The sequence below is a fragment of the Emys orbicularis genome, chromosome 8 (genome assembly GCF_028017835.1).
Source record: "Emys orbicularis isolate rEmyOrb1 chromosome 8, rEmyOrb1.hap1, whole genome shotgun sequence".
Taxonomy (NCBI): domain Eukaryota; kingdom Metazoa; phylum Chordata; order Testudines; family Emydidae; genus Emys; species Emys orbicularis.
The window spans coordinates 13,274,034-13,562,391 of NC_088690.1; the positions used below are offsets into that span (position 1 = coordinate 13,274,034).

The following is a 288,358-nucleotide window of genomic DNA, read 5'->3' on the forward strand; positions in this document are numbered from 1 at the left end:
GAATAGAATGGTCTGAAATGGCCCATATCTTCTCCAACTGAATACTTATAAGGCACTAAAATTAACCATAATAAAAAGTAAAATAGACCCCATGACAAGTAACAAATTATAGATAATACTTGTCTATATGGAATAGCAGCAGAGATTTTCAGTAGTCTAGGAAGCCAAAATGTTTCCTCTTCAAATCATATTAATCAAAAAAAGGAAAGAAAAGAAGATCTCTAAAACTCATGGCCACTCACACATTTATAAACAGAATCAGTACAGATCAGATAGGCACAAGCAAAATGGATTTTCTTCAAACTTTGATATTCAGATCTGAAATTAAGACATTTGTCAATGACCATTTATTTACCTGCATTAGTAATGTGAGTTTAGTTTGAAGATTTCAGTAACCATCTCTAAACTGTGTTAACTTTTGACTTCTCTTAAGTTTAAACCCTGCACCAGTTACCGATTTGAAATAGACATTTTTAAAGTCATAATTAATTTGAAAATAATTCTCTCAACTTTGGCACCTAATTTTGTGACCTTCTTACCTGCCTCAGATGTACACTGCAATAAATAACTGATTTACTTAAGTATCTTTGTCTTTCTAAATTCCCCCCCCTACAGTTAGAAATATGTAAATTTACATCTACATCGCTATGTCTGCAACTAAGCAACAAAGAGAGGTGGTAGGCTAGGACTTCGATTCCTGAAATGAAATTACTATGAGTTGGGGAAATTGTTTTAAAAACATACTAACAATTATTGAATGTGAATTTATAAAATAGAAATCTGTATTTTAACATCAACATGAGCTTATTTGGACAGTGATAAAGCTTTTATAAGGATATACTGACTACTACAGGTAAATCCATCCTTCCCTGATTGCTTACTTAGGTTATCCAGACTCAGTGCCGTGCCGCTTTGCAGATTTTATCATACACCTCTGGAAAAGCATTCTTGCAATTCATTTGCTCCCTCAGCTTGTGGTATAGTGAACCATCAAACATATCCCAGAATTCCTCACGGTTCATATAGCAATCTGCATACAACATCTGGAAACTGAAAGAAAAAGAGGGGATAAGAAATTAAATGTTAATACTGTTGCAAAATTTCAGGTAGGAAAAAAATGAAGCTATAAATTGTAAGGATACACTGCAAAATATTTTGAAATACTTTTTTTAAACAAATGTACAGATTAATTACTATAAATTATATTGGATAATTATTCAGCTAGTCTGATGGCTGAACACTGACATCTCTTTTGAAAAAGCGGTCATGATGTACAATGGAAAGGCCAACAGAACATTCCATTATCACTTTTTGGTGAGGTGGGGAGATAAGTTAAATATGAAAAAATGCTTTTAAAATTTATTAGTGTACTTCAAATGATTTCTTTCCCAGTTAGTTTCTTGAATTGTTTTAAAATTAGTTTTGCTATGACACTAATAGAGAGAGATAAATAGCAGATACACAAAATTTGAATATGTTTGGGTAAATTCTATTGTCAGTTTAAATATTGTGGAATAGTTTATTTTTCTGAAAGAAAGGCTTCATGACTTTGCTACCAAACCATAGAGCACTGGATTTGGCATCAGTCTATGCAAAATTGTAGGTCCCCAGCTCCGCTCTGGCTCCTTTACACCATGTAAGAGGACTAGTGCAGCACAAAGAGGCTCTAAAAATCCCATTTGTGGCCCAGGCAAAATCTCTTGGTGCATGACCGCTTCCAAGGCGATTCCAATCAATGCTGCAGTCTACAGGGAAACCAGGAGAGGCTGCTGTAATGCAGACATACCCCTAAACAGCAGACAGGCTGTTTAATTTACATGGGAGGCCTTTCCAGCCCCTAGAGCAGCCCAATATCTGGAGGTTTCAAAAACATCTTAAAGCCACCACTCCCTCTGAGATGCAAATTCTAAGCTACTTAGAGGCACAGCACAGAATCTCAACCAGCGTGTTTTTTGGTAAGCAAGCAATGCTTAAAATTAAAAAAAGACAGTCATACTGAATGTATAAAATCAGAATCAGTAATTAAATACTGTAATAATTGAAAGTTACGTAAATCTGATTAAGCTGCAAGGCAATAAGTTATATGGTGCTATCCTGAACATTAGGACTCTTACCCATGCACGTTTCTTACAAACTTTTCCATTTGTCTCATAGATGCCCTGGCTTCAAACTGCTTTGTTTTAGGCTCTCCATAAGCTCCTATATCTACATAGAGCTCCATTTCATCTCCTTTTGGGTGGACCATGCCAGGATTATTGGGTAATATGAAAGGACATAACCACAGTGGGTAAACCTGCAAAGATAATTTTGTATCACCAATTTTAACAGTACAATATCAGATGTCTGTTAATAAAGCATGAAAAAATTGAGAGAAGATTGCACTACTCTTCTCCAATTTTCAGTACAGAACTTATACTGATGCCCCTTTTAAATTCTGCTGTTCCAACTAGTTTCACCTTATAGTAAAACTAACACAAGTTGAATAAGATACCAAAAAGCAAAAAAGAAAGTGCAATAATTTGTTGCATTTTCTGATTATCTATATCAGTGTTTCTCAATCTTTTTGTGCTGGCGAGCCCCTTTGGACTTAAAAAAAATAAATCATGATACTCCCCTCCACTCCCCGAAAAAATTGTGACCCCCCCCAACCTTACGCTTGTGGCGCAGGGCTGAGGCATAAATTAGCTTTCTGGGGCCCTCTGTGGCATGGGGCTCCATACAATTGCCCTGATTCCTATCCCCTAACAGCAACCCTGCTTGCGACCCCCCTAAACTTCTCCGCAACCCCCCTGGGGGTCATGACCCCCAGGTTGAGAAACACTGATCTAGATAATAAACGGAATAGCTTTAAAATGCTAATGAAAAACTGTCCCAGATCCCAAGTCATTAACTGAACATATATTTAGATTTAAATTACATGTAAAACCAAAGGAGTGAAAGGCATTTTACTGGTGCCCGCTAAGGCCAAAGTTCAAATCCATAAGTCTGTATTTCTTGAAACAACTGAAGTCAATGACTTGGAAAGCAAGTGTTAATTCCCAACACTCTTTTCGGGGCTCAACTGATTCTGCAGAAATAGAAATCTGATTTCCAATTTTGCCAAGTAAACAGGATAAAGTGATAGAATTTTCTTTTAAAATTTGAGTGTTAAAGCTACAAAATCAGGTATTTCTGAATCTCAAGTTTTTCTTGCTTCATTTTGTTAGAGCATTTTCATTTTACCTGCCGCCTAATAGTATTTAATTAGCTGGCAAAATTCTCTCAAATTTAGCATACTGATGTATATTTTCTGCAACAGGCACTACTGCATACTAATGCCAATAATCACCATTCATAGGGCAATCTTCCATTTACCAGGTTTTAGAGAAATGTGTTCTTACATTCAGGTCACTGTGGAAGGTACTGATAGATTTTTCAAGGCTTTTCATTGGGACCAACATGTCTTGTACAACATGATGTTGCTCATACAGCTTTCGAATAGCTTCTCCTTGTGTCAGTTTTAATAGTGAGATTTTTGGTGGAACCATCCAGCCAAAGAGGTAACGAAAAACAGGGTTATTGCCAAAGGGAATGATATCCTTTAAGAGAAAATGGAAAAAAAAAAACCTGCTAGTAAAATCACGTGAGCTGAAAAAATCAATATTTCAGAATTTGGATTTTGAGAGCAACATTAAATCATATTTTCTTTCAATAGTTTTAATTGCTGATAGTCATGTTGGGCTACATTCATACAGGTACGAACAACATGCAACCCTAAATTCAACAATGGGGACTTATGTCGTGTAAAATTCTACATTAATGCTTATTATATGACAATAATTTAGACAATAATTCAAAGTGGTGATTCCACAGCAACCCTGGGCACAGCTGGGCACATTTAGGCAGAGTAAATTCTCAGCCATAAGTGTGCATTCGTGTTTTGGCACTGAATTTCCTGGTTTATCTTTTTAAAGTCCCAATTCAGGAAAGTACTTATTTTAGCTTTTATCAAGCATGTTCTAAGTTTTTTAAGTGCTTTCTTGAATGTGGGCCTAAAAGAGAAATTAAAAAGGGAAGGTGCTGGTGATATTATAAAAATAAATAAAATAAATTAATGGAGATATCCTATCTCCTAGAACTGGAAGGGACCTTGAAAGGTCATTGAGTCCAGCCCCCTGCCTTCACTAGCAGGACCAAGTACTGATTTTGCCCCAGATCCCTAAGTGGCCCCCTCAAGGATTGAATTCACAACCCTGGGTTTAGCAGGCCAATGCTCAAACCACTGAGCTATCCCTCCCCCTCAAAATTATCTTTTACAGTCATACATTTGTATAAAAAAGTCAGAAAGGAATGCAAAAACAGACATTGTCACTAGAGAAATCCCTAAATCTGCCACCACTTCATTTGGATTTCTTTCTGTCTTAAGGAAAGGAGTTACTCACCTATGACAGACATAGGTGGCTCCTAAGGGAAAAGAACATTGGCTGTGCAGTGAGTATGTACAAAGTACCCCAAAACAAATATTAAAATCTTCTTTATGTCTAAAGTCTTACTTGGAGTTCCCAGAAGATACTCCTGGTATGTCGGTGGTAGTAATGTCTTGAGGGAATGTACTCTATTCCAGTTTGATTAGCCTTCAGATACTTCTCCGCATGCTTAAAAAACCATGGTTTGTAGTAGTTACCAATTCTGTTTATCTGAAAATAAAGATATATTACATATCAGCAAACAAACACCAATATAAAGAATAATTATCCCTTACTTGAAAATTCAGTAATATAAATGTTCATGGTGCCCCCAGATTTTTTCGCTTTCGAATTACACTAAGGAAAGAACAGCCTTAATGCTAAGAAAGTGTTTGGGACTTTTTAAACATGATTTTCATATTGCAGTGTGACCTTGTGGATAAAGCACTGGATGGGCACTCAAAAGACCTAGATTCTACTTCTGGCTCTGCTGTTGGTCTCCTGGGTGGCTGTGGGCAAGTACTTGTGCCTCGGCTTCCCCATCTGTAAAATGGGAATTATAATGCTGACCGCCTCTGTAAAGCACTTAGAAAGCTACTGAATAAACATTTAATAGCTAGGTATTATTAAGTATTATTTACTCCTGGGAAACTCCTGTGTCAAAAATTTAAAAATTCTGCACACAGTATTTTAAAATTCTGCATATTTTATTTGTCAAAATAACACAATATAATCATACCAGTTTCAATTACTTTGGAATTTTTTTCAAAATACCTCCAGCAAGTATGTCTGTAACAATACAAACAAAAAAAGATTCCCCCAGGAGTAGAGAGCTAAAGAAACCTCTGCACCCACACGGATCCTCACTGCAGGATCAAGTTATAAGTTACCAGATGGAGAAGAAGGCAGAGAGCAGGTTAATCAGTTGAGAGAATGCATTAGCTTAATGGGGTCTGTCCCCAATCTCTTCCCAGGGAGAGGTGAGGATTCTCCCTGCTTCTCTGAGGGCAAACAGACCCCAAGACCCATTTAGCTGCTCTTAACCTCCCACCCTTCTTCAGCTCCCCATCCCTCAAGATCCTTGCCCCAGGGACTGTTCCCCCTCAGCTACTTCTCCCACACTCACTGCCCCCTCCCTCAGGGCAGAGCCCTATGTCCTCACCTCTCCTTCCCCTGGAGCTTGACTCCTCTTTCCCACCCCCTCCCCAACCCCACCCCACTGGGAGCTCTGTGGTCCCTCTGCTTCCCCCCCCCCAGCACTGGGGCCCCTCTGTTCCCCCCGCATCATTGGGGTACCTATGCTCCCACCTACCCACCCCCACCACAGGGTACCCTATGCTCCCCCCACCACCACTGGGGACCCTGTGCTCCCCCTTCACAGCCTGACTGATCCCTTCCTTGCCAGCCCCACCGCCAGAGGCCCTAGGACAGTGCAGAAAACTGACTGCGGAAGCTGCAGCCGGAGAACCTCAGCTCCTGGAAGAGTGAATCTGCCCGCACATCGCTGCAGGTAAGAGTTCTGCCTGGAGCTGGGGTGTGTGCCATGAGCAGACCTCTGGTGAGAAACTTGGCGGGGGGGGGGAGGGGGGGGGGGAGGGGGGGGGGGAAATGCCCCCCTGCCCTCTCTAAATAGTGCTCCTGGCCAAGGCTCCCCCCAGTTTTCCCATTGCTGCTTGTGTGAGCCCCATGCCACTGCAGGATGGGCGCAGTGATGGGGACATGGGGTATGCACTGAGGCTGCCTCCCAGTGAGGACTACAGTCAACTGGCTGCACGGAGGTTTGGGGGGAGGGGGGGAGGGAGGCGGGAGGGAGGGAATCACCCTACAGCCCCCTAGTTCCCCCCCGCCCTGGACATGGACTCAGCAGTGAGCCTGCACCCGACCCTGACATGCGCAGTGGCCGGGCCTGCCGCAGAACCACCCCAGGGCCCTGTCCCTTTGTGCCAGGCGCACCGCGATAGTGAGCGAGAGTGAGTCTCGCGCGCTTGCCCAGGTCTGCCCCTCCAAGGCAGTGATTTACGTCTCTCTTGGCTGCTTGAGATGCGCTTGTTCGGGACCGCTGCCGATGGGGGTGCATGACCCCTCTCGCGGCTTCTCTTTGCTTCCCCATCAGGGGAAAACAAAAAAAAATGTGCAGGGGACATGAGTTCTGCACATCTGCAGTGGCACAGAATTCCCCCAGGAGTAATTATTATAGTGTGCCAATGTGTGTGTCTCATAAGCTTTCCTCATTAAGGATGAGTTAAAATAAGGTTTGGCCTGCACAAAGAAAGTTGAGTATGGGAACTGATGTTACTCTGTTCTCAAGCCAGTAATGAACCAAACGCCTCAGTGTTTCTGTAGAGCGGTCAGCATTTCAGAAGAGTTGCCACTAAAGAGACCCATGGCATGTTTTTGTTAACATTAACCCTGATTTTCTAGTCAGATGTTAGTTTGGGTAATTGCAGTGTGACTATCTCCCTCCACATGTGTTTCCTATCTTAAAGCATTGTGTTGTTGCTATATACTGTTCAAGTTGGTTCTTTTCTTCTTGGAGTTGAAAAGCAGCGGCTATTATGTAAGCTAGAGATAGGAAAAGACCTATCACTTTAGGAAATGTATGAGTTACAGCCTGAATTGATAGTTACCTGCAAAATTCGAATGTTAAGTATATTCGACCATTCCAGCAAATTCAATACCCATTAAAAATATACCTCTTGTACTGATCCTATTACTGTTTTGGTTTTACTGTCATGCACTGGAATATTTTACATGCAAGAGAACTAAAAATCTTATTTAAGACTAGGATTCCTTTTAGTTACCTGGCTGTCTTCAGCTTCGTCAGTCAGGACTCCTGTCATAATGACTGCTTCTTCCAAGGAGTACACCAGTCCTTCCACAAAGTTATTCTCTTTCTTTTTAGATTCCTCAGTAAATTTTTCACAGATCTTTTCCAAACCTCTCACAGGCTTGTAATGTAATTTTACATATTTCTTAGCAGGAATTATTTTTATTTCCGCAGCAACCAGGAATCCCAGAGTACCACAAGACCAAGGCACTGCATAAAATAGGTCTGAATTTTCAGTCTGCAAAAAGTACATCATACTAAATCAGATGTCTATCCATACAACAATTGATAACATTGTAAATCATAGCAAAATAACATTTTATCTTACTGGTGTACATCTCACAAGGCTTCCATCAGCAAGAACAAGTTCGTAGGCCAAACAGGTATGTTGAAATAGTCCATAGATATGGGATGAAGACTCAATGCCAGTTCCCATGATCAGACCACCTGAACAAGAGAATGTAATCAACTGAAACATATTTCCCTTTAAAATGAAAATGGTTTAAGAACAGAGAGGAAAAAATTAAAGAGGGCTTCTGGAAATAAAGTCTTTCACGTTATTCCTGGTAGCAGTTTTAAAGAGCAGGTGCATGTCTAAAATATAACGTATGCAGTGTTGTTGTAGTTGTGTTGGTCCCAGGATATTAGAGAGACAAGGTGGGTGAGACACAATCTTTTACTGGACCAACTTCTGTTGGTGAGAAAGACAAGCTTATGAAAAGAGCTCTGTGTAAGCTCAAAAGCTTATCTCTCTCACCAACAGAGGTTGAGCCAATAAAAGTTATTACCTCACCCACCTTGTCTCTATATATTTAATGTGTGATAGCAGAATACAAAATTCAGCAAGAATTTAAAATATATATATATTTCTGAGAAACCGAGACTGAACAACATAGTAAACTGCATAAAAAGCTATTTAATATACAGCAAAAGTCATGCTCTCTTATCATAAACAATCCTCACCTACTGTGAGATCATCAAGTTCTGGTACCACTGGAAGAGTCCAGCCCATAGGATTCAGATGTGCTGTCAACTGCCCCATGGTGACCAACGGTTCCACACGGACAACCTAAGAGAGAAAGCATTCAAGTATTAATTAACACAAATGTTGATTGCACTTCTTATTATCAGTTCTGCTCTTTAATTTAGACACTCAAGAGTGTAACTAAAAATAATTAAGAGACTGTTTCCCCCTTCCACCTACCACATCTTGAAAAGAAGAGTGAGGTTCAATCTCCAAAACATAAGTCAAACTAATCTTTCAGAGCTCAGCTTGTTAAACACGTTACATTTTTTTTTTAAAAGCGCCATGCACTCCTTTCAAAATCTGATATGCATAGTGGGTTTACTATGGCATACATTTCATAGAAAAGTGTGTGCACACTTTGCAGGCTCATCTTAGTTGCACAAATCCTGCAATATGCATGAAGCTGGGGTTATGCAAAGGTGTACCTATGGTTGTACAACTTCAGTTTGTAACTACCCGTGGGATTTGCACAAATCAAGTACATGCATTATTTAAATGGAACCATTTTGATGTGCTGACTTGACACTAGTGCCTTGAATCAAGGATTTATCATAACATTTCAGAACAGGCAGAAGTGTCACCACTAGTGAGGAGAGGAAAGTATTCCAAAAAGTTTCAGAATCTCTATCATCAGAAATCAGATACAAAGGTGTTATAAAGGTGTACAACTCCAACTGATGTCAATGGGCATTGAGTTTTCTGACACAATTAGACCTTGTTTATTAAAGGATAATATAGTTAAATTTTAGATATTTTAAAGGTCTTCCTCATAATATATACCACACTTAACAAAAAGCCCAAACAGAGCATTAAATATATATAAATTTTACCATTATATTTGGAGTTTCCCCAAACCCTGTCTTCAGTACCTGGTGGAAAGTTCAGGAAGGATTGCTCTCTGATGATGTGAGGAGGACAAGACACAGAATACCGAACAGTCACAATCAGTGCTCCAGATCCTATGTTATGAGATTACATTCATCCGGTACAGATTCCTCCCTCTGCCTTTGTCTATACTAGAAAATTTTACCAGTTTAACTTGAAATCAATTTTAGTTAATTAATCTAGCTAAACTCATGAAAATACCAAGTTTTAAGCATACTTGTTAATAAAGTCACTAAATAAAGTTAAATTGATACAAGCAAAGTTTAAAATCAAGTTAACGGTCTACGAGTTTGTACCAGTTTGACATCAATTTAAAAGTTAATTTAAATTGATGCAATTTTCTAGTATAGACAAAGGCTGTTTTGTGTGAGAGTAGTGTTAAGAAACCAGACTACTGCTGATGGAAAGGTGGTGCTGCATAAAACAGGTTGGAAGTGAATCCTCCCATCATCTCAACCAGTTTGTCAGAAAACATGGAAGTTGCACAAAAAAAGATAGTAAAGCAGTTCACATCTCTTTCAAAGCCATTGTTTCGGTATCTAGGCAGACATGGGACGACAACAGTGAACAGATTCACATTTGGAAGGTTCTTTGCACCTATTAGAGTTGGAAAGTTGTTTTTTTAAAGAAAAGAAAAGAAAAGAAAAGAAAAGAAAAGAAAAGAAAAGAAAAGATGAAATTTTGTAGAGAGTGGAGGGTTTACAAAAAAAGAACCAATATGACAGATGGGCTCAACCAGACCTGTTCACCTAATAGCCTTCCTACTGTGCATCTTGTGTCCACTCATTTCTCTCCCAGCAAGAAAAAACTCCCTTCTAGAATCCAAATATTTCCTGATCATTCAGAATATGGGTCTATTAAGATTGTCTGTTTCCCATGCAGAGGCACAATGCAGATGTGTTTGGGTTTCTAACACTGTAAGGGAATATTTAAGTCCAAAAGGACTAAAAAAGCAACAACACTTTTCACATTAAAAAAGGATGACATGAGAACATTCGCTCTTGGATTTGTATAATTTTTTAATAAGTGGGTTTCAATTTTACCTTCAGGGAATTTAGTGTCCTTTTAAGCAATAACCATAATAAAGTGTTGTAAACTTTAGTACTAAATGTAAACATTTTAGTATTACCTGTCTTTCAATGTCTACCTCTAGAATGTCCATTAAGTTGATCACTATATTCTTATGAATCTTCTTGTACTTTCCAACACGAAGTGATACTGTTAGCCAGCCAGGTCGGCCAGTACACATGTATGTTTTCCCGCCTTCATTTTTCCATTCCTGCACCTGTAAAAGGTTATTGTCACAGTTCAGGGCAATGCACCTGTATTCCTCCTCTTGGTCCAGCAAGGGCACCCATTCTTAAGCTTTCAGCTCCCCATCTGTTGACTCCACTAGGGCAGAGACATGCATCTCTCTCCCTCCTAACCAGGGTGTTTCGAGGCTGCGCATCTCCCAGCCTACATTGTGAATTTCCCAGCAGAGTTAGACTGCCTCTGCAGACTTGCTTTATTTTTCTCCTCAGAGATGGTAAATAGTGTAATTGCCACAATTAAGTTATCACATAGCTCTTTCTAAGCAAGCACATTTATTATTAAGGAAAAGCATTAACTATAGAAGAACCTAAAATCATGGTAATAAGCTTACCCGAGATCACCCTCTTATTTCAACCAGGGCTCCGGCCAGCAAACAGTTGTTAGCTCACAGCAAGCCCACTCATGTATCTGAACATCCCTTCTTTATATATATTTTTTAAATCTGTCCTCATGTAACAGGTGATCAACAGATAGAAAGGTTCTCTCTCCTCTTTGCCCCAACATCAAGGCAAAGCTTCAAAAGGCTGAGTTCTTCTATAACCAGAGTAATTGTATTTGCATACCCTTTCTCCTAGAGATTTCCTGGGAAACCTACTTAACTTTAAAAGTTCATTCTTGTCTTGGCCCCTTATTTCAAACAGTCCTTTAAAGCTCATAACTAGGGCTCCGTGTCTGTCACAGAGGTTGCAGAAGTCACAGATTCCATGACTTTCCGTGACCTCCGTGACTTCTGCAGCAGCCAGTGCAGCTGACCCCGGGGCGGCCCAAGCAGCTGGCTCTAGGGGCCAGCTGCACTGGCTGCTGCTTAGGCGGCCCTGGGCAGCTAGCCCCGGGGATCACCTGAGCAGCAGTCCCGAGGGGCAGCCGGAGCAGCCACTGCTCAGTGGCCCCAGCAGCTGGTGTCGCTGGCCCCACCCCGAAGCAGTGCCCCCCCCCCCGGGACTCCCTCCCGATCAGCGCTCCCCCAAAAGATTTAGTCATGGGTATTTTTAGTAAAAGTCATGGACAGGTCATGGGCCATGAATTTTTGTTTATTGCCTGTGACCTGTCCATGACTTTTACTAAAAATACCCATGCCTAAATCGTAGCCTTACTCATAACACTTCCCAGGGTTTCAGATGTTACATATAATACCACAATAATATATAAACATTTGCATTTTTAATAACATGAACTCCTAAGATACTTAAAGCTAGTTCAATAAAGTATGTTGGGGATATTGCAGGAAACTGCCATCGCTGTCACAATTATGATTAAACTGATGCTGTGAAGTACAAAAATCTATAACAAAACTGTACGTGAAAACCTCCCCGCCCTGCCCCAATTTGATAGTGTTTAACTATATTATTCTACATATAATAGAATCCTAAAAGTATAGAACTGGAAGGGACCTCAAAAGGTCATCTAGTCCCGTCCCCTGAACTCAAAGCAGGGCTACGTATTAACTAGACTATTCCAGACAGGTGTTTGTTTAACCTGTTCTTGAAAACCTCCAATGACAGAGATTCCACAACCTCCCTAGGCAATTTATTCCAGTGCTTAACTACTCTGACAGTTAGGAAGTTTTTCCTAATGTCAAATCTAAACCTCCCTTACTGCAATTTAAGCTCATTGCTTCTTGTCCTATCCTTAGAGGTTAACGAGACCAACTTTTCTCCCTCCTCCTTGTAACAACTTTTTATGTCCTTGAAAACTTATCATGTCCGCCCTCAGTCTTCTCTTCTCCAGACTAAACAAACCCAACTTTTTCAATCTTTCCTCATAGGTCATGTTGTCTAGACTTTTAATCTTTTTTGTTGCTCTCCTCTGTACTTTGTCCAGTTTGTCCAAATCTTTCCTGAAATGTGGTGCCCAGAACTGGACAGAAAACTTCAGTTGAGGCCTTATCAGTGCAGAGTGGAATGGAAGAATTACTTCTTGAGTCTTGCTTAAAATACTCCTGCTAATACATCCCAGAATATTAATTTTTTTGCACAGTGTTACACTGTTGACTCATATTTAGCTTGCAATCCTCTATAACCCCCAGATCCCTTTCCGCAGTACTCCTTCCTAGGCAGTCATTTCCCATTTTGGATGTGTGAAATTTATTGTTCCTTCCTAAGTAGAGTACTTTGCATTTGCTCTTATTGAATTTCATCCTATTTACTTCAAACCACTTCTCCAGTTTGTCCAGATCGTTTTGAATTTTAATCCTATCCTCCAAAGCACTTGCAACCCCCTCCCAGCTTGGTATCATCTGCAAACTTTGTAATGTACTTTCTATGCCATTATCTAAATCACTGATGAAGATATTGAACAGGGACCCCACTCAATATGCTCTTCCAGCCTGATTGTGAACCACTGATAACTACTATCTGGGAATTGTTTTCTAACCAGTTATGCCACCCACTTATAGTAGCTCCATATAGGCTGTGTTTGTTTGTCTTTCTGTCACTAGTGTGGTTTGAATATTCCTATTTAAAATTTTAATAGTATTTAGCAGACATGTTCAAAAATGATATATACTAGCATATGAACTTTTTAGTAGAATACCTCTGGTGGTTCTAGTTATCTGAATGTAGCAGCTATAATAAATCCATACGCCTGAATTTTAGTCATGAGATTCAGAAAACGACTATCAAATAATATTTTAAAATCCACAGGATAGATGGCAGAGGGGCAAACCATCATTGGCATAAGTAGGCACCACTCCATGAAAATCAGTGAGACTGCATCTGATCATACACAAAAAATCTGGTTTATAGTCTCAAAAAGAACTGACATGGGGGGCGGGGTGAAGCGGGGGAATCTACATAGACAGATGCATGTGGTAAGTGTACATTTAGAGATCTAGTATGATTAGGATTTAGAGAACAAGAATCACAGGGAAGTAATTAGATAATATAGCCCACTCCTGAGGACTACAGAGGTTGGAGGATACTCCAAACAGACTAATATCAAGGTGTACCTATCATATTTGAGATGAATGTAACAAACAGGAAAAATGGAGGAGTCAAGAATGACAGAACTGCCATAAATATTATGCAATAGAAATAAAATTCCAAACTCTCTTCTAGAAGTCATGGCAGAAGTCACAGAAGAAAAAGAACAAACCCTACTGTGATGTGGCTGACCAGGTGCCTGCTCGTGCCAAGGGACCTAGGCCTCAACTGACACTGACAAATGCATACCTGGAAACAAGTCTGGCTCAGTTGTATGTTAGTATTGTTAAAATAGGTATTAGGTTTATAAAAATATGTTAAGTGTTTACACTTTATGAAATGCTTTTAAGTGGCTGCATGCAGTAATCACACTTATATCTGTATCACATGTTATAATGAAATATTTAAGTGTTTGCTTGGTATCAGTAAAAGTTTACACTCAAACTGTAAACCCCCCCCGAGTCAGGAGAGAAGCATTACCAAGTGTGAAATACTAATTTACCACAGGAGGTGTTATCTCCTGCCCAACAAAAGAAGGCCTACAGATACCAGACAAACCATTGTAGAACATCAGAGGACAAAAGACTTTGTTGATTGCTCTCCCCACACCAATGAAAAGGAGACATGCATGGGGGCTTGTCCCACCAGTGTGGGCTCTGGGAGAAGGGAATAAAAATCCCAGATACGAAGAAAGTGCATCTCTATGCTGCTTGGACTTGGGGCAGGCAAGATTTCCAAGCATAAGCAAGGGATCCCCAGCTACTTAACCTGGTTTAGCCCTAGAGGACACATGGAGCTTGCATATTACAGCAGCTTCTATTACCTTTTGGAACCTAAGACTAACTCATTTGTGCATGTATGTTTACTTGCTTTAACCTTCTAAATAACCCTTATTTCTTTTTCTTAGTTAATAAATCTTTAGTTAATTTATTCTAGGATTTGCTACAAGTGTTGTCTTTGGTGTAAGATCTAAAGTGCAATTCACTGGGGTATGTGACTGGTCCTTTGGGATTGAGAGTAACCTGAATATTATTGTGATTTTTGGTGTTAAGAGACCATCTGTCACAAAGGCAAGCTTGCCTAGGTGGCAAGATAGACTGGAGTACCCAAGGGAACAGTGACTTCATGGTTAGGCTGTTACAGTGCCTGAGAAGTTTACACTTGATGGTTGGTTGGTGAAATTTAAGTATAGAACTGTAGTGAGGCAGTGTGGCCCCCGCCGCCCCGGAGGGGGAAGAGCCCGTCCGGAGGCCGGAGTGGGCGGAGCTAGGGAGCTCTGAGCCCGCCCCTCAGAGAGTCAGGCGGCGACCAGGAAGTATAAAGGCTCACCCTCAGAGCTCAGTAGAGGCCCAGCCGCTGGAGAGACCAGACGTCTCTAGCCCAGCCTGCGACTGGGAAACCCCCACGGCCCAAGGCGGCTGCCCAGACTTGCCGGGCCTGCCCTGCGCCCGCTATCCAGAGGAGTTGCCGGACCTGCCCTGCGCTTGTTACCCAGAGGAGTTGCCGGGCCGGACGATCAACCCCTACCCCAAAGAACCCATGGTCCTGGGTCTCCCAGAGGCCAACACCAGGACCCAGGTAGGCCCCGAGGGGGAGTGTGGAAGTAGCCCGGGGGCAGCCGACCCCGGTCTGGCTGCAGCACTGCCAGAGCCTATGTCGGTGTGTTGCGGCCAGGATCCCCACTGACTGCAGCAGGTCTTCTGTCGCTGAGTGGCAGGGAGACCCCGGAGCTCCAAGCCACAGGCGGCGGGGGACCCTTGAGCTCTGAGCCGGGGCCCATGCAGCTGCCCACCTGCTGCAGGTGGTGTGGGGACCCCGCAGTTGCCCATTTTGTCAGATATTTTTAGTAAAAATCACGGACAGGTCACAGACTTCCGTAAAAAAAAATTTATTGCTCGTGACCTGTCCGTGATTTTTTACTAAAAATATCTGTGACAAAATCTTAGCCTTACCCATAACCTAAGGTTGCTTTAGTCCGAACTGGGGAAGGATTTAGACTAACAGTAATCTGTGCCCAATTTACATATTACATCTAATAGAGAAAGAGCAGGGAGACAGTCTTTTGTTCTCACTAATGTACACAGTTATGGGTATGATGGCATATTGCATTGTTTGTTTTGAGCAGCAATGTAAACTGCAGAGTAAAATAGAGATGCATTGATACAATTTCATTGTCTTCCTTTCTTTTTTCTTAATATCCTCTTGCTGTAATTGGGCACCAAAGACTGGATTCAAATGTGGACTTGCAAATGAACATTACAGAAAGAGACCGATAAACAGAGAAGTATTCACCAACTCCAATTCATAGATTCCGAGGCCAGAAGGGACCATTGTGATCATCTAGTCTGATTTCCTGTGTAACACAGGACATACAACTTCCCCAAAATAATTCCTGCAGCGTATCTTTTAGAAAAAGATCAAATCTTGTTTTAAAAAATGGTCAGTGATGGAGAATCCACCCCAACTCTTGGTAAATTGTTTAATTAACCTCACTATTAAAAATGTATACCATATTTCCAGTCTGTATTTGTCTAGCTCAGTGATACTAAGACTGAGGCTTGCAAGCCACAGGTTACTCTTTAATGTGTCTCATGAGGTTCTTTGCAGCACATGATATTAAAACAGTGTGATTTAATTATTAACCAAAGTTATTAACCAATCAGGATGCTTATGGTTATTAGCTAATTCTAGTTGATAAAATAATACTTGGCCAATCATTTTGCTATGAGAACTAAATATTTCCCATCACACTGTTTAAATATGAATATAGAGTACTGTAGTAAATGAAACAATGAATTCCCACTGCTGTGGCTCTTTTGAGTAATGCTGATCGCTAATTTGGCTCCTGAACCACTGAGGTCTTTGTTAAGCCCTTTGTTAAAGCTATTACATAAATGACACCATCCCCCCTCAACCAGAAACATATCAAGCTGAAAAAAATCCATTATTAGTGTCGTGCTATGTGGAGCAGCTCATGATTGTGAATGCCGACCTCAGAGCAGACTGTCAAAAAGCAGGGCAGACACCCCAAACTGGCTGTATATTCTGTGATTAGATTTTCCTAATCCAATAACAAATGTGAACTCCTGAAGCATTATAACTATCTTACCATGGGGTCACAGACAGTCCCTTTGGGCACTCTAGTCTATCTTGACACCCAGACAAGCTGGACTTAGTGATAAATGGTCACTTATACCAAAGATCACAAAATATTCAGGTTGCTCCCAGTCCCAAGAGAAACACTTACCCTATGCCAATTTGTACCTCAGATCTCACACCAAAGACAACATTTGTAGACAATCCTATATACTCCTAGGGTAATTCTGCGCCAAAAAATGTAAAATTCTGCATATTTTATTTGTCAAAATAACACAATATAATCATGCCAGTTTCAATTATTTTGGTCATTTATTTCAAAATACTGGTCAGCAAGTATATCTGTAATAATAGAGACAAAAAAAATTCAAGAAATGTTTTTTTTGACAAATAGATTCCTTACTAGGCAAATTAATACAGAACTTTGAGCAATTCATTTAAACTACAATACAGAAACATATTTCCTGTAGCCCTCAGAAACAGTGCAAAGGCTTGGGGGAGTCAGGGGTAATGGAGTAGCTGAGGGAGAGGGAAGGAGCTTGGGAATGAATCGGGAGGGTTGTTGGGTGTGCATGGGGGAAGTATGGAACAGGTTTTTTGGGGGGAGGGATTGTTGGGGAGCCTCCCTCATGCAGACCCTGACTGAGCCTTAGCCTCTCCCTTTCAGTCAGGCATATCTGCCCCATCCCCATGTGTCCCTGCACCCTCTCCCTTCCCCCGTCCGACCCATCCCCGTGTGGTCCCTGGCTCAATGCTGTCATCCCACTAGCTCCTGAGCCCCTGTCACAGTCTGTCCCTCCATTAGCCCTTCTGAACCCCAGTCTGTGACCCCCCTCAGCAGCTCTGTGTGCCCCACTCTGTCTGTTACCCTCCCTCGCCATATCCTGTGCCTCCTAACCTGGCTCCACAGGCAGGATGCTGTGATGAATGCAGCCAGCTGCTGACTGTTACTGCCAGTCACCCACTGCTGTCTGTTCTGGTGCCACAGTGGCCTCTGGTGGGTGAAAGGTAGAACTGCAGCACTTCTCAGGCAGAATGTATTTTTTGAGCAGAAAAAGAATTCTGTGCCAGACATGAATTCTGCGCATGCACAGAATTCCCCCAGGAGTATCCTATAGGAAACTAACTAAGGATTTATTAACTAAGAAAAAGAAATGAGAGTTATTTACAGGTTAAAGCAGGCAACGTATCTATACAAATGAGTTACAATCTATTTCCAAAAGGTGACAGAGTTGTAGTACTCTGTCAGCACTAAATGTCTTTTAAGGCTAACTCATGTTGACCTTGGGCATCTCTGCTTTTGTTTCCTAATTCCAGCCCCGTGAGAGTCCAAACGGCAAAGAGATGAAGAATGTGTGACGGGTTGGATCACAGAAACCCCCTTGGGAGCTGCCACCCAATGTGCAAAGACTACCCCTGCTCCTGTTTTCCCTGCCAGCTCAGGACTCCAGCACCCTGTCTTGCTGAGTTAGACACTCCCGTCTGGCTCCAGACACAGACCCAGGGTCTGAATCACTTGTCCCAAAGCTGCAAGTTTACCTGAAAACAGCTCACAGTAGTGTGCTTGTCTTTAGCACTCAGATGCCCAACTCCCAATGGGGTCTAAACCCAGATAAATCCATTTTACCCTGCATAAAGCTTATGCAGGGCAAACTCATAAATTGTTCGCCCTCTATAACACTGATAGAGAGATATGCACAGTTGTTTGCTCCCTCAGGTATTAATACATACTCTGAGTAAATTACTAAATAAAAAGTGATTTTATTAAATACAGACAGTAGGATTTAAGTGGTTCCAAGTAGTAACAGACAGAACAAAGTAAGTCACCAAGCAAAATAAAATAAAATGCGCAAATCTATGTCTAATCAAACTAAATACAGATAATCTCACCCTCAGAGATGCTTCAGTAAGTTTTTCTCAGACTGGACACCTTCCAGGCCTGGGCACAATTCTTTCCCCTGGTACAGCTCTTGTTCCAGCTCAGGTGATAGCTAGGGGATTCTTCATGATGGCTTCTCTCCCTCTCTCTTCTGTTCCACCTCTTTATATATCTTTTGCATAAGGCGGGAACCCTTTGTCCCTCTGGGTTTCCACCCCCCCTCACTGGAAAAGCACCAGGTTAAAGATGGATTCCAGTTCAGGTGACATGATCACATGTCACTGCAAGACTTCATTACTCACTTGCCAGCACACACCTATACAGGAAGACTCACAGGTAAACACAGTCATCTGCGGATAATGGCCCTGTTAATGGGAGTCATCAAGATTCCAAACCATCATTAATGGCCCACACTTTACATAATTACAATAGGCCCTCAGAGTTACATTTTATATTTCTAGTTTTAGATACAAGAGTGGTACATTTATACAAATCAGATGATCATACTCAGTAGATTATAAGCTTTGTAATGATACCTTAGAAGAGACTTCATGCTTTTGCATGAAGCATATCCCAGTTACGTTATATTCACTTATTACCGTATTTTCTCTAAAACTATCCCAGTTACATTATATTGACTTATTATCAAGTTTTTATAAAACCATATAGACTGCACAACGTCACAGATGCCCTGAAGGTTATCAAATTCAGACTGTTTTGGACCAGCGACACGAGTAAATTCCAAAATTGAGGAACTCTGAGCATCCTATCAGCAGCTCCCTTGTTTATATCCACAAAGCTCCAGCTTGAGCACTGGTGCTGACCTTAACTATGGCAGTATGTCATAGAGAGAGACGGAGTCTCTGAGTCTCTGCACCAGCTTCTAACAGGAGCCAGGCCAACATGTCCCTCTCAGGCCCCATCTGCAAGTTGGAAAAGATCCTTTCTTAAACCACAACAGCTAGTTCAAGTTAACTAACATGGTCTAAAAAAAAAGGACCTTATAATCATCTAAGATTGAGCTTATCACCAAAGGCTGTCAGGGTCTCTTCCCCCAACTCCCCGGCTTTCTCCTCCCTCTTGCCACCCCTTGCACCTCCTTCCCCATCGATGTTTCCCCTCACCCTCACCCCATGGTCTCCTTGCTCTCACCTGTGCCTGGATGTGGCGGACCCGCTGGCCATGCTGCCGAGGGGCACTGTGCAGCCTCCACACGGCCCAGGCCCGCAGTTGGTAGTAGATGTCGAAGAGGACAGAGAGGGGCATCAGGAAGAGACAGACGAAGACCCAGCGGTGATGGACCAGCAGGTACTCCAGCCCCTTGTGCCGCACCCACAGCGCGAGCAGCAGGAGCCCAGCACCCAGCGACAGCAAGGGGTCCATCTCGGGCCCCTAGAAGACCCTGCCTGTGCCCTGCAGCCCTGCCCAGCCCTCAGCTCCTGCCCCTCACAAAGCCCCTCCCTCACCTCCTTATCCCCCTCACTAACCTGTGCCCCCACCCCTCGCAGAGCCCCTCCCACTGACCTGTGCCCCCACCCCTCGCAGAGCCCCTCCCTCACCCCCGACTGACCTGTGCCCCCACCCCTCGCAGAGCCCCTCCCACTGACCTGTGCCCCCACACCTCGCAGAGCCCCTCCCTCACCTCCGACTGACCTGTGCCCCTGCCCCTCGCACAGCCCGTCCCTTCCCGGCTCACTGACCTCTGTCCCTGCCCCTCACCCTCCGCCCTGGCTGAGCCCCGCACTCAGCCCCGACTGTCCCTGTCGCCTCTTTGCTCCGAACCGCTCGCGCGCTGCTGCCCGCGCGCTGCCAGCCGGCTGCCGCCTGTCACTAACAGGGACACAGCACGGTACATTTACACCCTCCGGCCCGCCCCCGCGCCAGCCCCTTTCTCCTCATTGGCTGGGCCGCCGCACTCCGCGGTGAGGAGAGGGGAAGGCACCGGCCAATGGGAAGATACGGAAGGGATCGGACCAGGCGCTGCGCGACGGGATTGGCTGGAGGCACAGCCTTCTGCCGCCGATGGGGGTAGGACGCGGGAACGGGGGTGGGAGGGGAGAGGAGTATTTGTGAGCCGGGGACGGAAGGCGGGGGCGATGCAGCCTCTCGGGCGGGTCGGGAGGGCCGAGGGGGAATGGGATGGGGGGAGCGGAGGTGGGGGGTGGGGAAGGCTGAGAGGGCTTTGGGGATGGGGAGGGTCGGGTCAGGGAGGTTTGGGGGATGGGGAGGGCCCAGGGGGTGGGAGAGCCAGGGGACATGGGGCGAGGGATAAGGGATGAAAGGGCCAGAGAGGTTTGGAGGATGGGGAGGGCCCAGGGGGGTTCAGGGTGGGAGAGCCAGGTAGGGTGACCAGATGTTCTGATTTTATAGAGACAGTCCTGATTTTGGGGTCTTTTTCTTATATAGGCTCCTATTACCCCCCACCCCCGTCCCGATTTTTCACACTTGCTGTCTGGTCACCCTAGAGCCAGGGCACATGGGCCTAGGGATAAGGGATGAAAGGGCCAGAGAGGTTTGGGGGATTTCAAGGGCCAAGGGCGGGTTGGAGTGGGAGGACCAGGAGATGTGGGGATAGGGAGACACGGATGGGAGGGCCGGGGGCTTGGATAGGGCCAAGGGGGTTTGGGGGACACGGAGGGCTGAGGGGCGGTTGGGTGATGGGGAGTGCTGGGGGGGGGGGGGGTTGGGGTGGGAGAACCATGGACATGGGGATGGAGACTGGATAGGCTGGGCTGGTACCAGCTCAGGGTGAGGTGGGGTGATGACGCTGTATGGGGGGCAAACTGCTTCATGTGCTCCTCACAAGCCAGACAGCCACATCTCCCTGGGCCCCTCATGCGATGGACCCTTTGACATCAGCACAGGGAATCACCATGTGGCAGAACATCCCTCATGCTATAGTAGGCTACCCCAGAGAAAACACTCCTGTCCTTGGCATGATGCCATGAAGTGGCGGCAAAACATCCCCAGGCTGTGCCTCTCCCCCCCACCCCACCCCCCGTTAAGGCCCAAACATGGGATGTAGCATGTGACAGCCCAAAATGAGAAATTCAGACACACACAAATGAATCATGTGAGAAACTTAAAATGCGGTGGGATTCATTCCTTTAGCATACCCCTCCCTCCCAGAACCTCGGTGTAAAGATTTGCTATTCCTAACAATAATTTAACAACTAAAGTGAAGAGAGATGAAATTTGTGTGGAATGTAGGGAACTTTGAGCTGAAAGGAGTGGTATCCCTTGAAATGAGAAAAATTTGAGGTATGTGGCAGATGTGTCTCTAAAGCACAATGGTACAGCTCCATCAGGCAGTGACAGAATGCTGCTGTGGCACAGTGCCATCAGGTGGTGAGATGAAAGTTTATTATGCCAGTATGCAATATAATGATGCTGCATCAAAGCACCGCTGCAGCACGACATAGTGTCAAAACACTGTCACTTTCAGATACAGCACACTAATGTGATGTCAAACTGTGTCAACACACTGTGCTGCAGCGTAATAATGTGGTGTCAAAACATCACATTTGAACAGAAAGCAATGATGTGGTGTCAAAAAGTCACTATGGCATGATGCATCACAGTAATGTGTCAAAAGGGACCAATTTTGAGTTTGAAACAAATAGCACATTTTGAGCATTGCGACTTTTGGTGTGAATATTTCTCCCGCTTTTATTAACTGCTTTGAGGTTCAATAAAAGATCATTGCTTTTATTAAAGTTGTACCAACTTTTAGTTAATTTTGTTGCCTAGGCATATATAGCAATACGAGTTGTGATATACACCCTTTCATTTCTATGGGAAAGGCATCAGAACAGCACCAGGAAAGAACAGGCAGAGTTCCAATACCAGTTTTTCAAGAGTGCTCAGCAGTTCCCACTGAGAACAGCTACTAGTCATTGTCTTTAAGAATAAACGTGTTTTTCTTCCCCTTCTCTCACCATTGGGCCAAATTCAGCCTAGGGGTAAGTGGGTGTAATTCTCACTTTCACAAGAAATGGATTGGCTCCTTTTGTCTGCTGGTTAGGATGCTAACAAAACAAAATAAAAATAGGTATAAACTCATAAATGTTCTTCTCCATGAAAATTTTAGTAAAAGGCGAAAGATAACCGAAATTAAACAGAGAGAAGTCTCTTGTCCACCCTTGAAACAGGATATTCTAACAGTATTGAATGAACAGGAGGATAATCCTTGGACATAAGAACCAGCAAAAGAAGTTTTAATTGAGTGACAACGTAATTTATTTTTAAAGGGACACTGTTGACTTCAATTTAAATACTTGTGACGGGTTGGATCACAGAAACACCCTTGGGAGCTGCCACCCGATGTGCAAAGACTACCTCTGCTCCTGTTTTCCCTGCCAGCTCAGGACTCCAGCACCCTGTCTTGCTGAGCCAGACACTCCTGTCTGGCTCCAACACAGACCCAGGGTCTGAATCACTTGTCCCAAAGCTGCAAGTTCACCTGAAAACAGCTCACAGTAGTGTGCTTGTCTTTAGCACTCAGATGCCCAACTCCCAATGGGGTCTAAACCCAGATAAATCCATTTTACCCTGCATAAAGCTTATGCAGGGCAAACTCATAAATTGTTCGCCCTCTATAACACTGATAGAGAGATATGCACAGTTGTTTGCTCCCTCAGGTATTAATACATACTCTGAGTAAATTACTAAATAAAAAGTGATTTTATTAAATACAGACAGTAGGATTTAAGTGGTTCCAAGTAGTAACAGACAGAACAAAGTAAGTCACCAAGCAAAATAAAATAAAATGCGCAAATCTATGTCTAATCAAACTAAATACAGATAATCTCACCCTCAGAGATGCTTCAGTAAGTTTTTCTCAGACTGGACACCTTCCAGGCCTGGGCACAATTCTTTCCCCTGGTACAGCTCTTGTTGCAGCTCAGGTGATAGCTAGGGGATTCTTCATGATGGCTCCTCTCTCCCTCTGTTCTCTTCCACCCCTTTATATGTCTTTTGCATAAGGCGGGAACCCTTTGTCCCTCTGGGTTTCCACCCCCCCCTCCCCACTGGAAAAGCACCAGGTTAAAGATGGATTCCAGTTCAGGTGACATGATCACTTGTCACTGCAAGACTTCATTACTCACTTGCCAGCACACACATATACAGGAAGACTCACAGGTAAACACAACCATCTGCAGACAATGGGAGTCATCAAGATTCCAAACCATCATTAATGGCCCACACTTTACATAATTACAATAGGCCCTCAGAGTTATATTTTATATTTCTAGTTTTAGATACAAGAGTGGTACATTTATACAAATCGGATGATCACACTCAGTAGATTATAAGCTTTGTAATAACAACAAGGAGTCTGGTGGCACCTTAAAGACTAACAGATTTATTTGGGCATAAGCTTTCGTGAGTAAAAACCTCACTTCTTCGGATGCATAGAGTGAAAGTTACAGATGCAGGCCTTATATACTGACACAGGGAGAGCAGGGAGTTACTTCGCAAGTGGAGAACCAGTGTTGACAGGGCCAATTCAATCAGGGTGGATGTAGTCCACTCCCAATAATAGATGAGGAGGTGTCAATTCCAGGAGAGGAAAAGCTACTTCTGTAATGAGCCAGCCACTCCCAGTCCCTATTCAAATCCAGATTAATGGTGTTGAATTTGCAAATGAATTTTAGTTCTGCTGTTTCTCTTTTAAGTCTGTTTCTGAAGTTTTTTTGTTCAATGATAGTGACTTTTAAATCTGTAATAGAATGACCAGGGAGATTGAAGTGTTCACTTACTGGCTTATGTATGTTACCATTCCTGATGTCCGATTTGTGTCCATTTATTCTTTTGCGGAGGGACTGTCCGGTGTTTGTCTCAGACAGAGACAAACACCTACAAGATCTTTATCAAGCATTCGTAAAACTACAATACCCACCTGGGGAAGTGAGGAAACAGATTGACAGAGCAAGACGGGTACCCAGAAATCACCTACTACAGGACAGGCCCAACAAGGACAATAACAGAACACCACTGGCCATCACATACAGCCCCCAGCTAAAACCTCTCCAGCGCATTATCCACGATCTACAACCTATCCTGGAAAATGATCCCTCACTCTCACAGACCTTGGGAGGCAGGCCAGTCCTCGCTTACAGACAACCCCCCAACCTGAAGCAAATACTCACCAGCAACTACACACCACACCACAGAAACACCAACCCAGGAACCTATCCCTGTAGCAAACCTCGTTGCCTACTCTGTCCCCATATCTACTCTGGCAACAGCATCAGAGGACCCAACCACATCAGCCACACCATCAAGGGCTCATTCACCTGCACATCCACTAATGTTATATATGCCATCATGTGCCAGCAATGCCCCTCTGCCATGTACATTGGCCAAACCGGACAGTCTCTCCGCAAAAGAATAAATGGAAACAAATCGGACATCAGGAATGGTAACATACATAAGCCAGTAAGTGAACACTTCAATCTCCCTGGTCATTCTATTACAGATTTAAAAGTCACTATCATTGAACAAAAAAACTTCAGAAACAGACTTAAAAGAGAAACAGCAGAACTAAAATTCATTTGCAAATTCAACACCATTAATCTGGATTTGAATAGGGACTGGGAGTGGCTGGCTCATTACAGAAGCAGCTTTTCCTCTCCTGGAATTGACACCTCCTCATCTATTATTGGGAGTGGACTACATCCACCCTGATTGAATTGGCCCTGTCAACACTGGTTCTCCACTTGCGAAGTAACTCCCTGCTCTCCCTGTGTCAGTATATAAGGCCTGCATCTGTAACTTTCACTCTATGCATCCGAAGAAGTGAGGTTTTTACTCACGAAAGCTTATGCCCAAATAAATCTGTTAGTCTTTAAGGTGCCACCAGACTCCTTGTTGTTATTACAAAGCTTATAATCTACTGAGTGTGATCATCCGATTTGTATAAATGTACCACTCTTGTATCTAAAACTAGAAATATAAAATATAACTCTGAGGGCCTATTGTAATTATGTAAAGTGTGGGCCATTAATGATGGTTTGGAATCTTGATGACTCCCATTGTCTGCAGATGGTTGTGTTTACCTGTGAGTCTTCCTGTATATGTGTGTGCTGGCAAGTGAGTAATGAAGTCTTGCAGTGACAAGTGATCATGTCACCTGAACTGGAATCCATCTTTAACCTGGTGCTTTTCCAGTGGGGAGGGGGGGGTGGAAACCCAGAGGGACAAAGGGTTCCCGCCTTATGCAAAAGACATATAAAGGGGTGGAAGAGAACGGAGGGAGAGAGGAGCCATCATGAAGAATCCCCTAGCTATCACCTGAGCTGCAACAAGAGCTGTACCAGGGGAAAGAATTGTGCCCAGGCCTGGAAGGTGTCCAGTCTGAGAAAAACTTACTGAAGCATCTCTGAGGGTGAGATTATCTGTATTTAGTTTGATTAGACATAGATTTGCGCATTTTATTTTATTTTGCTTGGTGACTTACTTTGTTCTGTCTGTTACTACTTGGAACCACTTAAATCCTACTGTCTGTATTTAATAAAATCACTTTTTATTTAGTAATTTACTCAGAGTATGTATTAATACCTGAGGGAGCAAACAACTGTGCATATCTCTCTATCAGTGTTATAGAGGGCGAACAATTTATGAGTTTGCCCTGCATAAGCTTTATGCAGGGTAAAACGGATTTATCTGGGTTTAGACCCCATTGGGAGTTGGGCATCTGAGTGCTAAAGACAAGCACACTACCGTGAGCTGTTTTCAGGTGAACTTGCAGCTTTGGGACAAGTGATTCAGACCCTGGGTCTGTGTCTGGAGCCAGACGGGAGTGTCTGGCTCAGCAAGACAGGGTGCTGGAGTCCTGAAATAGCAGGGAAAACAGAAGCAGGGGGGTAGTCTTTGCACATCGGGTGGCAGCTCCCAAGGGGGTTTCTGTGATCCAACCTGTCACAGTGGCGTAGTCGAGCAGGATCTGTGCACAGCTGATTGCTTTGAGATACTGGTAGTGATTTTAAGTGAGTTTTAAGTGTGGTGGCTGGAGAACAGACAAAGTGGTTACTGGTTTATTATTTTCTGTTTGCTTATTTCGGGAAAGGGAAGTAGGGACAGAAAAGGAAGCAAAATAAGTAAGAATGAAGATCAAAAGAAGCTAAAACTACACAAGGTGGAAATTGCCCAGAAAGACTGAACACTGGGTGCTGGGAATGTCTCTGTTAACTAAGAAGCCCCTGAGCTGAGTGCATCTCAGTTTCAGTGAACTGCAGATGGGTGTGGCCCAACCTCTGTCTGTGCTGAAGCTGACTGGAGTGTCTAACCTAGCAAGACAGGAGTGGAGGGGTGCCTGTTCTGGCAGGAGGGGATTCTCTGTGGTATCCCAGCTCATCCAGTGATGGTCTCAAGGGAAGACAAATGGAAATTGATGTACAATTTGCCTGGGAAAAGGCTGACCTGGAAAAAGAAAAGGCTGCCCACCAGCCTGGACTTAAGAGACAAAGCAAGTAAGATCCAGAAGCATGACCTGGCTGTAATGGAGTGGAAGAGGTGCACAGAGACATGTATCTGTGACGGGTTGGATCACAGAACCCCCCCTTGGGAGCTGTCACCTAATGTGCAAAGACTACCCCTGCTCCTGTTTTCCCTGCCAGCTCAGGACTCCAGCACCCTGTCTTGCTGAGCCAGACACTCCAGTCTGCTCTAACACAGACCCAGGGTCTGAATCACTTGTCCCAAAGCTGCAAGTTTACCTGAAAACAGCTCATAGAAGTGTGCTTGTCTTTAGCACTCAGATGCCCAACTCCCAATGGGGTCTAAACCCAGATAAATCCGTTTTACCCTGCATAAAGCTTATGCAGAGCAAACTCCGAAATTGTTCGCCCTCTATAACACTGATAGAGAGATATGCACAGTTGTTTGCTCCCCCAGGTATTAATACACACTCTGAGTAAATTACTAAATAAAAAGTGATTTTATTAAATACAGACAGTAGGATTTAAGTGATTCCAAGTAGTAACAGACAGAACAAAGTAAGTCACCAAGCAAAATAAAATAAAATGCGCAAATCTATGTCTAATCAAACTGAATACAGGGGAATAGATGGGTCCAAGAGTACAACACAAAACACTGCTTTGAGACCGGACATGCAACTGACCATTAATATAACAGTGAAATGGACTAAACACAGAGCAATGTCAAATGCACAAAGTAAAGGAACTGATGAAATAGAGACAATTTTTTTCATGCCAGCTTTTTTCAGTTTTAGTAATATTAGGTGTTACTTGTAAGAATGGTAGATAAAACAAAATTCAGACAGAAATCTAATTTTAAAGTCCACAATCTTCCTTTGGTGTCTTCTACAAAAGTAAAATTTTAAATCTGATTAGTCAATCCATTTACTTTGTGGCCAACGTAACACTGACTGCCCTGGTAATTTTATACAGTACTCCCAAGGTTTAGGAAATAGGATTTATTAGCATACAAAAACTCTTATGAAAAAAGAATGAAAAGATTGGGACTCTTTACTTTAGAATATAAATCCTCCGACTTCAGAGCATAATCCAACCTCAGACTAATTTTCCATAACTGCCTACAACAGTGCGCCTTGCCGTATCCTTTCAGGCAGCTGGTACTGGTCACTCAGAAACAGGATACTGGATTAGATGGATCACTTATCTGATGCACTATGGTCATTTCTGTATAACAGGCTCCCCTTGCTGTTTGACTTCACCACAGAGCACTGAGCAGAATTGAAAGGGATTTTTTTAAATCTTCTGTTTAGCCATGTTTGAGTCTCCACCCTAGTGAGAAAAGATTAAAACCATATAAAAATCAAGTATAAACCAGTCTCAATAATTGTATAGTTCAGTTCATGAAAAGAAGCTGACTGTTATGCAAGAAGAATCTGTTTCTGGCAGGTGTGTGGGAATCAGAAGAATGGTGCAAAGCTACGTATATTTCATTGGCTCAAAAGATAAGTCTGTTGGAGCATGAAGGCTAAATGAGCCATTCTGTATGAGACTAAAGGGCTGATGCATGTCATTCTAGATTTGATTTAGAGGAAGACAGGCATCCTGAGCAGATTTTTAACACATGATTTCAGAGAGAGATCAGGTTTCAAGTTAAAGACTTTAATGAAAAAAATGTGGTGGAATATAATCAACCATTCTATAAACCAGTTACTATTATTCCTTACAACAAAATTCCAGAGTAATGGCAAACAATCCTGTACTAATATGATTGTAAAATGGAGTGGTTTGGACTATTTCCGTAGAATAGCATAGTCAGTCATTTTTACGCTAAGTAAGAATTTAGAGCTAACTTGTATGATGAAGCAGGGCTGAGCTAGGAAGGAGGAGCAAGTGCCATACCTGGGTGTTAGTTACCTGGCAACATTATTGAGTAAGGGATAATAGCGCCAGAGGATTTAGGGTCGCTATGCCCTTTAAAAGGTGCCAGCGCTATACAGTGTGCCTGGTGATAAGGCCAAGATAAGACCTGGGAACGCTTGGGAGAGATAAGGAATGTCTCATACACAGGTGCACAAGGGGTGGAATGTGTCCCTGCTCCCTTTCCTCACCCTAATGCACATGTGCAGGGGCCAGCATAATTAAGGAGATTTTCAAAGGCACAAATGTGTTCGGTGTCCAATACCCATTGACTTTCAGTGGCAATTGGGCACTTAATTGCCCTTTGTGCTTTTGAAAATCTCCCCCTTAGTCCTTAGATTTTATGTGAAAAGAATATTATCTGTTTGATGTTGATGTTGCTCAGTCACCCTAATATCTAGACACTAACTTCAGGAAGACATTTGCAAATAAATTATTGCTGGATATTAAAATATCAATCTCGCATGGTTCCTATCACCTGACATGCTCTGCAAATATTTCAAGTTAGGGAATAGAGGCAACAAATTTTGGTGAGGAGCACCTGAGGGTCTAGTGTCATAATCATATCTAGTGTTGAGTGTCAGAAACTCCATTTTACTGGCAGACGACTGTACTGGACAATCACTTTCTAGTGTGTTAGCAGTCTCTAGATGGTATTCAGAGAGGGTGAAATTCATCCCTCTGTAGAGAGTTCAGATAAGGTCCACTACACCACTTGACCCCTATTTAACTCTCTCATTATAGGCTTGACTGGGACGTAATCGATAAGGAATGTCTGGTTTGAGCTCTTTGCACTGGGAAGAATTTCATCTGGAGAAAAGGATAGTCTAGTGCAGGGGTGGGCAAACTATGGCCCGCGGGCCACATCTGGCCCACGGGACTATCCTGCCCGGCCCCCGAGCTCCTGGCCTAGGAGGCTAGCCCCTGGCCCCTCCCCCGCTGTCCCCCCTCCTCCGCAGCCTCAGCTCGCTCGCTCCGCCGCCGGCGCAATGCTCTGGGTGGCGGGGCTGTGAGGTCCTGGGGCAGCACAGCTGCAGAGCCCGGCCTGACCCGGTGCTCTGTGCTGAGTGGTGGCGGCAGCGGCGGTGGATTGGCCCAGCTCCAGCCAGGCGGCGCAGCTGTAGCGCCACCAGCCACCGGTGCTCCAGGCAGTGCGTTAAGGGGGCAGGGAGCAGGGGGGGTTGGATAGAGGGAAGGGGAGTTCGGGGTGGTGGTCAGGGGGCAGGGGTGTGGATAGGGGTCCGGGCGGTCGGGAGGGGGGAACAGGGGGTTGAATGGGGGCAGAGGTCGCGGGGGGCATTCAGGAAGGAGGGGGGGTGGATGGGGCAGCAGGGGGCAGTCAGGGGCAGGAGTTCCAGGGGCAGTCAGGGGACAGGGAGAAGGGGTGGTTGGATGGGGCAGAGGTCGGGGGAGCCATCAGGAATGAGAGGAGGGGTTGGATGGGGCGGTGGAGGTCCGGGGTCAGTCAGGGGACAGGGAGCCGGGGTATGTGAATGGGGCAGGGATCCCAGAGGGGCCATCAGGGAACGGGGGGGTTGGATGGGCCAGGAGTCCGGGGGGGACACGACCCCCTCCCCTAACCGGCCCTCCATACAATTTACGAAACCCGATGCGGCCCTCAGGCCAAAAGTTTGCCCACTCCTGGTCTAGTGGTTTGAACACAGACCAGAGAACCAAGCATTCCTGAGTTACAGTTTCAGCTCTGACACTGAATCCTTTTGTGACCTTACGCAAATCACTTCACTCCATAGCTCTAGTTTCTGAATCTGTAAAAGAGAGGATAATAATACTTCCCATCTCACAAGGGTGTTGGTATGAGGCCTCATTAAATAACTGGAGTGGGCAAAGTGTTATATAAATGGAACCATATATTTGGATTATCGACCGAGCATCACTTGCATAATAAGGTGGCATGATCAGTGCTGATAGAGAATTTGGATACACCTGCTGCTGTAGGGGTTCACATTCATTGTGTGGGGAGGAAGCAGATGTATAATGTGAAATACAATTTTGAAGTTTAGCAACCCACTGCATTTGGCAATGTAGGTCAGGAAGCAAGGTCAGCTAACGGTCAGAACATTCACAGAGCTACTGAAATAAACATGCTGTGGAACTTCCTAGAGCTTTTGTGGATTGTCTCTAAAGTTTATTAAATGCAGCTTTACAACGGCCTGTGAAAAGACACACTGTCTGGGGTTTATAAAAAAAAAACACGAGTCAAAACAAAAAGCTGGGCTGGGAAAGGGATTTTGATCCTCACTGCATTGTCACTGTGGGGCTGTGCCACTAGCAGCAAAATAAAATGGCTGTGACCAATCATCACTCTGCATTAAACAGTTGGGAAGGAGGTCCGGAATCTAGTGCTACAGATGGACGTCTACTGCTTCTGGTATGTCATGCAGCACACAGAGGTGCACACGGAGGGAGATGGCAATGGTGGTTTCTCAGGGTGGCAATGAATCAAGAGTTGGTTTTGTGGCCCCATTCACCCTGTGTTAGGGTGACCAGACAGCAAATGTGAAAAATCGGGACAGGGACTAGGGGGTAATAGGAGCCTATATGAGAAAAAGACCCAAAAATCGGGACTGTCCCTATAAAATCGGGACATCTGGTCACCCTACCCTGTGTATGCTGCTGTTCAGGAGTGAGCAGTGGCAGCAGTCATGAGGAGGCTGTGATTGTTCCATCTTTTCCTGCATGAAGAGGTGCCCAGTGAGATCTAGGATTGTGATGGGGCTCAATAGTAGGAGAAGTGAGGTGTAATGAACAATAAAGCCTGGGTTTATTCATATCAAATTTCATTAAAAGGGCTAAGAGAGGATCCATTTATGTGGCAATATTGGGTTACCCTTTTCCCTCCGTTCAGAATGTTATCAAGCAGCAGTTCCCAGTGTGTGGGTTGCGATCCTTAAAGGGCTTGTCAGCTGTTGTCGGGGATGCAGGGCAAAGGGCTCATGAGCAGCTTCTTCCTTTCCTTGCCTCTGATCTCCTGATTGAAGCAGATTTGCTCAGTCACTAGTACTCTGTCCTCAGAGGCCCAATAAACCGTTATGCTGATTACCACATTCAGCACCTCCATTGCAACACTGTGGGACACACACAGAATATTCTGGTGTTATCTGAGGATTGAGGTTTGCAAACAGCTTAATGTGAAGTAATGGGAGGGAAAAATTCAAAGTTATTTTAATGCAAGGTATGATATGGACCAAATTCTTAGTCACATTTTCAACTCCCACAGAAGATGCACCTGCACTCTTCCACTTAACTGCATAAGCCACATGTACATTTATTACTACCATTCTTCCAAACAAAGCTAAGACATTATTGTCTTGGCCTTCACCATTCATTCCTTTTCATTTAATAATCTGCTCCCTGTCCTACTTAGTTTATTTAGAATTTTTTAAACTGTTATTGGCCAGATCCCCAGCTGATGTAAACTGGTGTAATTCCAAGCTATGCGCTAAAAAAAAAACCCCTAGTTTAACTCCAAGTCAGCTGTGGATCCAACCCTTCATCTTCATTTACCTACACAAAAGAAAAAATTAATAATGTAAAAAAAAAAAATACAGACAGGAAACAACCAGTTAAAATTGCTGGTTGGCTATTATGTAGTTAGCTATCACATCATTTACATTGCTTCCAAGCATTTAAAACAGGTAAATTAATAGTTAAGGACATCAGAAAACTTACAGTGCCCAAATAATAAATAAACATATTTTCTGATCGTCAATGCTCTTCTTTCATCAGACATCTCAAAATATAAACACAGTGGAAAAAACACTGGAAAAGGAAAGAAAAATTGTGAATGTTCACATTAATTAGCCTTAAATGCAAGCTCATGTAACTTCACACTAAATTGTTAATGTTCTGCACTTTGCTATGGTATGGAACAGCCACTATTGCAATCCAGAGTCTGTAGCAGCTTCCAGATACAATTGGTCTCATGCCTGTCAGTGGATGGAGCCTGGAGAGTTTGGCTAGTTACTCCTGGGGGAATTCTGTGCCACTGGGCATGCGCAGAATTTATGTCCCCTGCAGATTTCTTTGCTTCCCCGCAGAAAAATGACTTTCTGACAGGGAAGCAAAGGGAAGCCACAAGAGTGGTCATACGACCCTCCCCAGCAGCATGTTTTGGGTGCCCAGGGCAGCCGGCAGAGAGGTAAATCACTGTGGGGCAGGGGGCGGGACTGGGGAAGACCCGTCTGGTGGCTCCTACCCTGTGCCGGGCTCAGCTGCTAGTCCTGGCTGGGCTTGGAAGGATAGGACTTCCTCTTCCCCTGCATGGCATCTGGAGCTGTGTCAGACCCACCTCTAGATTTCTCCCCTGGCTGTAGGAAGCTCTACAAACTCTCTTCTCTCCCTCCCCCCACTTCCTGCAACCATCACTCCTCAACTGCAGGGGGAGGGATTACTGTACAGGGAGCTGCTCCCACATCCACCTAACCCTTGTGCATCCAGACCCCTTCATGCCCAGACCCTCCTGCTGAGCCTCACTCCCCCCACACCCAGAACCCTCTCTGACAAGCCCCACTCCCCCTGCACCCCAACGAGCCACCTGCACCCAGATCCCCATCCTAACATGCCCTAACCAGTTGCACCTGGTTCCCCACCCCACTGAGCCCCACTCCTCCAATATCTGGACCCCCCTCTGAGCTCCTCTCACCCAGGCCCCCCTGCTGAGCTCTATTCCCCCAAACCCAGACCCCCTGGCTGAGCCCCAACCACCTTCACCTGGACCCCTCTGCAGAGTCCCATTACCATTGCAACCAGAACCCCCCAGCAAACCTCCAGTGCCCGGATTCCCCACTGAGCCACCCACACCCAGATTGCCCCACACAGAACCCTCTCAACCCACACCTGGATCCTCCCATGCTAAGCCCATCCACACTTGGATCCTGCCTTGCTGAGCCTATCTGCCCACACCTGGTGCACCTGGCATGGAGGGGCAGGGCCCTGGGGTGTTTCTGGGGCAGGCCCGGTCCTTGCACTGTGTCAGGGTTGGTTGCAGCCTCACCACTGAGTCTGTGTCCTGAGTAGGGGGGAGCTGCACAGTGATCTCCCACCTCTGTGCAGCCAGTGGCCTGTGCTTCCCAATGCCATGCTGGAGCCGCCACATTTATTTGACAAATAAAATTTGCAGAATTTTAAAATACCGTGCGCAGAATTTTTAATTTTTTGGCGCAGAATGCCCTCAGGAGTAGCTAGTGGATGGATCATGCACACACACTGGAGAATGATGGGATGTGTTTGCATGTGTTCTTTATGGTCTGAAGTGGTTCTACTGCTTTTTGGGCTGTACACATCAGGGGAGGTGTCAAGATTACTACCTCTTTTGTAAAATTCTGTTTGGAAACCTCTTATAGCAATATTCAGTGAAATAACAATAATCCCTATACCTGCTACTACAATCACACAGTAGGGGAACAATTTTTCCCTTTCACCAGCAGTGGTGGAGTTGTTACTGCCACAAAGCTGTAATGACTTAGAGCACTGGCCTTTTCTATAGAAACACCTTGTTCCTTCACGCATAGACCTGAAAATGCATCAACAATAATTAGGGGATGATTTTTTCATGGTGGTCACAGAAATTGTGAATTTGAATCATGTCCACGAAATCTTGGAAATGATGATCAAAACATATCAGGCCCCCAAACTGAGTGGCATTGTGAGCTGGTGGATGGGGTCGCAGTGCCACTAAGGTTTGCCCCATCTGCCACTGTCTCCATCTACGGAGGGGTGGACAGGCCAAACCTGAGTGGCATGTGACACCGTGTGCCAGGTCGCAATGCCAAAGAACAGGGAGCCAGGCCCACTCCTGTCGAATAGAAGCTGAGAATGGGTGGGCTCTCCAAGCCTCCCTCTCCTTGGCCTCACCTTTCAACACCCCCCACTCTACTCTTGCGTATGTTGATGTAGCACAAACTACATTATTTGGTAACCTTTTCTGTAATTTAACTTCCCCCCTCATACCTGTGCAGTGAAATTTACTAAAAATTTCAATGTCATAATTATTGCCTTAACAATAATGTCTTCCCAGAAGGCCTGCAGTCCATCTCTCCAGCACATATTAACACCTGTCATGCACTTCCTCAACAGAAGGGTTTTACTTGTACTGTTTCATTTAGGAATAAACCATGCTAACATAACATTGAGATTGGGGCCCAAGGAAAGCCAGGAAGTATGGACCCTGCCCACCTTAGGTGTCAAATTCACCACTGCTTTAAGCAGGCACAACTCCAGTGGAGTTGGGCCCATTTACACCAGCAGTGAATTTGGCCCTCCGACTTTTAATCCATGTTACAGAAAAGGTGCACCGTTTGCATCCTAAACACAGTTTGCATCCCTTATACGGGGTTTTCAAATATATTTCACAGTCATTTTATAACCCTGGTAAAAAGGTAAAGCCCAAAGCCTCAAAGGTAATTTAGGCATCTAACCCTCAATGAAATCAATGAGAGTTAGGCACCTAGCTATCTTTGAGAATCTGGGCCAAAGTCTCTAACCTTGTTCTGAGGATGGGTCTTTTTAAGGCTGGCTGCATCAGCATTGTGGTAGTCTGATTTTGCACACAATTTCACAATACACTGGTGCAACAATGCAAATACTTGCAGAGTGCCTGCTCCCAATCAGGAATGATTATACTGATGTGTCAGTGAAAATAGTGCTGGGAAATCATATAGCCATGGTATGTCTTTGGGCTAGGTACTATCATATCACAGTAACCTGCTCCTTTGTGTCTCTGTACTGCCCAAAATGAAATAAAATAAAATACATGGATATCAAGTGCGCCCTGGATACCCCTGTAATATCTGAGTGCAGTTGAGAGGGTAAGGCTGAAGCTTGAAAGATTGCTTAGAATATCTGGATGATGTCAGTTTATTTAAACATTATTGGGCTAAATTTATCGCTGGTGTAACTCAGTTGAATTCACTGGAGTTCCACAAGTAGTGAATTTGGTCCATTTCCCCTATTATTTAGCAAGTATTATTATAATTATTTGTATTACCAATTACCATCACACCTAGGAGCCCTAGTCATGGACCAGGAGTCGGACCCCTGTCTTTATGATGTGAACATTTAAAATCAAGTTTCAGAGTAGCAGCCGTGTTAGTCTGTATCCGCAAAAAGAACAGGAGTACTTGTGGCACCTTAGAGACTAACAAATTTATTAGAGCATAAGCTTTCGTGGGCCACAGCCCACTTCTTCGGATGCATATAGAATGGAACATATATTGAGGAGATATATATACACACATACAGAGAGCATGAACAGGTGGGAGTTGTCTTACCAACTCTGAGAGGTAAGACAACTCTCACCTGTTCATGCTCTCTGTATGTGTGTATATATATCTCCTCAATATATGTTCCATTCTATATGCATCCGAAGAAGTGGGCTGTAGCCCACGAAAGCTTATGCTCTAATAAATTTGTTAGTCTCTAAGGTGCCACAAGTACTCCTGTTCTTTTATTTAAAATCAAGGATGCATAAGACTCGTAACTTATTATATTCAATCTACTTATTGAAACCTGACACTGTCTGAGTTTCACAGAGACAACATGACATTCTGTTACACTTTGATATTTAGCTTAGGGATTGCAGCCATTTTGGCCAACAACGATTGAACAAGGAACAGCCCTAATGTGTAAATTTCTACAGGTTGAGCTAAGCAACAGACTCTATCACCCAGAGTTGTAACAGACCCACCTCCTCTATTGAATACTCTATTGAATAGAAGCTCTATGGAGTGGTCACAGAGGGTAACAAACAGTGACCAGAGGGGTGCACATGGGCTAGCACAATTATTGTCCCTAACATGCAGGAAAGAAGCCCAAACCTCAAAACATTACACCATACAATGGTTCTCAGAGTCAGGGGAAGTTTTGCCGGAGTAAGGATTGAGTAGGGACTTTAGGATTTGGCCCAATTGTTTTATCGAATTCCTGATTCCTAGAGTCGGTGACAGCTTCTGCCATTGCACACCCTAGTGGAGGGACCCAGCACTGGAACGTCCTCCGGAACAGGGTTCAATGCACCAGTCCACAAGGCTCTGAGAGCCAGCCATCACAGTCTCAATAATAAGTGGCTCTACCTGGAGAGGAAGTGTAAACAAGGCAGCTGGAGAATAGTGCCCCCCGTGCCCATTAAAACTGTCCTCCCTGGGTGAAACCTTTGCAGGAGGACAGTAGTGCAAACATCATCTGCCCTGCCCTGGAGGAGAATGCTCCAGCAGGGGTAACTCACACCGAGCATCTTATTTCAGATTGGTACCTTTCATCCTTCCAGGTCGGGTGCTGTAAGTGCCACAGACCCCCACTTCTTGTTCTTGGCTCTCAAGGTATCACACGGCTCCTTCCTGCACCTCTTCCCTGATCTCGTCCCATCCCTGTGGGACGCTGTGCTCTGTACGCTGTGCTCCATCGACGCCAGCCTCAATCCCCCTTTCATCTCCTTTCACCAATGTCTCAGTACTTTCGTCCATGCTACCCCTCGTTCTAGGAACGCTCTTCCAGAATCCATTAACCAAGTCTCCACTCTTGTCTCATTCCAGCCCGTCTCACTTCTGTAACACAGGCTACAAAAGAGTCTTTAAAAAATCAATACAAAATTCCACGCCGTTTTCTCAAGGTGTACATCTTTACCACCCCTCGCCCCTTTTGGGGTCTCTTAAACCCACCATTTCCAGTGTAAACTCTTCAGAGAAGGAGCCTGCCTTTTTGTGTGATCCCTGTGAAGAGACAGTCTATTATTTTATAGCACACTTGTGACATTAGAAGAGAGTCAGTGGGAGCTGCGGTTGTGTAAGGAATGAGGAATTGCTTAATAATAACAATACACTAAGCAGTTACTGTCAGAGGTCCAAGTTTTCTTGCTGCTGCAGCTGTGAGGTCAGTTTGCAAAAGTGCCACTAATTGTTAGCAGGAACAATATGGAGATATTATAACGTTTGTACACCGGGACATCATACATCCTGAAACACTTAAGCATGGCTCTGAGGGACATGGTCAGCTGATCCTACCTTTACCCAGAAGCAACTCTGACTATTTAATAAATGTTTAAAAAACCTCATTGTGTTCAAAATGAGACCAATCCAATTCTTTACTCAGTCTCTACTCAGGCAAAACTCCCATGGGATCAAGCCCAGGACTGGACCAGCCCCTTCATTGGAAATACATATGGGAAGGATCTGATGGGGAAACTCCACAAAGATCTCAGAGTTTCTCCATCAGTCATTCTGGCTGGAGAGTGGGCTTGATTTTGCCTGTGTGGAATGAGCCTCATTTCCAGCCCCCCAAATCCCGCAGATCTCCTGTTTTTCATAGGTTGTTGTGTAACACCTGTAATTTTATATTAGGTAGTAGAACTTCTAGATAAAAGCAGTTTACTGAGCCAGTAACTTTCTCAGCTCTCATTTTCACAGCTGAAGCTATTTGCATTTTCTCCTACATGTCCTCACATTTTTCTGCTTGATTCTCTGTTGAAACCATAATAATGGGGCTAATTCTTCAGTCTTAACTTCAGTGGGAGTTTAGCCTGAGTAAACTTCAAGGCTAGAACTCAATGGGATTTTTGTCTAATTAAGGACTAGAGACCTGATCCTGGGAAGTGCAGAGCATCCTCAATTACCTTTGAATCAGTACCTTGCAGTAGACAGTTAGCCAGCACATGGCTGCTTATCTGTAAACAACACTGGAAGGGAGCACATGAATGGCTCCCCCTGAACACTGGAGAGAATTTAAGGTCATGGTTAATCTAAAAAGACCTCCATGGCCCAAGACTACCATACCTGCCTCTATCTCTGCAATCAGGGCCTTCTCCAACAGTAGTGTGCCATCAGAGTGGTGCTGCTTTACTAACTGTGGTTCTGGTGTATGGTTACTACACCTTTAAGAGCTGGAACACTGAGTGACAGAGTTCTAAAGACTTGGCAGCTGGAAGAAGCTGCAGCTGGAGTTGGTTGGAGATTGAACCCAAGAAAGTAGAAGAACTGGATGTAGTTTATAAACATAGACCTACTCATTGTGTTAACTGAGTTCGTTTTTCTTGTTACATTTTCATACTGTTATTCTGGTCTAATTAATGTCACTGTAGCCAATTAATAAAGCATATTTGGGAAAATGGATTTTGGGAGACATAACACCCAGGAACAATGGAGCTGTCCACAAAGACTACATCTCAGGAGAGCTGGAGACAGCTGTAAAACTCCTTTCCTGGAGAGACCAGGATGACCATGAATCTCAGCTTTTCACAGCAACCTGAAACCAATATAACTTACACCTCATTATCATTGGAGGAGGAAAGGGAACACTTCATTATATTGTTGCCCCTCTCCTGAGCAGTAACAGATATCCAGGATTTGGCAGGTCAGTTTCCCAGTGGAGGACCACTGCTTTTACCTGGAATCTTGCATAAATAAAAATGACATCACAGCATGTCTTCCCAAGACTGAACACTTGCTCACACACTAAGAAAAAGAACTTGGAAGGCTGTATATAACAGCTTCATCTCGTGACTCCTGCTGTAATAATGTTCTTTAAGTGCTCCCAGATTCTATGGTTATGAGCATGATATAATAAATGCTTTTGTAGCTAGTAAGGAGAATTAAATAGGCCCAGAACCCGTAAGTTGCTCCTTGTGGATGGGCCCCTGGATGGACTGTGTGTGGGTGCAGAAGTCCACCTGTACGGAGCAGCTTGCAGGACTTGGGCCACAAAAGAGCCTTTTCAGAATTAGGCTGTAAGAAAGAACACCAGGATTAGGCCAAGTGTGTTGGTGGAAATTGGAGCCTTTGATGGTGAATTGCAAACAGTAGCATTATTATTGTTTACTTACAAGATTCAGTTGGAGTGGCTGAGCAAGGAAGGGAAGAAGCAATAAACCCAATGAGATTGCACAATTAAAAAGAAAAAGACAATAATATTATGGAAAAGGTGAATGGTGTGAGGTTTCTCAGTGTAAGCATTCTCACTGTGATAATTCCTCTATAAGGTATGTCTACACATTGAGCTGAGTGTGCCTAGAGACTTGGATGGACACCTACTTGGGGTGACTAGCAGTTCTGGCACGCTCTCTTTCAAATAAAAAAATCAGACTCTAGGGTCAGATCTACACACAAAACTTTTGCCAGTATAGTAATGTTGGTTAGGGATGTGATTTTTAAAAGACATTTTATACTGGGAAAAGCCCTAAGGTAGATGCAGTTATAGCAGCAAAACTGCTTTTAGTGGTATAGCTTACTTTGTTTGGGGAGGAGCCCCATAGCTAGGACATTGATGCGGGGAGGGGAGGACAGCTTTCATGACAAGACAGGCAGTTGTGGTTGCCTTCAGAAGTTCATGTATTTAGTGAAAAAAGGTAGTTCCAGTCAGCAACCTTTTTTAACCTTATTTTTTTCTTATTTCCTAAAAATAAGATACATATTTATGTGATTGTTCAGTATAAAAATATTCAAGCATTCAGAAAATGTGAAGATTAGAAATATAAAAGTATAGCTCTTAACATGAAAGTGCTGTGTAAGGTAAACTAAACTGTTCATGAAACTTAAGTTGAGTCTTTTTGGATAATGATTTCTGAATTCTTCCACAAAGACATCCAGGCTCAGTTCTGAAGCCAAATCACTTTCATACTGCATGAGAATTCTCCTTCTTTCGTGGGTCATACTCATCCTTTGGTGTGATAAAATTCTTTCCAAACAAGAAAAGGAATTCTCACAAGTTGCTGTTTATACTCCAGACAGCAAGAATGCTGATACATATTTCAAAAATACATGGGAAAGCCTCCTTTAATTCTTTGGCTGCATCTAGAACTTCAATTTTTCCTTTTGCAATTTCTCTTACCTATCAGTGGTTTAAATACAGCCATTTCACCTTCTCAATATCTAATCCAGGCAAGTCAATCAAAGCTGTGATTCCAATTTCAAGAAGTGTGGAGAGCTGGTGGAATAGATTGCAGATACGCTTTTACATAACTTGGAGTTCTTCTCAGGAAATCTCCTTTGGAATTCATCACTGGTTTCATTAATCAATTCATGATAAATCTGGGACCCCTGAGGCTCATTCACACTTTGGAATCCTGATAAGTGCTCAGTGACGATGAAATCTTGAAATGTTGGGAACAATACCTTGGCTCTTTTGGTGGCACATCTCAACGTTAACGTTTCATCACGTGCGCCTTTCAAAACAGGGTGCTTGGGTGACATCTCTGGAGGACTCTTCAAATGTCTCTCTCTTTTTTGAAGTTTGTCATAGGCAATAGTAATCAATTCGACTCCTTCCAGAAGGCGCATTAGTTCCTTTTGAAGGTAATTGTTCACAGGAGCAAACCCTTTCAAAATCAGGACTTTTCCTGCACCACCCTAGTATGCATGAAGGTGACATTGCACACATTGCTTACTGATACACCATGCTGTGAAACGACAACACTCAAACATAGACAGCGCCTATATATCCAGACTGCAGAATGAAGAAACTCTCACGTCAACTGAAAAATCATGATTTCAAAGCCATTTGGAATGCATGTAGTTTGTTTTTAATCCTGATACTTGGCACCTACACAGAACCTTTTACTGAGGGCCATAAACTGCTTTGCAAACATGAATGTACCAGGTTTAGGTAGAGGCAGCATAGACTAGTGGCTAGAAGTGAGATTCAATATTACTGGGTTCTATTCTACGCTCTGCTACTGTGTGAACGTGGGCAGTTCACTTACCCTCTCTGTGCCTCTGTTTTTCCCTCTGGAAATTGGGGAGACTAACCATTTTTGTAATGATGCTTGTGGGTGAAAGGTGTTGTATACTTGCAAAGTGTTAATTCATTATTAATTATTACAATGGTAAGTCTTGCAGCACCCTTAGAGGGACGTAAGTGAGCTACAGAGATGTTTAACTGTTTCTGGGGAGAAACATGACAGCTCTTAAGCAGTGCACAGCAACAGTACACAGTGGCACAGGACAATTTCTGGTCATGCATGTCAAATTTTACAGAATTTCACCTGGACAGTTAAAAAGCCCATAAATCCAGATAGCAAATAGAACAATAAAGGTGGACCAGCTGCCAAACCTTAGACTGGAACACCCTCAAACTTCACACTTGTTTGGAATCCAGATCCACAGGTGATTTGAGCCACTTCCAATTAAAAGTATTCAGCCTGGAAACTTACGCCAGAAACAGGGAATACTAGGTCTCTATCTCAGGTGCTTACGTGGCCCCCATTACCACAATAGCCGAGCCTCACAATCTTTAATGACACACCACCACTGCAAGGTAGCAAAATGCGCCCATCCCTCATCTACAGGGAACCGAGGCACACAGAGGCTAAGTGACTTGCTCAAGGTCACACAGTACAGTTGTGGCAGAGCACAGACTGCACCCCAGCTCTCCCCATGCCTAGGCCTGTACCCAAACCACTAGATCATCCTTTCTCAGCTACCCTCAGCCTCTTAACTGCCCCACTGCTGCTACTGACATGTTTGTTTCTGTGCTGGCTTGTGCTCAGAGCCAGTGCCTTTCCTAAGAACATAAGAACGGCCATACAGGGTCAGACCAAAGGTCCATCCAGCCCAGTATCCTGTCTACCGACAGTGGCCAATGCCAGGTGCCCCAGAGGGAGTGAACCTAACAAGTAATGATCAAATGATCTCTCTCCTGCCGTCCATCTCCATCCTCTGACAAACAGAGGCTAGGGACACCATTCCTTACCCATCCTGGCTAACAGCCATTAACTAACTTAACCTCCATGAATTTATCTAGTTCTCTTTTAAACCCTATTATAGTCCTAGCCTTCACAACCTCCTCAGGCAAGGAGTTCCACAGGTTGACTGTGCGTTGTGTGAAGAAGAGCTTCCTTTTATTTGTTTTAAACCTGCTGCCCATTCATTTCATTTGGTGGCCCCTAGTTCTTATATTATGGGAACAAGTAAATAACTTTTCCTTATTCACTTTCTCCACACCACTCATGATTTTATATACCTCTATCATATCCCCCCTTAGTCTCCTCTTTTCCAAGCTGAAAAGTCCTAGTTTCTTTAATCTCTCCTCATATGTGACCTGTTCCAAATCCCTAATCATTTTAGTTGCCCTTCTCTGAACCTTTTCTAATGCCAGTATACCTTTTTTGAGATGAGGAGACCACATCTGAACACAGTACTCAAGATGTGGGCATACCATGGATTTATATAAGGGCAAAAAGATATTCTCCGGCTTATTCTCTATCCCTTTTTTAATGATTTCTGCAGCATTGCCCACACCAAACATTCAAAAACGATGAGTCTGCCCCCCCCCATCATGAGATTGTCTTAAAATCAGGAGATTAAAAAAAACCCACAGTTGGGGTTCTTTTTATTTGCCTTCTCGGTTTTGAGCTCATGTTTTCAAGCGTCTTTATTGTAATTTAACGGGCGAGACTTGCTTGTTTTTAAATGAACATTGAGCTTGTCATGTAATCGCATCACTTTATACCTCATGCTCCCAGTAGGATGGGAAAGGGAAGGTGAATCAACAGTGAAACGGAGCAGCCAGCCAGACTTACTTAAATCTTGGAAACAGGCGTCTGCCTTACTTTAAAATGCAAGCCGAGCAGAAACAACCTTAGGCAAGCGTGGCAGCACAGGCAGATTGCAACACGCAGGGCTTTTCCACGAGGATTTCGGTGAAACATCTGTAGCTTTTTGGGGGGGGGGTGGATTTGATGGGGTTCACACGACGTTCTGCCCACATAATGAGATTCTGGGTGAATGTTTTTTGCTCTGATTCTTGTCAGGGCAAGATAAAGCGTGTATGGCAGACAAGCTTTCTGAGCGGGAGCGGTGCTTAGTGCGGGGCTGGGGTGTGGCTGGCCAGGCAGCAGGAGGAGCTTTGTAGCCACACTCCCTTCATGAGAACAGACTTTCCAAGGGAGTGTCCGTGGACTAGCAGAGGGTGGGATGGGAGGGGTTTGCTAGTTTGCATGGAGGATCTTGTGCAGCAGCATCACTTGTGACTCTGAGATTACAGCAGCTGCTCTTGCTGTTTTGTGATATTGTTGTTGTTGTTTTTGCACTAGCTCCGTGGGAACCTCTCCCCTCTCCGCTGGGGGGCGCTGCTGTTGCCAAAGTTTTCTTGGCAGGCACCGGGGGGCTTGGACTGTGTGACTGGGACCTGTGTATGCAAGGCTAGGATTCCCCGGAGCAGACCCGTCTAGTGCTCTCGCCCCTGCTGCTGGAAGAGTTTAATTGCTGCTCTCCATGCCCTCTGTCAGCTGAGCGGATGGGGGGATATCTGAGGCTGTGAGGTGGGTGAGTACCTCCCTACTTTGCCTCCCAGCCCTAGGCATGCAGTAAGGGAAGGGAGGAGCAGTGCTTGTTAGTGACTTTGCACCATGAAGATGTTAGAAACTCAGAGGGGAATAGGATGTATTCTCTTGTTAGTGGGGTTGCTTAAAATCCAGATCTGGCGGATAGCAGTCAATATAAAGTGCCCTCTTTTTTAAAAGGGTTGTGATCCCTATGGGTTGAGTAAGCTAGGCACTGTGCCTTGCTCTGCTAATCAGAACCTGACATGTTGCATAATTCTATCACCAGTCATTTATGTGTTACCAGTTTCCAAAAGACACCTGAACTTGTGGGCCACGATGTCTTAATTTTTGGGTGCACTGGGCACCAAACTCTTCTCATCCTTCTTTAGTCCCCCAGAGCACTAAATGAACATTGAGCTTGTCATGTAATCGCATGACAAGCTCAAAAACCAGCAGTGCTTTTTGAAAATGTGGTTGCATATCCCATTGCAGAAGTGCTTCCATCTTGCAAATCTGCTACCAGGGCATGTGATCTCATCTCTAGCCCACATGTGGGAGGTTAATATATTAGCAGAGTTACTTGAATGCTATGTTAAAACTCAACCTGTGTTTTTATTTTGTTTTGCACTGAAATATATATATCTATATCTCAAATCTAAGCTAGATGGAACCTTCTTAAACACTCCAACTTCTCAGCCTACTTTGTTTTCTTAATTGTATTCCTGGTAATGTATTTGTGAGTATTAAAAGTATCAAGAGTGCACAGTGGAGAGACTGGCTGTGGAGGTGGATTCATACTTTATCTTGATATGGGGGAAATTCAAGCCTAATTCTGTATCTTGTGGCTCTGGATAAGATGTTTTTTCTAACTAACAGTATATCTTATGAATCATCATCTGCATAACTGTATGGGGGATGCAATTCTAAGTATCTTATTGGAGACATCTATAGTAATAACGGTTGTATGTGCAACATACAAATACATTTCCCCCCATAAGGATTGTTTAGAAGCAGGTCAAAGGGTTTTCTCTTTATGGATTAATATAGGAAAGGGGGTGGGTGGATGGGGGAACAAGCTATCCAAGTGTCTCATTGGCTGGGTGACAGTATTTGAAATTAGTAATTAGCCATCCTTGGTGGGAGGAGGGGTGGTCTCAGTGCATCCTTCTCTTGGAAATTTGTTTGATAATACCTGACATGAGTCATTTTGGTGCATTCTGAAGAGCAGTTATGTCTTTTGCCTTTGGAACTATGCGAACCAGGAGGAACCGTAGTCTCTTGCAGATATGGTTTTAGCCATATCTGCAGAGAGGGATAAAGTCCTTTCCCTCTTCCCCCTGCTTCTCTGTCCTCTTTCCCCTTCAGCTCGCACATTGGGATAAACATTAAATGTTTGAGAAGCCTTTAAAAAATGATTTAAAAGCATATTCTGCGCGTTTTGTTGTTGTGGGTGTAGTAAAAAAATGTGCATGATGGTGGGAACAGAGGTGGGGTGTCAGAGCAGGAACCTGTCATGTTGGAAAAATCACCCTCTTGGATCCAGGCTGAGGCACATGGGGTGGGTGGGTGGGTGGGTGAGGGAAGCTTGCGCTGTCACTGCCTGTGCTGTGCCTATTATGTCAAGAGAGAACTTTATTCTCTAGAGCTGTCAATCTATCACACTTCACAAGCACCGAGACTCCCTTCAGCTCTTAACCTCCCCCACACAGTAATTCTGCAAGGCAGAACTGAAAAGCGTTCGCAGGGTTATTTGGATACAAAATAATGAACAGGCATCTACTGGATTTAAGATAAAACCTCACCTGTTCAAGTTACCTTTATACTGTTTAGGGCCCTGCATCTTCAATCCTACCCATGAGGGCAATGTGGGCAGTACACAGGGCAGGAATCCACCCATCCGAAGCTGATTGCAGGATTGCCAACTCCAAACAGCCCAGAATTCTGAGCTAGGCCCCCCAAAAATCATGTATTGGGGAAATAATGAATATGGAGGAGTTTTTCTTTGCTTTCTGGGTCTTTAGGGTGCACTTAGCTCATGTTTTCAAGCTTTTCTCGACAACTATTTAGGCTAGAATCTTATTTTTTGTTAAATGGAAGCTGAGATTTTCATGTAATCACTTGACTCCAGGAGCTGGGACGTTAACAAAAAACATGAACTATCATGAGAGTTGGCGATGCTGCAATTGCAGGATCAAGGCCTTTAACTTTAAATACTTTGGTAGCTATGTTAATTGAAGCCCTGAATGTACAAATCTTCTAAATGGTCTTAGCCTATGAAAGTCAATTGAAAAGCCTCCCAAGTGGGAGAAGAAAACAAACACTTCAGTGCTTTTGAGAGGAAGTTATGTTTTGAAGGGGACTCTGGTATTGAAGCCTTTTAGGTTAAATTGTTCATTGAGATGCTAAGAAGGGTCTCTCGTTCAAAGGCCCCCTGATCCTGCAATCTGAGATGTGCAGGTGGACTTCTACATCAGCTGAAATTCCACTGGTGGGATGGATTTGACTGTAGGATCAAAGGACTGAATTTTGAATTGGCATCAAACTTCACTAAATTTGGGAGTACTTAGATCCAGGACTTTGGTGTCAGGCTCATCGCTAATATTTCCATAAACAAATCATTTTTCTTCGTGGATTATTACTTCATTCATTTGAAAAAAACGCAGTAGAATTTAATGCTCACAAAAAATACTGGACTGACAAACTCTGGAGACCAGAGTCCTCTATGTATGCATGATGAGGTACCACACTTCAAAGACAGCACATGGGCAAACTTCTCCATGCTCCCCTGCTTATGTACCCTCAGGCTGCACTGGGGGGGGGTCACCTTCATAGTAAAGTTCAGTTTCCCTCTCCAGTCAATCCAACCACTGCTTTCTCTGCTTAGGTTGCCAATAAGGGTACTAATTCCAATTTGGAGACCTGTCTACTTACACACATGAAACACTAATTCATTTTGCAATGACCACTAACCAGTCAGCAGACAGTAATTTTGGCTTAGTGCTAGCCTGGGTGGATCTGAACCCATGACCTCAAGCTGAAAGATGTATCACATTATCAGTCCTCTGAGTCATCCAGGCTTCTGGTGACTTTAATAAATCTTACTTCTCAACATCGCTCTTCATTAAATGTGGATCAGATCACATAGCATTTCTTTCAGTACCAAGTAATTCAGGTTTCCATTTAGTTGGCCCGTCTGATAGGAGCTGCAGTCTTGACAATGCTGAACTGATCTTGAACTTTGGGACATTTACTGGTGCTTTTTACTTAACTACAGCTTGTGGGTTACAGATGTGGTATAGATTCATCTGGCTACTCAGTTTTGAAGATGATCTTAAAACTAACTTGTGACATGAAAAATGAGGTTAAATGAATATCACTGCAGCAAAAATACAGTCAAGGGCAGCCTCACCGCTCATGGAAAGCTGCTGAACTACTGTATTCAGTTTGTGTAGCATATCATCTGTATTCTTTCCCCCACATTCTTTTGACTATGAGCATATACATTATTATTATTGTAAAAAGCAACAGAGGGTCCTGTGGCACCTTTAAGACGAACAGAAGTATTGGAGCATAAGCTTTCGTGGGTGAACGTTTCACCCATGCTTATGCTCCAATACTTCTGTTCGTCTTAAAGGTGCCACAGGACCCTCTGTTGCTTTTTACAGATTCAGACTAACACGGCTACCCCTCTGATTATTATTATTATTATTAATTTAGTATTACAGTGCCTTGTACAGGCCCAACCAAGTTCGGGGCCCCAGGTGACAGGCACTGTACATACACAGATAATGTTGCGTTTTACAGAGGGGAAAAATCCCATATTTAACAAATAGACATAATCTGAACCAGTTGCCGAAAGCCATTAAAATTCCAACCCATGTAGCAAGGGTTTCCTGTATCCCACAATTTCGTAGCCACAGAATCCACACCATGCCACAGAACTAGACTCCAGAACCTAGCTTTTCAGTCTAAACAATATTGTTTCGGACCCTGGTGGTTTTGAAGTTTACACAGATCACACTTTCAAGGTTAGCTGAGAGCATGATTCCTTCATGCAGCTGCAGAAAACAATAGCTCTGTGTGATGTGAATTTCCTCGTTCATGTCAATGTGTTTTGACTCTGAACCCTAACGATGGCATAAATCTGAATGCTGCTGAGCATTTCAGCAGACGCATCCATCTAATTTGCTTATCCCTCCATCCCAGCTGCCCCCAGAACTCCATATCTAGCTACTAAACTTCTTCCCTCATCCCCAACACCTCTTACTGTGCAGAGATGCACCATCAATACATGTGCAATATCATAAACTGAGACTGCAGGAGAGAGAAAATAAATTACATTTAATTTCAAAATAAATGTCTATTTTCTTATTTAAATGAAACTGCCAGAGAATTAGAACCAGGGACCTTACTACAGAATTGGAGTCCAACTTGTTGAGGAGTGCATGGGAAAAGCAATAATCCGTTTGCCCTCCAAAAGGGCTTATCTTATACCCGGCAGACAGATCCCTGACTCCTAAGGTGGTTGCTTACTGACGCCTATTAAAATCCTAGCTCGGAACTCAGTCTTTGATAGGAACTCTGCGATTGCCAGGTGCTGGAGACCAAGGGTATATCTGCACTGCAGCCTGGGTAGATGGACTTGTGTTAGCTCAGCTGGAGTTAGCGCGCTAAGAATAGCCGTGTTGACATTGCGGCACCGGTGGTGGCTTGCGCTAGCCACCCAAGCTTGGATCCACCCAATCTCCTGGATGCGAGCTCAGGCAGCTTATTTCTGGTCTCTACCCAGAGCAGTTATTGCTTTGGATGTCTTCCTGGTTTGCCAGCATCTTAGAGTTTCTTCCACTGGAGCTACCCACAATAATGAAATTAATTGCACTGGGGTAAATGCATGTAGATATACAGAAGTCTTAGTCTTCTAACTTTCAGCTGTAGAACTAGATTCAGGGTACGTCTATACTTACCCGCTGGTTCGACGGCAAGCAATCGAACTTCTGGGTTCGATTTATCGCGTCTTGTCTGGACGCGATAAATCGAACCCAGAAGTGCTCGCCGTCGACTCCGGTACTCCTGCTCGGCGAGAGGAGTACGCGGAGTCGACGGGGGAGCCTGCCTGCCGCGTCTGGACCGCGGTAAGTTCGAACTAAGGTACGTCGACTTCAGCTACGTTATTCACGTAGCTGAAGTTGTGTATCTTAGTTCGAATTGGGGGGTTAGTGTAGACCAGGCCTCAGAGAGCAAGAGTGCACCACAGCCTGGTCTATCCCTACTTATGCTTCGGTTAGGATACCTGCTGTCACTGAGCCAGTGTTTTACAGTCACCACTCAGATGAGAAAACATGTAAAAATTGTATCTGATTTGGAAGGGATGTTAGCTTAGGTTTATGCCCTTTCCCCTAACCTCTTGGAAAGAGCTTTGACCATAAAACAATCTGGCATTCTTCCAAGATGGTAGGAAGTCTGGAGTGAAACCCAAAGACAAAAAATTTGCCAATCTCTGGAGCTGATTTGGATACCAATTCTGGATTTTCATCTAGCCTGGATGTGAATATTATACTTTTTTTTTTTAAAGACTGTAAAGGTATTTACAAGGTCGCTGAAGGGTTCACAGCCCCAAAGCTGTAGCTATCTTTACTCTTGGGCTCATGGGGCTGAATTCCCTCCACAGACACATGTGCAACTCCCATTTGAAATGGGAAGTGCATATGTGAGAGCAGAGTTTGGCCCATAGTAAGCAATTTAAGAGGACACTGAAGTCTCTAAGCCACAGAGTGGTCCTTGTTTGACAGCAGTCCCATCTGGAAGGTCCTGCCTTCTGGAAACCATGACAGCATCCCTATCAGCTCAGTCCCTTTCCTTTATTTCAGCATGACCTAAGCTCTGTCACCTTCTCCTTTTGACCTGTTTGATATCTAGGCCTCTGGCTGTAGAATGGCTGCTTCTTTCCGCTATGGAGTGACCATCACTGGAGCTATCCTGCTGGTGACAGGAACACTTTGTTTTGCCTGGTGGAGCGATGGAGAGGTGGGACCCACGTCTAATAACGATGCTATGGCTGTGCCTCACGGAGAAGCCAAAGTGGTGCCGAACTCCTCCTCCTCTAATGCACTGCTCAGGTCTGTCAGCTTCTTCTGCTGTGGCATCGGTGGCATCCTCCTCCTCTTTGGGCTTCTGTGGTCGGTGAAAGCAAACGCTCGGGGGATGTCTCGACACTATCAGTACCACTTCTCCAGAGACCTACACTACTTCACCGTGGAACCTCTTGATAAAAGGACGTGCAGGTTAGTGCAATCTCTGCTACCAATGACTCTCAAAAGGGAAACTATTTTTTTTTAAACACGAGTTCTTTTAAACTCTAGTTTTCATTGATTTTTAGGATATCCAGGACCAGACAATAAGTAACTTACATGATTAAACTACCGTATAATAAAGCCGAGTGTTTATATAGGATTTGATATGTTCGAAGCACTGATCAAACTTAACCTCCCTCACGAAAGAGATGGGAGGGTTAGTTAAGTACTACTTACTCCAGTGTGGCCAACTATCAGGATTTTTAATCACAAGTATTTGCTGTTTCTCTGAAAGCCCCAGCTGCTGGAATCAAGAGACTCTCACCCTTTCTTTCTTAGTAAGTTTCTAGCTTTCATGACTTCAGAGATAAGCTTGAAAATGTGACCTGCGTGAACTCTAAAGGCTCAGAAATCAGAGAGCAAATAAAAGAATCCCAAACTCATGGTTTTTAAGCCAAACACATGATTTATGGGACCCGACTCACAATGTTTGGGGTTGGCAATACCTTAGTACATACCTCTTTCCTACTGTGGGCCACTAGGAGATTACTACCTTAAGAAGACACCTCTCTATCCCAATTCCACATTTTCCCTATGGCAACTCTAGTCCTTGATTATTTTAAAAGATAATATTCGGACTGCATTAAGACAAGGTAGAAATAAGCTCACTTTGTTGTGATGGATGCTGCTGCTCAGATATATTTCCCATTGACCACTTTGTGTCTGCAGTATATTTCCTCTCCACGGGTGTAGGACTGTATGCTCATTAGCATCAAAACTCCTGTAATTCCCTGTAGTCTCAATTGCTTTGTTCCCTTCAGGTTGCTTTGCAATTTGGCTCATGTTTGCTGCTGCTCCATAGCTGGTGTCATCAGGAAATGTGGTTGTGATTGTTTTTACCCTCGAAGGAACAACCATCTGACAGATTGTCTCTGTGACAGGTTTCAGTTTTTGTGTCATGACCCAACAAGCTGAAGACGACAGTACATAGATTCTTCTGCAAGAATCTGTGCAATTGAAGCCTTCTGGCAGCGCACAACTGCCTCTTGTTTCACTTGCCTGCTCTTCATTATTGTGACAGGTACAGCTCTGCAAACTGCTTGGCAGTGTTGTGTGGCTCAACAGTGGTGTTTGAGAAACTATGGGATGCCATAAATATTAGGGCTGGGAAAAAAACATTTGTGACATTAAACCTGATCATCCTACATTGGGTGGGGGCTTTTGCTTTAGGAACAGCTCTCTCAGCTGGTGCGAATCAGCGACTGAGCCTCCCCCAAATCCCATGGGAGTCTGGTGCATTGCCCAGTTGCTTAGTTGTGAGCCTTTTCCTTATGCCTAACCTCAACTCTTCCCTCCTAAACTTTAGGGCAGGGCGGGAAGTGTACCACTGACTGTAGCAGATGTTGATTTCCGGGCACATACCACCAGCAGGAGCATGTGGCCTTTCAATACAATAGGAATTGCGGGGCCTTGCTCGTGACGTAACCAAACCTAGCGTCCTTCAGGCCAGCTGGCTCTGCCCATGTGCGCACTGATCTCAGCCACCATTCTTGCAGCACTGTATGCAGAAGGATATTTCAAGACGCTGTCTTAGTAATGTAGTGGGCATCTCACCACAGCATGTGGCAGTGGTTTTCACTGACTTCACTGTCCGTACAACTAATCTCAGTCAGGACCGGTGCTACCATTAAGGCAAACTAGGCGGTTGCCTAGGGCGCCAAGATTTGGGGGCGCCAAAAAGCGGTGCCCCCAATTTTTTTTTACAGCGTTCCTGGGCTGGGCTGCCGGCGGTGCGCTGACACGTGCGGCTCAGACTCCCTCTCCCAGCGCAGCAGCTGCTCCACTTCTCCCGCTTCTTAGGCTTGCGGCGCCAATCAGCTGTTCGGCGCCGCAAGCCTGGGAGGGGAGGAGAATTAGAGTGGGGGCGGCGTGCTCGGGGAGGGGGTGGAGCAGAGGTGAGCTGGGGTGGGGAGCTGCCGCACGGCTCCCCGGGGGGCGGGGAAGCTGCCGCGGGGGGGCGCCTCAGGGCAGGGGGAGGGAGCTGCAGTGGGGGGGCGGGGAGCTGCCACAGGGCTTGGGGGGGGGGCGCAAGGTGGAAGTTTTGCCTAGGGCGTGAAACTTCCTTGCACCGGCCCTGATCTCAGTCATCTTAAATAGAAGCAATTTGTATTGGACACAGGGTAAAAAAAATAATGAAGAAAATCATCACAACTAACTACTAAGTAGAACAGAAATGCAGTTAGACAAAAGGCCTGATCCAAAGTCCATTAAGGTCAGTGGAAAGATTCCCACTGACTTAGATGGGCTGTGGGGCAGACTCCCCAGCACCCCAAAATGCACATTTAGCTAGGTACTCTTCATCCGGTTTGAATCTCTGGGACTTGTTCCCAGCTCTGAATCAAAACTGTTTTTTCTTCTGTACTCATGCTCTCTGTCTCTGAGTGGCTTCGGGGATGTTTTTGAAAACAAAATCTATCACCAAGGGGGGAAAAAGCCCTTAGAAGTGTCTTCTATAAATCAGTCTATGGGAAAAAATAAGTCTAAAAGGAACATAAGCACTTACTGTAAAAATTCTCTCTTGGGACACAAATTACAGGCTCCTGCTCATCCAGAGGCTTTTTGGGAAGCTTTTTAAAATCTGGGGCCAGAGCCTCAGCTGGCGCCAATCAGTGTAGTTCCTTTGGCTTCAGCGGAACTACGCTGATGCACACAAGCTGAGGTCTGGCCCACTAATTTTGGCCCTTCTCCTGTACTACCCCCATGACCTGGAGGTGATTAGCCCAGTACTGGGTTCACCACAAACACACAGTTCAGCAAAGAAAGCATTGCCATTGTGAATGAGCTCATTCCACCACAGCAGCTGTGTTGGCTTTTGCACTTGGAAACCTTTGAACAGAGCAGGGCAGAGAAAGGTCATTCTGTTTCATGGAGGATTGCGATATTTTTAAATTTGGTTTCGTTCTGATTTGGAATGAAACCACCAAATTCATCCGCAAAGGGAATGGATCCCTGACTCTGGGCCAGTCTGCTTGGTGTCTACCCTGGAGCTGCAGGCCCTGAGGTCCCCTGCTCTAAGGCCAACTGGCAGGTAGGCTGTCCTGGAGCCAAAGACCCGGGGAGCTCTGGGCTCCCCATTTCTGAGGCAGTCTGGCAGGTGGTCTGCTGAGGAGCTGGCGAGCAGGCAGGAGCCAGGCAGGTTTCAGTCAAACCCCTGCCTGGGTTCCATCAGAAGTGAATGTCTCTGTGAAATGTTTTGTTTCCCACAAATCAGCAAATTCCAGTGAACAAATGTGTTCTTGGAATTTTCCCACCCGGCTTCCGTTGAACGTCCCACAGCTGGCCTGGGGCAACTTGTTGATTTTCAAACTTGTTTGTTTAAAAAGGCCAGTTTCTCACCATAAGCTAATTGGGCAAATTCTGGCTTGCAACTAAATTAGCCCTGCTAAGAGCCTGAGAACCCTGTTGACTGGTGTGTGGGTGTGAAGAGCTCCATGTAAAGAGCTGCACACAAGAAGCCACTTGCCGTGCACAGCAAGAAGAAATGTATTGGTCCTACAAACCCCAGGAACAATGCTGAATGTTACTATTATTTATATTACCATAGCGCCGAGGAGCCCTCGTCATGGACCAGGACCGCCTTGCGCTTGGGGCTGTACAAACAGAATTCTTGAGCATCATCTACTACCACCTTATCTACTAACTATTTACCTATATGCAGACCTTCCCCTTTATAGAGCATTCCTGTAACAGATGGCAACTCTAACGGTGTTCGCACTAGGGCAGGACTGAGAACCGTTGGCAGGGCAGTGTAGGACAGTTTGCACAGCGGCTGTCTGGGCGCTGCCTGGTCTGTGGATAATTCAGGTAAACACCTCACATGTAAACTTCATTGTGTTCCATTCTAATGATGGAAGTCTCCTGTGGTGACACATGGCCACCTTGCTGTGGCATTCAGTCCCAAGCTTTTGACTCCCTTAGGTACAATAGTTTACAGACGAAGGCAGGATCATGGCTCGATGGTTTCATGGGATCCCGCAGGGTTTCTCTGGAGCGTGTGTGTGTGTGTGTGGCCATGTCCTAACACTGCAATACAAACATCAAGTCTCAAGCCAGGCCCTTTTACAGGTTTAACTGAGAGGTTTGTGGTCATGGCCTTACACACATTTCCCACCCCCTTTGAAAAATAATCTTCCCTTCAAGGAAAGGGGAAGTGAGAAGATCAAAGGTTGTGCAAATGTTTTACCTGTACACAGCCTATGTTTACTCAGCAAAACAAGTTGAAAGGCACAAACATTGTGTTTTTCCTAGGTTCTCCCCACTGCTGATTAGTTAATGATTAACAGTGGACACTATTAATAATAAATAATAATAATAATAATAATAATATAATATGTATTTGGCTTGTAGCAGCACCCAGAGACCCCAGACAGGATCTGCCCATGGACTGTTTTTGGTACCCTCATCCTCCCTTTCCTCCATTTTTTCCTCCTTTCATTTGCCATGCTCCCTTCTTGCCTCTAGTTTCAAACTATACCTGTCCAGGCAGGAATGCAACCTAGCAGCACGTTTGTACTGTCCTTGGCATGTTAGCACAATAAGATCTTGGATCGTCATGGGGTCTTTGGTTCTAAATTACATGAAAATTTTTTTAAAGACATAAATAAAGTCAGCTAGCCCCTACTGCGACAGAATCTAGGCATCACTGGCTGGCTGAATTCCTCTAGACATCACAGCAGAAGTAAATGCTGAAGAGCAATTTGAAGGAGAGGGTGGGAAGGAAGCTTGAAGCTATAGCATCTCTCCAGGTCTCCTGAAAACCAGCCACATGATTATGTCAGATTAGGAGAGGCCCGCACTTTGGGATGCCCAAATGCACAGCCTGTTGACACTGTAAAGTATTAAGTTTCTCACTTTTCAACACACAGTTATAAGCACCACCACATGGCACAGAGTGTCAATGGACCAAAATTGCCTTCAGTGCTTCAGTGCCTTCAGTCACTTAACTCATGGGGTTACTCAAACGTCTTTCATTAAAGTGGACCACACTTTCATGCAGAAAATTTCTCTTGAAACACCTCCCTTGACTTCCGTGTGATAACGACAACAATTGCTTACATTAGAAAGTAACATGTAGCCACCCTTTAACGCAATGCTTAGCATCTGGAATGAAGGAGAAGCCACCAGCACCAGGGGCGCAGTAGAAGCTGTTCGATGCTGAGCGCTTTTGCAACGTTTGTGTCCAGCAAGTGCTCCGTACACCACCAGCAAGGGCCCTGCAGACTCACTTTGGGACCACAGTCTAAGGACCTCTGGTTTAAGAATTGTGACTATTCTTATGCAATTGGTAGTGGTAGGTCCCCCCGCCCCCCTTAAAGAAAGAGTAACCTGGTCAAATTCAAACCTCTCTATTAGGTAGCCAGGAGTTTTGGAGCAGCTGCTAGCTAATGGGATAGCTACTTTTACCTAGTCCATGTACTTCATTATAAATCCTATCTTACAACCTGATGCATTTGATTTGGTTTAGCTTGATGCAGTTTTGCTTTGCTTTTTGTTTCAGTGCCTGGGATGCCAATGCTATCCCCACCTATGAAGAAGCCCTGAACTGCAGGCCTGCTCAAAGTACCCTAGATTATATACCACCTCATGGCGGGAAGGAGGAGACTTCACCCCCTCTATACGGAGACTTAGATGAGGATGATACGTGGCCAGGTTGCCGCAGACGCAGCTCCTCAGACAGTGTGCTGCTCAGGACCACTCCATCCAGAAGGGAAACAGAGTCACAGGGTGAGCCCAGTGCTACACCACCGCCCAGCTACGAAGACATCAGTGTACGTGGTGTATGATCTACGAACCACATACAATGCGTTGGACTCTATAGATTGCTGCCTAGTCTGTTTGCTTTGGAGCCTGCCTTTCCTCCTCTAAATGCTCATGAAGTGAGAGGGGAAACATAGATCAGCTATTCAGATCAAAATGGCTGTTCTGTCTTTTCTAGGAGTAAATCCAGAATAATTAGAAATAAATCCAGATAATCTCAATGCTGCCATTTTCTGAGTTGTGTGGATAATCAGTATGTTTGAAAGCTTTCATATTTTTAATACAATCACTGATGATTGCAAATATTTGACAGGTAGCAGGACGGAGAAGAAAATATTTTTGAGTACCTAGGATGCCCGTTGAAATGCATGGGGGAATCTTTACTAGAGCGATCCAGCCAAGACTAGCATCTTAGGGTAACATTTTCATAACAGCCTGGTGACTTAGGTGCCTAAGTGCCATCTTAAGAAATGATTTAGTCACTAAGGAGGCTAAGCTGCATTGCCGCTCAGTGACACCAGCTAAGATTTTCAATAGTGATTTTTGGGTGCCCAGCATGAGACACCTTAAAGGGGTTTGATTTTCAGACAGTGCTGAGCACCTCGCCTCTGAAAAACAGGCTCTTAAGGAGCCTCAAGTTAGCACCACAAACATGAGACATCCCAAATCACCAGTTTCTTTTGAAAATCTTGGCCTTGGCTCCTAGGTGCTGAATGTACTTTTGACGTTTCCCTAAGTCACTAGGGACCGAGGTTGTTCTGGTAGATAAGAACGCCGGGGCTTAAGTTTTACCCACCCATTGGTCACAAGCTGAAGTGCTCAGCAGCTCTGAAAATCCAGCCAGTATAGTGTGTGTATATATACACACCATATATATGGCAAAAATGTGCTTACTTCAATAGATTGTTCCCCCAGGAGGACAAAGAAATCAGCTTCCCTGTTCTGCGAGCAACCCAAGACAAAACTCCCCCAAATAATGTTTTGTGAGGAATCCTTGATACTAATTAGCTAATGAGTCGAGGGCAGTGCTTTATAATCTGAGTGGTTTGTATTCAGCCTGCTGTCCCTCTAAATCAGTCACTTTGCTGCTGTCTCATGGAATACCCAAGTGTCTTGGTGTTTCAGTCCCTCCAGAAACAACTGTGGGTCACACTGCTGGCGATTGCAGGAGAGTGGGGGAGGGGTAGTGTTGTCACTGTTATGGGTGGCAGTGATGACTAGCCAGTGTACTTTATGACTGTCATTCGCCATACACACGGACACAAATATAGGAAGTGCAGAGTTCTCGCTGTCGTGGGAAATCACACATAAGGCAGCGGGAGATAGCAATCCGGTAAAATCACCATGGTGACACATATCAAAGCATTAATGGGAGGGAAGCAATCAAGCAGCTTCAGGGAATCAAAATTTATGGCCATTTTAGAGCGAGACTAAGCTAGATCCTCAGACAGTGTAAATTCGCAGAGTGCCATGGCCACAGAGGAACTACACTGATTACACCAGCTAAGAATCTGTCCCCCAGCCTTTGTAGTGTTGCCTCTTTAGCTGAAAGTCTGCTACTGAGTCCACAGCAGTGAGCGCTCCCCAGAGCTTACAGTAAATGCTTCGCATTCGGATTGGAATTGTGTAAAAGAATTTGTAGTAGCGAAATAAAAATCTCCTCTCAAAATTGTTGTGAAATTTTAGGCATTCCCTGTGTGTGGGAATTGACAGCATCCTGCTTGGGATCTCTGTGATTCTGTGTGCGTATGCATATATAGACTCTCTAGAGACATGAGGAGATGAGGAAGAGTAGCTTGTAGTCATTGCTTTTGTGTGAGTGGTGGGGTTGTGGGGTCTCTGTTTCCTAGTAGATTTATTTCTCCTTCATGGGTGGGCTTGTCTCCTCCTATTTCTTGGGCTGGGAGGGGTCGGGTTTTTGTTTTGTTTTTTAAGGAATTTTTGCTTGGTTCTTTTGTTGTTTGTTGTTGCAAACTGAAGTTAATGGACAATCTTCCACCCATAAAAATATTAAAGCAAAAATAAAGCATATACTGCGCTTACAGTTAATTTTCCAAAACTGTGACCAATAATTGCTTATAAAGGACATTCATTCATATCTCAGCTGTTTCCTGTTTGTTCTCCCCTCCCTACAAATGACCCCAAATACTTATGCTACTTCACTTACTGCCTTTTGGTCTTAAGCATGTAGTAGGGTTTTTTTTTGTATTTGTGTTTGATTTTCAGCTAGTGCACTATCACAGTACACCCAGAGCCACTTAAATATGTTATATAGTTTCAATAAACAAATGCGCATCTAAGCCAGCAGTGAAGGCCAGATAAATTACAGGCTTAGATCCTTGGCATCTAAGCAACAAACTCTGTAAAAGAGGGATTGTAGTAGAGTTTCTTCTGACAGAAGGTCCATAACCTTAGATGTGTCCTCGTCAGAGGACGTTTATGTTGTGAAGCGCTCTGCAGACCCCTAGTAGATATGGAAGAACAATTCAAGGACCTGCTCTGCGTCTGTGGTTCTTCAACAGCCTTAAAACAGCTCTGCTTCTAATAAATAATCTCTCGCGATCTGGGGATGGTGGACTATATCCAAGGCCAGATCTTTCCCCATGCTCAGCACAGACAGAACGGATGTAATTTCACTCCTTGCAAGCCATCTTCTTGCAGGAAGGCCTGGCTCACGAAGAACCTCCACATCCAACGAGAGAAACTTTGAAGGACGCTGCTGAGGTATGAGGTATTATTCAAATATTGTTTTTGCTCCCTCTGACAATGAAAAGCTCTTCTCCTGCTATTATCTTTGCTCCTTCCCTCCCTCCTACACTCCCACTGACTCTTTGTGGCAGGGTTGCTGGCAGTTGGTTTCTTTGTATTTATTTACAAAGAGAATTGAAGCATTTGTTTTGGAAATAGAGCCAAAGAGAATTCCAGAGCCTGTACAAACAGACAGAAGATAAAGACAAGGTCAGATGAATTTTGGGTCTGTCACCAGCCTTAACAAAACCAGAAGGGCAGCAACAGAGAACTGGAGTGAAAAAACTTACTTACCTCATGGGGTCTGCTTGTCCTTAACCTCTCAGTGGCTGGGACTCTCTGCAGGGCAGAGCTCTTAAAATAAAATCAATTACTGAGACACAATCATTATGAATACGTTGCACTTCTCTTGCATCTTCCACCTGAGGATCTCACCATGCCTTACAAACTGGATCACTGGACTAAGCCTGGTAGGGCCCCTCGAGGTGGGGTGGTAGAATTATCCCCATTTTGCAGGTGGAAGACTGAGATGTAGAGGGCTCCGTCATGGCAGTGCCATGAGCCTGGTGAACTACATTGATTCACAGGCTGCTCCTGGAGCAGCATAGCTGACTGTGACCCCACTGCTGCCCAGTGCATGCTGGGGGATGGGCAGGGTATGTGTGTGAAGCCAAGGCCTTGCTCACTCTCATGCCTCACTCATCTGCGGGAGAAGGGGAGCAGGGGCTTTGCAATGGCTGCTTCCCCATCTCCTCGGGCTCCTACCATTGATTTAGGGAAGTGCCTCCCACCCCCATATTCTCCAGTGTGGGGGCACAGAGCAGGCCCCGATCTGACCCAGAGAGTGTGACTTGGCCAAGGCCACAAGCTCTATCTGCAGTCCCGTCACAAAGCCACATTTGGGTCCCGCCTAGAGTGGGTGAATGCAGGGCTTAAATTCTCCGATTATTTCCTGGGGCTCGGGGCTTCTGCCCCGTGGGTTTGAAAATATTGACCAGAGCTCTGCTCCGGACAGCTCTGGTTGAGTTTAAGCCCTAGGTGCATGTACAGTCGTTGCTAGCTGGTTCTAGCATGGCTTCCCTGGCTGGTGTAGGCAGGTTTGTTTAGAAAACAATCCCTCCTGAGGTTCTTACTACCACAATGGGCCTAGGCTATCAGGGCATGTCTGCCTAGGAACCGTACACCCTCCCTCCTCCAAGGACATTTCTGGCTCATAGACAAAATGTTTGTGGGCCTGATTCTCCACGGCTTTGAATCTGACTGCACAAGCTGCACGGCAGTGAGAGGTGGGCCCCAGAAGGCTACCAGGGAAATAGGGCTAGCACCCTGGTAGCTGGGTCTGGCCTGAGGCTGGGGATTAGCCTGCATGAGCTTCCAGTGGAATACGAAAATACAGGGAAAGTTCTACCTACTGCCAAGAAAATTGTTCCTGCTTTGACTTCCTGGAAAACCAGACCACTCAAGATCACAGGGAACCCATTTCCCCCGAAGATACGTTGCCACAGCTGCATTAGAGTTAACATTTGAGCTTCCTTTTTAATCTTCTCTCTAGTTGCCAATCCCCTGCCATTCTATCAATGTCTCTTAGAGCCACCAAAATCAAAGCCAGCTGCTAAGCACTTATGAGCAACCATACCGAAGCACCTAAACGAGGAGATTATAACCAACGAGGAAAAGCTTTGTTTTAAACGTATGAGAAATACGATGCCCTTTTAATTTAAAACCCCTCCGTGGGCTTTCAGGTCAGGCTGCCCTCTAATCGTGGTGCCCCCCGTCTAGCATAATTACCACCCTCTTTAAAAATCATCGGGGCTCGCTGCATCTAGCTTCAGAGATTCCAAGGCCAGAAGGGACCATTGTGATCACATAGTCAGACCTCCTGGAGAGCACAGGCTATAGACTAAGGATATGCACACCATTGTAGCTACAGTCATTCCTTTACACCCAAACAACCACTAATGCTGCACCAGCACAGACTGGGGCATACATTGGTGCTGCTGAAGTTGGTACTAAAGCCAGCTGCACTGGGACATCATTAGGGGGTTGAGCCAGTGTCACTACATCATTGCAGGGTGGATTTCCTTAGAATACACCAGGGATCGGCAACCTTTGGCACACGGCCGATCGCGGCTCCCACTGGCCGTGGTTTGCTGCTCCAGGCCAATGGGGGCTGTGGGAAGCGGCGCGGACCGAGGGATGTGCTGGTCACCGCTTCCCGCCAGTGGGAGCCGCGATTGGCCGAACCTGCGGACGCGGCAGGTAAACAAACCGTCCCGGCCCACCAGGGTGCTTACCCTGGCGGGCCGCGTGCCAAAGGTTGACGATCCCTGGTGTAGATAGTGCCCTAGTGTCCTAGTTGTAGAGTGGGCTCTGCAGCAAAGGCCGTGCTCATTCTCTTTCAGGGGCTGAGCTGGGATCGGGGTACATTCAGGCCAGGTCTACACAACGAGCACTTTACTGGCATAGGAATACCAGGTTACCATGCCGGCAAAGCACTGCTCGTGTGGACACAGCTATACCGGCGAAGCATCACTGTGTACTGGTACAGTGACACCACCCCCAGGAATGAAACAAGCTATCCCAGTAGTAGTGCAGGTCTGCCAGTATAACTGCGTCTGCTCTAGAGACCTCTGCTTGTAGAACTATGCCGGGTCAGGAATCACACCGCTTCACAGCTATGTCGGCAGAAGCCTGTAGCATGTCCCCGGCCTCAGGCTGTCAAGAGACACCAATCTGGGACCTACCGGCCATTGGCACAGGGTTCGCTCAGTCAGCCTCAGACAGACTGGTGCCGGCCTGCGGGAAATGCGCCCACCTTCCCGTCCAGCTCTGGGGAGTCCTCTCCAGGCAGGTTTTGCAGGGATCTGGTGTCTCAGAGCTGGTGGGATGGCTGGGCTACTCCCCCACAAAGCTGGGGGTGGAAAATAGCAAAATGGGCCCCTTGGTGCTGTAATCTCCCCTTTCTGTGTGTGTGTGTGGGGGGGGGGTCTGGGGTAGCGGTAAGAATGGAGGTATCTGGCAGCGTGGCCCCAGTGAAGCACTGCTGCTGAAGAGCGAAGCGTCTGGGGAGATGTCCATGATCTCTTGGGCTGCAGTTTCCAGGGGGTCTGAGCCCCTGGATAATTTCTAGGGCACATGGGGACCCGCACCCTGATGGAAGGACTGGACCATTAAGCTCACAGTGCTCCCTGTCCCCTCGCAGGGTTATTCCTGCAAAGGGGAGAATGGGGTCCTTATTGTTTTACATTCATTAATCACAAATAGTTGTTGGTGTCCCTGTAATATTGACCTTTGCTGGTGCAACTGTGTGTCAAATCCACATGGGGGCGCCAGGAGTCCAAAGCTTTTAGTCCAACTATTCCTAAATCCATTTTTCAAAGGGAGATTACCAAATGAAAACATGGGAGCATTAAGCGTCGCAAGGGAAAGGCAGTCGTTCCTCCCACATAATTGAAATCGCCCATTAACTCCCCCCAGGGTCCAGGGGAACCAGCTGAATGTCGGATAGGGTCTATGTTGCCCTTTGCAGCCCTTTAAAATACACTTACATGGGAAAAATCATGCAGCTGAAAATGATGTTTAAAAGACACATTTCTGTGATTTGATTGTTTGTGGCACCCCTCAAGAGCTGGCCTCAGTGGGGCAGCTGGGGACGGAGGAAGGACTAGCCCTCACTTCCTGACCCCACGCAGGTAGGCTACAAAGCACGTTGGTGCGACCTCAGAGGAGGGAAGGATGGGGATCTGATACACGTTCGCATGAGGGCTCCGTCTCCCTACGTAGTTCTGGTGTTTCTGTCCCCAGAGTATCCAAATAACAATGGTGGAACCTGAGATTGTCCCTCATGCCCTCTTGCTTTGGATTAGCAGGGTCATCTGCCCTGTCATTTAAGCCACGCTTCTCTCCTATCCCACTAGGATGAATCCATTTAAAAATCAAAACAATCACCTGTCCTCCTAGCTGAACGGAAGCATGAGCTCTGTCTCTCCAGAGAGATGGCAGCCATCCCAAAGCCAAACATTCTCTCCTGGGATTGGGAGAGGTGCCTGTCCCCATGGGAAATTCTCCCTCCCCATCTCTGCTCCTTCCTTCACAGTCTGTGGGTTTGTTTTTCACTCCTTCTGCTCTCCCTGGCTCCATTTCCCACCCTCCTTTCTCACTGGAGTTTCTCTCTTTCCCCCCTCCCTGCTCCATTTCTCCCAATCTCGCCTATGCAGGACAATACGTGATTTCAAGTCAGCCATTAGAATCCACAACACAGGAGTGGGGCCTGCTCTGTGCTCCAAGAACTGTGCTGCGGGGAAAGTTTTCCTTCCACCTGAATTCGGGCTAGTACCCAGGCCTATCAAAACTGACGTCCCAATCCCATCTCCTGGAGAGCAGGGAGATGATGGTCATTGGCAGCTGAGTGCAGGGCGCACCCCAGCAAGAAGGCACAGAGGACAAGGAATGAAGAACCAGAGAAAGAAAAACATGATCCCTCATTGTGTGGGTGTGATTGATATCTCCGTGTAGGGATTTCTGAGGGGCTCTTTCGGTGGCTGTTTCCTCAGCAGGACACATCACTAGAGTTGGTTGAAATGTGTAAATTTAAAGTTTTCTGTTATTTTATCAAAAAATTGGAAAGCAAAAAGTTTTCAGGAAAAGTTTACAGTTTTGGTCAAAGCTTTACCAAAGAACTGAACATTTGTACCAGAAATCGTTTTTTTTGAAAATTAAAACTTTTTGAAAATCAACGTTTCAGGTTTCTGTTTTACAATAAATGGGAAATTTCAACGAGAACCAAATAACCATAATTCCCCCCCCAAAGTTTTCTGCAAAAAAGTATAGTTTGACCAGCTTTGGCCAGAATCCCTTCCAAACACACCCAAAGCTCTTGCTCACGGGGAATCATCATGGTGTGATTGCTCCCATAGCCACTAGTAGACATTCATCTGTCCTGCTTGGAGTGTGGCCTTGCTCGTAGTCCTTGCAAGAAGAGGATGAAGTTTCCAGTGCTAACAAGGAATTATCCTGTTGCATCCTACCTAACTGTGAGCTCTTTGGGGCAAGGTCTGATTCGGGGCCTGGAGCACGTGATTTATGAGGAGAGGCTGAGGGAACTGGGATTGTTTAGTCTGCAGAAGAGAAGAATGAAGGGGGATTTGATAGCTGCTTTCAACTATCTGAAAGGGGGTTCCAAAGAGGATGGATCTAGACTGTTCTCAGTGGTACCAGATGACAGAACAAGGAGTAATGGTCTCAAGTTGCAGTGGGGGAGGTTTAGATTGGATATTAGGAAAAACTTTTTCAGTAGGAGGGTGGTGAAGCACTGGAATGGGTTACCTAGGGAGGTGGTGGAATCTCCTTCCTTAGAGGTTTTTAAGGCCCGGCTTGACAAAGCCCTGGCTGGGATGATTTAGTTGGGATTAGGTCCTGCTTTGAGCTGGGGGTTGGACTAGATGACCTCCTGAGGTCCCTTCCAGCCCTGATATTCTATGATTCGTTCTTAGGTATCTGCACAGCACTTTGCACAGTGGGGCCCTGACCCTAGACTGGGGTTCCTAGGTTCTATCGCAATACAAGTAATAAATCAACATCATTTCCTTTCCAATAGCTTACAAACATAGTGGTGCAAAGACACATCCACAGAGCTCAGGAACACCCGTGCTGTATGATATGCCTGGAAGGCATCAGCCTTATCTTTTCTACCGGTGTGGCTCCATCTCTGGGCCCTGGTGCTACTAACCTGCCCCCTCCCGCTGTGACCTCTCCCTTTCCGACTCGCACTCCCTGGCTAAGGTGTTCTGGAGCCTGGGCTGCAGGTGCCTCGAGGGAAGGTTAGAGTGAAGTGCGCTGGGCAGCTTCACTGGCGTGTGAATTTCAGGATCTTGTTTGCATTCATTACACTCCCATTAAAAACTGGCTGGCTCAGCCCTGGGCAGGACTGGTCTGAATGTGCAGCTGTTCCTCAGTCCCTGGCAGCCTCTGGGAACACACTCCTGGCTGTGCACCTCAGGAGTGCTCGCCGGGACACAGACAGGCAAGGGACTCCCTGGCATCTGTCCCCTCCCAGCCCCGGGCTCGCTCTCTGCATGCTCGCTCTGCCCTTGGTTTCTACCTGTGTGGTTTGCAATGGCTGAGGATAAAACTTTCCGCTACGGACTCATAGTGCTGGGCTTCTTCCTGGTGATGATTGGGATGTTCATCATGAGCGTGGACAAGCCCCAGGTCTACATCACCTTTTGCACCCTGGGGGTTTTAACCATAGCAGTGGGGATCACCTGGAGCATGTGTCAGTGCTACCCCAAGGTAGGGCCGAGTCTCTTATCTGCGCTTTCTGGCACAGGGGGGATATGGGCGGGGCACTGCAAGGCATCGTTGGGAGCCAAAAACCATCCACAGGTGCTTAACGATAGTAGCTGATGGCTTAAATTCCCATTGAGACAGCTAACTGCCCTGCTGAGGGGTAGGTGGTGCAATGCTTAAGGCACCAGACCAGGAGACATGGGTCCTATTCCCATCTCTGCTACTGACTCACTGTGCAGCCATGGGCAAGTAATTTAACTGATCCGTGCCTCAGTTTCCCCATCTGTAAAATGAGGATAGTGGTACTTACCCTTCGTTCCAAAGTGCTTTGAGACCCAGGGATGAAAAGTAATAAGTATTAGTATCCACTAGTAATGATTGTACAGTCACTGTAAGGCTTGGCCCAGCATTCCTTCTCTCCTTTGGCAGCTGATCTGTCACCAGTCAGTGCTTGTGGCTGGCTCTGGGATATTGCTGAGTGTATATGTCCCATTGACTAGCTGGCAATTTCTCCTGGGTGTGTAATGCATTGCTTCCCTCGAGAGGGGCTTGGGAGCATCAAGGGGCTTCAGAAGATGTCCTCTGCCACAGTTAGGCAATTCAGACTAACTTTCAAACGGGCAATTCAAAGTTACCATAACTTTGGGTTGGTTTCAAAAAGAATACGTGAAACAGCTGTGAGTGGAGCAGGGAAGAGAGGACAGACACTTCTTCTGCCTTACTTTCTCCACCTGGCCCACGGCACCTCCAGTTATCTCTGTCCATGGGGAGCAGACACTTTGCCACTGTCCACGGAAGGGGGTAGGGGGATTATATCTAACTGGTGTTACAAAACGGTATACCCTTCCATCTGTTCAAAGTGCTCCTTAATCCCTAGAGGAGATGCCCCATAAGGACACACACACTTTGTTTTTCTATCCCCAAAGAGCCTGCTTTCTGCCAGGTTAGGCTTTAACCCGTAGGATGCTAACACAGCTGAGGAGGCTGGCTGCCGTTTCCGGAGAGTTACAGGTGCAGCAGGCACAGGGGAAGCTGGACAGGGTGTCTTTCTTTTCTCTGATCCAGGGATAAAACCCCTTCAGGCTTTACTGAAAGCAGTGCCGACTTTCACCGGGCAGTGCAGTGAATCCCTGTTACTCATGAAAGAAGGAATCATTTAAAAGAAACTATCCTGTATGTCCCAAGCCCTTTGCTATACCTCTCAGTGACAGCTGCAGTGTAAATCATTGCTGTGAAATGATGAACAGGAATCAAAGAATGAAGAAAGCCTTGATTCATTTCTCAGGGTCGCGGTTTGAAAGCCACCCCCAAAATCCACCTTGATAAGGATAAGGAGAGAGCCCCCTCCCCAACTTTCAGCCGGTGTCTTCACTGTCTGCTTTCCAAAGGGTTCCTTTTGCCTTCACAGGACTCGTGAAACAAGTTCTTTTGGGAGACACGTAACAGAGGGGCAGGCTGGTGCAGCAGAAATGTTTTCACGCAAGCAGCTTATTGAACAGATTCACGACACCGTGAAAGAAATTCATAGAGTAGGGGAAGAACTGATCTTTTGCCTAAGGAACAACACAGCTGTGTAAGTGAAAGGTACAGGAGATAGCCAGGAAGGTGCTGGGAGGAGGAAGCGTTTATTTATTGCTCATCCATGGCTGATAGCTTTATATAAAGTTGTTTTAAATTCAGTTTAGATTAAGGGAAAAAGAACCCCTAGACCCTGTTGAATCCATGCCCAACCCCCATCCCTTTGACTTAGGTGGGTCATTAAAACCCCTTTCGGAAAATCTCCTGGTTAAAGAATGTTGATAGCGCAGTAAAACAATTTAACTCCCATCCTCTGAAGAAACATCAATCCAAGAACACTATTTTCCCACTGGAAACAAGACATTAGCTCTAGGGTTATGTCTGTAGTCTAGAGTCCCTGAGGGACGCAGGAATACCGAGCAAACTCCTGGTGTAGACAGCACTATGTCGACAGGAGGGCTTCTCCTGTCAATGTAGCTACCACCTCTTGTGGAGGTGGAGTACCGACAGTGACGGGAGGTCTCCTGTTGGCGTCGGTAACAACAGCAATGCCACTGCAGCACTGTATGTGTAGACAATCCCTCAGTGACGCAGTAGATCTGGGCCTATGACAGTGAGGCACAGCATGGGGTGGGGGTGGGGGGCAGAACTGGAGGTTATAGCACAATGAGCTGAAGGGTTCACCTGTGACAGGGATCCGTCTCCAGAATTTGGTATTATACGGTGTCTTTAATTGCTGGCAATTAGGCCTTTTTAGTATCACTGAGAGAGAGCTGTAAGCTACAGAGTTTGGATCTGGATCCAGACTTCCTAAAGGTTGGGGCGGGGGGGTGGACGGGTTGGCTCTGGGGCTTTGGTTTGGCCCATAATAGCGATAAAGGCCAGCCATGAAGTTTAGAACTAGATCCAGTCCTCAGAGTCTGTAGGGGCGTGGATTGGGAATGCTGGGAATCCGACCCATTGGGCCCATCCTTTCCCAGATGATGTCTCCATTTCGGGACCACAGCCTCTGGGCTGCAATAACCCATTCAAACATCCATCCCTCTCTGGGAAGAATCCTGCCTCTCATCCCCCAGCGCTCTGGCCACCAAACATGGCTCCTGGAGGGAGGGGAAAAGCCGTGGAGCCCCCAGCTTCTCCTCAGACTGAAGTCCATGATGAAGCTCTGACTCCCTTGAAGGGCCCCTTTGGGGAACGGCCTGCCTGTCTCTGAAGGGGCCCATCTCCCCTCAAGATCTGCCATCGTTTCTGATGGTGCTGAGGGTGACCAAGCTGCTGCTGGGATTTGTGCTTCAGAGCCTGCAGGGCCACCAGTTGGCCCAGTACAAGCACGCTCTCAGTTCCATTTGGAACGAGTTGGCATTTCTCTACCTGCCTCCTCTGTGCCTCAGAAGGCAGGATGCCCATTGTCATCCAGCAGGATGGCAGGACTGAGCGCACTATTGGCGACATAATTAAGTCCCAACCCGGCCAGGCTTGAGGTTCTGAGCATGCTGCATGGACCACTGAACACTCCGGACCTTTCACGACTGAGCCCCTGTTGTGGTTCTTCTTATCAGCCGGAGTTTCCTGGCCAGGGGAGCAGCGTGCATATTGTCTGTTCTTTGTAAATGTGAGCTGGGGGCTTAGATACCTCTTCCTTGGCAGTGTTTTGGATGTAAAAATACCTACTTAAAGTGCCAATGAAGTGTGATGTCACCGCTGGGAAGGAGTTAATGATAGCCCCATGCCAGGGAAAACTCCTCCTCCACTGCAGGAGATTCACCCTCTTTGTTCACATTCAGAGGAATGATTCATCCCTCTTTTTTTCCTCCCCCCAGATAACGTTTGTCCCCATGGAGACGGAGTCCGAGAAGTTCCTGTCACGCAAGCCTGCTGTTTCGATAGAAAATGAAATTCCGGAGAAGAGCTGGTATGTTGGAAAGACCCCAGGCTCCCAGCCTCAGCTCAACAGTTTGCAATCTGGTTTTTAATGAGCGCCTGAGCTTGTACACAAGGTTATCTGTGTGCCTCCGGGGACAAGGGCAGGGTCTGAAAACCCTGGCACGAGGGAAGGCTAAAAATATTTCATCTAAAAAAATAGTAAGCTGAGGGGGGGAAAAAAAGCAGCAGCTTGTCCTGGGACTGAGGACTCCGTTTCCATGTTCTTTCAACCCTTGACTACATCGCTTCTCTCTGATGAGGCTGCCAACAGTGGTGTGGAGGAAGGGAGGGTGGTGTGACCTGATCCTGCAGTCCTTTCCCAGCTAGACATCCCACTGATTTCAGGCCTTTCCCAGGCAAAATCCCCCACTGAAGTCCTTCTCTGCTGTTCTGATGGTGGGCCTATTCTAGTGCCTGTTGAGCGAGTGCCAAATCCTTCAGTCCTTTCCTAGCCAACCCCCCACTGAGCCCCCCACGTCAAACTGCCATCGACAGCAGCAGGGACGTACTGCAGGCTCTCTCAGTAGGAACTAGACTAAGACCAATAGTTAATGTCAATGCCTCTCAGCTGGGGGTGACTGTTGGTCACTACAGGCTGGATCCAAACCTCCCCACAGTCTGGGGAGTTCAGATGTGGGGACCCTCTCTAATACAAATCTGCTCGATGTGACATGAACATGCTACTCTTCCCTTTTGTGGCATTTTATTCGTTTCCTTCTCAGCTAACGATAAAATTCCTGTGTCTAACCAGAAACTATTGGAATCCAGTTAAATGGCAGAATTTAATAGCGTCCCTTCCCCTCTTTCTCCCTCAACCCAGCTCCCAGACTCCCTACACCAGCCAGGAAGAAGCTAATGTCTATGAGAAAAGCCTGCCATCTTATGAACAGATTCAGAGGAAAGCAAAGGGCTCTGTGGAGTGTCTGGGGATTCAAATGGCCCCCCTCCTAGGTGACTGTGAACTCAAGACAAGAGGATGTCCCCATCCCTTTGTACAGGCCAAGGCTGAGGTCCACAGGATCTCAGAGAACAATGGAGAAACCTACAGAGATCCAGCATCCCAAGTGGTCACAGCAACAATCAGCAGGTAGGTGACCTTGAGGATCTGCTATGGAGGAGTCCAAAGGGCAGTAAAGTTGCACTTATGGAGATTCACACATTACAGACATAACAATAGACAAAAAATAGGCAGCAGATACGGTGATCAAATCCTTCCAGCTAGATACATCTAACCGGAACATGCCTCATGAGCTGCTGGATTCTCCAGGTACCCGTAAGCTCTTTGGGCCAGGAACTGTCTCTTTCTATGGGCATGTCTACACTGGGAAAAAATAACCCATGGCGCCGAGTCTCAGAACCTCGGGCTTGTGTTACAAACAGCAGTGTAGGTGTTCAGGTTCAGGCTAGAGCCCTGGCTCCGAGTCCCTGCCCCCCTCGCCAGGTTGCAGAGCCCGGGCTCCAGCCTGAACCCAAAACACCTACCCTGCTGTTTGTAGCCCTGGTGTGTGAGCCCGGATCCGTACGTCAGGTGGGCATCCTGGGAGCGATTGCAATGTAAACAGCAGCAATGCAGGTAGGAAACAGTGCAATCCAGTGCAGGTAGGGTGCACGGCTGTGATGCTGGATGTTCTGGGCACATCCCAACATCCCAGGCCCATCAGGAGACTAGTGACATGTGACAGCAGCACAGCACGGGAGGTGGAGGTTCATCAGCAAAAGGGTTATGGCGACTGGCTTCCTGTTTAACTGCTGTGGTTGTGAAGCCAGAGAGCTGCATGGGCCAGCAGGATCACGGTGCCTGGTGACTGGCAAACGTCTCTGCAGGCAAATGATGGGGCGTGAACTTGCTTGTCAGACGCTTCACACAGAGTTAAACATTTTAATATACAAAAGTTAAGAGGGAAGGTACTGTACATCTGGGGTCAGGCTTGGGTTATGAGGGATTACAGGTATGGGTTGTAAGGATGAAGAGATACATACATATCACATAACCAGCATAGACCCAGATTGGGGTGCGGGAGTTTTTAGAGCGTCAGTGGATAAGTGGGCTTGGGTATGCCACCCATGGAATGTATTAAGAGTCCAAGTCAGTATCGGTGTAGCGAATAAGTACATGGGTGGGGTGCGTCCCTTGGTTCGTCAGGGAAAGAAGTGGGTTATTTCCTTGGTCGGCCATCTCGATTACTCAATGTGGTATTGATGGTGTCCTGTGAGGTGTTCCATAATTTAGGACACTCTGAGTTCACATGAGCCTAACTAGGTGCTGCAGCTTTCTCTCCTCTCCTAAACACAATTCAAGGCCAATGCAACGGGCTTTCTCTAGCCCTTTATATGAAAAACACAGCCCGGCCTCATGAGAGCCTGAGCCAGCACCCACTGAAGTCAAAGAAAGGGGTGTTTTTTTGGAAAGGGGAAGGTTTTCAAATGCACCAAGGACAATTGGGCAGACAGGTCCCCCTGTGTGCCTTTGAAAATCACCCCCTGCACGATTAACTGCAGGATTCCGGCCTTTCCTAACCTTCATTTCCCCGCTTTAAAGCAAAAATAGGTCATTATTTCCCAAACCCTGATTGCCAATAGGGTTTGGGCCCCTTAGCATCCCAGCTGGGTCCTACATAGGGGTCCATGATGGCAGACCCCTGGATCACAGGGGCTCACAGGTGTTGAATATTATTTCAGTGCATATGTTCATTGAAATCATCATTAGACTGAACCCTGACTCTAGCTCCCCCTCTTGCTGTAATCAGAATTTAGATAATATTGATGATTAAAATTATGTTCTCTCTGGGAACTTTTAATCAAAGTTTGGCAAACTATTGTTTGCTTTTTTATCCAAATTATTTGTGGCAGACCGGATCAAATCACTTCCAAAATTTGATTAGGGTAGGCAACTTCCTTACACTGTTATACGTCTCAATAAACAAATGTCATTCCTCAGAGTAAATCCATGTTCCCAGTTCAGAGTTTCAGGCAAAGAGAGACCTAACTACTTCTTCATTTAAAGACTTCAAGCAAGGCGTACAGATGCCATGGTGATGGGCTCAGTGGAAGTAGCTGGATTAGAATGGTCAGAACAATAAATCCTGTCGATCCCCAAATTGCTTTACAAATGCTACTAACCGATTGTATGAACTATTGATGTAGGACTCAGTTGCCACCCCCCCTTGCTGGAATGCGGCCATCTCTGGGGTAGAACATGGTGGCTTTTTAACGTGTCCATAAGCAACACTATTCAACTGTTTAGGATGAGAGGTGAAGAGTATCATAGCCAATTGAAATGACATGGGGAGCTTAGCTGGGTCATTGCCTTCTGCCTAAGTGACATGCCCTTGGTCTGCTTAACTATTTCTGGATAATCAGTTAGCGGCTCACAGCAGGTCTATCTACTGGGTGATGAAAGGAGCTCTGAGCTCTCTATTCTCCATGAACCACTGGCAGGAGAGCCACCGGAGTCTGATTATGCCTGTGCCAGGATTTACAGCAAGGAGACTGTCAAAGGACACCGTGAACTGTGCAAGTTCTCCTTGGAAGCTGCTGCACAGCAGATGAAGGAGAGGAGGAGAGATGGGCAGGTGGGCTCTTCCGAAGGTACCAAAATGGAGAGATTGGGCTCCCTCTGTGTACAGTGTCAGAGCCTCACCTGACTAGTGGCAGCTGAGATCCACAATGGGGAGGGAAAATAAACAGAACAACATCATTATGAAAACCAGGCACAAGTCAGCTAGTGAAAGGAACACCATGAACCCAGCGAGCATCTGCTCAGCTTGATTTACTGTAAACCCCATGGCCAAAAACACAAAACAGGGAAACAACAGCACAGAAACCAGCCAGTAAATGAATCCGTGCCCTTCAATGTACCTTTATGCCATTTTCAGCCCATCAGAGAGGTCCCACAGTGCAGCGCCGCTGGCTTCCTTCCCGGAGGACACTGACCTTCCCTCTTCCGAGGGATCCACCTCCAGCAGCCTGTTTCTGGGGGGATCCACCAACTCACTGAGGAATCCGCTCCCATCACAGGGGCACACCCAGAAGCCCAGGTCTGAGCTTCCTCGCTATGAAGATTTTGCCCTGATTGATTCACCGCTGGCAGAAGGGTGGCGTCCAAGCCAGGAGCAAACACCAGCCCTACCCCAGAACTACCTGTCTGGGGCTGCCTCAGCAAGACAGTTTGCATTGGTCTCAGGTCCTGGCTCAAAGGCAGCAGAGTCAGGAGGGAGACAGAGTGTGGAAGAGGATGACATGTATTATGGGTTAAAAGAGGGGCCAGAGAATTTACTGATAGCGGATGATTTTGTCTTTGAGCCAGAGACCTAACCCTGGAGGGGGAAAGTGACCGTCAGAGACAGGCCCAGGTTGCAGCGCTCAAGTGCTGCTCAGTATCCCCAGTGCCTCGCAGATCAGCCCTGCTCCGACTGGGGGTTGGGGGCAGCTTGCTGGGAGGCCACAGCCAGCTGCAGGGTTTGTGGCTGTTCGGTCGGGTCCTGGCTCCTGGGAATGCGCTGGTTTGTAGGGGGAAGATAGGATGCTTGGAACATTAAAACAAGGTCTGATTCATTACTGAAAACACAGCCTGTCTCGCAATCATCTGTGGAATACGACTGTTTGGAGAGCTTTCGGAGAGCAGTGAATGCCCCACGGGCCAGTACTCTGCATTCACTTCCCCCTCTCCTGTACATATTTAGCTGCTGGCCCACCTGACATGGAGGCTGCAATCCTCCATGCCGTGGGTACTGGGAGTCCATTGGCATCAATTAACAGGCCTCCTCCCTGCACCCACGGAGCCATGTTTTAAAGGGGGAGATGTCGTTTGGGCCCATAAAACGTGCCCCTGTAATTTTGTTCCCAAGCCTCAGCCAGTTGCACTACAACGCTCAGAATTCGGGCACCAGTCTGTTTGGGCCCACCGCTCGTTCTTTGGGCCCTGAGTTAATGGGAACAAATGCTACGGGTATCCAACCAAAAGGGAGGCCAGGGCTCAGGCTGGCTGAAAATGTAAACGCCAATGTCCAAGAAAGAATGCAATGGTTTTTTCGTTTGCCCAATGAAAATAATTAGGTAAATACGGTACTCAGAAAAGTGGGCCTTTACTCCAGGCAGGGTTATCCAGGCCTACAAGTGGCTGATCACTTGGACGTTGTGGGGTGGAATATGGGTCCCTGGTATTACCTGTGATAGTCCAGGTCTGTGCTGCCTAGGCACTGGGGAGCCGTTGTCTCTGCATATCCCCAAGATCTGTGGATTTGGCCGCCGTCAGTCTCCATAATCCAAATCTCTTCCCCAAGAGCATTCAGTGCAAGTACCATCTGGAGACAGCAAACCCTGAGCCCCTCATGCAGGTTTTTCTGTAGATGGCAGCAATCTAGGGTGCAGTCATGCTGCACCATGCAAACTATGGCCCAGATACTGCAAAGGCTTACACGTATTTGGCTTTCAGCCTGGGAGCAGTCTCATTGTCTTGACAAGGACTGTCGATGCGAACAGAGTTCAGCACACGCGTGAGCCTTGGCAGGATCAGGGCCAGCTCATGTGCTTAGGAAGGGAGGAGGAGACTAACTTCTCTGATTGAGACAGCAGGACTAGTTTCTAGGTAGGCAAAGTGTATTCACCCCTGGTGGACTTCACAAAGCATAGATGTGTCAAAGCTTTTTTCTAATCATAAAAGCCCCACCGAATTCAATTAGTACCAATACGAGGGATCCTGAATGCTATTTTGCTATAGTTTCCAGGTTAAAAGGCACTTCAGCTGAGAACGTCCCGCTCCTTAACTCCTCACCTCCACTGGCGGCCGCGATGTAGGGGGAGGAGTTCTTTAGGTGAGAGGCAGTCAAGCAGAATGCAGCTCACGTGCGGTCAGCTCCTTGCCTCCGAGGAACCACTTCATGCGCCGACAGATGCCTCGCGGGGTCAGCAGGGCAGAAAATCTGGAGCGACTCATGTCAATTTCAGGATCCTGCAGCTGCTGAGCTCCTTTGCTTGTCAGTTTGCCTCCTGGTGCTGGGAAAGGAAGCCAAGCTGACAGCAAGCCAGCAGCAGCTGTGTGAAATTGACAATGAGTGGCAAAACAATTGCCAGCCATGTGACTCCTAACTAGGCCATCTGCAAACCAGGTCATTTATTCAGGACCCCAACAGTGCACCTCTGTTTGAAAACCTGGGCCCTTATAGTTGTAAAGGGCCACATAGGTCTGTGGCCTGAAGTTGAATGATACAGTGAGGATGGTGTTGCAGGTTCTATCCCATTAACCTCTGGTTTCATTTTATCACGTGAATACGTTGTGTGCAGTTGGAGTTTTCCACAAGAGCTAAGTGGAGAGTCTCCTTGATCTGCCTTTGAGCGAAGGGCCATGACACACATGGTTACTTGGCTTTCATTCAACAGGAGCGTACACTTGAGCACTAGGCTGGTGCTGCACAGGGCCACTCACACTTCAGGCCATTGGAATTAAAGATCTGTACAGATTATTTCTAAGGGGCGCTGGGGGATCTGAGAGTGGCTGTGTCTCATATATTGGGTCTTGCATTTATGTTTTTCACAGGCTTTTTAATGCCTAAGGGAGCCCTTGATGTCAAACTAATGTGTTATTTGGTTTTCTTATGATATAGCAAGATAGAGGAAATACCATGAGAAGACCAAATCTCACCGCTTGTTAGCTCCAGAAGTGGCTCTCTGAGGTATTAAATAGCCTACAGAAGGCACATACAGAGGTGGATTTCTCCAAATGCTGCTGTTCGCAGCTGTGGGCGACAGGGGGTCTTGCAGAGTCCTAATTTCCCACTGAGACTTGGGGGTACAGAGTAAGTGTTCTCCCTTCAGGCCTGAGCCCCACTGCCTCACACGTTAGCTGGTCATTTACACCTGAATAAAGTGGTTGCCAATGCTACTGAATCGTAATTCTCTACTCACACGCCTGTGAAGGGCTGCCAGGAGTACTAGACAGTGACTATACAAGGTGCAAGGCAGGCCCTGGCATGGTACTAAAAATTAACCCAAAGCAGAGCCCTGAATCCACCCCCCCCCCCCCAGCCCGGGAAAGTTCAGATCCCATTCTGGATTGGAGGCATCTTGTGACTTGGGCCTCTCTCTAAAATGGACAGGGATCCCATGGGATAGAGAGGGAGGGATTCAGTGTCACCCACAAAGTCTTTCATGGGGACTGATTGGTAACAATCACAAGCTACTTAAGCAACTGGATGGCTCAGATAACACCCCGCAGCAATATGCCCTTGGTTCTGATCTGGCTCCTGTTGGTAGAAAGTTGTTCCCATCTGAAGAATATTGGGTCACGCCTGTGAGATGAATTGGTGGTCTCCCTCCAGTCAGCACTGTGTAGGTGCCTGCAGCAGACCCACCGGTGATTTTTAGCTGGTAGTCTCATTAGATAGGCGAGTTGGCCTTTCATTCCCTGACCTCTCTCTCGGGTATGGATCTTCCAGGGCAGAGCAGAGGCAAACCCAGGCTGTTTTCTTTGGCTCAGTTACATCCCATGACTCCTAGTTAAACCATTGGACTGTCTCTGAACAATTCCTCTGGTCTGGTGGCGGTAACACCCTTCATGGACCTCCTGTTGGAGCGGTTGTACTGTGCATCAATAATGAAAGAGTGGATGGAGTGAGGAATGGGGGGGGGGGGGCGGGGGGGGATTGTTCCACTGTGGATAAACACTGAAATAGTCATTGGGCATGAGAGACTGGGAATAACTCTGGGGTCCAGAGTTTCAAGCACGCACCTGGGAGATGGAAGACCCCAGAGCCACCCCCAATGCTACAACCACTCTTTCATTGTTTAATCCAGAGAGCAACAGCTTCAACAGGTGAATCGGAGTATCCCGGAGCTCAGTGGTTGGAGCACTCTCCTGAGAGGTGGGAGATCTCTGTTCAAATCTTTGCTTCCTCCTCTCTGCTAGGCAGGGGGCAATTGAACCTGGGTCTCCCACATCCCAGGAAAGTGCACTAGCCCCTGGGCAGCACCCCCCCCCCTTCCTGGAATGGGACCCAACCCAGTAGGCAGTCTCAGAGGATGTCTACCAGATGGGGTCCTGCATGCAACGTAGGCAGCCAAATGCCTGTCTCTCTCCAGTTCATGAATTGCTGTGGGGCTAAGTTGGGAGATGGGTGTCCAGATGCCTAGAGTGAGGCAGCAGCGTGCATACCCAGCAGCAGAACATGGGCACCAAGAGAATTGGGGCTCTGAAAAATGGAGATGCTGAGGGAGTTTAGGCACCTACAGGGTTCAGCACCAGATTTGTGGATTGGCTACAAAGCTGGGACGTAGGCAACCAAACCCAAGACTTCAGCGCCTACAGCTTGAGTTGAGGCACTTAAAGTTCTTTTGTGGATCCCACCCTATCTCAATAGGAAGCATTTGGTTTAAGTCATTTTGTCAGAGAAAGGCCTTGGCACCAGAAGAGATGAAAACATAATTGCTTTTAAAGTCTTGTTTACAATAAATAGAGACACCCAACCCAATGGGAGTTATGACCTATACATGCCCTTCAGAGTCCTGCCTGGAACTCTGGACAAGTCACAGAGACTCACCTTACCGACAGCTTATTGGGCATGACACAGCTTCCATATGAGGAGAGATTAAAAAGACTGGGACTGTTCAGTTTAGGAAGAAAAAAAAACAACTAAAGGAGAAATATGATAGAGATCTATAAAATCATGACTGGTGTGGAGAAAGTGAATAAGAAAGTGTTATTTACCCCTTCACATAACACAAGAACCAGGGGTCACCTGAAACAAGAAATTAATGGCAGCAGGTTTAAAAACAAACAAAAGGAAGTATTTCTTCACACAACGCACACTCAGCCTGTGGAACTTGTTGCCAGGGGATGTTGTCAAGGTCAAAAGTATAACTGGGTTCAAAAAAGAACTAGATAAATTCATGGAGGGTAGGTCCATCAGTGACTATTAGCCAAGATGGTCAGGGACACAACCTCATGCTTTGAGTGTCCCTAACCTTCTGACTGCCAGAAGCTGAGATTGGATGACAGGGGATGGATCAGCTCAGTAAATTGCCCAGTTCTGTTCATTCCCTCTGAAGCATCTGGCACTGGCCACTGTCGGAAGACAGGAGACTGGACTAGCAGGGCCGGCTCCAGGCACCAGGCAACCAAGCTGGTGCTTGGGGCGGCACGGCGCTCGGCCCCCCGGGGAGAGCGGGTCCACAGCTGGGCTCGCCGCCCTCCCCCCCGCGCTCTGGCCGCCCTCCCCCCCGGCTGCCGGGGGGAGAGCCGAGCCCCAGCCGGGGCTCGCCGCCCTCTCGCCGCCCTGCTCCCGGCGCTCTGGCCGCCGGGGGGAGAGCCGAGCCCCCGCCGGGGCTCGCCGCCCTGCCCCCGCCGGGGCTCGCCGCCCTGCCCCCGGCGCTCTGGCCGCCGGGGGGGGGGGGGGAGACGAGCCCCCGCCGGGGCTCGCCGCCCTCCTCCCAGGGCTTCGGCCGCCCTCCCCTCCGGCGGCAGACCGGGGGGCGCGTCCCGCCGGGAAGGAGCCGCAGCCGCAAGCGGGAGGGAGAGGCGCGGGGCTCCCCGGCAGCAGCAGGGATTCGGCCCCTGCCCCCGCGCTGCCCACTGGGCCCCTGCCCGCTCCGCCTGGACCCACCACGCTGCCCCACGGGCTGCAGGGCTGGAGCAGCCTCTGGGCTGCGCTCCCGGCCCCAGTGTGCAGCGGCCCGGGCAGAAGCCCTCTGGTGCGGGGGGAGAGCGGAGCCCCCGCCGGGGCTCGCCACCCTCGCCCCGGGGCTCCGGCCGCCCTCCCCCCCGCGCCCTGCCCCCGGCCGCCGGGGGGAGAGCGGAGCCCCCGCCAGGGCTCGCCACCCTCGCTCCGGGGCTCCGGCCGCCCTCCCCCCGGCGGGAGAGCAGAGCCCCCGCCGGGGCTCGCCGCCCCCCCCACCCCCAGGCTCCGCCCCCCCGCAGGGGGGGGGGGGCGGCCGGAGGCTTTTTTGCCTGGGGCGGCAAAAAAGCCAGAGCCGGCCCTGTGGACTAGATGGACCCCCATTGGGCTGACACAGTATGGCCATTCTTATGATGTTTCTGCTCTTGTTCCTCCATTTGAAGGGTATTCAAAAATACCATGGCCAAAGTTTTCAGAGGTGACTAGTGATTCTGGGATCACAGTTTTTGGATAAGACACCTTCCAGGTCCTGCCTGTCAGAGGATAGGTTTTCAGCCCTTTCTGAAAGCCAGTACCCTTTTTCGCAGCTCAAGTCAATCACCCAATATCAAGACATCCAAAACCACTGGTTATTTTTGAAACTTACTGGTTTAGTGTCGTTGCCAGGGTGCTGGAACGGGGGTGGGGTGGGGGGTGGATGAGGAGGGGGGAAAGGGCGGGAGGCCAGGGCCCCATCATTTTTTACAGGCTGTAAGGGTGAGTGACATGGGAGACAGGGCAGAGAGGAACCAGAAGGGCCTCAGTGGGAGTGGGAAGGGGAAGAGGCGGCGGTGGCCCCCCGACTTTTAGGGAGCTTCTGATGCTCTGGGGCAGACGTCAGCGCATCCGAGTGAGTTTGGGGAAAAGCTGATTTACACAAATCATGTATAGAACATTCCCCTTCAGTGGTATATGGTTTATTAGGATGGGACCTTTCCAATCTCATTCAATGGGAAACACAGCCTCTTTTTTGGCATTACTGTACTATCCCTTGGGACCGACCTTCCCAGGGAACAGTGTTGGTTTAGGATATTGCTCTTTCTAACCCATGTTAGAGTAATGGTCTCAAGTTGCAGTTGGGGAGGTCTAGGTTGGATATTAGGAAAAACTCTCTCACTAGGAGGGTGGTGAAGCACTGGAATGGGTTACCTAGGGAGGTGGTGGAATCGCCTTCCTTAGAGGTTTTTAAGGTCAGGCTTGACAAAGCCCTGGCTGGGATGATTTAGTTGGGGATTGGTCCTGCTTTGAGCAGAGGGTTGGACTAGATGACCTCCTGAGGTCCCTTCCAACCCTGATATTCTAGGATTCTATGTTAGCTCTACAGGACGCTGCACAGTTCTCTGTCTCTGGGGACCATGCAATCTCCTCTAGACTGGGCGGGACACAGGGCCACCCTGGTTAAGTGGCTTCTTCTGTGTCTGATTTGAAGTTGAGCTGTGGTAAGTGAATCCTCCAAGGCCCACATGCAGGATCAGATCCCAGAACTAGTGCATCAGGCCTTTCAAATTCCCTCCTTAAGACCTACTCCCATCGTGGTCCCTAGGGCGACTTGACACCTGCCAATGGCCAGCTAGCCTGCCATGGTTATTTCCTGTTTACGTAGAGCAAACAGGAAAGGACGGTCCTTTCAGTCTTGCCGACTCTGCACACCACTCCATCTGTACGTAAACCCTCGCCCGCCCCCCTCCCAGTTCTCTTCTGCCTACCTCCCTGTAGCGGGGTGGTTACCCGCTCCTGTCCTGAGGCGTTTAAAACAGCCCTGGAGGAGGGATGTGGAAGGGCAAGATGCCTGGGCTGATTGGGAGGAAGCAGGCTCAGCTGGGGCCACCCACGCCCCAATCAGGGCCCAGCTGGTCCTATAAAGGCTTGAGCCAGGAGCTCAAGCAGACAGTCTCTCTCTGTGGAGAGAAGGGCCTGGCTGCAGGGAGCTTAACCAAGTACCTGGAGTGGAGCAGGGCTGGGGAAAGGCCTGGGGAGCTCTGGCCTAGGAAAGCCCCAGGCTGCAGGCCTGGTAAGGCCTATTAGGTACTGGGTTGCAGGGGGCAGCCCATGGGTAGGCAGAGGCAGCAGGTCTGAACCCCTTTGCCTGTGAGGAGTGGCTGATACTGCAGTCTGCCCCAGTGAATGCGGGCTAGATGGAGACTGGGCAGTAGCCAAGACTGAGGCAAAGTGGGGATAGTGGGTGGGGGTTCCCCTGGGAGGGGGAGACCCAGAACTGAGGGAGTACTGCCAGGGGCAGCACCCCAGGTAAAAGGGCACCGGGGTCCAGGGAGGGACATGGGGGCCAGAGGACAGGCGGATCACTGGCCTGCAGAGGGCACTCCGGAGCTGGAACGAGCTAATTCCCGGAAATCACCAGCAGGAGGCGCCGCAGGGGTGAGTCCGCTCCTCTACACTCCCACTAGCTGTTACTCACTTGTATCCTAGGCTGTGAACTCTGTGGGGCAGGGCCTGCCTGCCTCCGCCTAGGTGTTCATACAGCATCTAGCACAATGGGACTGACTATCATACAAAAAATAAACTTTGATCCATGCGCACTTACGTCCTGCATAGAACCAGAGACACTGGAAGGCAAAAACCAAGGTCAGAGACTAAGGTGAAATCCCGACCCCATTGAAGTCAGTGGCAAAACTCCCACAGGGCTAGGCTTTCACCCACTGTTTATATATTTATGGCTGACACTGCTGTGATAAAGGTGCGGAGTAAAGAGGAAAGTGTTTCCTAAATACTGCAGGCAGGGTGCGTGCTGCTGTCCAAAAGGAAACAATTATTCCAACTGTTTACACTTGGCTGGCTATTTCCCCTTGAACTGCCATCTACGTTCTAGAACAGTGGTTCCCAAACTGGGGTTTGTGAACCCCTGGGGGTTTGCGAAATGTTACAGGGGGTTCTCGGGGGGAAAATTCCATAATGGCAGACAGAGCTGTCCTTAGGGACCCCGGGCAGCATGGGACCAGCAGCCCGGAGCCCCTGGACTTCCAAGAGCTAAGCAGATCAAAGTAAGCACATCTATCACACTGAGGAGATTTAAACGTCAAGACTCCTTATAAGAAATGGAAAGGGAGGTGGATATTTTTTGCTGTTTTTAAAATTAAATAGGCAGATAGTATTGTTTTTAAAAGTATTATGAAGAATGAGTTTAAGCTTTGTTGTAATGTGTGTTTGCTTGAACTGCTCAAGACCTGAATGCTTGTATAAGAGGAACTCTTTGGAGTTGGCTTCTTAGATACCTTCATGCTGTTTCACATCTGATACTTCTTGATGAAACATAGGAGCCTTGTCTTATAACAAGCTTATTCAAAGTGATGCAAGCTACAAAAAGTGGAAAGGTTCTTGGAAGACTGTTGCTGTTTTCATAATGTAATAAAAATACTGTAATTATAAATAATAATGAATAATAGTGTGTAATAAGCATGTCATTAAAAAAAATTATATTTCCAAGATCACTGCTTTTATAATTTATACTCAGGTAAAGGAGAAAATCCCTGGAAATATTCATTTTTAGGAGGGGGTTTGCGAGACTTGACATTTTGGTGAAAGGGGTTCACAGGTTGTTAAAGTTTGGGAACCACTGTTCTAGAATGACCGTTCTTTGGATCCTCCAGAAGTCGCCTGGTACTTAGCTCCTCTTCTGTCTCTTCTTCTTGACTCGTCGCACTCGGAGGGCAAACGCTCCTTTGAGAACCTTTCCACACAGCTCTCTCCATTTCTCCCTCAAACCTTCTCTTCCTCTCGCTCCGTTTCTATGTGGCATTCTGCGTCTGCCACATGCGACAGATAGCACATGGGCCATTGGTTAAACCAGTGGGGTCACATCAAGGGTGAGCTGTCTCCACGCTGGTGGGAAGGGAAGGGGTTGCTCTGTTTAGGATATTACCACTGGCTTTATCTTTTCATTATTTGTCAGAGAGCTGGCCCGAGGGTCAGCTGGGAACAGGACACAAGTAGATTAGGGGCAAAACTCTGCCCCACATTACAGGTTGACTTCAGTGGTGTGGCCAGGATGTTACAGGGGGTAGGATACAGCCCTACATCTCCACTTCAAATTCAGCTTTGGACAGTAGGTGGTGACAGCTATTGGCCTTGCATAGCTATTTGGTCTCACGTAAAATGAGTTCTCTCTAGGTTCGTACACGGGGCCCCGTCACCATCGCACCTGAGTTGGTCATTTCAGTCCATCTTCCAGCAAGCGTCAGCTACAATCGCCATGGCTGACAGTCTCAGCAGAGACCTGTGAGCACAGAGACAGGGCTATCCCCTCGCTCCAAGAGGTGGCCCCTTCAGCTCAGGGTTCAGGCACATCTGGAGGGCAGAGCTCAGACGCCAAGTCTGTCCGTGCAGCATCTTCTGTGCACACGAACCACTACCAGACAGCCCTGGTGAGGTAATTCCTCAGGGAACGAAGCTGACGTTAGTCTGAGTCTGAACTACTCTGCTATTACCAGAGGTTAAACATTGTAGGAAGAGAGACATTCCTGCATGAAATTAAAAACTGTACAAAGCAGAAAGCCAAAACGTCGGCTGTACGTCTCAGCTGTTAACTGGGCACGGTCCTAGGAAATAACCTTGACGTGGTGCTGGGGGAGGGCCAGGGAGCTAAAGAACCCACAAAAATGGCTAGCAATAACTATCTTCACTGGGGAAGAAATGAAAACCCAACATGTTCCGATGAGCAACTCGTGTGCACCCCAGGTACTGTAAAGCACCCCCTCTGGCTGGACGGCCTGCTCTAGTGCAGGGGGGACTTGGCTGGGACGCCAGAGATCTAGCTCTGCCCCCTGTGTGCTTGCCCTGCGAGGTAGGGCAAGTCACATCCCCTCTGTGCCTATTCCCCTCCCTCCCTTGGCTATGGAGAAGCAAAGATCTTTGGGGGACAGGGACGGTCTCCCAGGGTGGGTTTGAACAGTGCCTGCCTGTGTGGCTGTGGAGGGCTGGCTGGCAGTTGATAGATTTTAAGGCCAGGGGCCCAGCTCCTGCACAGCCCAGTTGATCTGGTGCTGGTGAGGGTCAGCTCGGGGTAAGTGCCATGCAGATCCTCCCATCTGCCCTCCGTGGAGGGGACATGGTAGGGCTGGAGTAGCAGGGCTGTTTGGTCACTCCATCACCTGGGTTGGGCATAGGGGGAGAATCTCTTCCCCCAGCACCTGTACCAACTATCCGAGCTGGAGAGTGGGGTGGGTCTCTCGTTGTCCTGGTTTTAAGATACCCCGATGGCAATGAGAAGCCAGCTTTTGTCTCCCAGACAGCAGAGGTGGGGTCAGCAGAGAGGAAGATCTTTGGTTTTACAATATGCTAGTGGAGGCAGGGACACGGGCACATTGTACAGAGTCGAGCTGCTTCTCCAGCTCAGCACCTGAGAGCACAGCATGCTGGTATTTTCAACATGAGGCAGGTAACGAAGAGGCCTGAGCTTCAAAGATGCGGCACACCCAGCGCTCCCATTGATCGGGTCACTTAGTGAGGTGCCTAGGTAGGGATTTAGGTGCCTTCCTTTAGGCACCCACATTTGAAAATGCTGGCCAGAGAGCATTGCCAGAGCCCTTCCTTGTGAATCAAACCTAGAGCTTGGCATGGGGTCTGCTCACAGAAGGAAGCGAGTGCTGACCCCTACTGGCACGTTTGTATATTCGCAGTATATATCTGGTACAGATGGGTGTCATAGCCTCAAAGAAATGTCTTGGTTGAGAACATCGCTGGGGAGATGAACCTCCCGCTTTGAGATTTCAGTCTGTGTTTTTAAACTAGGGCTCCACGTGGCTGGGTGAGCTAGTGGCAGAATAGAAGGCTCTGAAAACCTGCATCTCTGGCAGCTGTAGGGGAGACAGACATGCCCTGCTTGCAGTTGGTTGAACCAATCCTGGGATGGTCAGTCAAACCTTTCGAGCCTAAATATTGAGCCAGCAAGCTCACCGGAACAGGCTCTCAGGGACTGTGAATACAGGGGAAGCCACCTGTCAGGCCTTTCACTGCTGGACCTGCCTGTATCTCTGGAGGGGTTCAACAATGAAATGCGAACAAACTAGGAGAGCTGCTCCTAGTCCAGCTACTGTAGGAGTCAGAACAGATTTAAAAACAAGAGCACAAGACCCCCCTCAGTTCATGACTTGGGCCATGTCTACACTTAAGCTTACAGTGGCACAGCTGTACCAATACAGCTGTGCCGCTGTAAGAGCGCTTATGTAGCCGCGTTACGCTGTCGGGAGAGTATCAGAGGGGTAGCCGTGTTAGTCTGGATCTGTAAAAAGCAACAGAGTCCTGTGGCACCTTTAAGACTAACAGATGTATTGGAGCATAAGCTTTCGTGGGTGAATGCCCACTTCGTCAGATGCATGACTCTCTCATCGATGTAATAAAACCAGCTCAATGGGCAGCCGTAGCTATGTCACTCACCCACCAACATAGCGCTGTACACATGAGCGCTTATACCGGCAAAACTTACATTACTCAGGGATGTGGGTTTTTTCACACCCTGAGTAACAAAAGTTTTGCCAACATATGTGCTAGTGTAGACCTCGCCTTGTTGGTCTAAACCCTTTACACCGGCAGATCTTTACCTGAATTCAACATTTAATCTCTTGGGCCAGTAGTGATACTAACACCTATTTCTCAGCCCCTAGCGTACTCTTACATAGGAGACCTACAGAACACAAGCATGAATACAAGATGAATACACACAGGAAATACCCATGTGTGAGTGTCTCCATTGTGTTTTGACTTATGATTATTCGTGGTCTGAGTGCAGGACTGGTCGTTAACCTTGTTCTCGTTAACCTCTTAGGATAGGACAAGAAGCAATGGGCTTAAATCACAGCAAGGGAGGTTTAGGTTAGACATTAGGAAAAACTTCCTACCTGTCAGGGTGGTTAAGCACTGGAATAAATTGCCAAGGGAGGCTGTGGAATCTCGGTCATTGGAGGTTTTTAAGAACAGAATAGACAAACACCTGCGGGATGGTCTAATTATTATGTAGTCCTGCCTTGAGTGCAGAGGACGGGACTAGATGACGTTCCGAGGTCCCTTCCAGTTCTACACTTCTATGAAGTTTCTCCTGGGAGAGGAAGCGTAGATAGTAGTTTAGAACTCAGGCCCCTGTTCTATTCCCTAAGCTTTGGCACCAATTCCCTCCCATTGGCATATCCCCTAACCTCACTGCTTCATTGTCCCCATCTTAAAGATGGGGACAACAATTCTTATCTTCCTCAGAGGAGGTGTGTGGGAGTTAATGGAAGCTCATAAGTGCTAAAGATTACGGCGCATTCCCTTGGCATAAGTGTACCATTTTTCTCTTACCAATCTAAATAGTACAAGAAATAACACAAATGCACAAGTGTTTTTTGGGCGGTCTTTGTATAAACGGATTCAGGAGCTCAGTGGTAAAGCTCTCTCCAGAACAGGGCCGGCTCCAGGCACCAGCTTGGCAAGCAGGTGCTTGGGGCGGCCACTTCGGAGAGGGGCAGCACGACCAGCTGTTCGGCGGCAATTCGACTGGACGGTCCCTCACTCCTGAGCAGCACCAGGATAAGAATGCAACACAGAGCCGGGCACTACGCCCCTGCCGCACACGGTGTGCAGTTTGGTAGTGCCCATCCGGCTCAAGAGTTTGCTGATGGAGTTTTGATAACACTGGTCTACAATTTTTGAGACGTCGTCTGCTTCAGAGATAAAATGTGCTATTTATTATGTATTTTGATGTGCTGAATTCAAATATGACAATTAAAACAACTGGCTACTATTTGTAAGATATTTAAGTTTTTATATTTTATGTCTATGTATATTGTGTAGATAGTAGAGTTTTAATCATAAATTGTAAACCTAGGTCTTTTCATGTGTTTATGGTTGCTTTACATGATAATATTTCACCTGTCCTGTTTATGTAACACTTTAAAAATCAGCAAAAGGGTTATATAAATAAAATTTATTATGAAACAAAAGGCAAAAAACTATTCTGTACATAGTTTAGTCCTATTCAGTGTCTACTCGGCGCTTCTTGGCTTGTTTCTTGTATTCATTAAATGGAGCATCTCTTGTCACTGTCCAGCAATAGTCTGCAAGCATTGATGGGCTCCATTTGCCCTGATAGCGTTTCTCCATTGTTGCAATGTCCTGGTAAAATCGCTCGCCGTGCTCGTCGCTCACTGCTCCGCAGTTCGGTGGAAAAAAATCTAGATGAGAGTGCAAAAAATGTATCTTTAGGGACATGTTGCAACCAAGGCTTTTGTATGCCTTGAGGAGGTTTTCCACCAACAACCTGTAGTTGTCTGCCTTGTTGTTTCCGAGAAAATTTATTGCCACTAACTGGAAGGCTTTCCATGCCGTCTTTTCCTTGCCACGCAGTGCATGGTCAAATGCATCATCTTGAAGAAGTTCACGAATCTGAGGACCAACAAAGACAACTTCCTTTATCTTAGCGTCACTTAACCTTGGAAATTTTCCACAGAGGTACTTGAAAGCTGCTTGTGTTTTGTCAATGGCCTTGACAAAGTTCTTCATCAGACCCAGCTTGATGTGTAAGGGTGGTAACAAAATCTTCCTTGATTCAACAAGTGGTGGATGCTGAACACTTTTCCTCCCAGGCTCCAATGACTGTCGGAGTGGCCAATCTTTCTTGATGTAGTGGGAATCTCTTGCACGACTATCCCATTCGCAGAGAAAACAGCAGTACTTTGTGTATCCAGTCTGCAGACCAAGCAAGAGAGCAACAACCTTCAAATGGCCACAAAGCTGCCACTGATGTTGGTCATAGTTTATGCACCTCAAAAGTTGTTTCATGTTGTCATAGGTTTCCTTCATATGGACTGCATGACCAACTGGAATTGATGGCAAAACATTGCCATTATGCAGTAAAACAGCTTTAAGACTCGTCTTCGATGAATCAATGAACAGTCTCCACTCATTTGGATCGTGAACGATGTTGAGGGCTGCCATCACACCATCGATGTTGTTGCAGGCTACAAGATCACCTTCCATGAAGAAGAATGGGACAAGATCCTTTTGACGGTCACGGAACATGGAAACCCTAACATCACCTGCCAGGAGATTCCACTGCTGTAGTCTGGAGCCCAACAGCTCTGCCTTACTCTGGGGTAGTTCCAAATCCCTGACCAGGTCATTCAGTTCACCTTGTGTTATGAGGTGTGGTTCAGAGGAGGAGGATGGGAGAAAATGGGGGTCCTGTGACATTGATGGTTCAGGACCAGAAGTTTCATCCTCTTCCTCTTCCTCGTCTGACTCAAGTGAGAATGATTCTGGTGCATCAGGAACCGGCAGTCCTTCTCCGTGGGGTACTGGGCGTATAACTGATGGAATGTTTGGATAATGTACAGTCCACTTTTTCTTCTTTGACACACCTTTCCCAACTGGAGGCACCATGCAGAAGTAACAATTGCTGGTATGATCTGTTGGCTCTCTCCAAATCATTGGCACTGCAAAAGGCATAGATTTCCTTTTCCTGTGCAACCACTGGTGAAGATTTGTTGCACAAGTGTTGCAGCATATGTGTGGGGGCCACCTCTTGTCCTGATCTCCAATTTTGCAGCCAAAATAAAGGTGATAGGCTTTCTTAACCATAGTGGTTATACTGCGCTTTTGTGATGCAAAAGTCACTTCACCACAAACATAGCAGAAGTTATCTGCACTGTTCACACAAGTACGAGGCATCTCTGCTCACTTTGGCTAAACAGAAATGTGTCCCTTTGCAAAATCAAACACTGACAAATAAGAGAGCACGACACTGTATGATTTCTAGAGCTGATATAGGGCAATTTGTTCAGCAGAGTGATGTAAGCTTCGTTATGATTGCATCATCCATGACTTCTAGGAATAACATGATGCAATTCATATCATGTATGACGCAATACCAGCTTCAGATTGCATCATTCATTGTTTTGCCTAAAAAGCAAGTACTGTCCAAACCCAGTCATAGATTTATTCATAGATCCAGTCAAAGATGTATTTTAGTCATTTCTGGTTTAAATTGAGATCCCTTCCCTTTATAACTCACTTATCCTCCGCCATTCCCAAGTCAAGGGTCGTATATACTGACCCAATAGCATATCTTGAAAACTAGAGCCAATCAACAATTTTAAGCATCATTTTCGTTCTCAGTGACCCAGAATTAGTAAAGGTTGACTACATTTATTTCAGAAGCATTTTGGCTGTAGAGCAGTGTAACCTTGTTGCCTCCTGCCCTCTGCTGGCAAAGCGCATATTGTCATTTCCAGTGCATTGTAGATACTGCAGGGGGGGAGAAGGACAGGTTCCTGCTTGAATTTTACACACTGAATGAGAGTAACATTTACGTGCTTGCTGGTTTGACAAATTTTCCCAGTGAACTGGATTTATGGAAAAATCAAAATAAAAATTCACGAGCAAAAAGTTTCACTCAAAAGTTGACTCAGTTTCCCCAGCTGTAAGATGGGGATAAGGATATTGACCTCCTTTGTAAAGCAATTGGGGATTGTGGATGAAGGGTGTTTGTACCAAGAGCGAGGTATTATATGAGGAAACTCATAATATCGAGATGGGGATACCAACTCACCCAATACTTCTACTAGAAGCTCTGGGCTTTGTTCAATATGCTCATATATGGTTTCAATAGAAGCGTATCCAAGTGCTGTGTGTTCAGTAGAGCGGTGATCTGCATGGGACTGGTAAGCTGGGCTGCATGTTCCTTTGGAAGCAGCGAATCTGTGAGCACGGCGAGTGCCCTGTGGAGCAGTGGCTGGACGCTCCAGGGAGATGCTTGGAGGTCAGGCTGGGCCTTTTGGCTAACTTGCAGAGCGACAGCAGGGCCTGCGAGGCCTAGAGGGGAGTGCTGGTGTTGCCTGTGGCCTATGGGGTTGAGGAGCTGGCCCACAGCAGGCACAGACAAGATGTTGTGAGGCTAAGGGCAGGGGGTAGTGAGGTGCCTCCCACTCCTGTGAAGCGTCAGCCGCCCTCCCCCTTTGAAAACAAGCCACTGTACACCAGAGACCCTCGGCAGCACCGCCCCCCTGTCCCCGGTGCACACTGCCAGGACTAGCCACTAGCCTGTGGGCGAAGGGGAGGATGGCTGTGTTCGAGGGCCTCGCTTCTGTGATCCTGGCAAAGCACCTCAGCAAGCTGGGCCACGGGAGCCTGATAGCAAGACCTCATCTCCCCATCAGACTGTGCCCATTTGGGTGCTTCATTTCGCAGGGCTAAGGACTGGGTGATGTATGCGCCACAGGCCTTGCAGGGAGGGATTTATACCAAGGGCTGCTGCTACCTGTCAGCTTCCAGACACACAGACAGCGCGGGGCCTCTCGGGTATTCCCACAAGCTGACTCCAGCAACCAGCCTCACAGCCTAGGTCACCTGGCAATCAACAGGTGGAAGCAACAACTCAGCATCTGCGTGGTTCCCTGGCTGGAATCCCTGCCTACGAGCGGGGCCGGGAGCCAGCCCCACCTGAGCCATTCAGCAGCCTGGCTCGGGAGCCATGGCTCCGGTACTGACCCCAGCGCACAGCTTGCTTTCTGGCCAGCAACCCACAGCCCCCACCCCACGGTTCACACAAGATGGGTTCAGGCTGGAAATTGAACCTCACGTACTCCCACAAATGCCCAAATTCCCCTGTCCACACCCCTCAACCCAGTCTCTCCGGGTCTTTAATCCTCCTGTTCCCCTACATTCTAATTCCTTTTCCCTTCAGTGTCCTGCCTGTCACATTCTCCCTTCATTACACTGCCTTCCTTCCTGTGCCCCATCTTACCTTCCTCCCCGTAAGTCTACCTGTCTGGGTCCTGTCCCTGCCTCCCCATGTTCCCTCATCCCTCACTACCTGCTCCCTGGACCACACACAGCTGCTTCCAACCCCCTGGAAACAGGTGGGATGGGGGCAGTCTTACTAGGGCTACCTCATCTCCACTTGAGAATTGTGTAGGGAACTGGTGGGCGGCCACTTTAGCTGAGCACAGCCTGGCTCCATTCTCACAGTAGGTGACAGTGGCTGGTATTAGCCAGGTCTGAGCAGGCTACCAGCCTCAGGGCACCTCCTGATGGCAACGCACTGCAGGCCCTCTGCCTCAGTTTCCCCACCTGATCTGGTGATTTACATGGCTCGGCCCTCCAGCCAGGTCACTACAACACTTCAGTCCCCTTCCAGGGGAAACAGAATCCAGAGTCCCACTCCAAACACAAAATAAAGGTGTGATTGGCCCAAACGGGCTTAGCACTCATCCCCTTTAGAGTTATTCATCCACTCATCCCCTTGGGCTCAGCTCTCATTCACTCTCCTAGTGAGACACCCCACTGCCAGGGCCTATCAGGTCCCAAGGTACTTCCAAATTGTTCCTTGTTAATGCCTGTCTTCCCTCCAGGCAGGCTCAATCAGGCATCTGTCCTAGCTCAGCTCCAGGCTAGGGTCTTCTCTCACCACGTGAATGTTATTGATCTGTACTCCTCCTAACCCAGCCCCCAACTGAGCAGGGCCTTCCCATTTTAGCCTCCTCCCTTCAGTCCTGGCACCCCTACAGGTGTAGCAGGAGGGGCTGATTGGGCCTACAGCCGCACATTAACCCTTCCAGGTCCGGGTGGGGTCTGTGTGAAATGGACAAGAGGCAGAGAATTGGCAGCAAAAGGATTCGTGTCTCCCCTCAGTTACCCTGCCTGATGTCACATGGGCTTGGACAAGTCACCCCTTCTGTCTTGTCATTATGCTAACTGATTTGTTTTAACAAGGTTAGTGGTCAAGTCCTGCCCCAGTAAGACATGCATGCGCTCGGGACTTTAAATCAAAGCCATCTTTATACCATATGTTGTTGTTGCCCCTTCAGTTTAGCTGTGAGTTCCTATTTGCTGCAAAGGTCCATTTAATGTCATTGCTTTTGCACCCGAATGTCCAAAACCAGAGCCTGATGCTGCAGCTGTTATAAAGCACAGATTTTCACAGGGGCCTAAGGGAGTTTGGCACCAAAGTCCCACTGAGTTTCAGTGGGTTTTGGTACCTAACTCCATTGGGCTCTTTTGAAAATCTCAGCTTACATCAATAGCAAGGTTCCTACTGACTTCAATGAGGGCAAGCTCAGCTGGTGTGATTATCTCAGTGTTGCTCAGCACATGGTATTTAGACCAAAGGACTGGAAAATATAAATAAGGTGATTTTAAATGTAAAATGTTATTAATTATTATTTCTTAATATTATCACATAACCCCCTCTTCTCTTTAGCCACAGCAGAGCCTAGAGGTGCAACCAAGATCAGGGCCCCCTAGTGCTAGGTGCTGTACAAACACGTAGGAGACAGTCCCTGCCCTGAAGAGCTTACAGTCTAAATAGACATGTTAGAGGGGAAACTGAGGCACAGAGAGGTGAAGTGACTTGCCCAAGGTCACCCAAAAGGTCAGTGGCCGTGCTGGGAACAGGATGCAGGTCTCCCGAGGCCCCGTGTATTGAACAAATCTGCCTCTCTGAATGAGCCCTCCAATATACTGTAGATTTTGGACTAAACTATGGTCAATTTTTGAAGGCTTCCTGTCTCAAAGATGCTCTGTATAAATACATTGTCCTCATGCTGATATTTTAAACATTGCCTAATGGTTTGGTAGCAAAGATTTGCAAAGAAATCCTGACAGCTGCCCAGAAATATAGACCAGAACACTGGAAAAAAAAATCATTGCAGCGTGTGACGTGTCTGTAAAAATTCCTAAACAGGATTAGAGTCCTTCATGAAAATTCATCTCCAGAGTAAGCCCATAAGCGACTTACAAACCCCTTCCTCTGAAAACTGTTGTTTAGCTTCCATCTTTGATTTGCCAGCTCTCTTACTAATGCATGGAAAGTCTCAGTTAGATTTTTGTTATCAACAGCAAAAATAAAAGATCCTGAGCAGAATATATTAGGGTTAGGGAGGGATCTCTTCCTCCGTCTCTCTAATGTTATTACACTTGAACCTTGCTAATTCTTTGCTCCCCTGCAAACATAGGAGCCACAATATGGCATCAGTTTTTAAGGAGAATTCCTGAATGAAATTCTCCCAACCGACCCCCGATAAATGTCACAAAAGACCAGCGGGGTTGGCCCATTTCTCAGCAAAGATTTAATAGTACTGAGCTGCAATTGGCTCTCATATTATAATGATTTGCCTAAAAATAGTAATGTGCCGTGTTACTTGGAGTCTGGTTTGTTTTGTATTGAGAGAGAGGTTCCGTTTCAAGGTATATGATGGACCAAAGTTTCTTTCTTTTCGTTTCTTTCCTTGGTGCAAAACACTGAATTATCATGTTGAGGGTTCCAGATTTGTCATGGAATTTTTTATAAAAAAAATCACAGTCATGGTAAATTTAGTAAAAGTCACGTCTGCGCCATGATTTTTGATTAAAAAAATGCCCTGACAAATGAAGGGGTACTGACTACCCCCAGCAGCATCCTCTGCCCCAGCACCCCAACCCTAATCCTGGCCTAGAAGGGAAGGGAGGCACAGGCTGGAGAATGAACCCACCCACACTCATCCTGGGCAGTGGTGGCTCCTGTGGCCAGTAGAGCTGAACCTGGCTCTCTACTCCAGGTGCTGCAACCTGGTATGCTGGATTGCAGCGCCACTTAGGTTTGGCTTGCTGCCTTGCTCCTCGCCATCATGATGGAGGGGTGGCTGGGCCAAATCTGAGCCAAATCTGTGACCCCACAACTGGGTTGCAATGCCCAGAGTGGGGAGCTAGGCCCAGCCCCACGAGACAGGAGCTGCAGCTGCAGGGTAAGTCACGGACACAGAAAAAGATCATGGTCAAATAGGAAAATCACACTATCCATGAATTTTTTTTCCTGCCATGACAAACCTGCAGCTGTAATCATGTTGCTTGTAAACGTTCACAGATCCTGCTGCCCTACTGTGGTTCCTTGCTAGGGACAGTGTGCCAATGTCACTTCCTGGTGACGGCTTTTCTGTTGTCTTACGTGGGTTACTCTGCAGGTTGCCAGTGATGGGTCTGGGTTTGCTGTTCACTTGTTCAAAGGAGCAGGTGCAGCAAAGTGATAACTAAGATAGATACACAGAGCATGTTCTGGTGGGCTGACTGGGTTCTCTTATCATGACATTATTAATATTTCCTGGGGACGGCTTTCATCTCACTCCAAATGTAGCTTGATCTTTGCAGGGATTAGTTTGCAGGTCACCCTGGATTTTATGGAGCAGCCATTTTATTTTGTCTGCCTTAATCCTAGGGTTTTACAGTAGGTGAGGTGTGACAAGCAAAGCACTGAATCCCTGCCCTGAGGATCATGCAGAACTGCACTAGCTGGTTTTAAGGTTGATTCTTTTCCAAAGCTTCTACTACTATTTGTGTCTTTTCTGGGACATCAGGATGTCAACATAACTGCTGCCCCTCCTCTGGACTGTTTATCTGGTGGACTGTGTGTTCTAGTAATGGACTTTGTTAACCCTTTATTTTTGCTAACTAATTAAAAAAAAACTCATTTTCCCATGCTCTGTCTTATTTATAGGACTTGCAGTCAGGCTTGTCCCTAGCTGGGCTAATTTGGTATGTCTGTGTACGTTGCTGTTTTAATGTTAGCATTTGCTTGTGGCAAGGCTCAGGACGATTGTGTGATACGCCTGCGTTGCCCTTGGAAAATATACTTTCCTGGGATCAAAGTACTGGGAAAATGTTGATTTATTATACCCTGGAGAAATGGAATCAATTATTTCTCGTATGTGGTAGCAATGGAATAACCCCCAGTAGGGGTGTTTAGTTTGCTAGTTTGTAATATGTGTGTACATAAAACTGCATGCACATTACAAGTATTAAAATATAGCAATGTCTATTACATGCAATCACTGCTGAGGTGCATTTAATTAGACTGTTCTCCTTTGAGTATTTGGAGTGGATCATGCACAGAAAAATCTGCATTTTTCTTCCTCAAGCTGTGAATGGTGGTTTTTTTTTTTGTTTAAATAATGTAATATGACGCCAGGAAAGAAAAAAGGGGCAGAAACCTGATCTCAATGGATAAGTAAAACTCCAATTAATGTTTAACAAGCTAGAATGGTCCGATGGCACAATAGTGGCGTGATCCGGCACATCCACGCCCAAAAGATTTCGGGAAGCACGTGGAAATCTGAGGGGGGGAGTGTGTGTGTGAGGGGAGCACTTGCCATTCGCTAATCCGGCTCAGCCGCAGCAGGAGCAGCAGATTGCGCTCCCCACAGAGCTCAGCCTGCGCGCCCCGAAAGGCTCCGCGCTAGCCGGGTTCTAGGCTCCGCCTCGCGCCTCCTAGCCGGGTTCTAGGCTCTGCGGCCCCCGATCCCTGGGTTCTAAGGCTCCCAGGAGCATGGGCCGCTGCCCCCGCGCTCTGCTGCTGCTGGGCACGCTGGCCCTGCTGGCCCCGGGCCCCGCTGCTCAGGATGACCACGACGAGTACGACGAGCTGGCGCTGTCCTTCCCCTCCGAGGAGGAAAACCAGACGGAGGTCGGGAAGCACCTGGGCTCGGCCGCTTTCTACAGGACGAACAAGGTGAGCGGCGTCGGGGCAGGCGGCAGAGGGGGCTGGGGCGCGGGCGGCCCGGCCCGGCTGCCCCTTGGCGAGGGGCACGTAGCCCGCCCTTGGGAAGGGAGCTGGAGCCTGGGGTCCGCGCCCGGGGACTGTCGCCTTGGCAGCTCCTCTGGTGCTCCCCGGGCGGCTGGCACCGCCGGGGACTCGGGACCCGGGACCGGCCCGGGGGCCGCCGAGCACCAGGGCACGCGGCCGGGGAGCCGCCTGGTGCAGAAGAGACGCTTGAGCTGCTCAGCCTAGGGCGAGGCAGGGGAGCCCCGGGGGTAGGACACGAGGCCGGGGGAGCTGCTTTCTGGTTCTGCCTCTGGCTCCTCGGCTGATCTTGGGCAAGTCCCTTAGCCGCGTGGTGCCTCAGTTTCCCTGGTTCGCGCACATGGCTCCGCTGCAGCTTTGCGTGCCACGCTCATGCAAAATAAAACGAAGAACTCGCCCCACAGCGCCGGCTTCTGTCCCGGACCACCCACCTCCCCAAGTCCTTTCCCCTCGGGGGGGCAGGACCATAAGTGCTGGAAGTAGGGGTGCTGGGGGTGCAGTAGCACCCACGGCTTGAAATGGTTTCCATCATCAACGAGTTTGGTTCAGCACCCACCGCCGCTATAAAAATGGTTCCAGCACCTCTGGGCAGGACCCAACTCTCTTCCCACCCCCAAGGCCTCCAACCCCTCAGGGGCAAGAGCCTCCTCTTCCCCCAGGAGAGTCTCCCCCACCCCCAAGGGCAAGACCTGATTCTCCCCCACCCCCAGGACTCCCTCTGCAGGGGGGCAGGACCTTCCCTCACAGATAAAATGAATAAAACCAACTGTTACAAAGAATAAAAAGAATTTTGCAGGCCCTAGGTGCACTGCTGCTTGCCCACCTGTGGGACCTCCTGATAAAAGGTCTCTGTGTTAGGGCTGTGGGTTGTGATGATGATCAGGTGGATCTCGGCATAAAAGAGCTGCTGATACAGAGCGGACATGCCTAGAGCCTCTTGTGCAGCAGGCGAGAGGCGACTGTGCCATGGGATGGCAAGAGGGATGTGTGCATGCCACCTTGTCGGTGTGAGCTCCCTGGGTGGCTGTTGAGTGTCTCTTGTGCCCTGTGACAGCCAGAGAAATCAAATAAATAAAGCTTTGTGCTGTGGCGCGTGCAGGGCTGGAGGATTGCAAAGCAGCCATGCTTGGGAAGGAGGCTTAGGGAAGTTCACATTAGAGTGCGGGGGCATGCAGTGACTTGTGGCACTAACTTGTTGCAGCTAGGATGGGCTGGTGCCTTAGGCTGTGGACCTGGCCACTGTAGTTTGTTTCCTACCTCTTTTGGGAGCAGGCGCTTAAGCCCTTGTAGACCTAACTGAGTGACTTTGGAAACAGAGCTCTGGTGGGACTCTTTTCTTACCCTTGTGGAGGGGAGGGTTTGGCTAGTTTGGTTAGTGATGCGGCGAGCTGCAAGTGCAGAAGGATATGGGGAGGAGAACAGTTGGCTTGTGCTGCGAGTGAGGGAGGGTTCTGGTCACTGAGGGTGGGATTGAGTAGATGGGATGGGGCTGGGTTTGTGTCCCACCCGCTGACCTGCTAGACTGTGCACTTAACCCTCATTCTTGCCTTCTACCTCCCCATGATGAATTGGTGATTTCACACTGTTTGGGGCCTTGGTAAGATGTTTTCCAAGTATAATGCAGCTGCCACAGCCATGGCATAGAGAGCGTCTGTGTCCATGCAGTTTAACAGTGTTGCCAGCTCTCATACATTTTTCTTCCAAGTCCCAGCTCCTGGAGTCAAGTGATGATGTAAAAATCTCCCTTTTGTTTTGTAAGTTTCTAGCCCTCACGGTTGCAGAGGACAATTTGGAAATGTGATCCAATGGGCTTTGCAGACTCAAAAACCAGAAGCCAAAGACAACCTACATTATTTTTAAAAAGATCTCATGCCTGTGAAGCCAATCTCATGATTTTGAATGGTTAGGGCTCACAATACTGCACACAGTTCTTTCCTTCTGATCATGTGTAGATTACATTACAAAATGAACTTGGCTGAGCTGATTAAAGTAACAGCTCAAGCGACTGAGCGTGCAGTGAGAATTTGACCAGCAGTGTTTGCTCTGTGAAGGTGCATGGCTTTGAAAAATCTGCTTCTGCTTGTTTAAATTCAGGACATGTGGAGATTACCCGGGCAGTACATAGTGGTGCTGAAGGAGGAAACTCATAAATCCCAGACAGAGAGAACCATCCACAGGCTGCAAGCTCGAGCAGCGAAGCATGGCTACCTAACCAAAATCCTTCACATCTTCCAGGATCTGTTCCAGGGATTTCTTGTTAAGATGAGCAGTGATGTGCTGGATATGGTAAGAGGATGTTGCCCATCTGTCTTTTCAGCCTGCACTGGTTTTGTTTTCTGTTCAGAGGCATCTGGGGTAGGGCAGGCAGTGTGGAGAGTAGGTTTTTTTCCCAGTGGTAACAGTTCTGTTTGAGGCAAGAAACATGTAGATTGAAAGGCAGGCAGGCAGGAAAGCAACATAGGCTGGAAGTAAAAGGATCCAACCTAGAGAATGTTTGTCTCGATAGTGAGAACATCTAGAGTTGCAAGAGTAAGGATTAAAATACCACCTCTCCATCCACATGTTTGCAAGGGTTTGTGAATCCTCATGCTTCAGGGCAGGGCCGGCTCCAGCTTTTTTGCCGCCCCAAGTGGTGAAGCGGGGGTGGTGGTGGGAGAAAGCTGATTGGCAGCACTTTGGCGGCAGCTCAATCGCGCCGCTTCATTCTTTGGCGGTGAGTCCTTTGCTCCCTCTCTTCCACTTCGGCGGCAGTTCAAAGAGGAAGAGAGGGACTGAGGGACCCACCACCGAATTGCCGCCGAAGACCCGGACGTGCCGCCCCTTTCCATTGGCCGCCCCAAGCACCTGCTTCCTTCGCTGGTGCCTGGAGCCGGCCCTGCTTCAGGGCACAAACTAATCTCTAATTTACGGGTTTAAGGAAGAAACTTTCCTGTGGGTTTATTATTCCATAACTGCCTGCATGAGGCTTTTTGTAACTTCCTCTGAAGCGTCTGGTGCTGGCCACTGTCCAACACAGAATCCGGATTAGGTGGACCTTGGGTCTGACCCGTCTGGCAATTCCACTGTCCCTCTCCAATCTGACAAAAGTCATTGCGCTGATTTTGCATACCTGCTTTCCGATGCCCGCTGCTGTGTGTGGGATCTCACTGATATTTGAAACAAATTGTGAATGGTGGGTCTGTAAAACTCAGAAAGAATCCAAAGTAAGGCAGATCCAATCAGGAATCCAAGGTGATGCAAGTCCCAGGTACTCTGCCCACATGGCTGGATACAGACTTGTGGCTGCTAGTCATATGTCTTCACTGATCAAAGAGCACGTGGGAGTAATTTGCAGTTTAGCTGAGGCAATACAGTGCTCCTCTTCTGAGGAGGTGATTGTGAGAAGAACATGGAATTTCCACAGGAGAAGAAATTCAGTTAAAGAGCTGTTTTACTTTGTGTTCTCTCTTGACAGGGCTGCTACAGATTTAGGAGCCTGGGCCATTCACAAGTTCTTTGTTTTTGCTGCATTAGGACAATCATTTTGCAGTTGCAGACATGGACGTCAGCAACTCTCCATCTCCCCACAGCCCTACTCCGTCAGGCTGTCTGGGGTCGTGTGAGCGTGTTGCCACATAGCGACTTGAGTTTGAGGTCTTCCCTTTGCTCCCAGGGCAGCGGGGAGTGCCTGGCACTGATCTCTCTAATTACGCTTTGCACCTTCCACTTGAGGATCTCAGAGCGCTTTGCTGAATTTAACCTCACAGAACCGAGGCACAGAAATTAGTAAACGAATGTGGTAGAGCGAGGCCTAGAACCCGAATTCCCTGACAGCCAGATCTGTGCCTTAGCCATCAGACCATTCTTCCTATGTCTCTAGGAACCCCCCTGGCCTTCCAGAGCAAGTGGCATTGATGAGCTCTGCAGGGAGCTGCATCCAGCACTGCTCACGGGAAAGTCAGGTCACTGTGGTACATGCGTATTCTAGCAAGGAGGGCTACAAAGGGCACAACCTTGGAGCTACAGGGGCAACCGCTGGAGGTTTAGTATCCTGTAAGTGCATTGGGAGGCTCCTGCTCTCTACCAGCATTTTGTCTGTGGTTGCACCTCTGCTTGGAGCTCTCCCACCCTAGTGGAAGATACTGGTCATGTGGGTGGGGTTGGGCAGACCGGAATGGGCACATCAAGAATATTGTGAAACTCATTGTGACCGTCATCAGTCTTAGAGCCAGTTCCCCTTGGAAATCGAGGCTACTGCATGGCTCTGTCTCCCACGGTGTCAGTTCTTCGTCCCATGTGCAGGGTTCCATAGTACAGCTATGGGACAGGAGCGAATGGGGCTGGAATGTCTGGAGTAACAAATCCTGCTCTCACACTCAGAGTGAGGACTACGTTCTCCACTGTGTGAACTGGTGCAGCGCCACTGACTCCAGGGCATCCATTTACACCCACAGAGTGTTTGGCCCCTAATGTGCCGCTCTGAGTCTGGGATTGATTTGACATCGTTTTCCCCCCACATTCGACAAATAAAGCTCTGTGGGGGTGTCATCCTGCTGGTTGGGCCGTGACCAGTTGAGCACTCAGCTCTCATCAGCTTCAGTGGTGCAGGGTCAGAGCCTAAATCTTTATTCAGGAGAGAATAAGCCACCTGCCTTGGGCAGCTGCAATCTTTTCTGGCCCGGTGCGAGGAAGCTGCTAGATAGAACAGCTGAGAGCATCCCATGTGGTTTCTGTTCTGCGTGGTGTGCACCGAGTACTGTGTCCAGGCCATCTCTCTGTGATGTTTCTTTTGCACAGGCTTTGCGGCTGCCGCACGTTGAGTACATTGAAGAGGACTCCTACGTGTTTGCTCAGAGCATTCCCTGGAACCTTGGCAGGATCGTCCCGGCACAGTACAAGTCTGGCGAATATAACCCTCCCAGTAAGGGCTCCCTCTTTGAATTTATTTTAAAGGAGAATTCATGGGGCAGCAGACGATTTCCAGGGGCAAAATTGCATCCTCCAAATGCATGCAGAGAGAGTAGGAAACCTGCGCAAATGTAGTTCCAAGTGTGTGCAGAAAAGTGGGAGAACATGAATCTCAGACAGCACCTTTCTTCCTACCCCAGTGGGACCGATGTCCTCTTCTCCAGGGAGTTTGTTGGCATCTTTGGCACTCTGAGCTTTTGAGGGGGCGAGGCTTGCTAGGGAGGGGTCCGAGCCCATCAACTCTCCATGGTAACCTTCCCCTCCAAATCTGGGATACATTTAGCTTGCGGGGACAGGACAGGTTGGCATCCTCTGGAGCAGAGCCCTTGGTCTACATTGTTTTCTCCTGCTCTCCCTGCAGCTCGATAGCGTCTTCTGCGCTTCCTTAGGAGGATGGAGTCGAGAACGGAAGAAACCACTATAGCTATGGTTCTAGGGGGCCAGGGAGCTTGCATAACTACCCTGGAAGTCAGTGGGAGCTGTGTGCATGCAGAGTTTGCAGGATTGGGCCCTATATAGGCACTGGATGGATGCATTGTTTGTTATTTCCCTTGCAAGCCACTGTTTGCAAGAATTGATAACTTGGCTGTAAAAATGTAGCCATGTGGTTTGTAAGATGGCAGTGCCCAGAAAACATCTGTGTCTCATCGGCTAGAGTGCTGGACTGATGACAGCTACGACTGCTCTGGTCGTAACGGGGTGTGTTGCTTTCTGAGGGCATTGCTGCCTTTCACTGACTGCGCCGTGGCTTGTGTTTGGTAGATAAAGGAGATCTGGTTGAGGTTTACCTGCTAGACACCAGCATCCAGAGCAACCATCGGGAGATAGAGGGCAGAGTGTTTGTGACGGACTTCGAGAACGTGCCAGAGGAGGACGGCACACGCTTTCACAGACAGGTGAGTGAGCCTGTGGGCTCTGTCAGGGTCCTGGGCTCTCACTGCCTGTGAGAGGAACAGCTTGGGCTGGTGGAAAGTTTTCCGTCAAAACTGTTCTTCAGCGGAAAATGGAGTTTTTGATTATAGTTTTTCATGAAAAAGTGTTGGATTTCCATGGACGATTTCACTCTGTCCTTGAGACACCCAAAAATTCAGCCAAACATTTCTATTGGGATATGCTGCCATGGTGCCGCCTATCCCTCTGCTCTGTGGGCCGGGCTTGCTAGCTGGACTCCATCTCCCATGAAGCACCCTGGTCAGGGGCTCCCAGGATGCACCACCTCTCCAAGAGGGGAGACTGTAGTCCCTCCTGGGAGATGCAGTCCAACCAGGGAGCCAGGATGCAGAGGAGAATGGGAGGACGAGGCACCCAGATTACGACTTCATGACGTGCTGCGGCAGCATTTCTCAATCAGAACTTCCTGGGTTTTGAACGCTTTCTGATTTTCTAATTTGAGCTGAAAAACCAAGTTTTCTCTGTGTGTGTGGAGAGGGGAACCCCCATTTTCCAATCAACTCTAGCAACAGCTTCAGGGAAGATAGCACAGCGACTGATGCCAGGGCACTGTCTACACGAGGGTTTTCTGCTCTGTTTGATGGAGGATGCCAAACACAGCTCAGCTTTCCAAGCCTCACCTCCACACGCGGCTGTCCTCTGTTGTCCTGCTGATGTGGAGTCCCACACGTGCTTTAACCAGGCCTGCTCCACCCCTGTTTTGAATTCCTGTTACACAGTGGGTGTTTCGTTTGTGCCCATGCCACCTACACAGTTGTATTCATAGGCTCTTGGCCTTGGTAGAGTTTCTTGAGCCAGTATTCTGAATTGGAATTATTAGCTGAAGGGTCTTGGCTCCAGAAACGCCGGAATTCTTACTACCAAGCTTGGCTACTGACTTGCTGGATGACCTAGGCAACCTCTCTGTGCCTCAGTTTGCACATCTGTAAAATGGGACTAATAATATCTGCCTCATAAGGGTATTGTTAGGATTGCTTAGCTAGTATTTGCATATGGGCTCAAAGGCTAAGAACACCTGCATCTCAGGTTCACAGCCTAGGGCCTTCAGTGGGATTGGAGGGTGCCCAGCAAGGATGGTTAGATGGATAACAAGACTATCCAGAGTTAATGCAAACAAAGAATTTTGGAAGGGATAAAACCTCATGCTTCAGGGCTTAGGCCAGACTCTAAATACTAGGGATCAGGATCAAACCTTCATGGGGGGCAGATTGTTTTGAGCATTGGCCTGCTAAACCCAGCGTTGTGAGCTCAATCCTTGAGGGGGCCACTTAGGGATCTGGGGCAAAATCAGTACTTGGTCCTGCTAGTGAAGGCAGGGGGCTGGACTCTGACCTTTCAAGGTCCCTTCCAGTTCTAGGAGATAGGATATCTCCATTAATTTATTTATATTTATTTATTTATAAGCATCTGGTGCTAGCCGCTGTCAGACACAATACTGGGCTAGATGGACTATGGGTCTGACCCAGCCAGCAATTCCTGTGTTATTTAGCAGCTGTGTCACCGAAAATGGCTAATACACTAGAGAATAGCATAAAAGTGTCATGATAGAAATGGTGGTAGCAAATAAAGGGCTTGATCCTGCACGCACCGACATGCATGAGTCCCTCTATATTGACGTCAGTGGAACCACTATCCTGCGTGTGAGAGTGTTTGCAGGATTGGGCCCCAAGCGTGTGTATTGGGGCCAACGCATGGGATGGTTCTGGAAACGTTTGCTGCCTTGCCTGACTTCCCCTCTCTGGCAGGCCAGCAAGTGCGACAGCCACGGAACCCACATGGCCGGGGTGGTGAGCGGGAGGGACGCTGGCGTGGCTAAGGGAGCCAGCGTTCGCAGCCTTCGGGTGCTGAATTGCCAAGGCAAGGGCACGGTCAGTGGGACCCTGATTGGTGAGTAAGAACCATCGAGGTGTGTCGTGTCTAACCCTCGAGAGCCTGATGGGACAGTTGGGATTTTAGGGCCAATTCAACGCCCACTGAAAGCCAACACCCATTGGCTTCAGTGGCACTTGGCTCCGGCCTGTGGGGCCAGATTGTCAGAAGTGCTCAACTCCCATTTAGGCACCTAAGTGGATTTTCAGAAGTGCCCTGCATTCAATCTGCTGAGCGCTTTTGAAACTGACCTTTAGCACCTCACTGTGATGTGCCTCTGAACACCCTGTGGCAGGGTGCACTCGTCCCGAGTGAACAAGGGGTTAACCGCTTTTCCCAACCTCCCTGCCAGTGGACAGGTGAAGGACCATACACTAGTTGCTGCAGGAATACAGAGCTACACACCCAACTTCCTAGGGCTGGGCTGGAGCCCTGCCAGGGGAGTTCGTTCTCTCTCTCTCTCTCTCTTTAGATTGTGTTTAGATTTCTGGTTACCGTAACCCTGGTCCCTGGAAGGAGAGCCCGTCCCAGAGGGCACCTCTGCTGGGGTTCTGTTGACTCATCCCATCAGCGTGCTCGCCTGTACTGAGCAACAGTTGCTGATTCACCGAGTCTCTTTCCCTGTCTCAGTCCGTGAAAGGATATTTACGTGAAAAGGATCTTGCTTCTTTCCAGCTGGAGGGGAGAGCTGAATCTGGCCCCCCACTTCCCAGCTAGCAGGATGCGAGTGAGTCATTAGCGCTGTCCTTTTCTGTGATCGTTCTCTGTCCGTTTCATTTGTACGTGCTCAACAGGCCTGGAGTTTATCAAGAAGACCCTGACTGCCCAGCCGTACACCCCCTTGGTGGTGTTGCTCCCCTTTGCTGGAGGCTACAGCCGTGTTTTGAATGCAGCTTGTCGGCTCATGGTGCAGACGGGGGTGGTAATGATTGCTGCAGCTGGCAACTACAAGGAGGATGCCTGCCTGTACTCACCTGCGTCTGAACCGGAGGTATGGGGCTGGGACACTGTGCTTTCACGGATTGAGACACCTGGCTTCTATTCTTGACTCTGCCACTGTTTTGCTGTCGTCTGGCCTTGACCAAGGCACGTCACCCCATCTGTGCCTCAGTTTTTTTGGGTGTAGAATGGGGATAACAATCGCTTCCTGCCCTTTGGACAAAGCGTGCTATGGGTCAGAGTCCCCACTGCAGTTTGTTCATTAGCGTGGGGGCGGGGAAATAAGGAGCTTTGCCTCCTCCCTTGCTCAGGCCACACAAGGCTATGCACAATCGCGATCCCTGCTCTCGGGGGAACACACAGATCATTCTGCTGCTTCTCTATGGCTCTCTAAATGGGACGGCGGACCCTCCCCCATGCACTTTTGTGTGGGTTGTGCTCGAAAGGCACCATATGGTGCAGGACCTGTTAACACTCTCGGGCAGTGCAGCGGGCTTGTTCGCAGTACCTGGGGTATTGCAGACAGTCCAACGATGTGACCTGCGACTCCCAGGTCCTGCCCCTTCCTTGTTGGCCGGGACACTGCACCTTGTTGTAGATGGAGTGTCACTCGGTGGCTGGCAGGAAGCTCGTGCATGAGATAGAGACTTATTGGCTGGGGCAGCATGACTTGGCCTGTGTGTCCTTGATCGTGTCAGTATCTGTAGTCCCCGAAGCACATTACTCCTGCTGGAAGGAGCTCTGGGCTCCTGGCTATATTCACCCTGGCAGTGAACTTTCAGAGTCTCCCTGAGGAATTATATAGTCCTGGTCCTTTACAATTCCTCCAATCCTGAAGGAGGGGTGTGGCTTTGTGTTCCTGTAAAGGCAAAGCGTTATTCAATAGCACTCACCCTGGTGGGCAGGAGGAATTGTACAGGCCGGGGTGGATTTGTTTGGGAGTTTTAATGCAATTATGGACCGTCCGTTCGCTGCTGACGTCCCAGTTGAGTCGTGTCATTGCGCTGTAACCCTCAGGTGATCACTGTCGGGGCAACCGACTTCCAGGACCAGCCTGCCTCCATGGGAGCCTTAGGAACAAACTTTGGCCGGTGTGTGGATGTCTTTGCCCCGGGTGACGATATCATCGGGGCCTCCAGCGACTGCAGCACCTGCTTCACTTCCCAGAGCGGGACGTCCCAAGCCGCTGCACATGTGGCAGGTGAATCGATTTTTTTTTTTTTTTTTTAAATGCATGCAGCAGTAAGATCAAGCAGTAGTGGCTGTGTGACCGTGTGCCCAACAGGGTAAAAATGAACCATCCCCAGCAAAGCACATTACATTGACTAGCACAAGTGCAACCTGGGCAGAACTGGGTTCTATCACACCTCGGGGGTGTGGTTAAAACGTGAGTCCTAGCTCCTCTGACGGGAGTGGGGAGGCATTGGACTTGGGTTTCCTGTGTTACCTAGGGAAAGTCATTTAAGTTATCTGTGCCTCAATTCACCATCTGTGACACTAGGAAAATAGTCCTTTGTCTATGTAGTGCAGTGGTCCCCAACGTTTTTCGTCTGGCGGGTGCCAAACGACGAGCCATGGAGGACCGTGGCGGCAGATGAGCATCCGCTGAAATGCCGCCGACAAGCGGCAACGTCAATAGGCATCGCCGCCGAAATGCCGCCGAGAAGCAGCGTCATCCAGAGGCGTCGCCGCCGAAATGTCGCGCAGCGACGCCTCTGGATGCTGCTGCTTCTCGGCAGCATTTCGGCGGATGCTCGTCTGCCGGCCAGTATGTGGGCGCACTTAGACGCCCCGGCGGGCGCCATGGCGCCCACGGGCACCGCATTGGGGACCCCGATGTAGTGTGTGAGCTCTGTGGGGCAGGGACTGTCTCCTGTTATGTGTTTGTACAGCGCCTAGCGCAACGGAGGCCTGATCTCCATTGGGGCTTCTAGGCCTTGCCAAATAATACATTGGTGCTGTAAAGAGGAGCCATGTTTTATCCCTCTCAGGTAACAACTGCTGTGTCTCTCGTAGTAAAGACAAGACAGGACTTGGTTGCAATCAGGTGATTCGTTTCTGAGGCTGCTGGAAGGTGACCAGAGTCATGCAGTGTAGGTGGGGCCCTGCAGACAAACAGGCATTGTGCTGCCCCGGGGGAAGGTGTAAGATAAAAACTACAGTACACAAGGCTGCAAGTAGTCGTGCATGGCCTGATGCTACACTATTCGAGAGCAGTGGCCCCAGGACAGCCATGGCCCAGAGCTACCATTGCTATTGCCTGTGAGTACATCTACACTGCAAAGCAAATCCCATGGCACCAAGGTTCAGAGCCCGGGTCAATTGACTCAGGCCAGGGGGCTAAAAATAGCAGTGTAGACGTTCCCGCTCGGGCTGGAACCCGGGCTCCGAAACCTTCCCCCCTTGCCGCATTTCAGAGCCTGGGGTCCAGCCCAAACGGGAACATCTACGCAGCAATTTTAGTCCCACAGCCTAAGCCCTGCAAGCCTGACTCAATTGTCCCACGCTGTGGGTTTTTCTTTGCAGTGTAGACATACAGTGGCATCTGGGCCACATCGGGTAAGGCCCTCCCTGTGCTGTCCATCTACATCAGTACATCAATTTCCGCCCCTGCCCCATCTCCAGTCTTACAAAACAGCTTCATGCAAATCCATGCCTGGGCCCTGATTCAGCCGTGAGACATGCCCGGCTGTGTGTTATGGTCTAATAGTGAGATGCCTTGTGGATTCCTGGGCCCAAGGCTGAGTGCTGTTAACTGTCAACACGTTTCCGTCTTCGACCATAAATACACACGCTCTGTCCTAGTGTGATTGTAGAGTATGGCTCCCTACGGGATGAACAGGCAGGGGAAGAAGAGGAAACGTTTACGATAAGGAAAATGCTTTCAATTAGGCGGCAGGTTTCATTAGGGAAAATAGTCCCAGATGGCAACGATTTTTTTTATGCTAGGTCATTAACATTTTTAATGGAGACATTTAGGTGAGTGAATCCTTTTTGAAGCTGACGCTGTGGAGAGGAGGCTGCAGGGACCTGTGGTTCCCTAGATGATTCTTGCCTCGTGCATCTCCCTCCACCAGGTTGATGTGTATCAGGGAAGAATTAAATGAAGAAACAACCTGAGCGTGTACGTTGAAATGTTTCTGCCTGGAGGTTAAGTTTAAGGATCTCAAAGGTGGGATCCAGTCAGGAGAATATTGGTTTTGCAAAGCAGAACTTCCTTTCGTTCCCGTTTCATCGCAGAGCGCAATGGGAGGCCCGCGCTGCACTGGAGTATGACTGAAGAGGCAGTGTGATATCCAGGGTGCGATGAGGTCCGGTTACTAATGGAGAGCTTGTCTGGTGCAGTGCCGTCAGTGACCCAGTAGCCACGTGTCACAGATCCACAGCGTCTGGTGCATGCCCCAGCCTGTGACCCCTTTCGTGGGTTGGGCCCCAAGGACTCTGATAGGTCCACAGGGATAAGTCCGGGGCCTCCAAGACTCTGAAACTGGGCTTGTGGGTGCCAATGATCCATGGCTCCCTGGAGTGAATCCATCCAAGCCAGACTCCTGTGGGAGGCTTGTATGGTGCCCCTTCAGGGCGCCGTGCTCTCAGTGAGTGTTTGCAGCCACCCCAGGCCGCCTCTCCAAAACAAGCTAACAATTTAGTAGGCACCTGGCCTGCAGCGTCGGACAGTCCTTAGGTTAGCAAAGAGAGGAAAAGGTGAAGACAGAGTCTGGCTTGGCTGCGGTGAAAGCCATCTTGTCTTGCTCTCCTAGTCTCTGTCCCTTTGGGCAGGTCTACACTTACTTCCTGGTCCGGCCGTAAGCAATCGATCTTCTGGGATCGATTTATCGCGTCTTGTCTAGACGCGATAAATCGATCCCGGATCGATCCCGGAAGTGCTCGCCGTCGACGCCGGTACTCCAGCTCGGCGAGAGGAGTACGCGGCATCGACGGGGGAGCCTGCCTGCAGCGTCTGGACCCGCGGTAAGTTCGGACTAAGGTACTTCGAATTCAGCTACGTTAAAGCTGAATTTGCGTACCTTAGTTCGAAGTGGGGGGTGGCCTTTGTCCTTGGCCCCAAGTCTGTGGGTCTCTCTCCAAAGGCCATCTCTTAACCCAGGCACCTGACACCTTGTCCCTTGGTTCTCCAGCTGCGGCCTTTGCTCTGCTTCCCTGACGAGGGGTGGTGGGGGGGAAATCTCCTGCCTCTTGGTTGCTAGTTGTGAATGTTCTGGCCCTTGGGGTTCCCACTCTCTTTCTGGATCCTCCACTGATATGGGTCGGTCTCAGCCAGTCCTTAGATGACCCATTCATACCATCCCAGGCAGTTAGGTGACGCAACGCCTCATGTCCCCTGCTCTATCCCAAGAGTAGCTGTGTAACCGTCACAGTTCGTGCACAGCAATGCAAAGCACAGAGGGACACTGAGGCATGCATAGGCATCCTAAAATATTCCCAACATTCCCTCTTCATTACACCATGTGACAATCCCAATCTCAGGTACTCATGTGTGTCTGCTCCAAGGACAGTGCACACGTCATGCACATGACCTAAATACAGGTCTTTGTCCCCTGCTAGTGGTTGATCTACAAAAGAGGCTTGTGAGCTGACTATCACGCTACTAGGGGCTAGGTTGGGAGGTAGACGCTCATGCTTTCAGTGTGAGAGATCCTGGGTTCAAACCCCACTGATGATCCATGGTCGGCGGTCATGTCTCTCTCCCCCTCCCGAAAGGTGCCTGGTTCCGAATTGACATAGCTGCAGTGCAAATACAAGTGTAATGAAGACTTGGTTTTGGTGATACAAATTCTGCAATGGCGTTGCAAGCTGTAAGCTACCCTAATCTAAAGCAGACGTGTTGCCGCTTGCCTGTATTCTCCAGAGCTTTCTATACGCGTTTTGATGTTTAAATAAACATTTTACAATCGAAATGGCGTGTGCGCTTCTCTCCTAGGCATCACAGCCATGATTCTGAACACTGACTCTGCGCTGACGCTCTCTGAGCTGAGGCAAAGGCTAATTCATTTCTCCACCAAAAATCTTATCAATGAGGCTTGGTTTCCTGAAAACCAGAGGCTGGTCACGCCCAACAGAGTGGCAGGACTGCCCAGCAGACTCGTAGCCGGTAAGTCACGCATGCTCCATGGGGGAGATGCACAGCAAAGGGAGAGGCTCCAGGGGACAGCATTGCCTTGATGAGGTGGCTGAGATGTGCATGACTGAAATGACACCCACGTAAGGGCTGGAATTCTCCTCTGAGGATATGTCTACAGTGCAGTGAAAAACCCACAGGTGGCCTGTGCCAGCTGTTTAAATATGGTGTAGATGTGAGGGCTGCAGACCATCCACATTGCAATTAAACAGTCCCTTAGCACCAGCCCGAGTCAGCAGACATGGGCCAGCTGTGGGTTTTTAATTGCATTGTAGGCCTAAGGTAAGTTATCCCTAGTGACTTGGCCGGGCTGGATTTGTGCAAAGAAAGTTGCGTAGGGGTTGCCAGATGGCTGGTTTTCAACCATAAAGTCTAGTCAAAAAGGGGACCTGGCCGTATCCGGTCAGATGTACTGACTGGACACCAAAAATTCGGTTACTGCGGGCAGGGTGGCAGGTGAGACGCCAGGTCATCAACCCACACCAATCCCTGCTCAGCCAGGGCCGCCTCCTACCTGCATCTCATGGGCAGGCAGGCAGCAGGCTCCTCCTCAGGCTGCAGCTCCCATCCCTGCCCCAGAGCAAAGGGAGCCCAGCTGTGGGGGGGAGGGAGGAGGAAAGGATCAAGTGACTAGGAAGGGGGCAGTGGAAGAGCAGCGAGCAACCAGGGGGCGGGGCCTTGGGGGAATAGGCGGGGCAGGGGCAGGGCGAGACGGGGGGGTCCAGTTTTCAGAAGTTGCCAGGGAGTTTGTGCATGTCGAGGGCGCAGCGGGGCTTGCTCTCATTCTAAACCTCTTGCGGATCAGCGATATGCATAGGCGCCAACTTTCCCCAGCACCGGTGGGTACTCGTGCTCACTGGCCTTGCCCCGACTCCATCCTTTCCCTGCCCCGCCCTGCCCCCATTCCAGCCTCTCCCCCAAAGTCCCTGCCCCCAACTCCGCCCCCTCCCTGCCCCTATTGGACCTCATCCCCAAATCCCGGCCCCGCCTCTTCCCTGAGCGCGCCACGTTCCCGCTCCTCCCCTCTCTCCCAGCACTTGCTGCGCGAAACAGGTGTTTCGCGGCACAAGTGCTGGGAGCTAGGGGGAAAAAGCAGGCACGTGGCGCTCTCAGGGGAGGAGGCGGAGGTGAGCTGGGGCGGGGGGACAGGGCAGGGAGCTGCCGGTGGGTGCTGAGCACCCACCAATTTTTCCCCAGGGGTGCTCCAGCCCCGGAGCACCCACGGAGTCAGCGCCTGTGGTGATGCATGCTGCTTGGTGCGGAACCGAGCCCACTCGTTGCCATTTTACTCCCGTGAAGAAACGTGGCCCCTGGAGCATTCCGTGTGCTCCTGAGGACACAGCATTGACTGGAAGTCAACCTGCCGTGCGGGACTGACAACTGAGCCGTCCCTTTTCAGGTGAGCAGCTGTATTGCCGCTCCGTGTGGTCTGCCCAGTCCGGGTCGACGCGCTCTGCGACGGGCGTCGTGCGCTGCAGTGGGAATGAGGAGATGCTCAGCTGCTCAAGCTTCTCCACGAACGGCAAGCGGCGAGGAGAGCGTATCGAGGTGATGCTCCATCTGCGGGTGGTTTGGGGTGCTGCAGTTGACCCTCATGCATCTCATGTCCTGTTGAAATCTCTTAGGCCCAGTCCCTCAGAGGTACATAGGTGCCTGACTCCCTAAATACCTTAGAGCATCTAGGCCTCAGCCTGTAGGACCGAATAATTCATTGAGGGTCCCACCCATCAGGCCTTACACAGGCAAAACTTCCCAGCACTCCCGAGGCATTTTGTCTCTGTCAGGGCTGTCGGATTTGTCCCTTAGAAAATAGTGTGTGTGGGGAACAACCTCAAGGCTCCTGCAGCTCCCGTGAGCAGGGACTCGGCCCGTCGGAAACGTTGCCTTACAATGGTGCCTTCTGAATTGTAGGTTCATGGAGGCAGGAAGCAGTGTGTGGCTCACAATGCATTTGGCGGCCATGGTGTCTACGCGATAGCGAGGTGTTGCATATGGCCCAAAGCTGACTGCCAGATTCACACCCGCTCCCCGACTGCGGATGGTACTTCGACAACTGGAGTGGGCTGCTCCAAGGAGAACCACGTTTTGACAGGTACAGTAGGCTGTCTTGCTGATGACAACAAACGCCCTCTCTGCCTAGTCACCTATGCAACCAGAATAATCCTACTACATTCACTTGGGAAGTTCAGTTTAATATTCGTAAAGTGCTTGGAGGTTCTTGGATTAATTTATATCCGTGGTCTTATTTATGTGCTGTATGGGCTGGTTTGCTAGTTCCTGAACTAAGCAGCCAGCTGATGCCTTAGTCTATGTTTCCAGTACTTCATGTTCTCCTCGTATGGGAGATTGTGACACACACTCATTCCCTTAGCATGCTGACCGCTTCAGTGACTCAAAGCACCTCTCGCTGTTGTTTGTGGGTTCCAGTTCCTGGATTTTGGGTGGTTTGCAAAATGAATAATCTGTTAGCCCTGACGTTCAAAATTAAACACCCTACTTAGGTCACAAGTATAATTTTTGGGTCTTGTCTTACCCTCCAGAGTGTATTTGCCCAGGTATCACGATCGCCATGCTGGTTTGACTGGCATCCTCCACTCTGGAGCGGCCTCTGTTGGTGATATCTGAGAGCATTTCATACCAGGATTGAGGTGCATTGGCAGAGATGCCCCCCCCCCCCCCACCATTCCATGCTATTTTCTGCTTCATGTTTTTGAGCGAAACCGATTTCCCTGACAATTAATTGCTCATGAGAGCAGGCTTTGAGCATTCACCTTGAAGCGTTCTGTATTATTGGCAGGTTGTAGCTCCCATTCTCTTGCTGGAGAGTTTAGTGACAATGTCAGACCCGTTCTAAGGATGGAGACCGGACACCACCAATGCGTAGGTAGAACGGATGTGACCTTGCATACTTCCTGCTGCCACGCCCCCCGCATTGAATGCCAGGTGAAGGAACTCTCACCCGTGGGCTTCCAAGAAAAGGTACGGCAGAACTAATCACCGTAGGTATTTTCAGAATCCTTTTGCTAGCTGTCTATTGAAATCATTCTTACTACATTCGAATGGTTCTTTATCCCCGCCCCCCCATAAAGCTGCTTTACTTAGCATCACTCCAGTCACTGAAATAAATGGAGCTGTCCCTGCTTACCCCAGTTCTCAATCTGACCCATATTTATACTTCCCCACAAAGAGTGATTCCATCCCTCTTCCTGGTAGGTGGCCGTGTCCTGTGATGAAGGCTGGACTCTGACAGGATGCAATGCGTATTCCTGGGGTTCTGGCACCCTTGGTGCCTACGCCGTGGATGACACTTGCGTGGTAACGAGCGCTCTCGCTGGCAAAGGGGCAGCGGCCATCGCCATCTGCTGCAGAAGCAGACGTTTGGAAAATGACAAGCACTCTTCCAACTACAAGTGAGGACACTGCCCGTGGCCACAAGGCGCCCCTGCTGAGACGAAACTGACATCACACCCAAAAAAACCGCATTCCAAAACCATCACCTTTCCCGATTCCAGAGCTGAGGCCGCTACTCCCAGTTTGGTCAGGGCTGATTGTGATGGAATAAGAATCACTAATTACTTGCAGGTGGGAGACGTAACACATCTAAAATGCAAGGGTTGTTGGTGTCTGGAAATGCTCAATCCCAGCACCCTGAGGATGAGATTCTCCCCCCCCCTTCTTCCATAGGACCTCCTAATTTACCGCATATGCATTCTAGCAGTGCGACATTTGGCAAAAAGTCCTGCCCACCAGTTTGCAAGCATGTTTTTTCTATTACCAAGCAGCAAGGTTATAAGCTCAGTGTCAGTCAAGTGGTATGAGGGTGACCTAAGGAGGTGTATTTACTGCACCAGGTCAGCAAGCACCTTTATTGGTCTTGGCATGGTTGCTAGGTACCTTGGTTACCTCTCCAGCATTCCGTGGGTATTTGTGTTACCACCTCATCCTTTTTCTACACTCAGGGACAGATTCTCCCTCCTGCTATAGCCCCTGTGAGCCCCTTAGATTTGGCAAGGGGAGAATTCTCCTGGTTCAGGAACTGGTGTTGTGTGGCCCTCTCTACATCCCCTAGTGCAGAGAGCGATGGGTGGGGGTGAAGCTGTCAGGGCTGCCATTAAGGCAATTCTGGCTGGTATAGTCTCCCATAGACCGTTCAGCTGTCTCAGCCTTCGCAGCAGCAACAGTCAGGGTCCAAAACGTGCCTTAAAGCCAGTGTAGTCCCCCCCCCTCGGGCTCAGACTTATCCTCCCGGAAGTGTAGCCCAGGGCCCTCGCTCTCTGGTTTGCAGTTAGCCAAAAACTCCAGCAGGGATTTTAATTTTTTGTTTGTTTGTTTCTAGTAAAATCTCTTATTTTCCGATTGTTCTATAGCTTCTTTCCTCCGAGCAGAGCCCCAAGTGCCTTACCGACCCCGGCTCCAGCAGTCATGGCACTGAAACCTGCAAAGTGAAGGCCTCTGTGCGCAACAGAGCAGTGTGGGCAGTGCCATGGATTCCCCCGCCTGGCTGCCTCTGAGCTGCTGAGACAGGTGAGGTCACTGGGGAGGGAATTATTCCCCCCCCCCAGTGGAAAACCCACCAGAGAGGAATATCAGGGAGTTAGATTTGGCCCAGGCCTCCACTGGGTCTCCTAGTTGGCAGTCCTCCTTGGCCACACCATCCCCATGCCCTGATCTCTGTGTGCACGGAGGTTCTCTGTGCAGGTCCAGAGATTGTGCCTGAGGCCTTGTACCCTCTGTCTGGGGACTGTTTCCTTCATTAGCTGAGACCAACCACATGCGGGTCAGTTCTGATTATTTATGGGATACAGCCTCCTGTCCACTAGGAACTGGACTGAAACCATCACTTCACTTTCTCTAGGCCCCCCCGCCGGGATCAGCTGGTAACAACCAATACCCCAGTGATGAATGCAGTATGAATTCCTAGGAAGTACATTAAAGCTAATCTACATGATCTGTAGCTTAGCCAGGCTTGGTTTAAATCACTACAATCCCTGACCCCACAATGCATTGAGATTGTTTACGTAAACATTTATCGTACAAGAGTGATCTTTATGGTGTATTCATTTACATTGTCAGTTTGACAAAACCAGAATCTCTGTAACCAAATGCACTGTTGGTGTGGGCTTTTTTTCTTGTTTACGCCTCAGATTTCAACGAGACCCCTCAGCGCTAGCTCCTCTAGTTTGGCACTTTTTGCAGCTTTAGCTTTCCCCAAAGGTAGCCTAATAGTGTGGCAAATAGACCCCAGTTTACTCTGTCAAGCTTGCAACCTCTAGTTAACTGCTTGCTTAATCAGATTTTAATTTGTAAAGATAAGAGTTTTTGCTGCTTTGTTAGCTTTTTTTTTTTTTAAAAAGAGCAAAAGAAAGTTGAAGTATAAATGTCGACCTACTGTATTGCTTTAACTGGTCTCCTTTGGGGTCCTCCCCCCTGGGAAGTTTGTTTGAACGAACATGCTGTAATTCATTACCTGTTTTTTTTTTTTTTATTATAAAGAAAGCTTTCATAGTACTGTGGTTTTTACATTTGTATCTTGAAAATATTTATTCTGAGTTTTATAAACAGCACATTTTATAATGGTGTCTTTTTAAAATAAAAATATGTATGCCGCAGCTTGGAGTTCATCTGTATACTCAACTGTCTTAGTGCAACATGGCAGGAGATTAAATCTGGAGGTAAAGCATTGTGAAAGGGCATCCATCTCCCAGGGAACTTGCATGGTGCTAAACCATCCATGTTGCTTGAAGTTGACAGGAGAGGAGACAACTCAGGTGCACACGAGGTTAGCCCAAGTACAGGACAGTGAGCAGGAGTGCTGGGTCTACTAAGGTTTAGCTGGGCTGAAGCTGGGAGCGAGCCTCCCACCTGGTGTAGACAAACTTGTGCTAGCAGGGCTCAAGCCAGTGCACTAAAACCAGCAATGTGGATGTTCCAGCTTGGGCCGGAGCTCAGGCGAGCTTGGGCATCCAAACTTTCACCTCAGGCAGAATGGCCGCAGTGCTATTTTCAGTGCACTACCTGGAGCCTCTAGCGTGCCTCTGCCTAGTGGACCCTGAGTGACATGTTAGTCGTTCTGTACCTGTTACCCTCTCTTACAGGGTAGCATTACAGCTCCTCTTAGAGGTACTAGAAGGGCAAAATTCTCTACCCGCACCCTTCAACTACCTGTTAGCCCATGGGAAGAATCAATCACTTCTGCTAGAGGAACTAAGAGTGAAGCGATTCTACACATGTACCTACGATAAGCCAGACGGGTGAATAAAAAAATTTGACTGCATAAACCTCCTGTTGGTTTGTGTTAAATGAGGCCTTAGATGGAAAGTTATCAGTTAATAAATAGCACATTGTGTCATCCCTCTGATTAAATTCATTAAAGGCATCCACAGATTTGCTTCTATTCATAAGCTGCTTTTACCATATCATATCCATAATAAAGCTAACCTCTTAAGAACGTTTGAGCTATTGTCTCACATAGAAGTGTGGATGTAAACAATATCTGATAAGTGCTCTAATTTAGAAGTACTTGGAGTTTTCAGAAGGGAACAGTTGGGCTGTTTTAACAAGTAAAATGTTTCAACTTTAAACTGACTTGGATAGTCAGAGTGGATCTGACCATACACTCTCCTTAAGATATAGCCCACAAAGGAGCTGGGAAAATGATCAGTTTGAATTACAGTTGCCTTGGGTAGGATTTTCTGAGAAGTCAGTTATCTCAATTTGGTGTACTAAATAAAATACATCTAGCAGGACTTAAGCTGCACTTAAAGAAGGGTGGCTATAGTACAGAGCGCTATTGTAAGAAGACAGCTGCAGGTTATCTGCCACATGGGGCTAACAGTAGGGATGCAATGGGGTTGGGAAAGGTGGCGTCTATGATGTAGCATATCTCAAACTTCTACTTGAAGCACATGCAATGCAGTGTGCTCTGCAGGGGGAAAGAGAAGGTAGCAGCTACACCAGCTTGGCACTGAGTCACCTGGCATCTGCACTCAAGTTCTTTTCCCTTTGAACCCTAAACAAGGAATAAATCTCTTGCACTTACACCCCCCCCCCCCCCCCCGCCAGAAATGACAGGAATTAAGCTGAATCTGGTACTTTGTTCTGTCTAGCGTTAAGGCACAATTTCATCCACTGTAGAAGACAGATTAGTTTGACTAATACAGGTAAGTGGGCTAGCTATGGAACTGACCAATGTTGAAAGCCTGGGCTGTCATTGAGCACACCAAGCCTTGGTTATGCCACATCTGAACACAGTACAGGAAGATTTCATCCACAAAGCACCGCCCCAGGGAATTGCTTAATCATAAAGACATTAAAAGCAAGGATTGTTCGGCATAAAGGGGTTTAATTTGCTCAACTAAACAGCAAATAACCCATCTGAGCATTGTCATGTGATTAAAATGAAAGAAATCAAAAACACTGCAACAGATTAGTCTTATTACAACCTGAGAGGTTTCCAGCACTTACTCAGTTTCCTTACAGATATTAATCAGTTTTAATACAAGATTAGCCCCTGCCTACCTGTGCCAAAAGCACACCCCATGTTAGAGCTGTCAGGACTCTCAGCAGATTGTTGCAAAGATCCAAGTGTGTGTGCGCAATACTTTTGTTTTAAGCAAGCAAGGACAACCTGCTCGATTTTGAACTCAGGACATCTAAATCTGAGGAAAAATAGGAAACCTTTCCACTTCAACTTAAAACTACGTAAGTGAGAAGGCTGGAGGGCAGAAAACATTGCTGGTCAGTAGGATGCTCCTTAAAGAGCAGAAACAGATTTAATAAAAGCTCAAAAAAGGGTATGGAAAATTATGTGCACTTTACTGTGCTCATTGGAAGGTTTCACGGCTTACCCAAGGAGATCAAAATTGGTTTTCCTAAATGATAGGGAGAGCAGTGAAGAATTGCCAGAGAGATGCCTGAACAACAAAACAGTAGCAACAGGGCCAGTTCTCTCTTTAGTGGCATAACTGCTAACAGCAGCATGACCCCTAGCAAATCAGTATTTTCTACTACCCTGAGGCATGCTAGGGCACTTCAGAGCCCTCTGACATCTTCCAATATGGTGTCTGCTGCTTCGTGGTTGATACATGAGCAAAGTGCATCGCTCCATTTTGTGAAGGGGTGAGATAAGAGAAAGCTCTCACAATGCTTAAGCCCCTGAGAAGTGTGGCGTAATAGCTTGCTTGGAGATCCAGATAGTCAGCGGTTAAAGCACCAGTATATTTCACACTAGTGTATTGTCTTAAGGTTTTGGACTCCTGCTACCAAGTAATTAACATGATAGGGGGCAGCCTTATCATGCTTGAAGATTAGTAGTTTCTTCTCAACAGTGCAGAGGTGCTTTGCTTTTACTTTGCTGATTAAAACACTCATCCACAGGATGCAGGGAGCAGGTATCTGTCAGGAAGGGTTTTGTTTCATTAAGAAATGTAGAGTTGCGTCTTACATACCTGTTTGAAGCTATTGTGTCTTTTCTTTCTACAAACAGGAAGACTGGGCACATATAACAACCAGTACGATGTCGTTTTGTTTCCTGCTTTTCATACAAGTTCTTTCTTTGAACCAGCATAACTGGAGTACGCAGAATCTCACTGTTTTATGCATCATGCACAAACTGAAGTCAGTATCAGTGCAAAGTCTGGCCCTCAGGCAACTTCCAGCTAATCCTACTATGTGACAAGCAAAATATTCAGAGAGCTTAACCAGTCTAATCAAGTGATTTTATTCTGCTGTAAGAAAGCAGGGTGGAGTAGTGCAGATGGCTATTACACCTGTCTATTCTTGTGCTTGCAGACAGCCAGGCTATAAGGGTGTACAATAGAATAGCGTTGAAAGTAATTCACCTCTTTCAAATTAGATGATGTCATCTTGTCCCGGGGCTGTCAAAAAAAAGTGTATCAGGATAATAATCTATCGCTCATTACCTGAAGGATTGGCTATGGGAGAGTTCAAGGTAAGAGGATCAACAACATGACAGCACAGCTTTATGAACAATCTAAAGACTACACTAGTTTTCTGTGAAAGGAATAACTTTATTCCATTGACCAGGATTCCCAAGACTGTTCATCAGGACTGCCTATTATTTTTTCCAGTGCCAATGTCTATGCATTAGTTGGACAAATCTATCCCCGAGAGCACATAGGCAGGCTATGGCTGCTCGCTTACTGAACATATTGTAAGACGTATAAAAACATTTTCATCCAAAAGATTGGCAGTAAAAATTACAACATAGAAACACGTCACAATGTACACAAAAAAAGCTACTTTTGTCAAACTATATTTTTAAAAAAATCATCTTCAGCAGGTTCAAGTGACAGCAGCTGGAAACCAAAGTATTGAAAATTATAGCCACTGATTTTGTACAAGCATGAGCAGAACCATGAAAAGTTTGTATTGATGTGGAACATACAGTGGTGATCTGAGCCATCTTGGTGCAGTTTTGCAAGCGATGCTACTTTGGCCTGCAGTAACAGAGGGCGTAGTTTCCATAGGAAATAATAGGGATTTGAAGTGACAATTGATGCTGGCCCCAAGGAACAACAATGACATCACATCACTACTGTATATTGACTATTTCTGAGATGATTTATGACCTGTTATGAAGTAATAGGGAAGGTGGGGAAAGAGGTGTCAGTGAGAAATGAATTATTTATTCAAAATTAATTTAAAACATCACATTTAAAATTTCCCAGCATGTTATCAGAAACATTTATAAAATCTGCTAACTCTGCCATGTTTCAATGATGACATTGTTTTGAAAAAAAGATCCACTACAATGCCATCCTTATTTTGAACAGGCAGTTTCTGACATGGGTTCTCTAAGCTGCAATAAGTTATAGAGCTGTACAACGGAAATCCTATTGGATGGTTGCTTCAACAATGAAATGACGGGTTAATTTCAAGATTAGTGCACAATAGTGAAAAGCCATCTGCCAGTTCGTGTTTTGACAACAGTACATAAAAGTAAAAAGAAAAAAGGCACTTTTTGGCTGGTTGTGCCTTTGACTTGGCAAATGTATCCATTTTGGAGGTACGCAGGCACTCCTTAAGAATTCCCCCATTTCTGTGCATTTTGTTTTTTTTAAAGTAAGGCAGAATCCATAAATAAAGGCAAAAGCAGTGCAGACAATGTGACAAACTGAAAATGCAAAATGTACAAATATGAAAACTCAATTGGCACAAAAGAAGCTAGTATCCCGAGCTACTAGAAATGACTGAATTGCATTCAGCATGGAAAACAAAACTCTGCTCATGTATTTCAACTGGTTTCCAGTTATTTATGAGCCAATAAACCTAGCTGTGGTATTTTAAATGTTGCCTGGTCAAGTGAAAATACAAAGCCAAATCACTCTTTCCCTGCATTAAAATTATTATAAAATCCACACAAAAATGTCTCCAACTCACTCAAGGAATTATTCATCATATACAACCAATACCAACTTTCTCAGTAACTTCAAAGCATAAGCAAATGATTGCAGATCACATGATTAAGACTACAGTTTATTCAATATGTCTCCAAGTCTTAAAGAGATGATTTAATGGAGTCAAACTGCAACAATTCAATCTTAAAGTGCTTTTTTTCTTTTTAAACATTAAACTTTTTTTTTTAAATCCACCTATGTCATTTCATACACACCTGTTACTAGAGAAAACAAAGCTTTTTTATTGCTCTTCCCAATTTGACATCAGAAGGTTATCAGAAAAAGCTCACCAATTCCAGAGTTCTTGTGCCAAAGTCATTCTATAAGGACTCACAATCTTTCAGAGCTCTCTCAGTGACCCCTCTGTCAGGCGCTATACAAACCAGCGGGGAGACATATTAAATACAAAGGTCCTTGTGTAGACTGATTCTTAAACTAATATTTTACAATGTAAATGTAAGTCATCACACATCTTTACATAATTTTGAATATTCCTATTCAATATTATCAGAAAGATTAAAAATTTGCCCTCCATACCTAAAGGCAGACTGATTTTTTTTCTGTATAAAACCCAAAAGAATCTTTTTTTTGCAGCATCACAGAAAAAGCAACAGTTTTACATTCACTCATTTAATGTTCACATAATAAAAATTTCAACCACTAGCTTTTTTTGTATTTGATAAAATCTTCTTGACAAACTTTTATCCTGTCTGGACAATCACATTAGCTACCGCAGGAGTTCTTTGCAGCATTAAAGTTCCTAAACCTCCACAGATGAAGAATGCTTTTAACTCTGGAGGAAACAAACTTCTTCAGGTTTGCCACAGATTCTTATAAAGCATTCTCTCTCCAGACTCCTCTGAAGGTATAAGCGATGGGACTCCAGTTTCAAAAAGGTGCCAGGCATTAAATATTTCAGTTTAACTCTTGCTCTTGAGTTCGTAGATATCTTCTAAGGGTCAACGTCGTCAAGGTCACTTTTAGGCTCACCAATCATCATGGGAGACTCCGAGCCCTTTCAACACACAAAAATAATGATGGTAGTACACACACTGTTCTTTAAAAGATATACAGTGAAACGTTAGCACCCTGATTGCAGTCAGGGTTATTTTGTCTGTATCACATCTTTAAAATGCAGTCAGTAGGTAAAGTATGCAGCCCAGGGAATTCTTCGTATGAAGCCCACTGCTTTAATCATTCATAATGAATTCTTAACATGAGAGAGGATTATTATTATTATTTTATTTACCTGCTGTAGATACCTGTCTCCATTCTCATTGGCTGGACTACTCTCTGATCCATTACTGCTTCCTGATTGATCTCTCTCATTCAACAGGGCTGTGGCATATGCCAGCGTGTCCTAGGGTAGAATAGAAATTCAGGAGGTTAGATGCGCCATATACCCCATTCATTCAATGATCGTAATTAAAAACTCAACATCTGCCAATATTTATCACATGCATGTTTGGCAGGAAGTAACTGAGGTAACCACGTGGATTCACTTAAGGGTGCCCACTGTAGCCAGGAACAGACCTAAGATCCAACCTCCACAGGAAGAATGCACTTAAGTACACCTGTCTATAGTAAAATGCCAAGAAAATGGCCACTCAGTGAGGAGTAGGAAGGGGAAATGAAAACAACACTACCTCTTGTGATTATGACACGTACCTGTGCTGAAATAGTGCGCTGGAAGGTTTTTGCAGTGGATGTTTCATTGGACACATTACTCTGTGGAGCCCAATAGTGTTCGGACATCTAAATAAAAACCAAAGTAAAAATTAACCCTGAGCAGCAGAAACACATTACATGCCTAAGGCCTTGCTTGTATATTCCACAGCAGGATGGGCCAAAAGTCTGTGGCAAGGTTCCCCAAATCTGTGGCATACCTGTGCAGCATACTGGAGAGCCTGTGTCAGCATCACTGAAACATTCTTATTTAATTCATTAAAAGGCTCCAAACCCAAGATGTATAATATCAGTACAATAACACTGTTCTATTTTTATAGCAAATTTAATTGCATGCCTGTTACCACGTTTTCAATTTTCTGTATGGTGCAGTTTTTGCACTGACAATACAACTGCCTTGTAAAAGCGGTCATGGAAAAAGATGGAGAGTCTCTGATTCTGGAACTGCAATGATACCCCATGCAGTGCTCGCAGAGAGACCGTGGCCTAATCTGGACTGCAGAAGCAGAACATGGACTGGTTCTACTGAACTTCACACTTAAGCGTCTTTGAGTACTGGAGAGCAGTTACCGGGCCTGCATTAGCTGGGAGCAAATGGGAACTAGAGTTCCTAGCCATGGCAGTGGGAATTGAGAGGACAGTGGTGTCTGTTTAATGCAGACATTTTTCTGTGTTGAACCGCAATGGGTTGCAAGAAATCTCCGGTGGAAGGTGGCTCCCTGCACCAGCATGCTGGCAAGGGAAGGTTTCCATACTGGATTTTCTATGTTGAACTTCAGCCTCTGAAAGCTTCCAAAGCTGGTTTTCCTCATGGGGAGGGACATTAGTCATGGGGATCATCACTGATTTAAAAAAATATTCTGATTTATAAAAACTATGTACGAGTTGTCTTTACTGGTACCTATGTGTACATTTGTGTGTACACAAACCTTTCTATTTTAAAGTAAGGAGCCAAATAAAGTGACTTTTCCAAATGTATCCATTTAGCCATGTCATAATAATACTTGTGATTCCAGGAAAAACTTGCACTCTGTCATAATAATGATCACAGAAACCAAGGTGAAATTCATGCCTATTCCAAAAATACAGCAAGGGGAGATTTGAGCTTATAATTAGAGCTGGGCGAATGACTGATGTTTCATTTTGGCCAGCAAACCCAAACAAATCAGGGACAACACCCAGGGCAGTTCAGAAAATGTTTTGATTTTCCTGATTCGGGAAGAAAAGATCTGAATCCACATCTACCTACCTACCTACCACGTGAGTGTCTCAATCACCAGGCAACAGTCTCTCTCACTCTCTCTTTAGTCCAATGAATATTTATAGATTTACAAAAAGTGGAACTGTGGAGATTGACAACAGAATAGCCTAGAGCTCATTGGTTAGGGCACTCACCTGCTCAAATGAATATTTACGTAGTTATACAAAATGGAAACCTTCAACAGGAGAGACAGAGCAATCTACACAGAGTAGCCTAGAGCCTGATGGCTAGGCTGCTTACCTGGGAGGGAGGGAGTTCTGTGTTCAAGTCCCTGTTCCAGATCAGGGATTCACACGTGGGTCTCCCACATCCCAGGCAAGTGTCCTAACTACTGGAGTAACAGTTATAAATGGAAGAACAGACAGACAGTTTTCTGAAGCTGACTGTGAAAACCTTTCCCCAGCCTAAACTATCAGGGGAAATTCGTGAATAGTTTTGGGTCAACAAAAATTAAATTAAAACAAAATTCACATAGATCAACTTATAATAGAAGTCTGGCTGCAGATGTAACAAGGAAGAGAAGACAGTCTCTCCATAATATTGCCCCAGCCAAATTACCTTCTTCTGTAGCCACTGTACAGCCCAGCTCCAATGATGAGAATTCTCCTTGAAATAATCTTTAGCAGCAGGGCACCTTGGAAATCGAGAGCATATTTATTATCCACAATAAAGGCAATCCTTTCTGTTAAATCTGAAATTCAAAGTCTGCTCTTCCTTCACACACATTACAAGAACCAAGTCAGTCACTGTCTTCTCTACATGTCATTATTGCAAACATGTTTTATTTTTTTGAAGACAATGCTATAATAAATTAACTGGCTTAGTGATAGTAAAAAATGTATATTAGATATACACAAATAAAGTTGAATGAAATTTACATCAGATAGTCCATTACGTAAGTAAGTTAAAGGTGAACCAAGAGCATATATTTTAAACCTTTAATTATTAACAGAATACATGATTAGATTTAAAAACAAACATTTTGAAATGAAAGTTCTGAAATCCTTCCTAATATTTATCTGCCAGAAACCTGCATTTCGCATGCAAGAATTGACAATTGCCTTAAACACTACAGAATGCAGCTCTCCTACTTTGGCTTTAGATGTTGGTATGATCTGTGGCAGGAGAAATCCAACTCAGCGACTAGTAGATTTAAAAATACCCCACACACAATTTCAATCCATCTCAAGGGAACCTAGCATCTCATTTTCAAGAGATCCAGAAAACTTCTAAGTAGACTTCAAGAGCAGGCCTTTGAACTTCAACTGCATTACAGTAACCCAGCCTACAGGTGACCAAGGTGTAGGTAACAACATCCATATTAGCAACAGGGAGGTTTGCGACAGGCTGAAAATTTGTGAGGTTGTTACTATGGAGAGTTTAACATGAACTTTTCACTTTCTTTTACCATTACTTACTTCTGAGCAAGAGTAACAAGGAACTTGACACACTGATAGCAACGACTGCTGTCCACATGGTTACTATGGTGCATCAAGGCTGGAATGAGGGGGAAAAAAAAAAGTTACCTACCTTTTTGTAACTGTTGTTCTTTGAGATGTGTTGCTCATGTCATTCCATTCTAGGTGTGTGCGCGCCCACATGCATGGTCAGAGATTTTTGCCTCAGCTGTATCTGAAGGGCCAGCTGTGGCGCCCTCTTGAGTGCCACGCTCATGCATCAGTATGGAGTATCAGGGGAGGCATGTCCACACGGCTCTGGAGGGACAGGGCGGCCCGAACTGGGTCCTTTGCCCGATGGCCTTTCTAGCCCAGTGCCGAGGAGCCGTGCTTCTTTGTTTTCTTTCTGGGCACCGGAGACGGGGAGCAGTGCTGGGTGGAGCCTGGTGCTGGGGGTGTGCTGCTCACTGAGGCCAAGGTACTAGGCGAGTCTTAGCGGGATGGCTCGGAAGTCGGACAATGGACAGCCTCCATGAGGAGAGCCCGGAAATGAATATCCTGCTCCGAGTCCTGGGTCAAAATTTTTTACAAATATGACACTTCTTCACATGCGATTCCCCCAAGCACTTGAGGCAGCTGCTGTGGGGGGTCACTTACAGGCATAGGCCTGTTACAGTCCGCACAGGGCTTAAACCCGGGAGACTGGGGCATGCCCTGCCTGGAGCGAAGTTCCCGTTGGGACTCTAACTTCTAACTCCTAACAACATTTAACAACTACTTAACACTAACAACTATAAACAAACGATTTACAAGGCCCTAAGGCTCTAAGTCAGAAGAAACGAAATCGCTAGCCCTTGCTATGCAAGGAGCTCCGACTAACCACCACGGGTGGTAAGAAGGAACTGAGAGGACGTAGGGCTGGCGGGGCCTGATATACCGGTGCATGAGCATGGCACTCAAGGGGGCACCCACAGCTGGTCCTATGGATACCGCCAAGGCAAAAATTCCCAACAACTGCGAACGTGGGCACAGGCCCACCTAGAATGGAATTGACATGAGCAAGCACTCGAAGAACAGAAATATTTAAAACATAATTCACACACAGTTTTGTGATACAAACAGCTACAAATTGGATTGAAAATATCAGGCTAAAGGAAAAAATTCTGGCATTCTATCATTTAATTTTATTAGAGCTTTCAGAAATGTTAGACATTTATAAAATATTCATGCTAACAGTACTAATTTTGCTCAAGATTCTCTTACAGTGTATCTGAACCCTCCTTTCTGTCTAATCTAGATCAAAGTAAGACTTCAGGCAATTATTTTATGCACTGTACCTGGATTTCAAACAGCAGTTTACAGACAAGCTGTAAATCTCTGGTAATACTGTTACCTTCCTCCTATCCATCCTACTATAGATTTTTACATGGTTCCATCTACTAGGAAGCAAATTAACAATCAAAGCCAGGATAAAGGACCCAGCTCACCAACTTTCAACTGGAGCTAAAACTTCTAAAGCAATTATCAGAGGGGTAGCTGTGTTAGTCTGTATCCACAACAACGTGGAGTCTGGTGGCACCTTAAAAACTAACAGATTTATTTGGGCATAAAGCTTTTGTGGGTAAAAACCCACTTCTTCGGATCCGTGAAGTTTTTTTACCCACAAAAGCTTTTTTACCCATGAAAGCTTATGCCCAAATAAATGTTAGTCTTTAAGGTGCCACCGGACTCCTTGTTGTTTTTCTAAAGCAATGTCTAACTCCTCAATATATAAATGAAAGCAAAATTCATCACCCAGGAACCCCTAAATGGAGGATGAGCAAGCCTACAATAAGCCATTACAAGTCAGTAATTTTCCTATGTTATTAAGTTTCTTGTCTCTGCATCCTACAATGGAGTCAGGGTGGATAAAAATAGGTTAAATTTTTTTTAAAAAATCAGATTTTGTTGAATTAAATAAAATACATTTTTCTTTAAAATAACCATTTAAAATTGAATTTGAAATTATGATAACTAGTAGTTCTGCATCCTCTCACACCTAGTTTTTATTCAGAAATTGGAAGAGGAAAACAAGCTTTCCTGCTTTTTCAACTCCCAACTGGTTTCTTAACTCTGAATGAACGAGTCACTGAATTGAACTAGCTGAAAAAGCTGCAATGAAGAAAATAGTCTCTCTGCACCTACAAATAGCTAACAAAAGCTGGTTTAGCACTTCAATAAACTGTTCCAGTAGCTTCCACCAGTTCAGTGGTTTAATGTAAAGGATTTTAATGATGATTGTAAGTTAGGCCGTAACATAGGTTCTAAAGTATGAAGGACATGGGGACCAGAAACAGCCATTTCAATTCCCTAACCACAGATACTTATATTGTTTAATAAATCAGTTGGTTTTAAATGCAAAACATTGTTACTTGATTTTTTTCTTATGCATCAGCACATAAGATTGTTTAGTAGTTAAATAAAACTATTAAAATTTTTTTTTTGGAGCATTTAAAGTCCAATTTTCATCCAGTTTGACACAAATCCTGAATTAAAGAATCAAGTAAATAAAACGTGTTAGTCACATTTTCTAACATAATAAATGTAAAAAATATGAATCTGAATAAATGTATTTAAGCTCTATACTTGCTTAAATTTAAATATATGTATATAGATATAGCATATCCCCTTGGCTAGCTAAAGAAATACCAAATTTAGTATACAGGCTATATTTAGTTGCAAATCAGCATGTTTTAATGGTTGCCAACTGATGATTTAAATCTACCCTGAGCAGAGGTTGCAAGAAAGGATTCCAGGATCTGCCAGAAGCGGACTTGTTACCCAAAGGTTGTCTTGTATATGGCTTTGTGGTCTTAATAATAGTAGAGAGCACAGTAATGAAGTCTGTAAAGTATCTGAACAGTTTCTAGGAATTCCAGGTTTAACTTAATTATCCTCATACCAACAGTAGGATCTTGTCCATGTGGCCAAGGACAGTAAGATTTCATGACAAATGAAGTATGAAAGACACCATGAGGGGGAATGATGTTCAAACTCACACCTGAGAAGAAGGGACAGCCCCGCAGCTGTTAAGGTACAAGATCCTTGAACAAATTTTCCTCGACATCCAGACAGAAAAGCTGCACCACCCTTGGAGAATCCTACTTACAAAACCCACAGTGGTAGAAGATTTTCTTCCCACAGTTTCCAAGAGCTCTGTGGCAAAGTAGTCCATGTGGGTGGGGAAGGGCTCAGCAACTTGCTGACTGGAGAGAACTCTTGGTAATACCATTATTAGAAGGGGACAGCAGCTCACATTAGAACCAAATCCTGGGATGAGGCTGTATGTGTGTGTGTCATATCCCATATAGTAAGAGAAGGTTCTATCATTCCATACGAGATTAGGGCTGCTGCCTCCCCTCCCCCAAACTTTACCTTCCAGGTCAGAGAAGCTTTGGGGGAAAAGAACCTTGACTCATGGAGTAGGGGGGGGGGGGGGGGGAAAGGCTTAGCTATGGAGAGCCTGCATTCGGATACCAGCCCTCTGATTCAGCAGGATCAGAGCACCTGGAGATGACCTAAGGCCTGAATACAGGCTTACACACTTTTAAAGGCAGGATGCATGCATCCAGTCCTTGGTAGGATTACTGAATCAGAACAGGAGTCACCACATTCATAAGGGAGGAAGACTGGAGGAGGCAGCAAAAATACTAAGATGTGTAAGGAGGAGACTCTTTCGAGGAGTCTGTTTTGCAACTGGGTTGAAAGTCAACCAGCAAACTGAGAGAAATTCCCATCTCTTCCACTTACTTCACATTTTCTTCACATCTTTTTTTCCCCCTAGGGAAAGGCCAAAAATGTTAATATTAGTATATAGGTTGCTTCCTATATACTAACCGCTTTTCCTCCTGGTCTCCAGTGCAAGGACTACATTGCAGAATGGGGCTGGGGAGAGAACCTTTATGACAATATTGTATATTTGTGTGTACACCCGCCCCCCCAATAGTTTGGGCCTGATCTGAACTCTGAATGGCCTTCCCCGACGTACATGCGCTCCATCCCTCTATCAGCTTAATGATTTGTTTTGTTTGGGAGAAATAAGAGTCCATTTCCTCCCGTCTATCACCATGATATTCTCATGCTGTTTTTGGATAATATGTGAAATCAATTTCATTAAGAGGTTCTTCAGTTCAGCAAGATATAAAAACCAATAGGTTATCTGGACATTTGTCAAAGGAAAGCATTACCACATTTCACACAATAGGCCTACTTGCCTAGCAATCCATTTTCAGTTTCAAATGCAAATTTGACCCTCTCTACTTGTAAAGGGTCTTCAATAACCTGTGAAGAAAAGAAAAAAAAAAAAGGTTGGTAGAACTTAGTGTTACGTGAGAGGTACTTGCAAGGTGGTCTCCATTATAACCATGGTCTCAGGTTCTTCAGATTTTTGTGTTATAAATCATAGAATTGTAGGACTGGAAGGGACCTCGGGAGGTCTTCTAGTCCAGTTGCCTGTACTCAAGATAGGACTAAGTACTATCTAGACGAGGGGTGGGCAAATTTTTTGGCTTGAGGGCCGCATCGGGTTTTGGAAATTGTATGGAGCGCCGGTTAGGGGAGGGGGTTGTGGCCCGGCCCCCACCCACTATCTGCCCCCCCCCCCCCGGACTCCTGCCCCATCCAACCCCCCCGTTCCCTGACGGCCCCCCCCGGAACTCCTGGCCCATCTACCCCCCTCCCCCTGACTGCCCCCCGCTGGCCCATCCATCCCCCCCTCATTCCTGACTGCCCCCCCGACCCCTGCCCCATCCAACCATCCCTTCTCCCTGTCCCCTGAGTGCCCCCTGAAACCCCTGCCCCTGACTGCCTCCCACCGCCCCATCCAACCCCATCTCTCATTCCTGACTGCCCCCCCCAGGGACCCCACCCCCATTCAAGCCCCCCTGTTCCCTGCCCACCCCAACCCCTATCCACACCTGTGCCCCTGACCACCCCCCCGAACTGCCCTGCCCACTATCCAACCCCCCCGCTCCCTGCCCCCTTACTGCACTGCCTGGAGCACCAGTGGCTGGCAGCGCTATGCTGTCACCACCGCGCAGCACAGAGCACCGGATCCAGGCCGGGCTCTGCAGCTGTGCTGTCCCAGAAGCTCGTAGCCCTGCTGCCCAGAGCACTGTGCTGGCGGCGGAGCAAGCGGAGGCTGTGGGGGAGGGGGAACAGCAGGGGAGGGGCTGGGGGTAGCCTCCCGGGCCAGGAGCTCAGGGGCCGGGCTGGATGTGGCCCGTGGGGTGTAGTTTGCCCACCTCTGATCTAGACCATCCCTGACAGGTGATGGTCTAACCTGCTCTTAAAAATCTCCAACAGAGATTCCACAACCTCCCTAGGCAATTTATTCCACTGCTTAACTACCCTGACAGTTAAGAAGTTTTTCCTAATGTCCAACCTAAACCTCCCTTGCTGCAGTTTAAGCCCATTGCTTCTTGTCCTATCCTCAGAGGTTAAGAAAAACAATTCTTTTCCCTCCTCCTGTAACAACCTTTTATGTACTTGAAAACGGTTATCATGATCCCCTCAGTCTTCTCCAGACTAAACACACCCATTTTTTCAATCTTCCCTCACAGGTCATGTTTTCTAGACATTTAAATAATTTTTGTTGCTCTTCTCTGGACTCTCTCCAATGTGTCCACATCTTTTCTGAAACGCGGGCACACAGAACTGGACACAATACTCCAGCTGAGGCCTAATCAATGTGGAGTACAGCAGAAGAATTACTTCTTGTGTCCTGTTTACAACACTCCTGCTAATACATCCCAGAATGACGTTTGCTTTTTTTTTTGCATCAGTGTTACACTGTTGATTCAAATTTAGCTTGTGATCCACTATGACCCCCGATCTCTTTCCGCAGTGCTCCTTCATAGGCAGTCATTTCCCATTTTGTATGTGTGCAATTGACTGTTCCTTCCTAAATGGAGTACTTTGCATTTGTTCTTATTGAATTTCATCCCATTTACTTCAGAACATTTCTCCAGTTTGTCCAGATCATTCTGAATTTTAATCCTATCCTCTAAAGCACTTGCAACTCCTCCTAGCTTGGTATTGTCTGCAAACTTAATAAGTGTACTCTCTATGCCATTATCTAAATCACTGATGAAGATACGGAACAGAACTGGACCTAAATCTGATCTCTGCGGGACCCCACTCATTATACCCTTCCAGCTTGACTGTGAACCACTGATAACTACTCTCTGGGAATGGTTTTCCAACCAGTTATGCACCCACTTTATAGTAGCTCCATCTAGGCTGTATTTCCCTAATTTGTTTATGAGAGGGTCATGAAAGACAGCATCAATAGCTTTATTAAAATAAAGATATACCACATCTACTGCTTTCCCATACCGCCACCCCCATCCACAAGGTTTGTTATCCTGTCAAAGGGCTTGTCTACACTGGGACATTGTCGACAAAACTTTTGTCTTTCACAGGCACTTAAAAAAGCCTCCCCCCGCAAAAGACAAAAGTTTTGCCGACGCAAGTGGCAGTGTGAATGCGGCTTTGTCGGCAGGAGCGCTCTCCTGCCGACAAAGCTAATGTCACTCGCGGGGCTGGAAGTATTTTGTCAGCAAAAGTGCCGACAAAGTACCGAAAAAGAGCGTTTATACATGCTGACTTTTAGCGACAGCTGTGTGGTGTAGACAAGCCCAAAGAAAACTATCAGGTTGGTTTGATATGATTTGTTCTTGACAAATCCATACTGACAGCTACCTATCACATTATACAAACATCACACTAGGTGTTTGCAAACTGACTGCTTAATTATTTGCTCCATTATATTTCCAGGTGCTTTCCAAGAACTTAAGATGACTAGTCTATAATTACCTGGGTCGTCCTTATTCCCCTTTTTATAGGTTGGCACTATATTTGCTCTTTTCCAGTCCTCTGGAATCTCTCCTGTCTTCCATGACTTTTTAAAGATAATCGCTAATGGCTCAGTTCCTTGAGTATCCAAGGATGTATTTCATCAGGCCCTGGTGACTTGAAGACATCTAACTTGTCTAGATATTTTTTAACTTGTTCTTTCCCTATTTTAGCTTTTGATTCTACTTCATTTTCACTAGCATTCATTAACTTAGATGTCTAAGTGCTACTAAACTTTTTGGTGAAAAACAAACAAAAAGTCATTTAATACTTCTGCCATTTCCACATTTTGTTATTGTTCCCCTTCCCCCGCCTCCACTGATTAACGGGCCTATCCTATCTTTGGTCTTCCTCTTGCGTCTAATGTATTTGTAGAATGTTTTCTCATTACCCTTTATGTCTCTAATTTAATCTTGTTAGGTGCCTTGGCCTTTCTAATTTTGTCCCTACATTCTTGTGTTATTTGTTTATATTCATCCTTTGTAATCTGACCTAGTTTCCACTTTTTGTAGGACTCTGATTTTCAAATCATTGAAGATCTCCTGGTTAAGCCAGGATGGTCTCTTACCATACTTCCTCTCTTTCCCATGCTGTGGGCTAGTTTGCTCTTGTGCCCTTAATAATGTCTTTTTGAAAAACTGTTAACTCTCTTGAACTGTTTTTCCCCTTAGACTTGCTTCCCATAGGATCTTACCTACCAACTTCCTGAATTTGGTAAAGTCTGCCTTCTTGAAAGCCATTAAATTTACTGTGCTGTTTTTCCTCCTACCATTCCTTAGAATCATGAACCCGATTCTCTTCAGGTCCAAAATGAAAAAACAAGACTTGTAGCATTTCACTGACTATTGCAATACTGAGTAAGTAACACAGCATACAATAGACTAAAACCCTCAGCTGAAAGGAGGAAAGATTACAGGATGTGTGTGTCAGAACTGTGACCACCATAATAATGCCTTCCTTCAGTTAGGTATTTAAACGTAATCCAGCCTGCTTGGGCGGTGTTTCATATACAAGTCTTTACTCTTCACTTACCAATATCTCATGAAGTAACTGGAATATGTTCTTCAGTTCATGAGGGGGGGCAGTTTCCAGCTGGTTCTGTATGTTAGAAATACAAAATTCATCGGATGGTAGAATACACACCAGCAAAAATTTGATATAATTCAGTAATCGTTCAAAATATACCAGATATTTAACATTCCTTGTTTGTAGTTTACAAAAAACTGTTAGAACTATTGATTTGAACCTTAAATCTTAAAGGAAACTCCAAGGAGCGTACAGACTATACTTAAGATCCCCCAAAAATATTTAAAGCCCTTGGAACACAACCGTAAGTTCAAAGCCTGGAACAGACCATACGCTGAAAATCTACTTTGATTAGCTTTGTACCTTGATGAAATGTAGCACGGTGAAGGAAAAGTGCTCATTACAAAAGCAGCAGTACACCACCATCTCGATGAGAACTGACAATGATCCAGTTAGCTCCCGTAACGCATGCATCACCTAATGGAGAGATACATATATCATTTCAACACAGCTATAGTGTTACTCTTAAAAGCTATAGTGTTATGGGATTTTTTTAGTATCCTTCAGGGATGTAATTTTGCTTCCTACTCCACGGTGGCCAGGTCAGTCCACCCCCAATAGCATTCCATAACATTGCTGCTTTCCATCTCTGCTAAACTTGCCTTCAACAAGAATTTGGCTTGCAGCCCACTTATGAGCTATGTTATTGAAATTTTCCAGTGTAAAAAGGCTGAGTTGATATTTTCTGATGTGTGTTCCAAAGGCTAAAATGTTTGTTTTATTTCTCAAGTGTAGTGGTATTTCAAAGAACCAACATAACACCAGCTTTTAAACACACAAGTTGTGGAGACATTTAGCACAATAGCTACCTCCAGTAAGTAAGGCTTCCCCTCAGACAGGAACAACAAGGTTTCCACTTCTTCATGGAGGGACAGAAGTGGACCTGAGGCAGTGATGCTAAGAGGTGGATGCTGTTTAAAGACACCAGGAGCTAAAAGAAAAACAGAACACACAACACACGGATATAACACTGTTCTGCACTTCAAAAACCATCATCATTTCTGTGACAACGTTGGGTTTGCTGCGATCTCTGTTGACAGCAAATAGTTTCCACGAACCTTTATCTCAAGTGCTGCACCACATACAATACGCGTCACCACACAATCACTTGAGCACAGAAAATTAACCATTTATTACGTTGTCAGCATCCTAGTGACAACTTAATAAAGTGCTAAAAGACCACAGCAAACGAGTTTACTTACATACATTAACCTTGGATACTTTTATCTCAAGTTTTAACACAATCACTACCACCACATTCAAGTGTTACAACAGAACTTAGCACCTTTCTAGTACTTTAAAACCTCAACCCCATCGCAGAGTTTGGCAAATTTAACAATTCTGTTCAGTACTGAAACTTTTCTTTCAAATGAGGGAGGGGATGTCTCTAAAGTCCCACTTCAAGCACTGAGGATCCCAACTTTTGTCTTTTTATCCCTTCCACAGCACTTAGTTTAACAGGGGTGTCTTTCCAGCGGCAGATGGCTGGATACTTAACTGCTTATTTAACTTTACCTAAGAATTAAATATCCTTTTGAAAGGGTTGGAAGGGATATGGAAAATGCAAGCAAAGTACAAAGTTGAAAGCTGGTCGTGTCTGGTACATGGTCCAGACTGGATTGACACGGCTTAATTCACTCATGCTGGTAAAACTCTCTTGGACACGTGGATGACAGGGTGCTATGAAAATGATATATTCACACATTCCTAGAGTGCCAGCCATATTTTTAGTTCACCATGGTATTCAAGTATCTCTACATGTACACAAATGAAAAACACGTGGGCTCAGCTGTACCTCACACACACAGTTATTTTCAATGTTCAAGGTAATTTTATTTCCCTCAATGATGACAAAATTAGTTCCCTCCACAAATGTAAGCTCATCTCAGCAAAGTGCCATATAAAAACTGAAAGGTTACTCTTACCCACATTCCTCTGTGAGGAGACATCAGAGTGCAAAACAAGTAGTGCCACAGTATTGTGAAGGAATCCAAACTCCCGCGCTTGTGCTGAACTCCACCTGCGGTTCTGTTTGGCAAAGCATGGAGCAAAATATACATCACTCCCTACTTACATCGGTAGTAACACATTCAAAGCCAAGCATCTATAACTTTTTCCTCTCTGGATACAGTGAAACCTTCCTGTACTACATGCAATAAAAACCCACTCAAACCATCACAGCTACGAAACATCAATTCATTCAGACAAAGGTGGGGTTTAAGCACAGATTTAAAGGAAAATGATAAAATAATCAGAGGAATACGCCTTTTTAAACCTCATGAAAAGTCTGTCCTCTGACTTAAGCACATGAAAAATATGGGAATAGTCGACCTAAGCACACACGACATACATGCCATTTAGGTGTTACCTGGTTATTTTGCCGGTTGGGGCCAAGGAGAAAGTTGATCATATGCCTTAAAGCAGAATGTCGGAGAAGAAGATTGCTAGCCCTTATACCCTGCTGTCAAAAGACAGAATGCAAAGTTACATTGCTGTACAGATACAGAATTACATTTTTTAGGAGCAAAAGTAATTTGCTGTACAGGCTAGACTCTAAATTCCCTACTTACGAAGAAAGTGTTTCTCTATCAATAAGCTACATCTTCACATAGCAAGAGCACTGAATAAAGGATGCTTTATGAAATTCCACTTTAGTGGTCTGTAAGCTTTGTGTGGCTTTAAAACAATTAGAAACCATGCTGTGACATACAGCACCATCCTCTCTGCTATTCAGCTTTCCACCGCAAACCTTTCAGCCTATTTCTTTAAATATTGTCAAATTATTGCATTTAGACTTAAGCAACACAGGCAGGGTTTAACATGTATACATTGCTTGTATTTCTATACTCTTCTGTCCCAATCTAGTGTTCAAAAGCCATGTGCTTTACAGAGATAGGCGTTTTACTCATTTGAATTCTGGAAAGTTCTCATTACCACTGTTTTCTTAAATAGGTTATAGAGTATCCATAACGAGTTCCTTTTCTCATGTCCTTTTAAATTAAAATAATTTGAAAAGCTATTCGTTCATTTAGTTACCTTGTGTACAAAGTTGTTGAACAGGAAAAAGTACTGTGCACAGTTTTTACAGTTCTCGGGAACATCTTTATCCAACAGAGCAAGTAGCACCTCCATTAACTGATGTAGGCTTTTTAACTGTCAAAAAGTAATATTTAAATTAAAGTGGCAATTGACTACTGTATAAATCATTTAAAACACCCCCTATTAAGGTTGAGGACTAGTTAACATCACTGTGTTTATATTCCGATGTACTTATTGTGATGAGAAAAATCGAACCAGGAGGAAACAGTCAAAACCTGCTTTCCCCTTTCAGACAGTAATATTATGTACATTCTGAAAATGAAAGCAAAGTATCAACATTCAGCAGAACTTGCTCAGAGAAATGGAATTTGGCCAGCTTTGTCTCATTGGGCCATTGAGCAGACTTTCCTTATAGGCTTAATTAGACAACTTCCTAAACGGTGGCGCAAAGGGGTAGGAACATCCGCCTCCCCATGAGAGAGTTATCTTAATCCATCACACAGAAGCATTCACTGAAAAAGTCAATATACAAAGTTAGGAAATTAATTTCCGCTGTGAACCGTAGTCTGGCAATTAAGACTAACTTAAAAGCCCATTGGCAACGCATGGAAATATGCTATCAGCACAGAACGGTGATCATATTTTCTCAATTTCTCTTACATCTCAAGGACAATTGCATGAGAGTAGGTCTAAATTAATCTTTCCCACCTGGAAAAAAAAACACTGTTTAGAAGTTACTTCTTGTTTCATATTTTCTTGTGGTTTCTCCCTTGTGGTATTACTAGGGACAGTTGCATGTAAGCAGGAACATTGTGAAAAAGCTCACCTACTGAGGCGCTCTCACCCAAAGTTAATTGCATTTATATTCACTCCAGGGTACTATACTATGGTGATGTCAGAGACTTCTGACGTCTGATAAGGAAGGGGAAGCAGTTGCAGGTAACTCTTCGATTCTGAATGTGTGTGTACCAGTCTTGGTAATATCAAAAGAGAATAAACCAAAACATGACAAAGAATGATTTCCAAACAGTGTTTTTCAATTTTTTTGTGTGGGGTCAGCTTCTCTTTGAAACAACAAACCTGAATGTTATTTATATATTTTTACAGGAAATACTGTGTTTTAACTAAACTTGAGCCCTTAAAATTGATGATTGATTGGCGATCCCTCGATTTCAAGGATGATCTCCATCTCTACCACGGATTTACATATGGGTCCTGAGATGACTCAGGAGTCTGATCCTGGAACGTCAAATCCGCCTGCAGTAGGTACACATTTTGTGGCAGGTCAGAGGCCTGCCTTCCTCCTCTCTCTTTTCAGCTTCGAGGGCAAGGCACTTCTCCTCGAAGTGGGCCACTGTCTGATGGAGGATATGGCGCCAATGGGGTCGGTTGGTAGCTTGCTCTTCCCAGCTTGTGATGTCCACATCAGTTTTCTTAAGCTACGCTTTCAGTGTGGCTTTGTAGCATTTCCTCTGACCACCATGGGATCTCTGACCATGGTGAGCTGAGAGCAGAGGACTTGTTTTGGGAGATGAGAGTCTGGCATCCGCACACAATGTCCAGCCCTGCGAAGCTGGGGCATGAGGATCATTGCTTCCATGCTAGTGACATTGGCTTCAGCGAGGATGCTGGCGTTAGTGCAGCGATCTTGCCACTTGATGCGAAGGATCTTCCGGCAGCATCGTTGGTGGTATCCCTCCAAACCCTTGAGGTACTGTCTATTGGTCACCCAGGTTTCGCATCCATAGAGGAGTGTAGGAACAATAATGGTCTTATAGACCTGGATCTTGGTGACCTGCTGTAGATCACGGTCTGTGAAAACGCATCAGAGCAATTTCCCACTGGATCCTGTGGTGGATCTCACTCTTGATTTTTGCATTTTGAGAAAGTTGGCTACCAATATAGCAAAAGTGCTCAACTCTCTCAAAAGTCTGACTCTCGATGGTGATTTGTGGTGGGTCATGTGCAAGGCCTGAAGCAGGTTGATGGAGCACTTTAGTCTTCTCATTATTCAGTGAGAGTCTAGACTTCGGTAAGCTTGTGCAAGAAAATCCAGTATGGACTAAAGGTCATTCTCAGTGTCTGCGAGAATGACACAATCATCAGCATACTGAAGATCAGTAATGGACGCCCTGAAGACTTTAGACTTTGAGTGGAGACGCTGAAGATTAAAGAGCCACCCATCCATTCTATATTGAATGTCAACTCCATTGGGGAGGTGATCTTTAACGAGGACCAGAATGACTGCTAAATAGATGGAAAACAGGGTTGGGGCAATAACGCATCCTTGCTTAACCCCAGTTCAAAAGGTTCCATCTCAAGGCCATTACAGAGAACTGTGGCAGTCGTCTGATCATGGAGAAGCCTTAGAAACTTAATAAATTTTGGAGGGCAGCCAAATTTGGCCAGCACCTTCCACAGGACTTCACGATTGACAGAGTCAAAGTGAAAGCCATGTACAGGTCCTGATTTTGCTCCCGAGACTTTTCCATCCTCTGTTACCTTAAAATTAAGGTGCATGTCATTCCCCAGCAAACTTAACTGCTATTTACGTACAGCTAGAGGGCTGAGATCCCATGATGTGTACCAGACATTCAAAATATGCAACTTGGGACTCCAAGACTGGGGTACACTGCATTATCGTGGCTAGAGGAAAGGAGCAGGAAGAGATTCAAGAACTGAAGAACGATGGAGAATGAGGTTATTAAAGCCTTCTACTTTGGTCATTAATAGAGGTGCATGGTATTTTCTGGCAATACAGTGCCAGCTATAACATTACAAAAATCAATACACTAATTCAGAATTAAATATCACTGACCTTATCCTGATAAAGCAAGGCACCGTCTAGAGTTTTTTCAAGAATGGTGGCAACAGCGATTCGCACCTCTCTTACACTGCACTCCAGCAGGAAAGTCCTGGAAAATACACAATGAAGCTGAAGGGAGCTTGGGATCAAGCCTTTGGTTTGTCTACGCTACTACTTCATGTTGAAGTTTGGCATTTGGCATGTAAAAGGACAAAAGCTGAGGCGTGCGTTCATGCTTGCTCCTATTGCAATTTCCAATGTTTTCGTTTTTTAGAGCAGTGAACCTGCATTTGATCACTTCAAAAGACCTAACTGAAGTTATAGTACAATTCATAAGAGACATCTATACATATAGCATCAACATTCTTCAATCAGCGCTTTTATACATAGCATACAGTATGGTTGCATAGCAGATTCCTAGCATATGTTCCAGGCCACTCAGAAGTGATTAAATGGGATCTTTCCTCAACTTCTGAGAGCTGGCACACTTTTCCCACCCAGTGGTCTTCACCAATGGATGATCTTATACACGGCACGATTACCATGCAATGTTCTCTAGCAATAAAAAAATCCAAGCAGCAATTTCATAACAGCATAACTACCACCATCACCTCCTCTCCAACATTTTCAATCTTAGATTACACAATAGGTGCCTTGGAAATGCCGAAACACTAGATATTTCCTTTTCTGATCAAGAACAAGCAAACTTACTTCCTGATATGAAATCCAAAATACCCCGAAGCATATAGGTAATTCAGAGAGAACTCTGTTTAAACACTAGTGAGTTTGATGCAGAAAAACAAAAAGCCATTCAAAGTTAGGGGTTCTCTCACAACTAAAGTTACGGAAGGAACGTCAACCTTGAATTTCCTTGCCTCAATTAGTGATTATTATTGCTAGTTAGCTAGAAATACACTACAATGATCAGGTGATTCATGGGAATACAGTAGGATAGCTGAAGAGCTATTCCCTCAAAGTAATTATGATTCATCGTCTAAATATTTAATACAATTAAGAAAATGCTTAAACTTAGATCATGAAGCTTTCTAATACATTGGAATATGTGCTAAAAAGTTAAAAGAGCCTTGGATGCAAAACAAAATTTTCTTGTAATCCCAAAACAAGCCAGTATTAAGTTGTGAGCTCTCCACTCATTTAAACTGTAATAGCTACCGGCAATGGCCTGGATTTATTATGCTCAAAAGAGTTGCTGAAACTTTGGAATAGTGCAAGATAAACCCAACAATCTGCCAGGAGGATTTAATGTAAATGCCTCTAAGAAAGAAATAAACTAGGCTGAAGAGCTTTTGTAAACAACCACTTCATAAAAAGCTGAGAACTGACAAATAACTTGAGAATTCTCAATGAAAGACATTCTGAAATAAGGCCCGACTAGCACATTTCGGGGGACTTTGTTTCTTGAACACAAATGATCTCCCCCTTCTATTAAGTACAATAAAAGCTCTTTGATAACATCCTTCTGAGCAACCTGAACCATTAAATTGCTCATCTAGGGACTTCACTGTAGAGGAGTCAGTGGGTGCATGAACTTATTCAAAGAATATGCTCTAGCTTCTACATCTTTGTAAGAGAAACAAAATTGAGAATACTGCAACGATCTTGGTAAATACATTTAATCATGTTTTCTGTTCCCTTCCTCTTGTAGCATAAACAAGTCAAGAGCTCCACAAACTCTTGTATTTCAAAGCAATCACTAAAACTAGATTATTAAACATTGGTTTCTCCATTTACGTGGATATCACTATTTTATTATATTTATTGGCTTCTTCATGAAAAATTAAGCAATTAGATAATGACAAATACTATTTCAAAACATCTGATTAAGGGATACAGAATATACTGAACAGCTCTTCTACTTTTATTAGTATGTGCCAAACCACACCTTTCAGAAATGTAACTTATATTGACTTGAGAGAGGAGATTGGTACTTACTTTACAAGCTCTCGTCCCTCTGATCCAACCAAATATTCAACTAGCCACTGACAAGCATCAAAACTTTTAGAAAGCAATGCATCAATGGTGGCAATCCATTCTTCCGTATCAATCCTTTAATGAAGCAGAGACAGAAGGATAAGCAAAACAGCAGAATTTCATATCTGACTTTTTCGTGTCTGATAATCAATATCTTGTGTTTCTAGAGCAGGGGTGGGCAAACATTTTGGCCCGAGGGCCACATCTGAGTGGGGAAATTGCATGCAGGACCATGACTGTAGGGCTGGGGCAGGGGGTTGGGGTGCGGGAGGGAGTGGGTGTGGTGTGCAGGAAGGGGCTCAGGGCAATGGGTTTGGGCAGAGGAGGAGTGCAGGGTGTATGAGGGGGCTCAGGAAAGGGGGTTGAGTGCAGGAGAGGGTGCGGGATGGGGCTCATGGCAGGGGTGCAGGGAGGAGTGTGGGAGGGGGCTCAGGGCAGGGGGTTGGGGTGCAGGCTCCCTGCCTGCCCTGGCCCCGCGCCGCTCCCGGAAGCGGCCGGCACCACGTCCCTGCAGCCCCTGGAGGAGGGGAGCAGAGGACTCTGTGCGCTGCCCTCGCCTGTGGGTACCTTACCCGAAGCTCCCATTGGTTCCCCGTGGCCAATGGGAGCTTCAGGGGAAGTACCCACAGGCGAGGGCAGCATGCAGAGCCCTCCGCCCCCAGAGACGTGGTGCTCGACCGCTGCCAGGAGCGGCGCGGGGCCCGTGGCGCCACGGGGGTGGCAATCCCGCGGGCTGGATCCAAAGCCCTGACAGGCCAGATCCAGCCCACGGGCCATAGTTTGCCCACCCCTGTTCTAGAGGTAGTTATCGTTCTGCTGTGCAGCTTTCAGGGCAGCAGGACCCGACTGGTCAATCAAAGGGGAGTGGTTTGACTCCTTTTTCTGGGGAGCTACTGCTTCCACCACTGAAAAAGATCTTAAGAATTTAACAAGATACAGTAACTCAGACCCTCTTCTCTTTGTTTCACCAATCTACAGCGTATAAAGGACCCATGTCTTGATTTGAATTGAAAACATGTTGGATAGCACAGGACAAAATAGCGAGACACTTAGGAAAAAAATCATCCATCACATTTTACTGTCTCAAATCCAGCCTAGCCATTCCTGCACTGAGATCCAAAAAGTGGCTTAACATTATTCATAAACTCTGCAATATTCAGGAAAAGTAAGTATTTATTTAAAACTAAATTTACTTGTGCTCATAAAATACCAGGATTTAGAGTTTTTATTTCTCAATTCAGAATACACGCTAATTAAAGTGTTGACCATTTTACTTGTATTTAAATCCTTTCTACCCCCACAGTGATGTTATGGGTGACACCCACAGAAATGGACAACTGCAGTAGAAAGAAGTTGTCAAGTTTCCCTCCCTGGGTTTTTTGTGTGTTGGGCAAATTCCATTTGTATTTGGAATCCCACAGCTGGAGAGTATTGCTGTGCTGGTGAATATCAACAGGATTTGTGGAGTCAAGAGGTTTAAATGCAATAATTCAAAAAGTTACAGGATTTACAAGCCAGCAAGTCTCATCGGGTATGCCCATAGAGCACTAAAATGAATCCTTACCTGAGTTTTTTCTTGGTTCGTAAATAGGTTTGGAAGAGGAACTGGACTGCTAGCTGTAAGCTCACCTTTGCCATACATGGGTAATAGGGGTGTTTTAGCTTAGTCTGAAAGAAATAACACATTCACTCCAGTCCAGTAGTACCACTTTTCTGTTCATATTTGTAAAGAATCAGTAAACATAGCAAAATACTCGGTTTTTAAAGTTTTGCTTCCTTTGGAGGCACATTGGCAGGCCCCAAATTTTACCTACACTGAAATGAAGACTCTCCAGCTCAGAATACAAGAGCAACCTAAAACTAGGGCTATACCTTTGCTAAAGTATGAACTAGCTTGCTGAAAAACCCACCCGACCCAGGATGCTGGTTTGTTTACTGTTCCATTACTGTGAGTAGACAGGACTGTATGAGCTCTAGGACTCTGGAGTGCATCTATGGGAGCTGCTAGGCTTGTAAATAATGTCCCTTTAAAGTTGGAAGCATTGTTTTACAGAAAGCTCCAAGAACTAGAAAAAGAATGATACCAAGGTGACTAATATCAATTGTGATCCACCCTTCATAAAGAAAGGGAATGCTAACCAGCCAGAGCTTAGCAACTTGCATCCCTGTCATACAATTTTTTAATTACGGAAATTTAAATCATACTTTTGTACATTTTACTGCAGCCTGATGACAACTGTTTCCATGATCAGGAACAGGAAGATAGCATCAGCTTTTAACTAGATGCTGTCACTAGGAAATGTAATTGGAGATATTGAATAGTTTAAACAAGAATTCCATTAATCCACCCAGCTATTTTTCTTCTGACTGGGGCCCAAACAACCTTATGTATGCCCCTCTTGTCCAATATTATAGCACCCAAGGATTAAAATCTTGCTACTTACAGCATTCAGAGAAGCTAACGACAGAACAAAACTGAAATAGTCACTACTGTACACATCTCTATTCTTCATAAATTTCAGATTTTCATCTCTCACCATCTGTAAAGGAAAAGTGGTTATTGTTAGTAATGAACGGCAAGAAACCATTACATCCTCCCAGGTTACAGTGCTCACATTAACATTCCAATCCTACCTACTCCGGAGGGATTGGCAGTGTTTGGCACATGGTCATGCCACTAAGTTATTTGTGCTCCGAGCTCACTGTATTGCTTTGGGGAAGTTAGTACGGAGAGATTTCCATAAAGGCAATTATTTTCTCCCAAAATATGGTAAGTATCACACTGGGCAGAGGGAGAATAATTTACCCACTTGCCCAGCAAACGATCGCTTGTGGTTTTGTTTGTCTTTAGGAATGTTACAAGACTATGTGCCAAGAACATGAAAGCTTAGGATCACTAACGTGCTACACAAGTTATTGGAACATAAAATTAGCAGGTTCAACAAAGAGTCACAATAACAGTCATGCATGCAGAGTTCCCCCCAAGCAAGTTTAAAACAAATTCTGTTTTCTGTGACTACATGTTTTAAACGCCATGCTGCACTGTAAATCCTCCTGTACGCCACTGCTTAAACTGTCACCAATTCTCCCTCCATTGGCTTCCGATCTTACCAAGCCAACTTCAAAGCCCTCATAGGCAGAGGTAACATTTGTATGTCTGAGCTGGTCTCCTTCTCTTTGTTTTAGTTTCTCCCATCCTCCTCACCTTACTGTTCTCACACTTTGCTCCAAAAATAAGGACAGCTAGCTAGAATTCCTGTTTATCTGCCAAATATCTTCTCTGTTCTTCTTCACACTCACTTCAAGGACTTCATCCTTTCTGCTCTCAATCATCTCTTCTCTCCCCCTTATATACATGGATTTTAATGTTCATTTAGATTGTTTTAAACTAAAAATTCTTCAAGGCAGGGAATCTGTCAATCAATGTTTTTGAATGCTATGGTATAAAAGTACCGTGCCGTAGAATTAGTTATTAACATTGGATTGACGGCTATAGGAATGAGTCAAACAGTCCTGAAACATTTTCCACCTTTAATCTAGTTTTGTTTTCAACAAATCTATTTCTACATTAAGGTCAGCTTCAAAATAATGTATTTCACCTGCTATGCCTAATAAATTAATTGACAGAAGCAGCATTCAGTCCCTATTTTTGGAGTTCTTTACCTGATATATTCGTACAGGCATTTTCTCTACAAAGAGTCCTTTCTTCTCTCCTTTTCTGACCAGCTTAGTCAAGATGGAGAGCCGGTCACTGTTGGGTCTGTGTGGTCGAGGTGATGACTGGGGTGAAATTTCTGGAGAAGATGGAGCAGATCTAAGAGACAGACAAGTTTAATGCTGATAATTGAATCCTGAGATAATCTTGCAAGGCAATTTTCAATATACCAACAGGAAAATGTCAACTTAATGAAGTGTTTTGATCCTTATCTCCATATATTTTTGGAGGCTGTTGGAGTCAGTGTCAGACCTCTCACTACAACAGTGGTGGGAGCATGAAAGTTACTCATGGAAGCAATAAAAAAGTACTCATTAAGAGCCTTAAAAAAATAGGGCAGACAGCATGCTCCTTTGGGGGACAGGAATTATCCTATTCTTAGTTTTGTCTATGGTATCTAGATATCATGGAATCAGAAATGCCTCAGATAGGAGGATAAACTTACAGCGAGAGATCCTCAGCTTCTTGCCGTACAACGCTGACTCGACTTTTCTTTGGTAAGACTGGAGAGTTCTGATCCGAGACTCTCTGGTAAAACAGCATGTAGGCATTCCAGTACCGCCGACGCACGTCGGGATAAGGGTTAGCTTTAAAGAAAAATGAGGTTCAAGTCAGTCTTTGTAGGTATAACTAGCCTTACAATCCCTACAAGGGAAACATAAAATTCAATAGACAATTAATGCAAAAAGTAAGCTATATAAAGTAATTTTAACCATTTTAATCCCAGTCTACTCTGAGGGAAGTGAGCACATAAGGCGTGGGGCTACAGGGAATTTGGTTCAATAAGTATTATTCAACCCTCTCTCAATAAGCAGTGAAAGCATTCCTCAGTAATGTGGAAAACTTTATGAAAAGTTGCTTAGGAAGGTTTCCTAGTCAAATGTAACTGAAGACATTCTAATTCTAGTCACTCTGAGTCAAAGTGTTAATCCTAATATGTCTGATAAAATTTACTTTATTCTAACTCTGCAGTGAATTAGTATGAAACAAAGCCGTTATTCATTAAGCCTGTACTTATTACTTACACTGATCATATACTTTTGGTCTATACTCTCCACCAAAACATTCATATTCCAAGGTTTCATCAGTTAACTCAAATTCTTCAACAACCGTGTCATTGAATTTATACCATTTTCCTTTTCCACATCCCCTATGGTCAAACACAACAGAAAAGGTGAAAGAAGTTACAAGATAGGTTTGAGTGCCTTAAATTAAAAAAAATTCTCTAGCAATGAAATTCCTGAGATTGGGTCTGCTTTGATGGTGAACAAGAAGGGCTTAAAACAATTCTTAAAGTTACAAAAATCACTTTAATGAAAAGGTGTGATTTAAAAATCAAAAGCATGAAACATGTCATCTAATGTTCAGACATCACTGAAAGCCCCAATCTTGCAAGCCTGCATGGAACCCTAATGGGTATGTCTACACTGCATCTCAGAAAGAGCCTTCCAGCTTGGTTAGACAGACTTCTGATAGCAGGACTCACCGTAGCACACTAAAAATAGCTGTATAGACCTTGCCACCTGGGCTGGAGATCAGGCTCTCAAGCCCCCTGCCCCTCCCCACCCAGGCTTGAGAGTCCCAGCTGTAATGTCAAAGCAATGTCTACACAACTATTTTTAGCACACTAGCATAAGTCTGTCTACCCTGGCCAGACGGCTTGCGCCCAGATGCAGTGTAGACACACCCAATGACATTAACTGGGGTAGCTTACAGGATTGGACCTTAGTTCACACTAGATTTTCAACTTTTTCCAGAAGCGCTTACGTTTTTTCAGTAGCTCGTGTCTTTGTTGGTAGCTTTAAAGGACTCACTACGTTTAACAAGGAACCTGGGATGTTCCTTTTAAAACAAGTCATCTTCAGACCCAGTTGCTTTGGTCCTAACCCACTAACGTGTGTGATCATTGTCATTTGTTACCTCCTGTCCTTTATAAAGGAATAATAGTGCCCTGCATGCGCTTGGCCACTGTGCACAATCACACCAACAAGCTCGTAGTTTTCTGTAGGGGCAACTTTTTTTCGTGGGGATCCTCCACCTCCTTGATCTGTATTTCTTCCATTGTCACCAACTTCTGAAGAGGAATCTTGTCGAGCCATTCCTGAAACTGTGTAGGGTTCCATGTTCAACATCCAGGGAAACTGTTCAAAAGCAAACATCTTGGATTAAACTAAGACACCATCTGGTATGTTACCAGCTTGCTGTCGTCGTATAAAAACACAAAGACTTACTCATAAATGCCTTATACACTGGAAATAGCTAATGAAAGTGCTGTGCTTTCACCTTTTATCCGCACAATGTATAAGTTAGCCAGCATTTCTTTAAGAAGCAGGTTTTTGCTCTTGCTTTCCAGGCCATAAAGGACTTGGGAGTAAAGTGGAAACAACAGACTCAGCCCTTGAAAGGCTCCACAGGGAGCTACAAACATTATCACTGCAGAGAAGATCACTGTACAATGGTCTCTGAAAAAAATGCTTTTTTTTGAGGAAGGGGATGAAGGGAAAAATGGGAATTCAAGAGGAGCCGCGGGGGAGAATATAGAGCAGTTCTCTTACCCTTATCTGTTCATCATATTTAATGGAGCGGCCACTCTCCCAATCAAATCCAAATCTCATCAGGTGGATCACCAAAACACTGGGCAGAGCTTTAATGCAGGTGCGCTTCACTGTAGTTCTCTTAAAGAGAGAAGAAAGTCACCTGTCTAGATATTCATTATAAAACATTGTACAATTCCTGTCTAGTCTAAATGATTTTTTAAAGAATAATGTCCCAAAATTGTACACACAGTGCCAGATGAAAGTAAGAAACACACACAAGCAATGAGCGATGTGTACAGAACCCACGCAGACTGGGTTATTTACACCTTTAGAAAAAACATCTTATACTATCCAGTCGCTCATCTGAGTGTTCGTGATATACAAAACTCAAGTCATAGGGGATGGAACTTGATGTTTGGTTAGGGCTATAGATTTGGATTTAATCTTGTGATCATGAATGAAAGATACTGTTCCCTCATATGCCATATGAAGTCTTTCTTCCTACATCCACGTAGAAAACAAGGAAATACTAAGGCTATGGCTACACTTCACTTATGTCGGTAAAACTTTTGTTGGTCAGGGGTGTGAAAAACACAAACACCCTGCCCAACAAAAGTTGAAATGGCAAAAAGCACCGGTGTGGACAATGCTGAGTCAGCATGAGACACTCTCCCGCCACCGAAGCTACCACCCCTCATTGGGGGTGGTTTTATTTTGTCGGCAGGAGAGTTCTCTCCTGGTGACAAAGAGCAGCTACCCTGCTTACCTTACAGCGGCAAGATTTTAGCGGCACAGTGTACACACAGAGCCTAAGTCATAGTGTGTATTTTAATCTCTCCTCACAAAAGTAAAATACCTTTTCTTTGCATTTCTCACAGTAGTATGCGTTACTTCCCTCCAGAACTTCTCCTCTAACAAATTGATCCAATGAAATTTCCAGACTTTGACATGAAGTGACTCCTAGATTGAGCGCCATGAAGGCTTCTTCGCGCTCGTACCTAGATTCAAGAGGGGGGAAAAAAACATTAAAATATTAGAGAACGAAGCAAAACATATCTAACTTAGACATGTCCTCCTAGGTAGAATCTTCAATTGTTAGAGCAAAGGCTGTAAATCAAGAAATATGTGCTTTATTCCCAGCTCTGCTACTGGCTTGCTAAGTGATCACAGACAAGTAATAATCTGCTTATCAGTTTTCATAAAGATAAATAGCCACTTCTGGAAAGTATAACTCATATAAAGAGGATCAACTCTCAAAGTAGTTACAATTTCTGGTCAGAGCTTTCTTCACTTTTGTTGAGATTTCAGCTGCTGATTAGGATTAATTTTCTTACACCTACCTGACTTTACAAGAGAACCATGATTTAGAATTATTTTCTATTTGATCTGTTATAAGTGGCCATCAACTGGTTACAGGGTTCCTGCTCTCATTTTCAGCTTCTATTTCGGAGCCACTAATTAGAAAAAAAATGTGATGACCAATATAAGGAATTATGAAAGCCTTAGAATTTTAGCTTGGGAATGCTAGATTTTTCCTATAATAGACAAGGTGCTGGAAGCGTTTTAGTCACCAGCTGTTTACAAAGTACCATTTTGCTCTATTTTTTAAAACTGGAGACATCACATGGTACTGTACAACTAGGTGAGAAGGTTCCAAATTTGCTCACGTAACATTAATATATGAGCAATTTTAAACAGGATGGAAAAGTGGTCCTGAATTCTGAGCCAGTAGGACACAGGCATAGGAAATTATGTTGTACAGGGCAAGCGGTCAGTGAATATTAAAGGGATTTGCAATACTAAGATTACAATAGAGTTGAAAAAGTTTATTCCTCCTCCCACATCTGTTACTTTAAGAAGCAGAAGTAAACTCCATGATGTAGGGACGCCTCACACCACCTAGTTACTTACCTGTGAGGACAGTCCTTACAGATCTTCTGATCTGAGTAGATACCCTGAAAAGTATTCTTAAATATTTGGTCTCGTCCTATTTTCTGTTGAAGATAGAAAGTTAAAGTATCAGTTGGATATTTTTGTAATGTACAAAGAGCAGCATCCTGAATTTAGTCCGTTGTTTTATCTATTACATAAAATACCCTGTGCTAATGCAATGTTAAGGTCACAAATACAAAAGCAGAAACTGCAGAAGTTAACTCATCACAATGTTAACTTACTCACACCGTGTAAAGAGTACTTCATATATACACCCCCCACTTGATTTTTAGTGTTTCATACAAGCTATATCACCAAGATGCATCTCCTCAAAAATTTGAAAAGCAAGTCTGTCTAAAATTAAGATTAGAGATCGTCTTCTATTTTAATCCCCATTTCATCACTCCCCCTCCCCATCTTACTTTGCCAGTGCTAAATCAATCCTCCTAAAATGCAGCATGTGTAATTTGATGCCACATTAGAATTTTTTCACAAAAGTTTAAGGCAAATAGGAACAGGCATTTGGGAAGTGAGGTTTTGAAGTTTAAAAGATTGATTTCACATGAAAGATTAGTAACCGTTTTTTAACTGTTGTTCTTCGAGATGGGTTGCTCACGTTCATTCCATTGTAGGTGTGTGCTCACCACATGCACCAGTGCCAGAAGTTTTTTCCTCACTGGTATCTGTAGGGGACCGGCTCTGTCGTCCTCTGGAGTGGCATGCGTATGCGCCGGTATGAGGCGCACTGCCGGCCCCCTGCCTCTCTCAATTCCTTCTTGCCGGAACTCTGACAGAGGGGAAGGAGGGTGGGTCATGGAACAGACATGAGCAACACATCTTGAAGAACACCAGTTATGAAAGGTTAGTAGCCGTTTTGTCTTCTTCGAGTGATTGCTCAAGTCCATTCCATTGTAGGTGATTCCCAAGCAGTACCTCTGGAGGCGGGCAGGAGTTCATAGATGGGTCAATTGCAACACAGCTCTGCCAAATCCAGCATCATCTCTGGCCTGCTGGGTAATGGTGTAATGCATTGGGAACGTGTGTACCGAAGACCATGTCGCAGCCCTGCACCAGGGACGTGCACCAGGAAGACAGCCTAAGATGCCTGAGCCCTAGTCAAGTTAGCCTTCACTATGGGTGGAGGCACAGCCTGTGCCAACTTGTAATAAGTGCAGATAAAGGTGGTAATCCAGTTTGAAATCCTCTGAGAGGACACCGAAAGGCCCTTCATCCTTTCAGCGATCGCAATAAAGAGCTGAGTTGATCTACCGAAGGTCTTAGTGAGCTCCAAGTAGAAAGCCAGGGCACGTTTGACATCTAGAGAGTGTGCAGGTGCCTCTCCTCGTTGGTCGCGTGAGGCTTTGGACAGAACACTGTAAGGAAGACATCCTGGTTGACATGGAAGTGTTGGCCTTGGTGACGCCTATATCCCCTGCTCTTTCTGCAGTATGGTTCTGCTCTGGTCTGGTCCATGAACCTCTGCGCTTGCTGAGGTTTAAATCTCTGGCCTGGTCTACACTAACCCCCAAATTCGAACTAAGGTACGCAACTTCAGCTACGTGAATAACGTAGCTGAAGTCGACATACCTTAGTTCGAACTTACTGCGGTTCAGACGCGGTCCACACGCGGCAGGCAGGCTCCCCGTCGACTCCGCGGTACTCCTCTCGCCGAGCTGGAGTACCGCAGTCGACGGCGAGCGCTTCCGGGATCGATATATCGCGTCCAGACCAGACGCGATAAATCGAACCCGGAAGTTCGATTGCCAGCTGTCGAACTACCGCGGTAGTGTAGACCTGGCCTCTTTCTAGCATGGGACGGGGTGTACAGACCCAGCGAGCAAAGAATGGCTCGAGTCTTTTAGGCTGTGTAATCTGCTGTCTGTCTGTTCAACAAAAAGGGCCGAGCCGTCAAATGGGAGGCCCTGGATGGACTGTTGGACCTTCGCCAACAGACCGGATGATTGAAGCCATGACACCCTTTTCATAGCCACCGGGGAGGCCATCGCCCTGGCCGCAGAGTCTGCCGTGTCTGAGGCAGCCTGGAGAGAGGCTCTCATGATTGCCCTGCCCTCATCTAGTATGGCATCGAGCTCCTGCTTACATCCTGTGGGAGCAAGTCAGCAAACTTGGCCATGGACTGCCATACGCTGAAGTGATACCTGCCGAGCAGAGCCTACTGGTTTGCGATGCGAAGCTGTAGGTTGGCTGTAGAATAAATTTTCCTGCTGTAGTGATCAAGTCGCTTCGCATCTTTATTTTTTGGGGTCGAGCTGGGCTGCCCCTGCCTGTCGTGCTTGTTGGAAGCCGCAACCACTAGTGATCTGGGGCAGGGATGTGTATATAAGTACTCAAACACCTTTGCAGGAACGGAGTATTTGCGCTCTGCCCTCTTAGAAATGGGGGGCAGGGATGACAGGGTCTGCCACAGGGCTTTTACGATTTTGACTACCCCATCATGCACGGGTAGAGCCATCTTTGCCGGGGCCGCTGCTACCAAGACAACAAACAGGGAGTCCGCGGATTCAGACATCTTCTCCGCCTCCACTCCCAGGTTGGCTGCCACCTGTTTAAACAGCTCCTGGTGGGCTTTGACATCATCCTGAGGCACACAGGCTTCCTACTGCCTCATCAGGTGGTGATGATGAGGCGGCCAGCCCAGGATGATGGGCGGGGTCCCACGGAGGAAGGGTCTCTTGGGCCCCTTGGACCGATGAGACGTCTGAGCCTGGGGGCAGTTCAGACACCAAGGCCAAAGGTCTTTCTGACGCCCCTGAGACTGAGCGCTGCGCCTGAGGTCCGCCAGCCTGGGGCAGTGCCAATGGGTTATAGATTTACCAGGGCCCAGGCCACTGACCCTGTGGCCACATGCTTGCAGGTTGGCTCTGGGAAGAACCTGCTTGCTGTGCAGGTGGCAGTTGGTCCCTGGGTGCCATCTACTCCTCGCTCTCAGAGCCCGAGGAGGAATGGTCTTCCTCTGGTGAGCACAGCGGCGCCACCATAGAGTAGACTTCCCCACTATGTCTGGTGGTCTTGTGCCTGGCAATCGGGACCCCGCTGAGCCATGCTGCGTATCCGGCGACGCTGCTCATAGGCCTGGTAATAATCTGGAGAACAATGCCACCCGCTTCAGGAACAGCGCGCAGGCTCCAGTGACCGGAATTGGGAGTGCGAGGGATCGTCCACGATGCTCTGGCGACCGGCGCCGGGGCTCTGGTGAGCGGCGTCTGTGAACCGGGGATCGGTGCCTTTTGGGTGACTGCTGCCAGAGTTCTGGGGACTGGCAGCGTGCCTCTGTGGCCTGGTACCAGGGGTCCGGTGACTGATGTGTGGATCCTGGAGCTCAGTGCCTGGAGCTCGGCGATTGCCAGGAACCTGCCGAGTAGCGGCTGTGGGTCTGTGATTCAGGACACGGCGGTGGTCCTGGTGAGTTGGCTGGGGTACTGTGTCATGGGGGTGACTTCTGCAGGGGTGCCATTGAGGGCTTTCCCCTAGAAATGGGTGGGTGGGAGGGATCCTTAGGCCTCTCTTCCCGAGGAGTAGGCAGCACCAGGAGGAGAAAGATGTCTTTTGCCGCTTGAAAGGCTTCTGGGGCGGATGGCACCGTGAGGTACCACGTACCTCTACCACTCCCTGGGGTAGGAGGCAGATTGCGGGGCGGACTAGGCCCAATAGGCGAGGCTGCCGTGTGGCTGCGCTCTGGTGGCGACAAGATAGCCCGACTCGGTCCAGGGTTGTCATCTCCCTTATCCTTATGGGACCCTGGGGAATGCCCCCTCCCAGGGTGCTTCTTGTGCCTTTTGGCTGGTACCGGTGCAAGGACCATCACTGGGAGACAGCTGGTGCCGGGGGTGCACTTCTTGTCGATGCCGAAGTACTCGGCACTGAGTCCGAATGTGCCGGCTCTGAGGCCGGTACAAGAGCAGACTCCATGAGGAGCGTGTGGAGCCTGATGTCTCTCTCCTTTCTGGTCCAGGGCTTGAATCCTTTGCAGATACAGCACTTTGCACAAGTGTGGGACTCACCCAGACACTTCAAACAACTAAGATGCAGATTGCTGATTGGCATGGGCTTCTTGCAGGCTTGAAGCCCGGGGGTGGGCATGCCCCATCCCTGGACTAAGTCCCTCGGAGGACTATGAATAACTAAGTACACTAATACTATTAGGAACTGAAAACTATACAACTATTTACACAATAAAACTTCAAAGAACCACTGAAAGAGAAACTACTTGCTAGAACAAGGGGAGCACTCCAGCACCGACACTGGTGGTAAGAAGGAACTGAGGGAGGGAGGGAGGGGGCCAGCAGTGCCCCTTATACCGGCCACTCCAGAGGGCACCAGAGCCGGTCCCCTACAGATATACCACTGAGGAAAAAAAACAGTGCATGGGGCGAGCACACACCCCTACAATGGAATGGAAATGAGCAATCACTCGAAGAACTGCAATGGCCTAGAAATTCCAGGTGTGTTTTTATCTGTTTATCTGGATGAAGAATGATGTCTTTGATTAGTTGTGGTATTTTTTGGGCGGGGGCAGAGGGAGGTGGTGAGTTTGTGGATGGAATTAAAGTAATTCCTGAACATATTATGGCTCCAATGCAGATATAGCTGAGAGTTCCCCAAATCCAGACAGGGAGAGTCAGTTTATGGAGGCCTGGTACTTTTTGGCTACTGTAAAATGATAAGGCGGGCCATTGTGTAGACTAAAAACTGCTCTTTAAGACTGCTTTACAAACCTTCCCTCAAAGTAGGTCTCTTTCCATAACTTGGTGAGTGGGAGGCATGAATCCACACTTGGAGCATGAAAGAGAGGGGGCCTTTTATGGGTGTGGGAGGGTGAAGCAACGTGCCGAGGGAGATGTGGTTCATTTCTGGGAAACTTGCAAGCACCATGGGAACGGATCTCACTGAGGAATTCTTAGCCAAAAGAAAATTCACAAGCCAAAACACTCCCATCTTAATAAAAGTTGAAGACAAAAATATCTGTCAATAACTTTAGGGGAACACACACTGAGAATATTGGAGTTATCGGCCCTCAACATTAGAATGCCAGTAAACCAACAGTTAATGTCACCCAAACACACCTTAACTCAGCCCCCAACTTTATCACTAACCAGAATCAATGGAAACAAAGATTTAATCCTAGTCTCAAACAATGCACATCTTCCTCATATCACTGAATCCAAAAGACAGGCATGATTTAACTGGCCTCACTGAGCCATCTGTATATTTTAAATAAAAATGCATCTGTGTTACATCAATACACCAGATTAATTTTCTGCCTTCTAAAAGCTCACATGCAGTCACCAGGAACAACATTTTTTTACGTCTCTTTCCCCACAAATGATCACATTTTGGAGAGTAGCTTGGGAACAACTTCCCCTCCAAAATACAATATTTATCAACATAATTGTTATATGATGGATTTAGAATAAATGCCATATTTTGGGCTATGAATCATGTGGGGCCTTGACTTAAGTTTCATTACCAGGGATTTAAGTGGTGGAGATCAGAGGCGTCATGTGAAGGACCTAGGGTGGCAGGAATTATATTTACTTATCAAACATATGTAACCAAAGCGATTTTTGCCAGAATTCTGGACACCACAGGCAAATTACACAAAGAAACCGGTTTAGCAGATTTAAGATGCTAAAGCTACAAGTTATGAACTTCTCAGAGTCTATCAAAACCACGTTTCCCAAAAGCCCATCCAAAATGCAAGGTGCAATAGGTGTGCAGGGTGGAAGGTTGGCAGAGCAAAACTACAGTTCATTTTAAACCTCTGTATTTTGTTATCAAATATTAGTAAGATTTTGTTGCACTTGACTAAAATTGTTAAGAATGACACAGCAGTTCTTAACTTACTTTCCAAAGGTGCAGGGACAAACCCCCCCACCAAAAAACACAACAGAAACCCCCACACACTTCTACCTTGAGGTATTCATCCATCTGATCTATAAGGCTAGTAAAGAATTCATAAGCATCTTGTTGCTCTCGAACATAAAGTTCCTTATTCCACATCTTGAAGATCTATAAAGACCAAAAAGATAACCAGTTTTATAGCCACCACTGTAAAAAGTAAAATGTACATGTTCATGGCTTCTACCTACCTTAAAAAGGATATTTATTAGTTTAAGACCAGACAGATGTTTAATTACTAGTAAGAATCATAAATATTGACATGTTTCACCATGTCTGAATCCAAGTCCCACATATTAACTAACTAGGAAAATTATATAGGCTGAACAAAATGGAAATACCTTCCAAAAGTTCTCGGGTACATAATACTGCAATTTGCTTTCCATCAAATGGCCAAAGAGAGACTGAATTTGATAGAATACACTGTCATCTGGATTGTCCATATCATCGTCGATTGAAAGCAATGCCTTGGGGGGGGGGAAAATAACCATCTGTAACATGACTTATTTGCAAAAATATCACATAAGAATTTAAATTAATAATTCTGTTACTACTGCGTGTTTAAACAAGGCACAAGTGTTCCTAGAAGACAAAACTGAGTTTGTGAATAAAAACTTGCATTTTAGATAAAACTTGCAGTTCTAAACAATAGATTCATTTAAAAAATTCCTTTTTAAAAACTAATTTTGATATTATAACCTATCATTTCTCTTAAGAATTTCCATGTCCTGAGCCATTCAGCATATTTCAACACTCCAAGTTTTTATACGCAATAGGAATCTATTTTGGGACTTGAATTAATTTACAGTAGAACTAATTAAATATTTGTAAAATAATTTGACTAATTTTGCAGTGTTTGACAAATATTTGACTAAAACCCCTTTTCTTTACTCAGCGCTGATTTATAGTGAAATCAAAGTATGGGTTGGCAGAAAGCATTTGTCAGAAATTAAAAGTTAAATTTACCTCAGGCAGACCTGGCTGCATGTATAGTTGCTGGAAGACTGCATTCATGTAACAAGTAGCACCACCGTTCTTCAGCCCCACAAACCCTGAAGTGGATCGACTATCCACAGGTGGAAGATACTTATGGGAAAATTGACATTTCTCTGTATCAGTCGATTATAGAAAGTATGGACTCCAATAGCTTGTAAATCACTATTATTATTATATAGGCAGTTATAAAAAGGTATGCTGGCTGTCCAACAACGTTTTTATACATTTCACTGAGATCTGGGCCAAATTTGTGAGAGCTATGCACACAAATTGTTGTATTTGGCTGTACAGCCAATATTGAATATAAGATACCTAAGAACAGTCTACAAAGTTGTGTATCTTTTAAATCAAATCAGTCAGCGATTTTTAGGCAATAATTTTATTTATCAAGATGACAATTGCCTAATAGACTCAAACGTGTGCTTGCTCTTGGAAAGATCAATAGGTATGCATTAATTCAGATCTGATTATCATCACTTTAAAATGAAGGCCCTGGAACATTTGTGGTTGGAACAGGTAAGTGGCTAAAAACAGTATTTCAAATCACACGGAATAATTTAAATTGCATCAAGGCATCTTACTTACATCAAACTCCTTGGTAAGTGCAGGGTCAGGCTGATGGTGCATAGAAAGTAGCTCTTTTGTAATAAGCTGAAGATTGGAAGGTGAGCTATCAGCCAACATCACTAGCACTTCATAAGCTGCTAATCGGCTATCCACTGTACTGCACCTAAAAAGAAAACCATAAGCGGGATCTATTTAGTAGGTAGTCATACTCCATAATTTTAAATTCTGGCAAATTTTGTTAGTCAGACTGTGTAACCCACTTATAATTGCCAAAGGAAAACAAAATCAAAAGATGTTTAGAGACCCCTCAATAGTCTGATTCACAACTTGCTGTGAGAATTTTATTCCCTGGACCTGTACCAGTGAATGCTACTCATTTTGCGGGAAGAGATACATTTGTGCTGAAGGTCAAAAAAAGACACCGCGAGACACCAACTGTGCATGCGCGTCCCATCTGGGCACTGCTACCGAAGATCTCCGATCAATGGCGCCGGGACGCACCGACACCTGAAGTGGAGCACCCACAGGGACACCACTCGAAGAAGTAGTTAACTTTCCATGCATGTGTTATTTAGCCATCTTCCCATAGTGATGAATATTCTTCAGGCTAGAGGATTCCCCACCACCTCTAGGCCAAGATACCATGCCCACTGGGTACAGCTCTCTGCTGCATGTGAAGTTTGACAGGCAAATCCTTTGGGATTTAGAGATTAGTGGGAGTTTAAATGCACACAGGAATTGGCAAGTTTTGGTACAGTCCTTTATCAAATGCACAAGTAGCTGATTATTAAAGTACTCAGATATAGCTGGAAAGTTGACCCATTGTACTAACCCCCATAGCTTACAGTTCCAGCCTGCAATCTAGCTAGGCAAGAACTTGTACAGTGTGAACAAAAATGCAAATTATTTTCTTTACTTTGGGTGAAAGTCCTGCTGACTGATGGCAGCACTGCCAGCTGGAGAATTGCTATTCAGGATAATCCTAGATGCTCGGAAGAGGAAATCATCTAATAATGGTTTAATCAAAGATGAACCTGTAAGAAAGCAAATCCACATTTAATGTTAAATATCTGCCGTATTGCTACAAAGACAGTCAAATCTTGTCCATATCAAGAAAGCCACCTGTTTAGAATGTCACCATGCTAGCCATTCAGTAGCAGCAGGAACTATCCTATTTTCTTCATTACTGATTTTTCAAATCAGACACTAGTAACTAACTATCAAAGGAAAATATGCTCAGAATTCCTAGATGCTGCAGTGGTGGTGAAGCAGCAACAAAACTATATGCAGCCACAATATTGTTATTCCCCTGTAAATTCCCTCCACAAAGACCATGGCAGAGAAAAAGGTCTTTAAATAATTCACTACAAATCCCAAACCAAACCCAAACAACCTGCAATGAAGAACATGGTTACTAACCCAGGTAAGTTACTTCTCCTGGTACAAAATAGCTTCATAAAGCTATGTCTGCACTTACGGTGGTGTGTAAAATACAAACACTGTATGCCCAGCTAGCATGGGTTTAAATAGCAGTGTAGAAGGGAAAGCATAGCTTTGGTGAGTAGAGTGCCCTAAACGTTCGAACCCCAAGGGTATACATACACGTGCTCTCTACATGCCAAAGCAGCGACTAAAACATCCACACCGCTCTTTTTTGCGGCATAGCGTCCTGCTGCAGAGCCTTTCCCCATCACAGGGAAAGGCTCCAGCAGTGGAGAAAGGCTTTGACTGTTCCCCGCTGCCAGAGCCTTTCACTGAGGCATGTAGCTACACACTGTAGGGACAAGTGTGGGTGGAGATTGCCTTTCACTGCTGTGTGTAGCTACATGTGTACAGCCTGTACTCTACATGCCATCGGTAAGCATAGATTTGCCAAAGACACTATCTACTTCTTTATTAAACAAAACCAGACATCTTCAAGTGATAAAGAGATCAAACTCAAATTGGTTTATGTACTTTGGTACACAAAAGGATACTTACCGAGCATTTCCTTTTCGGCCCCACACAGCGAAAGAAGAGTCTTAATGAGCCTCAAGTGTCCTGCTAATAAAATGTTGTCAGCTTCACTGGTCTCACACTCAGCTGTGCGGTTGGGTTCAAAGTTATCCAGCCAAGTGATCTCATCTTCTAACATGACAGCTGGGCTGACCTTCAACTGCTCCATTTCAGAAGCTATGGAATAAACAGAGAAAATTGATGTTACAGACATGAAGAAATTAAACACCAACAGACAATCTCTTTCCAAGAATTTCACAGCTTTGATCAACAATGGATATGGCACATTACATTTCATGTCAACAGCAGGCATTTAGTTATGCAGCTAATTAAAAAAGCTCATGAAACCGCAGCTCACCATCAACTTACTGATGTTCATTGTAAATTGGTCAAAAGAAATTTAGCGCATGAAAGAGAGGGGAAATGTACATATCTGTACAACTACAGGTATTACATAACCATGTGTAAAAAAGGTGAAATAAGAAGTCTAAGTCTTTAAGGTGAGCATTTTTAAATGTGCATGCCTAAAGTTAAGCATGTAAATTCATAGTTAGGCACCTAAACTGAAGGCACTGAAGGCCACAGGTGCTCAGTACCTCTGAAAACCAGGCCACACAGGGAGGCAGCCAAGTCAAAAGCCAAGTGTCACTACATGACAAGATGAGGGAGGGATATAAGGGGCAATAGGCAAGAAGTAATTCTGTAGAAAGGGAGAGAATCTTAAATTGAAAAACAAACATTAAAATCTACAAACAAAAATAGAGTATTAAGCCAGGGTAGAGGCAATATGAGTTGAGAAGGGTGAACCATTTTCTAAAAAGCACAAATATAAAAGCTTGTGTTGCCCCCATTCCCTGACTTCTCAGTGTCTTGTCTACTTAGACTGTAAGCTCTCATGGGCACGGACCTGTCTTACATGTCTAAATGCCTAGAACACTTCTGGTTGTTATATAAATGTCATATTAGAGTTCTCATTCCAACCTGGAACACATACTTACAAGTGAGATCGTCCAGTAACTGGCATCTCAGGTCAAAATACTCTGTACACTGGGATAAGAGCCTAAAACAAAGATGAGTAATTACAAATGGGAAGAGGGTTTTTAAGTAAGTCTAAACCTTAGAGCATTTGCTTAAACATGTACAATTCATCCACCCAATCATACCACTGTTAAAGATCTACATATTTTATACCTCCACATGCACACCACTGTAGCTTCTAAGCAGATTTCTTCATAGCAGCCACTTTTTGAATTTTGGACTGACAATTCAATTCCCCCCCCCCCCCCCCCGCCTCCTCCCACCTCACAAAACTACATATTAGATGATCACGTACAGTTGATAGAAAGAGGATAAGATGCTTCAGGTTCTTAAGTTATTCTTTTTCTACCATGGTGGACATAGAATTTGTATTTCAAAATTAATGTTGAATTCAATTTCCCAACTAAAAAGCATTCTTCAGAAAAGTCAATGGAATGGATATCTACAGTCTAATTAAAATGCAATGGGCAGGGATGGAATGTGTGAGGTCAGTGTCACAACTGATGGGTCCAGACTTAACGTTCAAAGAACCAAACATCTTTGTTTAGCATTCAGTCTGGACTCTCCTGAATAAAATTTCTTGCCATTGAACCTTGGATGGCTGGAAGCACATAATGGCACCTCCATGCACCTGGGGCAGCATCCAGGGTCTGAAGGTTACACCCAAAGATACAAATGAATTGGACTCTAATGTTCACGGTCTACTGTAGACAGGAAACTTTAAAAAGTCTGACTGGTGCAGTATTAGTTGACTGCTAAAGTTACACCTTCTTCAAAACTTCAAAGATTTTGAAAATCCTTAAGGCAAAAAGCCTTTTTCTAAAACTTGTGAATTTTCCTCTCTGAATAAGCATGCATGTAACTTGCCTCTGGTTGATTCCTCTCATGATGCTGGTTGGTGACCAAAGAGGCAGCTGGGCAGTGAGAATGACACTTAAGAGAAACTGGTTTGGTTTTTGTACATCTGGGTGAGTTGATGTGTCTGTCTGACTAAGGGTATATAATTGGTCACAGGCAACGCGACGAATCTGAAACAAAAGCATTGTAAGTACTCTATATTTCATGTTCCCCAAGGTACACTTACTTTGATTAGAAATCTATAACAGAAATACAAGTTAGAATCGGAAAGCCATAATAGACTGTGGGACCCACCGAGTGTGGCCTTTTGTCCCCCTGTGGTGGCAACACCATGTCAAGTTGTTTATAAATTTGCTACTGCCTCTGAGCTAATGGCCCTGGTCCGCCAGCTTAAGCAGCAGAGACTTGTGCTTTTAGATCCATAAGTTTGTTTCAACCCTTGCAGATGATCCTTTCAGGGGAGTCATTACAAAGCATACCATCCCATATGTAATCCTTTCACATCTCAAGTTAAGCAGCACTGGATATGAATCAATAATAGAATGAGAGATGTCTAAAGAGCCAGCAAGTGCTGTAGAAGCAATGTTGGCAATTTGATAGATGGCATTCTCCCCTCCCTTCCCCCCAGTCAGAACTGAGCCAATGACCTAACACAGCATGTGAGGACAGACGAGATGCTTTCTTTTGGCTAAGATGTTAAAGCAAGATCCTAATCACTTGTTGTCTTTAAGCACTGTGGCACTATTCATAGATAAGGATGCTGGCCAAATTCCAACTGGAGTAACTTGACCTACTAAACTCCCCATAGAGTTTAATTGCTCTGTTAAAGAATAATAGAATACCATTTATTTAAATGTTTTTGGATGTTTTCTACATTTTCAAATATATGGATTTCAATTTACAACACAGAATGTAAAGTGTACATTGCTCACTTTCTATTTTTTATTACAAATATTTGAACTGAAAAAAAACCCAAAAGAAATAGTATTTTTCAATTCACCTCATACAAGTACTGTTGTGCAATCTCTTTTTCACGAAAGTTGAACTTACAAATGTAGAATTATATACAAAAATAACTGCCTTCATAAATAAAACAATGTAAAACTTTAAAGCCTACAAGTCCACTCAGTCCTACTTCTTGTTCAGCCAATCGCTCAGACAAACAAGTTTGTTTATATTTGCAGGAGATAATGCTGCCCGCTTCTTTTTTACAATGTTACCTGAAAGTGAGAACAGGCATTCGCATAGCAAGATATTTATGTGCCAGATGCGGTAAAGATTCATATGTCCCTTCATGCTTCACCCACCATTCCAGAGGACATGCTTCCATGCTGATGACGGGTTCTGCTCGATAATGATCCAAAGCAGTGTGGACTCACACACGTTCATTTTCATCATCTGAGTCAGATGCCACAAGTAGAAGATTGATTTTCTTTTTTGGTGGTTCGGGTTCTGGAGTTTCCGCATCGGACTGTTGCTGTTTTAAGACTTCTGAAAACATGCTCCACTCCTTGTTCCTCTCAGATTTTGGAAGGCACTTCAGATCCTTAAACCTTGGATTGAGTGCTGTAGCTACTTTTAGAAATCTCACATTGGTACCTTCTTTGCGTTTTGTCAAATCTGCAGTGAAAGTGTTCTTAAAATGAACAACATGTGCTGGGTCATCATCTGAGACTGCCATAACATGAAATATATGGCAGAATGCAGGTAAAACAGCAGGAGACATACAATTCTCCCCCAAGGAATTCAGTCACAAATTTAATTAATGCATTATTTTTTTAACGAGCGTCATCGGCATGGAAGTATGTCCTCAGGAATGGTGGCCAAAGCGTGATGGGACACACGAATGTTTAGCATCCCTGGCACGTAAATACCTAGCAATGCTGGCTACAAAAGTGTCATGCAAATGCCTGTTCTCATTTTCAGATGACATTGTAAATAAGTGGGTAGCATTATCTCCCGTAAATGTAAGCAAACTTGTTTGTCTTAGCCATTGGCTGAACAAGAAGTAGAACTGAGTGGACTTGTAGGCTCTAAAGTTTTACATTGTTTTGTTTTTGAGTGCAGTTATGTAACCAAAAAATTGAAAATCAAATATTTGAAAATGTAGAAAAACATCCAAAATATCTAATAAATTTCAACTGGTATTCTATTGTTTAACAGTGTGATCAAAACTGCGATTAATTTTTTTAATCGCAATTTATTTTTTTGAGTTAATCACATGTGAGTTAATTGTGAGTAATCGACAGTCCTAGTATCAATACAACATTAAGATTGCAAAGTCAAGCATCTAAATGCCAAGAAACCCCAAATGTTTTATAGTTGCTCCTGCAGTGTTCACTTGCCCATGGTGGACATACTTTTTATTAATATGTTGCAAAATATATAGCAACAAGAAGTGTAAACAGACAAACTACCTATCATAAAAAATACAGCATGTGCTATGTCACCAAATTAGTAACTTTCAGAATATCCAAACTTTTGTGGGCTTGCTCTCAATCACACAGAAAAACTAATGCTAGGAGGCTTTTGCACTTAGCTGTAGGTTTCAGAGGTTTGGGTGAGCACCTAAGAATTCATGCTTCTCCAAACCTCTTTGAATCATAGAATATCAGGGTTGGAAGGGACCTCAGGAGGTCATCTAGTCCTTCGGCTAGAAAGATAAAAGGAACAGCCCCTTGTGAGATTCTCAGTCCTGACTGGGAGAGTGATAGTGTTAGCCTTCAGACCTCCCCAAAACTGGGTTATTCAAACTAGTCAGCATAGTCTTACTTTCAACTAACATTGGTGTGACACAGTGTCAGTAGACTTAGCCTGAGCACTTGGTAAACATACCCTCATGGGGAAAATTAGGGAGATAACTGGTTAATTACTGAACAATTAGCCAATTAACAAGGGGGCTCAGCTCATCAGCTGAGGACATCTAGAAGAGAGACAAGAAGAGTAGTGGGAAGGAAGAGCTAGAGAAGCCCAAGTTCTCAGGGAGGTGAGATCTCTCCCCATCTCACCCTGTGCCTAGGGAAAATGTAAGAACTTTGAGCTGTGGGGAACTTGTTCAGTTTTATTCACACAGTAAATAAAGCACTTGGTGTTGAACTTGCCACAAATCCCCTGTGAAGACTGTTTGCAGAGAAGAATCCAGGGTAAGGGAACACTGCCCTGTGACAACTAGTCATAGACGAAGCAAACAAATCAAGATTATACTCTCACAGTATGACATAATACTATAAAAAAAGGTATAATTTTTAACTGAGACAGGGATTAATACTGCAATCAGTGATGTCTGATTAATATGTTCTGTATATTACTCAATCAGATACCGAAAGTGCTGAAATGAATATTTTTGTCTGAGACCAGTAATGTAAACAAGATGTTATATTTCAGTGGGACCCTCAGTGAATGACTTAGAAATCTTAATTACAGCCACTCACGTCAGGACTTGGTGATCCAAGTAGAATGTCAATGATGAAGTCAGCAACACAAGGCAAGCTGTAGAAAGATCCTAAAAATGAAACAATCCCAAGTCAGTGTTTTTTGCCAACGGAACTTGTTAAAAATATAAACTGATCATAAATAAATATAAATAAATAATTAATACAGTATCACTAGAACAAAAATGCATCTCGCCAATACCAAGGATGAGAGATATGTGGGTATGGAAAAATCTTCTTACACCTTGATTTCTCCCCTTCCATAGATTGTGGATTTTTAATATAAATATGACAATTCCCCTTTTCTCCCCAGTAAAGGTTTCAGACTCTCTGTATGTGAAGGCACAAGTGCTAGTGAAGTGATTTACTAGCCCTGTGGTTGAATTTATAGCTAGACAAACAGTAACATCAGCAGAAGTGATTACTTCAAAGCAAAGCTGTAACCATTTTGATGCTAACATTAAGTAAACTTGCCCAAAACACCCAGTTCATTAAAGCCATGATTCAGCAAGGTACCTGAGCACATAAGCAGTTCCACTAATACAAGTATCTTGCTGAATCAAAGCCTAGGAAACATAACCCCTGCATCCCTGTAAACTATGTTTCTTGCACTGCTGCAGTTTATTTCAGAAATGAATCCTGCGGGAGATTTCAGTGTAAAAAACGTTAACCTGTAATAAAAAATTAACAAAGAAAATAACAGCCAGTAAGTAATGCAGCACGTCTACCCAGCAAAACACTTGTGGTAATTGATTAATAAAGTATACAATCCCAAACGTTTCAGTTTCATTTGCTCTCATCGTAGATGCCCCTCAAAGAAATACTGAAAGAATATTGTTTATCATCCCCAAAGCACTAGTTCTATAGTGAAGTTACATTATGTAAGGCTTTTGAATACAGAAGCCACCTCACTAATTTTGTTAAGAAGTGATTGAAATATTTTATCCCAATTACCTTGATATATTTATAAAAATATCAGCAGGCCATCTAACATTAAATCTTGCAGAGAAAACCAGCTGATGGAAAGCTTCCTTTCCATTTTTTTTTTTTAAGTAAGTTGTATCTGCAAATTGAGATGCTTCAATAAGAGCAAAATTCAGTAAGGAGGAAAGCACAAAACGTATAAATTCATCTTCAAAACCTGACTCCCCACTAATTACATTATACTGAAATTAAATTATACTGAATTAGTAAGAATCTACTTCATACCCAACTGCTGACTGCGTAACTGTAGGCACGTAACAAGTAGAGACAAGGCCTCTCCAGCAATCAGAGCATCTTTGGTGGATACAGACTGCTGTCTCACACAGATTCCGGCGTGGAGTGCTGTTGGCTCTCCTTCACTTCCTGAGCTACAATTGCTTCCTGCATTAGATTAGAAACGACAAATGTAATAATCAGTTGTGGTTTTTAAAGCTTTTCTGATCAACATTTCTCTTCTAAAAAGTACTTGTAAGAACACAGCAAGTACAGTAGATTTAAGTAGCAATTTAGAAGGAGTTCATCTTCTAAGAACTCTAGAAGTCTTACTCTCAACTTATTCCAGTTGTGTATTTTGTTTAGACTAAATGATGCAGTCTCAACTATGAGTGACATACCTGAGCTGCTAAGTCTGTTTCGAATCCCAGCAGGAAATAAAGTGTTACTTTCTTTTATCGGTTGACTGCTCCCCACTAGGTCAAGTCGTCCTGCAGCAGCAGCCCAAGAAAGTCGCATGAAGCAAGCCACCGTAGACGTGAAATCATTTATCTCCATTGTCTGAAGGAACAGGAAAAAGTGGTTACTTTTGCCACACCCAATAGTCTCCTTTACCACGAGGAAAGGAGGAACCACAAGGTCTTTCCATTCAGTTTTGGTCCTTGCTCGTTATCGGTGCCATGACACAAGGACATTTTGCTTATATGAAACAGTGGTTAATATGGCTTATTGAAAGCCAGCCAGCATGGTCTTTGAAACAGAAAGAAGAGTCACTACAGAAAGACTCCCCTCCTTCCATCTGGAGCTAAACATGCTAACTTCATCCTGGTAGGAAAGCACCAACTGAATCTTAAATTGAGATCCTATACATGTTAGCACATTGTGCTAGCTATAGATCACAGCCCATGCAATTTCTTTCAATCTGACAATAGGAAAATGGGTCAAGTTATTCCTTTTATAGCAGTGTGTTTTAGTACGTGGCCTCTCCCAACAGATTAATCACTAGGAAATTCTGAATCTTTCAGAGACGGTGTAGTTAAAAATAAAAGTCAGGGTGAGATTTGGGGGAGGGGGGTAGGACCTGGATTGTCTCCTAAGCTTTGAGATGAGACCTGTGCATGGAGAACCAGTTTCACAGCACTACTTATGTTAAACTCCAGAAACTAAGAGCAAGTTTCACCTTTCACTCTACAGCACACTGCTATATCTTCAAGACTGTCAAACCTTCACTTACTTGTATTGCAACCCGTGCTGCAGGTATGATCTCTTCAACCCTAATGGAGGACCTGTCAGAAACTGACAACTGTCGGTAGGATGACTTCTCAGGTGTTCCACAAATGGACATCTGCCTGCTAGCCTGCCGGCTCACATTACGGAATGGGCGTGAGGACAGCGCTTCTACCCCATCTTTGAGGATATCCTCATCTAGTAAGGAAGGAAGTGTTTGGCCAACAAGTAAGAACCTAAACACACAAAGAAAAGAGTCAGGTTTATTTTTGAATATTGGGTGATCAGAGTCTTAGTATAGAACTCGAATCACTGTTACATTTCGAGATAACAGGCCAACTGCTAAAAAAAAAAAAATGCAAGTAGCATTACTAGTGGCCTTATATACAAGGAAAAGCAATCTCATACCTTGCAAGTTGCAGACAGATGGAATAGACTCCCTGTCTTGTTTCATAGTCCACTTCTGATGGGATGGAGTCTCTCTGCATCACATTCACCACCAAACTTAAAAATAAGAGAGACTATTTTATAAGATGGTGTAAAAAGGAGACTGTTGGTAATGAGTTTCGGGTATTTCCCCCCACCACCCTCTCAGCGACTTAGTGCTGACAGAAGTACCTGACTGATACCTCTTGAGACCGAGATCCCTATTTTCCCCCCATTACAAAGGGCTTTGAGAGCTATAGGGGAAAACTGCTGTAAGAGCAAAGTAGTATCACTTGATAAGTACAGCACAGGCAGCAGCTCTGCAAGTTTTTCCAAAGTGCCCACTGTGCCTCCACTCTCACCAGGAGGGACCAATTTTATGGATAAGAATGGAATGATCAATTGCACTGACCAATTCTTGGTCCATTTTAACACTGCTAAAAATGCCAACTAGTGTCAGCTGGGGAGGTTGTGTAATATGCACATCTGTATTCTTGAATTGAAGTGAGACCACTTATTCAGCACCCAAATACTGACTACAGCAATAGAAAAAAGAATGCAAATGAATTAGCTATGTACATTATACACTACATACTATAGATACAGAGTGGCTGTTCAGACATTACTAGTGAAAGTAAGTAAATCTACAGGTAGTTCCTTATTCACAGGACCCAATCCATTTTAGTTTTCATACTGCTAGATGATAAAAACTGAACACCTATGCCAGTATGCTATACTATAAGCCTATTACAGAAACTATACAGTTATCACTGATAAGAAAGTTAGTGTTATGGAAAAAAATAAATGTCTAAGGCCTAACCTCAAGCCTCCTGCTCTCAGAAAGTTTTCACAGAAAGATTTGGCACAATTTCTTGCCATTTCATCATCTGCCGTTGGCATCAGCTTGGAGCTCAGTACCTGAAATGCATGCAAGTGTAAATGTTTCGTAACTAGTATACACAAAAACTATAGCACCTCTGAAGTGGCATCCAATATCCTAGGCAGTCTCACCCTAAGACTGAGCATTTCCCGCTCTCAGTAATTCAACGATACAGCCTTGCAACGATCTGACCCATAAAGAGCCAAACAATATTTTAAAACATTGCCTTCTGTTTTTATTCTCTGACAAGTGACTGATATAATCATAAATGGCTCACATAGTAAGAAGGGAAGAGTCTGGACTCGCATGTGAACTACTTCTTCAGGCTTAAGAGGAGCTCTGGAGGGTTACAATTCTAACACAGTTAAGATGTTGTTATTCCATGGAAATAATAACTATTGAATAAGAGCTCCAAGGAATGAGGTTTTGATTTTACATTTCTACTTTTATTTTGAGGTGTGAAAAAAATTAAGAGGATCCAAGAAATTTTATGGCTTTTAGGAATGTCATCTTTATTATACTGCTCCTCTCATTTGCAAGAAGGTACCCTTCTCAGCAGTGAGTGTCAAAGTGCAACGTTGGTCAGAAAAGTGACCACAATGGACCCGTGTTTAATAGCTTTAGCAGACTAACAAATATGAGGGATTAAAAATAATTCTGGCTTGTTAAGAGAAAATATTTTCCATTACACTTGACTGAACTTCAGGAACAAATCCGCTAATATAATCCATTTAATTATCGGACCTAAGGAATATTTAGTTAGGTTTGCTTCCTCATTAGCCTCACTGCTGGGAAATAAGCATTTTGTTACTTATTTGCTCTGAAGTGAAAAAATCATTTTGGGATACTAGTCCCACTGTAAAACAGAATCCTCTCACCAGGAGGGCATCTGTACTGTGACACTGCAGACTGCTCTCTCAATTTGGGAGTTGCAAACAGGTTTTGGGGGGGTTACGACCACTCTACCTTTCTTCATGGCTCATTGGAAGAGGAGGAGCCTGAAACTTTTTGTTAGAACATGGGATGTGGTATGCAAAAGGTGGAGAACTGCAGTACTGGTAACAGACGTATGAAGGTAAATGGCTATTACAAAAATTCCTACAGAAGGCTTTGCAGACACCAGGGATGAGAGATGAGCATATGCCTCTGTCCGTTGCATCCGGGAAGGGTTTGGAGTGAGGGGGATTCTTATGCCCCAAATATACTAGGAAATTAATCTGCTGCTGACAACAGTGGCTGGCAATGGGACTCCAAACTTGTACATATTAATCTAGATGGGTCTGTAATGGAATTGTAGAGTCATCCTATGATAGCATTTGACTCATTGTTCTGAGCATGTGGAAAGAAAGATAAGATATACAAAGGATGTGGATTAATTAGGCCGCAAGTTTAACTTAACTGCTCTGGGAATTATCCAACAATAGTCCATACCGTGCAGGTCATGATTCCATCCCTAGTCATCTGAACTTGGTGGAGGGCTGCTGTCAGGACCCCACCCCTCCAGCTGGTCCCCAGCCTGTTCCTGGGAACTCACTGCCCTCCCGTTGTACAAAGGTGAAGGGGCTGGAGAAAGGAGGTGGTCTTCTCACTGTATCAGACATTAGGATCTCCCATCCCATACCTCAACTTTAGGGGATGCTTTCCCCTTAGTCCACTTCCAATTCCAGCTTTATCAGGGAACTGGACTCGTGTGGAACAAGTACATGCACTGGACATTAGCCACAAAGAGCTAACAGCAGTTCGCTTAGCTGCCTTCCCCTTTACTTCAACCTGGGTTCCCAGATTGTTAACAATTTCTTACCTAAATCTGCTAAAATATATCCACTCCCTTGTTGGAGAGGCCTACCCCATTGCCCTGAATAACTCCCATACCAAATACGATTTTTTGGGGGTGATTAACGTCCTTCCCTGTTCCAGATGTTCACACATCTTCTGGTCTTGTCAGCCCACAAAGGCCTGGCAACTCCCCACCAACCTTTTCTCACTGAAGCATTTCAGACCAGTTAACGGTCATCCCCAGGAAGAGGTCCTGGGTCTGCCCTACATCTCAGTGCCCTGATTAAATCAACCCTAGAGCTGCACATTTTTTCCCCTCAGCGTAACTATTTGCAAATTTGACACACATTCACCAAATAGTTTCAGTCAAAAAGTGATGACATTGGTGGCGTCTCCCTTCACGTTTTAGCTCAGTGGTTAGGGCTTTCTCCTGGGACGCGGGAGACTGGGTTCACTGGAGCAGGGATTTGAAGTTGGGTCATTTTCACTCCCACTTTGTGTAAATAGAGAGACAAGGTGATGGAGGTTATATTTTTTATTGGACCAACTTCTCACCCACCTTGTCTCTAATATCCTGGGACCAACACAGCTACAACAACACTGCATCCAACATTTGTATAAATAGTCATTGGAACAGAGACACAAACAGCTTCAACAGGAGAGACTGAGAAAGTGAGTGTAATATATTCAGCCCTTTTCCTGCAGTTGAACTTGTATCCATTAGAGTAATATCCCTGTCTATTTGGAGATTCAGAAGTACAGTACACCACACTAATTGCATCTCCTAAAAAGGCCCCTCTGGGGCCCTATAGTGGGCCTTGGCATATTTCTTCTTAAAAAGCAGTTAATGCTTTGCTTTGTCAGCCCCCTTCACATCTTCAGTGACATCTGACGGTGGCTCATTTTAAAGGAGAGCTTATTTTGTAATCCAAACAATCCAAATTAAATTTGGCTTGATTTTCAGAGATGTTGAGCACCCCTGGCTCCCATTCATTTTTAATAGAGATGCATGCGTTTAGAACCTCTGCAGATCCAGCCAAAGATTTAAACCAATAGCTAAGGCCTTCTATGATGGCAGAGAGAAACATACAGATAAATTACAAAATTGTCTGTACTGCTTACTAACACATTTAAAAGCCATCTTACAATTACAATGATGAGAGGGGCCTGGGTTCGTAATGAAACCTTAAGGAGAAGCTTCATATTTCATGCTCCAAATCACTTGTTTTGTGTAACAGATTAATCATAGTTCAGCTGATATTTCTAGCAGTTGACAATATTTTTTGCAGGACTTCAAACTGTATCCATTGCTTTAATTGCAATGTTAGAAAACTGAGGAGCATGTTGACAAAAGGGTTTCTTACCTCTAAATTGTAGAGCACTCTAAAGGTGGACATGCCAGGAGCAAAAGATCTGAAGAGACTTTCCAATATCGAACTAGCACTGGGCTGGTGTTGATGCTTTGAAGACAAGGATGGTGATTTTGAAGACTGAGAACTTGATTCTGACAGCAGTGTTTTCTAAGAGGAATAAGCACAGATCTAAAACTGCACTTTTAGAATATCACTTAAGGAGAAGTAAGCCTTGGAACTGCATCTTGTATAGTCCCAGTAACAACTCCCCTCCACCCTCCCAGCCACCTAGAAACAAAGCATTAAAAACCTTGAGACAATATTATTCTGCCTTATCACTAAAAAGTTTTACATAACTTGAAAACATCACAAATGAACACCCAACACAGTATTACAAAAACCCAATGTTAAATGCCTCTTTTTAGCCCTACAGAGACATGAATTTAATATGGGTTTAATCCATACCTTTCTTCCTAGGGAATCTAGCTGATCAAGTGCTTCCTGAATAGCTGGGTCAGTAGGAATCAACAGCAGAAGCTTCCGTACACGTAAAGTTATCCTGGAAAGTTCAAAGCAATTATTCCCACACAAGATAGGATTCACTCAGCTTCATATTGGACAAGAGTCCACATACATTGGTAACAATTTTTAATGATGTCGTTATTTGGACTTTCAGTAACAGTATTTCTCCAATGTTTAATAACTATTTAGCTTGTTTACCTTGGCTCCTCTAGGTTAGCAAGCTGGTAAAGCATGTCAAAAACATTACACACGAGAGCCATCACTACTCCAGGGAGGGATTTCTCCTGAGGATTAAACAGACAATTACAAAGGTTTTTTTCCCCCCTTTAAGCTATTTTGTGGGGTTCTCTGTTGAAGCAAATGACCCAGGGATGTCTCAAGCTACGGTTTAGCCCAAGACACAATTTGAATTCCAATAACCCCCCCTGTATATATCTCTTATATCTGCATGTCACTGTGCAGCGTTACATCTACATCAGACAAAAGATGCTCTCTAGGCCAACTATTAATTGTGAATTAGAAAGCAATGGCAGAGTGGTAGAGTTAGCTTGACCCACTTCCAATGTTTTAATTTAACACACTTGAGCTTCACTGGTTCAAAAAAAAAAAAAAAAAAAAAAATCTCACTTGGTATTACAATTAATTGCCCACAAATCACCAGATGATCTTAAAGTCAAATGCAAATCTTAATTTTTTAAAATTAAAGTGTAACAGAAGACACTGCAGAGGTGATCAATACATAGCAAACAGTGCACAATCAGCTGTTTATAGCTGAATGTAGCTTTTAAATCCATTTCATTTGAGTTGGATTACAAAAGGTGATGCTTTTTTAATTACTTGTTTGAAATCAAAGCCACCATTAAAAAAAAGTTTTGCTACAGTCTCAGTGGTTTTTCTTTTTTTAAATGTGTGTATTTAATGCTCAGAATTAATAGTTACTTAAGTCCTGGTCTGAGAAAAGCATGATGCACCCACATAGTATACAGCCACTGCACGAGCTTTTCCATATAGCTCTGCCAAAGGATTTCACGGACTGAAAATGCCCCAATTATTTCATTCACTGAGTCTGTCAAAACATAAGCCACCCTGACCTGTAGTCCTGTAATACCTCCTGTATTCCGATCCTAAATCACCTGAGAGGAGTCTTGCATTGTGTGTTGGATTTGTAATACAAACAAATGCAAACCAAACTCACTCATTTTTAATTCTGATATTTAGCGGAATTTGAACCCAAATCTGGAAGTGAAGGACTACAGCATTATCTTACTCTGCCACTTAACCCCAATTGTGACGTGCTTGTGAAAGGGTGCACTGTAAAAGCAGATTTCAGACTACTATACTGTACCTGTTCCATCACATAAGATGAACTAAAGACACCACTACTGTTGCTGGAGCTGGTTGAGGAATCGACAGAGCTCCCCGAGGGGGTTCCACTTCCTGATGTTTTTACTGTAAGTACATGTTCTTCAGAGAAACCCAGCTGGTGGAGTAGCTTCTGATCTTTATTTACCGTTAGCTGCAACAAAGTATTTAACGCTTAGTTCTGGTGAAAGGAAAGATTCAAACTTACAAGGTAAATGGTAACTAATTCACATACCAGACTTTCATTTGCAAATATCTGTATATTATCCACAGGAGAATTCAGCAGCTTTGCTATTTTCCACCTGACGCTTCCTACAGTTTCATTGCTATGAGCCTGTAAAATAAAACGAGATCGTTTGGTGGAAGCTGTTTAAACAGTACGGCCTGATTTTTTTTAAGTGTTCTGTTAACATTAAGGGTTTTTCAGCTCCTCTATTAATATTAATAAAGGTCTTTTCAGCCAGGGAGACTAACTATACAGCGGAAGAGTGAAAGTGACTATACCAAGTGCTGCAAGAAAATATTTTCTTTCCACAAGCCTTTCCGTTATCATCATTTTAGGTGCGTACACAAAGCTTTTAGAAAAATGTGGTTTTCAACCTAGCTGTGCTCATTACACTTCTCTAGCTTGTACTTCAAGTCATCCATGCAACATGACGCGGTTAGTGAATCCTATGTTTTCACAAATAAATAAGGTCAATATGGCATGACATGTGTCACTTGGGTAAACATACCTCTACAGTGAAGGTATCTTTGGTAGACTCGTATGTAACATTAAGTGTTAAAAGATGACCGTGGAAAGAAGCACCATGAGGTAGGATAGTACGAGGAACAGAGTAAAGGTCCTACAGAAAGAAAGAAAAAAAAGATCAGTGTAAACAATTCTGGAAGAACAAAAACATTTTCACAGTATTAGCAGTAACTGATTCTACGGTACATGGGCCTGAACAACTCATGGTATTGTTAAAAATATTGAGTTAGCATCTAAATTTTTGTCTAGTTACGAGAAAGGACATGAATGTTAAGTAACAAGAAAATCTCTTACCTCTATAGTTATCACATAGCGTTCTGCCAGAAGTAGCAGTCTCTCAATTATGACAAGTTTAGTTGACCTAAAGATTGTATACAAAATTTTAAAAAGTATAAGGTGAGTGGTTTCAGTTCAATCACAAAAAGACAACAGCCGAAGGCAAGGACTGAATTTAATAGAGACTAAATACAATTCTCACTCTTTGAGGTGGCGTAGCTAGATTGAGGCACATTGGCAAAGCAGAGTGCAAGTCCTGACTTGCACTTCCTGTGTCATACTTGATCTGGGGACATACATTGTGCACTGTGCCCCATGCGGGCAGGGGACTGGACTCGATGACCTCTCGAGGTCCCTTCCAGTCCTAGAATCTATGAATCTATGTCTAAAGGGTCCACCCCTGTGCCCAGGTACTAACACACATAATACATCAGTCCCCTCAAGGATGATAGTCAAACCACCTCCCCCAATATCTCCTACTCCATAGATCTGATGGCTCTTAAGCAGCAATAATCTTTGTAGTTTATAGGACTTCAGCATTTAGACTTTCAGTCTCATTCCTTATATTGAGATTGCTTAAAAAAAAAAATCTCTTCTGAAATCAAATACATTTTAATGTAAATATGAAAAGCTACCATGCGAGTGGCTGTGAACTAACATCTAGAGACAGAAATATTACAAATATTACAAGAAAACGTATTCCACTAAAAAGGAAGACACAAAGTTAGGTTTGCAAATATTAGTCCATGATGTTGACTTGTTTATGCTTCTTCAAAAAAAACAGTTCCATTTAAGAACGGAACTTGCTACACAGTGGAGAGTAACCACTCCTCCTTCTAAATGCAAGGGCTTAGTTCACATACAGAGAGCTGTTGTTCTTGTTTGTGGCCATTAATGCAAACACCTAAAGATTGTTTGTAAGCAAACCTTGGCATAGTGCCCAATAGTACACTTCTGTTCAGAGAAGGAGATGGATAGTGAAAATAATGACCATTCTCTACAAACACACAGTTGTGGCATTTAAAACCTAAGACATTTTTGTCCACAAGAACACCAATAGTGGTGATCCTTTGAGATGGACTACCTTAAGACTCAAAACTTACATTTTGGTAATTACTAGATTCTGATCAGTTAAATCTGTACAGAAATATTCCACTCCCTTCTATGTTCTCTCCCTACTGATGTCCTTCAATGTTCTCAGCTCCCTGCCTTCGTATGCTCAGTAGGGAAAGGAAGCACTACAACTGAGCAACCTGTTTTGTATGAGGAGATGTAAAGGGCTATAAAGAGAAGCTGAATATTCCATCACTGATGACTCTGTGTGCCAATGATTTACCAGAAATGCAATGCAGCAGAGCATCAATATTTAAACTAAGGAAGCCCAGCCTACAATTACCTTGTATTCCTGAAGAAAAAAAAGTTGATTTTATGATGTAGAAAGATTTGGAATATAAAACGTGAGGCTGTATTCAACAGAAGTGTTTACTCTCCTCATATGCCCATTATTGTCAAGATGCTTCCCACATGAATATGAGTGCTGAGTTAGACATTTATTACGTTTACCCTCAAACACAGACTTACCTGTAGGGAGACTGTACTGACGTCGCTACAGTAGGCATAGCAGTTGCTGTAAGCATTTTTGTAGCTCTTGTAACAGCATGTGTTAATGTCGGACCACCAAGTGCTGAACTGGCTGCCTAGAATTTAAGATGCACCAATGTAAAACAGCATTTATACTGTATTATTTATTCTGGAGTGATGAAATTATATGAAAACTATTAGAGATCTTCCTAGTTAGGCAACAGGAAAGGTTACAAAGTTTAACTACATTCTGTGGTTTTCTACATCCATTACACTGCAGAAATAGTGTCACAGAGGAGAAAAATCTTAAGTCCTTAATAAAGTTGATTTTCAAGTTCAAAAGAATTTAACAAGCATCTTTACCACAATTCAATATTCTAGTCTTCACATAATATACAGTTTGCACTGTGATCTGAAGTTCAAACATCTTCAGCTAAAATGCAGAAGCTTGTGAATTCTCCTCTATAAACCTTCAATTTAAGATTAGCAATATTTTGGGAGACAGCATAGGATTGCATTCTTGTAACACTGCTTCAATTCTGCAAGTAAAACAACACTGAAGACAGAAAGGGCTTTAGGAACATGAACAAATTTAAGTCTGCCACTTACCTCTAATCTTGTATAACAATCAGCAATGAATTTCTTGTGTAGCGACACTGAATCCTGAAGGTATGAAGGACAGGTACATTAGCACTTTAAAAATAATTTCATGAGAATAAAATGGTCAACAACAAATTTAATTAATTGCAATATATATCACAACTTCCCAAGTATTAAACCTCTTCATATGGGTCAAATACCTTTCTTGGTAACAGACTATACTTACCTTTTTCAATCTAGGATTTAGATTAATATAGCTGTAATTTATGATCAACTGAATGGCCTCATTAGCAATTTCTTCATCAGGTGATTCCATTGCTATTTTCCAAATAAAATCCATCCCTATTAACTCCAGTTTTTCTACATTCTGTTCAAAAGAAAGTACATTAGTAAAATACAATTTGACTTTGTTACATGTTATAAGCATGTATAATCATTAATCAGAGGGGTAGCAGTGTTAGTCTGGATCTGTAAAAAGCGACAAAGAGTCCTGTGGCACCTTATAGACTAACAGACGTACTGGAGCATAAGCTTGTGTGGGTGAATACCCACTTCACCAGACGCTTGTTTTAGATCTGCTGGAAAAGTAACTTTTGGCTAAAGTCTTAGAAGCTGTATTTTTCAGTATGTTGTCAACTCTATAAAAATGTTTATACAATATGAACTAAATTTATATAATCTCAAATCTACATAATCAGTGGCAATTTTAAATCTAACCCACTTTGTCTACATGTAGACAAATAATGACTTCTGCAGAAAACAGTTCAACCAAGCAATGGAATAATGAAGAATTCAAAGATCATTTTAGGAGTTCAACAATCACACAAAACAATTTATTTCACACAGGTAAGTCAAAAGAGCAACAAATCATAGGCTAAAATGCTCATCAAGTAGCATATACTGGGGTCATGTACTTCACAACAGGTCTATGAGCACCATAAGTAAGTCTGAGGTAAATTAACAGTCCCTGATATTAAGCAGATCCAGATGTATAGTGCAATGTATTTTTTGCCATATAATTTTATTTTAAAAAGCAGTGCAGGATCATATCAAAGTTAAAAATTTATTACAATTTAATTAAGATTTAAATTTACTAAACATATCTCTTGTAAAAAGGTACACAAATAACTAAACATACAATAGGTTTTTTCTTTAGATGTCAGCAAAACAAGTTGCACACACTAGAACTTCATTTGCTCATTAACAATGCAAAGGAAAACTGGGATTGGTTTTTCAAGTTTCATGACATTATTGTGTTCCAAACTGAAATCTTTTACATCAACTTTCAGCATTCATGAAAATCCCACCCTTAATTTCTCAAGGTAGAAAAGCAAGAATTTGTAATGAAAACACTAAAAGGACCTGAGGTATTTTAGTACAAATATGACCATATAAAATGGCTGGCTGTCTTTTTTTAAAGTAAGAACCTGTTCCCCAGATCTCATGTACTGTTCATAGGAATGAAAGTGCACCACACTTACCAACTGAGTTCCTTGTCGTTTTAGTCGATGATCACATAGGTTCACATTCTCAAAGAACGTCTTAAATAAACTAAAACCTGTATGTAAAAATCATGAAAGATTTTATTTAGAATAAATACCTGTTTTTATTAAAAAAGGACATTAAATACACAAGAATAAAGGATACTCTTAATAGCAATTAAAAATTTAGAATCATGAAAAAAGACCTCTTATTGCGTTTTCTATTAGAAAGCAACTATCTAGTACTTGGGGTATATATTTACTCCTATGACCTGGTGACACAAACATTTTCATACCATTCATAGTAATTTCATACGACTCCAGTTTGAGAATTTTCTCTTTGAAGAGCTGCTGTTGTATGTCACTCTCCAGATCATGTTGTCCTTTTGTAAACCACTCAAAGCACATCTGTGAATTAGTATAGGTGTATAAGTGTATATGGTCCATATTTTGAAGATCAAAAGATTTTTTTAGTAAATCAACATTGCTTTTTCAAATTACTTCAGACACTATAGTGATGAGTGCATAAAAAAGTTTAGATAAAAGACTTATGAAAAGGCAAGATAGTCAAAACATTCAGCAGTCTGTAACCACCTGAAGTGCACTGCTGTTGCACACAGCATTACTATGTACTATGTATCAGCATAACTCAGATAATAGTAGACTTTCTTCTGGAGCAGAACGTTCAGATTCCACACCAGGACTCAGGTTCTCACATATTACACAAGCCTGCAGTGCTGCATTAGGGTACCAGGCATTATTACTAATGCTGTCTATTGCATAAAACATTAAGTGAAGGTTCCTCATTTATGTATCAGAGGGGTAGCCGTGTTAGTTTGGATCTGTAAAAAGCAGAGAGTCCTGTGGCACCTTTAAGACTAACAGATGTATTGGAGCATAAGCTTTCGTGGGTGAATGCCCCATGTCATGCATCCGACGAAGTGGGCATTCACCCACGAAAGCTTATGCTCCAATACATCTGTTAGTCTTAAAGGTGCCACAGGACTCTCTCTTGCTTTCCTCATTTATGACATCCCTGGCTGTTCAGATGGAAGTTACAGCTCAAAGAGCAGATAACCCTCATCTAGTCTCCTGATCAACATTCCCTTTCAACTAAACAAGTCTTAATGTTCAAGACAGTATGCCATTTATAGTTAAACACAACAGCTGCTCCATTTGCCTACACTGTCCTTCCACTAACAGGATCTAATGCATTAGTGCTTTGTAAGGCATTTGAAGACACTGAATGCGAGAAACATTATAAACAATTTATTTTCTATACATGCATTCCAGTTATGAGCTATTAAATTCCTTTCCCGCCTCCAGATGTTGATCTCTTGGGCTTCTTACCTCTCGATCTAACTCACAAACATCTTGACCCGTCACAAGACATTCCCAGATTTCCCTGGCACGATTCCAACCCAAATAGAGGGTGGCTTCTTGCAGAAAAAATGCCAGAAATTTTAAATGCGCCTCTAAGTACTGAAAAGGGAATAACAAAATTGAGTGTCATCTTTCCAAAAGAGAACTTAAAATTAGAAATACAACACTGTTATTTTTTTATACATTTTGCAATACAATCTAAGGTGCAATACATTGTGTTGCAAGTGCTCTGTGGATATATGAATCCATATAGTAATAGGAAAACATTTTTTGGTTTTAAGTAGTCGGCACCAAATTCAGCCATTTAAAATATGCCACAGGTTTTAATAGAGAGGCTACCCCACCATTTAAGTAATAAATCTCAATATATTAGAAAACAGAGTAATTTTGGAGGGAGAAAATGCAGCATATATAGATACAGTGTACATTAAGTGTCCAATATTTTACATTGTCTAGTCTTCTGTGTTTCAGCTGACCATGGCTTTTTTTTGGGTGATTTATAACATTGTTCATCTGACAATTTCTAGTAACTAACTTTAGAAAGCAGTGTTCAGTACCTCCCGGTAAGTGTATCGGCCATCCACTAATGTTGTTCCCACTAGTCCACCAGGACCTGCTACAGATGCAGCCAATCGATGACATGCTATTAGGCTTCCTGTCACCAGTTTCACGATTTCAAAATTTTTCTTCAAGTCTTGAATAATGCTCTTGGCAGAAACATTGAGAAAGACAGTGTAAGAAATGAAGCACCACAACAGGCACACCTAGTGGTTTTTCATTTTTATGAGAATTAGATTTTTAAGAGAACGGTGGGGTTTTTCAGCACTATCAAAACTGTCACAAAGGAGTCCTGAAGGTTCACCTTCATCCTTCCCCATCCATTTACAAACCATCCTACACGGCAACTGCTTTCAGCATCTGACTATGTAGCACTGCACAGCACTAAATGCAAAGCCAAACTTTTCCACTCAAAGCTGGCATAATGCAAAGCACAACTTGGTAGCAGATTGGAGCCGTTTATTTCTATTTTCGAAAGGTCATAATTGATTTTATTACTTCAGTCAAAAGTCAATAAAAAACAACCTGTTCCCTTAAATTTGTCAATCAATCAGGTTCACTTATAGTTAGTAATGGCACAAATATAACGTGAGCCAATTCAGACATGTCAGAAGAGATAAGCTTATCCGCATATAATGGACAGCACAGAGTATTAAGGAATTACCATTGTAAAATTATACCGTTAAGATACTACCACTACATTAAACTCCTCAATTCAAATAGTGCCATAAATTAATACAATATTTTTAACTTAAACTTTGTTATAAAAGCTGAAGTTTGATGGATGTAACTTTGCTCTCAAAAATATTTTAGCAAGTGCCTTACCTTATCTTGCTTTTGGTACGTTTGTTTAATAAACGAACGTGTGATTTCATGGAGCTGACGTAAAGCTGGTACCACCCAAACAAATTGGGGATTATGATGTTGGGATGACTAGTAATAAAAGAAGTTAAAATAATTACACATGTGTACATGCTCAACAATACTATAATTGTTTCTTGTCAGAGAATCCTAGAAACCTATTTATTATCATCCATGCCCCAGCTTCAGGATAATAGTTTTCTTTCATAAATCTGCAGTCACTAGTCCTTGGTTCCTCTCCACTGATGGTCTCAGTTTCAGCTTTCACAATTACACCAGATAGCTGAGGAAGGAGATGGCTAGCTGACAGCAGGTAAGATGGAGAGGCAAGCCAAGGTTTAGAGGGCAAATGTAATCAAATACAGCTACTCAATGAAAGACCAGGTTGGGGAGGCGGTGAGAGGAGTCAGGCAAAACAGAACTTAAAAATTATTTAAAATACTACCAAGGGATTCAGAGGCTCTCTCAATGAGACATTTTAGGGTCACAAGGAGACCTCTGATAAGATATTTAAACTCAGTTTTGCAAGAGAACTTAAGGTTTGATCCTGCAAGGTGCTGAGTACTTCTGTCAGAAGCATTCAGCACTTTGTAGGACTGAACCCTTAGGGGGGTTTATTTTCCATAAAGTCTGACATTAGAAGCTGGCACACCAAATTCTGTTTGGGAAAGCAGCATCTTGATTCTAGGTTAGATGCTAACAATCAATGTTACATGCTCAGCAGCCTGTTCATGGCAGAAAGAAAGCTACACTGAAGACTTCTCCATACCTTTGACAGTGCTGCCAATATTCTCTCAAATGTTGTTTTAATTTCTCCTTGTTTATGGTGGGGGTATATAGGTAAATGTTGCATTTGTAAAACTAGCTAAAACTACATACTATCAAAGCCCTAGATGGAGGCACTGCAACAGGGAGCAGTAAGAAGAAAAAACTGTTACAGAAGGATGCCTTGGAACAAATTTGAGGAGTTTCTAGCAAGAACAGGAAAGAGAAGTGAACATCAGATACAGAATAGTCTGGATTTCAAACAAACATTCCCCCTAGGGCAGACTACTTGAGATCTGCATTTCTGATTTTTAGAGAAAAAGCAAGAATGCAAGGTACCTTGGCACCTAAGGAATATCTGCTCTACAACACACTCACACACTCACTCACTCTTGGATGGTGTTGGAAAAACAGAAAGGCTAGTCTAAGTTTAGTTTAGCATGAGAGAGGGCAACCGAAGTAACAACAAGCCATTTCTTTTATAATGGCACATATTTTGGACTATGGAATAAGGACAGGTGCATTCTTGCAGGCCTATAGAAAGATCATTTATTACATGGGCAGATCTGTAAATAGAATGGGAAATCCTTTAAGCTATGTGCCATGAATTTCACATGGTCAAAGCCCTCTCCCCTCAACAGCACGCTGCTGCCCAGGAGACATCTTAGCAAATTCAGCTGCAAAATGGGTTCTTATACCAGAAGACATTTTTCATGCCTGTTTCTTTAAACAAAGGATATTACTAGGTTTTAAAAACCAATCTGTATTTTGAGACTTGTCTAACAGACAAATCAGAAAACATGATTTACTCTTTCAAAGAAAAATCTAGAATATTTTATATTAAAGGGACACAGTTTCAACACTGACATACCTTAATAGTAATTCCACCTGAAAATTCTAACCCTGAGTCCACTCAAGTTTCCCCCCAAACTAATCACTCCCGGGGCTGCAAATTTGTTTAAAACAAGGCAAGAGACTTATTACGAGTCTCACAGTAAACAAGTTGGCTCACATAAAATCTCCCCCTCTCAGACTCTTCCAAGGTACAAGCTTACAGATGCAACAAATGTCCAATTCCATGTCATTTGAAAGAAGTGTCGATACTGCCCAAGCCACTCTTTAGAGAATATGCCATTTTGGGGAAAAAATGTAATTCTACAGAGAAACGAACCCTCTTAATATCTTCTATGCATTTGATGATGTAGCTCCTTTTGATTGCTTCCTTCACTGCATAAGCATCACTAAGAATTGTCAGATGTTCCTCCAAGGCCTGCTGAATTAGACCACAGGGCAACGTTGGAAGATGAGCCAGTTCCCAAAGCACCTCTAGGACCTTCAAGAACAGCATAAATGGTCAGGGACACTAGTAATTACAAAAGAGATGCAATTCTATTCTTTATCTTAACAATGGAGGATTTTTTTTCTCATACCTTTCCGGTGGTTGTCTCAATGCGTGCTTCCCGACCAATGCGTCCTATCAGGCTCAACAGTTTTTGTCGCACTCTGTCACTCTCAGTCTCCCAGCTCTGCAGGACAAAGACATAGAATTACTATTACAGCAGCAAATATGTAATAAAAATGCAAAGTTTCAAATTAATTGATTCCATCTATGACCTATTTTACTGTGATATCACCAATTAATAAAGGGACACAGTTTCAACATGTGCCACTGCCAGCTTGATTAGATGTGAACTCAGTTTTGTTGACAGGAGATCTAATTCACCAAACACTGCCAAAAAATTATCACAAGTGGCTAGAGACAATAATGAAATCTTTTCCTGAACATACTTTAGCAGTAAGAACACATAACATGGTTAAAACCTGAGTTAAAAGATTAAATCGACAGCACAATGGGAGCGGAGTTATTTAAAATAAATATTTTAATCTTCTCAAAGTGATATTATAGGTTTCAAAAAAAATTGTATTTAGAAATGTTATTTGTAGACTAGATGCTCAAACATATCAACATTCCTGTTTTAGTAAGAAATTTAAATTCAGATAAAGATTTACCTTCTGAATAAGAACAAACAGATGATTAAGTTGATCGGAGCTGAATTTCACAGCAGCTGCAGCAATAATAGTATGTATGTTTTCAATCACAGTGGATGATTGTCCTGACTAAATAAGAGGGGAGGAAATGAGAGACAACAACTAGTTCTTTGCAAGGAGGAGAAAATCAAGACTGTACACATCATGTAAAATCCTTCAGATGTCTGAGCAACAATGGATATAAATGAGTATTGCCACATCTCATGGAAAGAGAATCATTTAGAGAATCATTCTAGAACAAGACAGGATAGTACTCTCAATCTACCAAACCCCCAAAGGTGGTTGAAATACTGTCCAAAAAGAAACAGTTTATATTTGTGAGAAGTGCTATGTTAATTGAAAATATTCTGGGCAGATACTGTAGGGCAGGAGTAACTGACCTTAAATTAACTGCTCACTCTTTCAGAAGTATTTTCTATTTCAGTGTTTAACCATTTTAAGAAATAGGAAAAAGATGTGCCAACACAGGTGTTTGCAGGATTTCCACATCCTAGTGGCCACCATTACAGACTTTTGATTGCGTCAATTAAGGTAGGATGGTGGAACCCATAGAAGTAGAACGAGGAACCACAATATCCATCAATCTGCTGAATGTACAGCTGTCAGTTTACTGCTTGTCAAGATGTTCAGTCTAAAATTACATATGGAAATACTTTAACATTTAAACAGGAAGGTATTGATGCTATCTGCAGTTGTCTGGCACCACTGCACACAGCAATGACAGATCTCTCCTCTCTTCTCCATACATACATCCATTTTCCAAAGCTATTCATGGAAGCTATGTGCATATATAGAAATGTTTTTTCTGTTTATGAACATTAAGGCCCCGATTCCTGCACCTCTAGGAAGCCTCACTGAAACCACGGATTCCCTCATGAGGAAAATTATCACAATCCTTGACTCTCACATAGCCTTCAAACTCTCACCAGCAATATAAATAAGCAGCTTTCCATAAACACTTCTCCCACCCCAGTCATCAATCTATACAACCCAGTGAGTGCTTGACAGATGAAGTGGGCTTTGCACAGTGACCAGAAAGTTACCAGATCCAGGCTCTGGGGGATACAGGAGTGGAAGAAGTAAAAATCCAGAATCAAGGGTTCTCACAGAAAATATCTTGTCAACTGCTCAGTCCCATTTACAGTGAGGGCGTTGCAGCTGAAGCACTTCCACTGACTGCAATGGTGGCAGTATCCGCAACTCCTGTGCTGGAATTTTTCATTGCATTACATGGGAACACAGAATGAGCATGGGAAGCTTTCACAAGATGGGGGGGGAAATGAAAATTGAACTCAGTGACCTGTAGGTATCTACGATTATGAAAACAGAAGTGCTGTTAATTTAAAATTTGGCTTGGGGATCCCAGCTCCAAAAACGTAACCCTGATAAACCTAAACTGCGTGGTGTCATCCATGCTGCATGAACAAATGGAGCCTAAACCTTTACTCTACACCAGCTGCGGGGGGCAATCACATTTTTTGATGCCTCCCAGAACACATTTCATCACTCCTTGTGTCCTCTCTTTTCTGTGCATCTTCTTTCTGCATCTCTGTAGACCAGAAACCCACCCTAACTAGGTTTACTATTGTCACGTTATTGACTTGAACTGGGACCATATAGAACATGGTTGCAACCAAAGTCCTGTAGTGGCACCAAACCTTGTATAAAGGGGGTCAAATGAGGTGTCTAAGACAAGGTTATGGTTTGCTGGTTATGATTATGCTGTCTATGTGCGTGTATCAATTTTGTAGTTGAAGTTATGAATATTGGCTCTACACTGTCTGTATTTCAAAATTATGCTGCGCTTCTGGGTAACACCCCAGACAAGTTGGTGTCAGCTCTGCCTAGCCTGCTTGATGGGCCATTAAAGACCATCAGCTATACAAATTGACCCATTGAGAGAAGGCAGAGATGCCTTGTAACTCAGCAAAATATGCAGGGACTTGCCCATGTGACTCCAGGCTACATTTTGCTGTAATTTTCCACAGTAAGAACAAAGAGGTGTTCTTACACCTGGAAAAGACTATAAAAGACTGATGCCTCATCTCCATCTTGTCTTCAATCCTGCTTCTTACCTCTGGAGGGACTTTGCTACAAACTGAAGCTCTACACAAAGGACTGAATGACCCATCCCAGCTGGGGATGTATTCCAGAGACTTGATTTGAACCTGCAGTTTGTTCTATCACTGCTACAAGCCTGAACCAAGACTTTGCCATTACTGTATGCAATTGATTTCATTTAACCAATTCTAGCTCTCATCTACATCTTTTTCCTTTTATGAATAAACCTTTGGATTTTAGATTCTAAAGGACTGGCAACAGCGTGATTTGTGGGTAAGATCTGATTTGTATATTGACCTGGGTCTGGGACTTGGTCCTTTGGGATTGAGATAACCTTTTTTCTTTTACTGGGGTATTGGTTTTCATAACCATTTGTCCCCATAACAAGTGGCACTGGTGGTGATACTGGGAAACTGGAGTGTCTAAGGGAATTGCTTGTGTGACTTTTGGTTAGCCAGTGGGGTGAGACCAAAGTCCTCTTTGGCTGGCTGGTTTGGTTTGCCTTAGAGGTGGAAAAACCCAGCCTTGGGCTGTAATTGCCCTGTTTTAAGCAATTTCTCCTGAATTGGCACTCTCAGTTGGGACCCGCCAGAACCAGCATCGTTACAACTATGCTTCCATCCCTTCCTCAACATCATGCTTCTTCCAGGTGTCCTATACACCCTAGTCATTATCCCAAATGACCATGAAGTAATAAAAAACACAAGCATGACACCAAATGAGGCCCATCGCTAAACTGCACCACTCACACACTTGCTTCTTGGTGTATACCACCCTCTCCATTTACAGTGTACACACCCCAGGGCAAGATTTTGCACACTGGGAAACAAGCACAGATATGAGCAACTTGTCCAAGATCAGAGCAAATTAGCAGCAGAGCTAGGTACAGAAACCAAAACTCATGCTAGTGTTCTAACCACTAAGCTATGCTTCTCCTTAAAAATAAAGTAAAATCAGAAATAAAAATAGGAAAGAGGAGATTTGGGCCAGAATATGGGTGCATCCCAGAAGGCAGCATGAGGAAGTTCCTGCATTCAGAAGGTAGGGTTTATATCTGAGGGAATTAAATATCAAGTTGAATGAGAGAGACAAGGAAGGTGAGGTAATACCTCCTGTTGGTGGAAGGGACAAGCTTTTGAGAGTCACAGAGCTCTTCCTAAGATCTGTACAATGACATGATAATCATTCAAATAAAGTGTCGTGTTTGACTGCAGCCAAACAACAGTTATACTGAATCATAAAAAAATCTTTGTATTATGATTTTACGAAGTAAAAAACCCCATCAACACTGAATGCACCACTACACAGCAGATTAATCAATCCGAAGCAAGAAGTGGGGGAAGCCCAGTTGAAATTTTCCTATTAAAAACAAAATGCAAATAGTTGAGTGCCTTCTATGCAAGCTCCAAGAGTCTTCAAGTTCAGTAGTGTACAGAAATGTTACTCTTCAGGCAGAGATGACACACTCAATCTTAAAGGAATGGGGGGGGGGGGGGAAATCAGCTGCTTCATGTGTGCAGCATCTTTAAAATGCTGCGTTGACTTGTCAACATCTGAGGTGATGTGCTGTGTCAGCAGCTACCATTAAAAAAAAAAACAACCTAAGAAACTTCACATGAATACCATCCTGTACAGGATGTGAAAACAGGCCAATAACATAATGCTAATCTGAACACATTGTAGTGCATTGACCAGCCAAACTATCAACAACTTCTTTACATTACACACTGGGAATTTTGAACAGAACTTGTTTGCTAAATAGGAAATTTATATTCTTCTGTTTCTTGTAGCTTTGATAAATCAGGGTATGTCTACACCCAGCCGCTAGTTCGGCGGCTGGGAATCGAAGTTCTGGGTTTGACTTATCGCGTCTTGTCTGGACGCGATAAGTCGAACCAGGAAGTGATCGCCGTCGACTGCGGTACTCCAGCTAGACGAGAGGAGTACCGCGGCGTCGACGGGGGAACCGCGGCATCGACGGGGGAGCCTGCCTGCCGCGTGTGGACCGAGGTAAGTTCGAACTAAGGTACTTCGAACTTCAGCTACGTTATTCACGTAGCTGAAGTTGCGTACCTTAGTTCGAATTGGGGGGTAAGTGTAGACCAAGCCTCAGTCTTGTTTCTTACTAAGAATACTATACTGTTTCTTATTCAGAGAATAACAATTATTCTAAGATTGAAGGTCTTGATGCACTATTAATTTTTTAAAAAGTGACATACATAGCCTATCTAGAAAGACCTTGGCACACAAAATAGAACTTTTTGAAATACACGAGGGTGATGCATAGGGAGGAAAATTTACTGGATGTGAAGTCTTCAGGTATGAGAGTAGGGTCTCCCTTAAATATACCTGTTCCCAACCCAAAGTCTAGTTAAAATCTAAGTCTTCCACCAACATTACACAGTTTTATGCTCTGGGCACTCTATTTACACACCCCATACCTCCACCATCATATTTAGACTCTTTTCAGGAAGAAGTGATACAAAGCCTCTCAATACAAAACCCACGTCACAAACAGGCCAGCAGGACGACAAAATATTACAGCTGAGCTCAGAATAAGTGCAAGATGAGTCATGTCAATGTCACAGCTTCACTGAGCAAAAGAGACTTGCTATCATCCCCAATCCTACTGTAGATTTATACAAGGTGTCCAAAAAGCTTAAACTAATTATTTAGTACAAAATATAAAGGCTAAATTGTTTCTGTGTTGACTACAACTTTGCACTAGCATGTTAAATTTTAGACCAAGCAGTTTTGATTGAGGATAGAGCTTTCAAACAGCAGTTTGCATTAAGCATTTGAGAACCATTTTCTACACATTGATTAATGAGAGTGTATAATAAGACTAACAGATTGTTGTCAATAGTATATATGTAAGAGTAGAAAATGTTAAGAGGCAATTAATAGTATTTGAGCTCCCTCTATTTAAAGTCAGATAGAGAGTTGGATTCAGATTCATACCTTCATCCAAGAAAATTAAAATGCTAAAGTATGGTCAGAGGCTAATATAATGTTTCACCCCTTATTTTAAAATCAACGTTTTTTTGTAACCCCCTTACATTCACTATAAAAGCATAAAAAAGGGTATCAATGAGAAGCCTATTTAATTTATGTGACTGTGTTTTGAGAGGTTAACGGAATACTTGACTAAGTGGTAAGGGTGCATGGGAAATGGGGGAGAGGTTTTATTTGGTTTAGATTGTAACATTTTCAGTACCTCACAATCCCCTCAACTGTCCTTTGTGACACCACCCTAAAGTCAAGACCCACTGGTTGAGAAACACTGAGCTAGAACAAGGAGTGCAACCTTGGAGGGAGAGATGTTTATTAAGAAATAAAGATTAACACAGGTACAAAATAAACAGCAATCTAAACTTGTTTAGCTGAAGGCAGAAGTTACAATAGTAAACGATTGGAAAATGTGTATGTTAAGGTGTTCTTTCCCAGAAGCGTTTTTGCTGTCAGGGCCATGGTGCTCATGAGGTAAGTGAAACGCTAACGACCACGGCTGAAAACTGAATGTAAGGAGTCTACACTGATATTTAAGTCCATTAATAATGTACACCATGATTCCATAGGGAATGAACCAAGTAATGTGATCCAGCAAATAAATGGACAGCTAGATTTTCACTATTTTCAAAGTTAGGTGCCTAAATTTAGGCACTTACGTTTGAAAATGTTGGCCTGTTTTTTTTAATGATACATAAAATAGAACAATCCTTAAGCTTACCTGTATTCTCCAAATTTTAGTGAGCTCATCCAAAGACAATTTACTGCCCAGCAGTTCAATAATTCCCTTTATGCGGTCACAGTACTGTGCTTGGTCTATATTACCTAATCGAACAACAGACAGCTAAATTAGAAATTGTGAATAATATCATAAAAATGAATAATTTAATACAAGTCATAGCAAGAAACTTGGTACTTTATTTCAAAGGAAGAGTATCAATTTGAAAAGTCATTTCCATCTGAAAATTCTGTGCCTGCTATTATTACAGGCAATTCTTAAGATTACTAAAAGAGAAAAATCAAAGAAATACCCATCATTTCTCTATTTTTTCAGCTTGTTTTCTTTGTGTAATTGATAGCATATCGCATCTAGTCACTTTCAGTGCTTTGAAAAACCTCACACCCTCCCCTAGACTCAGCAAGTAGTAACCTAAAATACCAGCAAAGCTGAAAGTGCAACTGAAGAGGCATCAGCAGACAAAAAGGAAACAAGTGTGCTTCAGTATGCTTGGTGGTGGTATTCTCAGAACCCTTCTAAATAATCAAGTGCTATAAAGAAGTGCTTGGGTTTTTCTACAAAGGGCACTCTATCAGAAAACAGTTTTGAAAAGTCCAGTTGACAGTTCCTTGAAGTCTATGACATTCATTCAAAATTCATAGTGTAAAACAATTGGTAAAAAAGCTTACCTTCTAGTGCAATTGATAGAACAGAGTTTTCTACTAGCCAGTTTAATAATCGGTCTGTATCTATTGCATTCTTTACAGATTTGGATACAGTGCTGTCTTCTATTAATTTGGTTACCTATAAATCACAGAATGTTAAAACTGTTGCTGTACTCTATATGCCCATCTCTCTCTCTCTCACACACACACACACACACACACACACACACACACACACACACACACACACACACACACACACACACACACACACCCATTTGAAAGGTGCACTCTCCTGCAAAGCCCAAAGTAGTACAAGCACCAGGAGACTATAACAATGCACTGCCAAAGGCCAGTTATTAAAAAGAGAAAAGCCTGCTGGGTACCATTATTACACCAATTTCCTAATCCCATTCTGTCACAGACAGGAGGGCCCTCCTGTACCGCAAACTTCTTTAGATTTACTAAAATTTTATTATTGCAGAACAGATTTCTTTTTGTGGCTCTCAGATTAGTTCCCTATCTCCATGGTAGTAAACCATTACACTTCAGCTCAGTCTAGTGATAAAGGTGACCAAAGTACAAGTTCCGGACGAAGCCCAAAATGCTGCATTTATGTAATTTCACGAGGAATGTGATACACTTATATCCAAGGGCCCAAGATTAATGATAAACACATTGGAGTTACTGATTTCAAATGACAATTAAGAAAGGTTTAATATATCCCAGAAACAAGAACTGAACCAAGAAGGCCTTCAAAGACATATAATTTGGTGGGCTTTTAAAAAAGCAATTTCTTGGAGTACTAAGATATACCAGCTTTGGAAGTCAGAACTGAATGACTACATCTGCATACTGTAAGTGACATCTGGAGAGGCTGAATTTAGAGTTTTGCTTTTTTATGCAGTTCCACATGAGGAATAAAATGTTTGCTAGCTCAGCACAGCCTTTGGGATACACCTAAGATTTATCTTACTACGGAATACCCATGAATGGCCCAGGCATGACGGAGCCTACTGCTCACAAATACAGCTGAAACAATAGTCCTGGAGAAAGCTGATATGACTTGGACTCTTCCCAAGGAAACCACAACCCTTGTATCCACTGCTAACTTGCAAAAATAATGCTTGTTAGACTGACTTCCTTTGTTCTTTACTTGGAATTAAGACTTCCCTAAGGCCACATGATTTACATAAAACCACCCTGCCCCTTTGCCTTTCAGACACTACTTTTGGTATAGCCAGAATAGCCTGTCATACTCAAACAAAAATTCAAACTTACTTCTTTGAGGGAATTCATTTTTGCACTGAAGTGGGGAGATTTTAACATGCGCAACAGAATGTCCAATCGTAGATCATCCACCACAGTTACAAGGTCAGGTTGGAAGCGCATACACAGTAGCTTTATAGCAGACAGGAGTTCAGGGATACTAACTAGCCTCTGTTAAAAAAATTTTTTTTAGTAACGGCTGTACAGATTTTTAGACATTTTATTTTAAGCATAAGTTCTGTCATGTTTTAGACTTGGATAATAGACACAAAGGGTAATAACAGTGACCTGGTGAAGGCTGCTTGATCTATAATCCACAATACTTTGTCTTTCTGTGAACATCTGTAGAAGTATTACTCACACTACTAGAAAGAATCACTATGCAGACAAAGTTTAGGGGTAAGGAAGAAACTTCTGTTGAAAGTTAAACGTGCTAAAATGTTCTAATTTGTAAGATACATATTTCATGTCTATCACTATTCTTTAAGTGCACAAACAGTAACATCTCCAACACATCACGATGACTATGTCTACACCGTGCACCTTACAGTGGCACTGCTGTGCCGCTACAGCCATGCTGCTGTAATGTACGCAGTGTAGCCACTCTTTTTTGTCAGCAGGAGAGAGCTCTCCTGCCGACAAAATAAAACCACCTCCAATGAAGTGCAGTAGTTTTGTTGGTGGGAGAGCGTCTCCCGCCAACAAAGCGCTGTCCACAGCATCGCTTTTCATCAGTAAATCTTTCGTCGGTCAGGGGAGTGTTTTTCTCACGCCCCTGACCGACAAAAGTTTTACTCACAAAATTTCAGTGTAGACATAATCTAAAATGATTATAACGAAAAAGACACTATAAAGACTCATTAGAAATAGAGGACAAATTCAGAACAATGTAGAACAAAAAAATGTCAGAAGATGTTGACATCTAATGATCTCCTCTGATAAAGATCAGCAAACTCTTTTGGAAACAATACAATATTTGTACCTGTAAACAGAAATGCAATTTTATACTTGCTACAGCCAACGCCTTGGATTTTTAAAAATATCTAGTCTCTGCTCCACTTAACTGACTTAGGAGCCTAAGTCACTTTTGAAAAGGAGACCTAGACCTCCTAAGTCAGTTAGGCATTGCAACACTCAGCCGAGCAATGCCTATGTACCTTTAAATATCTAGGCTATAGGGCCTAATGCTGCAAGGTACTAGGCACCTTAAAGTCAACTAGAATACAGGGTATTCAGCACCTTGCATGACTGGACCCAGGGAAACTTGTTGGATAACTATGAGGGGAAAGTCTTTTTAGACAGGAAGGTCTAACACTGAATAAGATTTTAAAGTGGGTCCTGGTAAGTACAGCCAACCCACCAGCACAGTTTCCTATTACAAACATTCTCAGTCTAAATTTAGCTCAAGTAATACTTTCCAAACAGAAACTAGTATAATTTGTTCTCAAGTTATGATAGTTTGGCACTTTTGACATTTACAGTAGTTTCTACGTGTATGTTTGATATAATCAGAACGTTACCTTGTCTTTTAGGTCCTTCTCTTCCACATTCTGTACATATTTAATCATTTTATGAATGACTGGATCCAGCATGGGCTAAGGAATTTGAGAAAATACAAGGACAATCATTTTTTATTTTCCAGATTTAAGTTACTTGGAAGATCTGGTTGCAGTAAAATGAAATAGCAGCTTCTCTCTCTAAAAAGGCCAAAACAACTTAAGATCACATTTACTTTGAATACATAAGCTAACACAAATATGGCATACATAAACCATTGTGCTGGTATGAACAGAGAATGAAGTAATGTAAAGGAAGAAGCCAAAATTTCCCAGATAAACTAACAGCAGCTTGTACCATAAAAGTATCTAGTAAAGAGATCTAATCTTTTCAACACACAACACTTGCTATACATACAATGAAGTCAACTTGACACCTAGTGTCTTATCAGCCTCTCTTCTGAATAGAGTGACCAAAAAACCCCCAAACCAGCTGCAATATTCCCAGCGAGCCAGTTTGTCTAACAGCCAGAACTCATGTGTTGCTTTCTCTCTGAAGGCTATGAATAGTGTATTGCCAGCAGCTAGAAATTACCACACAGCTCTTTCTATGCAAGCATATTTATTCTTAAGGTAAAAGTATTACAGAAAAAAACAAAAACAAAAAATAGATTTAAACAACATACTAGGAGTCACCCACAAGTCTTACAGGACCCTAGTAGGCCAAAGTCTTTCCAACTCTTTTGCAAGAGCTGGGGCCTCATGTTTCTTGGATCAGAAAGAAGGACCTGAGTCAGTTTAAATCCAGCCTTTTTATCCCCAAAAGCCCTTTCTTTGGCTGGCTGTCTCTGGAAAACCCAGTTTGAACTAGTACATATGCCAACCACTCCAGGGTGTGGTATTTCTCTTGATTGTTCAGTCTCAGTGACTCACTTTAATCGCCCTCACTGTTTTTAGGTCTTAGAGGAGCTCTGGTAGCCCTCCCCCATTGAAAAGAACACAATCATACATAAGCCATTCATAAATTTAATACAATGGCCCCTAAAGATACTGCACGGGGTTGCAATATCTGCCATAATTTTAGCAAAGGTATGTGGATCACAGATGTTTCTCTCTGGCCAGGGGCGGCTCCAGGCACCAGCGCAGCAAGCGCGTCCCTGGGGCGGCAAGCCGCGGGGGGCACGGGCCGGTCACCATGAGGGCAGCAGTCAGGCAGCCTTCGGCGGCCTGCCTGCAGGAGGTCCGCCGGTCCTGCAGTTTCGGCGGCAATTCAGCGGCGAGTACGCCGAAGCTGCGGGACCGGCGGACCGCCCGCAGTCATGCCGCTGAAGGCTGCCTGACTGCCTTGCTTGGGGCGGCAAAAACCATAGAGCTGTCCCTGTCTCTAGCAATGTATTTTCCAACTCATGCTCACATATACACCCTAGATCTCAGGGTACGTCTACACTTACTTCCTGGTTTGGCGGCAGGCAATCGATCTTCTGGGATCGATTTATCACGTCTTGTCTAGATGCGATAAATCGATCCCGGAAGTGCTCGCCGTCGACGCCGGTACTCCAGCTCGGCGAGAGGAGTACGCGGCATCGACGGGGGAGCCTGCCTGCCGCGTCTGGACCCGCGGTAAGTTCGGACTAAGGTACTTCGAATTCAGCTACGTTATTAACGTAGCTGAATTTGCGTACCTTAGTCCGAAGTGGGGGGTTAGTGTGGACCAGGCCTCAGTCACAAAGCTAGGAGTCCAAAGCAAGCGGTACTCATTGGGGCAGATTCTTGTCACACCTGTTTTACCCTGGGATAGTTCAACTGACTGCAAAGGAGTTGCTTCTGATTTACACTGATGAAGATCAGAAGATTCAGGACTACTGTCCTCAGCAAATGAATATGGATGTTCACATAATGAGAAACCCTTCTACTCATATAAACCAAGAAGTTAAGTTGAGATTTTCAACTGATTTTGAAAATCTCATCCCTAGACTACATAGTTGTAATTAAAAATGGCATTTCTACTCTCTTGGGTAAAAAATGGCACATATGGTCTCCTTGTTCTGGGTAGCTCCCCACCACTGTAATATGCAGAAATTTCTCTAATGCATGCAACATTCCTTCATGTGTTGTGAAAGGCAACTTATTTCCCCACCCCACCTTCACTTGTGAATGCATCTAAAAATTGGTATTTGCACATTTTACAGCAAAAGAAGTGTCACTCAACTAATATTAGCCTATGCAAAACAACTACCCTGCACCCTAAACCAGACATGTTTAAGTGTGTTTCAAAATTAACCACCACTTTGATAACTAAGTCAGTGATAAACTAATTCAGTTTTCCATGTTAAGTTTCCGATTCTCATGCCAAACTTAAGTACCAGTAGTGTTGCCTTCTGGTTGCCATTTTTTAAGAGATCCATTTTAACACAGAAAAAATAATACAAAACTCAAGGGAGCAATATAGTTGTGTGTTTCAAAGTTCATTTTTCTACTTTCTGAAATTAACTCATAAAATTGGTGTTTTACCTGCACTACAGAAGAGTTGAGATACTCTGCACACACCCCCAATGGCTGAACTAATGCAGAGACTGCCTGGAAGAAAGATAGTAGATATTTAGGCGCAGACACAGTAACCCCTTTTAAGACTGATGATTAAATTCTTTAAAACATAGGTGAAGGTTTACAAGCAGCATGTATCATACATCCCAATTATCCTCCCATTGCTTACAATTTTGCTTCAGCATTGAAGGGACTTCTTGTTATGATGGACAACACGCAGTCCAAGAAACAGATTTAAAATAATGGTATGCATTAAGTATTGTTTCTCTTGCTTGCTAACACAAAGGACCTTCTCAACTTTCAGTGGTTTTGTCATTTTATGGTTCTGTTATTAGAGTCTGTTCATGGTCTGTTTTGGTCCAATGCAAGAGCCAATAAATGCTTTGATGGTTCACTCTGCAGCACTGTAGAGTACAAATGCACGTTCTCTGGTGGAAAGCCACAAAAGAGAATTTCTTTCCCCAAATCCAACATTCACCTTCTTCATGAATCCTATCACTATCTGCCAGACGGCTTCAACAGAAAGTGGATTTCTGTGTAGGACCCAATGCTGAAGAATGTTCCTCATGCAGATCAGTCACACAAGGATTTTCCTTCACATATGGAATGAAAAAAATCTTGAGATCCAAGGTTTCCAAATTTTATCAATTTTCAAGCAGAGTGAAGGAAATTCACTTGCCATTATGACATACCAAGACCAATGTCCTCCTGAGAAGAGGCAATGACTTACATAATAGTGAGTGTCTCACTACAACCAACAGCCTGTAAGTTAAGTGTCCTTAGTCAAAAATCACTTTCTTAAGAAAGGAGTTACTAGTAAGTTAAGAGGAGAGAATCTATAGCAATGTCTAAGTTTAACGAGATAAACTCCCCTTCTGTCATATTTGCATATAAACTACTTGCCTCTCCTTAATAAATGTGGGGTGGCGGGGGGGGGGAGGAGAGAGAAAGAGGGAGGAAGAAGTAATCAACCCACTAAAAGGAAATAGCATTTTCCAAATTTGTAGTTCAACTGCAGGTGATGAACAAGTTATTACTTTACAGACAATTAAAATTTGAAATAATGTGCTTCTTCTCGGTATTCTGGTTCTTAGACATGGTTATTTAGATTTGAAATCTGTTATATCTGAGTCTTCTAAATTATATTCAACACCAAACACTGTTCGGCTTTATGAACCTAAGACCCCGTATAGTTTATGTAGTAATTAAATGTGTCAAATTTTGATGCAGTAGTTAACATATTTAGAGTTATTTAGTGTATAGATTCCAAGGCCAGAAAGTCCCATTGTGATCATCTAGTCTGACCTCCTCTGAAACACAGGTCATAGACCTTTCCCAAAGTAATTCCTAGAGAATCTCTCTTAGAAAAAGATCCAATTTTGATTTAAAAATTGCCAGTGATGGAGAATCCTCCATAACCCTTGGTAAATTGTTCCAATGATTAATCTCACTGTTGACAATGTACACCTTATTTCCAGCCTGAATTTGTCTAGCTTCAACTTCCAGCGAAGGGATCACGTTATACTTTTGTCTGCTAGACTGGAGAGACAATTATTACATATTGGTTCCTCATGTAAGTACTTAAAGACTGAAATCAAGTCAATCCTTAACTTTCTTTTTGTTAAGCTAACTAGATTCATCATCTTGATTTTATTGCTATAAGGCACATTTCCTAATCCTTAACCATTCTCATGGCTCTTCTCTCAACCCTCTCCAATTTTTTAACATCCTTCTTGAATTGTGGACATCAAAACTGGACACAGAATTCCAGCAGCGCTTGCATCAGTGCCAAATAACCTCTCTACTCCAGCTTGAGATTCCCCTGTTTACACATTCAAGGATCACTATTAGCTCTTTTGGCCACAGCATGGCACTGGGGGCTCATGTTCAGCTGATCATCCGCCATGACTCCCAAGTCCTTTTCAGCGGCACTTCTTCCCAGGATATCGTCCCCCATTGTGTAAGTATGGTCTACATTCTTTGGCCTACATTTAGCCATATTAAAATGATATTATTTGCTTGCATCCAGTTTACCAAGCGATCCAGATTGCTCTGTTTTAGTGACTTGCCCTCTTCATTATTTACCATTCTCCCAATGTTTGGGTCATCTGCAAACTTCACAAGTGACGATTTTATGCTTTCTTCCATTGATAAAAAAGATAGATGAAATATATGAACCAAAGATTTTTTTTAAATAATTTACACATGGGAATCACCTTCCCTGCAACTGAAATGCAGCTACTTCAGTGATAAATGCTAAAACTATGTAACAGTTTACACCCACTTAAAACTGGGATGCTGAACATAATTACCCAAATTGAAATGAATTCAGGACACCAATGCTAATAACTGCTCTCTTCTGGGTAGATTCATGGGATCTTTAGTAACAAGTGGTTCAGACTTTGTTTTTCTTTCAAGCAGCAGTAGAACCATAATGCATTACAGAACTTTTAGAGCATGGTAACAGAGTACACATGGCTAGTTAGGATGCAGCTGCAATGTGTAGATTTAGACCCCAGCTTGCCAGGTGTCAACTCTCCGTAGAGACCAACTCTAAGTCTCATCTCAAATACAGTTCCCTGACCTCCAACCATTCCATACCAAAGAATTATCACAGCATTCTTTTTGGAGCACTTCTTCTGTACTGAGGAAAGCATTCGACGTATCAAATTACCAGTATCCCTTGCTATAGAACATTAACATATAAAAAAAAAAAAAGAGACATCAACAGAAGACTAACTTACCCCAAGTTCAATATCTTCTGAATGGAGTTTAGACTGAATTGCTGAAAATCCACCCAACTCTGCAAACTGCAAAAAGCAATAGCAAGTCAATGAATTACAACAGTCTGCCTTTTAATTATGTGATTAAAGCACATATTCCAGGCTTTAACTTGGAGTGTATAAAGCTTTGTTCTCCAATGATCATCTCTGAAATAAGAATTCAAGACAAGATGCTTGAGCTGTCAACAAGGATCTTTCACAGTGGGATTTTAAGTTTAACATAAGACTTGTGCTTTCATGTCTATTTGATGGCTCACTGGAGAACACAACATACTATTATGGTGGAGTCCTGGGTTCAAAAGCAAGCTTGAGATTCTACCTCCTTAAGCAAAGGTGGGTAAGGGGAAGAAGGCTAGAAGATCCACATAGGACGACAAGCTGAGGGACAGCAGGCAGGATGCATCTCTCTAGCATTCCCTAGCAGCTGTTTGTGGAATGGCACTGCAGCCTCAGAGGTGACCCCTGGCCTTCCTCAGCTGAAGGGTACAAATCAGTAGTGCAAAGGTGGGCAAGGAAGAGGGAGGCAACCCAGCATGATTGCCTTGGCAAGGACCTTACCATCTATGTTGGGCAGGGTTAAAAGCATAAAACTCATTGCTCTACATGGTTGTCATCCTCTATGGGAACAAATATGAAGAATCACTTTTGATAGCAATGAATTAAAGTGACAGACACCATATACTATCAACAGTTCTTTTCAGTTTAGCTTTACCTACCCTGTTTACCAGATCCACCAGCCACCCATGAGGTTCCTAGACAATTAAAAAAAGTTAATTGGCAACATATTTTAAAACAATATGTGAAAGGCAGATTTTTTTTTAATTGTGTGCTGCATTTAGCATTTTGGGTTAGTTAGCTTTAAGTATGTGCTACTACTTCAAAGAATATATTAATGTGTTTATGCTACCTTCTTAACTGAGTGCAGCTGGAGCTTTGGGTTGTTCTTATTAACATAATCCTTTTTTGGACAATCCCTGTCATCACTGACCATGGGTTGTGGCAACATTAAGCTATGAGGCTGCTGACTGACACAGTCATAATTATAACTTATCAGTAGTGTGGAATATTACGGAAGAACTTTCCCTGAATTTTGGCAAAGTTTCTTTTTGTTTTCACAAGCCACGAGCTTTCTTTTTAGCAACAGAGTGATAACCAGAGACTGAAACCTTATTTATCCACACAACAGGTACAGCACCTACAATGGCACTGCAAGCCTCACATTGCATCTCTACCAGAGTGCCACCACCCTGACCTGAAGGGACCACCTTTACATGTATGAGACTGAATGAGCATGTAGACTTGATCAGTTCTGAACTGTCTGCTGAGACTGCTAACAAGAGGGTTAATTAAGATAGTGGTTTTGTGGACTAGAGCAACTAGGTCATTTTATATAGCAAAAGCTAGAGATGTTAGATCAGTGGTCTCCAACCTTTATTCACACAAGATCACTTTTTGAATTTAAGTGCAACCCTGGATCTACCCCACCCCTTCCACAAGGCCCCACGCTGCTCACTCCATCTCCCCTCCCTCCATCACTCACTCTCCCACACCCTCACTCACTTTCACTGGACTGGGGCAGGGGGTGCAGGGTCTGGGCTGGGGCCAAGGGATTCTGAGTGTAGGAGGGGCTCCGGGCTGAGCCTGGGGCAGGGGGTTTGGGTGCAGGAGGGGGTGAGGGATGCAAGCTCTGGGAGAGAGTTTGGGTGCAGGAGTGGACTCCAGGCTGGGGCAGAGTGTTGGGGTGCAGGAGGGGGTACGGGGTGCTGGCTCCAGGAGGGGGCTCAGGGCTGAGGTGTGGGCTCCCGCCAGACAGCACTTACCTCGGGCAGCTCCCGGGTGACGGCACTGTGGGGCTAAGGCAGGCTCCCTACCTGCCTCAGCCCACGCCGCTCCCGGAAGCGGCCAGCATGCCCCTGCACCGCGCCCCCCCCCCAACCCCTCGGGGGTGGGGGCGGATGTAGCTCTGCATACTGCCCCTTCCCCAGCAACCAAATTTGGTATTCAAAAGCCACTCAATATTTTTAAAAGATTTACTTCAGCTTATTTTGGATAAGCATTTACATATATTGGATAAGCCTTTTATACTCTCGGGTTCTAAAGCATTTCTGTTCTATAAAACAGACAAAAATATGTATGATCACCTTCTGGAAAGTAGATATGGGCGAGACAGCATACAGATTTCCTTCTCCAAAGACTTCTGCCCAGTTTCTCTGGCATACCTTCATTCGATTCTTGAAATGGTATTCATTGTCAGGGTTAAAAGCCTTGAAACAAACAAACAAAAATCAACCACAACGTGGCTTATTTGTGAGTCTCAAAGACAGATCTTGTTAATATTTGACTTCAGTAGTTGAACACAGTTCTTGAGCATGGCTAATTTTTCCAAGTGAAAGAGAAATTAACAGTTTAGCATGGATAATTCATGTTAACGATACTTAGTACTTAACATATACAGTATTAAAACTTCAGAACACCGTACAAACAATCTCCAACAATCCTCCAACTTGAGGCAGGTAGATAGCCCCTTCTTGATTTGCTTCTACAGAGAGGGAGGACAGACTGAAAGGGGGTTAAAGTGATTTGCACATGGCCACAGTAGTGTCAGAGGAGGGATTAGAAGACAGGAGTTCCCACCTCCCAGACCTATGGTCATTCTTTTGGCAATGATAGCCTCTTTAGAACAGGAATACAAGCGAAGATTTTAGAAAGTGACGAATGATTTGAATGCTAAAAACTTGAAATACCTTAAAGATGGCTGATTTTCAGAAAGCATTGAGCACTCAATCTGAAAAGTCAGGCCCCTTTCGGGTCTCTCAAGTTCAACACGCAAAAACAGACATGCAAAAAATCATTACTCACTTTTTAATATTTTGGCAACAGTCTGAGTTCATGCTTTAAATGGTAAACAGTAACAACAGAAATATTAGAAGTCACAAGGGCTTTCCTGAAGATTGTAAACAAACCATCCATGATGTTTAAGAACGGATTTCTAGAGACTTTCATATTTTAAGGACATTAATAAAACTAATGAATATTAATTCCTTCTAGAACTTCTATTCTCCTTCAAAGTGAGTCAAATGTCTCCATGGATGTAAAATATTACCATTACAAGAGATTGCATGATAAAAATACAGTACCATTGTAAGCACACCCAGAAGGCCAACAGGAATTGGGTCTTGTTTCACTCTCTCTGCGACCAGATCTACTAGCAGCATCAACATGTTGTAGATTCCCTCATGGATTTCAGTACCCCATTTATGAACAGCACTCGATGTCAGCAGCTACCAAAATGAGAAAGATGCATCAATCTCTGGCACTGATTATTTTCAGAGTAACACTTTTCCCTCACAGTACTTGGTAGTACTCTAATAGAAATATGATTTATGATATCTTTATACAGCAGGAAGGTAGGAAAAGTAACAGTGATATTTATAATTTCACCATTTTAAAACTTACTAATTAGAAACCGGGTATAGCAGAGACTAAGAGGTAATTATCAAAATACACTGACGGTTTCCCTTGGAAATCACTATTAACTCAGAAAAGTTTTGTATGGAGGAGGGCCATTCACTTTACTGTCTTTATTTCTAAGTGCTTGAGTAACTCTGTTAACATGTTTGCAGGATGTTAGATAATCCATTTTTAATTCTTGCAATAAGCTTGTCACACAGCCACATTACTTTGCTTGAAGTCATGGTTTACTATATCACCTCTCGAATATAATTTTCCTTAGAAACCAAGGAAAATGTGCACTACTGAAGAGGTGGATGTTTAAAGAACATTTTTAATGGATTGGGAGGCAGCATTAAACCAACATGTTAGGCCAAACTGATAAGAAAACTACATTAGGTTTTTAAAAGGTAGAAACAGCAATTAAGTAAACATTACCAGCTGTGTTTGAAGTGCTTGCATTCAAATTACTAAGCTTTATAACCTCAAAGAACCCAAAGACTATTTAATTTATTTTTTAAGATTTTCGGAAACTACAGTGCATTAAGCTTCATAAGTGGCTTATGGGTATTTTAGAGTAAATGTAACCCAGCAGCAGACTTTAAACTTTTACCTCCGCAAACAGAATCTTTCAGCTACCCTCTTTCATCTCTCCTCCACCTGACATACACCCCAGCTATCCAGGATGAAAACTAAGTGGGTAGAAATCACCCAGTGGTTAAAAAGCACAGACATTAATCCCAAGCCAATTGGAACATGAATTTATTTTCTTAAAATCCTTCTACCTGAAATATATTTCTTCCTGGAAATTGCAGGGCTTAATAACTGATGTACATTTAGAAAATTATATACAAGACAATTATTCTTAACTCCTAAAATACCAGTTAGTTTCAAAGGTCTATCCCTTGTTTACCATTGGAATATGGGACCACAGATGCGCATGGCACTTTAGGTAGCAGGGTAAGGCAGTCTGCACCGTCAACCAGTGCTGAGACAGAAGCAGGACAGAGTTTGTTCATAGCTTTGAAAGGAAGGACAAAGTTTGAGACTGATGTGGAACGGGACATAAAGCCAGCAAAGGTAATTTTAAGTGGGACAGCGTGATATAGTCAGAGTGATGGGCAAGGAACAAAGTTAGGCCACAGATTATGGAACAGGATGGAGGAAAGCAAGATAGATATTGAGAACTCCAAAGCGTAGGAGTTCACACTAGGCCAGGCAGGAAATCAAAGCATGAAAGAAAGTTTTGGCAGTAAAGCACAGAAAGGAAGGGACACATTTTGGCTACGCTGTAAAAGGCAGAAGTGGCAGGAGTTAGGGGTCTAACTATGTAGGTTAATGGAGAGAGAGAGGAGTCACAGATGACTCCAACTTTTCAGACCTGGGGGACAGAACGATTACAATGGAAGAATGAGAGAGGAAGACTGGTCATTAGTACTAAAAAATAATACATCCTAATATTTATGGATCTTTAGACCTTCAAAGCACTGTATCAACATACACCAGTTAAGGCCACGATCCTGCAACTGACTCCGGATGGAGGGATCCATCCATAAGAAGGACCCCATTGATTTCAATGGAGCTCAGCACAGATGCAGGATTGGGGCATAAGTGTTCAATTCTACTGAAAAATTTATATGACCCCAGTCACCATAATATCTGAGGCACACATCAGAATGGACCAGAACAAACATTTCATGAAATGGACTCCCAAACACAAAAGTTGGATTTGTGCACTTTCCTCCCCCTTACCTTTTTAAATGCTTCAGGCATACATCTGTCCATGAATCTTTTGCAATTCTCATCAGAATCAGAAAGACCTTTTCAAAAAGAATAGAGGGTATATAATTTATGATTACCTCTGGCTGATTTCTTACAGCCTCATGAGCTCTAGATCTCAAAGCCTTGCTACTGAGGTCACAGAAGATGAGCTCACAAATAAGGTGTGAGCAAAGCAATAAGCATCCGATTGGGATGACATTACTCGTGCTATATGTCTTCCACCAAAAGGGACTGGAGGTCAAAGAAACTAGATCTCCAGCCTTTTAGAAATTAGGAGCAGTTTAATTTCCAAACATTCCATCGGGTACAACTACGTGGCATTAACAGAACTTCACCTCTATAGGTGTTTTTCCTTTCAACAACACAGTTTATGTTTTGATACTTGCACAAATCATTCTTGTGCTGCTCATCCACCATAACAAACTCACATACAACCTAGAGTATACAGTGCGTAAAAAAATTAGCTGAGAGTCTTCCACCAACACAACAACATAGCATAACCTCCTTTTAGCTCGCCAGAGGGCATACTGAAAAGCAAGTTCACGTATACCTTCAACCTCAGGAGTTGAGCATGTTGCTGCCACAGCACCATCAGCCCCTGACAACTTGTTGACCAGAAAGGAATCAACCCAAGTCTATGATATGGCAGAGTATTTCCACTAGGACAGCCTGGCCAAATAACCTACTCTACAGCTCAATATGGAGTGAGCTTGGACACAAACATCATTAATAATAATAATAAATGCCCAAGTAAATTAATACAGCTCTTTATTAACAGTAATTTTAAAAATGAAACCATTTTACATACAAAAATATTTACAATCTTTAAAACATCGAAAAAACTGCATGCCTATTCTATTCTACAATCAAGCACACATGAAGACAAAATTCAAACCCTCTTTGCAGAACCAGTATGAGCTCACAACAGCAGATTGTTAACTGTTCTAGAAGGAGTGCAATATTTTTGTATGGCACTAGTTAGTAAGTATAAAAATTGCAGTTTTCTAGAGCGTATCCTCTGTATACACCTTTACACAGAATTTGTAAGTACTCTTCCTAAATACACACTGAACCCATTAAAAAAAAAAGTCAAAAACAGAACTTACCAAGTCTTGCTAGGTAGGTAGATGCAATTAGGCACTTGCCCAGGGACTCTTCTCGCTTATATGGTATGGACCAGTGATCTGTTAAGACTCTGCTCTCCAGTTCGTACAAATTGGTTGTAGGAAACTCAATACCTTCTCCAGAGCAGTTCCCATTTTCATCATTTTTCTGTGAATGAGAAGAGATGCAAATGAAGGCATTTTTTTAGCTGTTCCTAGTGATTACTTAGCTCATCAACTCCTTTAAGACAAAATCCTGCCCTATCATTAGCATGTACAACTCCCACTGATTTCAAATGGAGTTGCAAGTATGTTTGAGGGCAGAATATGAAGTTTCAATTGAATACCCATTGATACAGGGATTGTACTTTCCTCTGTACATTTGTGTGTTTACATGTCTTATTTCCAGGCTTGCCAACTCATGATTTAAACTTAAGTCTTGTGATATTAATTTTCCTGGAGTCATGTGACAAGAGAATCTTAGCTGAAAAAAACCTGCCCTGGTTGTGAAGGAAAGATGGAAAACATGAACCCTAGAGGTTCAAAAAACAGAAGGCAAATTAAAAATAAGCCTGGTTTCTTTTTAAGTCTCAAGCTTTTAAGCCAATCTCAATTTTGGGGGTCCTGCCTCATGATTCTTGAGCACCTGGTGTTAGCAATACTGTATTTAAATAATATCTAACGAACACCACTGGTATTTTTATAATTTGATATCTAATAATTAAATACCAAACATTCTGTACTCAAACACTATCGCAGAACATATTACATACTAAAGGTAATAAATGACTCATGCTTATGGTGTGAAGTACTCTATTCACGTCAGAATTCTGCAATTTCATCTCAGTAATTCTCTACTAAATATTCACTGTGAAACATCGGACTAGGCAAGATACTGTATCATTTGATGTAATTCAGCTGTATGACACTATCATTTCCCCATTTTAAGAAACAGGACAGACTAAAATATTTCTAATACGCTGTACGTAAAGTAGTGATTTATCAAAAAACCCCAAACCTCAATCACAACCGTCCCTTTTTTACAGTCAAAATGAGTCACTAAAAAAAAAAAAAAAGCTGTGCTGTATTTTCCCCTCCCCCTCCCACACAGGACAAGAAGCAATCTGCAGCTCAGATCAACTTTACCCATTTCCTTGTAAATGCCACTGAATTGCAATTATTCCTGCATACAGAGAGAACACACAAAATTAGCCCAACATTCTTTGTGAAGTGCCACGTGAGGTAAAACAGTGATGCCAGATAAAATAATGGCCTGGGAAACAAGCTACCATTTCTTCTGTTTCAAATGCTGATCACCCAGTGTGCGGTGAGATAGTGAGGTTCACAAAGAGGAATTTTCCCTCTGACACTAAAACAGGAGGCAGAACTTTAACAGGAGAAAGGACAGAATGTTTGAATCAGGTCCTGCACCAGTTGGAAATAAATGAACACAAAAGTGCAGTAACAGCAACAGGATTGCACTCAGGAGAAAAGCAAGGAACATGTGATACTCCTGGGGGAATTCTGTGCCACGGCACACACAGAGAATTCATGTCCCCCCGCAGATTTCTTTGCTTCCCCACAGAAAATGACAGGGAAGCAAAGGGAAGCCATGTGGGGGCGGGGGACCTGGGAACGCCCATGGGCTTAGTTTGGAGAGGCACTGCCCTCCCAAAGGCTAGGCATGGGGGGCATGCAGGGTCACGTGCTACTGCCCCTCATTTCTTGGAGCACAGAGCTGCCCAGCTGAAGGAGGGTGCCGCTCGGACACTGCCTCATGGGTCCTAGTACTGGTTGTGCTCCCCTTCTGTGTGCTAGGAGCCATCCTGTCTTCTGTACAGGAATGAGTGCCTGCAGTGGGGCTGGACAAGTTGGTGGAAACAGGGGAAGGTGAATGGGATGGGGAAGAGGCAGTAGGGAAGAAAGGAGGGTGGTATAGGGCAGGAATGTGGGAGTGAGGGCAGGAGATAGGGGCAGGGGACGGTGGGAAGGGGGATGGGATGGGGAAGAGAAAGGGACAGGGGAAGCAGGAGCCCAGCATGCGGTGTTCCCTTGACGGTGGCGGCAGCAGCAGCTGGGGCTCCCCCAATAAGCAGGCCCTTCGAACTCCCCCAAACGAGCCCTCCCCCTGCACCTGGACCACCTCAATGAGCCCCCCACAGTCCCAGCACCCAGACCCCCACACTGAGCTCTCCACACACATACCCCCCCACCAAGCCCCATTACAACACGCTCAGACCCCTCCTGCTGAGGCCCAACCACCCTCACCTGGACCCCCTGCAGAGTTCCATTGCCCCTGCACCCAGAAAGCCCCAATGAACCCCTGTGCATCCAGATCCCCCCCATGAGCTGCCCGCACCCAGATTACCCCACACAGAGCCCTCTTATCCCACACCTGGATCTCCCCACATTAAGTCCTTCTACACTTGGATTCTGCTGTGCTGAACCTGCCTGCCCACAACTGGTGTGCCTGACACAGAATGGCAGGGCCCCAGGGTGTTTCTGGGGCAGGCCCAGCCCTTGTGCTTTGTCAGGGGTGGGTGCAGTTTCACCGCCGAGTCCCTGTCCCAGGGCAAGGGGCTGCAGGGTGCTCCCCACTGCAGTGCTGGAGCCTCCACATTTATTTATTGATAAAGAAAATTTGCAGAATTTTAAAATATTGTGTGCAGAATTTTTATATTTTTGGTGCAGAATTCCCTCAGGAGTAATATGGGGAGGAAGGACAAAGCATATTCAAGTGTCAAAACAAAACAAAAACAGAGTCAGGGAAGTGAAATGAACAAAAAATAAAGAAAGTCAAAAGAAAACCGAATCCATGAGAAAGTGGTAAAGAATTCAGCAGTCTGTTTGAGCAAATAATGGAGCTCCTAGTTCTCACTGCATCCCCTATATGGAGGTTTTGACCAGTTTATTTTAAAAAATTCTACCTTAACTATAACAGTTATTCAAGAGCAGTAAGTTTAGAAAAACTCAGAAAAATCCATGGCATTCACTATTACAGGTGTCACTGGGATACAGTGGCTGATGTAAAACACAACAAGGCTGGATATCATAACCATTAATATTTGTAGCTGCACAGTCCAAAAGAGTAATTGAGTCCAAAGCTTCAGGGCATAAGCTTGTCAGCAGACAGGAAGCAGTTTCCCCCACATCCAACTTTGAGAAAAACACTATATAGTTGGCAAGCAACTACAGAATTTTGTATTTCCTTTGAAGCATCGGGTATTGGCCGCTGCTGTTGAAACAGCCTGATCTGATGTGGTAAATACATTCCTATGTAATTTATGTCTGAAATTATTTTATTTTATTTTTGGGGGGGGGGGGGAGAGGGGATAGGAGGATAAGTAAGTTTTTTAGGTAAGAGGCATTTGAAAGCCTAGGGTACGTATGGAGCTGGAAGGTGTAATTTTCAGTTCAAGCAGACATACCCATACTAGCTCTAATAGAACTAGTGTGCTTAAAACAGAAACGTAGCTGCAGTGGCACGAGTGGTAGGACGGGTTAATCACCCTCAACACAATCCCATCTGAGATCCTAAGAATGTACTCGGGGAAGCTAGCCCATCCCACGGCAGCTACCCTGCTTTTTTAGTGTGTTAGTTCATATCATGAATATGTCTACTCAAGCCAGAGATCACACCTTCTAGCTCCAGTGTAGACATACCATTAATTAATTTATTATTGCTGAAAGATATTGGAGAAAAAACTGACAACATGAGTGCTCTAAAACAGTGGTTCTAAACTGGGGGTACACATACCCCTGGGGGTACGCAGAGGTCTTCCAGGGGGTACATCAACTCATCTAGATATTGGTCTCGTTTTACAACGAGCTACATAAAAAGCACTAGTGAAGTCAGTACAGACTAAAATTTCATACAGACAATGACTTGTTTATACCTCTCTATATACCATACCAGGGTGGCCTAACTGTGGCTCGTGAGCCGCATGTGGTTCTTTTACAGTTAAAGTGTGGCTCATGGAGCCCCTGACGCCTCCCCCCATTCTCTGCCTACCAGAAGCTCAGGCTTCTGCCCTGTGGCGGGGTGGTGGCTCTAGGAGCTTCTTCCAGAGACAACTGGTGCCTACTGATAGTGAGGGGCAAAATTTAAAGGTTTGCCTCACCCCCATAGCTTGAGTCACACACACACCCAGGCACGTCCCCCCCCCTTACCTTCAGCAGCCCCTCCCTGCAACTTCCAGGTGTTAGTTCTGCATGGAGGCAGCAGCAAACAGCTGGGAGCTGCAGGGAGGGGCCACTGCTTTAGCTCCATGGGGAGAGGCAGCAGCTGCTGTGCAGAGAGGGGTCCCGGCAGCACCATGTGACCGAGCAGAGCCAGCAAATCCTGGCAAAAATTGGGCGGGTGGGGGGGGGGGGAATGGAACCATGACCCTATGTGCCTCCCCCCTTGCATCACCTCTGGCAGTGGAGCAGGGAAGTGGGCGGGTTTTGGGGCTGCAGGTGCGCCCTGGCTCTTGAACTTCTGAAGATTGTCATGCGCGGCCCAAAGGGTCAGTAAGTTTGGCCATCCCTGTACTGTACACTGAAATGTAAGTACAATATTTATATTCTAATTGATTTTATAATTATATGGTACAATAATGGCGCTGAAGAACAGGGACGGAAAACTAGTAATTGACAGTACAGTGACGGAAGCGGTCTGCAAAGATTTCTACACCGAACTCTTCGCGTCTCAGATAAATGTCCCAGTACCAACATTTCAACAGACCAACGAGCATGTACTCCCAGTCCTTGTCAGCAAAGTTCGACATGCAGTTCACCAAATGAAGGAAGGAAAAGCCCCAGGTAAAGATGGACTGACAATCGAAATAATAAGAGCTGGAAGCCAAGACTGCTGGGAAACCCTTGCGCAGAGGTTTAGCCATTACTTGGAAATGCAGAAGATCCCATCTAGCTAGAAGGAGTCCAACACCATTCTGTTGTACAAGAAGGGCGATCATGAAGATCTAAAGAACTATCGTCCAATATCCCTGCTCTCACATGTCTACAAGAGTCTGGATGAGCATCAGCCGAGAGAGCAGGTAGGCTTTCGAAGGAATTTCAGCACAATGGACCATATTTTCCACTATAAACCAGCTATTGGAACATTCAAGGGAATACAAATTCCCTTTATGTATTGCCTTCGTTAACTATAAAAAAAGCATTCAACAGCATAGAGATCAATGCAGTGTTGACAACTCTTGCAGAGCAAGGCATCAACACAAACTATATCAAACCATTAAAGGAAGCAAATTCTGACTGCACTACAAATATAACTTGATTTGATATTCCCCTTCGCATCCCAGTCAAGAAAGGTGTGAAACAAGGAGACATGGTTTCACAAACTCTTCACAACCTGCCTTGAAATGGTAATGAGGTGGAAGAATTGGAAGGGTGGAATCAACATCAATAGAGAGAAGTTAAACCATCTCAGATTCACGGACGATATTAAGCTACAGAAAATTCTGCGAGAACTCAGCACAAAAAGCAGCCAAGTCGAACTGAAAATTAACGGCTCCAAAACGAATTTTATGTGGTCTGATACCTCGCCAAAAGCCCAAATAATCATCAAGGGAGAAGAGAAGAAGTTGAGCAATGTGTCTATTTGGGCCAACAAATTAACATGCGCCACAATCAGAAAGGTGAACTCTCGCAAAGAAAGAAAGCAGGAAAAATCAATAACGCAACACGCGCCAGCCACTTCAGCTCAACAGTACTGCCAACAATGTTGTACGGCAGCGAAACATGGACGCTGACAAAGACAGAGGAGCAGTAACTTTCTGTCACAGAGAGGGCGACAGAAAGAAGAATTCTGGGAATTTCAATCCACAGCAGAGTCCCCAATGAAGTGATCAGACAGTAGAGTGGAGTGCAGGACGTTGTTGTTGAGAGCACGCACAGTAAAATGCGATGGGCCGCGCATATAGCGAGGCTCACTGACTATCGATGGACTGAAGCTGTCGCCGAGTGGTACCCACGGGAACTGAAACGACCACTTGGCCGACCTCCAAAGAGATGGGAACATTTTATCGTGAAAAGACATGGCCGCACATGAAAAAGGAAGGCCAGGATATGAGAAGAATGGAAGGCGTATTGTGATCGGTGCAATCTATATGAGGGCTGAAGGACCGATTGATCAAGGTGATATGGTAAAAATGAGAAAGTAAGCAATTTTTCAGTAATAGTGTGCTGTGTCACTGTTGTATTTTTATATCTGATTGTGTAAGCAAGTAGTTTTTAAGTAAGGTACTTAAAACTTGGGGTACGCAAGACAAATCAGACACCTGCAAGGGGTACAGTAGTCTAGAAAGGTTGAGAGTCACTGCCCTAAAACATACAATGTAAGTAGTACAGTTGAACCTCCACACCAGTTTAAGATTTGGCCTCTTCAAACACTGCTAGCGGGGTGCTACCACAGCCACCTATCTACTAGGAAAGGGACTGAAATCACAACTCATTTCATGTAGACCAGAAAAAAGATTGTACATTTATTAAAACGAGTCATCTTTTTCTAGTACAAGATAGGATAATTATTAGTCCAGTAAAAAAGAAAAATAACTCAGATAGGTTCTGCACTCATGTGCCACTGACACCTAGGTCACCAATCTGACTCCTACTCAGGCTTGTAGTGACTGAAAACAACCTTTTAGTGACTGGTTTATGTGAAGTGAGTTGTGGACTCAGTCCATTTCTTAGTGGATAAGCATCATTGTTTTTTAAAAAAATAAATCCACTACTGGCATAAGTTTGCATCTTGTTGGCAGTTTTAGGAAAGGCTAACGGTACGTCTACACTACAGCAGCATAACTCCAGACACTTGCTACAGCAATGAAAGGGGTTTTTCCGTCGCTGTAGTAAATCCACTCTCCCAAGAGGTGGTATCTACGTCAATGGAAAAATTCTTCTGTCGATCTAGAAGCGTCTATTTTGGGGCTTAGGTCAGCATAACTATGTCACTCGGGGAGGGGGGTGAATTTTTCACACCCCTGAGCGATTTAGCTAGGTCGACCTAAGTTTCAGGTGTAGACCAGTCCTTATTCTTAAACTGGCATGGATGCTCAACTGCTACTACCGACATTGAACATGTTAAAGGACTTCAGCTGTCCATTGTGTGTGTCACTATTATCTTTCAGCAGTACTGACCGTTTATGCTTCCTTCCCCTAAGAGATTAAAAACTGTACAACAGAAGGTGATCACTTAAGTCAGTACCACTGAGGAAATGAGAGAGGAGATGTTAAATACAATTCCACCAACAATCTGCTGTATTTCTGAGGGGGTCAGCCACTTACCTGCACTAAAGTATAGGGAAAGGAATGCCATTTATACAAGGAAATGGTGATGATCGGTGGTTAGAAGGTTGACTTAATAACTTAAGCCATCATTTTGGGAAAGGGAAAGCATCCCTTGTCATGCTCCTTTGACTGGAGAAAATATAGCTGAGTTTTTCTTCTGCTAAAACCCTGCCACAAGAAGATATCAAACCTGATATGGGTAGTAACTCCCCTAGAAATGCATGACTGCTTCTTGTTAATATCATCCGTGGATACCAATTCAAATGGTTTATTATTCAACTTTAAAAAAAAGAATTAGTGTAGTGCTCTTGAAAATGAGGGTTTAATAGCAGATGCGAGAGCCAGATATCCTGCAGAAATGCACTATGCATGCATGTTTCAGTATTACACTATTTACTGAGGCCAATTGCAGATTTAATTGACTTTGGCAAAATTCTCTAGTTATGATTTATAATCAAACAGACAGCCACCTTCCTCAACTCCCTCTTAGAATTTAAAAGTATTAAATATTTTTGGCATTAAATGGATAATTTAACAGTTATCCAATACTAAGATTTAAATTAAATCAAATCTTAACAGTTAAAGTATTTTATTCTTGGTGTAATTTAGTATTAATAGCAACTTAATTCTGGTGATGTTTTCTTAATTTTACTTTAAGACTTTTAATGAAGTTCATAAAATAGAAACAGATATGGAGTCATATTTCTTTCAATAAGCAATGGGGGGCCAGAACCTTTCAGGATCTGGGATGAATACTAGAGGTCAATCTAAAAGTCTCACTAGTCCCCGCTAATAAATCTGTAGTTTTTACAATATGAAGGGAATGTCTCACAGCCAAGAACACAGATCTAAGTGCCTCAATTTGTTGTTTCAGAGACTTCTCCAGTGATTTCAATCGGTGCCTATATGTAAACACAACTCACACTGAAGATCAGTAAGTAACATGTTTGGAATAACAGTCCTAGTGCTTAAGCAGCACAGGATGAGGAGCCAAGAAATATGGAACCTGCTTCCAGCTCTTCCATAGGCATGGCTCAGTGACAATGGCTAAGTCACAGCTTCCTGGTGCTTCAGTTTCCTCAGCTATACAATGGCAATGGTACTTCTCTACCTAAGTGTGTTGAGGCATGATTCATGAGTATTTGCAAAATGCTTCAAGATGCTGAGATGAAAGCAGGATGAAAGCACTACATCAGATACTCATAAAAACAGGGAGCATTTATCTCTGCTCTCTGATCTGTAATGTTTGAGGTCTCTCAACCTAGGAGAGAGAAATGAATCCTGAAATTGAGACATGACAGTTCCAGTTCCTCTTCTAGTAAGCTGTCCAGAGGAATTTTCATATTTAAGACAGCATGTATGTTCTGCAGTCTGTCTGGGATCTCAATTTTTTAAAAAAGCTTTACAAATCCATCTTTAAAAAGGAAGATGGACTCTGTGTCTAGGATCTATTATGGCAGCTGGTGAAAGCTGATTTTTTTTTTTTTTTAAATCAACCACCCAGAGTCACTTCTTTGCATGTTATACAGTGATTTCAACCAAATATCTCAAAACATTTGGTCTACCTTATAAAGTGAGATGTAATGTTAGTCTTCTATTCATTTTATAAACTGGTGAACATCAGCACAGCGGTTAAGTGATTTCCCCAAAGTCACACAAGTGGCCGATCTGGGAACAGAACCAAAGATTTTTGACTCCCAACATTACCCTAAATTCACCTAATCCATACTGCTCACAGCAAACTTGGCGTCCATTTCTAATCTTAAGAGAATCAAAACTAAACTTTGCAGAACTTCATTAGTGAGAGTCAGTGACAGAGACCCATTGTGATTTACAGAATTTTACCAGTTAGTAAGTATGGTACATGGCAAAATGTACTATAAATGCGGTGTTCATTTATTTTGAGAGTGCAGTCTACCTTTAATTATTGATAATACTTCATAATATTTAGATAAGTGTTCTGCATATATATGGTTAGAATAATTAAGTTTTAGCAAGACAGAAGTCACTACAGCACTTGGCTATTAAATCTTGGTAAAGGAGGGAGACTGCTTCATGTGTGAAAATTATGAAGTGCACTGATTAGCAAACTCAGGAAGGTTCTACTTTATTGCTGTTCTGCTACCAAAGTGATACCAAAAAAGTCCTAGACTGCTTAAGCATTTGGATGATTTACCTAATTTCTACAGAAAGTCAACTCCTTTAGCTCAAATTTGTGCTATTTCACACAAATGTAAATGTAGCTTGCAGCATAGTATGGGAAGCAATTCACATTTAGTAGCACTTGTATGGGAGGATTGCTTTTCAGTTCACAAGAGATAAGTCTTAGGGTTAGCTCCACCTAGCTGAAGCTAACTGGGATTCTTTTTACAGGTGAATTTAAATATGCTCCCATCAAACCTCTAACTCAGTGTACACACACAGAGCAAGATGTAGGCGCTGAGCCTACTTTAGACTAACAGTAATGTTACCATGGATCTATCAGTGGGCTTAACCTTCTTTGTTACAATGCCTAATAACTATTAATAATGAGGCCCGATGGAAAATCTAAAAAGATGAACCTATTTCCTTCACTCAAAACTGCAAGCTACAAAAACAAAACCAGTGTACTGTATAAGATTGGATACAGGAATGCTATCCACACTTCCAAGAAGAAATCCTCTTAGCCCAAAGCCAGTCTAGAAATTAAACTTATTTAATTAAAATTTTATAAGAGTACTGCTGGAACTGCAATTCCTGGTTTCCAGGGTAATGGTGCGACGTTAACATTCAGTGTTCCCCAGCCCAGCTGACTAGATGTTCAAAGAGTCCAGCACAGTGCCCAAATATTAGTAGGGCTATAGCTGAAAACAAACAATGGGATCCTAAGCCTATGGTTTGCACACATTTGACTTTCTGGGGGACATGTGGCTTAAGGAAGGGCAATATTGATCCCTTTAGTACAGTAGTTCTCAACCTGCAGCCCAATCAGCATACACCTGCAGCCCCTGTGACATCCTCAGGTCCATACAGGTAGTATATATATTGTGTGGATATGGCCCAAACAACACAGAGAGCTGCTTATGCAGCCCACAATGGTAAACAGGTTGAGAACCACTGCTTTAGTGTAACCATCATACGGTCTGGAAACCATGACAGATCAGGAGGTGCAATAGCACCTATTGCAAACATTTTTTGGCCTCATTTTTAAAGTTAGGTAACTAGCATTAGTCTAGGAAAGGGGGAAATAAAGCCATCACAAGGAATGCCATTGATACTGTAAGCTTCTTCTGTGGCTATGTATATGCCATGTACATGTAAAAACAAATCTGAAGGTGAAAATGTTTTAAATACTATGACAATAAATATTTTAAACAGATTTGTGCACAGGTATATTCCACATTCATAGCTGCAATTCTATAGTCTAGTCCAGGGGTAGGCAACCTATGGCACGTGTGCCGAAGGCGGCACGCGAGCTGATTTTCAGTGGCACTCACACTGCCCAGGTCCTGGCCACTGGTCCAGGGGGCTCTGCATTTTAATTTAATTTTAAATGAAGCTTCTTAAACATTTTAAAAACCTTATTTACTTTACATACAACAATAGTTTAGTTATATATTATAGACTTAGAGAAAGAGACCTTCTAAAAACATTAAAATGTATTACTGGCACGCGAAACCTTAAATTAGAGTGAATAAATGAAGACTCGGCACACCACTTCTGAAAGGTTGCCGACCCCTGGTCTAGTCATTGCGCTGATGCTGAGGAGTAAATAATTATAAACATTTTGGAGTGATCATACACAAACATACTGCTTGCCAGAACTCCAACTAACAATCTTTAGTAGGAATTAAATATTGTGCCTTAATGAATGACAGATTTCCAGACTTAAAAAAGCAAAATCAGTAGTATTATTTGCTTCTGCCAGGACACTAGGTATTGACATCACAGTGCTGCAAGATGACTAGAGATATAAAAATGTTTGCCCAATGACAAAATAAGTCAGTAGGGAAAGATTTTTAGGATTCTAAACCAAGTATTAAATTAGGGTGATCACAATAAATCAGTAAGGAAAACAAAATTGACATTTCTCTTAAATCTTAGTATGTAGCACTAGCCACTAGGCCATCTTGCTTATGAAAATCAGCAAGTGCATAATTCTGCTTGCTATGAAGAGAACAAGAATATATCATGTCAGTTCTAAGCCTCCATACATGGAGCTTAATTCAGATATTAGTCCTGCTTACACCCACTTACTAATGTAGGAGTGTAAAAGGAGTCTAATGGCAAAACTTACACAGCAAGGAGCTATGATAAATGTAAATTTAAGTAGGGGGTGGCTCTCTAACTCATCTTCTTACACACTTCTGTTAGCTGCTCTTTTCCCCACCCACAACACTCCTTACCTTCTACTCCCACGGCCTGGGAACTACACCATGCTAGGCTCCCTTAAATTCCAAAGGCCACATATAGAGACAATGAGTAAGGAGGTGTAAACTTCACATTAGTGAAGCATGTGCAAGTAGAAAGGGAGTCTGCATTTGTGTAAATAAGACAAGTGGAGGAGCTGAAGAAGCAAGGTAAATTCAGACTACCCCGGACTCCTCTGAATTTGGCTCAGAGTGTGGCAGAAATATACATATTGAAAACTATTCCTATTGCAAATGTAACATACCCAAGTGCTTCTGAAAATAAGGGTTACAAAGAAATAAGCACTTCCTTTGCCCTCCCAGCCCTCTTCTTACAAAGAGCTACTGTTTGTTAATCCAAAAGCATTCCTAATGATCTGCTGGAATTAACTTCTAACACTGGCAATTTGTTTTTATCCCCATTTTCCTTCAGTATTTCACTTCCTTATTAAACAGCTGCCACAGAATAGTGCTTTAGACTGGGAAGATGACCAGAAAATGCAGCTAGAGAACGTTATATCAAAGACTTCCTGCCCAGCTGAGAAGCTGCCTGTATACAAGGCAAGTCGACCTCATCTGCACTGACTACAAACATCACCTCTATAACATGTGTCCTGAGTCAGTCAACCTAGTAATTTAAAAGCATTAATTTTTATGAGGTAACTACTTCAATACACTGCAGATTACATGCCAAGCATGAATTTAGTATTCGCAACTATGAGTCAAATTGTCATCCAGTACTCCCCTCTTCAAGTAGTTTCTTGGTATCTGTCTCTACTCTTGGCCCATCAAGATACATAAATAGTGAAAGATATGTCAAGTTACTTTAAAAAAAGCGTTGAAAAATTTAAATAGGCAAAGCCGAGAAAGATGTCCTCTAGCTTCCTCAGTAGTCTTTAGAAATGCAAGGGTGTTAAAATTCTAATGCCACTTGATAGCCACATGGCAGCTAGACAGGATTTTAATGACAGCATCCACCACAATGCTTTATTTGATTGCTTAATTATTTTACAAGGCCAATTCTTATGTAAAACACATTGTAAAAACTTCCAGAATACCATGCAAAGATCTTCATGTTGTATAGCTCAAAATCAATATGTGCAATAAACAGGACTGTCTGAAATGCACAGCAAGATCATGGGGTTAAATTTAACACATTTGAAACACATGACAAAAGAATTATTCTTTGCAAACCTATTAACTCCCTCTATGCAAGGATGTCAAAGGACTTTAAAAGCCTTAATGCTCACAGTACACTTATGTGGTGGACAAGTATTGTTATTTTCATTTGACAGAGGGAAACCAAAGCGCAGAGAACTATGCCCAAAGTCATACAGTAAATCTGTGGCAGAGCCAGGAACAGAATCCACACGTCCCGAGTCACATTACCGTTAAATACAGAAACGACTCGCACCTCATAATTGCAACTCAGTTTTGAGATGCATGCAGTATAGCTAGTGAAAAACTGCTGCAAGCACACTGTTCACAAAGGTTACTGGCCCATTTCCCTTACAAAGCCTCTTTTCTATGAGGTAGAACATGGGAAGAATGTTGGCAGAATGATGGAATTGCACCTAGAACATAAAACTACCTTTGAAAACAATCTTGGATGAGTCTATAGTACAACCATATCCTTGTGCAATATGGTAGAAAGTGGAACCAAAACTCATACATCACAAATTGACGAAGAAAGGATATATTTAAAGTGAGTCAGGGATAGCTAGGAGGCATACAATCTATTAGTCACACTTTAACAAGAAGGTCACAGTAATGATTGTTAGAAACCATTTAAAAGAGTAAGAGAATATCCAAAGGGAGATACTACAACCATTATAACCTGCATGGTTGCTACTACATTCCAGGAGTTTAATATCAGTCATGGTTTCTTATGGGATCTCACAGAATTTGTGGATTCTCTGGTCATGCTTCCAGTATTCTCCTGGCTTGCCTACCAAGACCCTTGCTGCTCCTAGCTACAGAATTCCTGCATCTGGTCTCTGCACACTGGTGGGACTGGTCCATTTTGAGCCTTTCCCTCCCAGGCAAGATATCACTGTAAAACAACATTTAAAATCTAACTACACATTTCACTTTACAATGTTAGTAGGGATAAAGGGAAGCTGGTTTAGTAGGATCCTGCATATTCAACAAAAGCCAATCACGCTGAAAAAAGATATTGCACTTCTGCTTTTAAGTATGACGGGATTTTTCACTGCGGAGGCTTTATCATACTAGATACTCAATACTGGGCCATAAAGGGAGACGAGTTTTTCCTATATGGCTCAGTGAATGCTCAAATTTAAGGAAGCATTTATGGCAAGCAGACTTCTTGGGTTTTCTTGCTTTCTTCCTTTCCTTCTCTCCAAGTGAAAAAGATATACAGTAACTCCTCACTTAACGTTGTAGTTATGTTCCTGAAAAATGTGACTAAGCAAAACAATGTTAAGCGAATCCATAAGAACTAATGTAAATGGGGGGGGTTAGGTTGCAGGGAATTTTTTTCCACCAGACAAAAGACATATATATATATATATATACACACACACACACACACACACACACACACTATACGTTTTAAACAAACAATTTAATACTGGTACGCAGCAATGATGATTGTGAAGCTTGATTGAGGTGGTGAAGTCAGAGGGTGGGATATTTCCCTGGGAATGCCTTACTGCTAAATGATGAACTAGCAACCTGCTGAGTCCTCAAGGGTTAACCCATTGTTGTTAATGTACCCTCACACTCTACAAGACAGCACGAATGGAGGGAGAGGAGACAGCATGGCAGACAGAGAGACACACACGTGTGAAAGAGATGCGCATTGCCCCTTTAAGTATGCTGACCCCACTCTAAGTACACTTTTTAAGTAGATCAGCAAGTTGAGACAGAAGCTGCTGCCAGGAAGCTCCCTCCGTCCTGAGCCCTGTTGTGTCCCCCCCACACTCTATGGAGATGGGGTAAGCGGGGTGCAGGAGCAGGGGGGAGAAGGACACCCTGACATTAGCCCCACATTCCCCCCACACACACACACACACACAGACAGCAAGCAGGAGGCTCCAGGGAGCAGCTCCAAGGCAGAGGGTAGGAGCAGCACAAGGCAGTGGGACAGCTGAACTGCCGGCAATTGATAGCCTGCTGGGCGGCTGCCGTACAGGGAACTTAGGGGAGCGGGGAGCTGATAGGGGGGCTGCCGGTCCACCCTGGTTACAAGCCCCCATCAGCTAGTTCCAACGGGCTGCTCTTCCTGCAAGCAGTGGACAAAGCAGGCGGCTGCCAAACGACGTTATAAGGGAGCATTGCGCAACTTTAAACGAGCATGTTCTCTAATTGATCAGCAACCTAACAACAAAACAATGTTAACCAAGACGACTTTAAGTGAGAAGTATTAGAGGGGTATTAGAGGGGTAGCTCTAATATATATATATTTTAGTCTGAATCTGTAAAAAGCAACAGAGGATCCTGTGGCACCTTTGAGACTAACAGAAGTATTGGGAGCATAAGCTTAAGTGAGGAGTTACTGTATAAGTCAATCTCACGACAGAAGTACTGTATACATTTTGCTCGCTTTCTGATACCACTCTCTGAAGAGAAAGTATGTAGATTTACTGCTAATAAAAAAAATCAACAAATAAACAAATCAACATACTCTTAGAGCCCCACGTCTGTTAGTCTATAAGGTGCCACAGGACTCTGTCGCTTTTTACAGATCCAGACTAACACGGCTACCCCTTTGATACTTGCTAAAAAATTGACATTCATCTTCATCATTCATTCACAACCCTGTTTCAAGCATGTACAACAGCTTCTATTATGGCCAGCAAGAGATATATGAAAAGAGTAAACACTTCATACTTCTTGTAAAAACAGCTTAATTTAAAATCCAACATGTTGTTTAAAGAATGTGGTGTACAGAATTCTATATTTTTTCCAAATCAATTTGTCTGCTGGTTGGAGTAAATCTGATATGCATTCAATTTATGTTATGCGAACAGGGCCTAATCAAGACTTGTATAAGCAGGTACAACTTAGCTGGTCCAAGGTGTTTTGCCTTATACAGGGAGGACCTTTTGGGGCAACTGAAACTCTACTGTGCTACTTTATTATGTTTTAGAAGAGTTGCAAAAATAATCAAACTTTTTTTTTTGCATTTCTTTGAATTTTGACATTCAATTTTTATTTTTCTTGGGTGAGATGGGCATGAAGATGCCAACAAGATTGACTGTAATCGATAGGCCTCACCTATTTGCAATGAAATTTAGTTAAAAGTTAGTTCACTAAGTAAATAAACTAGCTTGCTGTATAGTTCAAGTTTTAGTCTACATACAAAGAGGAATTTATAATTTTTCCCTTTTTCTCAACCATGACATACAAAATATGTCCATGAATACAAAATATTCAGTGCGTCAGGATGGCTTAGTGTTAGCAGCCTTACTTCTGGGCTAGTGCAGTGGTTCTCAACCTTTCCAGACTACTGTACCCCTTTCGGAGTCTGATTTGTCTTACGTACCCCAAGTTTCACCTCACTTAAAAACTACTTGCTTACAAAATCAGACAAATATACAAAGGTGTCATAGCACACTAATACTGAAAAATTGTTCTCATTTTTACCATATAATTATAAAATAAATCAATTTAAATATAAACATTGTACTTACATTTCAGTGTGATACTTCAGCCTGTTTTTCACTTGTAAGCCTTGTTTGAAGCTCGACCCACACACAGCAGGGCTGAAGCACGTAACTTAGCTTCCTGGGGCCCTGGGCAATTGCCCTGCTTGCCACCCCGTAATGCCGGCCCTGCACTTGCAATCCCCTAACCCATCCCGTGACCTCCCTAGGGGCTGCAAACCCTAGGTTGAGAAACACTGATCTAAATGAGTTGAGTAAACCCTGGAAGACCTCTGTGTACCCCCAGGGATATGCGTACCCCTGGTTGAGAATCACTGGGCTGATGTGGCATTCAGTTTTCACACCATGATTAGGGATCCCCTCCCAGGCTGACACTGCAGTACTTGGGGGGAAGGAGAGGGGCAGCTGATCTGGTATCCTTCATGTTATCTTCCAGCATTCAACACCTATCCAGTGCCATGTCATCTTCAAAAGGCAAAAAGGTGAACGAACCTCTGTTCTGGCCAACATTCTCCCTCACTCAACGTAACAGATTCTAACATCCAAGTTTCTGCGTACATTAGTGACTGCATAATGGACACACTTTCCTTCACAGTCACCACTACGTAAAGCACTCAATCATTTATAAATCTATTTACACCTACAGTAGGAATTATACAGAGGCAACAGAACTCCAAATAAAAATGTGGAATACAAACCCGTTCTGTAACCTGTATCATGCCTGAAGCTCTACCATTTTGTATTACAAAAAATGGTAACTTTTATAAGGCAAACACACTGATACAATGTAATTCACCAGACCACCACAGTTCTGTCTAGAGAAAAACATCTTGTAGTAAACAATAAATTCCATCCACAGATTCATGAACTGTATTGAAACATACCATCTAGATAAAAAAAAGCATAACACTCCTGCACTGTGTGCCACTTGTGAAGTGATAATCTAGAAATAGATTTAACAGAGAGAGAGAGAGAGAGAGAGGCAATATCATATTTACTCTACTGTGCATACTTTCTGGCAAGTCTAAAAATGCTAACATGAAGTTCAACAGAAACAGCAGAAATACGCTAGTGTATGCTGAATACTATTACTATAATTTGTGTTCATTGACTTTTCAACAGCATTATATGCCAGAAGTAAATGCTGAACAGAAAACTTGCTGTCTTTTCATATCTCATACATTTCAGAACTTTATATTGGCTATCCCGTCTCAAGGGTTGGCCAGGCTCAAGAATTGCAAGGCCTGCTCAGTACTCCCCAAGCTGGAGGATCCCATTTTGCAGTACCCCTGAAGTCGATATTGAGCAAGGGCCTCAGCTCTGCCCTGCTCAGCACTCCAGACAAGTGTCAGTCAGTGGAGAAGATAAGATGGGGGGGGGGGGGGGAAGAGAGCAGCAGACCTCTGATACAGGTCAAAACTAACAACCAGATTCACAAAAATAGAAGGTACACACCTTTATCCCGATGAAGCCTATCAAACTTTGTACTACTGGCTCTTGGTGTGCAGTGACACTGGTTCAGGACTACAGCAAGAATCAGACACTGGATCACAGTTTCAGTTTCCCTGCCATCACTGTTAATTAGATTGGCAGCTGAAAAATGCAGTAACATCTCAGGTATGTGAACTTGTCAGATACTAGGGAGTGAGCACCAAGGATATTCCTATTTAAAAAACCTGAAAAACTAACATGAATTCCGGATTCTTTTTAATTGTAAAGTTAGGAAATGAAACTAACACATAAAATTGCAGATCAGCAAGTGCAACTAGTATGAGTGAAGCACACAGCAAGTTACTACTCTGTCATACTGCAGGGTTTAAGTTATATAATGAGCTCCCAGCCCTCTAAATTTTCCTCACCACCAAATTCTCTCTTTAAGATCAGTTTCTGCCTTCACAGGAGAATTTTTATTTTGATCCATTTTGAGGAGGATGGTAACAATATAACAGCCACAATCCTTACTACGATCAAAGGATGAGAAAGTTCCTTAGCTCTTCTCCCCACATAACAAATGTTTAATCCATTCACTGAAGGTGCGCACAGGTAGATAGACTCTTGGTTTAAGCTTTGTGGTGAATGGGTGAGTTTCAGGGAGCAAGGCCCAAGAGATATTATTAATTACAACACTTATTAATGTACTGCACGGTATTCCTGATCAAGATATTACCTTCCTGATTAAATTCTTCCTTTCCTGTGTTTTCATGGGATTTTATCTGAACACTCCACCTTTTAGATTCTCATCCTTTGGCTTTGTCTAGCCTTAGACTGCATATCCTTAAGATGTGCAATGTAAATACATATTAACAAGTATATTATTTATGCAATTACAGTGTACATTATCGCTGACTTTATTATTAAATGTACGTAGCATCTATTTACAAGCAGCTTAGGCATTTTAATCATTGAATCAAAGTTTATAATTTGTAACTCAAGAGAATAAACCTTGATGTCTGAAAAATAAGAAACATGCCATACTAAAACACCTTCTGAAATAAATAAATTAAAAAAAAGGATTTAACATTTATTTCTAAAGGGGTCTTAAGATGTTACCATAAAGTTCTAAAAAGAAGAGATCCCACAACCCCAGAGCCACCAAGATACAGACACTATCTCTTCTTGCAAGCCTCAGGCTCAAAAGCCCCAGTCCCATGGGGCCTCAAACAACAGGACAGTATAAGGGGAATTAAGAGTTCAGAAAGGTCTCCAAGATGTCAATTTATTTTATTTTATTTTTTAAAGCCTTAAATTTAATGGACTCCATGCCCACACAGGCAAATAAAGCAGCAAGCAAGCAGGCTCCCCCTGATATATCTCCAAGATTAATGGAGTTGATGATGGTTGAACAGACTTTTTTGGTAGCTCAGGGTAGGGAATTCGGCAATAATATAACCCGTCATCATGGCATGCATCATAATCAGCAAGTGAATTATATGACTATTCTAAATTCCATCACCTTATTTATCAAAAACTGAATACAAGTGCTTAACATGCAACTCTAGTAATCACAACAAACATAATAGATAGGTGTTTCTAGGAATATCCAAATGCTGTGGAAATATTTTTCTCTGGAAAGTTTCATGGATACTCAAGAGAACGACCTTATTTAAAATCTCATTAAAATTATCCCAGAAACAACTCATCTGAAGCACAAAGGAGGCATCTAAAATTACTATAAGGAAACAAGAAAAAGGATCAACATGTATTTGGCCAAAATTTTAATTTTGTAAAAACAAGCTTTTATAGAACATAACCAGCCCCCCTCAAGCAATTTCCCTGAACACTGCAACATTAAGAACTTGAGATTTTCATTGTCCATGATGAGAAACAAACAATTAAATTAAAATGTAAACTGGATTTTAAAATGTATTAGTTTTTAATAATGTAAGCTAGCATTAGGAAGAGAAAGAGCATCTTATGTTGCAAACAAACATTTCTCAGTGGCCTGAGTCTCTTTAACCAATTGTATATCTTGAAGTTCTGCTTCAGAAGGTATCTATTATAGTAGTCTCCTCATATAAGTATATACATAGGAATGCTCCAGATTACAATTAAAAAAAATAAACACAAAATAGAATAGCAGGTCATACCTCATACCTTAAAGAGGAAAAATTGGAATAAGTGAAGAACTGTAACAATGCAATACAAAAACATCTAATTTTGTTCTCTAAACTATTCCTGTAAGTAAGACTTTCACATTACAAAAAATTAGGCTCTCAATCTTGTAATCAGATCTGTCAGTGTGGAAGAACCCTTGCATCTGTGTGGATCCTATTGCTGAAATTGTACTCTCAAATGCTCCTAACCCTCTGCAATTTGTCATATTTTCTGTATTTTGTTTTTGTTTCCCTAGTTTCTGTAACACTACCACTAAAAGGAAAATATTTTACTATGAAAAGGAAACAGTGAAGTTCACTATACACAAAGCATCAAATATACAAAGGAATTTCCCCCTCTATTCTTTCAGAGGTAGTATCATAATCTTAGATATCATTTGTAACAAGAATAGGTTAAAAAAAAATGTAATGTTTAAATGGACAGTGTCCCTTTAAATATATTGAAAAAAGCATCTTATCTCATGTGTAACTATACATGTTTATTTGAAATTAAAAATGTTAAATATCCCTTCCTCTTGGTCATAAACTGCTTACTGACAACAGATTACACATATTGGGATCATGATACCCGCCCCCCACCAACCTCTCCAAGAGACACTAAAAACTAGTTTTTGTTTTAACCATTGTAACTTTGTTGATTCAAACAATATATGGTTCTGATCTTGCAGACATCTCCACATGAGTAACGTTATGCATGTAAGATAATCCATCAGGCTAGATCCTCCACTGGTGTACATCATAGCACATCTGCTGAAGATTTAATCCATTGAGTTCAATAGGACTATTCATGTGCCTAAGTAAAGTGATGCAGTGAAAGTAGGGGTACAGTAAAGTAGGGTATATATACACACACACACATACACACACACAGCAACATTTAAAAATACAGATAAGCACCAGCCATCCCCCTATATTCAACAACCTAGACATTAATTGCCTCATTTCTTAAAGGCATCATGGGAAAGGTGAGTTTTGAATTCAGATTTGAAGGAAGAAAGGGTAATGGCTTTACACAAGGTCAGAGAAGGCACCCACACATGAGAAGCAGCACAGGAGGCATGAAGAGGTTTGCATGAGAAGCTGGCATAAGGGTTGACAATAAGGCTGACATAACTGACAGAGCAGTGGAGAGATGAGAGAAGAGACAAAAGCAGACCAGTAGGAAGAGGCAAAGTTGTGAAGGGACAATATTCTTCAGTACTTTTATCAAAAAGCTATTCTGAAATACAGGTAAGTTTAAATTATAAAGTTTGAAAAAAAATATTTTAAGGCATTTTTATTTCAGTTCACCATCTTTTAAGTTATCATTTATTCTTATTTCCATTACTTCTATCTGTATTAACCTAGCATCCAGTAACAAACCCAACTCTATTTTGATTTGTGCGAAGTAAATCAAGGTAATCACACTGTATTTTTTCTTTTTTTCCTCTTTTAACCAAATAATAAAATAATAATAAAAGAACATTACAGTGTAGAGCCACCTGGCTGATGCAATGAGGCAAAGAAAAAAAAAAATCCTGGCAAAGCCAGATAATACTATGTTCCTAAAATGCCTAGAGCCAATGGCAAGCACTTCACTTTCTAGAAACTGAAATAAATCGATACAGCATATTTTCTCCACAGTCACCAAACAGGAGAAAAATTCCATCGTATGCTTTTAGTGTGTGGGGGGGAGGGGGAGGCAGCGATACCTTGAATTAATTGAGCTGATGATGGCTGAAACTGGCTACCACATGCCAAGGATAGAGCCGCTCCATTTTGGGGGCAATCTACAACAGGATCCATATTGTGGGAGAAGCTAAAGCCACCATCAGTTTGTGCTCTGCCAGCAGCGAGAGCAGCACTCACCCGTGCACCCACTGAGTTTTGGAGCCGCCCCAACGCAGCAGTGGAAACCTACTAACTCCCCGATGCCTTTGGCCCAGTAGCCCAGTCATCCAGGTCGGGTGGAGTTAGAGACCGGCACCCTTACAACCAAGATGCTGGGGCCCCCTGCCAGGTATTTTTTGCACTGGGGCTGGGTGGGAGGTGGCCGAACATGTTGCCAGGCGAGCGGTGGGAGCTGAGCAGAGAGGACGGGCTGGGCTAAGAGGGTCGCTATCCCACCCTCCCGGGCCGGGATCAGCCCGTTAACCCGGGGATGAGGAGACACCGGCCGGTCCGTTAGGTGCAGCCCGGCACCGGCTGACACCTCTCAGCGCCCGGGAGCGAAGGCAGCTGTGAGGGGCCCCGTCCCAGGCAGCCCCCCGCGCCTCACCTCGGTCTCCACCACCTCATGGTAAGCGGGAGGTGGATCGAAGCCTCCGCCGCTGCCGCCGTCTCCGTCCCCTCCGCGGGAGCCCTGCCCGCCCGCCGGCGAGCCGTGTCCGCCCTGCCCCGGCTGGCCCTGCCCGCTGTCCATGGGCTCGTAGCCGCCGTAGTGCAGGCCGGGCCGCTCGTTGGTGAGCAGCGCCACGGCCTCGTTGATGTCGTTCTTGGCCAGGCGCAGGGCCCTGCGGATGGCGGCCGCGTCCGAGAAGCCCATGCACAGCAGCGTGGTCATGTGCTGCTCCTCCTCGCTCTCCATGGCCGGGCCGGGGGGATAGGGGCCGGGAGCCGGGCTCAGGCGCTGCCCGCTCTGCGCGCCGCCATGTTGACGGCCGCCTTCCCCCTCCGCCTCAGGACCGCCGCCGCGGAGCCCCGCACCCACCCGGAAGCGGCCGGGAAAGCCCGGGTGGGGGACACGCCTGGGGCCCTGGTCACGTGACAGGGGAGGGGGCGTGGCTTCTTGGGCATGAATGGAGGCGAGGCGGGCAGGGGCGGGGTATGAGGGAGGAGGAGGTTGCCATGGGAACCTGAAAAGGCTGCTGCGGGGGCAGGGAGAGGGGGAGGGGCTCTGAGGGGGAGGATGCAGCCTCCTGAGGAGCCTGAGGGGGAGAAGGGCAAGAGGGTACCTGGGGGGCTGAGGGAGTGGGAGGGAGGCTCCCAGGAGTGGAGGAGGAGGGTAATGGAGGGGGTTGCCAGGGATCTGATGGAGGAGGCTGCAAGGCAAGGAGAGAGGAAGGAGGCTGCTAGGGGGAGATAGAAAGAGGAGTGGACGAGGGTTTTCCAGACTAATGCCACCCTGTCCTGAAGAGGGCGGGCAGCGAGACTGAGAAAGAGCCTCCCAAACCTGCCTCTGCCTGCTTTGCTTATTTGTGCCCATCTCTGCCGTGCCCATAAACCCTGTACTAGCACAGGCTGGCAGAACTGATGGCATAAATGAGGACTTGGTACGAGTGCAAATGGTCAGGCAGGGTCAAGGAGCGCGGGCACAAAAGTGGTGGATTCTGCAGACGTAGAGGCAAACCCTGTGGGTGCAATTTAGGAGGAAATTTGAAAAACTGACCCTAAAATCAGGGACAGTACAACTAAGAAAGAGGCATTGGTTATAATCATGTAATGAGCTGAGTACTGTGTATGTATCCTCTATGGACTATAATTAGAATTGCTCAACTGTATGCCATAGGCTCCGTACTGCTAGCCATTAATGGAAAGTCTCCTTTAACTCAAGAAGTAGGACCTGTGCTTTTGGAGCGGGAGGATTTGAGCTACATCTTCACTATCATTATGAAATTCCAAGTGGCCATGGTATGGTGTGTAGTGACATTGATGTCCCAGATGCCTTGGATTTGTTACAGTACTCATCGATGAAGATAAAGATTTCAAGAGACACAGTTTTTAGATGAAACAACGGACAACTTGACATAGTAAATGTTTACTCATTTTGTATTTCGGTATGTCACTAGCCATCACACTCCTCATGTCAACATAAGCAATGGGCAGAAAACGTGGTCACACAATATAAACTTTCTAATTCCTCTTGCTCTTTTAATGGAACTACGTACAAATCAATTGTGTGTAAGTTGTGAGCTCTTTTGGAATTCACCTTCCAGAACTAGGGAGGCCACTTTCACTCACACTGACCTCCAGTCATGAGCTGCAGAGGCTCAAAAGTGGCAGGCTTCAGCAAAATTCCAGCATTTCTGGTTGATTCATTTAATATGTTGAATGTTGACTTTTGAGTCAATCATATTACCTACAGTAGTGCTTTCACTTCACTTTTTCTTTTTCGAAGCACTTTACAACCATTAATTAGTCCTCGACACACTGTGAGTAGGTCAGACTTATCTCCATTTTACAGATCGGAAAACTGAGGCAAAGAGCGTTTAAGTGACTTGCCTAAGGCTATACAGAGGAAGCCCAGCACTCAGCTCAGCAGACTACATCTGTAATTTTGCATGCAGGTGAATGAATTAAAGCCTTATTGGCTTTCAGGCAGAAGTAGTCGGGAAGCAGAATGTCGTGGACTCAGTTGTAGTGATAGATGCTCTATTATAGTCAAGCAGTACTGAAACTTGCGAGCTATAATTTTATATTGGGCAGACTGATGACATTTTAGCCAAATGTGGAGGTAGCACTGAGTGATAACAGAGCAGTGTCACTTTAGAAACCAGGAGTGCCAGTCCCAAAGGCCCCTTTTACCATCTCACCAGACAGGGTTCATGGGAGACTGCCCTCAGGCAAAGATCATGTGTTACAGCTCTGTGGTGGTGCTGGGGAGGATGTCTAGTAATCCTCCAGGAATGTTGTGGGTCCCAAGTTGCACACATTTTCCCTGTGATGTCACTAGAAGGAATTTATGCCCCAGCTGGAGGAGGCTAGCTGAGCAAACCAGCCCAAATGGAGCATTGCAGAAAGGATGTGGTACCTGGAGACCCAGAAGGTCATTGGAGGGTGCAAGAAAGCACAGCAATAAGTTTATTATCAAAGATTCAAGATACAAGAGACAATGAAAAAGGATAAAGGGAACAAAAGGGTTACATAAAACATGTATATTTATAACATGATTTCTAGAGACTAAACCTAACAGGCTAACTTTCTGTCTAAAGTTTATCTCATCCAAATGTCCTTTGCAGCATTTCCAGCCATGTCAGGTTGTGATCCTGTTTTCATTAATGTAATTGCACTGCCCAGTTATTTGCTAGGTGCAGGATAAAGGATTGTCTTCCTTGCCTTCTCCTTATATTCCCCAAAGTTCATTGTCTGAACTTCAGAATTTGGATGACCTCTACTCTCATCGCTTTTTCTCTGGTGTGCTGCCTCCCTGTTGAGTTCACAACCCTCCCATTGACTTCATATGTTAGTGAGTCTCCATTGTGTTAATTTATATGCTTAATTTACATGCCAGCGAGACAGGTGATAAACATCTTTTTTATGACAGAAAACTTGTTTGTTAACTCTGTCTTGATACAGACTTTAGGAACATATTCCCAATATACACACAACTCCTTACATAGTTACTGTACACACATTTCACAACAATATTAACAACCAACATGTTGTTGGCTTTCATTTAAGACCTCATGTGATATTCTTCGGTGAACGAGAATGTACATATCAGGATATTCTTGTAATCCCATTGCCAATTGGCACGGAGGGGTTCTTAAGGTCACAGGATGCTTATAGCAGGGGTGGGGAACCTTTTTTCTATCATGGGCCATTGGCCCACAGAAAAAATCAGTGCTGAGCCACATACAGCCCCGCAGGGGAGGGGAGGGGGCATCGATGCTCGGGGCTTCCCGCCCGCGGCAGGGCAAGCCTGTGCTCACAGCTCCAGCCCTGCGGGGGGCGCCGAGGCTTGGGGCTTGCCATGGGCCGGGTGAAATTAAGCAACAGGCTGGATCCAGCCCACGGGCCATAGGTTTCCCACCCTAGTTTAGAGCATCAAAATGGGTACTTTGGTCACCAGGAATGTGTGTAGGTATTCAGTGATTGATTTAATTGTGTTCCTATTTAATATATTGTGAATTTACCAGCTATTTGGGTTGTGTTATTTTTACAGAAATTAACCAGTTCCTACAGAATTAATGGTATGCAAATACCTAAGAACCTCCAAGGATGTTACTTACTCACAAAAGAGTATTTTGCAATATCTACATATGTTTTGGCAGGTGCCAGAAGTACATGACCTTCTAGACAGCTTTTGGGATGGCAGTCATAGCCAGCTTGGATTTGTTAGACAGCCAGCCTAAAAATAAGATGTGACTGAATCCAGTATAATGACTTTTGCAGAGATATTGATGTAGGGCTATTGTGTTGATTTCTATTTTTAACTGGCTGTTTATTCTTTTCTTCACAGACCCAAGCAATGCTGTGTTTTAGATATCACCTTTTCTTAAACGGCAAATGCAACATTTTCACTCTGTGAGAACAGTTGTATTGCTGTGGAGACCATGCATGCACAGCACAGGCAAAGGGTGACATCCTGGCCCAATGAGAGTTTCCCCATTGACTTCAACAGAGTGCGGATTTCACCCAACATCTTTGACTTTACTGGAAAAAAATTTTGTGATCATGTTTTTATTTTCCTATGTGCCTATTATAAATAAAGCTTCAGCTCCTTGTAACTGAAAGTGGCTAACAAATATTTGGCGATTTTAGTAGAGGAGAATTTAAATTTGTTATACTGCCATCAAGTCCTTTATTTTGTCTGTATAATTTATTTATGGTAAAGGACTGACTACCTGAAGTAGCAGAGTCACATGTTATCAAGGAGAGTTTGCGATGAGATTAAACCTTCTTGTTTATAAATCCTTTATAACTATGAATAAACAGACATACAGGGAAGTGGAATAAAAAGACAGGTACATTACTGTTTTGTATACTCAAAACTCTGGTAGGTAAGCAATAGGAGCGGCATAAAACAGGAATTTTACCCTCCATGTAAGAAATACATATATATAAAGGGTCTCCACAAAGCGTTTCTCTTTCCAGGCATTCTATGAAGGGACATAGGGCTTGTCTACACTTACCGCACTGCAGCGGCATAGCTGTACTGGTGCAGCTGCATTGCTGTAGCTTTTAGTGAGCTTCTCCCATCAGCGTAGGTACTCCACCTCTCCATGAGGCGGTAGCTATGTTGATGGGAGAAGCCCTCCTGTTGACATAGCACTGTCTACACCAGGAGGTAGGTCAGTCGGTAGGTGTGGATTTTCCACACTCCTGAGTGACGTAGTTATACTGACATAAGTTGGTAGCGTAGACCAGGGTATGCAAGTCATATGCATTACAAAAAGCAGCTGTGTTCTATTTGGGAGGGAAGAACACTCTTTTTGACTCACTTTAATGGTTTAGGATAAGGCACCTGATGCAGGCAGGTCAGATGATGATAATGGAGATTTCCAGCCTGGTAGCCAGCCAAATGAACAGCATCTCTCTCCATGGGCAGAAGGGTGAAAACTGTGGGTGAGAACTTGGCACACACAACTGTCAACAAACATGGCAGGATTATGCAATAAATTAAGAAATTAATAGCACATTGCTCTTGAGCTGAGATGGTCGTTTTTATTATTTTAGTTAGGTATGTAGCCTTTTATTTTATTTAATGTTAATTTTAGCAAACTGTTATACTACAGTGGGTTTGCCTTTGGCGGCTACAGTCTTAAGTTTAATAAGAGTTATCTCTGTTTGTTTTACATTTAGAGCTAAAAGGAGCTCATGAAACCAAAGGCAAGTAACACAATTACAAGAACAAGGTTCACTATTTTTACTAGTTTTATTAAAGCTGCCAACAAAGTTATAAATGTTACAGCATATACAAGTCCTAAATATATCCATGCACCAGTTATAACTACAGACATACTCACATCCTCCTAGATGGTGTTAGAGTCTGATGGCCATCTGATGGATTGATCATCAATATGGGGATGGATTCTGCTGGAGGTTTCCCATAGGAAGCTCAGTTTTCCTGCTGTGGGCGCCCTTTTTTATAATGTGATTCTGTCTATACTTACATTCTGCGCATGTACACGAAAGTGTCAACCCTCTCTTACTGGTTTGTGTCCCCTAGAAACATAAGGGACTCTGAATTCTATAGGCCGTGTAGGTTCTCATTAACATTGACACACCACCTATATCCTGTGTTAAGACACATGTTGGAGACAAGATTTGCTTTTACAGCGTTTTATAATTTAAAATTGAATCTTTCGGCTAGACTTTCACAACATTACCACTTGGTGCCTTTTCCCCCATAATCTTAGAGCGTATTCCTCGGTCATTTACTTATGTCAGCATTTCTTGTCTCCAAGGCCTAAAATAGCTAAGCTAAAATCTTGCAGGCCTCAACATACAGGTTCTTGCATTTTAGCTTGCCTTACTTATCGCTAATACATAATTCCCTGTAAATACTGATCAATCTTATACTTCTATAATCCTACTAATTAACTCACAATGAATATATGATATAACATGTTGATTAATCATAAAATCACACAATAAATGAATAATAAACTTAAATCATTGGTTACAGATATATCCCCTCTCTATCTTCATTCACCCAAAACATAATACATATTAACCTAAAACATTATAAAAGAGGAATGGCCTAATCAGGGCAGGCTCTAGGTTTTTTGCCTGCCCCCCACCCCAGCCCTGGGCTCTCCCCCCCCCCACCAGTGCCCTCTCCCACCCGCACCCCCTGCCACCCCAGCCCTGGGCTCTCTCTTCCCCCCCCACCCACACCCCCTTCCGCCCCAGCCCTGGGCTCCCCCCCCAAACATGACCTCCTCATACACCACAGCAATCCCTGTTTACACTTGCAGTGAGGATCAAACCGTTTCTCCTATTTTTATTTCACTTTAGTATAAATCTCGCCCCCCCCCCCCGTCCCCCGCAACCCCATCTTTAGTGCTCCAAATGTACATGGAAGGCATAGGGACTAACCTTCAAACCTTGTACCCGGAAAGGGATGGGGATCTAGTAAAGAGGGTTCAGACAGAGGAGCGGGTGTGGGGGTGCTTGGGGGCTCTACACTGGCAGAGAAGCGGGGTGTGATGTACTCGCGGAGGAGGGTAGAGGAGGAGAGGGGGTATCAGGAGGGTTGCGGGAGAAGAGGTGCAGGTGAAGGGAGAGTACAAGGGGAAGGGGTGCGGTGAAGGAGCGATGGGGGGAGGTACAAGTGAAGAGGCTGCGAGCGGGATGGGGGGTGCAAGGTCTGAGAGGGGCAGGTGCTGACAGCTGCTTCCCGAGCCCCATGCAGGCAGAGCCGAGAGGACGGACACTGACCCCCAGGTGCCCGAGCCGCGGGGGTCCGCCGGCGGGGCAGTATCCCCTGCTGCCCCGCTCGGAGCCGGGCTCTGCCTCTCCCCACCCCTGGCGCTGTGGGGGCCCAGGGCAAGCAGCGTGGGGCTGAGGCGGGGGACGTGCGCGGCGGGCTGGGTCCGGGGGCAGTTTCCTGGCAGCTCGGGCTGCCCAGCCACTCGCCCCATCAGCGCGCGAGCCGGGATCCGTGCCCCCTGCTCAGCCCGGCGGCGCCCTGCACAGCCCACTCGGGCGGGGAAACGCCGTGCTGCCCTGGGGAGACTCAGGGCAGCAGCGGTGGCGGCAGCAGGACCCCTCCTCCCTCCCTGCGTCCCAGGCCCTGCTTCCCTCCCTCCCCGGCTCCTCACACACTCCGGGAGCCCCTCTTGCCGCCACAGCCCGGCTCGGCTCCAGGGGATGATGCTCTGGCTCTCCAGCGGCAGGGCTCTGGCCAGGGCCGGCTCCCGGGGCTTTTTGCCGCCCCAAGCAAAAAAAAAAAAGGGGGGGGGGCGGGGCGGAATGCTGCCCCTTGGAAAGTGCCGCCCCAAGCACATGCTTGGAGCGCTGGTGCCTAGAGCTAGCCCTGGGCCTAATGAGTGTGCTTTATAGTAGCAGGTGACTTCCAGCTCTTTAATATAGTTATTTGTTGCAGCACCTCCTCTTTTAACACATCAGTATGTATTACCAGAAGAAAGGATATTGGAGAGAGTTCTGTCTCCAGTAGCTTCTTTGGTGAAGTTGTGAAGATATAATTTAGCTTCTCTGAAATTTTAAAGAGAAATTTTAAAGTGAGGAATCAAAAGGGCTCAGTAAGGATCATGAAAGATATCCTATAAAATTCAAATACAATAACAGATACTAACAAAGTAAATACACAAATGCAGTTAGACATTAAGACATCAGGCAAATATAGGCAAAATATATAAATGAAGATTTTAACAGAGACAAAGAGTTTGTCAGTGTTAATTGGCACCATGTGATACAGGCAAGTAGTAAAAAACAACAAATAAATGCAAGACTCTTAGGCCTTGTGGATTTGCCTGCAGTTACTGCTGCTGGTGGCCAGATAACAGTATAGTTGCACTGGTCTGTACTCTCGGGCAAAGCTGCTGTAAGTTGTGATTTGCACCAATGCTGCTTACCTTGGTTTCAAGCAGGGGATTGCTCATGTGCATACGTAATCCTAATTACAATATTGACTTTTTCTGCTTTGTAACCCTGCATTTCAAAGTGCTTTACAGAGGAGGGGGAGTATCATAGCCCAATATTACCCCAACCCCACCTAACCACTTCTAGTGTTGCAAATCCTGGTGTGATCATTAGAGGTGCAACATCCAGCCAAGGCAGCAGACTAATTCCCTTCTCCTCCTGATGGTCAAAGAACACTGGAGCTGAACTCTGGCACTTTTTATTATAACAGTACGAGCTAGTCTCTTAAATACAAAACTTAAGTTTCACACTGTTTCCATTGAATGAGAACAGCATGATGCAGCAATGGAAATAGTGAATCAGTAATTTAAGAGAAATACAACTGGGAGGAAAGAACTTATTCAACGGTCTGATCATAACTGCTCTGCAGTGCTCACTCCTGATTGACCATAGCATAGAGGGTATGGCTACACTGCAATTAGACACCAACGGCTGGCCTGTGCCAGCTGACTTGGGCTGGCAGGGCTTAGGGTAAGGGGCTGTTTAATTGCAGTGTAGATATACCCAATCTTGTGTTCTGCTCTTCAGCTCAGACCAGCATTACAAGACTTCCTCTCACTCCACAATTTAAATGTTAAAAGAAGTGACAAGGATGTTGTGATTCTCTCCAAAACAAACTCTGCAAACCCAGGAAATACAGATATAGGGTTAAATTAAAAAAAAAAAATCTAAACATGTAAAAGTAGCCAAACAACCATAACTCCACCCTGTAGTAGTCATGCAATAATCATACAATTATGATTGATGCATTTTAATGTTTGTGGTTCCAGATTCTATAAAAATGATTTTAAAGACTTAATTTTTATATTTTCCCTCATGAGCTGAATAAAAGCAATGCTTACTATATTCTGTTCTGTAGGGGTTCTTATACCGCACTCCTCATCATAGTACCTGAGTGTCTTCCAGTAGCACGTTAAATGATACAACTAACATCTGTTGTGCTATTTCTTCTTTCATCCTCTCCTCAGGAGCCAAAGTGTGTGCAGTGGGGCATCTTGTTTTGGTATGATTTATACATGCAAGTTGCTATGTATTTATGTTAGAGAATGCAGGTCAACGAAGTTCACCTTTGCAATTGGAGTGGAAGTTGGTGAAGTTCATGATGGTCCTCAGTGTAATCCAGAGATCACTTAGTGTCAACTGACAGAGGGCACCGGGGTTTACAGAGACTGCCTGGGTCAGATATGTACATATTAGTTCACCAACGGGTGGCATGTAATGTCTCTACTGAGAGCCAGTAGGCCGTGGTCATCACAATCATTGCAAAATGTATGTAAGAATAGTATTTAAGAAGTTATGTATCTACACTGAAAATTGTGTTTTAAGATCTTGGAAGAGGTGATCTGCATCAAACAGGTTCCTTTCAGGCAGGAGGTAACAGATGCTTATCTCCCTGTCTGGTCATATGTGTATTCTGTATTGTCCACTTCACAATGGAGGTCTATTTGCATACTGAACTGGATCCTAACCAAGAGAAATCAACAAGAGAGGGAAGCCATAGAAAAGAACAATCAGCGGGGGGCGGGGGGGGGGTTGTGTGTGTGTGTGGGGTTCTTGTTTATGAAAAGGACAAAAGGACTGTCCCAATATATCTATGGGTACCAAGAGACATTTCATTGAGGAGGCAAGCTGACTTGTCTCATGAACAGAAGATCACAGTCAAGCCTGGTTGTAAAGTACTGGTGAACAATACTTTAGATGAGAGTATCTTGTTATTTAAGTCTAGACTCTAGAATGTGTATTATGATTTTATTTTCTATGTAACCTTCTGTTTCCAATGCTTCTACTTGCTATCACTTGAATCTCTATACTTTGTTAAATAAACTCATACATAATTTCACTGTAAATATATCTAAGTACTGGGTGTTAAGCAGAGTGGCGATTGGAGGTGGAACTGGTAAACTGGTGTGTATGGTTTCTGTGAATACTAGGGGTGTTCAGTAGAACAGGGTATGGACACTCTAGAGAGATGCTTGGAGGTTGGAATGTGCCTGTCAGAGAGAACGGGGCCTGCGTAGGTCTAGAGCAGGGATCGGCAATCTTTGGCACGCGGCCCGTCAGGGAAATCCGCTGTCAGGCCGGGCCGGTTTGTTTACCTGCAGCATCCGCGGGTTCGGCCAATCACAGCTCCCACTGGCTGCGGTTTGCCATCCCAGGCCAATGCGGGCTGTGGAAAGCGGCGGCCAGCACATCCCTTGGCCCACGCCACTTCCCGCAGCCCCCATTGGCCAGCGAACCGTGGCCAGTGGGCGCTGCGATCGGCCAAACCTGCGGACACTGCAGGTAAACAAACCGTCCCGGCCCACCAGCGGCTTTCCCTGACGGGCCGCGTGCCAAAGGTTGCCGATCCCTGGTCTAGAGGGAAGGGCTTGTGTTGCCAGTGGATCTGGGGAGCTGACCCATGGTAGCACAGACAAGGCTTCCACATGCTAAGGGCAAGTGATAGCGAGGTGCCTCACAACCCTGGGTACCCCTGGAAGGCATCACACTTAGTTCCTCATTGCAGCCAATAAAATCATAGCGTGCAAATTAGCTGTGGACGGACCGTGATGGCTGGTTATCTCTGATGTCACAATGGCTCCAGTTAAGCATAACCAGAGCTGTTGGGCTGATCCTGTCTATAGTCTACTCAAACATATATCCCGCCCCCCTCCTTTATGAAAAACAGTTAAGGTTACTAAGGGACAATAATACAAAACTAAAAGTAACACCCCCCCCAACAGAAAATACTATGCAAAGCCTATCCCTTCATAAATCAGCTCTCAATCATATACACAACCACAGACATTCAGACGCACACTGTTAATCTCTCTAGCAGTTTGGGGGAGGATATGTGGTATTCTTCACAAATAACAGAAATTTTAAGTGCAAAAGTCAACTCAATCTTAACTAAGGAGCTATGATGAGCATCTACATAATTTTTGAATGTTTCCACTTTTAAGGATGCAGAAACTAGATAAGAGTGGAATATGAGCATCCATTCAACAAATCAGGAAGGAAAGACCACCAGAGTAACCCAGCAGCTCTTATCCAGGATCCACGTGACTACTTAGAGGATTCAGTGACATCACCATGGAGGAACAAAGATTTGCAATTTAATAGAACTGTCAGCTATTTTTCAACCGTAGCCACCACACATAAACCTGGCTGAGCATGAAGATGATGATAATACAGCGGGTGCTAGACCTCAATCAGAGCAAAGCTGAATTATATTAAAATGCCTCATTTACTGTGAACACTGGAAACCTGGCTGGGCACTCATGCTTGTGAGCACATGACCGAGGATTCAGAAAGAGAATTAAAGAGAAGCCTTTTCCCATTAAGTCAATGGGAGTTTTGCCACTGACTTCAAAGAGCAGGATGTGGGTCTTGGTGACAATGAAATAGTGGAGACACAAGGATCACAATAAGTTATAACGTTCATAAATGCCATCCTGTGATTTGGAAAGGAAGTGGACCATGGCTTTTTGGAAGAACGGCCATACTTCTCTGTAAGGCCAAAAAAGCAACCATCCAATATGCTCAAATATGTAAAGAGGCAAGGTGGTCCAATCTTTCATTGGACCAGCTTTTGCTGGTGAGAGAGACAAGCTTTTGAACTTACACAGAGCTCTTCTTCAGGTCTGGGAAAGTCTCCGAGTAAGTTTCCCAGACCTGAGGAAGAGTTCTTGTAAGCTCGAAAGCTTGTCTCTATCATCATCAGAAGTTGGTCCAGTAAAAGATATTATCTCACCCAGCTTGTCTCTCTAATATCCTGTGACCGACATGGCTACAACAACATCACTGCATACAAATATGTAGTGACATTTTAGAGAAGGCACTAGATATGAAACAAACATCTGAAGTTTCCGAGTCCTGATGCCTGGATCACTCTAATCTATTAGGGTACGTCTACACCCAGCCGCTAGTTCGGCGGCTGGGGATCGAAGTTCCGAGTTCGATTTATCGCGTCTGGTCTGGACGCGATAAATCGAACCAGGAAGTGCTCGCCGTCGACTGCGGTACTCCAGCTCAACGAGAGGAGTACCGCGGAGTCGACGGGGAGCCTGCCTGCCGCGTGTGGACCGCGTCTGAACCGCGGTAAGTTCGAAGTAAGGTATGTCGAATTCAGCTACGTTATTCACGTAGCTGAATTTGCGTACCTTACTTCGACTTGGGGGGCAAGTGTAGACCAAGCCTTAGACATGTGCCCATCTCACTTCCCATCCCTTTAGCATCCTAATGTCCAGATAGCTTCATTGAATTCTTCTCAGGCTGGAGGGGCTGAAAACTAGGTGATTTTATTTCACAATTTCATTGTCCCAGTATACCTGTGTGCGACAGCTCTCAGAGGAACCTTAGAACAGTCTCTGATCATACATATCTTCCATTCTGTGATGCAGAAGCATAAATAAATAAAAGGAATAAGAGAGACAAAGTGGACGAGGTAAGATCTTTTATTGGACCAACTTCTGTCGGTTAAAGAGACACGCTTTCGAGCTCCATAGAGCTCCTCTTTAGGTCATCCACTGTAATGTTGTGACTGCAGTATAAGGACCGCTGTCTGCATCTGAATATTGTGGCTTTTGTGGTCAATCACACCCTTGACATAATTTTCACTTTTACAATGTAGTTTCTAGACAGGGAGCATCTGGGACAAACTGTGAGTGGTAGGAGGGGGAAGAGAGTCCGGTCGCTTGTGGGGGATAATGGGAGAATTAGGAAGCTAGGAAGGAGTTTAGATTGAGCCCAACACCGGTGGGGCGAGAGCACTCTATGGAGGAGTAAATTTGTCTAGTGCACTGCAGTGTAATGCACTGAGGAGGATTGTATTAGTGTGCAGTGCTCTAAGGGTTAAGGCAGCTTTTTGTAGTGTGTGTGTATATACAATATGCAGGAAACAAAACTGCTTGAGAGTTTCCTGCCGCAGATTGTATTGATTTGCTGCAGTACAGTGCCACATGCTGAAGCAACAGAGAAACTCCTCTTTGGTCTTTCACCCTGTATAGATTTCTTTCCAACTGTGTTTGTGACCTTTAAAGCAGAACCTGCCTCTTCAGCTCCTCATGGTGTAAATTCAATGTCGGAGCTGAAGAAACAAGTCTATAAAGGTAAATAATTCTAAAAGCTCCTATTAGCAAAGCATTTAGTAGACATAAAACATTCTGCAGGGGGAGAAGCTTGGCTGATGGGTGTTAACTCTATTACTTTGAGGAAGAGCCTCAAGAAATAAATTAAACAAGAGGGAGGGGGAATGGACTCTTACTTTACAGATCCTGTGTGGTTTTATATTTGATTTTAACAAAAACTAGCACTAAATACACATTTGTTAAACAAGTGGGTGTCAGTAGGGCCAGATCCTCAGCTGGTGTAAATCAGCATGGCGTAGATGATTTACATCACATGAAGATCTGGCCCATAATTCCTACCATGCTCATGGGAGGCACATGCACATACTGAAAAGAAATGTTACCCTATTTGTCTTCAGTGTCGTATAAGGACAAAGTCACGTTCTTAGTACTGGGGCTTTGCTTTGGGTAGCATCCAGCAGCCATTCTGCACCTGGAACACCATGCAGCGGTTTTTAAGAAGGGAAATGATAAACAGTTTCTCCAATTGACATTCCAGAGGGAATTTAGGCAGAGAGCTTGGGAGCAGTGTTAGTTGTGGTAGAAGAGTACTTCCCTTTGGGACATTTCTAGATTTCCATTGCACTTCGTAGCATTTCTACTTCACTTCTCATTCAAACAGGCTCCAAAGCACTTTACAAAATGCACATACCAGGATCACGCACCCACCAACACCGAAACTTGGGCCACTCTAGGGTGGAAGGCAGCAGCCATTCTGTGCCACAGAGTTTAGGAAAGGAAGTCAGGAATAATTTCTGCAGATGGAACTACAAGGGAACTACAAGCAGACCATTTAATTTGGTTAGAACAGCAGGGTTAGCTTCCAGGAAATACCAAGAGATCTTCAGTAGTCATGATTGGATAGGGGCCTTGGTTTTCTTTTGTCTCAGCTAAAACAGTACTGTATGTATCCCTAACATCAAACTGATATTGGTATAATAATGACTCAATAGGAGGAGCTTCTTGCCCTTACCCTTTAAGGCATACTCAGGACTGAGCTCCATCTCACTTGTCAGCCATATTACCGTATCACACCATCCACTGCTACCTTTACTCCACCAGCGTTCCCAGCCTGTTTGTCCACTTCTCCCACCAGCACTTCCTTGCTGCCCCTACGCATTGCAGAAACTCCTCTCCCTCTGCCCCCCCCCACATATTGTAAAGACACATCTTTAGCCTCCTCAAGGCTCACTTCTAGCGTGTCGTCTCCCAAACGCTGTTAGTAGATAACAGCTAGGTCAGTGGTGAACGACATTATACACACAGCTAGCCTATGTCAAAATTATTGATACCTTGTCCTCCCTCTCCCCACCTTATTTGCTTGTCTTATCCATCTGTTGCTATTAGCCTAATTATAAACTCTTGGGAGAGGAACTGTCTTTTTGCTACATGTGTACAGCACCTAACACAATGAAGCATCATTGGAGGCTACAGGTGTTAGTGTTCTGTAACTTACAAGTAGATACTACTAATAATGAATTACCAAAATCACATCCTGCAGCAGCTCGGTATCCTAATAAAAGAGTAGGTTAAAATCCAGAAGAATCCCATAACACTACAAACTAGAAATCATAGACCCAGTGCTGAAATACAACCACTTCTGAGATCAAAGGAAGTAACACTACAACACAGTGATTAGGGCACTGACCTGAAAAATCACTGCACCAGCTGAAGCAAAAGCAGGTATTTATCCAGAGGCTAAAAGATGAAATGTGTTCAGGACATTAGGGTTCTTGTAGGCTCATCTGAAAGGCACCACCTCCAGCAACATGGTGCCCCATATATCCATGCAGGGACATTAGCTCATACTGATTCAGGGAATGGTACTACCTGCTAAATCACTACCATTGCTTCTCACAGTACCCTTTTTTTTTCTTGACGGTTTCTTGGTTTGACCAAATCTCAAATTAAACAAGATCCAGCCAGGTCAGTTAAAGGATGGGAGACTTCTAAAGAAAGCCCAGTGTTAGGAATCAGGGCCTGGGATCAGCCAGCTAACTGCAGCTGAAACCCCTAATTGGCCAGATCATCTGAGTGGCATTGCTAGGACTGCACTTAGGCCCAGCAGAAGGAGTTGGCCTGTGGCTACTCAGCACTTATGTCTGCAGCTGTGATTGTGTCTGTCCCTGCCTTGTTCCCAGGTTTGCTCCTGACTCCCAGTTCCTGCCCCTTGGCTCTGACTGCTAGGCCTGAGTGCCATGGCTCTGATCATTAGACCTGAGCACCCACATCCCAGGCTGTGGACAAAGAAACCTAGATATATGCCAATGGGGAAGGTGGTTTGGTTGTTTTTTGTTTTTACTGTCGCCAAAGCTGCATAACGGCATGTGCTGTCTTGTGAAATACGTAGGTGAACTATTTATAAATACAAACAGATCCCGCCTCTGCATCTTGTGGTCAGTTTTCAGTATAATCCAGATTGGGCACATTCTCCCTGCCCAAAATCACACTTGGTCAGTGGCAGAGCCAGGAATCAAATCTGCTTCTCCTGAGTTCCAGAGAAGTGCTTTACCTACTAGACCACCTTGCTTCTCAGTCTTTTCATCACTGCTGCTCTCTACTGACTGAGCCTGAAGTCAGCCTGATGAACAAGGAGACTCTTTAGTAGCGTGCCCAGATAGCAAGTGTAAAAAATCGGGACGGGGGTGGGGGGTAATAGGAGCCTATAATAAGAAAAAGCCCCCCAAATTGGGACTGTCCCTATAAAATCGGGACATCTGGTCACCCTATTCTTTAGCCAATTACCAATTCTCTGAGCCATCCAGTTCTAGAGAAACAGATTTGTGTTGCCAAATATTTTTTCTAAAAGGTGATTTTTAAAAAAAATAATTGCAATGAATTTTTTTCTCAGGATTATTTTTCCTGTTAGGTACAGACTAGCTTATTCTTTAACATACTACAGGGCTACAGTGGGGAAGAGAACTGTTTTGCCTTCATAATATCAATAATGAACCTGATGGCTAGCTGTTGTACTGGTTTCTAACTGTTTTGCACTACTGCCCTCTATTGGGCCATGAAAGACCAGTGGAATAAGCTACTGGACAGCTGTGAAAAAACACAATCTGTTTTGGGGATTTACAACCAGGGGAAAGCAGAATCTGGGTCAAAAAAACTTTGTAGGGGACTCAAGAAATCATTAAACCCCTTCAGGCTTTATCTCTGGACTTTAAACACTGCATGAAACCAATGACAGCAAAGTAACCTACTAGTAGTTTCATCATTAGATGCAGGCATGAAAGGAGAGAGGTACTGCAGAAACTAGCTAGCTGTAATAATGAAAACATGGCAAAAGGTTTTAAGTACATGATCAGCCTCCTTGATTAGAGTTTTATATGACTGTAGATAAAGACAGCAAAATTACAGACTTTCTTTGAGAGGATTTATTCTTCCAAACATAATTGTTCCACCAGGAAACAGAATTCTCACTCTCCTTCTGCTTGCACACTTCTTGGGCTTCCCCTTTCCTTTGGCCAGCATCCAATGATGGCTGGGTGTGGCCATTCACCAGCCACCTTAGGACCGATGCTGCCACGTGGTATCTGATCGTGGCTGCCTAGTACCCACAAACCACCTAAAGTCTGGTTGTAGCGTGGAGGGGTTTGCATGTGAGGAGGAGCTACTGGAGTTTCCACCAGAAATAACTTCAGAGCAGATTTCCAATCTCCCAATGCAAAACGGGAGTGTAATGTAGGGCATGGGTACTCTCCAGCCTTACTTCTCCCCACCTCTGGCCCTCCACCCATTACTTTTGAACTATGGAAATGTGTTTGTGGTGCCTCTGTCGTTTTTAGGACCAGGGGGTAGCAGACTGTGAAGCTACTTCTCTCTCCTCTCCACCTTTCTGGCGACCAATCTGGTGCATAAGGCAGTGTAGCCAACTCTCATGATTTTACTAGTCTTGAAATATTTGGTGGTTTTTTCTTAAAGCCCCAGCTCCTGGAGTCAAGTGATCATGTGAGAATCTCAGCTTGCTTTTTTTTTTTTTTAAATGAAAGTTTGTAGCCGTGGTGGTTGGGAAGAAAAGCTTGGAAATGTGAACGCCTCCAGGTTTAGAAGCCAGAAGGTAAATACAAAGAACCTCCCACTTACTCATTTTTTAAAAAATGTCATGATTTTTTTGAGGCCCAGCTTCTGATTTGTGAACGTTTGGGGGTCGGCACTACCGGTATTGCTTCCTTTGCTGCTGTACAGCAGAGAGGAGCGTGTTGCCCTGTGTATGCATGTATCCTGAATCACCAACATCAGCTCCTGCTGCACCAAGCATTTCCTTGGAAATCTCCCATCCTAGGGTTAACCAAATCCTACCCCCATCTAGCTAATGATGAGGTTGTAGGCTACAGTGGCGTGGCTGCAGATGGAGCCCAAATATGAATACTCCATGGCCAACAGAACATGGGTAATCTATGGGGTAGATTTACTAGAGATTAGGTTGAGCCCATGAAATTTAATCTTAACTTGGACCAAAACCAGATGGCCTTTCCCTCCCAGACAGGAGGTTTTCTAATGCCTTCAATGCAATGCACAGCCTCTGCCTTGCATAGTCACATGTATTGCATTTTGATGGTCTTTATATGGGACCAATTCTGCCACCCCCTGGCTCCTAATGAGCAGTAAATTACTCTGTGCATGGTCTATGTATTTCATTGGGATTATCCAAGGAGGCGAAGTACTCCAGGGTGGCAGAGTCTGCCCCAACATTTGCTTTGTATTTTTATAATAATAATTTGCAGCTAGAGCATGTGGCGCCTTTGAAGCAAAGCTTGTCTTACCATTAAAGGGAACAACGAGGAAAGCTAGCAAAACTGCCCAGGGAACTTTTCCGAAAGAACAGGCCAAATTTTTAAGCCAGCAATGGGATCCTGCTGTCCAGTTGCATTCATTTTCACACAACATTCCCATCTCAGGAAACGTGGCAGCCTCTCGGTGCAGACACAAGCAGCGCCTGCACCCACAGTCGAACTGCAGGGACTGAATACTTATGTCTTTGGCCCCCAGAGCTGTCAGGGAATTCCAGGCCTGGGTGCTCAGATTTACACACACAATTCATTTTGCCAGCATAGACTCATAGACTCATAGACTTTAAGGTCAGAAGGGACCAATATGGTCATCTAGTCTGACCTCCCGCATGATGCAGGCCACAAAAGCTGACCCACCCACAACAGAATCTTCCAGCCTGCGACCCCTGCCCTATGCTGCGGAGGAAGGCGAAAAACCTCCAGGGCCTCTGCCAATCTACCCTGGAGGAAAATTCCTTCCCGACCCCAAATATGGCGATCAGCAGAACCCCGAGCATACAGGCAAGATTCTACAGCCGGACCCTCATTCTACCCGCGATGGCACGTTAATGCCTAATTGACTAAAATCACGTTATCCCATCAAACCATTCCCTCCATAAACTTATCAAGCCTAATCTTGAAGCCAGAGAGGTCCTTCGCCCCCACCGTTTCCCTCGGAAGGCTGTTCCAAAATTTCACCCCTCTGACGGTCAGAAACCTTCGTCTAATTTCAAGCCTAAACTTCCCCACGGCCAGTTTATATCCATTCGTTCTCGTGTCCACATTACTACTAAGCTGAAATAATTCCTCTCCCTCCTTTGTATTAATCCCTTTGATATATTTAAAGAGAGCAATCATATCCCCCCTCAGCCTTCTTTTGGTTAGGCTAAACAAACCGAGCTCCTCGAGTCTCCTTTCATAGGAAAGGTTTTCCATTCCTCGGATCATCCTAGTGGCCCTTCTCTGTACCCGTTCCAGTTTGAGTTCATCCTTTTTAAACATAGGAGACCAGAACTGCACACAGTACTCCAAATGAGGTCTCACCAGCGCCTTGTATAACGGAAGCAGCACCTCCCTGTCCCTACTAGAAATACCTCGCCTAACACATCCCAAGATCGCATTAGCTTTTTTCACAGCCACGTCACATTGCCGACTCATAGTCATCCTGCGATCAACCAGGACTCCGAGGTCCTTCTCCTCCTCCGTCACTTCCAACCTATGCGTCCCTAACTTATAACTAAAATTCTTGTTAGTCATCCCTAAATGCATCACCTTACACTTCTCACTATTAAATCTCATCCTATTATTGTTACTCCAATTTACAAGGTCATCCAAGTCTCCCTGCAGAATATCCCGATCCTTCTCCGAATTGGCAATACCTCCCAACTTTGTGTCATCCGCAAACTTTATCAGCCCACTCCTGCATTCGGTTCCGAGGTCAGTAACGAATAGATTAAATAAAATCGGACCCAAAACCGAACCTTGAGGAACCCCACTGGTGACCTCCCTCCAACCCGACAGTTCACCTTTCGGTACTACCCGCTGCAGTCTCCCCTTTAACCAGTTCTTTATCCACCTCTGGATTTTCATATCGATCCTCATCTTTTCTAATTTAACCAATAATTCCTCGTGCGGCACAGTATCAAACGCTTTACTAAAATCTAGGTAAATTAGATCCACCGCATTTCCTTTATCTAGAAGGTCTGTTACTTTCTCAAAGAAGGAGATCAAGTTGGTTTGGCACGATCTTCCTTTCGTAAACCCATGTTGTAATTTGTCCCAATTGCCATTCACCTCAAGGTCCTTAACTACTTTTTCCTTCAAAATTTTTTCCAAGACCTTGCATACTACAGAAGTTAAACTAACAGGCCTGTAGTTACCCGGGTCACTTTTTATCCCCTTCTTGAAAATAGGAAACACATTAGCTATTTTCCAGGCCATCGGTACCACCCCCGAGTTTACAGATTTATTAAAAATTATCGCCAAGGGGCTTGCAATTTCTCGCGCGAGCTCCTTCAATATTCTAGGATGAAGATCATCCGGTCCGCCCGATTTAGTCCCATTTAGCTGGTCAAGTTTGGCTTCCACCTCTGATACTTTAATGTCAATCGCCCCTCCTTTATTCCCCTCTGTCCCGCTCCCTCTATTCCTAAGCCCTTCATTAGCCTTGTTAAAGACTGATGCAAAATATTCATTTAGATATTGTGCCATGCTTAGATTGTCCTTAATCTCCACTCCATCTGCAAGCTTCAGTGGCCCCACTTCCTCTTTCTTTGTTTTCTTCCTATTTATATGGCTATAAAACCTCTTACTATTGGATTTAATTCCCCTCGCGAGGTCCAACTCCACACGGCTTTTGGCCTTTCTCACCGCATCCCTACATGCTCTGACCTCAATAAGGTAGGTTTCTTTGCCGATCTCTCCTCTCTTCCATTCTTTGTACGCTTTCTGTTTTTTCTTAATCGCCCCTTTGAGACGCCCGCTCATCCAGCTGGGTCTAATTCTCCTGCCTACTGACCGTTTCCCCTTTCTCGGGATACAGGCCTCGGACAGCTCGTGCAACTTCAGCTTGAAATAATCCCAGGCCTCATCTGCCTTTAGCTCTCTAAGTATGTTAGCCCAATCCACTTCCCTAAGTAGTTGCCTTAATTTATTAAAGTTGGCCTTTTTGAAATCGTAAACCTTAGTCACAGTTTTATTTCTGTTAGTCCTTCCATTTAGTTTAAACCGAATTAGCTCATGGTCACTCGAGCCAAGGTTGTCCCCTACAACCATTTCCTCAACGAGGTCCTCACTACTCACCAGCACCAAATCTAAAATGGCATCCCCCCTCGTCGGTTCCGCTACTACTTGATGAAGGAATTCATCTGCTAGCACGTCAAGAAACATCTGAGCCCTATTATTGTTGCTAGCATTTGTTCCCCAATCTATGTCTGGGAAGTTAAAGTCCCCCATGATCACACAGCTCTTATTAGTTTTTACTTCCTTAAAAACATTAAATAGTTCTCTGTCCGCATCCAGGCTAGATCCCGGCGGTCTATAGCACACCCCAAGCAGTATCTCAGGGGAGGCTCTAGTAATTCTTTTACCCAGTGTAATTATTGCCCAGACAGACTCCGTCTTATCCATTCCATCACTTATTATTTCTTTACAGTTTACCTCATTATTGACATACAACGCCACACCCCCACCTTTACCTTTTTTCCGGTCATTCCTAAACAGCACATACCCTTCCATACCTGCACTCCAGTCATGACTACCATTCCACCACGTTTCTGTTATTCCTACGATATCAGGTTTCATTTCTTGGACCAGGAGCTCCAATTCCTCCATTTTGTTACCTAGGCTTCTCGCATTTGTGTATAAACATCTTACCGTATGCTGTCTATCCTTTCTCCCATTAGTTATGCACTTTGGTACGGACCCCGTAGTGTCCATCCGCCCCCTCCTTCTTATGTCCAATTCCCTACCCCTACCTATATCTGTGCTTATCTCCTCGCCCTCTTTTTCAGTGTTGGAATCTGGCGTGGAGATCAACTGGACATCTCCCAACCGTCTCCCCCAAGTTCCTAGTTTAAAGCCCTTTTGATGAGATGAGCCAGCCTCCCTCCCAGAAGTCTATTTCCTTCCCTACTCAGGTGAAGTCCATCCCGCGAGAACAGCTGTCTGTCCCCGAAAGCCTCCCAGTGGCCATACATCCCAAAGCCCTCCTTATAGCACCACTCCCTTAGCCAGCTATTTATCCTCACAATCCTGTCTGCCCTTTGCTGTCCTTCTCTAGGAACAGGCAGAATCCCACTGAAGATAATCTGTGCCTCGACTTCCTTAAGCGTCTTCCCCAGCCTGGCATAATCTCCCTTGATTCTCTCTAGCGAGAACCTAGCCGTGTCATTTGTTCCTACGTGAAGGACAATCAAGGGGTTCTTACCTGCTCCTTTTAGAATCCTTTTCAACCGCAGGTCCACATCCCGTATCTTAGCGCCCGGCAGACAGCACACCCTTCTGTTTTCCGGGTCCGCCCTGGTCACAGGCCTGTCTAACCTCCTCAGTAAGGAGTCCCCAATCACATAAACCTGCCTTTGCCTGGGGGCAGCGCAATCTACCAATCCATCCCCTGTTCCCTGCGGCCGTAACTCCTGTCTGTCTCTATTTTCCCTTATAGTCCCCCTATTGCCATCCTGTATCCTCCTGGGGCAGAGTGTTGATGCTACTTCCATCAACTCCTCCCCCCTGTCTATTGGACTAGCCGCCCTTCTTTTCTTCCTCTGCCTCCCACCATCAGTTACCACCTGCTGCGTCCCCTCCTCGTTAGCCAAACACCCAAACCTGTTCCTGAGTTCTATTTCCCCCTCACTAGCCCTCCTTTTCCTTGGCCTGCTTCTCACGGTCACATGCTTCCACTGCTCTTGTTCTCCCCCCGACATTCCCCCCTCAGAGACCATAGCCCCCGCTTCCATCTGCACCCCTGAGCATGCCCCTTCAGCCACCCCTTGCCTTTGCTCCATTAGCTGCTCAAACCCCCTTCTAAACTCTACCAGGGTCTCTACCTGCATCTCCAACCCCTGAACCTTTTCCTCTAACAGGGCAATTAGGCGGCATTTCATACAGACATACCTCTGATCAGGTGCACCTGCTAGGACTATATACATACCGCAGCTGCTACATGCTTTCATCTGCATTGTATCCCCTGCTGCTTGGCTCATGGCTGCTATGGTCTCTGCCTGCAGCCTCTGAGGGAACAAAGCACACCGGCCACCGCGCCCTCCTGCCTCCCCCTGTAAACTCCCACTTAAACTCCCCTGTTAGCCGGCTCCTGAGGGCCGCTGCTCGCTGCTAGGGCCGCTGCTTGGCTGGGAGGCCTCTTTTATAGGCCCCCTAATCAACCAAGCTCCGCCCCCTAATCAGGGCTCGGGGCTCAGCACACTGCCCCTACAGGCCTCTACACATACAAGCACTACAAAGACAGACGCAAGTACAGATACCTTCTCCTCCAATGAGACTCACTCCCACTTAAACTCCCCTGTTAGCCGCCCTGTTTGCCGGCTCCTGAGGGCCGCTGCTCGCTGCTGACCGCATGTCAGGTTTCAGCCTGGCTAAAAACATACCCATTGAATCCCTGAACTTTAGTTATAGGACAGACTAAAAATGACTTAGCAGCTATATTATTTCTCCACTCATGTTTATCGGGTCACTTGTTTAATTGAAAGATAGGGAATCACCTACTACAGGGGTTCTCAACCTTTTTCTTTCTGAGCCCCATGCTATAAAAACTCCACCTGTGCCACAAAGAACTGGTTTTCTGCGCATAAAAGACAGGGCCAGCGTTAGGGGATAGCAAGCAGGGCAATTGCCTGGGGCCTCATGCCACAGGCCCCCCCGCAAAACTATATTGGTCAGGCTTCAACCCCCTGCAGCAGGGCTTTGGCTTTCTGCCCTTGCCCCAGTGAGTCTAATGCTGGCCCTGCTTGGTGGCCCTCCTGAAACCTGCTCACAGCCCCCCCCCCCCGGGCACCTAAGAAACCTGGTTGAGAACCACTGACCTATTACATGCTGGCCTCTGGGTGAATTCAGAAAAACACCTTTTGTCTGAAGCTATTTTGTTTCTAGTTTATTGCCACTAGGTGGCGCTGTTGGCTAGCCTATACCCTGGCAACAAAAACCTGAGATGACATATTTCCCTTTATCTGTTTTATTTCAGATTAGTTGTCCCAATCCCTCCCCCACTCCCACCTCTTTTAAACTCGTAGTCCTTGGCACTCTTTGCTATAGCACTAGTTTCACTAGAGCTATTCCCTGAAATACTGGCCATTCATTATCATGCAAGGTCACTGAACTATCTTGTTTCAGTCTGTTTTTCCTCCCCCGGGGCACATATCCAATACACCCCATTAGTTTTTAGTATGTCAAGGATCTGCATGGAACTTCAGTACTTGACAGAAGTAGGTTTAGCACTCTAAGAACTAGACCTCAGTCAGATCTGAACATCACTAAGAGTTTGGAGGTGTTCAGAGATGGGATTTTGCTTTGGGTCCATTAGAGAGGTTTCAACATTCAATCTGGACTTAGTTCCAGAATTCTCCAGTGTTCAGCAGTAAATGGATCTATGGCTTTGGTTTGCATCCATCTCTACTAAATCCCAAACATACAAGGAATTTAGGGTGATCAGACAGCAAGTATGAAAAATCGGGACGGGGGTGGGGGGTAATAGGTGCCTATATAAGACAAAGCCCCAAATATCGGGACTGTCCCTATAAAATAGGGACATCTGGTCATCCTAAAGGAATTTGATGGGCCCCTCTGCTGGCACAAGTGTGTTAGAAATAAGAATCTTAAGATTAGAAGGATAAAAGAGGTGCCATAACATTTACCTTTTTGCCTCATTAAAATAATTGACTTCTGCAATAAGGTCAATATCTTTCCTGCTTTATGTGGAATGCAGCCGGCCTGATTGTGTGGGGGAGGCTGCCTGCTTGCAGACTGATTTACAAGAAGCTGATCTAGGCTTGTTGAACTACTTCCTTCCTAGCAAAGGACTAATTGCATGGCTGATAGCTGACCCTTACACTGAGCCTCAGGCAAAGCAGAGAGAGACAGTGCCCACCTTTTCCTGTACTCTCAGAACTTCAGCAAAGGACGAGGTGGCTTTGTGTCATTGGCTTTCCCAGGCAATCAAACTGGTTCTAGTCTGGCCCTTTGGAGTAAAGGAGGGACTGTGGGCTTCTCCTGAAGTCGCAGTCATTCCAGTCATAGTTAATGCATATGGCAAATACTGAGCTCATCTCTTAACAGGTAACTTACCTGGGGGCCAAATTCAGCCCAGGTGTAAACAGGCCCAACACTCATTGATTTCAGCAGGAGATACCTCCACTTATACCAGGAATAAATTAAGTTTTTGGGGGCCCAGTTCACAGCCAGCACAAGCCAGGCCACAGGCAGCCCCTTGCAATTAGCATCTTTGGGTGGCGTGCCAGTGCTAGCCATATGTAACCCCTCTTTCCCTGGGGCCTGGGAGTCAATTGACTTGCTCCCACATAGGGGATTCAGCACCTTTCCCAGGCAGCAGCTGCTGCCTGCTGGGGATATGGAGCCTGGGCCTGCCCCAGCTGTCAGGAGCTCTGGTACTGGCACTTGCCCTCTCAGAGGCAAAGCCCCTTCCTAGCCAGAGGCATTGTAATTTGCACCCCTGAACCTGAAGAGTCGAATCTTGTCCTAGGAGTATTAATGCAACGTTTGTTCAATAAAAATATGCGTTTCTAACTATATATGTGTATAAAATATAAATGTTCTTCAATGTGTATCTACAGATCCAACTGAAATTATTGAACCAGGCTCTCATCTGGCATAAAGTGCCATAGCTCCATTGACTTAACACCAGCAGAGGAACTGGTCCATGTGGTACTATACAGTACTTTATTTTGTGTAAGCTGATTTCACACAAACTCTGTCCTCTAATGCTTTAGCAAGTGTTAATACCTTGACAAGGTACTTTGTACTTATGTAGGCACTTGCATTTAAAGATTTTTTTTAGAATATCAGGGTTGGAAGGGACCTCAGGATGTCATCTAGTCCACCCCCCCTGCTCAAAGCAGGACCAATCCCCAGACAGATTTTTGCCCCCGATCCCTAAATGGCCCCCTCAAGGATTGAACTTGCAACCCTGGGTTTAGCAGGCCAATGCTCAAACCACTGAGTTATCCCTCCCCCCCGATCTCTAAGTGCTTTGTGCATCATAGGAAATAAAGCTGCTACATCTATACAAGGTGAGGGGTTTTTAGGTGATAATTTGACACTATTTGTACAGCACTTTGAGCACGGGAAGTGTTATTGCACAGGGATCTCCTAGTCCCTTCAAAAACGCAGCCATTTCTGAAGGACGTTTAAAAAGGGGAGGGTAATTTTGAGATGGATGATAAAATGGATGGGTAGCCAGCTATGCTGTCTAAAGCTGAGTCTAATGTGGCCACGCTTCCTTGTAAATATGACGAAAGCAGCTTTCTGTTCTAATTACGTTTACTATTAGCACTGAATGTTTGTATCTCAATAATCCTAGAGGTGCTGATCAAGATGGATTAGGATTTCAGAGTAGATCCAAATTTAGCGTCTCTCTCCAAACTGATACGTACAGTTATGTAATAAAAAAGCTGGACAAAGGAACCTATTCAATTCTTTATGGATCACTATTACAGAATGACAGTAATCCACACTAATGGCAATAGCACTGTTGTAACTTGTAGTGTTTTGGACCATTATTGTAGCATATTTCCTTAAGGGAAGTTTATTGATTGGTTGACTGCTCTGATTATATGGAAGTTATACTTTTCCCACTTAGGGCTGGTCTACACTAGGGTGGAGATCGATCTAAGGCTTTGTCTTCACTACCCGCCGATCCGGCGGGTAGCAATCGGTCTATCGGGGATCGACTTACCGCGTCTAGTGAAGACGCGATAAAATCGATCCCTGATCGCTCTGCCGTCGACTCCGGAAATCCACCACGGCAAGAGGCGGCAGCGGAGTCGGCGGCAGCGCGGCAGCGGTCGACTTTCCCCCGTCCTCACAGCCAGGTAAGCCGACCTAAAATACGCAACTTCAGCTACGGTATTCACGTAGCTGAAGTTGCGTATCTTAGGTCGGACCCCCGCTGTAGTGTAGACCTAGCCTTAGATACGCAACTTCAGCTACGAGAATAGCGTAGCTGAAGTCGACGTATCTTAGATCGACTTACCTCGCGTCCTCACGGCGCGGGATCGATGGCCGCGGCTCCCCTGTCGACTCCGCTTCCGCCTCTCGCCCTGGTGGAGTTCCGGAGTCGACGGGGAGTGAGTTCGGGGATTGATTTATCGTGTCTAGACAAGACGCGATAAATCGATCCGCGATAGATCGATCACTACCCGCCGATCCGGCTGGTAGTGAAGACCTACCCTTAGAAATCATTGGTCCCAAATGCATACAACTGTCTATAAACTCATGGCAAGGACAGAGAGGTGCTAAAACGTATAAGTGAGAATGATCCATTCCTCTGCTCTGACAGACTGACCGATGCTCACAGACAACCAAAATGCTACAAGAAGTTTGGGTGGCCAACCATTTCTTGTAGACATGAAGGGCCTGATTTTGCTCTCCAGTCATGTAAATCAAGAGCAACTCCACAGGAGTCAGTGAATTTACACCAGTGTAGGGCTGATGTAAATGAGATCAAAATCAGCATTTTGGGATCAAAATCACCTTTAGTGTGTAACTCCATTGATTGCAAAGAAGTTACACCATGGATAGACTTGGTCCCTAGTCTAAGAAAACCTCTTAGCAAAATAGTTGGCTGATATACCCACTGTAACTAATAGGACTGGCCTGATAAGCTTCCCCAGAGACCTGCTTGATATTAGAGTCCCTGCTGTGGAACAGAAGCAAAACCCAGTTTTTTTTTAAAATAATTCTTTCCTCTGACTTTACCTCTCAGAAACAGCTGTGCAAATAGATACAATATAAACAGAGGGAGGGAGTAAGGCCTCATGGTTAGAATGGAGGGTTAGGAGTCAGGAGGACACATGTAGATTCTATCCCCACCTCTGCCACTGGTTCATTGTGACCCTGGGCAAGTCACCATCTCTTTGTGCCTCAGTTTATCACCCTGTAAAATGAGTAAAGGTAACTCCTTGTATACAGCAATAGGATCCCTCCATAAAATAGAGCTAGCAATAATATTTAGAGTGCTGTTTGATCTTTAGATAGAAGTTAAGTTGCCATATAAAATGCAAATTGTTATTCACACTGAGTCACCAACTGGATTTTAAACATAGTGATGCTTCAGATTCCGGAACCACTATTTTTTAATGAGTGGGAAATCATGAATTGTTCTATAAAGCATGATGAACATTCTGTTGTCAAAGTGGCTAGGAGCAGGAAAACCTTAGGCGCCTAGCTTTAGACACCCGGTTTTAAACATTTTGGCCTGTGTGTTAGAGCATGCATGTCAAAGCCCATGTCAGCATGTTGGATAAGGCAGATTATCAGAATGTCACAGAGGTCTGTGCATTTGATCACACTGCTTCTCAAACGGATTTAAGATGTATCTGATACTCAGTGTGCTTACCCTGGTAAGGAAAGGTGCCTAGAGAATATCCAACTATACACACTAGCTGTTTCTCTCCCAGGACCAAGCACCATTGCTTACGCACAGTTCAGGAAGCTGTTGCTGGCCTCCTGCCAAGACATGATGTTATTTCCATCCAGTTGAGTTGTGTACAATATACTGGATCTGCAAGAGCAAATGCAATTAGATCCTGCTGTCATTTGGAGAGTGCAATTCCCTACTGCCCCGCCATCTTTCACGTCAAATCTACTGGCAAAGTTTCTCACTGCATTATACCAACATCATAGGCCAGAGAGTTCAGCATCCCAACTACGTTAGATGAAGGCTTATCACTATTGCAGTTGCAAGGGTGCCTGAAATTCAAGTTCTTACTCAGATAGCAGATCAGCTTGGTGTCCAAGCTCTGACACACCATCAGGATATTGGTCATCTGTTTGAGATCTTAGTCTACAGTATAAATATTTAGTGCCGTTGGAACAGATGGTACAGAGCACTGAAACCAAATCAGTGCATGTGCATGCAGCATAGAAGGAACACAGCAGATGACATTCAGAGACTACACAGAAGCTAAATATTTTAAAGTGGATTGTGCTGCTGTTCTGCTGCGACCTCCATGGGTGTGACGAGACATTGGGGTCTATGCTCACAACTGGGTGCAAGGGATGGGGATTTAATACCCACTAAACTACTAGTAGCACTGATGTCATTGCCAGCCTAAATCACCTGTGCATAGATGGACCATAGACCCCTAGGGAATACAAGGAATACTCCAAGAGGAAACAGCTGTATTCCAATACAAAAGCTTTTTCTTCACAGCTTGTGTGTTTGCTTGACATTTCATTGTATTTTACATGTTCTGGGTCTGTTCCGCTTTGCTAAAGACTAACTTAGACTGCAGATCAGGGGAAAGTGGTGGAAGCACTGTCATTTACCTCACGTTAAACGGGGCCCAGGAAATATTTGAGAAACATACTTCAGGGACCAATCCTACAGTTGCAAAGGTATACTCTAGAAAACCTGCTGAGTTTTTGCTACTCCAACATCTAGGGGCCCAATTTCTGTCCTCTGATACGAGTGCCATTTCCAGGGATTTCAGTGAGAGCCACTCATGCCCAGTGAAGGATTGGATTTGTCCTTATGATATTTTTTATTTTAAAAGCAAATAGTTTTCCAATGTGATCCTGAAAAGCCTTGTCCATAGGAGCGCCATGCTGTCTCTTTTCCAGCATCCTCTGTTCTAGGTGAATGTCTGGGCCTGCTGTGGCATCTCCACTTGTAGGGAGAATTTGCTCCATATTGAAATGAAGCTTTTCCTGCTAAGTCAGGTTCTGGGTATCATATAGTACCATGCCGGGAGCTGTCATGAAGCACCCTCTGTGGATGCAATGGGTTCTCAGCCATTTGGATCCTTCGCAATGTAAGAGAGGGTTGTTCAGAGAGTATTGTGCATTACAATTCCCTTAGCCAAGCCAGGAATGCAGTTCCATTCTGTTCCAATGATAGCTCTTGTCATTCATGTGAGAGTGACTCACAACGGACAAAAGGATTGGAGTAATTCCTAAATGGGATTTAGGCATCCGAGTCCCATTGATTTTCATGGTGGCTGGGACCTTCACTCCCATTTTTGCCTTTGATTTTACAATCTGAAATGAAGATAATAATGTAAAATAACGGTGAAATTCCTTGGATTAAGAGGGAAGGAATGAAAAGGAGGAAAAAATGGGCATTTGCTACCAACCACCAGGAATGGAGGAGAGTGAGATGAATTCCTAGACTAACACTTAGAGTCCTCAGGAGTCACAGTGTATTGTACTTGGGACTCTTTAAATAGCTATGCAATTTCATCCTCAGTTATGCAAAAGACAAAATTAGTGGGCAAAGGGAGTATAATAGAGCTATTGCCTTTGGACTCTAGTAAAGCATATGCTAGCGTCTTACAAAAATCATACAGATTGGCTTGGATAGGAACACTGTCAAGTGGATTGAAAAGTAACTGAAATACCCCGGAGAAAGGGCAATGATTCATGGCAATAGTCCTGTAGATTTGGGGAGAGGTGACAAAAGTCTGGTCTACTACAAAGTTATGTCAACAAAAGCCGCCTTGTTGTGCTGACCTTTTTTCTACACTTAAAGTTGTCTCCCACCGCTGTAAGTGCCCTGGTATGCCGACATAGTAACACTAGCTTCCTGAGCAGCGCTGAGCCATGGTCAATATAAGGACGTCGGCACAGTGCGAGCGTAGACACCATGTTACCGATGTCGACCCTAACTGTCCCTCTAGCCCCTGTCCTACAATGTCCAACACTGACCCCTCTGGTCACATTTGTTAACTCCACTGCCCAGGGTCATGTAGAACGGAAGCCCACTCATCCCCTCCCTCCCTTGAAACCCCAGTGAATTATTGAAGTGCTTTTTGCTGATTGTCCAGCGTGGTGAGCACACCTAGCAGCTCTGTTGTGTGCAGCTGACCATGCCGGCTACACATTCTGGACATGTTCCTGCCTGGAGCAGACAGGAGATACTAGATCTTCTAGGCCTGTGGGGAGAAGAGGTAGTGCAGGCCCAGCTCCAAACCAGCCATAGAAATGGGGACATCTACAAGCTTGGGGGATGCAAGAGAAGGGGTATGACCGGGACCAGCAGCAGTGCCATGTGAAAGCCAAGGAACTGGGGCAGGCATATCAGAAGGCCAGAGAGGCCAGCAATTGCTCCGGTGCAGAGCAGCTGAGCTGCTGCTTTTACAAAGAGCTACATGCCATCCTTGGCAGAGATCCCACCATCACCCAGCACACCACCACGGATACCGCTGAGGAGCTCGAGTCTCAGGCCCCTGCCACGATCAGCCAGGAGCAGGAGGTGGATGAGGATGAGGAGTAGTATGGAGGACAGGCAACTGGGGGATCCAGCTGTGCCCCGAGCCAAGACCTGTTTTTCATTCCACTGCAATTCACCCAGTCCCTGCAGTTGAGCATGGGCGAGCCCGAAGCAGGGGAGCAAACCACAGGTAAGTGTGTAAACAAGTTTCCCATTACAGTGATGACACCCCCAGCTTAGCAGGGCACAGCTATCGAATAGTCATTAATTTGCTAGTTCTAGAAGAAGTAATGGTACAAAGAGAGGGAGAGTTATCTGCCTTCCATTTCCCTCTAGAGTTAGGTGGGGTATGTGTGTGTGTGTGTGTGCGCAGTACACAGGGATGTCCCTTGTATCCTCCTGAGAGCTCTCAATGAAACTTGCATGGAGGTAGTCTGAAGTCCTCTCTTGAAGGTTTCTAGAGTTGGCAGCCTTATTTCTTCCTCTGTGGTAGTACACTTTCCCAACTCATTCAATGACAACTTCAGAAGGCACCATTGCCATAAGCAGGTTAGCAGCATACGGGGCCTGAAGCCTCCCTTCAGGATGCCAGCAGCAGCTGTGTTCTCTGCCTTTGTTACCCTCAGTAGGGAGATATCAGCAAAAACCACCCTCACCACCACCTATGGAAAAGGGTGCCAGTACTCAGTGCCCTATACTCATAGTTTCATACAACTGAGCAATTCCCTCCTCGTTTCCTTCACCCCCAATAAGTCATACTCACAATGGCTGGTGCTGTGAGTGGTGCCGTGAACAAGCACTGAGAAGTGAGAGTACCAATAAGCCCTCTTGTGTTTTATCTGCGGCTGTGGCCTTGGAGCGTACCCCCTACACACCAGCGGAACAACCGACCCGGATAAGGAGGAGGAAAAAAGGGACATTGGAGAACATGTTCCGCCAAATCCTGCAAGCCAGTGCTCATCAGACCTCAAACAGAGGGCCTGGAGGTGAATATTGCAGACTGTATGGAGAAAGGCCCTGGAAAAGGAGAGGGAGCTGCACCAGGACATAATGGAGCTTCTCCATCAGCCAATGCAGATGCTGCTGACTCTTGTGGACCTCAAAGTTCAATGATCCCGGGCTCAACTGCCATTGCAGTCAGTGGAGAACTGCAGCATAGTGTCTCCCTGCTCTCCACCATTCCATATGGCCTCAGGGCCTGCAGGCCTACCCCTACCACGCCACACCGGGGGAAAGCATGGACAACCCCAGCTTCACATCCACTGATCTCTGAGAGCCACAGTTGTATGTGTAGCTACAATGGACATCGGTATTCCTTTCCCTTGCTTGTTTAAGGTTCCTAAATTTTTTGAAGTTAAAATGTATTTTTTATTAAGTTCTTCAGATTTTTTTTTGGAGCTGATTTAGTAACTGAATAAAGCTTTTATTTATCTTTAGTAGTTTGCAACACATGGTGGATAATGCCTGCTGGCAGTGAAAGTAGTGTTCTTGTACACTCAACCCCTAGGATCAGCGCCAAAGACTGTAGTCGTCATAAATGTACAGCAAGCACCACAACATTATTGGCTGCACTGTCAGTGATATATGCAAGCTCCACACAACTCCTAATAGGACTCAAACTGCAGCACCAGGTTGAGCACAGCATACCACAGCACGTTACTGTGGCTGGCTATTGAAGTGCTCTTTTAAAGCCGTATGGCTCCTCACTGAGCTCAGCTGATGGCTCTTGTTCAGACTCAGCAGACAGCACCCATCTCCATCTCCACCCATCTAGCAAGTTTTTCCCCTTTGCTTCACCAATATTATGCAGGACACAACAGGCAGCTGTAACCATTGGGATACTTTTCTCATGGAGGTCCAATCTGGTGAGTAAACAACACCAGCATCCTTTCAGTCAACCAAAAGTGCACTCAACTCTCGTTCTGCACTTGCTGAGCCGGTAGCTGAATCCTTCCTTGCTGCTGAGGTGGCTGGTGTATGGCTTCCTGGGCCAGAGGAGCGTTTATTTGCCTAGTTCCTTTTACAAATTTTAATCTTTCTTATATGCGCTCCTGTGTTGGGTTAACAGTTTAATTTATATGGTGTGTTAAGTATTGTTGGTTTTATAATATTAGTTGTTAACAATCAGTAGTTATGATTGAAGCTGGCACATAAGTGAAGTTTTGTCTTCTTGTTACTCATTTTAGCATTAGTTCTTCCATAGGGATGTGCATGCTGTCTGTTGTTCCACCACAGTTTGGGAACCCCATAGTTGCAAAGCCATTGCTGAGAGTCCTGCGCAGCAGGAGACAATTAACAGCCCTGCACACTTGCATGACTTTGGCCCCCATAGTGGATTTTCCCACTCTAAAATGACTTCCTACTGGATGGTAGCAATCCAGCATTGCAAATTTCCATAGTGTGATCATCGCTTGCTTCTCTGCTGTCAATGCCGCTGTCAGTTTGGTGTCCCTGCGTTGGATGGCTGGAATGAACTTGGCACACAGATCCAGGAATGGGGCTGTGCGTATCTGAAAGTTCTGCAGCCACTGCTCGCCATCCCAAACCTGCACTACAATGTGATCCCACCAGCCAGTGCTCATTTCTTGGGCCCAGAATCGGTGCTCCACCATCCGCAGCTGCTCTGTGAATGCCACCAACAACCATAAATTGGTTTGCACTATGTCCCACAGCAATCTGCCCTCCAAGAAAATGACACATTCCCTGCTATTCTTGTTGTGGCTCTGCAAATACTGGAGGATCTTGCGTCCTGTGCTTGCAACGTTCATGACAACAGGGCAGAGCTGTGCAGGCTCCATGCTTCTGCCAGAGATGGCGGACAGCGACAAGTCCTGTGCGGATTTGTGGGAAGTTGAAAATAGGTGTGAAAATTATGGGATAGAAATGACATGGGATTAGGGTGACCATATTTTCCAAAAGGGAAAACGGGACACCCCCAGGCCGGCCTGAATCCCCACCCCCTACGCGGGGCCAGCCCAAGTCTTCCCTGAGGTCCCACACAGGGCTGCCGGAGGCCACCCGAGCCCCCCCGCTGCCCGCTCGCACCCGGGGCTGGTCCTCTGAATCCCCCCCACGATCCTCCCCACAGCCCCTTTCCCCCCTGGGCACAGGGCTGGTCCGAGTCCCCCCTTTCTCCCCCGTGCTCGGGGCTGGTCCTCCAAGGCCCCCTGCCACCCATCCGCAGGGCAGGTGGTCCGAGCCCCCACCCCACTACACACCCATGCGTGGGGCCGCCCAAGGCCCCTCTCAGCCCCCTGCACATGGGGCTGGACGGCCAGCCCGAGCCACTCTCCCTAGCCCTCCCTCCAGCGCAAGGCTAGCATTGCCACTCCCCGCCCCATTCCTAGGGGTCCCATGTGCAGGGAGTCGGCAGCGAGGCGGAACACTGCTCGCAGCCTGCTCCCCCCCACCAGGGGGCCAGTGGAGCCCCTTCACCCAGGGGAGCAGGAATCCTCCCACCAGGGCTGAGCAGGGCCCCCCATCCCTGTGGGCTGCCCAAGTGCTGGTTAGGGGGCATAGCAGGTGCATGGAGGAGGGGGGGCACGCTCTGCCCCGGCTACTCACCTGTGCAAGGTGGGAGCTGACGGTGGCATGGCGGGGGTGCTTCCTGGGAGGCACGGGGGGGGGGGGCGCAATGGGGCAGGAACAGCAGTAGGAACAGAGGGAAGCAGTGGGGCTGCTCCTGGGTGTGCTCTCGCTGCCCATCCCCAGTGCTGCTGCTGCCGCCACTGGAGGAGGCAGCAAGGGAGACTCAGGCACGGGTGCACGCTGGGGCAAGCAAAGGGGGCGGCACAGCTGCTTGCTGTCCCCCACTGCTGGCTCTGTGCTGCGAACCCAGAAAATACGGGACAATTTGCCCATATTTGACACAAAAGTCAGGACACCTTGAAAAAGGTTTAAATACAGGACTGTCCCATTAAAAACGGGCCGTCTGGTCACCCTGCATGGGCTGCAGTATGAGAAATTGACCCCTGGCTCCCAGTAACCCCTTCATAACTCGTTTATGCCCCACCGTGCAGTGCCAAAACTACCCGAAAGACAGTGCGCTGAATGGTGGCGGGTTGCTCACTGTGGTACTCACCCGTGGTACACTGCACTGTGCATCGCTACAAGCACTCCTGGTGAGAACGTGTGGCACCAACGTAAGGAGCCAAGTATGCACATGCACAAGTGATGTACTAACCGCAGCAGCTGTATCCTGACATCACTTGTGTTGGCAAAACTTTATAATATAGCCATGGCCTAATGGAGTTGATGCTGCATCCCTCTTATTTAAACAGTCACTATTTGTTCCAGTGGGAGAGTAAATAGAACGTTAATGAAATTAACAGATGTTAAAAGTAGAGGGATTGTGAACACCAGTGAGGACATAGAAATACCATGGCAGGAACCAGTGAAGTTAGAAATATGGGCAGACAATACTAATACTATTCAGCTTGGAAAAAAACAAAGCTTGTGCATCTGGAGAAAACAATCAAACAAAAATTCAATAGGAAGGAGAAACCCTGACAGCTTTATGGCTGAGAGAGATGCTGATGGGGGTAGAAATTAGACAAAGGTGTGCAGTTTGGGGCTGCATTCCCAGAGGTATCATATCAGACAAGCTATGGTATAACTATCTGGAATACTGGGCTAGCTGAGGTAAATTGGCATAGGTCCATTTTGGTCAATAGACGTATACTGAGTTACCCCAGCTGAGGATCTGGCCAGTTGTGGGCACATTCCCAGTAACATGTTGGTAAATTTGAATGGCATTCAGAGGCAAGGAGCAAACATGGAAAGGGAAGCTAACTGAATCAGCTTTGTCAGAAAGATCAAAATTCATATCACTTGCAGGGCCGTCCTTACCCGTAGGCAAAGTAGGCAGCTGCGTAGGGCACCAGGAAATTTGGGCATGTGCATACTTGGCTCCTTAAGTTGGTGCTGCACGGACTCACCAAATTTCTTGGTGCCCTGCGCAGCTGCGTGCTGCTCCAGCCCCTGCTCCGGCTCTTCCCCATGGCCCCCGCACCTGCTCCGCCCCAGCCCCGCCCCCACTCCCACTCCCCTGAAGATTGCAGCCAGGCCCAACCCTGCACTCCCTGCTCTGCTCCCCTGGCTCCCAGCCGCGCCGCCGGCGAGTGCTGGGGGGCGGTTCCCCCCTCCTCCCAAGCCTGGGAGCCAGGGGAGCAGAGCAGGCTGGGGCCCCAGGCCTTGGGTGGGGGGCGGGGCTGGCCACTTCCTGTGGGAAGTGGAGTGACCCGGCCCCAGCCTGCTAGGGCACCAAAATAGCTAGGGACGGCCCTGATCACTTGGCTCAGAGATGGCAAGGGAGGCCTTCATAGCAGTCTACCAGTACCTGAAGGGTGTGGAAAATTATTTAGGGTAGTACAAGGAATATATAACTAGAAGTAATGGGGTAAAAGTAAGACAGGAAAAGTTAGGTCGGAAAAGCTTCCTAACAAAGAGAGAATGTCTCAGCTTTTGGAATAGACTCCCAAGGCAAATGGTGCAAATCCAATTGCTTGGCAGGTTTAAAAGTTATCTGGACAAGCCACTAATAAATGTACTTTGGTACAGTCCTGCACTGGTTGGGTGAGATGACCAAATGAGTCTTTTCCATCACTGTACAATAGGATACTATGGACTACACCAGGACATAGAATTTCACCCAGCAATTCCTGCAGTGGACGTAATTATTCTTCCTTACTACGTAAGTGTATGCTGTCAAGCCCAATCACTTGCGGTTGAATGAGAGCACAGTCTCAACTTAAACTCCAAATGGTGATGAATTAACCATTAATGGAGGGTCCAGAGATCCTGTAGCAGCTCCCTCCCCTTTGAGAGACACAAGATATGTGCTCTGTAGATCAGTTAGTTATTGCTGACTGCTTTGGAAGGAACCTCAGCTTCCAGTAATTGCATATTCCTTCTGCCTGGCTACCACATTTCATCTGAATGCTCTGAGCACATGGTGGGAGAATGGGAATATTTTACTCTTAAATTATCCTTCCCCCAGGTTGAATTTCATGTAGGCTTGCAGAACTCCAGAATTCAGCCAGCTGGGTGAGGAGGAGAAGCAGGAGCTTTTTACATATGAATGATTGGGAGTGTTATTGCATCACGGGGCTTGTCTTATTTTTTCAAGTGAATAAAGAGGGAAGGGGAATTCAGCTCATCTGATTTACAGAGGGTTTGGCTCAGATCTCATCTATGCTATTCTCAATGGACATTAAAGGGGAAATTGCCGTTTACTGCTGGTGTTTTCTATTTATTTTGCTTGAGTCAGATCTAATATTCCTTTACTCAGGAGGATATTTTATTGTTAGAGTGTTGGGGGCTGTTTGGTGTCCTCCGACACCTTCTGAAGGAAGCACAAAGGAATTACTTTGGGATTAGAGTATTAAAAATGTCTACAATCTTTCCCTAGTAAAGGAATCCTAGGACTTACTCTACCGGGCTAGACTAGTGCTATCATGTCTCTACTAGTAGCTAGTACCTGAAAAACCTCTAAAGCATTTAGCCTGTTTTGCAATCCTGTCCAAAAGGGAGACATCTTCTTGACCCCTGCAGTTATCAGTTTACAGCCTGCAGCACAACCTTATCTCCCAGCTACTATGTCATCAGTGCTCATAAAATGAGCCAGCTTGTTATAAACTCTAGCCAGAGCAGGTACTTTGCTGGAGCCATCTGCTGCACTGGATGCTAAAGGCTGAACATGCACCGTGGAAAGTGGTATTTCTTTGGTAGGTTCTCAGCAGACTAGGGTGACCAGATGTCCCGATTTTATAGGGACAGTCCCAATTTTTGGGTCTTTTTCTTATATAGGCTCCTATTACCCCCCCATCCCTGTCCCGATTTTTCACACTTGCTGTCTGGTCACACCTACAGCAGACTGAGCTTGCTGCAGCACTCCTCAGTTCTGTACCAGTGCAATCTCACTGACTGGTTTACACTCGTAAATCAGAGGCGGGCTCACCCTTTAATTCCACTATAGGTCCATGTAAAGGGGCATGACTGATCACTTTCTGTCCTCCCTGTCCACTGGCACTAAATTTTTTGAATTAATATCTGAGCCCTTACAGGTCTTACTACACCTATTTTTGTATACAGACTCTCATTCCTGGCTCGCTGATTCCATCCAATAAAGTGACACTGTAGCTGTTAAAAGCACGGCTACTGCTGTTTTAAATAATGACATAAAACTCGAAAGATACCCTGCACTAACTGAAGAATAATCAGCTGGAGTTCAAGAACTTGACAGTTTCACCCTTGAGTCCAATCCTGAAAAAAATATAAATGGACACAAAAGGAGAGAAAGGGAAACAGAATGAAGGGGAAATGGGAAAGCAGATACATTTCTAACTTTTATGTGGTTCTATCGAGTCCAGGAGAAAAGCACCAAATCATGGATCTCCTTGTGCAAGTCAAGATAGGGAACATGCAATGGTTTAGGATTTCTCTTTTGATCTGTTCAAGAAGTAGGCCTTATTGTAAAAGGACTTTGGGCGACAAAGCTGAACAGACATAATACTTCTGCTCTAATATTTTTAATTGTGTGCGTGCAGTTTTGTCTTTTATTTTTATTTTTTTTTGGAGGTGGGAGGGTGCCGAAAGTTAACAAGGAATTTTCCAAAGCCTCAGCCACAAAGGCTTGGATTGTAGTTTTCAAGCAGACAGCATGAAAACCTCTGTCACAAGCAATCAGCATCCTTGAGGAGGTGGCCTATTAGTAGGGTATTTACTAATTGGGATCATTCTTTGGCATGTAATTGTTTGTGACACCAAAGCTGATTGGACCATTGGTGTAGCTACATCCTGCAAATCGCCCATGACAGTTTTGATGAATTTGAAGATTTGGGTCCAAATATATATATATATATACATATATATATATATATGGTCAAAGCATTTTTTATATATATATAGAAGAAAAGAGTCAGATCCTGAAAACAGAACTACTTGAGTGTGCATACATGTTTGCCAATTAGCCTAAGGGGGGCAGGCAATCAGCTGGTCTTGCAAGACTCCCCATTTTCTGTTAGATTTAATTAAAAAGACTGGAGGAGGTCTAGTCATGTGAAATTAAAAATGGGGGAGGTCAGTTTAAACAGGACAAGGTTGGCATTACAACAGAGGACTTCTGGGATGATCAGAATTTATTAAAATACCAATGGAATGAGCTCACATGCAAATCAAGCCACCTGACTGCTACACACTAGCAAGACGGTCTCCAGCACACATGGATTTCTCCTGTAATTCAGCTTGCTCAGGAAGGAATAGATGAAGGTTGAAAACAGTTTTATGGAAGAATCTGGTAGAATCCAATTGGCTTCATCCTTTCGGGGTTTTATAGGAATTACTCCAAACACTTATAGAATGTAACAGAATTTTATCCCTGCCATAAAATTCCACAGGTTGGTTTAAAAAAAACCCTTGTAGAATGATCATTCTTTGTTCGTTACATTCTACTGGACTTATTTTCATCAGGGCAATTAATCATTTTCTCCCAAAATTTCATAAGCAATGAATGTCGTTTCGGAGCTGTTCTGGGATTTGGGAATTAATTTTGCATTGTGCTGGGCTTCATTCCTCCTGCAATCTATTGGATCAAGATCTCTTCAATGCGTGTGTTCTAGAGAAGCCAGCAAAATCAGTACTGGGAACGTGTCAGACAAGCGTTGCACTAGCAATTCTACATTCACCATCTGGAAATGTTCACTGGCAAGCACAGATTTGCGTGCATCTCCCTTAACCAGCTTTGTCAAGGCAGGCAAGTTAGAGGGGAGGGATAGCTCAGTGGTTTGAGCATTGGCCTGTTAAACGCAGGGTTGTGAGTTCAATCGTTGAGGGGGCCACTTAGAGAACTGGGGCAAAAATCTGTCTGGGGATTGGCCCTGCTTTGAGCAGGGGGTTGGACTAGATGACCTCCTGAGGTCCCTTCTAACCCTGATATTCTATGATCTATTACTGCTGATAGAGTATGTGCTTCCTGAAATCCTAGGATTGGTGATGGCTAAATCATGGGACACGGGGATTCACAGGGCTCCCAAGGTGAGAAGGTTCCATTTTCCTACTCCCAGAGTAGTCCAGCTTGCTTCCTGAGCCAGATCCCATTTGTTCAGCTGCTGCTCCTCTCTTGTTTAGCAGCCCTGCACTGCTCCCTGCCCCTTTCCACAAGCAAATGAAGTCCCCGGTGCCAATCCAGATGGAAACCTTTGAGGAATTCCCTAGACTTGGGCTTTGAAAAGGGCTAACACACTGTTAATTCTGATCTCTGCCAGGTCCTCTCTGCCGAGCCAGTGATTTGGATCCCGCATGAGGTCAATTCAGACGGCACTCTTTGCCAGTGTTCTTGGGTTAGAGGGTTATATAGTGAAATGATGCAATTCAGGCTTTGGTATGCTCAGAAATCCTAGATTTAGTGCAGGAAGGGGCTCAGCATGTTCCTCTGAAATCCAACCACAAGAGTGACCTGCAACCCTCCTGCTATTCTGGTCCGGGACAGAGACTGCCAACTGTGCACTGGGGTTTGTGATGTGAACAAATGGGGAACTAGGATGAGCCACCACCCCCCTCCGCCCCCTGTCCAAAACACTTCCAGAAGGCGCAGATTGGACAGTGACAAGGAAGAGAATTCACTCCACAAACAGTAACTTTAATTTGTGACCTAAGCCAAAATTTGAACTCACTCCACCCCCAAGGCCTGAAATAATGCCAGTGTTAACAGAGCAGGGTGATGGTAACACAAGTTGTCCTAAAGATTTGTCTTTATAAACTGGGATAATCATTGAGAACTTAACTTCCACCCATGGCGGCAAAGCTGAAGGCGGTTCTCTGGGAGGGGAATCACAGCTGCAATATAGAACTAAAGCATTAGGGCATAATTGTGCAACCCTTCTTCTTAATCAAGAAACCCCATTAAGGGTTTTTCCACTAATTGAAATAATTTTGAACAACTAGGTTCATAGAAACCAAACTGTGGGTGGAAAACTCATGAACAGAAGGAGAGGTGAAATTGATCATACATTACTTCCCATGGATGATGTGCTCATTTCTATATACTAATCATATTTAATACAAACACCATCTGGCACCACAGGAGGCTGAAACGTCTTCCCACCATTAAAAAAATAATAAATCAACAGGGCTTGCAAAGGTAGCTGCGGCACGAAGTAGGAACAGGGGGGTTGTATTGTATCTGGCAAGAACCGGCTCTTGCACATCAGGCATTTACCGCTTGACACTTTCAATGCAGTGTGCTTTCCAAAGACTTTGGTGCCCATTAATTAAAATTTCGTAACCACCGTTGAAGGCACCCCACCTACTAACTTCATGTTATGTTAGAGACACAGGGAGGTCAAGTGACTTGCCCTAGATCATGCAGTGAGTCTGTGGCAGGCCCAGGAATAAAACGGAAAAGTCCCGACTCAATTCTTTGTTTGAAACACTAGGCAACGTACCTTCCCCTTTCAGACCTGCCCAGTCACATTTTAAAATTATCCCTATCATTGAACATCGGATTGATGGAGGCAATTGCATTTAAAAACACTCGCTAAGGCATCCTCTCCCTGCAATGAGATCCAAAAGACCCCTCCGTCCACGTGCTAGCCCATTAAAACCAATGGGTGAGAAGGTCCAGCCTTGAGGATCCTGTTGCAGGATCAGGACCTAAATCTGTTTAAGGACTGCTCAGTATTTGGTTGCTGAGAAATAATAATCCTGAATTATACTGGGGGGGAAATAGGGCATTGTGCTTGTTACTTTAACTCTGATAATCCTCTGGGGGTTCAGCAGATCCATAAACAAGCGATGACCTCCAAGCATTCTTGGCAGGGGTCCTGTATCCCACAGCTCTTCTGCAATTGAATTCAATGCGCCTTCATTAACATGGTTCAAATTTGGTTTTTGGTTTGGTGAAACATAGTATAAATCCCAACCCACCCTTGTCCTCCAGGCATAGGAGTCTGAAAATACATATGGAAATACTTTTGCTTAGCTCTTTCCTCTCTCCCCATTTAAGCTTACATTTGTATCGCACTTTAAAAAGGAAAGCCCTCCAAGCACTGAGCAATGTATACAGTTCAATAATACATGAAATTCAAAGCCACACATTAATCACATTCACGTTTAACGGTGGGTTTGAAAGCTTGCTGATTGGTTGGCCTTTGTTCCAATGTGAAGTAGAAGGGGGCATTCTGACCTCTGGAAACCAGAGTTCAAATGCTGCCCCAGGTAACAAATGAAATCGAGTTTATGGGCCTGAGCCCATTCCCCCTTTGGGTACGTCACAATACCATCACTCAATCTCTTTTCAAAGGAGGCACAGGCAGGGCTGGCTCCAGCTTTTTTGCCGCCCCAAGCGGCGAAAAAAAAAAAAAAAAAAAAAAGATAAAGGCGCGATCGACGGCACTTTGGCGGCAGCTCTACCGCGCCGCTTCTTTCTTTGGCGGCCGGTCCTTCCCTCTGAGAGGGACTGAGGGACCCACCGCCGAATTGCCGCCGAAGACCTGGACGTGCCGCCCCTTTCCATTGGCTGCCCCAAGCAACTGCTTCCTGCGCTGGTGCCTGGAGCCGGCCCTGGGCACAGGGTGAGTAGAGAGGCCAAAACTGATGGCCACTGACAAATAAAAGAGCCCAGGCCTGGAAAACCAGGGATTTCTGCAGATCAGAACAGAGCCAGATTGGCAGGGCTGCATGGGGACGGTTGGATACACACTATTCAGTTTCCAAGAGCCTTCATCGTCATAAGCTTTAGTTCATTAACCGAAGATTTAGAGACGATTTTTAAAGAAAAGCATTTCATGGTTGAGGGACTCATCTGCTAAGTGTCCCTGAGGGCTGGACTGTTAAGTGTTATCAGTGGTGACCCTTGTCTAGGACCTAATCACTCACCTTCAGTGCGGCAAATTCCTTCCCTCTGGCCACCCACCTCCTCACACATTTCACTTCAATCTGTTCAAAATGCTGCTGTGAAAATCATTTCTCTTGCCCACTGTCTGGAACCAGCTCCTCCTCAAGTCCCTGCACCAGCTTCCCTTCATTTCCACAGCAAAGTGAAGCACAAAATGTAATTGTTAAAATCCTACTCTATTACTCACTCTTCATATTACAACTTTATACTGAACACCAGACTTCCCGGGAACCAAAACAATGGACTTGGTGGTGGTTTTATGTTGAGAAAGCTATTTCAAAAACCAAAGTGTTGATTGGTCACCGTTGACTTGCAATGAGACTTAGGAGCCTAAAATCACTTTTTTTTAAAAAAAGGGCTTCTAAATCACTTAAGTACTTGTGAAAATGTCACATCAAGCCTAGGGTTGGATATGGTCCTGGTGTTCCATCTGCATGTGATAGGTGCAATGAGCAAAAGCATCCAAAGGGAACTTATAAACATTCAGCAAAAGAGGACCCGTGTAAAACAGACTCTATAAAGACTACACTCACAAGCCCTAGATGTGAGACTATCCATCGCCAACAAAAGAATCTGTGAACTTGTAGCTACATGAGAAAAGAAGAAACAGCTATGAAATGAATTCCAGAAAGTCCAAAATAAGGTTTTAAACAACACAGCTAAATGCTAAATTCTGAAGGTATAAACGACACAGTGTTGGATTGAAACCTGTGCATATATAAGTATGACTGGAGCTGGTTGGAAGTTTTCTGGTGGAATGTTTTTCTTTTGGGGAAATGCCAGCTAGTCGAAATCTAAACGTTCTGTGGGAACCTGTTGATTTTGCCGAGTCTTCCAATGGAAACCAGGCAGGTTTCAGAATTTCCCACAGAATGGGAATTCCGGATTCTGACCAGCCCTAATTATGAACTGTTGCCATTCTATTATCCAAGAGCACTTTCTGTGCTAATCTCAGCCTAAAAAGGCAGTCAAAGGGAGAAGAGTTTGATCCTGTGTGGTCCTCTCCAAAGCCAAAGATTGAGAATAAGAAGGTCTTTTACATGTAATGGAACACTCAAATAACACCTTAGATCGAATGTTACATACATCATGCCAATGTTCAGACATCCGTATTGAAAAACAAAGAACAAAACCTGATGAGAAAAATATACATCCTGTATGTTCTACAGGCTTTCAAATGTATGTGAAATACAATTATACAGGTGCAATACAAGGCAGAATATTTCATTCATGTAGAGAGATACCGTATTTTACCTAGTTATAGTAAGCACCTGTTAAACTTTCAGGAACAAAGTATGTATTGTTCTCTTAGTCCCACGTTCTGGTTCTATTGAAGTAAATGGTAAAACTCCCATTGGTTTCAACAAGACTGGATTTGGCCTTTAGCAATTTTAATTCAGGAAGTTATTTTATATATATAGGAAGGTTTCCAACTTACTGAGCTTTGATGCAAATAACTTTTCAAATTTGTGTCAGAAGAATTAAGTGTATCAAGTGAGCAGTACATAATTAAGGCAAAATTTCCACTGTTGAAAAGGCTGCCTTACAACATGACTCAAAAAATAAATGGACTGTAAGAAGGGCAGCTTAAAGCATGCCTACTGGAGCTTGGATCTGTGCAGCCCGTATGATTTCCCAAAGCACTTAGCACACTGTTGGCACTGCTGATCACTTTAAAATGTAGGCCAGAATTTTCAAAGGTGCCACTCAAAATCAATGCAAGCTAGGTGCCTAACTCCCTTAGGCCCTTTTGAACATCCCAGCCCTAATTATTACAATCAAGGTGGCAGTGTGAGCAGTGTTATTTAGGACTCGATGAGAGAGCTGGTAAAACTTCCATTGACTTCAACTGGAGCAGAGTTAAGCCAACATGAAGTGTTCTTGAAAATCCCACCCTGATGTTCATGGTGTGCCACCAACCAAGAGCAGAGCTAACTGCTTCCTTCCCCTTCTCCCGATTCCTTACCTGCTAAGTAGGAAAAGGTGGCGGGGAAGGGCGGGGTTCTGGACCACTCCAGCTTCTGATCTAAGGGATGGCTAGAAAGTTCCCATTCCCTTCTTCCTCTTCACCTGACCTCTGGTCTCTCACCTTGCTTACTTTAAATTGCCATTTTTCCTGACAAAACCCTGGACAAGATTTCGCTCAAAGCCAAAGAGGAAAGTCACATGCAGGCGCTAGAAACTGAAAGGAAAAGTAATAGTAACTTGCCATCTCATGGACCTTTCCTGCCTAATCCACTCCTGGTTGTCAATAGTGGTAAGGAGGGGTATGGCATATGCACCGGAATCCTAAAAGTATGGTACATCCTGTGGTATTTATCCAGTGTTACTCTGAATGTAAAAAACAAGTACGACTCACAGATTTTATTTACAATAAAAAGTTAACTTAGTACAAATCGTTCAAAAATGCATCCACCCACTGGGAATTCATCATACAGCAAAATGTTCAGCAACTCATCTGTTAGGAATGTTCTTCATTCCCAGAAGGAAGCCACTCACTATAAGTCGGACAGAAAAACAGGTAGAAAGGATTCATAATAAGAGCTGGCCAAATGCTCCAAAAGTTTTCCATGATTATTCACTTCACTTTGTGCTAAGTGAACATGGCCAAACATTCATGTGATTGAGTTTTGCTAGCACAGATGCTCGTAGAAAAGAAGTTCTAATCTTGCATGCTCACTATTAATTTAGAGCAGTGGCCCCCAAACTGTGGGGTGTGCCCTCTAGTGGAGTGTGGAGGAACATCTGGGAGGGGACACACGGTGGGGCCTGGGCCATCCCCCATGGCGGGGGGAGAGAGCACCACCCAGCTCCACTCTACACGCAGCCAAGCTCCACCCTCATTCCCTCTCCACCCTCAGGCCAGCTCCGCCTCTAGCCCCAGTTCCTCCCCCATACCCAATTCTGCCCCCAGCTCTGCCTTCAGCCCAAGGTCCTCTGCTGAGCCAACTGTGCAGTTATGGAGGGGGGCATAGACAGATTCCATTATTGGTAAGGGGGGGGCACAACAGGAGAAGTTTGGGCACCACTGCTTTAGAGTGAATTTTAAATTTGCTTCCTGAGAGTATTTGCATTGCAAACCTCATGAGCTGCTTTCCTCTAATCAGGGAACAATAGCCATGTAACTTGTAAACCACTCACAGCAAAGCAACACTGCTCAAGTAGCATGAGAACCATGACATATTTCTTCAGATAACTGAGAACCAGGTTTTAGATTCATAGATTCCAAGGCCAGAAGGGAACATTGTGATCATCTAGTCTGACCTCCTGTATGACACAGGACATAGGACTTGGCTGAATTAATTCCTGTTTGAACTACAGCAGATTAAAACCATCCATGTGGTGATCTTCAAACTGTCCAAACCAACAGAAAAAGAATAATTTTCTGAATTCTGCCTCATTATGACTTATTCACTCGGCTTTCCAAATAATTTTGTTGCGCCAAAAATTGTATTTTAATGGGCATAAACTTAAAGGGACACTGCCAGATAGTGTAGACAAGAAATTCATTCCCCTTCCCACTCCCACATACCGTGGATTACATTGCAGTCCAGCTCATGGACCTTTCTCCTCCCATTCACAATTGTATGCTCCCATTCACAATTGTATGCCCCAATTCCCTTCTAGTCACAATCAAAAACATTCCTGAGGCAGCAATGGCCTACATGGTGGGGTAAAAGTCATCATCATCATGTTCCTATTATGCCTCTGACGTTTAGGGCAGTGATGAAGCTCCTCCACGCCTGTCTGTTTCCGGCAAGTCTTTCAATGGTTCCCCAGCTGTGCCCCAGGTTTTTCAGCTCGGCTTCCACAGCTCTTTGCCATGTTGTTTTCGCCTTGTTTTCACTTACTTTCAAGTGTCCATCTTATTGCTACTTTGGTGATGGAATCAGTTTCCATCGAAGCACATGACCCATCCATCTCCAATGCCTCCTGGCAATGATGGTGCTGAGATCCTCTTGGTTGCACTGTGTCAATAGATCTTGGTTTGAGATTGTTCTGGGCCAAAAGATACGGAGGATTTTTCTGAGGCAGGTTGTATGGAATGAAGACAGTTTGGACATGTCGTACTTTCTCATTCCCCAGCATTCTGCACTATAAAGTAGTGTTGAAAGTACGCAGCTCTGATAAATCTTGAGTTTGGTTTTGGTGTTGTTTTTTGATGATTTCCAGACTGTATCTAAGCTCCTGAAGGTGTTCCTGGCTTTACTGATTTTGTGCCGGATGTCCTGGCTGCTGCTGCTGCGCTGCCCAAGTATGTGAATGTTTCTACATTAGTGAGAACATAATCCTCTATCCGTACTGGTGATGGTGAGGCAATATTAAAGGTCATGATATCTGTCTTATTGCGGTTGATTTTCAGTCCAATTTGCTGCCTGAATGCGTTGAGTCGAATTGTTTTTTCTTGTATATGGTGTTGGATATGTGATAGGAGAGTGACATCATCTGCAAAGTCCAAGTCTTCAAGGGATGAGAAGAGTGTCCATTTAATGCCTCTTCGCATGTCTTCTGTTGTACGCTGCATTACCCAGTCGATGGCAATGTTGAAGAGGATTGCAGACATGACACACCCCTGACGTACTCCTGTTTTGACTTCAAAACTGAGCTCACTGTGATCAACAGTGCATGTAAGGTTGAAATAGAAGCTTTTGATGACATTGATTATACGGAAAGGAATTCCATATGCCTGCCGAATGCACCATAGGCTGGTCCTGCGAATGCTATCAAAAGCCTTCTCAAAGTCTATGAAATTTATGTAGTTGCCGTTCCCATTCTAAATACTGTTCTATTATGTTTCATAGAGTGAAGATCTGGTCTGTGCATCCACGCCCTTTCTGAAAACCAGCTTGCTCTTTTCTGAAAACTATCTACTGCCTCTGATATACGCTGGACTATGATCTTACACAGTACTTTGCTTGGCACAGATAAAAGTGTGATACCACGCCAGTTATTACAATCACTGAGAGTTCTTTTCTTTGGTCCACTCATCTGGCACTTTTTCCCTTTCCCAGACTGATGTAAACAGAGGGGCCAGGATAGATGCTGCTAATTTAGGATTTACCTTGAACAATTCTGCATTCAAGTTATCCTTGCCAGGAGCTTTCCCATTTTTTAAGGATTTGATGGCTTGAATGATCTCTTCCTTAGTTGGGGTGTCTGTGTTGATAAAAGTAGGTAAAAGTAGGAAAACATTTAATGTAATTTTACTTGTATTTTAAGGCCATTTAGTTGCTGGAACAAGGAGGTGCCAGCACCATGTGACCAGCCAGTGCTCTATGGACCACCTATCAGACCTGGCTGGGAACCCCTGGTTTAGACCAAAAGAATTAAGTTTTGCTGAAAAAGCTGCTATCTCAGAAACCTAATTTGCATAAAAATGTTTTTATAAATTTTAAGTAAGGACGGGGGCCCATTTCTCTGTGGCATTGGACATCCAAAGAAGCTGGACGAACAGCATCGTGCCAATGCATGAGACCCAGAAGATGAACCTTGACCATCTAGTTTCACAGAAAACTAAATGCAAATGGTGAAAAGTAAGTTTGTTTTTGGAAACTCCCTGATTTTCAAGGATATAAGAAGTTATTTATGTAAGGGCAGGTATCAAATTGCAAGTGTGGGAGGGGCTATGCAAATACGATTCATGTCTGACTTTGCTAATGCCTTGCTTAGCCTCTGAGCATGCTTGGGGGCAAGAAAGTGTTTCCAGAAACCTGAGCAGATTCATGCTGAGCTGAGTGCTTGTGCAATGGAAGTGCTGCGCCTTCTCTCCTGATGAACTGGACTTCTGAGTGCTTACTAAATATGACAATCCATAACATGTGGCAGGAATTGTTAGGGTGCTGTAATTGCTTTATCACACGTGGACTTCTACTGAAGTCAATGGGAGTTCTACATGCAGGGGGGCTGAAGAATGAGCCCCAAAGGAGCCGCATAGGTAGAGAGAGGCAGACTTGCAATTTACACGCAGAATTAAATGTGCTCTGCATGGCTGAAGTTATTGTCCTTTTCAGAAGATGCAGTTTAATCGCTCTTTGCTACACTCGTGTCTAACTCTGATGAGCACAAATGAAATTTGTTCACATGGCAAGGGGTTGGGTGGAGGAGTAGGTGACATGAAACACCACATTTGATTTGCAAAGTCCAATTCAAATAACTTTTGACTGGACTGATTCGGTGCATGAAGCATAAATGCATTTTCCTACAGCCTCCCTTTGGGCCCCTCCCACACTTGGAAAATGACTGTTCTCTAAGAACAAAGGGTAAGAAAATGGCAGCACATTATAAACTCTACGCAAAAGGAAAACTCATATAAAGTTATGGAAATGAAGGTTTCCAAGCTCAGAAGGCCCATTTTGTAGTGTATCATTATGGTTTACAACTTGGTAGTGGCTGCTTATATAACCCAGGATGCCTTGCAGGGCAGCACATGGGCAAGTAGCCCACTTCGAGCCTAATGAAAATGATCCATTGCAGCAGAAGGGAGTTCAGATAAGCAGGACTGTTGCCAACACAATAGGGATATTCTTCTGAAAGGCCGTGAAGCTAAAATAAAGATATTAATTCTATTGAAAAGTATTTGGTTCAGAACGTTGTATCCAGTGGAAAGGACACAGGAATCTTCCTTGCATTCAAATACTGAATTGCAAAACAACATCTCACCCCTTCGGGATGCAGCCAGATAATTCACAAAAGCCCCTTAACTTAACATGTCTCATTCTTGTACAGAACTCCCTGTTCTTTGATCCAACTAACTCAAACCAGGAGGGCTCAAAGGAGGGGTGGGGGGAAGTGTTTCGAATTAAAAAAAAAAGAGCAAAAAATAATGTAGAATTATTTAATTTAAAATGTATGTTTTAATTCACTGCATGTTCCAACATGAGATGTGGCTCTAGGACCAACTGGTTAAACAGGATCATTTGGCTACAGGCCCACACACATTGTTAAGCAAGGCAGCCTTTGCACTAACCTCTCTCCTTGGCCCCCAACCCTCCTTCCCTAACAATCTGGCAAGGGAGGGCAGACAAAACATAAGCTGTAATGTTACAATACATTTCCCAATGGATCCGATGACATTTTTACAGCTGGGGGACGTTTGACATTGGGAGAGGAAAGGTGGCCACCTATTTTAGGAAGGGGATAGTGCCAGAACCTTATTTAATAGGGAAGAGGGTGATGGGCAGTGACAAATATTTTGAGGTTTTACACAGTTTCATGCCTACTTGCTATTGTCAAACTTTTTAAAGTGGAATATTGGAAGAAAGGCCTTTTTTTGTTGTTAATTCTGAAAGAAAAGACATCCCAGGTTTTTTTTTCTTTTTACAACTTATCCTGACCTTAGGCTACTTATTTTATCTCAGGTTTCACTGACATTATGAGAATTCCCTCTGGCATCTGGTGCCTATTTATAAGGTAGAAAAATAAGGAATCACTTAAAAAGATGCAAGACTAAATGTGAAATTTGTGTTAAAACAACACCCTTGGAGATTGTAATGCAATAATTGACCCCTTTCTCGTTTGTATGTCTAATGCCCTCTTTGTTCTTTCTACATCTCACAAGGTATTGAGTTTATTGGTTAAAGAAGGGTTTCAGACCCTGGAAAAATCCTTGTTCCTAAGGATTTACTATTCTTCTATCATGACATTTATACTCTAACATTGACTTTCTTCTTGTTTTCCATTCTGGGTAGGGTGAAGGCCTATGAAAGAATCCCATTAGTCAGAACTCTTGCAGTTTATTGCTTTTAAAGATTTGGCAAAAACACCATTAATTCATAAAAAACTACTTCAGATAAGATATAGACACCAAAAATCATGGACTGAAAAGACACACTGGATTTATGGTTTATTACAACATTCCGTAACCCACTAATCCCCTCTTTTTGTCCTAGGACTGCAGAGGTATTAACGGGCCGCTCTACCTTGAATGGTCCCTTACAATATGTGCTAATTACTTATGCTAAACAATCTCTTCTACCTTGCATTTTGCTGTGATGTTGGGAGTTCCTTTCCCAGGCCTGAAGAAGAGCTCTGGGTGGCTCAAAAGCTTGTCTCTCTCACCAACAGAAGTTGGTCCAACAAAAGATATAACCTTACCCACCTTGTCTCTAATATCCTGGGACTGACATGGCTACAACTACACTGCATATTTCAGATAAGGAATTACATTTGCACAAAAGCTAATGTGGCCTGAAACCTCTGTCTCAATATCATCTTTAAAATCTGTGAGGCTGAATTTACTCCAACCAGAGTTAATGAGGGGAATTAGGCCATTAACTTTAATGGGAACAGAATGAGGCTCGTGGTTTTGATATCTCATGAGAAAGATCATTTCTCTTTTGGCTGAACATTCATTAGGTTTACATGCAGTGAATGGGTGTGCCAGAATCTTCCCCATTTTGCATTAATTAGAAAATAAATCTAGGAGAGTCTACATGCGATACAGATGGGTTTCTGTCATCCAAGCCTCATATTCCTTGTTACACAGAACTGTGAAAAATACAGATCTGGATTACTGGATCTACTTGTATTCAGTGTGAGGAAATTGGGAGTCCTGCAGATGACCTTTGGAACTAAAATGGATTTTAAAAAGCAGTCTGTAGTCAGGGCCGGCTCCAGGGTTTTGGCCGCCCCACGCAGCCAAACGAGGAAAAAAAAAAAAAAAAAAAGCCGCGATCGCAATTGCGATGGCGATCTGCGGCGGCAATTCGGCGGGAGGTCCTTCGCTCCGAGCGGGAGTGAGGGACCATCCGCCGAATTGCCGCCGAACAGCTGGACGTGCCGCCCCTCTCCGAAGTGGCCGCCCCAAGCACCTGCTTGGTAAGCTGGTGCCTGGAGCCGGCCCTGTCTGTAGTTAATAAGCATAGCTGTGTGTTTTAATCTCGGTATTTCTATGGCCACCATCACTGTAAAGCAAGCACTCCAGTAGTCATGTTAGTTGATCATATGTGTGTTTGTAATATATATTTAAATCTAGTGACAATGGTCCTTTTTCTCTCGCTCATTTGGAATATGCATTAAAAAAAAACTTTTGTGGCATATTACATTTAAATATAATGCCTATAGCTGCAGCCTCTGCCATTCTGTTATACAGGGTTCCATCTTCTGTATTGGCAAATGGGAGATGAACCAGAGGAATTACATTCACTGAGTCACGTGACATAGGTATAAAGGGGTACAGCCGGTGCACCAGTAACACTATAAAGTCACGACTAGAGAAGACGGAGGAATTTGAGGGATCTAAGTAGGCTAAAGGAGTGGTTAGCAGATTGTATATTGTTGGAAAAAATGTCAGGTAATGCACATTAGAATGAACAATTTGAACTCTTTTGCTACACAGCTGGGGTCTAAGCAAGTTGTAAGGATAAAGACATGGGCATCATGGGGGACAGCTCAGTAAAAGCCTCTGCTCAGCCTGCAGCAGAGGTCAGCGATCCAAACTTCAGTGCAAGGAACAGAGGAAGATACTAAAGATAGTGTACTGCCATTATGTAATGCAGTGGTACACATTCACATGGAATAGTGAGAGACAGCCCAAAGAGAGGGGGGCAGTGCTGGGTAACAAAAGTAACTAGAAGCACAGAGTTCCAAAAGGAAAGAACTGATTTAGACTATCATTTAGAGAGGAGACAAATAAGAGGGGATATGACAGAGGGATCCAAAATGATGGTAAATTGGGAATTGGGGGGGTGGGGGAGGGAGAGAATCTTTCCCCCATTCTCTCATGTTATTTTCTTCTCGTTGCCTAATCAAGTCCTTATCACTGCTGCTCTTAGTTTTCTGAGCCAGCAGCATGAAATTGACAAGTATCTGGCCAGACTCATTGCTACTTTCTGATCTGCAGTGAAGTTGACCAGCTACTGGAAAGCAGCAGCAGAAGGTACTCATTCCTCTGCAGCTACGGCATTGGGGAGCAAGGGGAGGGGCAGGTGAAGAGCGGGATAGTTCTCCCCCATCTGGAGGACTGAGCCCCTGTCTTTTCCACTGCTTTCAGAGAAGCTCACTGAAATAGGCCGGCATCTCTGTTCAGTCTCACTGCTGCCTAGAATGCAGCTGTGAAAATGAACATACTTGGTCAATTTCAGTGTGCTGCTAATTCTCACTAACCAGAGGAAGTTCACTGCTCAACACTGGGGTGGAAGGTGTATATTTCAAGCTTTGACCGTGGTGCACACGGGGGCTCTACTTGCACGCGTGACAGGACATATATGGCTCTGTCACTACTTATCATGATGGTGTGCAATTTAACTATTCGTGCAGGAGCCAGCCTCCCTGTTAATAAGCAGCCAGAAGTCAGATGAACACTAACAAGCTCTTCGGTCAGCTGGCATGAGCTCCTCCAGTACAACAAACACCCTGAGAGCCAGACTGTATGAAATCCTCTGCTTGGGGCTGCATTGTATAATACAAATCAGGGCTGTTCCAACCCAGCGTCCTTTGAGGTCTGTGAGCTTAGGAACCTCCCTCCTCCTTTCCCCAACCCCACGCCGGAGTTCCTAAGACAAGTGCCAGTTTTATGAAATCTTTCCCACACCCCCATGTTATTTTTATGGTGAGGAATGAGTGTTTATTTTCAAGAAGATTCAAAAAAATATATTTCCTACCCAAAGAGAAGGCTGGGCTAGGGAAACTATGAAAGAGATCATTGTAGTCTGTTTGTCCTTCTATCCAGAAGCGTGACCAAGATTTTAGTAACCAGGTGCGTTAGGTGCAAGGAATGTATGTGGATGCACTATAAATTACTGCCACTTTCATCTATAAAAGCCCTAGATTAAAAATCCAGCCCTACGTAAACCATTTAGGCTAAAACAAATGTTTGGAGGAGGATTATTTGCTGTGGCCAGCCCTACTGCTACTATTTTCTCATGTCAGTAGGCCAGGTTCTCCTGCGTTAACAGTGCAACCCTCACTCACGCTGGTGAGAAGGTACATGACTAGCACCAGTGGGTCAGGGGGATTATTTTCCATGAGCAAGTGCTCAGCTGAATAAGAGTTGCACAGGTAAATCCTGATTTAGGGTAAGCCATATTGGTAAATAACAGTCTTCTCTGCCAAGCCTTCCAAAATACTGACGTGTGAAGTGGTTTGATTAACGTGCTGCTGCTCAGAGAAAGTAAGTGCTGCCTACATGAGAGCGTGTTCACGTCAAAGCACATGGAGCTTTGGGTTAGAAAATGCCCCTGTTACAGCTGTGTAAGACCATTTGATCCAGTTGGTTTCTTTTCCTTGTATGACCCAGGCAACGTGGGAGAAAGGAAGCAGCGCAGCTGCCAGCAGCCTGGGCCTAGCCAGGGCTCCGCAGGTTGTAACGCCACTCGCTCAAATTGAGCCTGGCGCTCCCTTCTCCCACCCTGTCTCAAGTGCAGCCCTGGTCCCAGGATGCTGGGTCAAGAGCCAACCCCAGGCTGGAGTGGGGAGCCCGGCCCAGCCCTGCCTTGGGGGAGGGGAGGGATAGCTCAGTGGTTTGAGCATTGGCCTGCTAAACCCAGGGTTATGAGCTCAATCCTTAAGGGGCCATTTAGGGATCTGGGGCACAAATCTGATCTGTCTGGGGATTGGTCCTGCTTTGAGCAGGGGGTTGGACTAGACTAGATGACCTCCTGAGGTCCCTTCCAACCCTGATATTCTATGAAACTCTGCAACACCCCTTTCAGCCTCTCACCCCTGAGAGCAGGAACCGATGACCCTCCATGTCACCCCTCCCACTTTTAATGGCTCACTGCAGCCCCTGTATTGTTCCATGGGTGGGGGTGGGGTGGGTAGCAGGGGATCCAATCACATGAGGGACCAGAGCAAAGTGCCCCCTTTTGATCCTGCCCCTGCACAGCCCTAGGCCTAGCACTATCTACACCATGCAGGTGCTGCACCTTTTGTCACCTACTAGATCTGCAGAGTTCCTTGGCCAGCTGGTGCCCCAAGAGCATAAGTGAAACAGGATGAAGACAAGAGCTATTTTTGGGGAACAGGAGGAGAAGGCAGAAGATGGAGGAGGACTAGAGGCCTGCGGCGTGCAGGAAACATGGCAGAAGTGGAAAGTTTCCGATAAAGTCTCTCACTTACTGTGAAGTTCTGACAGGTAGGGACAAAAATTAGTGAAGCTGTGTCCTAGTGACTTACTCTATCCCCTGGCATATTTTGAAAGACCGTTAACTGTTAGGAGGACCTTGGTGTATGTCCCATCTGAAAGACAGCATCTCCCATCCACCTTTTCTCCGTACTATCACATTCAGGCATCTCTCCAGTCCATGGCAGGAGGCAGAGATGCCCCTTAGTGAAACGCTGACTCCACAGTTCCTGCAGTATCTTATTGCCTAGGGGGATTTGGAGGAAAAGCCAGAACTCCTTTAGCTTGTGTGGTTTGAGGACGCTGTAGATTCAGGCAATGCACATTAGCCTCACCCTACCAGCTACTTCTCTCACAAAGGGGTCTGTTCTCCCACTGGTTCTCTCTACCCCAGAAGAGCCTGATTTTGGACAGGAACAACATTAAAATGTCTTACAAATCACTTTAAAGACAGTAGAAAGTTAGGCCAAAGTTGTCAAATTTTAGGTCACTAGATCTAGAATTAGGTACCTAATCTAATCCAATTTTCAGTGCCTCTGAAAGCTGTGTGCACTCAACACCCTTGGAAGCTAAATCACTTATTGGTAACCTTATGGCATCACTAGACAGTGCAATTGTAAATGGCCTGAGCTTACCTAGTTCTGTTTATAGGAGTTAGATCTTGGGAAAATGCTTATTTTCTGCTGTGATGCACTTTTTGGACATAGCACCTGTAAATTCTGTTTTAGCCAATATCCGTTTTTGTAGGGGTAGCGGTCACTAGAGTTTATTCCCACGCAAGCAAACAGAACTGTAGAGGATACCTAAAGCATTCTGTTTAGGTGCCTCCAGTTAGGCACCTGAGTAAGGCCATGTCTACACTACACAGATCGGCAGGTAGTAATCTATCTATCAGGGATCGATTTATCGCGTCTCGTCTAGACGTGATAAATCGATCCCCGAATGGACGCCCGTACTCAACCTCGGCAGGAGGAGTAAGCAGAGTCGATGGGGGAGCCGCAGCGCTCAAGTTGCCACCGTGAGGACGGCTAGGTAAGTCGAATTAAGGTACTTTGACTTCAGCTACGCGAATAGCATAGCTGAAGTTGCGTATTAGATTGACCCCCCTCCTAGTGTAGACCAGCCCTAAGAAAGTTAAGCATAATGCACAAACCATTTAAAGGTGCACTCATGCTTAGCTATTGGATACCTTGCTGCTGGACTAAACCATTTCCCATATTCCCAACCAGCATGCCATGGCTCACTAAAACAGAAACAACTCACATTTAAAGTAGGGGATTGTCTTATTTTAACATGACCAAAAGAGGGACCTTTGAAAGAAGTTGTCAGCAATAATTTACTTTGCCACAACATGAAGCTTGAACTGAAATTTTTTTTTATAACCTACGACTTGTCAGATTTCCCCCCCCCTTCACAGAACCTTCCCCTTTAACATACTTTTCAGGACAATACCAGGCAGCCTGCTTGTTATTTTCAATTAAAATAATTTGCATTTTTTGTGTGAAAATTGCTTCACCACTGGGGCCACTTGAGTGGCCAGTGCAATACATCATTGTGTGATCTGGCAAAGCCATCCATTTATAAGCTAGTGTGTGTTAAGCTAGCTTTTGGCAAAATGGGAAAGACACCTGGTTTAGTTTAGGCTCTTCACTGTGTAATTATCAACAATGCATAGTCCTCTGACTCCTCTTGGATTGAAAACTAAGGCTGTAATCCAGTTGAGAGGTCTGCTGTCATTCAGAAGATGCTCAAGGGCCTTCTGCTCTCATGATGTATGAGATCATAACTTCTCATTTGCAGTCCTCCCCCTCCCCTCCCCATTCAGGATTAGGCATTATTTCCCCCCCCCCCAAATCAATGTGGAACTCAGATTAGAAATAAGTAGGGGTACAACTCAGCTCCCCCCATGGATGATTCTACTAAAATGAACAGCAATTTAGTTCATGAACGTTTACTTGTCATTAGACTAATACCATATTGAGACAAATGGAAGCAGGCCATTCTAAGCGCTCCTGTTAGAGGACACCTGTAATAAGGCTTAGGAAGATGGCATTCAGAAGGTTATGTTTGCAGCCAAGAGGGCTGGAAGAAGAGTTTCAGCACAGTTATGCTTTTTTGTGGCAGCTGAGGAGCCAGCCCACAATATTTAAACAAGATGAAAGTTTATATTCCATGGGCACATGATAGGGTCACTACAAAAGTGCCTGTACAGTGCACTAGTTATTACCAGCGTGAGCCATCCCTATAAGAGAACATACAAGAATATATTTAATGAGTAAATACATTATGAACTAGGGGCCACAGATTCCAGCTGCAGGTTTGTAGAGTGCTTGGTTATACATTTGATTTATCTACATTTACAGGTTTCACAAATGACAGCACCACTGTTAAGTGATTGGAGGGATAAGTGTCTTTGATTGTAAGCTCCTGTGGAATGCTGAGTGCATAATCGGCACTTAAGCAACAGTAATACAGAAGCAAAGACTATGAAGATGACAGAAGATTTGAGGAAAGGTAGCGGGAAATTGCTTGTTTTCAATTCCAGGCCAGCCAATGATTTCCTGATGAAGTCCCTGGATAATTGGGTTTGAAAATGTCATCCACAGAGGCCTGTGTTTGTGTCACTCTATTAAAGGTAATGTAGAAATGGTTAGTTTGGTTTTGTGAACTTTAACTGACTGGCACTTGAGGGACACAAGCTTGCGTGTGGGAGATCAGTCATTACAGTGCTCAACTGTGACCAAATTAGTCCTGCTGAGGTTATTTCAGCCTCTCTTTATACAGATAGGATCTGATTCAACAGGTACCTGCCTCAGCTGATTTAAATGTACATCATCCACTTTGTCAGGACCATATCCCATCTTCCTGGCTTGTGACACAGCTATCCCATTTGCAAGATTAAACTCATTCAAAATGGAAGGTATTTTTTCGCTCCCTTGTCTGTCTCTGTCGCTTTCTAAGCCTAGAGGGAGCTCCCTATGCAGTACACTGGTCAGTTGTCTAAATACATTCCAACCAGGCTTGATTAGTTTCTCCTCATCTTCTGGGCGAGGAAGATAGGTGGTCTGGAAAACAGAGTTAAAGTGAAAAAGTTCATGCCCAGAACAGCTAAACAAAACTACTGAGGTCAACTTATTTTTCATAATTTATCTTGTAATATAAGCCAGTGCAGTAGCTCTGTGCAAAGGCACTTCAAGTTTTGAAGGTCAAAGGACCTGTATATTTATCCACAGGCTAAGTCTGGCTTAAGTAGACATTGCTAACGTTTGTATATTACCTCATCTCCAACTAGAAGGGGAGCACTCGATAGTCTGGGATTTTGGCACTCCTTACTGTCCCCTATGACGCAAATAGAACAATATTGTGCATTAGTGAGTTGATTACCAAGGACAAGTTAAACACCAAATTCCTGCCACTAAGGACTTGAAGCACTATCTGGTCTTCAGTGCCAAGACCAGTCTTTTCTTAGTCTTGTATCACTGATTTCAGCCTGTATAAGTGATTGTGTGAACATGCATAGGGTGACCCTATTTCCCTAAGCTGAAAATGGGACATTGGGTAAGAGCTGGTCAGTGCGCAGGGGAGTTGTTTCATATATTTTACTTAGAAGGCAGTAATTACTGGCATTGTTCCTTGTCTTGCCGTTCTCCAGGGTGTGAAGCTGCTTGATACCAGTTGTATTTCTCTGATGATGCTATTTTTCTGAGGGTTTGCTTGTCTTTCAGCAACTTGTCATAGAATGCAGTACAGTCTAGAGAAAAGACAAGTAGTGGAGACATTCAGACATGATTTTTCAGGACACCACACAACATTCATAATTGAAAAAACAAAACAAAACAAAAAACAAACATTCAACAGGTGCTGTAGCACCAGGCAGACACAGCACAAATTCTATAGCCTTGGCTAGATCTGTGTATTGTACTGCATTACGGTCCATCTCTCGAAAAATCTTCTGCCACCTTTTGGTGACTGGCGTTCTCAGCATATTTCTCGGCACAAAACCAGCCCTTGACTAAGGAGAACGGTCTGTGCTCCTTATAGGGAGTTTTTTGATACATGATGTCAGTCTGCCTCTGGCTGGGACCCTGTTCCTGGCAGCCCATTTTGCTGAATCAATTCCTTGCTATGGGCCAAGTTAATCTCCAAGTCGAAGTGTTTACCCCAGAGATCTCTATGGCCTGGTAAATCTGCTACTGAAACACCAGGGGAGAATTGATTTGCAAGTGTTCCTTCACAAGGCATTCTCTGAACGCTGGCTCAGTCCAGCATCTGAATATAGCAGCATTCTGCCTCTATGGCAGCCAGCCTGTTTGGTTCAGGGGGACTCTTCGCTACCACAAAATGTGCAATTAAAACACCTTCCTATTTCACACCGTCTCATCATTCAGGCTCCCAAGCGAGGCAAACACTGGAGCTGGGAAGAGACCATCACGCTGCTTTCAGCCTGCAGCTGCAACTCAGCTAACCAACAAAAATCAGCACAGCTACTAACCCCCCCATCGGATGACCTGCGTGCGGCCTCCTTCAGCCCTGCTGATGCGGACAATCCATTTAGCCCTGTTTTGTGCCCATCCGTGAATGGGGTTCCTACCTTCTCGTTGCTGATCTCGCACTGAGCTGATGGAAAATTAATTTTAGTGCTTCTCTACAGCCTCCTGGTCAAGTCGCTCAAAGCATTCTATACTGAGCCTCCCAGTAAGGAAGGGGCAGACTCTGAGGCGGTGCAGAAGTAAGGGTGGCAATACCACGTCACGCTTACTTCTCTGCTCTGCAGCTGGGAAGTGGGGCTGCTGCCCACGGGGTCAGCTCGGAAAGCAACGCTGCCTGCCAGCAGCAAGTTTCTCTGCTGCTGCTGGCGGCGGGCATTGCTGCTGTCAGAGCCGATCCCCCCTGGCAGCAGCCACAGCTCTCCGCTCTCCACTCTGTCGCCCCACAATTCGTGCATCCTGCTCAAAGACCAGTGACTGCAGCCACTGAACTCAGGGAAGAGTGCAGCATTCTAATGTGGGCGGCACACTCATTTTACCAGACCACCAGGCTCCTTGGGAAAGGATTATATGTGGGCAGCAGGTACCATAGGCTGGGGGAGACTGTGCCTCCCCAAACAGCCAGGTGTGGCTCCACCTCCAGCCCCCCCCCTTGGTTCCCGCCCACTCTGCATGTGGCTGCGTGCCGCCTGGCCTCCTGGTGCTCGGGGGTGGGGGCGCTAGCCTGGGGCAGGGGCTGGGCTTTGGGCGGAAGGGGCAGGGCTGGGTGCTAGCCTCCCCCAGCCTGTGGTTCACGTGCCACCCATGGTTATACATCTGAGGCCCAATCCTTTAAGTAAACTTCTCACTATCCTGTGATGCAAGCAGTGGACAGCTGTCCCAGGTTGACCCAGGTCCTGTAGTGTCCAGCTGGAGAGTGGGGGCTGCTGCCTGGGCCGGGGGGGTGGGGGTGGAGAATACAGGTTTGAAAGCAGCACTGCCTCCCAGCAGCAAATTTCTCTGATCATATTGCTGGTGGGCAGTGCTGCCTTCAGAACGGATACCCCCGCCCTGCCCCTGCTCTCCCTTGTGCCTGGAGAGAGGGGGCTGCTGCCCGGGGTCGGGGGTGAGGAGGAAGAAACAGCTCTGAAGGCAGCACTGCCTGCACAAATCAGGGACAATACAAATCAGGGACAAATGCTCAGTTTTAGTGAAAAAGTAGGGGACGGCCAGAACAGAGCTGAAAAAGGGGACTGTCCCAGCCAAAACGGGACAAAGCCACATGCATGACAAATAGCCTCATTTAAAACAAAGCAACAAGCCACACCAAGCTCTGAAGGTTAAAATGGGGGAACAAACCATCCCCACAAATCCCTTCAGCTGAAGCAGTGTATGTTCTAAACCCCCAGTGAAGGGATAATGAAGTACTAAGATCAATGGGCTTCAGTATTCCACCTTTACATAAGAACATAAGAACATAAGAAAGGCCGTACTGGGTCAGACCAAAGGTCCATCTAGCCCAGTATCTGTCTACCGACAGTGGCCAATGCCAGGTGCCCCAAAGGGAGTGAACCTAACAGGCAATGATCAAGTGATCTCTCTCCTGCCATCCATCTCCATTCTCTGACGAACAGAGGCTAGGGACACCATTCTTACCCATCCTGGCTAATAGCCATTTATGGACTTAGCCACCATGAATTTATCCAGTCCCTTTTTAAACATTGTTATAGTCCTAGCCTTCACAACCTCCTCAGGTAAGGAGTTCCACAAGTTGACTGTGCGCTGCGTGAAGAAGAACTTCCTTTTATTTGTTTTAAACCTGCTGCCTATTAATTTCTTTTGGTGACCCCTAGTTCTTGTATTATGGGAATAAGTAAATAACTTTTCCTTATCCACTTTCTCAACATCACTCATGATTTTATATACCTCTATCATGTCCCCCCTTAGTCTTCTCTTTTCCAAACTGAAGAGTCCTAGCCTCTTTAATCTTTCCTCATATGGGACCCTCTCTAAACCCTTAATCATTTTAGTTGCTCTTTTCTGAACCTTTTCTAGTGCTAGAATATCTTTTTTGAGGTGAGGAGACTTTCTGCTTTGCACTTTGATTTTTCCCCTTAATCTTTCTGGCAGCAAAGGCCTGATTCTCCACCGTCCTGCCATTTAAACTGTTGTCAAGGGGGGTTAAATTGTTCCCTGGTGTAAGGAAGTGGAGAATTCTGATGGGATAGATGTCGCACTAACATTGCAGAGCTGTCAGTGACTACACAAAGCCCTGAAAATTGGCAATTCTAAGGACGCAAAAATGGTAGTTTCTGGTCAAAAGTTCAGGTTTTGTTTAAGAAAAATAAAAAAAAACCTGTAAAATTTCAAAAGTTTAACATTTCTGGCATTTTTTGAGCAGCATTATCTGTCCAGAGCCTGGAAACATAATACCTCAGTATATTAACGTTCTATAGGAAATCGGAACTCTCCCAGCAATCTCTTGAGCTATTTCCATTTCTGCCCTTGAAGTACATGTGCTCTCCCACCAAGAGTGAGCTTCTACACCCAGGTTTGCCTGTTTAAGAGTCCCAAGCTTTTTAGCACAACCCCAGTTATATGAACCTCAGGCTTCTGAAACAGCATCTCCCAACAATCAACATCGACAGTCCCTTTATTCAAAAAAAGATTGAGCTTGATTCTCCATTGCTATCTACACCTGTGCATAGATCATATGCCAATCCTGGAGTTAGAAAGATCAGCCAGCGAACCCAGTAGGCCTCAGGGTGATGAATTGTTTCCCTACGGCACACAATTACACAACTTCTCCCTACCCTCTTACACATGCTTAATACGCTTGACTTCTCTTTAAGATCACATATTTTACCTGTTGGACTCTGTCTTCTTCACCTGCACACTGCTCAGAACTTTACAATTCACGGATAGTGCCATAGGTGCTGGAACGAGGAATTTAGCACCCCTCACTATCAGGGCCGGCTCCAAGGTTTTGGCCGCCCCAAGCAGCCAAAAAAAAAAAAAAAGCTGCGATCGCGATCTGCGGCGACAATTCGGCGGGAGGTCCTTCACTCCGAGCGGGACTGAGGGACCGTCCGCCAAATTGCCGCCGAATAGCTGGACGTGCCGCCTCTCTCCGGAGCGGCCGCCCCAAGCACCTGCTTGCTAGGCTGGTGCCTGGAGCCGGCCCTGCCCACTATGCAAATTGTTCTAGCACCCCTGGAAAGTGCAGGCCCTTGGAATAAAGTTAACTTATTTTCTGTCTAACACATGCAATATGGAGTCCCAGCACTGGATCTAGCTTCCTGAAGACCTAACATTAACAAATGTATCTGCAATGCAAGTCTTTCTGCTGTGCTACCTCTGTCTGCAACATACCAAGGAAGTACTGCAGATTCCAAGAGGAGGCACAGACACATTTTATGGCCATGTAACACACAAAAACAAGCTAGTAGACTCTGGTTTTTATTTGGTGGTAATTTTGATCAATAGCGGCTAAATCATTTACAGAAGAAAAATAAATGTGAACAAAACTTCCAGTTTATACTCCAGCTGTGCAAGGGAATCTTGGTTTTCTTGCCTGTCCTTGTCTCCCTGAGCTTGTCAGCAGTAGGAATTGACACTAATAAAAGCCAGACTTCCAATGCAGGTGTTTGCAGAGTGATAGTAATCTATTTCTGATTAACTACATCTGCAAGAGATCTCCTCATTACCAGCAAGGAAGTTGCTATAAAGTGGTATCATATAGGGGTAGATTAGCCATTTAAAAATATTCTAGACTTCTCAGACTCATAGGATTGCTCAGCAAGGTTAAGCAAAATCTAAAAATAATGCTGACGGTATCATAATCAGGGAGATTTCAAATGTCGGTAGGAGAAAAAAAATGGCAGAATAGCCTGGTATAGAAAAAAAGTACCGATACAATTATGTAGTGTAAATATTGCTCTGTTAGTAAATTGCATTATTAAATTAGACTGGGGCTCTTATTAAACTCCAAGTCCTGGCAGGCTCCCCATAGTCAGTAAGTCATCGGCCTTATTAATGAAACGGCTAAAGACAAAATAAAGTGCTGATCTTTTGTAAAAGTAGCTTTGCACGGTTTGTGAAAGCTACTAGATTGACAGCCCTGAGACTGAAATCTTGTTTCCTCTCAGAACAGATTCAACACCAGCAATGACTGCACAAGGCACCCAGCACTGTCTACCAACATGTCTCATCCCAGATGGAGGGGAATTAAAAGGTTTAATTGACATGGAAATCTACCAACAAGGGGGCCAAAACTTTCATGCAGCCCATGGCTTGGGGGCATACGCAGTGTTTGCATGTGCAATCACCACACTTACAACTGAAAATGCAGGATTTTGAGTACCGATTAGTAGCTATGCACTTAACCGTATTTGCACATGGAAAGTCATAGTTGCATATCCAAAAATGGAGACCATCTGAAAGTATGTCCCTTAATGCCACTTGTGTCAGTGATTTACAAGAACAACACTGGTGTACCAAAAACTGGACAGAGTCCACAAGTGAAATATTTAATAGATTTAGAAGAGTGGAATAACGTATGAAACACTAAGATATTTTTGGCATTTTGATACTGTACATCCTCTTCATGCAATGGGAAATGGGAAATATAAGTCTCAAAGTTAGGTAACATGAAACAAAAGTTGAAGGTTTTGTCCTCCCACTATAACCAAATTGGTCCAGATTTGCTTACAAACCTGTGAAATTTTATATTTCAGATATATCTATTTTGGGAAGGAAAGGGACTCAAATCTAAGAGGATTTGTTTGAATTATTAGTG

The 288,358-nt window shown here is 44.6% G+C and overlaps 5 protein-coding genes across 5 annotated transcripts; 3 read left to right on the plus strand and 2 right to left on the minus strand.

The window, feature by feature from the left end:
* Positions 1-896: 896 nt before the first annotated feature.
* DHCR24 (24-dehydrocholesterol reductase) lies at positions 897-19,777 on the minus strand. Its single transcript, XM_065409890.1, has 9 exons — positions 19,547-19,777; positions 10,314-10,469; positions 8,236-8,341; positions 7,601-7,719; positions 7,247-7,510; positions 4,533-4,676; positions 3,381-3,578; positions 2,115-2,293; positions 897-1,050 (listed from the first exon to the last, which is right to left on the minus strand). Exons 1-9 carry the CDS (start codon positions 19,775-19,777, stop codon positions 897-899), a joined length of 1,551 nt encoding a protein of 516 aa, XP_065265962.1.
* Positions 19,778-43,524: 23,747 nt separating this feature from the next.
* TMEM61 (transmembrane protein 61) lies at positions 43,525-56,153 on the plus strand. Its single transcript, XM_065409284.1, has 3 exons — positions 43,525-43,560; positions 49,937-50,301; positions 55,868-56,153. The coding sequence occupies exons 1-3, from the start codon at positions 43,525-43,527 to the stop codon at positions 56,151-56,153; spliced, it is 687 nt and encodes a 228-aa protein (XP_065265356.1).
* An 8,836-nt stretch (positions 56,154-64,989) lies between these two features.
* On the plus strand, positions 64,990-72,918 carry BSND (barttin CLCNK type accessory subunit beta). The gene is made up of 4 exons (XM_065408854.1): positions 64,990-65,166; positions 68,502-68,593; positions 69,425-69,691; positions 72,480-72,918. Exons 1-4 carry the CDS (start codon positions 64,990-64,992, stop codon positions 72,916-72,918), a joined length of 975 nt encoding a protein of 324 aa, XP_065264926.1.
* Positions 72,919-94,533: 21,615 nt separating this feature from the next.
* On the plus strand, positions 94,534-112,045 carry PCSK9 (proprotein convertase subtilisin/kexin type 9). Its single transcript, XM_065409813.1, has 12 exons — positions 94,534-94,716; positions 96,883-97,074; positions 99,565-99,688; positions 100,498-100,631; positions 102,432-102,573; positions 103,350-103,546; positions 104,512-104,695; positions 108,434-108,604; positions 110,031-110,179; positions 110,543-110,723; positions 111,429-111,610; positions 111,845-112,045. Exons 1-12 carry the CDS (start codon positions 94,534-94,536, stop codon positions 112,043-112,045), a joined length of 2,040 nt encoding a protein of 679 aa, XP_065265885.1.
* A 7,061-nt stretch (positions 112,046-119,106) lies between these two features.
* On the minus strand, positions 119,107-224,614 carry USP24 (ubiquitin specific peptidase 24). The gene is made up of 67 exons (XM_065409056.1): positions 224,306-224,614; positions 202,129-202,294; positions 200,993-201,060; positions 198,928-199,071; positions 197,932-198,054; positions 196,507-196,542; positions 195,752-195,817; positions 192,975-193,040; positions 190,488-190,562; positions 188,980-189,138; positions 187,723-187,837; positions 187,037-187,140; positions 181,207-181,314; positions 180,627-180,722; positions 180,368-180,529; positions 178,396-178,503; positions 177,570-177,719; positions 176,980-177,111; positions 175,926-176,037; positions 175,630-175,706; positions 174,375-174,515; positions 174,158-174,211; positions 173,549-173,664; positions 171,986-172,052; positions 171,675-171,785; positions 171,176-171,274; positions 170,924-171,094; positions 169,777-169,862; positions 169,522-169,615; positions 169,069-169,224; positions 165,869-165,966; positions 165,031-165,126; positions 164,630-164,858; positions 163,797-163,956; positions 163,408-163,563; positions 162,199-162,269; positions 158,777-158,937; positions 157,870-157,931; positions 156,857-157,048; positions 155,793-155,910; positions 154,895-155,039; positions 154,280-154,399; positions 153,655-153,780; positions 153,326-153,424; positions 147,374-147,456; positions 146,319-146,460; positions 145,481-145,600; positions 144,846-145,066; positions 143,951-144,075; positions 143,371-143,512; positions 142,874-143,024; positions 141,655-141,750; positions 140,775-140,878; positions 139,172-139,285; positions 137,231-137,327; positions 134,410-134,526; positions 133,742-133,834; positions 133,299-133,401; positions 132,183-132,304; positions 131,677-131,790; positions 131,320-131,385; positions 127,647-127,713; positions 123,415-123,493; positions 122,555-122,630; positions 120,718-120,804; positions 120,299-120,409; positions 119,107-120,064 (listed from the first exon to the last, which is right to left on the minus strand). The coding sequence occupies exons 1-67, from the start codon at positions 224,612-224,614 to the stop codon at positions 120,002-120,004; spliced, it is 7,797 nt and encodes a 2,598-aa protein (XP_065265128.1). The 3' UTR covers positions 119,107-120,001.
* Positions 224,615-288,358: the final 63,744 nt, after the last annotated feature.

Bases quoted from the DNA above. Each gene is read 5' to 3' on its own strand.
- USP24 (XM_065409056.1), bottom strand. From the start codon at position 224,614: ATGGAGAGCGAGGAGGAGCAGCACATGACCACGCTGCTGTGCATGGGC. The intron at 175,707-175,925 runs GTATGAAAATGT...TTTTACATACAG, and splicing joins GTATGAAATTACTATGAATG to GTTTTAGTTTATTTAAGACG. The intron at 162,270-163,407 runs GTATGAAGTAGA...TTTCATTTTTAG, and splicing joins GTTACGCAGTCAGCAGTTGG to GATCTTTCTACAGCTTGCCT.
- BSND (XM_065408854.1), top strand. From the start codon at position 64,990: ATGGCTGAGGATAAAACTTTCCGCTACGGACTCATAGTGCTGGGCTTC. The intron at 65,167-68,501 runs GTAGGGCCGAGT...TCCTCCCCCCAG, and splicing joins TGTGTCAGTGCTACCCCAAG to ATAACGTTTGTCCCCATGGA. The intron at 68,594-69,424 runs GTATGTTGGAAA...CCCTCAACCCAG, and splicing joins GAAATTCCGGAGAAGAGCTG to CTCCCAGACTCCCTACACCA.
- PCSK9 (XM_065409813.1), top strand. From the start codon at position 94,534: ATGGGCCGCTGCCCCCGCGCTCTGCTGCTGCTGGGCACGCTGGCCCTG. The intron at 102,574-103,349 runs GTGAGTAAGAAC...CGTGCTCAACAG, and splicing joins GGTCAGTGGGACCCTGATTG to GCCTGGAGTTTATCAAGAAG. The intron at 111,611-111,844 runs GTACGGCAGAAC...TCTTCCTGGTAG, and splicing joins CCGTGGGCTTCCAAGAAAAG to GTGGCCGTGTCCTGTGATGA.
- DHCR24 (XM_065409890.1), bottom strand. From the start codon at position 19,777: ATGGACCCCTTGCTGTCGCTGGGTGCTGGGCTCCTGCTGCTCGCGCTG. The intron at 10,470-19,546 runs GTGAGAGCAAGG...AACCTTTTACAG, and splicing joins TCCGCCACATCCAGGCACAG to GTGCAGGAATGGAAAAATGA. The intron at 8,342-10,313 runs GTAATACTAAAA...TTTCTCTCTTAG, and splicing joins AGGTAGACATTGAAAGACAG to GTTGTCCGTGTGGAACCGTT.
- TMEM61 (XM_065409284.1), top strand. From the start codon at position 43,525: ATGGCAGACAAGCTTTCTGAGCGGGAGCGGTGCTTA. The intron at 43,561-49,936 runs GTGCGGGGCTGG...TTTGATATCTAG, and splicing joins CTGAGCGGGAGCGGTGCTTA to GCCTCTGGCTGTAGAATGGC. The intron at 50,302-55,867 runs GTTAGTGCAATC...TTTTTGTTTCAG, and splicing joins CTTGATAAAAGGACGTGCAG to TGCCTGGGATGCCAATGCTA.